We start from the raw sequence: 244,170 nt of genomic DNA, 5'->3' as shown, positions 1-244,170 counted from the left end.
TGCTGTGGACTGAGAGATTGAGCGTGTTTGTGTCCTGGCAGGGACAGGACTGGAGGGAGCATGAAGGAAGGTGGCTCTGCTTTAGTGGTTGCAATGTTTGTGGGGAGAGCCCAGGCTGGCCCTGCTGGGCTGTGCTAGCAAGTGGAGCAGAGGTGCCAAGTCCTTCGGCTCAGCCTTGGCACAGGAAGTGCCCAGTCTTGTGGCTTCTGTGCTTGGAAGAGTCTTGGTTCCTTCCCATGGAGTGGCACCATGTCAGCAGGTGAGGTGGGGGTCATGTGTCAGCCTGGGGGCACTGGGGGAATCAGGGACATGCTTGGGATGAGGAGGAGACTCCTGTAAGGCTTCTCCTCTCCACCCTTGCCCTCCCACTTTGAATCTTGTGAGCAGCAGTTTTATGGCAAGAGCAGCTGAGGGTTCTTTAGGGACCTGGCTCTGTGTTGGGAGGGGGTTTGATCCCTGCATCCTGATACACCTGGGGCAGCTCCCAAGTGTCCTGGAGCTCCAAGTACCTTGGTGCCAGGAGCATCTCCATGCATGAGGTGACAGCTCTAGAATGACATTTTTAGATATAAGTGGAATTCAGGGAGCTCATTGAGTTTTAACAGCAGTGAGTGGGAAAGGGTTGATCTGGACAATGTAGCCTCTGCTACTGTCCTTCAAGGGCAGCAGGTAAGTCTGCAAGGGAAGAGAGTGGAAGGGTTTGAACATGTCCTTTACAAATCACGTGTTTCCTTTCATCAGCATTAAGTGGGTGCAGAACTGTTGCTTGGAAAGTCCCTCCCTGGAGTGTGAGTGGTTTCCTCGAATCAGAATCAGTCTGGTGGTTTGTCAAGTCCAGCCTTTAACCAAACACCTCCGTGCTCACTTGCCCATGTAAACAAGGAGATTCCTGCTCTCAGTCCTCAGGGGTTTAAGATTAGGTCACTCCACATAATTTGTTACTAATACTTGAGACTGGAGAAGAACCAAAGCCTTTAAAAGGCTGTGCAGAACCAGACTTCCATGTGCAAAGCTAAAGCCCGTTGCTGTTCAAGAAATGCAATAGGACACCTTTTTCTGAGCTTTTCACTCCCTGGAAGTTAGGATGCCTCCAGCCAAGAAAAAATTTCATTTCTCTGCTGATGTAGGTTCAGTGATATCAGGGAACAGTCACTGCTAGCAATCCAAGCCCTCTAAAGGGCTCCTATGGCTCTGGCTTTGGTGACAGACAATGGAATAAACAACCTTTCCACCTGCCTTGTTTGTGGCCATGGGTCACCTCAGATGTGCTTGTGGGGTTGAGAATGAGGACAGAGGCTTTGTGGGCTCAGCCTGATCTCATGATGGGGCCCTTTCTGTTGTGTTGAGAAGACACTCAGGAGGGAGAACTTCTGCAGCAGCAGCACCTGGCAATGAGAACACGCCCTGCTAAAACAATAAAGTTCTGCTCTGCAGGTTTTCCTCTCAGTTTGTAAAGAGAAGCTGGAAATTTCCACTGGGTGTTGTGTTGGCTCTTTAAGAACTGCTGAAAGAGTTCCCTTGCTCTGATAAGGAGTTTAACACAGGAAAAGGGCAGGTCAGGACACCTCAGGGCCTCTTTCCGTGTCACCAAAGCGTCAGCTTTGTTTCAAAGCACAATTTTCCTCTTCCCATCCTACCCAGCTTGCCCAAGGTACCTCCAGTGCTGCTGTGACCTAGCTGTGAGTGTGGAATGGAGCTGCAGAGGAGTTTAATCATTTCCAGAGGGTGAGGACTACAGCAGTTCAGAGGTTATGGCCAGGTGGGCTGGGAGTAGGGTGGGAGCAGGGGCTGTTCCTGCCCTGGAGCAGTGGGAAGCACTGGGCTGTCACCCCTGTGCTGGCTCCAGCAGGGTGAACCCTCCCAGGACTGTTTGCTGGCACCGAGGCCACTGGCAGAGGGTGACACATGCCAGAGCATGAAATTATCTTCCCCAGAGCAGCTGCATAGCAGGGATTGAGTCCCAAATCAGCAGCGGGGGCTGAGCTGCCTGCCAGCCGAGCCCCGAGTTGTTTGGATGGTGTGAGTTGGCCAGTGCTCTGCTGGGAACTATGTTAACAATTTAGCAGAATAAATGAGCTCTTTCCAATTCAGGGAAACATTTCTTGGCGCTGTTTTATTTACTGTTGTAGGCTTGGATCAAGTGTTGGGCAAATCTTGAGCAGGAAGAAGGGTTTAAAAATACACGGTGGGTTATGCTGATGTGCTGCAATGTGACCCAGCCCCAGTGTCCCTGCTCCCAGCAGCTCTAGCTGAGCCTTGCCAGGGTGTCCCCAGCAAACAGTCTGTCCACCCTTTGGGCATTAAAGGGAGGGTATTAAAGCCAGAACTGAACAAATACCTATAAAAAAAGGAGAGTGACTTTTTACACAAGGAAACAGTGATACAACAAGGAGGAATTGATTTAAACTAAAATAGGAGGTTTTTAGATGGCACGTTAGGAAGAAACTCCTCTCTGTGAGGGTGGTGAGGCCCCAGCACAGGGTGCCCAGAGCAGCTGTGGCTGCCCCTGGATCCCTGGAAGTGTCCAAGGCCAGGCTGGATGGGGCTTGGAGCAGCCTGGGATGGTGGAACACGTCCCTGCCATGGCAGGGGGTGGGACTGGGTGATCATTAACATCCCTTCCAACACAAACCATTCTGGTACTTGATGATTCTAAGGCAGCTGCCCTTCTGAAGCTGAAGTAAACCCTAGCCTAGCAGCTGGAGCACTGACTGCATTTGAAAATTTATATATTTTTTGATTTAAGGATGCATTTTTGTTTATCTGTTTTCAGCAGCTGAGGAATAAATAACTTTCTGTCAGTTTTTTCTCCAGAAGGAATTGAGCAATCACACAGTCCAGTCCCTTGGGTGATTTGTAACTGTTTCCAAAAGAACTACTTCCAAAACGATGACCACTTCCCAATTTCTCAATGAGATGGTGTTTGGTTTCACAAACAAAAGGTTTGACATCTCCTCACAACATAATGAACAAGCAAGAGAAGAGTGAGGCAAGTGGCCTTTTCCAAAGGGATTGTTTGTGATATGTACCCTTGATTTTCCACACCATTTTCTGCTGTCAGTTGAACTTTGAAAAATAAATATGATAAAAAAACCCCAGAAAAAAAACCACTAACCTTTAATTTCCTGTAGTTAACCCTGTACTCTCTCCACCCATGAGGGGGAACTTGTGGAGCCAGAGAAGACACCTCCAGTGCCAAAAATCCCCTTTTTTCCTAACAAATAATTCCTGCTCCCCCTCCAAACACATGTGGAGGCTGAACAACAAATTGACAATTTGATTTCAGCGGGGCTGGAGATTTTCACTGCTGTTTGTGCCCTATGTCCAGCTGTGTTTCTGTCAGATTTGTGCCTGACTGGACAAAGGGTTCAAAAATAGATATCCTTTATCTCTCTTGTTTGGGTGGATGTTGCCCAGCTCTGAGGGTAAAAGCCAACTGGCAGCCTGGTGGATTTCAGTTCTTGTGCTAAATCCCCTGCTGGGGCTTCCAGTAGCACTGCAGAAATTGTATTAAACTGATTTGGAGCCAGGGGAGGAGGCATCAAGGTGGTCAGAGGGATGAGGCAGCTCTGCTGTGAGGAGAGGCTGAGAATTGGTGTTGCTCAGTCTGGAGAAGAGAACCTTTGAGGTGACCTAAATGTGTGCTTTCAGTACCTGAAGGAACCACAAGAAGGATGGAGAGAGACTGGGACAAGGCCCTGGAGTGACAGGGCAAGGGGAATGGATTCCCATTGGCAGAGGGCAGGGTTAGATGGGATATTGGGGAGAAAGTTTCCTGTGAGGGTGGGGAGGCCCTGGCACAACAGAGCAGCTGTGGCTGCCCCTGGATCCCTGGAAGCGTCCAAGGCTGGGCTGGATGGGGCTTGGAGCAACCTGGGCTAGCGGAAGGTGTGGAAGTTGTGCTCATGGCAGGGGGTGGAACTGGGTGATCATGAACATCCCTTCCATCCCAAAACAGTCGGAGGTTCCATGATTCCAGGATATTTTTGATATTTTGATGCCTGGTGCGTACCAAGTGATGTGACAGCCTGGCTGTAACATCCCAGAAAGGAGAAGAATGAAGCTCTGCCTTCATTCTCAGCCTTTGCTGGGAGAAGTACCTGGGTTGAGTTTCTGTGGATGGGACCAGTCAGATCTGCAGCCCCAGCCCAGCCTCCCTTGCTGCAATATTTATTTCCTGGGTGAGTGCGTTCAGAAAGGAGAACTGTCATTTAGCTTTAATCTGCTGCTGGCCTCACATTTCAGAGAGGAATTGCGAGTTTTAAGAGAAGTTGGCACCAAAATCAGACCCAAGGAGGATGGTGACACATTTTACTCTGGGATGGAACAAATCCTTCCTCCCTCCCTAAAATTGTTGATCAGCTGTTTCCCCTTGACACCCCACAGCCATGTGGCCTTCACAGTTTGCTCCAGCACAAATAAATAACCTGCTGGAAATGAGTATTTTTGTTTCCTTGGAAAGCCAGACTTGGCTCTATGTGGCACCAGTGATGCAGCAGCTGCAAGAAAGGAAACCACTAACACCATCCCCCCCCTCCCCACCACCTGCTCCTGCTGGTGTTCAACAATGGCTTAATAAAACAATATAAATTAAAACAATATAAACCGGTTGTTAATAACAAACCCTCAGGAACTGTGCAATGAATGGGATGTTCCTTATTTGCAAACCCCTGGTTTGTTTTAATGAGAAGTAACACTATTTCCTACTCATCCCTTTTTTTTCTCCCTTCTAATAATTACTCCAAACCCCTGCTGTCCTGCAGCCAGCCCTGGCTGCCCTCGCTCTGTGTGAGATGTTGGGGGGACAAGAACTGTGCAGGGCCAAGCACTGGGAGTCACAGTCTGTCCCTGGAGCGACCAAGAGTGGGAAGGAAATCCCAGCCTGGCGCTGGTTCTGTGCAAAGAGTTTTCCAGTGCAATGATGCCCTGAGAAAGAAAGGGTGCTCAGTGCTGCCCAGACAGCTCAGGAGTCCCAGGTGGGCAGGAACAGAGTCCAGTGTGGTGCTGCTGGCAGGGATGTGTCAATCCCAGTCCTGCTCCCCTTCTCCCACTCTGGACTTCAGGAGTCCCTTCTGTGCTTCTTCTGTTCATGGTACTCTATTATTTTCTTCTGGAAATATGCTGTGGAGGAAAAAAGGTCATGGGTGAGGTGCTGGTGTTTGGAATGGGGGATACAAGGCTGCCCAGCCTGAATCCTGGGAAGTGTTTGTGTCCCAAGCCATCCTGCATTACGGACACCTGCACCCACAGAGGACCTGGGGCCAATGTGGAAATGAAGTGCCCAAGGCAGGTTGGATGGAGCTTGGAGCAACCTGGGATTGTGGAAGGTGTCCCTGCCCATGGCGGGGGGGTGGGACAAGATGCCCTTTAAAGGTCCCTCCAACCCAGTTGGTTGGAATTTTGGGATTCTGTAAGTCTATGAAATGGGGGTGGTTGCAATGCCACCCATCTCTCTCACCCAAAATAGGCTTTATTATGCTGGGTTAGCCAGAGGTTTTAACCCATGTGTTCACTCCTGTTCAGTTTTGTGTTTCCCACCAGCAAGGAAGGGAGAAAGCAGCAGACCCAGCAAAACACCAGAATGGTGATGTAGACTAGGAATACAATAAGAAAACAGGCACTGTGCTGTCCCTCTATTTCTCCCAGGTTTGCCCCATAAGGTCTGACATAAAAGGGCAGAGAAGCAGCACCTGAGGCAGTACCAGCAGGAGTCCCCCAGGTGGGGTGGAAGATCCCAGCCCAGGATGTCTCCATCCAGAAATATAGTTTTTGGGTGGTTTGCTCCACCTCCACTGCCCATTTGTCCGTGTGCCAGGCTGGGAGGAGGCTCAGCTCTGCCCTGTGCCCTGTAAATCCCTGGGAAGGGGGAAGGACCAGCCCTGCTGCCACGGAGTTAGGGGCTGAGCTGAGTCAGGCTCCTGGCAGTTGCTGCTGTGCCCAAGCCAAATGTTGGTGCTGCTGCCACTTGTTTGCCTCAACACAGAGCTCTCAGTGAGCCAGCCCCAGCTCCAGGTGAGTGACAAGATCTAAAATGAATTGTAGAGTCCAGAATCCCACGCTGGTTTGAGTTGGAAGGGTAATCCAGTTTCAAACTCTGCCCCGGGCAGAGACACCTTCCACTAGGTCAGTTTGCTCCAAGCCCCATCCAAAGTAGTCTTAGACACTTCCAGGGATGGAGAGTCACAAATGAGGATTTTTTTTTGCTTGACAGGTAGGGAGAAATGAGGCCATTGAGAGCAAACAGGATCTGCTCAGTGCCCTGAGCACCCTCAGCTCAGGCTGCATCCCACCCCTCACCAGGCACAAGGCATCTCTGCCCCTAAACCAACCAGCCCAGGGTTCCACAGAGCCCACCCGACAGGGGAGGGATGAGAAATGGGACCATTACCTTCCTGGGGGATCCTGCTCTTCTCCGCTTCCTCAATAAATAGGGAAAACATGTTTGTCTTCACAAACTTCTTCAGGAGCCGGCGGCAGCTCTTGGAGGCGATGGCCTTGCAGAAGTTTCGTTCCTGGAAGCTGCCAGAGCCACTCCTGCCCCACTTGATGTGGGAGCCGTAGTGCCCCACCAGGCGCACAAAGAACTGCACGAAGGCCTCTGACACCAGGGCGTTCACCTGCTCCGAGGCTGAGGGGACACAGAGCACGAGAGGTGGGGATGAGACCTCTGAACACACAGCATGGCCTTCTGTTAACCTGGCCTGTGTCTGCATCCCCAGGAGTTACTTGCTTAGAGCCTTCCTCTGCCACTAATCAAGGATCAGACTAATTTTGCTGAGGGAACCCTGGCTTTCCAGGGTGGCAGCATCTTAATGTTCTAAATATTAGCAAAAATCCATTTTTCCAGCAGAATTATCTGTTCCTGCTCTCATGTTTAAAAGGACAGAGGAAAACCCAAGGGATTACCCCTGGAAATAGGGGCAGAAACATCCCAGACCAGGTGACTTTAGGAAGATCCCTTGGCTGAAGTCTCTAGATCAGGGCTCTTTTACCATCACAGACATCCTTACTGTGCACGTTGTTGTTGTTGTTGTGCCTGTTCAGAGATATCAGCATCTCGTTCTGCAGCTTTCCAGGCAGGATCTCCTCCTCATCCCCCACCTGGAAGGCAATGAGGCTGTGAAGCACTGGAGAGAATCCAACTCAGCCATGGGTTGGTGCAGGCCATCAGAGGGGCTTTCAAAGCTCATTAATTAATCATCATCACAATGTTCTGCAGAGATGTGGGTGTGGGATATCCAGTGCATGGACCCTGCTGTTCTGGCTCAAAGGCCAGGGGCAGTGGCTGTAGACATCCCCACTTGGGATGTTCCCCCTGGGAGGGTGCCACTGAAGATGGCTCTGCCCCCAAAATCATGGGACCACAAAATCCCAGAGAGGTTTGGGTTAGAAAGGACCTTAAAGCTCATCCCATTCCACCCTCTGCCATGGGCAGGGACATTTTCCACTAGACTACATTGCTCCAAGCTCTAGCCAGCTTAGCCCTGGACACTTTCAGGGATCCAGGGGCAGCCACAGCTTCTGTGGGCAATCTGGGCAAGGGCTTCACCACCTTCACAGGGAAGAATTCCTTCCCAAAATCCCATCTAACCCTGCCCTCTGGCAGTTTAAAGCCATTTAAAAATGTGGAAGCTGCCAGGTAGCTGACACAAAGGAGAAAAGACCCTTCCTGGGGGGGTTATCTTGGCCGCCCCCAGCCCCACACCCATGCAGGGAGGACCTACCGCCCGGATGATCTTCCCTTCACAGAGATCAACTATGAGAGCCTGAAAGAGAGCAGGGAGTGAGCGGGTTTAGCCCTGCCAAGGCACCTGGGCTTCCTCCCACCCATTTTGGGATGGGACTGGTGTGTCACCAGCCCGTGATGGTGGCAGGAGAGGGATCAGCCCCTGTCTGCAGGAGGGACCTGGGCAAGGGGGATCAGGGCATTTCCCACAAGGACAATTTTTGCTGCAGGTTTGGTGGCTTGTCCCCACAGAGCTTTCCTCTGCTTCAAGACTGGGATTTCCCCAAAAGCAGCTCCTGGAGCACAGGGGCAGGGCAGCTCCCAGGAGAATGTGGAGGTAACACCCCAAGTGCCAACAGGAGGGGACATGGAGGACACCCTCATTTCCAGCCTCCCTGGATAGGAAAAGGGCACAATCAGAGCCCCAGGGCCAAGCCAGACCTGGGGACATGGATGAACTGATGGCTCCACCCAGCTGCCCTCCCCTCCAGATGAAATACCTCCTCCATTGGCTGCTCCAGGACCCGCTGCAGGTGCCGCATCTGGATGCCGACCATGAAGGGTGTGGGGCAGCACACGGTGTCCAGCAGGCACTCGGGGAGCACGGGGATGTAGGTGTGAGCCCAGGTGAAGGGGTACAGGAGAGCAGCCACGGCGTGGATACACTGGGACAGGACACTGTGGGACAGGCAGCCAGCAGTGATACCATGGCAGGGAGGAGGGAACATCCCACCTCCAGCTCTGCTGTGCCCTGTGCCACTTCAAGGGCATTTTTATAACCAAGAGATCAGGACCCACCTCAGCTCCTCAGCCAGGAAGATGAGCCGTCGCTCCAACATGGCAGAGGCGAAGATGTGCAGGATGAGGTGAGGGCTGAGTCGCTGGAGCAGAGCCTGGAACTCCACGTGCTCCAGGTGGGCATCCACAGGCCGTGTGAGCTCAATGAGCTGCCAAGGAAGAGCCATGGAACCCCAGCTTAGGAGGGGCAATACTCCCCCGTCCTGCCCTGGCCTCCTGAGAAGGTGATTTGGCAGCAATTCATGACCCAGTGTGGCAGCATCTGCACCGTGTCCATGTAGAAGGAACAAAACTCCATTTCACCCTGCCAGGAGATTCAGCCTGTGCAGCACTGAGAGCTCAGGGAAGCCATCAGTGATGAGCACTGTGGGGCTCTTTATTTGGGCACTGGATTTTTAACCCAAATGCCTCTTTTCTCCAGTGCTCCCAAGTCCCTGGCAGAGGGTGGCAGGGACATGTCCCATCTCAGTGTCTGAGAGGTCATCTGTGAGCTGCCAGGAAAGGGAGGAGTGGGGAGGGCATGACTCCTACAAATGCCACAAAACCTTCCTCTACAGTCTCTCTGCAGGGTCACCCTGGCAATTCCTGGCTAAGATGCCCCAAAAGTGAGGAACCTAATAGATGTTTGCAGGCAGGCTGGCTACTCAGCTGCATTTGCCCACGAGCCTCCCAATTCCATCAATCCCCATGGCAGCCAGACCTGGTGAGTACTGAAGGGTTAACAGGACTGTGCAGCTCATGACACAGTCCTGGCCCTTCTCCCCATCCTTCAGGATGAAAATCCCCTTCTCCACATGCTTTCCCACCAAAGCAGCATCTTCCCAGCCAGCAGCATCAGGCTTGGCTAGGCTCCACAGCCCCTTTCCATCACAAATCCTGCCCCATTCCCCCCTCAGCCCATGCGGTACCCAGAATTTATTTCCCCTCCTTTCCTGGTCTCAGTGATCTCCTTGCTCCAGACCCTGCCCAGAGCCCCAGAGTGCAGCTCTTTCGAAGAACATCCTCATTCCTCCTCCCTCTGGCAGCCCAGGCTGTGCTTCCAACCATGGCCCTGGGACAGAGCATTGAGCAACCTGCAAAGTCTTGCACAAGCTCCCTGGATTAAGAAATCGCGTAGATCACCAGCTGCTAAATTGCTCTAGAGAGCAGGGATCCTGCTTTCAGGCCTTCCCTGGCCCATCCACAGGATGCTCAGTATTGAGGAATTTTGCCCAGTGCCAGAGTGGATTTTACCTATTTTTCCAGTTTGGCTTTGCCACAAGAAAAGAAAAAGCAAATTAAAAAGCTCTGCTGTGCGAGTCTGGGCTGTGTGTGGGTGCAATGAGATCATCTCATCCATGCCTGGATCAGATCTTTTCTCTACATGAGAAGACTGGGCTTGTCACACACCTGCACCTGCCTGGGGGCTAAACCAGGCAGGAATCAAGACTGGGAGTTGAGTAGAGTGGTATGGAGAAGGGTATAATCATGCAATCATGGAATCATCAGGGCTGGAAAAGCCCTCTAAGAGCCCTCTAAGATCATGAACTCCATGTTCACCACCAACCCCATGCCCAAGTGCCACATTCACGTGTGTTTTGAACACTTCTAGGGATGGTGATTCCACCACTGTGCTGGACAGGCGGTGCCAGTGCCTGACCACCTCTTTTGGGAAGAAATTTGCAGCCCAAGACAGCCCTGGCACCACTGTGCTCCCCAACCTGCCCGAGGAGCAGGCGCTGGCTCAGGAGCAGCTCCCAGCCCCTGGCACAACATCCTGCTCTGGCATCAGAGCAAGGCAAGTCCCAACACAGTATATGGAGAGGTTTTTGTGCAGCAGTTCCAGCTTCAGGCTGGGGGAGCTGCAGAGGTTGCAAAGGGGGATGGGCTCCATCCTCATCCTCACTGCTCTCTTCCTGGATCAGGAGAGAGGTAACTCCCATCTTCCCAAGCAATGAGGCCCCTGGCAGCCTGACCCACCCTGCCCTGCTGTGGTCAGCACCCCTGGGTGCTGCAGGGCTGGAGGATGCTCCCAGGTGTAGACCAGGAGGTGCCCCCGGGTCCCCCACCAACCTCTGTGCCTGACTCGGGGATGAAGCTTTTGATGGTGACAGTTTTCCCTGGGGCGGGGAAGGGCGATTCCCGCAGGCCCTGCATGAAGGGGTAGATCACTGCCATGGAGATCTGGCGCCTCTTCTCCACCTCGTCCAGGATCTGGGTGAGAAAGACGTGAGCTGGAAATCCCCAGCAGATAAAGGAGCAGTTGCCAGGGCCACCACTGGGCCAGAGCCACTACATCCCTACCTTGGAGAAGAGCCCAAAGCAGCCCAGGCAGCTGATGATGCAGAAAACCTCGGGGAGTCGGACACCACGCCCGGATGGCTGGAAGAGAGTGGGAAAAGGATTTGAGCATCTCCCAGCCCCCTGCACCAAACTCTCCAAAAGGGATCCTCACTTGCTCCCCTCAAGTTCCCAGTCACTCACTGGGAGATTTTCAAAGCTATGGCCTAGGCCAGTGATGGAGCTGATGCTGGAAAAGCAGGGGGTGCCCAGAGAAGGTGATTTGGGTGCCTAAGCTGTTAATTATTTTGGTGCAAAGTCCTTTGGCATATTTACAAACTGTCCTCACACCCAGGCACACATTCTCCAAGACACCCTGCCCCACCATCCTTGGGGTTAATCCTGCCTCCTGCTGCAACAGGGGCCACTGGGATGAGTTCTTTGGGTTTTTTTTTCCTTTCCAGTTGGATTATCCTGTGTCTGTTTGCTCTTTTCAGCCCTCCAGACATCCAGTTCCAACAGCCTGAGCTCATCCCTGGATGCTGAAATGGGAAGGTGCACCAGGATGAAGGTGTGGTGGATCCAGCTGTTGCCCAGGCTGTGGCACAGGGATGTCCTCCTGGACTTATGTTCCTGTTCAAAGCAGCAGCCAGGGAAGACCATTGCATCTCAGAGCCCCTGAGCTGGTCAACCCATGAGTTGAGAAACAGCCACTGCTCACATGCAGCTTTTGGGGATGGGGCTGAGGGCTCCTAGCTCCTTGGTACCTAGACGGCTGCACTGACATTCCCATCCTGATCCCAAGTGGGATTTGCAGCCATCCTGACCACTGCAGACATGGGAAAGGAGCCAGGGAAGCTGTGGAAGCCAGTGGGGAATCACAGAACTGTTAAGTTTGGAAAAGCCCTCCAAGATCTCCAAGTCCAAAAGCAGCCCAGCACCACCATATCCACCCCTAAACCGTATCCCCAGGTGCCACATCCACAGGCTTTGTGAACACTCATTGTTTCCTCCATCCAACATCTGAGTTATGCCTCAGCAGAGAGCTTTAAAAACCCCTCTGGGTCCCCTCTTGCTGCTCCTCATCACTGTGGTCAAGGGCGGTGGCTTTCTGAGGAGCTGAACTCTGGGCCTGGCGGGAGGTGACATGTCCCCCCGTGGGGGGGGGACAGTGACACCCCCAGCGGGTGAGGGGAGGGGAGGGCTCACCAGCAGCCGCCTGCAGTAGCCAATCTTCCTGCTGCCATCCACGTTTGTCAGGACAAAGGAAAAGGTTTCACTGCAAGGAGAGAAAACGTGGCGCTGGGATGAGCTGGGATGGACTGGGCTGGGCTGGGCTGCTCCTTCCAGCCCTCAGGAGTCCAACAGGGGTGGGGACCCCAGCCCAGACCCTGCAGTGGGGCAGGTACCTGGTGAACTCAGTGATAGGTGCCCAGTTGTTGCCGTCGGGGAAGCAGAAGAGGGGGATGGCTTGAAGGAGACGTTCCTCCTCCTCCTTCTGGCCCTTCAGCAAGTTCTCACGCTGGATGGAAGTGATGCCAAGAGTCAGGGAGATGGAGGGTCCCCATTGTCACCAGGAATGGGGTGGGATTCAGTGGAATGAGGTCTGTCCCAAAGCGACCCCTGCCTCTGAATGATGCAGAAGGGGCCTGCTCATGTCTGGACAAGCACCTCCCAAAAATCCAAATTTTGACTTTCACCCCATGGACAGTGAGGCAAAGCAGAGGGACCCTCTGCAAATGGGATCCCTTCCTGTGCCACCTCCCTGAGATGTGATTTCCCCACTGTGGTCTCCCTTTTTGGGACAGGAGGCCAGGGAGAGCCCCTGGAGTTTCCTCCTGGGGTGTGTGGCCCTGGGCTGGGATCATGGGGAGGGACAGATGGTCCCAGCAACCCCAACCCAGGGCAGGCAAAGCCCTGGGGTCTGAGACTGTGACTCAAGAGCATGGGGCACCTTTCTTCTTCCATAGCTTTAATGATGGGGAAGGAACAACACCCCTTTCTCCTCTAAATGTGGAAAAACTAATCTTATCAGAAACACAGGACTAAATACCTTTGGGAATTGGTAGGTTATCTTGGGTTCATAACGTCCATCTGGCATCTTCTTCAGTGACACCACCACCAGGTACTCAAAGAAGAACTGTCCAGCAGAGTAGAAGACTGAGCTCCGCTCCCCCTGCTTCCCCTGTGGTACCTGTGGGGGGGTGTTTTCTGCAGCAGAGGCCCCATCTTTTCCTTCTGAAGCCAAAAAGATCCCAAAAAAAATCTGATCAGAGTGCAATGAAAGGTCTGAGGGCAAGGGAGGAGTTGCAGAGTTACATGTGAACTGGCTGAAGGGAACCAGGTCCTGGTGCCCAGGACTTTTGGCCCCCAAAAATGGGGACATGAAAAGGAAAGAGAAATGGTTTTTATGAGTCTTTTAGGGAAAATCCTGACACCTCCAGCCTTCCTTTGCCCCAGCCCAGTGAGGGCAGAAGGATGCCCAGAACAAAGCAGACACAAGGAATGAGGAGAGCAGATGGGCTCTGCATTAAGCATCGGCAGGGAGGTGTGGGAATGTGTTTATAGCAGTTAATTTAATTCTCTTAGGAGAAGTAAGCAGCAACAAGTAAACAGCCCAGATCTTGTTTGAGCACCTCCTAAAGCTCCAGTCAGATGAATCCCAGCCTCTCCCTGCCAGGTGTCCTGGGAACTGCTGATTGCAAATGAGCTACTGGAGGGTTTTCCCTAAACTAAAGCAAAGCAGTTCCTGGAGATTACACCCCAGTTCTTGTTGGGCTGGTTGGGGAGGGCAGCTGGGAAGCATCAGCAGGCACACCCTGAACAACCAGGAATAGGAGGGAAAAGAGCCCCATCCAGCATCTCCAAGGGCCCTGGGATGACCACAGTGGGACAGTGAGATCCGAGGACTGGAAAGGAGTTGAATGCTGGACAGAGGCTGCAGCCAGGCCAGGCCACAGCTCTTCCCTCTACCAGAGGCCACTTCTGCCTCCCTTTATACCTTGTTTCCTTGTTCTTGGTACAGAAACTGCCCCATCTCTGATTATGGTGGGGAGCTGGAGCAGAAAAGTTGAGCTGCTTTTTTAGGAACATCAAGGAAAATAAATTTGTGGCTGGATGAGATTACTGGCTCTTGCAGTTTGTCCCCAGACCCCAGAGTTTGTCCCTGAGCTCTTCTAGTTGTGCCACAGCTGGTTAGGGCAAGGCATGGCTGTGATCAGCTATTGCCATTATCCTTCTCCATGTATGGCATCCTCCTCCAAAAGCAGTGCTGGTGGACATCCTGCCCACATGTCCCTCCAGCTCCAGAGCTGCCTCCTTTAGTCTGGAATCACCTCTCCAGCCTTTGTTCCAGGTCACTGGGAGCTGATGGGAACAGAAGGCTCATAGGAGGAGGTGACGCTCATGGTCCCATCACAGGATGTTCCTTCCCAGGGACCAGAAATTCCTTTCCCATCTTGGGGTGAGGGGATGCTCAAAGCCACCCCTTTGTGCACCCTGGGGCTGCCCCACCTCCACATACAAAATCCTTCCCCTTTGGCAAGGTGAAATTCATCCCGAAGGGGACCCTCTGCAGCAGGTGAAGGATGAGACCTGGCTGAGGATTCCTCTGGTTTATCCTCATTGGGGATCATCCTGGACCTGCCCAATGAGGTGCTCCAGGCCAGGAAAAACGTTCACAAGATGTGCATTGCTTCTCCTGCTCTTCCTTGGGGTGCTCCAGCAATGGCTTTGGTCTGCTCCCAGCTGTGGCCCAGGCAGGGGGTTCTTGTTGGGGGGACCCCAGGGAAGAAGGCTGTGTCATGGGAGGGCTGCTGGTGTCCCCCATCCACGCTGGACACTGGCATTGGCTGTTTTCCCATCACCAGGGCAAGATGAAAGTGCAGTTAACTCCTGCCAATCCAGTCTCATTCTGATTTCATAGAAGGACAGATCTGCTCTTCAGCAAGGACTGCATTTGCATTTTGTCCATGGGGTTTAGAAGCAAACAAGCCAAACCTGCTGCTCTGGAGAGCCTGGCCTTGCCAGGCTACAACTCTGCCTCTCTCACGTGGAAGTGTGGATCCCCCAGCAGTGCCAGGTCTGGCTGCAAAGCCCTCACTGGCAGAGCCTAAATCCCTCCAAGACCTCAACTCCCATCCCTGGGCTGGAAGATGAGCTCCAGGGATGTAAGGAGTGAACTGTGAGGCAGGCTGAATGTGGCATCAGAGATCCCTGCGCTGTCTCAGAGCGGCAGGGCTCACAGTGTCTCCCGGGAACGTAAGCCAGGGTCACAAGAGCCAATGACTCTCCCATAGCCCGTGTCAGGAAGATTCGGGGAGCACCCCCAGCCCCCCAGCAGTGGGTGGGAGTATCCCCTGCGAGGAAGGGAAGGAGGCGGGTGGCCAGGGGTGCTCTCGCAACTCCCGGATGGAAAGTGGCTGCCGGTGACGTGGATCTTCACCTTCCATCCACCGGGCACGGAGAGGGCAAAGGCTGCCGTGGGCTTTCCTTATCGCCGAGGGCTGCGCTCAGCCCCGCTCTGCCTGTGGCACAACCGGTTTCTTTCCTCCCAGAAAACTCCCGACCTCTGGTGTGCCAAGGTTTCCCGACCTGGTTTGCGGGGGAGCTCAGCCTCCCGTGTCGCCCAGCTGCCCACCCGCCCCAGCGGAGAGGAAACGGCTTTGGCTTAGCGAACCTCGGGCAGCACCGAGTCTTGCGGAGCCGGAGCCAGCACAAAACAGACGGGGAAGGGAGCGCAGTACACCCCCCCCAATCCATGGATTGCTCCAACCTGCTTTGTTCTGCCTTGAGATACGGCAACCAGAAAACTCTGATGATCCTTTCGGTATCTCGGAAAAGATCACAAATCCCAAAGGACCAATTTCTGCAGCGCCTTCTGAAGGCTCTGCAACACCCAGCTGTCCTGAGGGGCACCGTTTCCCTCGTGGGTCCCCCTCACGGCTGTCCCAGATGCCACGGCATGCCCTGCGATCCCCGTTCAGCGGGGATGTGGGGAGACAGGGGATCTGTGGGGCTGGGGATCCCTGTGGCTGGCTGGGGTGGGCTCAGCTGGGAAGGGGTGGGTTCCCGGGAGATGGGGTGAAGCTCTCGGGATGGGCTGAACCCCCGAGAACGGAGCAAGAGATGCGGCGAGTCCCGAGGCAGCCGGCCCGAGCTGTGCTCCGTGGGGTGGGGAGCGAACGGGCAGGGCTGGAGGGACCGAGCCGCTGCCGCCCTTCCCCCGGCGCTGCCCGGGACCGTCCCCGCTCCGCCGGCAGCCGTCGGCTCCCGCAGCCGCGGCACCGGGGATGGACCTGTCCTGACACCGACACCGGCACCGGCACCGGCACCTCCCGGAGCCCTTCCCGCCCCTCACCTCTGCGGCCGGCGCGCCGCAGGCTCCGTCGCAAGAAGTTGCCAATGGAAGCCATGGTGGCCCCGGCGCGGTCCCGGTGCAGCCCCGGCCCGGCCCGGCCCGGCGCGGAGGGCTCGGCTTCCGCCCGCCGCGCTTTCGCTTTGCCGGGGGAGGAGGGACGGCACGGGGCGGAGAGGAGGAGGAGCGGGGAACAGGGCAACACCTGGCACCGGTCGGGCACGGGAGACTCGTCCGGGGAGAGCGGGCACTGGGGACGGGGTAGTCCGGGAAACCGGGAGAAACGGGCATGGGGGCCCGGGAGCATCGGGAATGAGGGGAGCAGGGAGCCGAGGATGTCAGGAGGATCCGGGAGTACGGGACATGGGGGTAAGGGAAGAACTGAGAATGAGAGTCCTTGGGGAGGACGAGTCGGGAGCGCCTGGCACGGAGGTCCTGGGAGGAACCTGGATGCAGGGGTCCTGGGAGCCTCGGGAAGAGCAGGAGCGCCGGGCACAGGGGTACAGGCAGCACTGGGATCTGTGTCTGAGCAGGCACGATGGCCGTGGAGGCAGCGGGAATGGGGGAGCTGGGAACACCCCAGTTATAAGGATGCCAGGAGGAGCCAGACATGGGACATCCAGGAGAATCGGGCTTGGGGACACCCGGAGCACCGGACACAGAAGGAGCTGAGCATCCCCTCAAACGGGGCCGGCCATTCTAGTGGGGAGCCGGCCTAGGCTGGGGCACAGGGTGGGAATCGGGGCATGGACACCTGGAACAAGGTTTGCCCTGCATCACAGAGGACAGAACACTCATTCCCCAGTGCTACAGCATTGCCCAAACCCTGCTCCTGCCTCCCGGCCTCCTCCAAGCCCTTTTTTCTCTGGGGCCCCACCAGTGCCAGGACCAGTGCCCAGCGCAGCCTCTGCGGGGTCGGAGATGGCACTGACCCCTCCAGTGTACAGATGTGTCTCAGATGTGTCTCCAGGGTACAGATGTTTGGTGTCTCTCACTCTGCAGCCAGCCCATCACCCGCTCCGGTGACTCCACCATGCTTTAATCCCCTGCCGTGGGCTGCGAGCTCGTCCTGACCACTCAGGCATGGCAGCTGGGGTGTGCTTTACCTTGGGCTGGCGTTTCCTCACTGGTCAGAGATTTATCCTCCCTCCCAGAGGTACTGAGAGGTGCTGTGTCCAGGTCTGGGGCTGAGGCCAGTTGCCTTCTGCATTCATTGCAGGAAGGAAGAGCAGTGTCCTGGTGCTGCGATCCGGGGGTTTCCCTGTCTTGGGCATGCCGGGACACTGTGGAGCTGCTTGGCTTTGCTGGGTGGTTTCACTGCTCTGCACACACCAACAGGGAAAGTCCCTTAAAAAACAATGATATCTTTAAAAGAAAAATCCTGGTTTCCCATTCTCAGCCTATCCATCTGTATTTCCTCTGCTGTTTTTGGGTAGTCCTTATGCAGTAACTAAGATCCGTTCCAAACCAAACAATTCTCTGATCCAAAAATTGAAGTAATGAATATCTTCTATGATCTTAATTAAACATGCAGAGGGACCTTGGGCACAGCTATGGGTTATCAGACTGCAGGTGTGACGAGCTGTGCACAGTTCTCAGCCCCAGTGCTGGCGTGAGGCCGTTTGTGGCTGTAGAGCAGATTCCCTACACCAAATGTCCTCATCTCTTTTATTTTGCAACATCTCCTCTTCCTCTGCCGAGTGTGGGCTGGAGCTTGAGGATGGGTTTGCAGCCGCCAGGAATGGCCTTCACCAGCTTGCAGAGGTGGTGGATGCTTCCAAAATTCATCCCCACCGGGACACGTGCCTCTGATTCAACCAGGATGCTGCCTCCTCATTGAGCTTATCAGGGAATTGCTGGTCCAGGAGTCATTTTTCTGGCTAATTTTGAGTGGGTGGGAAAGCATTTGTGCTTCTCGGAGGAGAGGACAGTGTGTTTGTTTGTGCACAGGGCTTGTTCCCAGGACAAATTCCCTCTTGGCACAAAGGGAAAAGAAAAAGTTAGGGGGTTTCCCCTCGATTTTGGAGAAATACGCCTGCTTCCTGGAAACTGGCGCCACCTTAGGAAAACAGCTGCTGCTTTCAGCCAGAAGAAAACCCCCGAAATGCTTTCATTTTATACCCATAAGCAGAATTTTTTTTCCTGCTTTCTCCCTTTAAGGCAAGTCTCTGACTGAGATCCCGCCTCGATAACGCCGCGATTCCGCTCAGGCGGGAGTGAAAGCCGCGTTCCAGCCGCAGAACCTCCCGCTCCTGAGGAAACACTGTCCCTTTGTGCCATTGCACAATCCAGCAAACCTTGCGTTGCTGAGAGAGGTTGAACTTTTGAATATTCCCACTGAAAGCTCCTTTCTGCGGGAATCCGGCCGCCCATGGGGACAACAAACGGGCGCATTGTGGGATCCTGGAGCCACCGCGCTTCCCCCGCTCGCCGTCGCGCTGCTCTTCCGCCGCTGCCAAAGCCATTTCGCTTCCCTGATCAACCCCAGAGAGTTTTGTGTTTGGCTGCTTTTCCCTCCTTGAAGTCCCGGTGCTGCTGAATACGCGCTGGAATTCGGCTTTCTGCAGGCACGGTGTGCTCAGACTGCAAATACCCCGCCGGAGCGGGACGGGAGCGCTGGGAGGTGCCCGCACCGCCCTGGCGTGGCCTCATCGCTGCAGGGACCCTGCTTGCACCTCAGCTTCCTCCTCCTTCTCTGGGCTTGCAGCCCTCGCCTGAGCCCAGGGCATCCTCCCTCCTTCCCCATCCCCTCGCTGGGTGCCGCAGGAGCTCCGGGGCGGCCGCGCTGCTCCCACTTGGCACCCAGGCTGGGATCGGGGCTTAGAACCGGAGGGTGGAGTGCAGCCGCAGCATCGCCGGCAGGGAGGCCACCGAGGATGGTGGGGAACCCAATGCCCTCTTTTCCAGCCTTTCCATGCCAGGGAATTTCTCCCACTGGATGGCGGCATTAGAGCAAAGAAAACTCTCTGGGAGAGGTGACCTTCACTGGAGGGACTTTCCCCCCCTGGTTTTCTGGCTCCCGGGACGTTTGTGCTCGGGCTGAGGATGTGTGGGTTCAGCACACTCTTGTTTGCACTGCTCCTACCACTGATGCTTAGCTCTCTGCCCTGATCCATGCTCCATGGTCCCTTCCAGAACCCCAAAACAGGAAGCCATGGAGCATCCTCTGCCAGCTCCTCTTCCCTGTGGGTGCAGAGGGACCTGCTGGGGGCTCAGCTGGACTCACTTTGAGCCACAACCAGGTGCATAGCAGACCCAGACTAGGCAAGGAAAAGAGATGTCAGCCCTCATGGTACACCAAAATCACAATTTCTTAATAAGGCACATCCTTTATCTGCCCAAAGCCCTCCATGTTCTAATTGCTGGGGTGCAGAGAACCCCATGTGAAAGTCACACACCCAAAAATGGCCCATTTTTGCATGGAAAAAGATTTGGGCCCAATTTTTCCATGGTGGTTGCAGTGGAGGCTCCAAAGCTCCCAGGCACTGGAAAACAAAGACAGTCTGGCCACTTTTCCTTGCACCTCATGGTTTTAACCCCAAATATTTCAATCCACCTTTGGGATTTCATGGACATGGTGATGGGCAGAAAGGCTTGTGCAGTGCTGGGTGGGCCGGTTAGGTTCATGCTGGGCTGCAGCCCCTCTGCAAATACAGTGCAGGGCAAGTGCTCCAAGGCTGTTTTCTGGCCAGGGGACATCTCAGCTTACAGGCTTCCAGCTGGGCTGGCATTGCTGTTGGCACATGGGAAACCACAGATCACAGAATCACAGGAGCCCCTGAGCTGGGAGGCACTCTCAGGGACCATCCATCCAACCCCTGCCCTGCACAGACCCCCCCAACAATCCTACCTGGTGCCTGAGGGCATTGTCCAAACACTCCTGGAGCTCTGGCAGCCTCGGGGCTGTGCCCATTCCCTGGGGAGCCTGGGCAGTGCCAGCACCCTCTGGGGGAAGAACCTTTCCCTGATACCCAGCCTGAGCCTGCCCTGACACAGCTCTGTGCTGCTGTTGCTGAATTATTTTGCCTGCGCCCTGAGGACAGTTCCATACAGCATCACAGGTGGGAGCTGTCCCACAATGCCAATAAGCAGGAACATTATTTTTAATATCAGCCTGTGTTCCTGTTGCACTTGACCTTGGCAGCTTTTTATTCTGTAATATTTCCACAAGGAACAGGAGCTCAACTGGCAATGTCCTTCTGACAAGCAACTTTTTCTGCTCTCCCTGATACAAACAGGAATGACCTGTGACCAACACAAATCTTTTTGCGAATTCAGTGACAGGAGCTCCAAACCTGAAATAAATCAGGGTGTTCACTCAAACAGCATGGATGGAAGAACAGCAGCAGTTGGGGTTTCAGTCCCACATTCCTCCCGAACTTTGATGGAATGCTGCTCTGGATGAAGTGGTTTCTTCCATGGCATTCTCAACACAGACAGCTGCATCTAAACTAAAAAATGGCTTGGAAAGGGTCGAGCCACAGAACTCTCAGGTGTAGCCTGGGATTTCCCTAGGACCTCCTGTGATGACCCAGTGATTTATCCCGGGTTAAAATGCCATCTCCAGGATAATTTGTCCTTGGGAAGGTGTTTCAGGGGTCAATCTCCTGCAGGATGCAGAGCCTGTGGTGATTTTCCATTGGAATGCCCCTAGTTGGGGCTCCCAGGTACTTGATGCCCCTTTTCCTGCTCAGTTTCAAGGGCTTCTCCCTTCTTTTTGTCTCACAGGCTGAATGAGCCCTCAGCTGAGCTTGGACAATTTGTGGCATGTCTGGAAGCACCAGGGTCCCACCTCCTGGGTGTTTTTAAATCCTGGGCATTCTTACCCTGAAGCACTGTGGGAAGCCCAGTGCCGGGGGCTCTGGGGACACTGGGGAGGGAGGAGGAGGGTGATGGGGTGGAGGTCACAGTGACTTGTCCCGGGGAACAGAGGATGATGCTGGAAAGGGTCGGGACAACTGGCGGGAGCTGAGTTTGTTTGATAAAATAAGAGAGGAAACTGGGGATTTTCCAAGGTAGTCTGGAAAGGAAAAGGCAAAGAAATCAGAAGGTCAGTCCTGCTCCTTGGGAGCAAAGGGTGAGAATCCACAGGAGAGGGTTGCAGGACCCCACATCCACTGCTGACCCTGGACTTTATCCCATCTTCTTCAAAAAGCAAGGATTTGCAGCTTGGTGCAATCCCTGGGAGCTGGAGGGTGTGAGGTGAGGAAGACCCCCCCAGTTACACTGGCAGGGCTCCAACCCACGACCCTAAAGCGAGCTTTAAGATTTGCTAATCTCAAGATATTGTTGGCACTCAGAGCAGTGATTTACTGCGTGTTTTGCCACAGCAAGTATTTTCCAAAAGGCCATGCTAAGTTTACACTGGAGCTGCTGGGATCAGATAACTGCTCCTGGCAGCTCCCTCCTGTCCCCCACTCCTGGCTGCCGTGCTGGGGTGCAAAAGGACAGCACAGCTTCTCCTGCACCCCAAAGAAGATCCAACCACAGTCACAAGCAGCATTAAAAAAGGGACCAGCAAAGGTGTTTTTCCTTGTGCAGGTGGTGGGATGGGACTGGGTTGTGTCCTGGCTTGCAGGAAGATGTGAACTTTTGGAGAGTCCCAATGCTCTACTTTGAAGTCACAGTGCCAGGGACAGAAAAGAGCCAACCCTGGTGCTGAGCCTGGCCATGTCCACCTCCCCAGGGCTTTGCAGGTTGTGAAAATAAATCAGCTTCTCACCTTCAGTGCCAGAAGGGGCGGGTGACAACCCTGCACATCGTTTGGCATTCCTGCAACGTTAGAGCACCCCAAGAGATCCCAAGGGCTTTACAGGTGCTGGGCAGGAATGATGCCTCCAGCCACCTGGGGGGATCCTGGGGCACTTCCAGCCTGTAGAAAGGATGGAAATGCCCCAGGATGGCTCCCTCGGCATGTCTGCTGTGTCACAGAGCAGGGGCTGGGTCCCTGCATCCAGCTCCCTGTGCCATGGAATCCCAGACTGGTTTGCATTGGAAGGGACCTCAAAGCTCATCCCATTCCCATCCCCTGCCATGGGCAGGGACACCTTCCACTAGCCCAGGCTGCTCCAAGCCCTGTCCATCCTGACCTTGGACACTTCCAGGGATGGAACAGCAACAGGTTCTCTGGGAAACCTGGGCAAGGGCCTCACCACCATCACAGGTGGAATCCCTGTTCCTTCTCAACAGCCCATCCAGCCCTGTCCTCTGGCAGTGGGAAACCATTCCCCCTTGTCCTGTCCCTCCATGCTTTGTCCCAAGTCCCTCTCCAGCTCTGGGAGCCTCTTTGGGCTTTGGAAGGGGCTCTGAGGTCTCCCCAGAGCCTTCTTTTCTCCAGGTGAGCACCCCCAGCTCTCCCAGCGTGGCTCCAGAGCAGAGGGGCTCCAGCCCTCTGAGCATCTCCATGGTCTCCTCTGGGCTGGCTCCAGCAGCTCCAGCTCCTTCCTGTGCTGGAAGCCCAGGGCTGGGGCAGCTCTGCAGGTGGGGCTTCATCTGAGTGGGGCACAGGGGCAGAATCCCCTCCTGCCCTGCTGCCCCCCTGGGGGATGAGCCCAGCACAGGGGGGTTTGTGAGACCCAGCACACACAGCTGGGGCACACTGAGCACCAACACCCCAAGCCCTTCTCCCAGGGCTGCTCTCAGATTTTGTGTGATTGAATTTCTCCTCCTTCCTAAGAGACAGCACTTGGGAGGCCGAAGATCCCTCATCTCTTCCTCTTGTCTCTGAATCCCTTGAGATCTCTGCCAGGAGATGGGTAAGAGCCAAAGCCACCTCCAGCCTCATCATCCCTGGCTCTCACTGTCCTTGGTCATGTCCAGCTGGAGGTTTTGGCCTTTCCCTGCAATTACCCAAGTGTCCTTTTGGCATTGACTTGCTCATGGACAAGGAGGATGAGATTGGAGCAGCTTCCATGGCTGTTTCTTTGCAGGTTATTGGATCCACAGATCAACCCCCCGTTGTTCTCTGAACACCATCTCTTGGCCCAGCTGCTCTGGAGGTGTTTTTGGGAAATGCTTCCCCCAGGGATGGCACGGGGCTGTCACATTGTGCTGAACAGGGCAGGGAGCAGCTTCTGGGTGCAAGCCCCCGCATCTCGAACAGGGCTGGGCCACAGCTGGCTCTGGGTATACCAGGGGCTCCAAGGACCAGGCATTTCCAAAGCTTGGCTGGGAGAATTTCACTGTCTGCAGGATTTTGGCGGCACCCAGCACAGGGACAGCTGGATTGAATGTCCCCACGATGCTCCCTGGTGGCAGTAGGGAAAGGATGCAGCTGGGCCCTGTTGGACAACCCAAACTGGTGTGCATTCCCAGTTTATTGGGACCTGGCGGAAGTCACTGGGATTTGGGAATGCTCCAAACCCTCTCATAGCCCCTCCAACCTAGCAAACCTTCCCAGGAAGGGGAAACAGTAAGGAAATTCTCAGACAAAGGACATTGGGTTAGGGAGGGTTGTGGTTTGGGCCAGGACATGTTGTCCCAACAAGGGAGCAGATCCCATTTGCTTCCAAGAATCCTGGGAAGGGACAGCCCTTCCCAAACACCCTGGACATGGCAAGGTGCAGGAGCCCTTGTGGCCACCACCACACTGGCCTCAAGGACTGCCTTGGGATATCAGTGCCCCATCTGAAACATGGCTGGTCCCAGTAGCTCCAGTGTCCCCAGGGCTGGGGCAGGTCTGGCTGCAGCACATCCTGCTGGTCCTACCTGCTCTCAGCTGAGCAGCGACGCTCAGGATGGAGCTTGGCAGAGTCCTGCAGGGACCAGGAGTGGGTTGAAGGGAGCAAGGGGGAGGAGGGGATGGGGAGAGCACAGGAAGGTGAGGGTGCCAGTGAAAGCATGTAAGGCAAGGAAAGGAGGTGTTGGATGTGAGGAAATATGGGAAGATCTGGGAGGGGAAGTGGAAACACCAGTGTTAGTCCTACAGGAGGGACTAGGTAGAAGCATTGGCCTTGAAGACACTCAAGGTGGCCTTTAAGTCCTTGATGGAGGAACAGGGACCTGATGAAGGGGATGCTGAAGGTCAAATGAGTGTCTGACTCTGGGCTGTTTCTGGCCAATGTCACCGTGCATCCTGGCAGGGGTTTCAGTCTCTCACAGGCCTTAGGGCAGGGCTGGACACCCTCCTGGGGAGCAGCAGTGCCTGGTCCTGCCTGGGACTGCAGCAAGGAGAGGAGCAAAGCAGGCTCTGAGGAGTGGTGCCTGTCCTTGTGCAGAGCAAACACTGAGTTCCCTGCTGGTTCTAATCCATATTGAAATTTGCCCTTGGTGCCGGGGGAGCCTGGGGCTGAGCTGTTCCCTCCCCCTTCTCTGCAGAGCCTCCCATCTCCTTGCTCAGGGGAGAGAAGCAGCTGGTGTGGCTCTGGTCCCTGGGTGCAAATGCTCAGAATAAACCAGCAAAGGGGCTTTGAAACGATTCAGGCCTTCCTGAGCTCCTAGTTTTAATGAAGAAGGAAAACCTGAGCTGCTAATTGCAGTTTCTCCGTGACACAGGGCAGGGCCAGCCCGGACAGGTGGTGACAGAGCCTTATTGGCATCTCCAGCTGCCGTCCCCAGGCCTTGGTAGAGGTGACTCTGCACAGACTGAAGAGAGAGGGGCTGACACAGCCCTGTCCCTGCAGGCTCTCTGTCCGAGGTGAGCTCCTGCTGGCAGCTCCAGAAGTAAAGCAGGGCTGGAAAAAACCCACCCCAGGCAGAGCAGTGTCCCAGGGCTGGCACTGCCCCAGGACTTGCACAGCTCTGGGAGCACTGCAGGTGACAGCTGTGGTGCCGAGGTGCGTGAGGGCTCCTGCTGGTCCGGCACGCTCAGGCCCAGCTGGCCCTGGGTGCAGCTGCTGCAGCTCCTGCCCTGCAGCTCCTGCTTGGGCTCTGCTGTCCCCTCCTGCGGTGACTGTAATTGTGGTGGCCCCACAGGTGGCCCTGGGGAAACCATTTTGGCTGTGGGCAGCAGCTGATGCCTCTCTGTGATGGTTTTTCCACTGAGATGCTGTCTCAGGCTGGAGGGAACACGGAGCTCCCTGGCTCAGCTCCCAGCAAGTCACGGGGCAAAATCAGGACATCTCTGCATGAGTTTTCCTATTTTTCTACCTCATCCATCTTGGAGGAGAATGATCCCATTCCAGCCCCAAAATAGCAGCCCAAAAACTGATTCTGGGTGTTTGCATCCCCTGCCTGCATCTGGCAGCTCCTGATCCCAGCAGGGACAGTGCAGGTCTGGGCACCCACCCTGCTGCTCCATGAGCTGATGTTGGGGACCTGGAGGTGAGTGAATCCTGACTGATCATGGAATTAGACAATCAGTTAGGTTGGAAAAGACCCTTAAGATCATTGAGTCCAACCCTTAACCCAGCAGTGCCAAGGCCACCACTAACCCCTGTCTTCATTGGCCACATCCACATGGCTTTTGAACTCTTTCAGGGCTGGGGACTCCACCACTGCCCTGGGCAGCTTGTGTCAGGGCTGAACAACTTTTTCCGTGAAGAAAGGGTTACTGGAGAGTCAGTGAATCAAACTGATGCTGCTGAGTGCTGCTGGGGTGAGCTGGGCTGCACCCAGTGACAGGGACAGCTCTGGAGCCAGTGGCTGTTAGAACCCTGTGTCCACCAAGGGATGTCCACCAGGCAAGAAATGCCCCCTCAGCACCTCAGAGATGCTCCTGCTGATGTCCCTTTATTACTTGGTTGACTTTTCTGGACCAGACAAGGATATTTCAAAGCAATACTTGCTTAAAATTATTTTCCCAGGGTGACACCTAGACAGGCCCTTTCCTGGGGGGCTTTGGGAGGGGAACTGGGGCCGTGTCCCAGCTCAGGGCTGGAGCCCCTGCCTGCAGTCATTGCTTTGGGATGAAGTAAGTGTCCACTTGTGTGTGACAGACAAATGGAAATCTAGCCTGGTCCCAGCCCACCTGCTGCCTGCCCCGATTGCTTGACTCAGTGCTCTGTGAATATCACAGTGACAGCAAGGCTGGAAATGCTGAGCAGGGATGTGGGATTTGGGAGGTGGTAGGTAGGGCACTGAGCCTGCCTACCTAAACAACCTGCTGGCATTTGTGGTTGACCATTGTGTGCTTTCCAGATGATCTCCCTAGTTTTATGGAGATCTGAATTAACTCTGGAAAGGCGACAGGCAAAGGCAGGTACAGCAGTTGAAGGGAGGGCACAGACCCACACAGGAATCAGCTCCAGTAACCACCAGCAACAGCCTCCCTGACGGGGCTTGGACACCTTCTTTCTGCTGAAATTCAGGAGATTTGGGCATTTTTCTGGCCTTCTGTGATGTCTCCCATGGACTCACAGTCCACACAATGTGTGCAGGGTTGGATGTGGCCAAAGGGAGGTGGGCATGGTTCTCCTCTGTCCTGTTGGGTGACTTTGAATTTATCTCCCTGGGGTTGGCAGTGGGGGCCCTGTCAGTCCCAGGTATCCCCTGATCCAGGCCGTGGGTGGCTCTGCTTGTTGACACCCACACTGATGCCCTGGTGCTCTGTACTCTGCCCTGGCCAAACCCATGGCTGTGCCAAGGACTCAATGATGCCATGCCCAGAGCCTGTGGTGGCCCAGGTGTGACATCCACTGCTGCTTTCACAGTCTTGCTGGGGTGCAAAGAGGCCACCAGAATCTCCAGGGATATTCATGGGGACAGGGACAGGAGGGGATGAGCACAGAAGATGTGACAGCTTCAGGGAGCTCCTTGTTTATTCCAGGCCTTTGGCATCTTCCCTTTGCTTTACGATGTGCAAGTGGGAAGGTCTCACCACCTCCTGCCGAATCTTGGAGTCCTGTTTAGGGGATGGTCCTAATCTCTGGAAGCCTCCATGATTTTGCCCCAGCTGTCAGAGGCATCTTCTCTCTCCCTGCAGCAGCACATCAGCTGTCGTGGTGGGGAAAGTGCTCCCGAGGCCTCCCCCATCCCATCTGCAATGGAATTCTGCTCTCCTGAACTGGGAGTCTGGCTGGATGGGCCGATCTGATGTTTTGGGGGAACAAATTCACCTCTTTGCAATGAGATTCTGTCAAGCAAACACAGCTGGAAGATGATCGACCACTGTGCTGCATAATCAGGGGGATTTGGAATAACAGTGGCATGAGGAGGATCTGATCCTTTCTGGCACAAATGATATTGCCTATATTTAAACCTATACTCACTCAGAAAATAAGTAAGGAAATGTATCAGTGACTTGGTGGGCTGGAAATGTGGGTCAAAGCCAATTTATAAAAGTACCAGTTTTTGTAGGAAGAGATCTTTTTCTCACTGGAAGACATGGATAACCTGTATTTCAGCTAAATCCTGAAATACTTTGAGTTTCAGGCAAAAATGTTCTGATATTTAAATTATCACTAAAATTTTAATATTCAGCTCTCCCAGCTGCCTGCAGGAGCAGCCCCCTCCATGTGATTTTCATTTCCATCACCAGACTAATTTGAGCTTCCTCACCGAATACAGGGGCCTAGGACAGCCCACTCCTGTCCTGAGGTGAAATCATCTCCTGGCAGCAGTTTCTCCATCCCCATTGTGAATCCACAAGTGAAGCCATTGTGGTGGGCAAGGAAAGGTCAATCCCACCTCTGGAGCCTGTGGGAAACCCTCTGACTTGGAATCGGGACCTTTGCCGTCAACAGCAGCAGCTCCTCAGTGTTTCCCTGCTGGGGTTTGCTCAGCACCCAGCACTTGCCCACCATGTGAATAAACAAGATGCCAATAAACTCTAGTAACATGGCCCAGATAAGAGTGGGTGACAAACCATGTTGATTCATCTGCTCATAACCTATTAGTCACCCGCTGAGTCAACAGAGCAGAAGCATCCAAACATCATGGAGCAGGTTGACAGACCCAAGTTTCTTTCAAATTGAGAGCTTCAAGTGAAATTATTGCATTGATGGTCTTTATTTTTCCTGGGGAAAGTATTTCATTTTCAGCTGCACTCCCCCAAACAGAAATCAGAGAGAAATCTGAGTGCTCATTTCCTTATGAAATGGAGTTTTGGTATTGATTTATTTTTCTTTCTGAGCTCTTTAAATTACTTATCTTAACATATAATCAAACAAAATTTTTTTTTTTGCGATGAAGTGGGGTTTTTTTGTTCAGATTAGACATCATGATTGAGAAAGACACAGGGAAGATGCCTGAGCAGATGTTTGGGGGAGTCTGGAATTGGCCACCTGTGAGCTGATGGAAAGAGTCATCAAGGCATGGCCCATGTGGAGGGGTCAAGCAGAGGAGTCAAGGAGGGGGCCAAGGTCATCCAAGGCACGATGAAATCCTGGTGGGCCAAGGTATGGAGAAACCAGAGCTTCTCCACTTGGCCCCTGGGAGCCAAAGACAGCTGGAGCAGGACGGATGGATGATCCTCTCCAGCCCTTCCTTGCCCTGCTGGGCAGCAGGACTTGTCCTCTCTCTGGCTAGAGCAGCTGCAGGGAATTTTCTGGTTCATGACCCTCTTGGCAATTTTGAGCTCCAAGGTGCTCTGGGCAGAAGAGGAACTGTCAGGATCCATTCATGCAGGCACCAGAAATGCCTGGGAGCCCCATATCACTCTCTCCTGCCTCGAGGGTCTCATCCCTCAGGCATTCCAAGGGAACTTTGGGTAAAGCAGAACTTTTATTACTCATATTCCTCCTCACTGGGGAAATAATCAAGGAACATCTGGGTTATCACACAGTTTGGGGCAAACAGACCCACCCTGAGGCACCAACATTATCTCATGGTATCCTGGCTTTGTCCTGCTGCCAAAAGACCAGGAGACAAAAACAATATCCCTGAAGCAGGAGGGTTATGCTGCTCCAGCTGGGTGCACCCCTCAGGCTCTTTGGGATCTCACCATGCATTCAAAGACCAGCCTGGCCAATGGGGCTTTGCTCTTGTTTCTCTCCCTCCCATTCCTGGATGATCACAGCTCCCCCCACTTGGAAAACCAGCCCCTTGTTAGCAAGTTGGGATTATCTGGCCCTGGCAGAGAACATGCCTCATGCTTTGGCTGTCTTGGAGATGCCTCTTGGCCCTCATGTCCATGTCTGGAGATGTTTCCTGGGGACCACAGAACTGTGAGCCCATGGACCAGCACCCAGGAGAGCCAGGCTTGCTTGGCTACTTCAGAGCAGCATCCCTGGAGATGAGAATTAGCTGGAAAATGGGAAAAACACTCTCTCAACCCTAATTGCAGGAAGGTTAGTGATACAGAGACACTTCTAGTAGTGTCATGCACAGCATGAGGGCAAATAAGGGAACAGGAGCAAGGAGAGAGTGAGTAGTTTATGACCCATAGAATTAATGGGGCTTTCCTGGGTCACTGGGGGGATTTGGGGTGAATCTGAGTTTGGGGGTAACAGTAGGGTGGCTGATCATGAGTTCTGGGGTGACATAACACACCTTGTCTCCATGCTCCATGGACAAGAATGGCTGATTGAGCAGAACAAAGGCTGGAGAACATGGCATGGGGCTGGTGAGTGATTTATCTTCCCCAGAAATGTGGATTAGGGGTGTGGGCAGCTGAGTTGGTCCAGGTGACTCAAAGGTTGTCTTCCAACCTCTTTCACCCCAGTGGGTTTGGGGATGAGGCTGAAGAAGGGCAGAGGAACCAGAGGGGTCTGGGGCTACAGGGACTGTGGGAGGATCTGAGGGGGAGCAGGTGGGTAGGGGGGTCAATGCAGGATTAACAGGGAGGGCTTGAGGTGGTTCTGATGTTAATCCAGGGGCTAAGGAAGGCAAGGGGGATGAGGGGGTCCAGGGAGACTCTGTGGGGACTGGGAGGCAGTAGGTGACTGAGGAGGTGGTGGGGGGTGGGAAAGCCCTTAGCCAGAGGGGTGCTGATGCTGGGGACAGGAGCCATGTCCCTAAAGAAAGGTGACCTGGCCCTGGCCTACCCAGTCTGAGTGAGCCCAAGGGGGCCGCTGGGGGGGCCGGGCCCATGTGCTGCTATCCCATAGGAGGGGGCAGCTGGGGCTGCTGAATGTGCAGGTCCCGGGTGGCTATTCCTGGCTGCCCCGCCTGCACAGGCAGATTGGTTTGCAGGGAGGTGACAAGTGCCAGCCAAAGCCTATAAAAGTCACCCAGCCCCTGTTCTGGCTCAGTGACCTGGTTCCCCCCTCCAAGCACAGCCGGAGCAGAGACCATTGGCCCAGAGTGGAGACAGCTGGTCCTGAGCCGGGACCCCAACCTCAGAGTCCAGACCCCAGATCCGGAGGAGAGAACATTTATCTGGAGCAGGAACCCCAAAACAGAGCAGACATCCCGGAGCAGAGACCCCAGAACATCCCTTCGCCCAGCCCCTACGCTCTGCAGCCATGACCGGCAAAACTGCACCGGCAGCCAAAAAACCGGCACCGGCCGCGGCCAAGAAAAAGGCAACGCCAGCCCCCAAGGAAGGAGCAGCCCCGAAGGAAGAAGCGGCCCCAAAGGAAGAAGCAGCCCTGAAGGAAGAAGCGGCCCCAAAGGAAGAAGCAGCCCCAGCCCCAGCAGCAGCTACTGAAGAGCCCCCAGCCCCCGAGCATCCCCCGGAGCAGCCCCCAGCTCCCACAGATGAATCTGCTCCCATCCCCACGGAAGCTGGAGCAGAAGCAACTCCAGCGCCTGCAGAAGGTTCCACAGCTGCCCCAGCTGAACCCCCAGCCCCTGAACCTGAAGTGGAGAAACCAAAGGAAGGTGAGTGGGGAACACTGGAATGGGGAGGGGACATAAGCAAGGCTGGGAGGGGGCATGTGCCAGGGGGAGGGGGGGATGAAGTCATCAAGGATATTTTTGCAGTGGGAGAGGGCTGGGGATTAGGTGGACTGAAGACAGACCTGGAGGTTGAGTGATTGCCCTCCAAGAGCCCCGGTAGTCGAGCCCTGCCATCACCACTGTGGGTTTGTTACAGAGCCACCCAGCTGCCCCTTGTCCTTGGCTGTGGAAGAAGTGAGTGAAAACTCATTCACGCTGACCTGGAAAGCCCCGGAGCAGATGGGCCGGGCAGGCCTGGATGGATATGTGGTGGAGATCTGCAAAGATGGAAGTAGGTTTGGTCTTTCCTGCCTCATGAGCATGGAGAGGTGGTGCATGGTTGTGGGATGGGATGAAGTTGGGTAGATCCCAGCAGAGTATTTCCCCCAGCAACAATTCCCTTTCTTTGCCCAAATGGATCCATTTTGAATGGTTATTGTTTTTCCATGAAGGAACAGGGAATCCCATTGCCTTCAGACAGTAGCAGTGACTTTAGCAGGGGTTTGGAGCAGGTTTAGAGTTACTGCTGTGTCCAGCTCTAGGAGGGAGAAGAGACCAGCACACCCTCTGGGGATGGTCTCTGATGAACTCCAGAGCCGCAGAGACCCGGGGCTGGGATGGCATTTCAAGAAAACAGGAGGAAAAAGTTCAACCCTCCCATGTTTGCCCAAAATGAAGCATGGAAGGAATGGGGATAAAATGGGAGGATGAGGAAGGGAAGGGTCCTGGGCATGTATCAGCAGACTTGATAATGTCTGGAAGGAGGGTGGCTGTGGTGGATGGAGGTGGGCTGGGAGGTGGCAGCAGTTGTCCAGCAATTGTCCATGGTTCTCCAGTTGTACTGCTGGGAGGTGGAACAAGGTGAGTGGATAAGATTTGTGTTTTGGGCACTCTCTTGAAGCCCTGCTGGGCTTTCAGCTAAGATTGAAGGGTCTGTGTGGATGGGGGGATCTGCAAGGGGAGGCTGGGCTGGAGTGGTTTGGGAGACCCAGGTGGCCCATGCACCTCAGGGAACTTGATCCTCAGCTGTTTAGCTTGTGGCACACATGATGGACACATTCTTGGCTGTGGGAGGCTCCCACTGTTGGGCTGCAGGTGGAGAGGTTGCCACAACTGGGTGGGATGCGTGAGGAGGTCTTTGCATGGGACAAGGAAAGATGCAGCCATTCCTGGAGGGATCTGTCTGATAGCCACACAAAGGGCCCAATCTGGGTGCTCTCCTGGCTTGCTTTGGGTCTGCTTCAGGACAGGAGAACTCCAGTCCCTCTGTCATCACCCAGGAGCCACGAGCCTGCTGTATTTGGGTGGGTACAAGACTCTGATTGGCTAAAATATGGTGAGATTTGAGTGAGGGCTGATTTGGGCAATGCCAGTGGTGAAGGGAAAGAATATCTGATGGGATTTGGCTGCTCCAGTGGCATTGACAAGAAAACTTTCCTGTTCTGAAGGTGCACATGGGGGACCCTGGCATTTGTGGGTCACTCTCATTGCCCACTTGGGACACTCACTCCCTGGGATACTGGGGCAGTTTATTTTCTAAGTGAGAAACATCTTGAGAGGTTTGGCACATGGCAAAGCCAGGTTAGCTGGGGCTGGACTCTGGGTTGAGTTTGAGACGTCCCTTACAAGTGGGAAGAACACTTGGAGAGGTCCATCTGGCCAGGGGCAGGTCCTGAGCAGACCTTGATCGGTGTGGAGGGGTTTGTGGAGGTCATGGTGAGTCCCAGTGTTGTCCTGGGGCAGTGAGAGGAGCAGAGTGGCTGGCAGGGAGCTCCAAGGATCTTTCGTTTCAGAAATGCACCTGGTCAGCAGGGACGTGTTTGCTGGCCCGATGCCTTTTCTTGCTTGCAAATGTCCTCGTGCTCCAGTGCTGAGCTCCTGCCAGCACTTCATACCCCACACTCCTTGGCAGGGGTGGCCAACCTCCTTGCCAAAGCTCCTTTTTCTGCTGGTGCCCCAAATCCTTCCCCATTTCCAAGGAAAGGATTCTTTGCCTCTGGGTCTCACCTTCTGGGCCTTGATCCTGCTGCTCAGGGTGTGTCTGTCTATCCATGGCACATCCAAAGTGCTGTGCTGGGTCTGTTGCAGGTTCGGACTGGAAAGCTGTGAACCAGGAGCCTTTTCTTTCCACCCGCTGCACAGTCCCAGACCTCAGCTCTGGGGACAAGATCCATGTGCGGGTGGTGGCCGTCAGTGCCAGCGGGACCAGCGCCCCGGCCACGCTGGAGCAGCCCGTGCTCATCAGGGAGATCCTCCGTGAGTACTGCTCCTGAGGGCACAATTTCTGTGCCAAAGCTCTGTCCATCCCTGGAGGCAGCATGAGCAGCCTCTCATGGGTCCCCATCCAGTCTTTGACAGATGTTATTCTCAGTGACTGTTTGCTGACCTCTCCAATCTTGCTGATGTAGAAATTTTGGGGTGAAGGACTCAAAAGGCAGAGCCACATTTTCCCATTTAATGGCAAGAGCTCAGAATCCACCTCCCCTGAGCATGTCTCCTCCCCTTGGCAGTGTCACATCCCAAATATGCCACGGCACACATTGGACAGCTTTGTTTATTTAGCTCAGGGAAGTCAAGAGCTGGTTGTCTGGAGCATGGGAACTTTAATCATGCTGAACTCGCTAATGAATGAGTTGTTCCCATGCTTAGCAAGACTCACATTCCTCTCGGGGTGCTGCCAATGTGCAGAGGCTGATGCGGGAGGGCAGGGCCTGTTTGCACCCAGCAAACAGCAAATACAGAATCATTTTCCCTCTAGGAGGAATTATTAATGCTCAAGGTTTCCTGTTATTTAGCACATCAGATTTTTCAGCTGCTTAAAAATAGAAATACTAAGAAAAATTATTCCTGGAACCACCAGCTTTTCATAAGAAAAGGCTTGGAGAAGACTATCAGCCCATGGAAAGGGTCCTGCAGGGTCCATCTTCTCAGTGTGCTTGGAGGAGGTGAATTTGGCTTTGGGGTGGTGGCTGCACCTGCTCACCTCTGATCTCAAAACCATCCCACCAGACCTCATAGGACTGGGAAAACTGGGGTGTGAGAGACTGGTATGAGATGGTCAATGTACAGCTCATGCTTTCCACACCCTGTACCTGCTGCCTGAGCTTTGTTCCAGGCACATGTACAGGTGTAAAACCCAAAAAGCTGAGAGACCCCCACACAACCTGATCTACTGGGCCCTTCCCTTCCCTTCCCTTCCCTTCCCTTCCCTTCCCTTCCCTTCCCTTCCCTTCCCTTCCCTTCCCTTCCCTTCCCTTCCCTTCCCTTCCCTTCCCTTCCCTTCCCTTCCCTTCCCTTCCCTTCCCTTCCCTTCCCTTCCCTTCCCTTCCCTTCCCTTCCCTTCCCTTCCCTTCCCTTCCCTTCCCTTCCCTTCCCTTCCCTTCCCTTCCCTTCCCTTCCCTTCCCTTCCCTTCCCTTCCCTTCCCTTCCCTTCCCTTCCCTTCCATCTGTTGCCTCCTGGCCCTCACATTTTCTCTCAGCCTGCATTTTGTGCATTTCACCAGTTCATTTATAGCACCCCAGGGGATTTTAAATAGCAGCAATGGGACAGCACGGAGCTTAACAACAGGTGGGATGAGTGGGCTTGGGAGGTGGAGAGAGACAAGGAGAAACCAGATGAAGGATCAGTATGGGAGTCACATTTTCCTGGGAACAAGGGCAGGAAAAAAGGCCTTCCCACCATGGCACTTTGTCACTGTGGCCACTGACCTTGGCCAGCCCAGTCCCTCTGAGAGAAGCACTGGGGATCTGGGGAAAACATCCATGAATTAACATTCCTGCCCGAGGTCAGGTTTCCCTCCCCTGCTGAGACTGATGAGCCCAAGTGGCAGCAGGGGGATGGATCCCTGCAGAAATGGCAGCACGAGCAGAGCAGGGACGGTCTCAGCTGTCAGGGAGGGCCTGTCCCTGCTCCCCAGCCCTCACAGCTGTTTGGCTCAGGCCTGGTTTATTCTGCCTGGGCCCCCTCCCCAGGGTGCAGCTCGTGCACATTTAACCCGGGCAGAGACTCCCAGCTCCTTCTGAGGGGCTCCAGAGGGATCCCTGGCTATCACTGAGCCAGCAGAGTTGTTAGGCTCCTGTTCTGCCCTGGGAAGGGGACACGCTCCATGAGCATTCTCCAGTGGGCATTTTGCTTGTCTTTGTTGTGTTTCCTTGGAGATGTTTGCCTTTCACAACTCTGGTATGACCAGGCACCTCCTTGGTGTTTCAGAGGCCTGGACTGCACAGGGAAGGTGGAGGTTGAGCCTTGTCCTTGCTGAAAGTTGGGCTGTATGCCTCTGGAAAGTCAGGGGGAGAAATATTTCCCAACTGGGAGATGCTGTTCCCTGCCTTGTTACAATATAAGTTGTGTTGTGGCTCTTCTGGTTGAGGCCAGGCTGTGTCATGGCCAGGAAGTAATGAAGAGGGGTGAATGGTCCATCAGAATGCTGCCCTTGGGTTAGTGACCGGGATCTCAGGGACAGCTGTCACTCTGGGGTACGGGCAGTGGGACAGGCGAGCACAGCCCTGCAGGGGAGCAGAGCTGTCCAGGAGAGGAGAGGGAGAAGGTGGCCATGTTGGGGTGGATTTTCTTGGTGACCAAGCAGGGGTATGTGTGGAGAGGGCCAGCCAGCTGAGGAATGGGAGTTCCTGGTCTCACAATGTGAACTCTGTCCCCAGAGCTCCCGAAGATCCGCATGCCTCGGCACCTGCGAGAGACTTACATCAGGCGTGTGGGGGATGCTGTGAACATCATGATCCCCTTTCAGGTACCTGGGCAATTTGGGCTTTAATCTATTGGGCATTTCACTCCAGATTAGCTCCTGCAGGTTATCTTATGGGTCCAACTGTGCTCTGGCTTGGCGTGGTCATTGTCTCTTAGGGGCCAAGGGTGAGTGATGGGCTGGGAATCTCTCTCCTCTTCCTGCCCAGATTCCATTTTCCCCCTGCTACATCTTTGTTGATGATGCTACAGTGGGACAGCCCCAAACACATTTGGACATGGACTGGCTGTTGCTGCTGTCTCAGCCAATAAGTCCAGTTCAGCTCGTGCTCCTGGCCAGGATATGGCCACATGCCTTGGGACCCCATAGCACAGCACTGAGGTCCCTGGAGGGGACCAGCTGCCTTTGGAGGAGGGCAGGCCCAGGGCTGTGTGATGGTGGAGCAATGCTGACAGTGGTGGGCTAGGCTGGAGGTCGTCTCCTCAGCTATCTCTCTCATCATGTCTGGGACATCACCAGATGTAGTGGCAGCTGGCTCTGAAACATGTTGGGCAAGCAGAGGGAGTGAGAGGCCCCTGAACTGAGGGGCTTGTCCATGCCATGCCTCACAGACTCTGTGCTGGCCATGCTTCAGATATGAATTTTCCCTGCATGCTGAGTTCAAGCCCTGGTGCTAAGCTGGAGCCTGGGCTCAGCACAGCTGTGCCCTGGCAAGTACAGCTGGGCTTGCCCCATGAGGACCTTGGGGAGCCAGCATGTTCCCACCTCATCCCTGGAGCCTGATGGCTTCCCATTAGTGAGTCTGGCAGGAATCAGCTTCTTTCCTGCTGGATGGGAGAGGTGGCCCTTGGGCTGCTGCTGTCTGGACAGGGGGAGTGGCTCTGCCACCTATACTTCCCAGCAGGACCCATGCCCAAGTGGCTGCTGACCTGCCTGTGTCTGCAGGGAAAGCCACAGCCTGAGGTGAGCTGGAGCAAGGGAGGGCAGCCCCTGGACAGCAGCCACATCAACATCCGCACCACGGCCCGGGACACCATCTTCTACATCCGCCAGGCCCAGCGCGCCGACTCGGGCAAGTACGAGCTCACCGTGCACATCAACGGCGCCGAGGACAAGGCTACCCTGGACATCCAGGTGGTTGGTAAGCTGAGGATGGCACCCTGCAGGATCACTCTGGAGCTCTTTTCTCCTCCTTAGTTGGGTAGGTCTTGTTCTGGCTGGGATGTGATGTGACAAGGCAAGCAACAAGGCAAAGGACTCCGGAGTCCCTGTTCCAGTGGGATCCTCAACAGGATCATGCATGTGAACTTCTCTGGGTGGGAATGCAGAGTTTCTGCCAGCCTTGCCCCTCAGCTTCTCATCCCTTGTGTGCTGCACCAGGGTGAGAAGAGATTAAAAGCAGGGTCAAGGGATGGCCAAGGTACAGAAATGTGGGCGGAGCAAACTGGGATGTCACCCTGAGGGTGTTTGTGTTTGCAGAGCCACCCGGCCCTCCCCAGAACCTGAAGCTGGTGGATGTGTGGGGCTTTAATGTGGCCCTGGAGTGGACCCCCCCTGCGGACAATGGGAATGCTGAGATCAAGGGCTACAGGGTGCAGAAGTCAGACAAGAAGAGTGGGGTGAGACTGGGCACTCCTGCTGCTGGTGATGCCCTGATGGGAGAGGGACCGCTGCACTCCCTGCCCCACCCCACACCTTCTCCATCCTTATCACAGCCTGTCTGCTCTCTTTTTTCCTCCTTTTTTTCCTTCCAGAAATGGTTCACGGTGCTGGAGCGCTGCACCCGCACCAGCTGCACCATCTCCGACCTCATCATTGGCAACACCTACTCCTTCCGAGTGTTCTCCGAGAACATCTGTGGGCTCAGCGACAGCGCTGCTGTGGCCTCTGGAGTGGCCCACATTGAGAAGACAAGTGAGGACATGTCCCTGGCTGAGGGGCTGGGGAGGGTGCTGTCCAAGAGTGGTCCTGACCAATGGGCCACTGGGGTTTCCTTGGAGTTGTGTTGATGCTGCTGGGCTGGTCCCCAGGACAAGACCAGCAGGGGTGAGGCTGAGCACCCCCAAGGTCCAGAGATCCCCAGCCCCCTCTCTGCACCTCATTTCTCCTCTGGGGAAAGCTTGTGCCATGCTCAGCCCCCTGGAAGAACCAAGACATGGACATCCCTGGGATGAGATGGAAGCAGGAGCTGGGAAGAGTCAGACCAGCCCTGGCCTTTTGTCCACAGCTCAGGGTCAAATTTCCAACCAGCCCTGCTCTCCTTCCATCTATTTCTATCCTGCTCCCTGGTAGCACACAGTGACCTAGGGTCTCTGCCATCTGCAGAGCTTCCCTCCAACTCTTATTTCTGTGGATGAGATTTGGGGATAGAGTGGGAGATTCAGAGTGTGCCCGGCCTGGGTCTCACCTGCTGCACACAGGATGTGTCACAGTGGGGTTGGCATCCCCCCTGTTCCTTGCAGGGCCTGGGCACTTCTATGTCATGATTGGATGAGGAAACAGGGCTGCTCTGAGCTGAGGGCCAGGTCCTTGGGTCAGGCCAGGTGACATCTTGCTTTCTACAAGAGGGAACAGAAGTGGGTTTGGGTACCTTGTGCTGAATTCCTGTGTTGGTCAGCCTGGGAGCCTGAGGTCTTAGCTAGAATTAATTATTTCCTTAGAAACCACTTACCAGCCAGAGAAGATCCCCCAGCGGGACATGATGGAGCCTCCAAAGTTCACGCAGCCCCTGACAGACCGAACGACCACACGGGGCTACAGCACCCACCTCTTCTGCTCCGTGCGGGGCTTCCCCCAGGTCAGTGCCTCCTCCAGGGACACCATAACCTTTCCTGGGGACACCTGGGGGGGTTGGCAAGGTGGCTGGAGGTGGGAGACCATCTGGGATATGGTTGGTGCTGTTGGATTAGGGTTGGGTGAGGTTAAGGAGCTGAAACTGCCCTCTGAGTCAAACTGGGGCACGTTTGGGGTGTTTCTGCATGGAGATGGGAGACTGGTCTTAAATCAAGCCATGTCCTGTTTCCTCTGTGCTGGGGGAGGAAGGGTGGAGCAGTGGTTAGGGCTCACAAGTGGGAGATTTGGATCTTCAAAATACTTCTGACTGTGAATCCCACCATGGCCACAAGCTTCAGGCAGGGCCAAGGCAAAAGCAGAGACAGGTGGCTGTATTTTGGGGACAATTAGATTTCTCATTTCTCTCCCTGCTTTAAACTTTCAGCCCAAAATCATCTGGTTGAAAAATCAGATGGAGATCCGGGAAGATCCCAAATACATAGCACTGATTGATCAGGGTGTGTGCTCCCTGGAAATCCGCAAGCCTGGCCCTTTTGATGGGGGCGTCTACACCTGCAAGGCTGTGAACCCCCTGGGGGAAGCCTCAGTAGACTGCAAACTGGATGTGAAAGGTGAGAGTGGGTTGGAGAAGGAGGAGCAGGAACCCTTGCCTGCCTTTTCCAGGTCTCACTTTCCCAGTGCTGCGGTTTGTCCCTGTTTTGGGTTGATCCTGGTTGTGAGGGAGTCTAAGGACACTGGGCAGCCCTGTGGAGCTACACCTTTGGGCTGCTTGGGTTTATGGTCTTGAAGCATCTTGAAATCACCTTTCCTTATTCATGGGGAAAATATGGGGAGGAAATCAGAAATGGCAGAGCCAGAAGAGCTGCTGGAGGCCAAGCCCAGCACTGGCTGCCCCTGCTCTTGTCCCAGGAGTGGCGGGGGGGGGGGGGGGGGGGGGTGTCTGTGAACCTCCTCCCCTGCATCTGGGCTGCTCTGATTTATGTCTTGGCATCCTGCCCACATTTCCCACTCACATTTCCTTGCCTCAGCAGAGCATCCAGAGCAGACCTGCCCCGTGTTGCTCCCCACAGCTCCTGCTTGGCCCACAGGAGGATCACTGCCCACACACCCTCTGTGTGTTCCTGTGCTGGCTGGGTGTCCTTGAACACTTATATTTCCTCTCCTGTGGCTTCCAAGCACACTCTTGCCCCCAGACACACTCTGCCCCACTTCCCACACAGGCAGAGCTCCAATCTGGCAACCCCAGCACCCCAGTCCCTGTGGAAGCTCCAGAGCTGTTGGTGTGGCACAGGGTCAGTGCTCAGCTCTGTGGGAGCTGCTCTGGACCCTCCGGGAGCACTGACCCAGCTGGCCCCGGTCCTGTGGCCCCACAGGCACATCCTCAGTGCAGCTGAGCAGGGGCTCTCACCAGAGCAATGATCTGGGTGGGAAGGGACCTAAAGCTCACCCAGTCCCACTCCCTGCCATGGGCAGGGGACCTTCCACTAGCCCAGATTGCTCCAAGCCCTGTCCAACCTGGCCTGAACATTTCCAGGGATCCAGGGGCAGCCACAGCTTCTCTGGGTAACTTGGGCAAGGGCCTCACCACCCTGACAGGGAGCAGTTCCTTCCCCACTCTCCCATCCATCCCTGCCCTCTGGCAGTGGGAAGCCATTCCCCCTTGTCCTGTCCCTCCAGGCTTTTGTCCCAAGTCCCTCTCCAGTGCTCCTGGAGCCCCTTTAGGCACTGGAAGGGGCTCTGAGGTCTCCCCAGAGCCTTCCCTTCTCCAGGTGAACACCCCCAGCTTCCCAGCCTGGCTCCAGAGTAGAGGGGCTCCAGGGCCTCAGAGCAGCTCTGTGGTCTCCTCTGGGCTGGCTCCAGCAGCTCCAGCTCCTTCCTGTGCTGGAAGCCCAGGGTTGGGGCAGCTCTGCAGGTGGGGCTTCATCTGAGTGGGGCACAGGGGCAGAATCCCCTCCTGCCCTGCTGCCCCCCTGGGGGATCAGCCCATCTGGCCAAGGAGGATGAGCTGGGCACTGTGCTGGGGACACAAACACCTGGGAGTCACCCAGGCTGGGACCTCGGGAACACTGGCCAGGAGCAGGCAGGGATGGTGGAGTGTGGGATTGCTTGTAGTAGGTGTGTGCAGGGATGGGGTGTGCAGGGTTGAGATGTGCTGGTGCACATTGGGGTGAGCACACAGCACTTCTGGGAGTCAAAAGAAGAGTAAGACCAGGGGAGTTCAAGGGGTTTTTGTCTCCTGTGCTCTCCTACAGTGCCAAAGTGAGGACGGATTGGAGGACAAGACAAAGAGCAAGGTAGGTCTGGGTTGGGGCACCAAGATGGAGGGAAGGTGGATCCCTTCAGGGGGCTGGAGTGGGCTGAGTGTCCTGGATTAGCCCTGATGATGGAGTCCCAGCTCAGGTCTTCCTTGTCTCATAGATGGAGATGCATGGGTGGGGTGATGAACCTGAGGGAAACCTGTCCCTTAGTGAGGTGGAGGGAGGGCTGTAAATGTGGCTGGGTTTGTCTTGCATTAGAGCTGTGGCAGGGACGTGTTTCCCACCCATCCCTGACCAGGGCTCTCTTGGTGCCCTTGCAGGACTCGGATCTCGTTCCTTTTCCCAGGTGGATCCTGCAGGTGCCAGGCATGGTGGGGCCGGTGCTGTGCCCCTGGCCATGGTCTCTGCTGCCTGCTGCACTGCCCCTCCCTGGCAGTGCTTTGGGGGCTGCACCTCAGCCTGCCATGGCACGGCCCTCTCTGAACCTGTCATTAGCTGTGACAATAAAACAAACCCAGCTGAGGGGATTTGGTCCTAATAAAAGCCACCAAACGCCTCTGTCCTGCTTATTGTGGGGTTGGCTTGGGTGGGGAGATGTGGAGAGCTGCCAGGGAGTTGGAGAGCTGCTGTTAGAGTCATATAGGATCCCACCCAGCCAAGGATAGAGGAGATGGGTTTTGAGCTTGGAAAGGAAGGACCAGCACATAGAGAGATTACTGAACCAGAAGGAGCCCAACAAAGAGAAAGAGAATGCAGAAAGATTTCCTTCTGGAGCAGGGGAATGATTCTGGCTGGGGAAAAAGAAATGCCACATCAATGTTACAGCATCTTAATGCTTCTTTATTGAAGCACAGTTTTTTTTATCCACACCAGTGAGGCAATGATCCAGCCAGAAGCTTTCACCTCCCCAAGTTACAGGACATGTTGATGTTTTACCCAGAGGAGGGGACTCATCCCTGTGAGCTGGTGGCTCATGCGCAGGGTGAGTCATCACTTGAGCTCTGGGCCAGCTTGGGGCAGACACTGAGGGTCACCAGAGCCCAGATGGACCCATGGAACACAAGGTTACCTGGGGCCAGTGGCGTGGGGTGATCTCTCCACTAGCACTGCCTCCCCCCTCAGTCTGGGGCATGAGGGTAGGAGCTCTCCCAGCTGTGTGGCAGCTCTGTCATGGGGCCACACTCACGTCCTGCCTTTGTCCTGGCTGGCCCTGGAATTGTCAGTGTAGATGCAAATCCAGCCTGGCAGCCACAGATCGGAGCCCATCCCACCCTTGGTGCCATGGAGAACAAAGCTGGGCAGTGCCTGTGGTTATCAAACCCCTCTCTGCACCATCTCTCCTGCAGCCCCTCTGCTTTGTCCCCATCTGTTCCCAGGCACCTACAGCCCAAAATGAAGTCCAGGAGTGTTACTAGTCCTATGAGGCTCAGTAATGCCAGGTGCAGCACCGTTCACACCAGGGTTGTTTGTTTCCACCATCAGAGGGCATTGTTGGATTAATTTTATCCCACTGCTGGTCAGGATGGATTTTCGAGGTGGCTGGTACTGGTGGTAATGCCACAGAGCAGAGGTTGCAGTCCCAGCTGGCAAGGGCAGAGCTTGTTTTCCCCAGCATGCTCATACCCAGCCTAGACACTGCTGGGGGTGTCCTGTCCCCTTGGTGTCCCTGGTACCTGGGCACGTGGCCTTGACCAATGGGATTCTTTCAGGGACAGGGTCTGGAAGCAGGCTGTGAGCTGATCTCCAGGACTCTGTCATGCTGCATGCCGTGCCCTTTCCAGGCCCTTATTTCAGTCCTACAGAGCACAGACTGGGTTTGTAACCTGTTTGTAATCCCACAGGGGATGGAGGTGGGTGACAACATCCACTTTTAGTGAGGGCTCCCCCTCAGGGACAGGTCTGGAGAGCACAGAATGGAAAAATACACTTTATGCTATTTTTAATGAAGCAATCATTCACATGCCCTTTAATTTATGAGCATCCCAGTTGCCAGGTTCCTGGTTACTTTAGCAAGGATCAGGCCAAAGGGTCAGTTCCAGAAAAGCAGCAGAAATAAGATGCAAGTGGGAGTCAGAGCTGGGCAAACAGCAGCACTGATCTGAAGGCTGCAGAGCCAGGGGACCACGGCCTTGGCCTGGGGTTCTCTCTCGTCCTCACTAACCTGGGCTTGCAGCATCCTCAGGTACCACTGATATTGGTGCTCCATGAGACCTGAGGCTCTTCTCTCTGCCCTTTCCAGGAGATGCTGGCTCCGGCCAGAGCTGGCACAGGACATGGCAGAGTGGGAGCACAGGAGTCACTGCACTGGGCAGAGGAGCATTGGGCAGATATGGGGTGAGCCAAAGCCTCATGTGAGAGGCTCAGTGCTGGCCCCAGGGCACCTGGTGATGCCTGGGAGGGGGGTGGGGGCTGAAGTCTGTGGGGAATTGCTGTTCCCAAAGGCTCAGCAGCAGCACAGCACCATCTACACCATGGGAAGTTTGGGAGGGTGCTCAGGACCCCTCTACTGTGATGAGGACTAAGGGAAGGATTTTCTCCTGTCCTTGCCATTGTTTTTCTGCTCTGCTCCGTTTGTCCCCAGTGCTGTCTGAGCCAGGAGCCTGGAAATACATCAAGGCCCCCGCAAAATGTGGGTGGCTGAGCCTTTCATCTCCTCTCTTCCTTGCTGCCCTCCTCATCCCTCTGAGCTAAATAGAGCTGGCTGCAGCAGTGGGAGAAGGGACTCCTGGCTGCCCCAATGCCTGTGCTGCACACTCCCAATATTGCTAAAAATCACCCATAAATCTCACCCATCCAAGGTCCTTCTCCCCTCTGCACCCCCAGTCTCTGTGGGAACTTGCTGCAGTCACTTTGCTCATTGCTGACGTCCCCTCTGAGGAGCACGACCCTGCTGGGGCAGGGCAGGGCCACAGGATCTGCTTCCAATGGGAGCTTGGTGAACAAGGGATGCTGATAAGAAAAGAATCCAAATCTACTCAAATTTTTCCACCACCGCTTCAGCCCTGGAGGAGGGACTGGCACTTCCAGAAGGACCAGAGCTGGATGAGGGATAGTCCGTCCAGCCAACCCCTCCTCAAATCTCTCCACAGCTGAACTTCAGTGGTGGCAAAGTGCCCTGTGGCAACATCAGCACTCACATGGTGGCCTGTAGCTGTCCCCCACTTGCTCCCAGAGGGGTCCATGTTCCCCCTGCCTTCTGGGCTCTGGAGGTGTCTGCATTAACCCACAATGTTTGAGTCAAAAGAGTTTGGCTGCACAGAAAGGGTGGGAGGGAACAATATGGGAGGTGTGAGATGAACAGCCTGGGAGAGATTTGCTACTGCTTTTCACAGAAAAGAGCCAGGAGAAAGGAGGGAAAATGACTCAAAAACCAGAGTAAAAGGAGAGAGAAGACAAGTGGAGAGGATACACTCCCTTGGGTACAGCTCACAGGGGTGGTGGGTGCTGCTGGGACCCATGGGGAACCATTTGGGAAGCAAAAGCAGTTTCTGCAGAGTTCTCTGGGATTATGCTTAAGTGTTTCACCAACACCCACCTCTGCCTACCTCTCTGGTAGTACTGAGAGCTGGAGACTGACCCTTTGCTCTGCAGGGTAGTGGGTTCACTACCCTATAGGTGCTGGCAATGCCATGGGAAGACTTTTCCTATCTCTTCCCATGTGTCAGCCCAGCTCACCTCTCCCTGGTTGCAGAGGGGAAAGAAAGGGCTTTCAAACTTAATTTCTTCCAAAATCCCAGTGCCCTGGATTCTCCTGGTTCTCAGCACCTTCACTCCCACAGGGCACCCCTTTGTCCCAGTGCCCAGGTACCCCCATGGCTCCATGGACATGGGGCCAGAGCGTGAGGTGCCCCCAGCACCACCAACACCATGGAGCTGAGGGTCTCCATCAATGGCAGAGCACCTCCTGGGTGGTTTGGATCACTGGACTTTATTTGCATGAAGATAAATTGCGTATTTGTCTGTACAATTTCTCCTTAAATACTTGGCAATGCTTAAAAAAATGAAAAACAAAAACAATCAGGGAGAAAAAATCCTAAACCAGAAAGGAACAGTGCAGGCTACAATATCCAAACAGTACAATGCTTGTGAATAAATAACCCCCTGGGGTGGCTGTAGGGACTGCAGGGGGCTGCTGAACTCAGAAGCCATCGGGTCCTTGCTACCCCTTCCTGAGACAGCAGGAACAGCGTCCAGGTGGGACTGGGTGGGCACAGATGCCCCTCCCTGCCCTCTCCCAGTTCCTAGTTGCCTGTCTCGGCTGTGGTGGTGCTGGTGGCGTTTTTGTTGGTTTTGCAGCAGAAGTACTGGTTCCAGATCTGCAGGAAGGCTGTCCGGAACTTCTTGATGCGGAAGGCGTAGACAATGGGGTTCATGGCCGAGTTGCCATGGGTGAGGAAGATGGCGATGTAGGTGAGGATGTGCGGGGTCTGGCAGGACGGGCAGAACAGGGTGATGCAGTTGAGGACGTGCAGAGGCAGCCAGCTGAGCGCAAACAGGAAAAGAACCAGCGCCAAGGACTTGGCGATCTTCAGCTCCTTGCCATAGTACTTCTGGGGGTCGTTGGAGCTGGAACACACCTTCTTGTTGAGCTGCTTGCGGATTAGGTTGAAGACCTCCAGGTAGATGAGCAGCATCAGCAGCAGGGGCGGCAGGACCCAGACGAAGAAGTTGAAGTACACCATGTACTCCATGCTGATGACTGTCTCAAACTGGCACGTGATGACAAACTCCGTGTGGCTGCTGTTCAGCTCCTGAGTCCTTCGCATCTTGTTGAGGTTGTTCCACCCAAACATGGGAGTAAGTCCCACCAGAAAAGAGACTATCCAACAGCAGGCGATGGCCACGGCTGCCCGCCGTGGTGTCACCACGCTCTTGTACCTGTGGGAGAGACAACAGCCACAGGAAGGAGTTAGACATGGGCAGGATGCTCTGCTTGGGGGTTGTGTAGCTCCAGGTGGAGTGGTAGTGGTGGGGTGGCAGTGCCCGTGCTGAGGTAGGAGGATGCTCCTCCTTCCCTCCCCTGGAAGTGGCTAACAGCCTGTTCTGAAAATTGTGTTCACAGATTGGTTTCCCTGCCTGTGTCCTGGGATGGCAGAGACCCCAGGCACAGTCCATGAGCTCCGGGGGATGATGTCAAGCCAGGGAATGCATTAGCACCTGGAATGGGCCTGAGTGTCCAACCCTCATGATTTGGAGGGATTTCATATGCTCATATGCCCAGCTCCCGTCCAAGCACCTGCACCCAGAGCAGGAGGTCGCCCTCTCCTCCTGCCGCGCACCAACCCCACCAGCTCACTGTCCCAGACAACTGCCCTGTGCCTGGGGAGGAAATGGCCAGCAAAAGCATCCCCTGGGATGTGCTGGGTGGAGGAAGGATCTGCAGGTGCTAATGGACCCCTGGGGAAGCTTTGGGCACAGCCTGTTCCTCTCCTAATGCGCTTGGATTGACAAAACACTCTTTCTTGATGGGCTGATGCCAGGGGCAGGAGGAGGAGGAGAGCTGTGTTCTGGCTAGGCTCTGCTCCCTCCCTGATGCCCCTGGGGAGCCACCAGGGCTGGGCTCATCTCTCCAGAGCTCTGCAAGCGGGAAGTGCAGTCTGCTGGATTGATTTTTCCCCTGGCTCTCCAGAAAGCTTTTCTTTGGAGGCTGAGAAGATTCTTAGCCCAAGAGTTATTGCTTTCCACCAAAGGGGATTGAATAAAGAATGTTTTCCTGACTGTTTGCTGGGTCTCTCAGTGCTGCTGGTGTTAACCCAACCATGGGGACCATGTGGAGGTGGCTGGCAAACCTGGTTTCCCAATCCTGCTGCTCAGAGCTCTCCACTGCAGGTCTGCAGCCTTTACCTGTGATGGAAATTGATCATTTTGGGCCTTTTTTATACAGCCAAGGACCCAAACCCACTCTCCCTTCTCAAGACCCCTCTCATGGGCAAGGCATCAAGGTGGGTGCTTGGAGTGGCACAGGCTGGAGGAGAGGACTTCAGTCCCTGTGAGTCCAGAGGGTCCAGAGCCATTGGTCCCCTTCAGCTTTCCTGAAGGAACCTCCTGTGCCCTGGGAAAAGCTTCACAACATCCTGGTGGCAGCCAGGTCCCATGGGAAAGAGGTGACAGTATGGGCAGCTGTTTCCGCTGAGAGCCAAGGCTGGCTTTGGAGGGTGATTTATTCCTTGTGGGGAGGAGAGAGGGCAGGAGACCCTGAGAAAGGCTCAGGGCAGGGACAGCTGGGGCACAGGGAGGGCAAGGGGTGGTGGGAAAGAACCAGCACTGGGGGTCAAGTGAAGGGAATGGCAAGGAGGGTCCAAGGGAGCAGGGGGTGGCGGAGGGATGCCAGAGACTCCCTCTGGGAGTGGGGCTGTGTGCTGACCCCTGCACCCCATGTCTGGTTGCAGGTCCTTGGCGGGGGGCTGATGTGCCCTCCAGCTCTGACACCCCACTGCCACCTCGCCAGGCTTGAACAGCTTGGGGAGTGACACCAGAAACAGCAGCAACACCCCCTGCCCCAGCTCCTTCCCTCTTTGCAACCCCTGCAAGCTGTGCCCCATTTCTCACTCCTGGGGGTTTCTGGGGTCTTCTACTGGACATGCTCCCACTCGGGGTGCTCCCTGACCTGCAGAGCTGTGTGGCAGCCATTGCCCAAGAGACAAAGCTGCTGAGCAGCAGCGGTGTCACCACGGCCCCCAAATATGGTCCCAGGGCTGGCAGCCACCACCCAGACACGGGGTCCATCTTTCCTCACTGCACACCCCTCTCTTCCCATGGTCCATATCCATCCCTCCTCCCTGCATGTCCATCTCTCTGCCATGGTGCATATCCATCTTCACCCTGTGCTGCAGTGACTGCTCTGACACTGCCTGGGAGCAGGACCTGCCTCTCCCAGCTCCTGCCTTCCCTTTGCCCCACAAGGTTTGAGGGTGCACCTGCAGAAGCAGCTAGGGGAAGCCGGGACATCCTCCTCCAGCCTGTGTGTGACATGGTCACAGAAAAGTGGGTGAACCAAAAACCCATAGAAAACAGCCATATTTTCTTCTTCAAGCAACAAGCCAAGGGCAGAGGCAGCTGCAGGAAATGTGCTTCCAGGGACCTGTGTCCACTGTCTCCATCAGCCCCACATGGAGAATGACAAAAGCTGTAAAATTGTCCCAGGTTCCTCCCTCCAGCTCACCAGGCCCATCCATCCACTGGAGCTCTCATGGAGCTCTCATGGGGCTCAGCTGGTCCAAAGTCCAACTTCAATTCCTTTTACACTCTATTTTCCTTGGAGGTGTCCAAGGAATGCCTGAGTGCTCTGGGCTGGATGATGAGGTGGGGATAGGTTACAGGTTGGAATTGATGGTCTCAGAGGCCTTTTCCAACCTAATTGATTCTGTGATTCTGTAAAGGGTGGAAATGCAAGATCCTACCTAATTCTCAACCCCTGCCACATGGTGAGAGGACAGTTAGCAGAGGGACAGGGACTGACCTTGCTGTTCCGAGCATTATTCTTGGTTGTGCCATAAAGAAAATATTTTCTCATTTGTCTCATTTTGCATTAATATGATAGGGCTGGAGTTTGGGATGGTATGGGAGGCAGAAGCACTAGAAAATGCTGATAATGGCTCATAGTTAATAAATAATCTTATTATTCTCATCAGCACCAGAGCGATTACCAGCATCATTGCAATTTTATTACTGCTGTTATTTTTATTAACAGCTGTGACTAAAACATCCATGGTAATCATTACCCCCATCCTCATCCACTTTGGGTTTGTTTCCTTTTCCCCTGGGGGTTTGAGCCTGACTATAATTGGTAGATGTTCCCCTTGCTCTCCCTGAGTGGTGGTTTTTGCATCATCCCATCCCCACAGGGATGGGCATTGACCCAAACCCTCTTGGATGCAAAGTCGAGGAGAAAGGACCCATGACCATCCAGACTCATCATGAGAAGGGATGGGCAGGAACTGTGGTGTGGAACAAAATTGCCTTTGAGGGTTTGGAAGATAATGCCAAGAGGCAAAAAGGCAATTATTGATAGAGCTGTTTGCTCCCCAGGGGAAGGGAATAGGTGATGGGTGGACGCAGAGGCCAACAAATTGTCCCCAGGGGCTGCACAGAGCTGGCAGGGAGACAGGGAGCAGCTCTCCAGGGCAGGATGCTGTCTCCAGGAGAGGCTGAGGATGGAGCAGACACTGAGACTCTTTTTCTCATGAAGATCATAGGATCCTAGAATGGTTTGATAGGGAAGGGATTTAAATCCCATCTCCTTCCCACCCCTGCCATGGGCCAGGACACCTTCCATTATCCCAGGTTGCTCCAAGCCCCAATGTCCAGCCTGGCCTTGGACACTTCCAGCCATGGAGCAGCCACAGCTTCTCTCTGCACCCTGTGTCAGGGCCTCACCACCCTCGGAGGGAACAATTCCTTCCCAATATCCCATCTAACCCCGCCTTCCAGCAGTGGGAAGCCATTCCCCCCTTGTCCTGTCCCTCCAGACCTTTGTAATAGCCCCCTGGCCATCATTCTGAAGACACCATCCACCCTCCTTTCCCTTTGGTCTTCATTCCCAGACTAAATTCAACTTCTTCTGCCACATCTTGATGTGTCCAGACCTCTGCAACCCTCTCTGCTGCAGCCCAGGGAGCCCAGCTCAGCCCAGGCTCTGCTCTGGAGGTGCCCAGCCCTGGGTAGGCAAAGGCCCTGTGACCATTTCAGATATTAGGGCATGTCTGAAAGCACCTGGAGAACAGAGCATTCACCTGGAGAACAGAGCATTCTTTGCTTTCATGGATTTCACCTTTGCCTTGGGGTCTTTCCCCAAGAGAGAGATGAGGGCTCATTTCCAACATCCCAACCCAGAGATAAATCCAAACCCAACACTCACCAAACATCTCTTGTTTTGTTTGAAAAAGATTCAAAGGCTCTAGGCCTGGTTTGAATAAAATGTGAAGGTTTTTAGCAGTTCTGTGATTAGTTTTCCTGTCCACAAAACACTTGCTGTTGTCCAGCCAGTGCCAAGATGTGGCTTTGCTGGTCTTTGCTCTGGAGAGTTTATTGCAGTGCAATTCCTGGGAAATTAATTCACTAATGAAGACAGACCATTACTAATGAAAAGAATCTGGAGCCAATGTGGCAGGGAGAAAGGAGGCCAAGCTGACATGAAGCTCATCTGCACGATGAACACAGCAAGAAAAAGCAGCCAGACCATGTCCTGATCTAATTGAAGGTCTCTAGACAAAAGTGCTTTGATCTCAGAAGATTTGGATTCCTGCTCCTTTCTCCTGGCTGTATCTTCCCTTCAGATCTTTCAGTGTCCTGGAGGCTGCTGGGTGGGAAAACTCAGATTGTTGGTGTTCAAAGCTTTGCTTTTGCATTTTTGGAGCACTGCTCTGGAATGAGAGCCTGAGAAATGCAAAGTGGTGTCTGGGTTCTGCAAGGGTGAGGTCAGCCACAGCTCAGGGCTGGGACAAGGGGGTCCCTGGGTACTCACACAAAGTGGGAAGTGGTGCAGAAAGAACTCTGATCGTAGAGCCCTTGTCACTATGATCTTGGAAGGGAAAGGTTGGTTCCTTCCTCATGGAACCACAGAATGGTAGCAAATGTGGGTTTGTGGCCACAGGTGGGTGTCTCACCATGTTAGTGGTGGCCTTGGGAGGGATAGAGGTCAACCGATATCAGTCAAAGCTGGTATTTGGATGGATATTACAGCTTGCTCCTACAAATGCTTGGAATGGAGAGACTGGTCCTGTCAGCACTGCCTTAGGATACATGGGGGACTGTCCTGATCCCCAAATCCCAGACTGATTGTTTGTTAAAACCCAGGTGGCAAGTAAAGGCATAGAAAATGGTCTGGTCTTTCAGACAAGCCAGAAGGACATGCAGCAAGGACATTGGTGTTTGTTGGTGCTGGAGCCCCTGTCTTGTACCAAAGTAGCCCAGCAGTCTCCATAAGCACAACATTTCCAGCCTGACACCTTCATCCAACCACAGAGCCCCTTCCCACTTCCTGGAGAAGGTGTCCCTGCTCCAAACGGACCTGGAGCACCCTGTGTGTTTCCCTTCCCAGCACCTCTGGCTGGTTGGTCTGCAAGAGATTTGAGCTGTGGGAGAAATCTGAGAAGTGCCAGCAGCTCCCTGGGACAAGAGGGAGTGGGAAACACGGTGGGAGGGCACAGCCAGGGGGTCAGGACATGGAATCCTGGCCTCAGTCTCTGCCCTGGGGACCTGATTTAAAAGGAGATGAGGAGGAAAAGAGGAAAATCTCTCCCTGGTGCCTCACCCATGTCTGTGTGCTTGGGCTGAGGGACAGTTGGATGAGGACAATGATCACTTTCCTACAGGTGTCACTTTTGGAGGTTCCCAGGGCAGGAGAGGCAGCAATGGCAACAGGAACCTTTTACCAACCACTAACATGGGTGGGGCTGCATCCCAAACCTGTACCTGGAACCTCTCTGGCAACCACTGAGCCCAGGTCAGGGCTGCCCTGCTCCCATTTCCACCAGCTGTCCCAGTCTGGGGCTGGCATTGGGACAGCCCAGGGGGCCTGGTGCTCCCGGGGCCATGTGCTGCAAGGAGAGGAGGGCACAGGAGGTCCAAAGGTGAGAAGGAGTCCAGGGATGGATGTTCCCCACAGTTGCTGGGTCCTCCCACCCACACCTCTGTCCCTGTGTGCTCTGAGCTGTGATTCCAGAGGTTGTGGCTGTCACTGGAGCACTCTTGGCTGTTACTTGGCCCTGCAGGGCACCCAAGCCCAGCTAGGACTCCCCCACTGAGAGACAGGGAAGGATTTTCTCACTGTATGGTGTCTTTTCTGCTTGGCCCAGCTCTGGGAGCAGCTGACACCATCCTAAACTGGCAGCTCAGCCCACACGTGGTGACCTGGAGCTGCAGCCACTCCTGCCTCCCCAGAGACCACCTGGGCATGAGAAGTGTCTTTGAGGATCTCTGCTCCCAAAACACTTTGGGTTTCCTCCACTGCAGCAGGAGGAGATGGTTCCACACCAGGAGGCTTCTTGATGCAAACCTCCCCCAGAGCCACCAGGAGAAAGGCAGGGGAAAGGGTGGATGTGTGCATCCCACTGCTGACCATCCTGGTCCATCCGTGTTCAGGGTTTGGTTTTACCATCCCTAAAAGGTGATTCAGTGTAGGAATCATTCTGCAATGAGTGCCTGCAAAGCACAAAGAACTCCAGCCAGGCAAAGCGTCTGGCAAGACCTCTGGATGTTTGCAATCACTTCTAATAGCCAGTAATTCTCTAATGGATGTGGGTGAGGGTCATTATGAGGCTGAGGAGAACAAATTCATGCTGCAAAATTGATTGGTCCCCACACACGGAAACATGGAGCCCCCAGGACTTTGGTGAGGGCTTCATTCAGTGGTGGAAGAAGCTGGAACTTGTCACAGTTCCAGCAAATGGCAAGAGAACAACACAAAAAGGGGATTTCGTGCTTTGAACTTGTCAGAGAATGTTGTGGAGAGACCTGGAACATGTCCTGGGCTCCAAACAGGGATTGGGGAAATGGTGCTGCCTTGGTGTCAGTTCAATCTTGATGTGGGCTCAGCCTGCCCTGACACAGCTCTCAGGACCTTGGAGGAATCCTGGAATCCTTGAGGACTGTAGAGGGATGTGAGCACATCCAAAAGCAGCCCCAGGGACACAAACATCCCCACAAGAAGCTGAGGAGATAAGGTAGAAAACAGCTTTATGTGCTGAAATGGTTGGAAGTGGGAATGAGGCCTCCATGGGGCGGCCTGGCCATGCCAGGTTATCTTCAGCCCAGACTGGCAGTACCAAAATGAGGGCCCATCGGGGATGCCCACCCAGATGGTGGTTAGGGGTGTGGGAAAAGGTGACCCCCCAGCTCCAGCCTGTATCAACACAGAGCCACGTCCCCCCAACTCTGCCACTCCCCCGATGCCACCAGTCTCAGTAGGACCAAACCTCAAAGCACAGCACACGCCAGAGATCAGCCCAGCCTGAGCTTGGCACCTCCTGTGTGGGCATCACCCAGAGCCCCAGGAGGTTTCCCTGCTCCCCCATATCCCCACACACCCCACAGTGCCCATCTGGTTCTGAGCTAAACCTGCCCTATTTCAGGTTCCAGTGACAGGATCACGTCTTTTCCTGCAGAGCCAAGGAGATTTATCCTATCACACCTCTGGTCCCTGGGAACAGCCACAACATCCCAGCAGGCTGGCTGGGCTCCCCACAGCCCCTCCAGGACTGCTCCCAGCCCTGCTGGAGCTGGATCCAGCCTCCCCTGGGTGTCTGTGCTGCTGCACTGCCCCAGCTCTGGCAATGAGTCACAGCCTTGGGAACAAAGCTCAGGCTTCCAGGAACTGCAGAGCTGCTCTCAGATCCCCTGCCCAGCTGTGCTCAGCTCAGAGGTGTGGGGTGAGCAACCACAGCGTTCCACCCAGAGCAGAGCAGCACCCACAGCTCCCCTGGGGTATCCCTGTGGCTCCCACTGTGACCAGGGGCTGCAGGGGAAGGGGGAGCACAGGAGGGCTGGGGATCTCTGGGAGGGAGGATGGAAAGCACAGAGAGCTCACACTGAAGCATCCTTCCTTCAGGTTCTGCCCTGGTGTGGAGGAGATGCGGCTGCTGTCCAAGGAAGGTGAAGGAGGGCTGGTCATCCCCTCTGCTCAGAGAGGGTTTTCCTACATCCTCCAGAGCACCCCTCACCCCAGCAGCCAATATCAATCCTTTCTGCTCAGAAAACTAATATTGTTTCCAAACTGAGCTTGGTTTTCAGCCTGAGGCTGCAGCCTGATGTGGACTCTGTCACCGCACAAGCAGATTCTCAGCAAGGACCACTCACCCCATGCTCAGCCCCTCATCCCAAATGTGTTTGTGGAGGTTAAGCAGGGAGCTGGGATGCCCAGGCCATCCAATGCCCGAGGGAAATGACAATTTCATTTGTGTCTGTGAGTGAGCACCACCCTCCAACCCCAGGCAGACCCTTCATGCCCAAAACAGGAGCTGTGAGACCCCTGGTGCCATGGGCAGCACCAAGTCCTTCCAAGGGTGCTGAGGAGTGGCCCTGCTCTGGATGTATCACCCTCCTGCTGCCATGTGACAGTGTGAGGGTGCACCCAATGGCCTTGGTCAGTGGGGCACGAGTCCCACTGAGCCAGAGTTTTGCACCCAGGCAGCTCTGGGGCTCCCTCCCAGCTCTACCATGTGTGGCCAGGGCCCTCCAGGACCCCTGAATTTTCTGAACCTCTGGCTTCTTCCTCCAGGACCCTGAGGGAGGGAGGGAGGGAGGGAGGGAGGGAGGGAGGGAGGGAGGGAGGGAGGGAGGGAAGGGAGGGAAGTGATTTAACACTCTTGGCAATGGCTGCAAAATCATGAAACGACCTGCAGAATCTCAGAACTGGTGATGTTCTCTGAAAAAATGTGATGTTCTTGTCTTTTGGCTGCTGCTTTCAGGCAACAAGATTTCGAGCAAAGCAAAGTGTGAGAAATGGTGCTTTAAAAAAAAAAAAGAAGAAGAAGCAGAAGCTGAGATTCTTTTATAGACCCAGGAATTTAGGAATGAGGACACACAGAGAAGGACAGCTTGGTCCCCAAGAGATGGGGTGAGGTTGTGAAAGCTGCAGGACAATCTGATGAGCACCACAGGCTTGTCTCTGGTGCTGCCCCTGTGCAATATATTTCCTGGACATTTTTAGTGTCTAAACAGTTTTGTTGTCAAAAATAGGGATTTGTTGTGTGAGCATTGCCTTGGAGGGTGGCTCCCACACAACTGCATCATCACAGGGATGAGCCCCCATGTGCTGTGGGAGCAACCCCACCTCCAGCAGAAGACAATTTCAGGTGCAGCCACTCATCCCCATGTGATCTCTCTCTGGCCAGGCTGGACAGGGCTTGGAGCATCCTGGTCTGGGGAAGGTGTCCCTGCCCATGGCAGGGGATGGAGCAGGATGAGCTTTTGGGCCCCTTCCCATCTAAACCATTCCATGATTCTATGACAGTGCTGGAGCTGTTTCTCACCCAGGGCTGTGGTAGGATATCAACTTGGCCAGGAGTCTCAGGTCATCTTCCCTTGCTGTGCTGGGCCACCTCCCTGTGCATTTGGCCACCTCCAGGGGTGCCACACAACAGCCCTGCCCCTGCCACAGCAACCAGTGAGGAACTGATTGTCCAGACCCAACTCAGCAGAGTCTCTGTGTGATTGGATAAGTGAGGGTGAGGCATTCCCTGAGTACAAAGGAGAAGGGATAAAAGGCAGTTTTTGCCAATCTTCAGTGCAAATCCAGGGCTTGGCTGGATAAAAGCAGTGGGTTTTTAATTATTGCTTGTATTGCACTTGATTTTTCTATGCATTGCATATTTTGATTCTTTATGCAAAAGAAACTCTTTGAAACGAGGCCTCTGAAAGTCAGCCCTCAAAATTTAGAAGGGAGGGGGAAGAGGGGAGGACGAAGAAAGAAAGTAGCTCTAAAACCCGCTTTAAATGCCAAATGCAACAAATGTGGCTCTGGGAAATGGAAATGGGACAGCAGATATAAAGTACCTGATATGACTGGGCTCCCAAGGGCTCTGTGGCTCAGAGTCCATCCCACAAAACACTGAGCTGCTGAGGGAAAAGGCTGTGCTGGGAGGGAGGTGCCAGCTGGGGAAGTGCCCAGTGCCAGCCCCTTCTCTGCTTGTCACCACCACTGCCACACAAAGGGAGCTGGGTCTCCAGGGGAGGGCTCCAGCCAGGGGGGGCTGGAAAGCATCAAAAGCCATTAAAAGATAGGAGCAGATCAGGGATCCCAAGGAGAAGGGAAATGAGGGGGGTCTTGAGAGCTGCTGTTGTGGTTGTATTTGCATTCAACAGGACATTGAGATCTGCTTCCCAGATAAATGGGAGGCAGGAAACTGGAGATAGAATCTCGATTAAGAAAGGCACCAAGAAAGCCTCAGAGCAAGGCTTAGGTGGGTCTTTATCTCTCCAGTGCAGAAGGACTCATCAGAAAAAAAGATATATCCTAAATTACAGTTGGAACAAGAGATTGGTATTGGCTGCCTTTTAATTTCTTGAGTTTTACACTTCCCTTGCTAACCTGACTCCTGATTTTGCAGTCAACAACTAAACTCCTGATTTCCTTAGGCTGCAACTTGTTACTGGATCAGGATCCTCATAGCAGAATTTGTCACTGCAAAGGGAACATTTCCTTTCTTGCACTTAGCCCAGTTCAAAGATTAGGACATTCAAGACTGAAAAATTGGCTGGAGGTTCCCAAAGCGAGGGAGGTTGTTTTCTCCACCCAATGCCTGGAGGAGAATTAGCAGTGCTGATGAGATCTACTGTTTCTAAACCTCAGAGGACACAGTAACCCAAAACAACCAGTCCAGCACCTTCTGTCCAATGCATATTTCCCCTGATTAAAAGATCAATTTCAAATGCAAAAGCAGCTGGATTCATTTAAGGTTTTTTAAATGAGTTGGTTATATGTAGTTCAGCTGGGGGAAATAATTTTGGAGGTACCAATTTGGGCTACAGTCGGCTTCCAACTTCTGTCCAAACACAACTCCCCACAAAGTTTAAGTAAAACCTGTGTAATTACCCCCTCCACACACCATAAAGATGGAAGAAGTAACAAGCAGAGGACATGAGTGTAAAGCCATTGAGTTGTTTATCCTGGAATGAGTCTGAACAGTGAATCCATATCTCAGTCAGTCAAATGAAATACCAATTTGGAAGTGAAGACTCCAGTTAACACCACAATTAAATGTTCCCTCACCTCTGAGAAAACAGGAAAACAAATAAAAAGTGCAAATGCAAAGCAAACCTGAAGTTTATTTGCACTCTGTTTTCTCATTTAGATTAAAAGATTATTTATTCACTTGGAAGAAAACTGAGGGGCCTTGTTCCCTGGGGGGAAGCAGCTCAGTATTTCCATCAGGACGGTGGAGAGATCTGAGACCCAAGATCAGGTATTGCAGTGAAATGTCTCAGCTGGGCCTAAATTACAGCCTCTGCATGTTCCTAATTACTCTGGTCTTAATTCCAGCAAGGAACAATGGGCAGACACAGCCAGAGGCTGCCAAGGCAGCCTGGCTGGCTCATGGAGGTGAGGGACACATGGACCAGGCAGGATGGAGGTCATGGATATGCCCCAAGGGCTGGAGTCCTCTGCTCTGGAGCCAGGCTGGGAGGGCTGGGGGTGCTCACCTGGAGAGGAAAAAGCTCTGGGGAGAATTTAGAGCCCCTTCCAGTGCCTAAAGAGACCCTAAGACAACCGAAGAGGGACTTGGGACAAGGGATGGAGGGACAGGACAAAGCAGAATGGCTTCTCACTGCCAGAGGACAGGGCTAGATAGAATACTGGGAAAGAATTATTCCCTGGGAGGGTGGGGATCCCCTGGCACAGGTTGCCCAGAGAAGCTGTGGCTGCCCCATGCCTCTAAGTGTCCAAGACAGAGGTTGGATGGGACTTGGAGCAACCTGGGATAGTGGAAGGTGTCATGGCACAGAGTGGGACTGGGTGAGCTTTGAGGTCCCTTCCCACCCAAACCTGCCTGGGGGTTCTGGCACTTTAGGAAATGCATTTCCCTCTCCCTGAGCCTCAGCAGAGCCAGGGCTGCCTGTGGGTGGGGAGCAGGGCTGGAATGTGGAGGATCCCCACAAGACCCCCTCATTTATGGGTCACACAGAGGGTGGAACAATCTTTAAGGACCCTTACAATCCAAACCATTCTAGGATTCCATCATCCCCTGGAGAAAAGGGGTGTCACTGACTGCTCCATCCTCAACCCAAGAAAATTTGACTGCAGCATCTCCTGGATTCTGGGATTCCAGGTTTTCTGCTATTGGAGCACTTTCAGCTCCTTAGAGCAGACAAACCTCACTGAGCTCATAAAGAACCTGTGTCCCAGCAGTGCTGAATGTGGGGAATGAGCTCCCTAAGATTAGACCCATCTGAGCTGCACCCATGCTGGCTCTGCTCAGGCTTTGCCAAGTCCATCTGGACCCAGGATGAGCCCTTGCCTCTCCCAGTCGGGAGCACTCAGTGGAGAATGGAGCCTTCACACTGAGAGAAATGAGTGTTTCATTTGTGTATTCCATGGGTAAAGGCACTGAGTGTTGTTACCAGAGCAGAAAAAAAAAGAGGAATAATTTAATCTGTAGGACTGTGCTAATTCTGGCATGTCTGAGAAAGCATTTCTCAGCATCAGCCCCTCGCTGCTGTCAGAGAGAGCATCACTCTCTCTGTGAACAGATGGGGAGACTGAGTCGCAGAGGGGAGCTGTGATCTGCCAAGATGGACCAATCTGAATGAGAAAACATCCCTGGTGCCAGGAGCTGGCACTTCCCTTCTTTGAAGGAGGCCAAAGAAAATCATCCCCATCTCTGGCTGCAGAGAGAGAAATGGCCTGGAGAAGGTGGATATACTGTCATGGCAGCAACGTCCCAGCCTTCTGTGCCTTCCTTAGAGGAATGATGGAGAGGTGATATTGCCACCCCAGGCAGGGGGTGGGACAGGGGGATGTCACTTCTGTGTCCCCACAGTCCTGCTGGGCTTGGCTGGTACCTGGGATCTGTGTGCAAGAGGACCAGGGATAGCACAGAGGGAGGCTGGCGAGGGACACACAGGAAAGAGGCTGGGGAAGAAATCTCTTGTCCTCCTCCAGCTCTTTTTTGTGATCAGAGGCTTTGGTACCTGACAAAAACCCAACCAAACTGCCCAAGACTGGGACAGCTGCTGGTCAGAGTTGCCTGCTCAGTTCTGTGGGGCAAAGCCCAAGCAAGGAAGGGATGAGGGAACAATGGGAAATGCACTGAGAGGGAGGGTGAGGGTGCACAGGGGAGGTGTTGGGTCCCACAGGGCAGAGAAGGGCAAACTCAGATGCTCCAAATCTTTCCAGTGTCTGATCCTGCTCTGCTCCTCCCTACATCACCAAATGCAGCCCTTCCTCCTCTATTTGTCCCCATTGCCCACCAGCCCTCAGCCCAAAGGAGTCTGTGAGGAGAAGGATCTCAGTCTTTCAGGGTTACTTCATCCTCTCTCACTGGTGGCATCACCAGTGCTGTCTCCCCTTCCCCCTGCCCTGCCCATCCAGCCACCCTTGGGAACAGCATCTCCATGCAGGGCCAGAGGTGCAGTGGGACTGCCTGTGTGCTCAGCTCATTGCTATGCTGCAAGCCAGCCTGCTGCCACTGTGGGCTTTTTGTGGCTGCCTGAGAGAGCATCAATTGTTCTTTCTTGCCACTGGGCATCCCATGCAGGAGCCAGCCCCAGCAGCTGGATGGCTGCACTTCCAGAGCAGCAACTCCCTGCTAGAGCCCAGGCAGCCTCTGGGACAGCACCTTTCCTATTCCACGGCCTTGACAGTTCAGGTCACCTTGGGTGAGAGGTGTCCCAAAAGGACCAGCCCCTTGGGACACTCCTCCAGCAGGGGCTCTGCTGCTGTGTCCATCCCTGCTGCTTTGGGAGGATTCCTGTGAAAAATCATCCATTTGTCTCCAGGACAATCTAATGCTGTTCCTGTCAGCTCAGCTGTGCTGGCTGTCATTTCCCCATGCTGAGACACTACTGCTGTCCCCAAGGGGATGAGCCTCTCAAGCTGTCCCCATCCCTCCCAGAAATCTCTTGCTCCTGTGGTCCCCTCCATGCTCCATGTCCTGCTGTCTGCAGAGACCACAACCCTCCCCAAGCTGTGTCTGGGTTCTCCTCACACCCCTATGGGCAAGATCCTTCAGGGCTTTTCCCTGTCCTTCCAGACAGAGATTTTCTTCCAGCCCATCAGTTCCTGTCCAGTCTGAAATGACTCTGGTGTGTGTCACAATGAAACTCACCTCTCAGGTTCTTTCACTGTGGTACCTCCCACATATTTTCCTCTTTTTTTCCATCCTTCTTTGTGTTGCTATGACCTTTCTCTCCCCCCTGCCTCCACCCCAGGACACAGACCTGCCAGTGCAGCACTGTGACCCTTGGATGAGCCATTCCCTGCTGTCAGGCTGATTTCAAGCACAGTCATTGGGATGCAGGAGCTCCATTGTGCCCATCCCTGATCCTCTGTCCAGCCCTGCCTGTTCTGCCTTGGACACCCATGGGCCTGCACGTCCCAGGCCACCCAGAAAGGTCCCCTCAGAGCAGATCCCCACGGCCAGCGGTGGCTGGTGTTGGGTACAAGCTGCTCTGAGGTGTGCCAGACAGGAGATTTCATTGGGTCTGGCCTCACAAGGCTTCCTCCAGATCCGAGTTTGGAAGTGGAGGCTGGTGGGCTTTGTCCCAGATGTCTCATGGCCAAAATCCCCTTCCTGGTCAACAGAGCCAATCTGGCCCTTTTACAACACAGTTAAGCTTATTCTGACACCACAAATGGACTAAAAAACCCTGGTGTGATTGACCTAGGGGTGTAGAAGGAGCTGAAGGTGCTTTGGCTGTTGGTGGCCACATGGGAGATGTCCAACAAGAGCAAGACAGAGGCCACATGCCTGTGCCAAGGGCTGGGCAAGGGCACAGAGACCAGCCCAGAGCTCAGAGCTGCTCAGTGGGGAAGGCTCCAGGTCAAGAGGAGCATCTGAGCCCCTCTGCACTCCCAGCCTGCATCCCAGAGTGATGTCTGAGCTTCTCTACAACCCCTGTGAGTCATTTATTCCTGCCCTGTCACCGGCTCTGGCGAAGGTGAAACCAGAGATGAGACTGGCCTGGTGAATGTCAGGTGATAATGGCCCCTCCTCTGGATGGAGTCACATTCCTACATCCCGGGGGTGGGGGAAGACCCGGGACCCCATCAAAGGGCTCCTGACTCCCTGAGCCAGCTCAGCCCAGAGCCCGGTGAGCTGGGCCTGACTCAGCCCCACACCCAGCCTGCAGGCCCAGGGCAGCTGAATCAGCAGCTTTGGCTTTGGCAGAGCCTCCTTGCCGGGGTGTGTGCCTTGTCTCTGTGCCAGCAGCTGCACAGGCCCTCAGACACGCAGCCCCGAGGGACATCACTGTCACCTCCACCAGCCCAGTGCCCTGGGACACAGCCCAGCCACTCCAGGAAAGGGAAATGCCAGATGTCACCCATCTCCTGGAAGTGTGACAGCGTGTCTGGGTGTTCCCAGGCAGTTCTGGGGCCCTGCCACTCATCCACAGGCCTGTGCCCCGGACACAGGAGCGTCTCAGCTCCAGTGAGGGCCCTGCTGCCTGTCCCACCTTGCCTGAGTGGTCCTGGCTGTGGATGCTCCTCACTTTCTGCTCGTGGACCCTCCCTGCTGCCACAGGATGAGGGAACACAGTCTGGCTGTGTCCCACCAGCTTGGTAGAGTAGATCCTCTTGGATTGGTGGTACCACACCTGAACCATGGCCATGGAGGTACCAGAGCCTTGCTGGGTTCCATCCACACATCCCCACCTGGTCTGGTGTCTGCTCCCTGTAGGACGAGTTCATGGGGAGCCACAGAATCCCAGAAACCCAGAGTGGTTTGGGTGGGAAGAGACCTTAAATCTCATCCAGCCCCATGCCTGCCATGGCAGGGGTACCTTCCACTGGCCCAGGTTGCTCCAAGCCCTGTCCAACCTGGCCTTGGACACTTCCAGGGATGGGGCAGCCACAGCTGCTCTGGGCACCCTGTGCCAGGGCCTCACCACCCTGACAGGGAAGAATTCCTTCCCAGTATTGAACCGAAATTTCTGGTTTTTCAGTTTGAACCCATTGCTCCTTGTCCTGTCCTACGGTTGAGCCAACCTGGCCCATTGAAGACACATTCAATCTGCTTTAATACCACATAAGGCTACAAACCCATGCTGTGGTGCCCCCTGGGCTGTGAAAAAGAAACAATTTAATTTCATGGGGTTACTCCTGCAGGGACCAGCAGGGCTGGGACTGGATCCCGGCTCAAGAGCCCTGGGCACAGTCATGGCAGCACTCCAGTGCAGGAACAGAGAGGCCATGTTGTCCCAGAAATCTCAGCTTCCACACCTTCCCTGTTCCAGCCTCCATCCCTCACCTGTGAGATCACCCTGAGCCAGCCATGGTGCAGCTCAGTGCCTCAGTTTCCCCATCTGCAGATGTGCCCTTGCCAGGAACACGCCCTCAGATTTACTGGCGAGACATTGCTAAGGGTCAATTCCTTACCCTGAAAATCAACAGAAATAGGTAAAAAGCCCAATAAAAACATTCCCAGAGCAGGGGTTTGGGGTGCAGCACCAGGAAGGAGTAGGTTTTCATTCATGGCCCTGCAGCACAGCCCTGGCAGATGTGAGCTCTGTGAAGGGACAGATGTGACACTGCTATTGGGGTCAGAGCGATTACCCGGCACAGGGACCACACCTCGCCCTCCTGGGAGACACAAGGACCAGGAGGGGACAGGGTCCTGCTGCTCAGGGAGCTCACACAGCATCTCTTGAGGCCATTCACTTCCTTTGCCCTTTTGATTCAGAGAATTTGTGAATAACTCTGAATATCAGGCTCTGAGCATCCCCTCACAGGATTCAGGGCTCTCCTCCCCTTCCCTCTGCTCTACTGGCCATGGAGCATCCCACACTCAGCCCCTCACTGCATCCCCAGCTGACATCCCCAAGCCCCAGGATTTTTCCTGCCATTCCAGGAGCTGGGAATGCTGTAGACAGCCCCACTTGTCTCCCTGCAGACTCACGACAGTGTCTGGAGCTTTTGGGAGTGACCTGATTTTGCGTCTGCCAGCCAAGATCTCGTGGCACTGCTGCAGCAGCTGTGTGAGCTCCCAGTGAGCCTAATCCAGGCATCCCCTCACTGAGGGAAGAGCCCTCATGGCTTTGATCCCTGACTTAGCCTGTTCATGGCTGAAAATTATTCTGTGGATCAGAGAGAAGGGCTGAAAACCAGCTCACCTGGGTATTTACAGGTCTTTACCAGGATCTCAAACCAACATAACCTGCTGGTAAATCCCTGCCCATCTCAAGGGCTCTGGGATTTTGGTGATACTGGAATTGATCTCCTGGTGCTGCCCTGGCACAGCTCGTCCCTGCAGCCAGATCTGGCTGGAGCAGAGCTCGGTGGGAAATGCTGGCTCTGATGTAGCACCCACATGCTGAGCTGGTGCAGTGTGCTGGAAACTGTGGCTTGGAAACAGCCTCGAGTCTGCAGAAACCTCCCTGGACTGTAATTCCTGCATTTTAATCTCCATCCTTGGTTCAGAGCTGCCTGTTCCATGGAATGAAGGTCTCTACAGATCACTCTCACTTGCTAAAAATATACCTGGAGGAGGGCAGCAAGGAAAGAAACAAAAGAGGCTGCAAAGACCTACAGTCCCCAAAATTCCTCCAGGTTAGGGAAAATGGAAGTATTCTCCTTGGAAATGAAATGTGCTTTCTCGGGGGCTGGGCCTGTATGGATGGATGGCATCTTTTCATTGACTAGTGGAGGGTGAAAGAAAATAGATGAGCTCCAGGGTGAGAGCTCTGAGTCACCTGGATGCTTTTGAAATTCCTCTGAATGTAAAACAGGCCTTGGAAGGGCTGTGGTTTGGCTTGTTCACTGGCCTGGCTGGACAGGAAGGTTTCCTGGCACTAAGTGTTGAGAGTGTTGGAAAGATGTCCCATGGGCCCTTTGATGTTTTGGGAGCTGGGAATTTGCATCCCAGTGTTCTCCTCCTCACCCATCCCATGGCAGCAGGTGCCCATCACTCCCCTCCATGAACCCTTGGTGATGGAATGGTTTGGATGGAAGAGACCTTAAAGCCCATCTTGTTCCACTCATGGGCAGGGACACCTTTGACTATCCTAGGTTGCTCCAAGCCCCATCCAGCTTGACCTTGGACACTTCCAGGGGTGGTGCAGCCACCCCACAGCTTCTCTGGGCACCCTGCATTGGGGAAAAGCCCCTCAGATGTGTCCTGCTCCAGCACTCAGCTGGCTGAGGGCAAAAAGACTTCCCAGGCTTACCATGACCTAGTCCTAGCTGGCCCCATGCCTGTGGCCCTTGGCAGGACTGGAGAGAAGGAGAAAGAGCACTACAATCCCAGGAAGAGCCTGAGCTCGGGCAAGAGCCTGGAAACAGCGAGTCCAGGGGGAAGCTTCCCCCTCCATGTCCATCCAGGAGCTCACAGGTCCCCTGCACATCTCCCTCACTTCCTGCCTTGCAGGCACTGCACTCCAGGGCTGAGGGATGTTCCTGCCATCTGAGCTGTTTTATCTCATTCCAGACAGGCACTCTTGAACCACCAGACAATGCCAGTTCTGTCCACAGAGCCACCTCCTGACACTGATTTTACCCTGAGCTCTTCCCCTGCTGTGCTCCAGCCTCCTGGCCCCCATTTCCTAGGGAGTTCCAACCATTCTGACCTAACTTCCATGGCTCTGCAGCCTCACAGGGGCGCATTCCAAACCTTCAGCAGCACCAAAGGCAGCTCTCCCTGGTGGGATGTTCCTTGGGATGCTGCAGGCTGGGAAGGGCAGGGCTAGGAGGAGACCCCAATGCTGAGGCCCAGGCACAGAGGGAGGAGGTCCTGGCTGTGGACAGAGAGACTCCAACACGAGGGCTCCTGCAAATATCAGATTCCTGCAGGTTTTTCCTTCCTGAGACATTTCAAAGCGTTTGGGGTGAGGGCACAAGGTGAGGACCCTCAGGGACGTTTCAAGATAGGCTTGGGTTGCATCCACACATTCAGAATCCCCAGCCAATGGGTGGTTTGGCACATCCCAAGGACAGCAGCTCCTTTTGCTATGGCCCTGTCCAAAAGGCCCAAAACACAGAGCAGAGACAGGGCCCCCAGGGCAGCAGAGGCTGGCGCTGAAGGAGCTGCATCCCCCCAAAACATTCCTGCAGCCCCGTCTCCTCCAGCATCCTGCCTGCCCCGGGATGCCGAGGGGCCGGTTCCTGCCAGACACCCCCAGCTGGTGCTTCCCCTCCCTTTGAACTCCTTTCATTCTCCCCAAGCACGGCTGTGAGAGGGAAGTTTGGGCTGGGCTCAGGGACCCCGCTGTGCCCGGACGGGGGGATCACAGGCTGGGGGTCCTGCCTGGCTGCCGGGCAGGGAGGAAGGATGTGAGAGGGGAGGGGGAGTTTTCCACCAGCAAATCTATTTTAGGTGGTTTCCAGCTGTTCCTGTGGGGGCTGGGAAGTGGGGGACCCTCTGCTCTAGCCTGCTCAGCCCAACTGATGCTCCTGCATCCTTCCAAAGTCAAGGCAAGGCCCCTGAGGGGGGAGGAAGCATCCCTCAGGGCCCAGCAGCCAGGAGGGATCATCCCCAGGGGCAAATGGAGAGGGTTTGGTGGGATATCCCAGTCCCTTGACCACGCTGGGTGAAGAAGGAAGACCAGGACGTGCCAACTCAAATCCAAGCAAGACCCATCTCCATCTGATAAAATCTGCTTTGCAGGGGTGGCCCACATCCCTCTGTGCTTCTGTGTCCATGGGAAGTGGCCACTGGAGCAATGCAGCTTTGGATGCTGCTTTGACATCTCCCACTGCTATGTAGAGACACCCCAAATGTCTCAAGGCACCATTTCTTCCAGGAGATATCCACCCCTGGGAACACCAAGTTCCCAAACTCGCAGTCCAAGGACTGGGGTGTCCACGGGGAGCCTGGAGCTGGAACCAGCTGCCATGCACCATGTTCCCCACTCCCTGCCATTCTTCCCTGTGAGGAAGGCACAGGTTGCCCAGAGCAGCTGTGGCTGCCCCATCCCTGAAAGAGCCCAAGGCCAGGCTGGAAGGGGCTTGGAGCACCCTGGGGTAGTAGAAGGTGTCCCAGCCCCTGGCAGGGTAAGGTCCTTTCACAAACAAACCTCCCAGGGATGCTGTGGCTCTGTGAAATGCATTCCCTCTCCCTGAGCCTCGGCAGCACCAGGGCTGCCTGTGGATGAGGGGCAGGGCTGGAATGTTTGGGATGCCCCCGAGACCCCCTCAGCCTCGTGCAGGTCACACTGGTGAGGATCCAGCCTGTGCCAGGCTTGTCTGAGGAGTCCTGTTGGCACAGGAATGGGCTGCAGCGAGCACACTGTCCATGCCTGGGCTGGAGGGGCTGCCGTAGGGATAAGCCTGAGGCAGATACTCCCCACCCCTGCCTGCAAATCTCTGCTCAGGTCTGGCTGCCATCATTGCCTGCAGCCCTCCAGGGATGCTTGGAGCTCTCCCAGAGCTCTCCCAGCACAGTGGCCTCACGTGTTTCCCCAGGGCCCTGAGTCCTCCAGGTGCTCGGGGCTCTCACTTTGCCATTGCTGGGTTCAGTGTCACAGTCAGGAATGACACCACAAGAGCCATGAGCACTGCAAAAATGCCATCCCTGTCATCCTTAGCATCCTCCAACAGACTGGGAGAAACTTGAGGTATTTCAGACTCAGAAAATATTCCTTAGTGGTGTTTCCTGTCCTGCGTGCTATCTACAGGGCACTACATCTCCTAAAATCTCCACATGTGCCAACTGCCAGGAATTCATGAAGCTGTAGGATCTTTTTAAGGTTGGGAAAGATCTCTGAGACACTTGAGTGCATCTATTAAGTTGATGAGGTTACAAAGCTTTTCAATATTAAAATAGGCTCTGAAAAGACAAAGGAAAATCTCTTGCTGCTGAGTGCTTGGGCACACAATGGGATCACAAAATTCAGGGTAGAAATTTCATAAGAAAAACCCACCCAAACTGTGTACAGCATAATATTAATATTAATATTGCTCCCAGGAAAGCTTTTGGGATCAGGGCAGGAATCTCCCCTGAAAGGCCCATCTGATGCTCAGAGGCAGACAAGGAGTTAAAAATGGACTGGTTTGTTAGGAAAATGCCTGACAGGCTGTGCTGCTCCTGTGGAGCCGCAGAACTCCCACAGCAGAGCCTTCCCCACAGGCAGGGGATGTGCGAAGCCCAAAAAAGCTCCAAGAGCAGTGACAGGGTGGGAATCACTCTGGCGCCACCGGCGGGCTGGGAGACAGTGACTGGGAAAATCACACCTAGGGAGGAAGTCAGGAACAGTCTGTGAAAATCATGTGTGGCAGGGAGGGGGTGGGCTGGGATTGTGGATTTATCCTGGGCCCCCTCCTCTGTCTTACACTCCTCCTCTCCACCTCTGCTGGTGGTGGCTGCAGCAAAAGCCCAAAGGAGCACGTCTCTGGCCTGACCCCGTGCATCTGGGAGCACTGAGCACTCCAGAGCAGTCAGGTGATCCCCAACACCTGGGGTGCCTCCTGTCCCTGTCTCCCTGCCCCAGGAAGGGTCCTACACCTGCTGGGGTCTGGGCAGCACCAACACAAGGGGTGCCTTTCTGGGGTGTTTGTGCTGATGGAGGGTCTGGGACCCCTCCAGCCAACTGCCTCAACTGCTGAGGGGTAATGGGGGGGACACGAGTGCTCAGCTGGCCTGGGCTGTTTTCCAGCAATGCTCCCACATCCGGAGCCTTGCAGGGCAGATGAGGCTGGCAAAGGCATCCCCACAGAGTGAGGGGGACTCACACTGAGGGGCTGAGCCTGGCTCTGCTCGGGGACACCGAGCTCGGGTGTCCTGTCCCCTTCTAGGCCTACTCACAGCCACCGTGGCACCCCAGAAATGCTTCCCCAAACCAGCATGGCCCCACCATGGGAAGGGAGTGGGGCATAAAGGGTTAACTATCTCCTCCTGGAGTGTCAGAGTTCGAACAAAGTGCTCAAATAAAGTGTCTCCCTCCTTTACACCACGAGGCACTTGCTCTGGGCTTGGAATGGCAACAGATACAGAAGGGGCAAAAGGGGGAAAGGAGTAATTTGTGGGGCACTCCATAGCTGGGATCTCTCCTGGGTGAGGCTGCCCCATGAAGCGTGCCAGGCTGTCACCTCTGGTTCTTCAAACTGTCAAAGCTGTGTCCCACAGCAAGCCACCCCCGTGCTCCCCATGGCAAGGGAAGAGCTGGGGTGAAAGGCAAAGCTGTCACCTGCTTTCCTCCCGGAGCACCCGGCTGGGGCTGTCCCATGTGTGGGGTCACACTTTGTCCTGGCCATGGGCATCCCATGGCTGTTCCTCACTGCCAGCTAGCTGCCACAGTGTGATCTCTGCCTGCACACCCAGCACCCCCTGAGCCCCCAAAAGAAGCTGCTGGAGGCTACAGGACACCCCCCCCACACACACACCCCCCTACCCAGCCTGCCCCAGTTTCTGCTGCAGCCAGATGTGTCTGGGATGGCAGCGTGGAGTCCTTTCTCCCAGTGTTTCTACAAGAATTTGGGGTTTCCTCAGTCCCTTTTAACCTCCACAGCAGACGTGGTTCCGACGCCTTTTCCTACCTGACAGGGATCTTCACCCGCAGGTACCGATCCACGGCGATGGCCAGAAGCGCCAGGATGGAGCTCTCCGTGAGGATGAGGACGGGACAGGCCACCATGAGGCAGGTGTAAAACTCCGTCTGGGGTCCGATGTTGATGATGATGGCCAGGGGGATGACCAGAGCCCCCACGGCCACGTCTGCCACTGCCAGCGAGACGATGAAGCAGAAGGTGGCATCCCGCAGCGCCTGGTTCATCTTCACAGCCCAGATGACCAGGATATTGCCCGGCACGGACACCAAAGCGATGAGCACTTCGATGGAGATGTAGGCAGCCTGGAAGGCTGAGATGGGGTGTGCCATGATGCTCCGGTCCGCCCCGCTCCCGTGGGGGTCCTCGGTCACCTGCAAACGCACAGGGAGACGGTGAGAGAGTGGCATCGCTGCCAGAGCTGCGAGCGGGATGGAGCCTGTGCGAGGGGGTGGGAAAAACTCCTCTCCTGTCTGTGCCGTCCCCCGGGACTCCGGGCCCCCCCGCCCCCGCCCCGAGCTCATCCTGCACCCACCCCGCGCCCACCTCCATCCCGCACCCATCTCCGTCCCGCACCCACCTCCATCCCGCACCCATCTCGATCACTCGCCCTTCTCCGTCCCGCACTCTTCTCCGTCCCGCACATCCCGCACCCATCTCCATCCCGCAGCGCGACCGCTCCCGGCGGTGAAGAGGGAGCGGGAGCCGCCGGTCAGTCCCGGGAGAGCGGCAGAGCCCCGCGCCCCTGGGGCCGCCCCGGGGGCCGCTGTCGGAGCCTTTCGGGGCTCCCTCTGTCTCTGATCCCTGGATCCCCTCCCTGCTCTGCGCTGCTTCCTGTAGCCACCCGAGTCCCGAGTCCCGGCAGCCGACCCCTCTCACCTTGTCCTGCAAATCCAGGGCTTGTTTTGGGGTGCTCTCACCCACAGAGAGCCAGCGCTGTCCCCCCGCAGGGCAAGGCGGGGCTCATGCCGGGGGCGGCCGGGGGGACCCTGCGGCCGCCGGGGACCGGGGCTGGCCGCGGCCGCCGGGGCTGCGCTCGGTCCCCGGTGCCCGACACCGCTCGGCTCCCGCAGGCGCTGCCCCCTCCCCGCCGGAGCCGAAGCATCACATGGTGCCGCCTTCCAGCCTTTAAAGAGCGACTGACCCGATTCGGGGCTCGCCGCGGCACCGGGAAGGACCGGGGGGGGGGGGGGTGCGCGGGGGCCGGGCGGAGGCGGCGGGACCGGGCGGAGCGGGGAGAGGCGGCAGCGGGGGGAGCAGCCGAGCCAGTCCCAGCCCCAACGCTGCCGCCACCAGTCGGGCTCCGGATTTAACGCTAAAACCGGTTTTTGAGGTCGGGTGTGAGCAGAGGATCGGGACGGGGAGGGGAGGCAGAGCCTGAGCTGGGGTGGGCGAGGACCCGGCCCGGCCCGGGCACGGGCAGCGCTGTTCGGGACTGTGCCCCGGGACGGCGTCGGGACCCCAAGTCAGACCCGAACGGCCTCAAGGAGCTCTGGTGCTCACCTGGGCTGTGGCTGGCACTGCCTTACCCAAAATCACTGCTGGGGTGGGCGGGGGTGAAACCCCGAGAGCGCTCTTCATCCTCCGAACTGCACCGCCGGGCTGCGGAGGGGCTGCGTCCCCGGGGCAGAGGAAGGCTCTGTCCACACACGGCGTCTGGAGAAATGGGGGCCCCGAACTGCTGCTGGAATATGGTCACCCCCCAATTCCCCTCTCCGGGCCAGGCAGAACAGACAAAACGGGTCTGGGGGCTCAATCTCACTGATGGATTGAACCCCCCAATCCCTCCAGGGACCTCCGGATGTGCACCAGGCACCTGCAAAGCTCATCTTACATAAATCACTTCCCAGGAGTGCGGCTGGTTTATCCAAATGCTGCAAGGAACAGGACCTCAGACGTGGGACAAGGGGACTCTCCCGACCCCCATCTGCACCTCTCCCAGTCCTTTCTCCCTCCTCTAGTGAGACTCGGGCTGGAGTTGTCCCCTGCTCTGCTCTGCCTCGTGACAGATGTCCCAACCCTTGGATCTGCCCCTTGTGGCTACCCCTCATCCCTCTTTTCATCAGAGCCTGCCCACCCCACAGCAGGATGGGATCAGCTGTGGGACCATCCCAATCCAGGGCTGATTTTCCATCAGCTGCTGTCCCATGGGGTGCCTGCTCTCCTCCTTGGGCAAGTGGCCAGCAAAGAGCTGGGGGTCCCAGGGCTGTCTGGGGACTGTGGCATTGTGCCACCTCTGGGCACTGGGCTGTGCCAGCAGCAGGGCGAGGTGAGCTCAGATTGGTCTGAATGATCTGTTTGCTGTGCAGAGAGAAAAATAAACCGAGGCTCGTGGGCTCCTGTAAACACAGCACTATTTATGGAGTGTTGGCATCCTGCAGCATCTCCTCATACCTCCTCCACTGCAGGGGAAAGTGATGCCCCCTATGGCTGAGCATAAATCCAGAGGTAGGGGGTGACATGGGGGTGCTCAGGATGGGCTACTGAGAGTGAAAAGGGCATTCCCAGAGAGCCCAAAACCCCTCGCCCACCACCTTCCCAGGAGGAGCGTCCTTGCAATCAACCTCTGGCTGGGAGCAGGGCAGGAAAGCCAGCAGGTTCCTCACGGGAGTGCAATGCGGAAGCAAACACAGGCAGGGCCCGGCCTAATTGTATGCAAATCGCCCAAACAGAGATTAAAACCACTCCTTTTCCTTTGTGGATTTGCAGTTTGTTCTCCCTCCCTGGATTCGTTCCCCTGAATGCTCAATTTTAGCAGCACCCCTAAAACCCCCCATGTTATGCCAAGAATGATCTGCTGGCTGTGAACCTGCCACAGGGGGTCTGAGCTCTCTCACCAGCCCAGGGCATGGGCAAAGGCTGCAGGGATGGGATGACCAAATGGATACAGAGCCCATTCCTGACAGAGAGGGATCATCAGCTCATTCTCCTGACACCGAGCTGGGGATGTGTCTGAAGAATGTCAGGGATCCTTAAAAACCCATGACAAAGAATTTTCTGGTGAGCGTCAAATACTGGGAAAGTTATTCAGGTATTCCAGACTCTTTCTGGGGGTTTTAAGGAGAAAAATGTCCTGAGAGCTGCAATGGGTTGTGGAGATCCCAGTGTTGGATGATGCTGCCATGGATAAATACTTTTGGCACACAGGGAGAGATGGGATGAAGTGGGACAAACAAGGGCCGTGGTGTGGCTTCCTGCACCAGCTCCTGTGAGCTGGGGACAGGAGCAGCCTGTGGCTGTGGCAGGAGGGGAGGGTTGGTGTCTGGCTTGATGCCAGTGGGATGCACCCGGGGCTGTGGCGTGTCGGGGCTGGTTGATGAGAGCGAACCCTGACTGAACCCCCAGGGTTTGGCAGCAGCCAAGAAATGATTTTCCAGGGAGACAAGTCAGGGCATGGGGAGCTCATTTCTGCCCATCTTTCTTCAGCTTTTCTCTGGGGTGTGAGATTCCCTCTCCTGCCTTAGTTTAGCTGAATGAAGAACAGCTCCATGGTGCCATTCTGGGTGATGAGGGCAGGAGAAGTTGAGGATCTCTCCACCTCTTCCATCATGGTGACCATCCCACCGCACTTCTGGTCATGGAAAGGGGCTTCTTAACTAGGAAAGTTGATTAGGAGTGTGGCTGGTGCCAGCAGCGCAGGGATGTGTGCTTGGAGGGCTGATGGCTCTGAGAGACATTAATTAGGATGAGTGACCCCCCGAGTGCCATGGTCTGGTGGGTCCACATAGGATGGCACAAGGCAAAGAGAGAAGCAGCAAACAAAGGGAAACCCTGGAGCTTTTCCAAGGAGGCCTCTACTGTGTTGAGATGTTTTGGAGTGATGGTCACCCTATACTGTTGGGGCCACCACTCTGTGTGTGCCAGTGACACAGAGCCCTGGGGACCTCACTCAGGACACCGCTGGTCTCCATTTGTGCTCAGTTTCTCTCCCATTTATGGGATACACAGCCCTGGGAACCCATCTGAGGAGCAAGGAGCCCCAGACTTCTGTAGGGTGGTGCATCCCTCTCTGGACTTGGCAGGAGATGCTCAGCAGCAATGACACAGCACAGAAAATATCCCAGAAGATAAATGGGCAAGTCTCAGAGAGTGAATGAAAGAAAGGCTGTTTTCCTGTGAACTGCCCATTCCCACAGAGCAGTCCTGTCACTCAGAGCAGGTTGGGAAGAGGGCTGGCAGTGCTACCAGTGCACCGAGGGACAAAATGAATCCTGAGAGGTGCCTGTGATCCATCAGCCCCGAGCTGGCATAAGGATGTGCCCCAGTTCCCTCTGGCCTGGGGAGATGCCCCATCCACAATGCTGCAGATTCCCACAGCAGCCAAATGGGTCAGGCCCCACTCGGATCCCTGCCAGATTCCAGCCAGATGCTGCCCACAGGCTGCTGGGTCACTGTGCCTTGGCACAACGGGATATTGCCAGGCTTTTGTGCTGCCCTGTCAGGGAGGAACTGCTGAGACATCACTGGGTGGAAGAGAAAACTGATCCCAGCCCAGGCAGCTCTGGCAGCGCTGTCCCTGGCAGGGCAGTGGGGTAGGGCAGAGGTCTCTCCCAGGGTCCGCCCCCACGGCCCAATGCGGGCCCTTTGCCTCGGCACTGCTGCCTCTTCCTCACCACACTGGGGTTATTTTACTCCCCAGGGAGCCCCGGGGGTGTTACTGAGCCAGGCTGAGGGCCAGGAGCTATTCCTGCCACCGCTTCCCTGCCGTCTCTGCAGGGCAGGAGGGGGTTAAACCTTTCCAATGCTGCCAAGCAGTTCTGAGGACGGTTCAAATCCTTTGCCCCCTCTCCAGGGCCACCCCTGGACCAAACCCAGCACTGTTTGGCCTCTGGTTTCAGTTGCAGTAGCCTGTGGAAGGGCAGGACAGTGCCGTGGTCAGGGAGGGGGGGCCGGTGCTGTGAGGGCTCTGGAACACCCAGCAGTGATGACAGATCCTTCTGGGGCAGAGACTGGCATGAAACAGTGACTGCTCAAGAAAGGGAAAAAAAAGGCTGTGAGGGACAAAAATGCGAAAGGAAAAATGTGAGTTGCTACAAGGGCTGAATGAGGGGAACCACTTCCCTTGATGGATTTCAGAGATGGTAAAATAATTTTCTGATTGATCTTTGGGGAAATATTGGGGAGGGGACGGAGAGCTGAGTAGGTGTTGTGACTGGAAAAGCCCAGGGCCACTCCCAGACCTGGGCCTGTGATGGCCTGGGGACACCTGGGGACACCATAGGGGTGGTGGAAAATGAGGATTTGGGGTGAAGGAAAAAACTGGGATGAAGCAGTGACAGTCACAGTGGGAATGCCCAAGGAGGACCAGGCTGGGCTGGATCGGTGGCTCTGAGTGAGGAGAAAGAGGTGGCAAAAAAGAAACCATGGTTGCTGCTCCCCAAGCCCATATCTCTCACTTCAGCATTTTGTCCCATATTTCTATTTTTAAATTCCCTGCTTTTAGCTTCCAGCTGTCACTTACAGCTCTCGGGTTTGGTAAGGGAGCTTTCCCCCCACTCAGGCTCTCAGAGACTGTAACCATCTCACCACCCCCCAAGAGGAAAGCTCTTCTTCCACCCAGCCCCTGCAGCCTCTGAGCCCTGCACCCTGCTGCTGCCCGAATTATTGCTTTCCAACCAATTTAAGGCAAATTCTTTTGTATCCAGAAATTAATTCAGGACAGCGATTCACTGAGTAGGTTCTCTGTGTTGTAGGGAAAGCTGTTCAAACCCTTCCCACATGCCTAAACCTGCAGATTCCTATGGAAGATGTGGAAAATTTCTTATCAGCACAGGGGATCCGCCTCCTGCCTCGTTCCACTTCTCTTCCATCTGTAATCGTTTTCCCCGCGGCCCTGGAGCGCACAAACACGGCTGGAGCAGCCCGAGCGCCGGCCAAAGCAGCGGCCCGGCCGATCCCCAGGGAATGGCTCCTGCAGGACATGGGACATTCCGCAGTGCCCCCGCAGCAGCCGGGACCAGCGGGGAGACGTTCCCACAGCTGGGAGCCCCCTCGGGAACGCGGGCCCACGAGTCCCTGCCAGGAGCTCGGGGTGCCTCGGCTCCCTTGGGCGGGGGGGGTCTGCCCGCTCCCGGCCAGGCTCGGGGGTCCGGGCAGGGCCGGGGGGGTCACCCAGCCTCACCCAGCCTCACCCCGGACCTGCCGCACAGCGGTGCCCCGGCACGGCTCCGGGGCTGCGGGGGAGGGAAGGAGGGGTGTCAGCTGGGCGGCGGCAGTTTGGGGGGCTGACATCCCCCAATTGACTCCGAGCTCTGGGGGAGCAGAGGGTGGGGCGGGGGGATGCAGGCACCGCGTATCCCTGGCTGGGAAAGGCTGCGAGAAGCACCAGGCTGAAAGGCAGAGACCCAGACAGGCGTTGTGAAGGCAGTAACCCCAAATTTCCTCTCCTCACCACAGAAGCAGCCCTTCCCACGAAAAGCCTTGTCTGGAGCAGTGTTTGCCATCCATGTCCATCTCCTCCATCCGGGCTGGGCAGTGGGGATGGAGCAGGGAAGGAGCCTCCCGATGTGTGCCCATGACACCCACACCAGCTCACCCTTCCCAAAACATTCCAGGGGGCCGGGAGCCGGGATGTTGCACCTCTGGGTATCCCCTGGCATTAAAAGGCACCCAGGCACTGGAAACTGGGAAACTGGGAAAGAAGCCCAGGGACCCCTCCTGGGGACAAGGGACCTCCCCATCCCCAGGGCAACTGGGGCTCCCAGTTTCATATCCCTAAATAAATGCTTTTGAAAGGGCAGAGACCAGCATGAACTCTGGTGGCTGAGTTACCCCCTTACCCCAGCCATTGCACTTCCCAAAGGCAATTAAATCCATGGAGCCAAAGGGACCAGATGGGACACGGGCACTGGGAAAGAGCATCCTGTGAGGGACAGAGAAGAAAGAGAACAAATAGAAAAATAAATAAATTAATAATAATAATAATAATAATAATAATTAATTGTTAATGTCTGATTGTTAATTATTAATATTATTTATATTATTTTATATTTCTGCTGCAGAATAAATAGACAAGGGAACCCCTTAAATCACACTCCTGTGATCCCTATGGGATCAAAGCCAGCTGCTCCCAAAACATCCCAAAGCAGACACATTTGGGGGGCAAATGTGTCTGCTTCAGCTGACAAAAATTCCTTCTCCAGGACAACTTCATCTACAAATGAGCAGGAAAATGCAAAGGAAAGTGTTTCCGGGGAGTCCCTCCACTTTCCTGGAGCCTCCCCTTCCCGGATTAGGATGTTTTGGCCCAAAGGATGAATGAGGGAACTGGGACTGGAGCAGGAACTGCAGGAAGCCAAACCCTGGGAGCTATTTTCGGCCGTCAGGCAGGAAAAGCACCTGTTGGGGTCATTACGCCGCGGGAAAAAACAAACCTCGAGATTTTCTCCCATGGGGGGTCGGAAATAAATAGCTGGGATCAATCCTGCTGGAGAACTGGATCTGGATACAAGGGAAACACTCCACGGTTTCCAAATCCTGGTCCCCCCTCTCAGCCGCCAGAGGCCCCACCCTGGATCCTGGGGGAGAAGGGCGGGTTCCCCCTAAAAAAGGGGAATCCAAAGGGGTCTGAGATGCTTTTGGGCTCTGGCTTGAGGTGTGAGTCCCTAAATCCGGACTCGGCTGTGGATAAGCGGGCTGTTGGTGCCCTCTCCCGTCCAGCTGCGGTGGCTGATGCCTCCTGCATCCCTGCTTCATCCCTCCTCCATCCCTCCTCCATCCCTGCTTCATCCCTCCTCCATCCCTCCTCCATCCCTCCTCCATCCCTCCTCCCTACTGCTGCCGTTCCTCCTGCACGGAGCCGCAGACCTTGAGCCTCCCAGGTCTCATGGGGCCCTCGGGCGACCTGACCAAGAACGGAGGGTTTATCCTCGGTCACAACCTCATGTTCCACGACTTTGCCTTTCAAGGCATTTTTCCTAGCAGGCAGCCAGGGGTTGCATTTCCTCAGTGGCTGAGATGGGCTGGGAGGAGCTTGATCCCCTGAAATGGGGCACGGGGAGCACCCCAAAAACACCTACCCCATTTCTGTTCCCTACACTAAAACCCACCTGGCCTTCTCATCCCTCCCAACCCCTCCTCATCCCCCGGCTCTCCTCTCCCCGCCAGTGCTCCGGCTCCATCGGCTCTTTGGGAGCGGGACATCCCCGGGCGGGGCTGGCCCAGGGACCCCCCCGGGGAGCAGCTCCGCCCGGCCCCGGGCCGGGATTCTCCTGCAGCCCCGGAGCGGTGCCCGAGCGGCGACAGCTGGGAATGCGAGAGGGGCTCGGGGTTTGCTGAGGCGCCCCGGACAGGGGGGGAAATCGGGGAGGGGGGCACGGAAAGCTCTGCCCCTGCCAGGGGAATTTTCAGGGTGGGGCCCCTCCGGAAGGGCTGGGGGCCCCTCCCTGGGGACCGGCGCGTCTGGCATCACTGCTGGCATGTCAAGGGGGGGAGTCTGCTGACCCTTGTCCCCCGGGGAATCCCACGCTGAAGCCACAAAATCGTCACAACCCTCCCTCCCTGTCTCTCCGAGTTAGCACGGGGTGCCCTTCATGGCGAGGAGAGGAGGCTGAGTGTCACCCCTCCTTGTGCCAAAATTTGCTGTCACTTGGGGTGGGAGCAGAAAAATACAAGAGTCACTGGTGTAGGAAAGCTCGACATGAGCATCACGAGCTCTTTTCCTCTACTGACCAGACCTTGGTCCTGCAGCATCAGCCCCAATCAGGCCATGGGGGGAAGGGGACATGCCCACCACGGGGCAAGCTGATGGTCACCCACCCAGGACACCTGGCTGGCAGTCACCCAGATCCCTCCCTGCCCTCCCTGCTGGTTCCAGGCATCTCGTGTCAAGGCTGTCCCTGCCAAAGGACACTGCTGTCCCTGCCAAGGGACACTGCTGTCCCCAGGTCCCATCCTCGGGCCTCACGCCCTCCCCTGCCTGGACAGCTGTCCCCTCTTGGGGTCAAAGAGCCGCCACATGTCACTGCTGAATCCCTCACATTCATGGGTCTTCCTCTGAACCCCCACCTGTCCTGCAGCTTGCTCCTGCCACAGTGTCCCACTCCAGGGAAAACAACCCTTTGTTGACAACCCAAGTCCCCCCTGCTTCCCTTGGTGACACATGTGGGGACAGCCCAGCCAGTGCCACCCTGCAGGGGATGGAGCAGCCAGGGATGCCCCTGGCCTGGTGGCAGGGGGGTCCAAAAGGGAAACCCTGCTGTGGGGTTCACTAGTGGGGGTCCTGCTGGGGGAATCCCTCCTCCAGCTGTAATCTGGGGCTTGGGCCTGTGAAGGGGAAGGGTCATGTCCAGGCCATGGGGTTATGGAGCAAGGGAGGCCATGGAGGGGGAGAAACACAGGAGGTTTAGTGCTGCAGTGGGGCAGAGCATCCCCTGATCCATGTGAGCAAGGAGGGAGGTCAGGGCACCCAGTGTGGTCCCTGGGCTAGGAACCAGCAGACTCGTGGGTCAGGGTACCTGCTTTTGTCCCCACATGGGGATCCTGGTGGGTCAGGGCACACAGGGTGATTGTAGCAGGTCACCCACTGAAATTCATAGACAGGGCTTGGTATGCTGGGGCAACCAGTATTGTCCCCAAACTGGGATCCAGTGGGCTGGGGGCTACTCAGCCACCAGCACCTCTCTGTAGGTTTGACCTGGGAGGGAGGTGAGGGATCGACAAAGACAGTTAATAACAGAAATAAAACTGTTCTCCAGAGAGATTTTAGACCTCCATCATGATCCCTGATTTCCTTATAGGGAAAGTGGGGCACCTAGAGTGCAGGGGAGTGAGGGGGCACCAAGGGTGCTGAGCCCCATGGGGACCCAAGAGCTGCAGGAGCAGCTCTGTCCCACCAGGGAGCTGAAGTTGGGCCAGTTGGCACTTACGGGTGAGGGAGGGATTGTCTGCTGGTGCTGTCACCACTGCTGCCATCCCTGCCGGCACAGACAGCAGGACATCCTCCCCCATCGCTCCCCACGGGCTGGACCCCAAACTAACCCCAAATCCTCAGCAGCACCAGACGTGGATGTGCAGAGCCTCGGGCTGGGGCTGAACAGGGAGGCTCTGCCGAGCCCCATCCAGGCCGAGCAGCTGTCGCCGTCCCAAACACGTCGGAAATCCCGGGTGTCGGAGGAGAGCTCTGCTCCACATTCCTCGGCCCAGCGTGGGGACAGGGCCAAGCATCTCCCCGCCGCCTGCAGCTGCTCCCAAATATGTTACAACTTGTCAGGGCGGCAGGAAGGGATGTCGATGAGCCTGGAAAGGAGAGGGGATGTGGGACGGTGGGGTGCCCAGTGGGGTGCCCTGTGGAGGTCGGAGGGTGGGTCCAACTGGAAGTCACATTTTGGTGAGTCTCCTTCCTGTGCTGAAATCCCAGAGGGATTATATCTGCTGAGCCCTGGCTTTCCCTCTTTTTCCCCATCAGTGGGATGGTCCCGGCACCCTGGGTTGTACATGCTGCTTGGGGCATCCAAATCTCTTCACCAGCCCACAAACCCAGGTTTTTCTGCCCTTTCCAGTAGGAGCTGGCCGGCACCATCCCCACCATCACTGCTTCAGCGTGGGCATGGCGCAGCTCCACGCCCCAGGCAGAGATGGGCAATCCGTGTGTGCAGCTCCGAGCAGGGAACAGGGACATGCACTGGTTAAGGCTCTGTGCACTGGGAGGGACACTCCCCAGGCTGCAACACGCTCACGTGTGTCCCCAAAACTCAGCAAATCCAGACCATCAGACGTGGTGGGAAAGCAAAATAGCGGAGGCAGCCCCTGGGTGTCTCTCTGTGACCCCAGCCACCAGCTTGGGAAGCTGCCCCGGAGGAGCAAGGACAAACGCTCCTCTCTGGATTTTCTCAATGGATGGGTATTTTTAGCTCTGGGCTCGTGGCTGCCCTCCCCGCCAGCTGTGTCGGGGTGAGCCGTCCCCGCGAGGCCCCCGCGGCCGGGGAAAGGTCACCCCGTGACGGATCGCAGCACGTTCTGCCCGGGGCTCACACAGCGTCACTTTGTGCTGCCTCCCAGCCGCCACCATCCATCACGGGATAACCTGACAGCCGGCAGCAGAGCCCTAATCCCCCCTCGGCTCCCAATTACCCGGGGCGCAGCCTCGGCCGCCGTGGGCACCCACGGGACCAGGAAAAGTCGGGCTCGCCCAAACCCAGCAGGTGCCATGATGGGAGCCCCCCTGTAGCCCAGACACGGGGTGCCTTGATGATGGCTATGTGTCCCATGGGATTCATCATCCATGATTTGATATTCACCAGGATGAGACCGCTGGACCTACAGACCCTGGACCCCGCCGTGCCCCTCCTCCGTGTTCAGGAGGGATCATCCACGGCATGGAGGGGCTGAAGGAGCTGCAGAGCTGCAGTTGGGTGGGCACAACGTTATCCCTGCTCCCACATCACTGGGTGAGAAACCCAAATGGAGCTGCAGCAGTGCAGCTGCCAGAGGGATCCCTCTCCCCAGTGTCCACCCCACACTGGCACTGAGTGCCCTTTCCTCCCCATCTCCTTACGCTGCCTTCTGCCTCCCCTGCCCGCTCAGCCATGGGCACCAGTGGCCTCGGTGGCCCTGTTGGGGCTGGCTTGTGCCACTTCTGCAGCCGGGGACACATGGCTGGTGCTGCCCGACCAGTGCTGCCCCTGTTTATGAACTGACAAATGCTTGACTGCTCTCCTGTGCAGATCAGCCACGTGGCCCTGGAGGCCATTATGTCACCACTGTGTCTCTCACCCTCCAGACATGCTCCTGCAATTCCAAAACACCCATTTATACCTGACACCTCTCACCAAGGGATGCGGCTGCAGCTCAAGAGGCTCACTGGGGTCATGTCCACCAAGTGCCACTGATAAAGGTCCCCATGAGTGACTCAAGATGATTGATGTGATGGTGTGGGGCTGATATGAAGACCTCAGGCTCAGGTTATCCACTCCTAAAGCCTTCACTCCTGCCATGGGCACCTGTGCACACCTGAGGGATGAATCCTGCCTCTTCCCAACCCTTTTAGTGCTTTTTCTTTAGGCAAGGGCCAAGCTGATGCTCTGATTTCTTTCCTTCTTGAGTATTTTGGAGTTTGACTGACTGTGGGAAGCACAGGAGCTGTGCTGAGGGTGAACCTCAAGGCTGCAGGTCCTGCTTTCCTTAGTGCAGGCTTTCATAGATGTTAAAAGCATGGGGACAGCAAATCCACAGGGCTGGGACCCCAGGAGAGTCGGAATTGGGGTGAGGAGGTGTTGGAAAGCTCCTGGCCACAAAGAAATCACAACAAGGGAAGAGCATCATGACAGGTTCCAACAAGGCCAGAAATCAATCCCAAGTGAGCAAGGGTGCTGATAGTTGGCACAGGGAATGTGCCACAGCACAGCCTCTCCAAGGAGGGGGAATCTGGGGAAGGAGAATCCCAGCAGGGTTGGCCCTGCACTTTGCTGACATTCTTTCCACTGACCAATCCCTCAGCTGGAATCTGGCCTGGAGCAGGAATAGGATGAGATGAGAGATGGTTTGTGATGTTCCAGATGAAAAAAAAAAACAAAAAAACCCTCTGAATTAAAGACAAAGCTGGAGAGATATAGCCAAGCCATTGGAGTCAGCAGAGAAGGGATGGGGATGAGTTAAAATCCCCCTCATGCTGCTGCTGCTGGGTGAGCCTCATTTTCCCCATCAGGAATACGGGAGCAATGTGTCCTCTCTGGGAGAGGCGGGCATCAGGATGGCATTTGGGGCTTTGGTTATCCACAGGTACAGAGACCAGCACAGGAGAGCAGGTGGGATGAGGCAGTGCCAGCTGGGAGAGGGCTGAGCCCAGCCTGGCTCTGCTGGAACCCGGAGACACATGGGAGAAGGTGTCCTTTGGGTTTGGTGCATGGCACTAGCCACGAATGTGGATTTTGTGACACAAATGTTATAAGGAATTTGACTGGGCACCCACAGCAGAGGAAAGGTTGGGCTTTGGCTCTGTCCTGCCTGCTCCTGTCTGCTCCATTACTGTGGGACAGGCAGCAGGCACAGCAGCTGCACCAGGACTGGTGAGCACGGAGAGGGGTGTCCACAGAGACGGGACTGGGGCCCAGGATTCCAAGGCTTTCCCGAGGCTTCAGCAGAAGTGGGATCAGTGTAATATGGACCGGCAGGATGGGACCATGAGGAATATGGGGGAAAGCAGGATTGGGAGGTGGCAAGGGCTGCGAAGGGGACGATGCTGTGCTGGTGTTGAGTCCCACCGCAGGGAAGGCACAGATTTGGGATACCGCGGGATCCAGGGGGGCAGCGTGAAGGGATGGGGGTGCCCTGGTCAGGCAGACCGGCCACGAGGCCACCACGACCCCCCCAGCCCGGCCGTAACTGAAGGCACCAGATGAGGCAGGAATGCCGGGGGGAGCTGGCAGCTCCGCCGTCCCCAGCGGCACCTCGGGGCTCACACAAAGCCCTTGTTCGGGTCCAGCCGAGCCGTGCCAGCCCCCCCAGCCCCGCCGGGCCGGGCACTGTAATCCCCGTGGGGAGAGCACATAGAATCAGACAGACAATTTTGATGTGAGGCAGCAGCTTAGGGTGGGCTCAGGTTTCCTTTGGGTTTTCTATATTTATCTCCGTGATTTAATGCCAGCGCCGGGGTTTAAATGGCACCAAGCAGTTGGCGCGGGGAGAGGGAGCAGCCGTCGCCGAGCCGCGCACACGTCCCCGAGCCGCCCATGGAGCTCTTCGAGACCAACCCGTATTTCTTCCCGGAGCAGAGGTTTTACGATGGGGAAAACTTTCTGGGCTCCCGCTTGCAGGCCTTCGAGCCCGCGGCGTTCCCCGAGCGCGCCGAGGCCGCGCTGTGCGCCGAGGGCAGGGCGGCTCTGGAGGACAAGGAGGCGCTGGCCGAGCACTGTCCCGGGCAGTGCCTGCCCTGGGCCTGCAAGGTGTGCAAGAGGAAATCCGTGTCCATGGACCGGCGCCGCGCCGCCACGCTGCGGGAGAAGCGGCGGCTCAAGAAGGTGAACGAGGCATTCGAGGCTCTGAAGCGCAGCACGCTCCTGAACCCCAACCAGCGGCTGCCCAAGGTGGAGATCCTGCGCAGCGCCATCCAGTACATCGAGCGGCTGCAGAGCCTGCTCAGCTCCCTCAACCAGCAGGAGCGGGACCAGCGGGAGCTGCGCTACCGCGCCCAGCCCGCCGTGAGTGCCCGAGGGTGTCCCCGGGAGGGAGGGGAGGGGGTGCCCCGTGCGGTGATGAGTGTGGGGTCACGCTCTATGGGCGTGATGCCATTTCGGGGGATGCTCCATGGGAGAAGGGCCATGTGGGACTGATGCTCTTGGGGACAATGCCCAGTGAAGGTGACTTTCTATGGGGTGATGCTCTATGGGATGATGCTCTATAGGGGGGTGCCATTTAGGGGTGATGCTCTCTGGGGGCGATGCCCAATGTGGGGCATTTTGGAGTGCCATTCTGTGGCAGAGATGCTCTAAGGGGACACTGCCCTATGGAGGTTATGCCACTCTGTGGGGTTGATGCCATATGGGAATGAGGTTCTATGGGTATGATGTCATTTTGGGGTGTCCATTCTACCTGGGTGATGCATTATGGGATGCTTTAAGGGGTTGATGCCATTTCAGGGTTAAGGCCTATGGGAGTGATGCCACAGGGGAGTGATTCTCTATAGGGACATGGCTTTATGGGGTGATGCCCTGTGGGGGTAACCCCAAGCAGAAGCTCTGGGGCACTGGGTCCTGCTGGGGGGAACAGGACCCCAGCTCTGGGGTGGGGCAGACACTGCCATCTTGGGACACTGGTGGATGTGTGTCCTGCACGGGGGCACAGAGACAATGATGCAACCCTGCCGAGTGCTCACATCCCTGCGGGAAAGGGGCCACTGCCACTCTGACCCTGGGAATGGCTGCACTGGGGCCGTGACACGTGGGCCTGGGCTGGGGAGGGGTGGGAATGGTGAAAATGAAGGAAACAACATAGAACTAAACTAAATGAAAATATAACACAACAGAACATAACAATTAATAATATTAAATACTAAATGCAAAAATAGAAATACCAATGTAAAATATACAAAAAATATAAAGCATAAAATATAAAATAAAATTAACACTCTCTGTTCACACCCAGGCAGAGGAAGGGATGAGAGGGATGGCACAGGGACAGCTCTGGTTTCTAGGACTGAAGGGGCCCATTTGGGCACTGGCTGAGGACACTCAGTAGTTGTGTCGTGTCACCATCCCCAGAGAGTCAGGACCTTTCACTCCACAAGAGTTTAGTCATTTAACCAAGTTTTTGAGAGGTATTTCCACCTGATTCCTGTGGAAAAGCAGCCAGGATGGCTGGCTATGTGCTTCCCTTCTGCTCTGAAGTTTGGATCTGCGAATGCACAGAGCGCTGAAACTACAGCTACAGGTCTAGGGAGAGGTGGAATAGGTAGATGTAGGGCTATGTATTGGTATAGGCATTGATAATATGGGTTCTATAGATCCAGAGGCCATATAGACAAATTAGAGATGAAATTGATATGGATATGATAGCTATAGAGAAAGATACAAATTATAGAGATAGATTATATATAGATAATATAGACAGTGATAAAGATTATATAGATTATCTATAGATATTTATATGTAAATGACATACAGCTATATCTACAGATACAGATTATGGAGATATAGATAATGTAGATATGGATGAATAGATACAGAAATAGGTAATGTAGATATGGATATAAATATGACACATAGATATATGGAGATATATATATATATATAGATATATATCTAGAGAGAGAGAGAGAGATCCATATAGATATAGATGAAGATAGATACAGATACAGATATATATATATATATAGGTATAGATACAGATAGGGGTACAGATACAGATACAGATACAGATACAGATACAGGAGGACTTTATCAGAGGCCCAGAAGAGGGAATCCCACATCTCCTTCCAGACTAAGGGATTTAAGGGCCAAACCAGTAGGTATCCAGGGAGTCCAATTTAATGCTGAATAATGGAATGAAAAAGTATTTAGGCTCCATCCTAAGTATTTGTGGGACTTCCCAGTATCCACTTTAATGCCAGAATACACTTGGATATCAGAATCTAATATCTACTTCCCAGAATCCACTTAGATTTGCGAATGTGCCCAAAATTGTGCTGAGCTGTCCCTTTGTTACTTCTGTTCTGAGCTGCTCCTTCTCCCAGGTGCAGCCAGGGGTTCACATACTAATGCAAAAGCCAGTATTTTGGGGGAAAAAGATCATACCTGGAAGAATTTCCTGCTTTAATGGGAAATAAGTCCAAGTGTTAATTAATTATCCTGTGTTGCCATGAGCTTGTAGAGCCAAAGTGCCATTCTAGTCTGCTACAAAGAGTTGGGTCTGTGGGGTTGCTCATATGAATCACTTTTGGGGTTTTACCTGAGCTGACACCCATTCACAGGAAAGACACACCCAAAAAAAGTAAATTCTGAGCTGTGCTGAATAATGCTCTCATTTTTCATGCTGTCAGCTCTTTTCTCCAAAACCACTCAGCCCCAAATCCACAAATCAAACTGCCAAAAGCTTTTCCCAGTCCCCCCCCCAGGATGGCCTGAGGGCATCCAGCCCATGTATCATTTTTTACAAGCCCGATTAGGTGATTCTCAGTAAAAAGGTATTTTGCCCAAGAACATTTGTTCATCTCCAGCCCTTTTTCATAATCAGTGAGGAAAGAGACACCTTTTTACGTGCAGGGAGCCCCATTTCTTTGTGGCCAGTGTCCCAAAACAAGGAGGTTTTTCCAGCTTTTATGGTTAAGGAAGCACCTGGCCCTGATGGGTCCTAGAGACCCTGTGTGCTGTTGGCTCCTCCAGGTGGGGAGGGACATGCCCCCGCTGTGGGATGGGCCCCGGGTGTTGTTGGGGATGCTGGTGGGGTTTGCTGTGCCAGAGGAGGTGACACACGGTTGCTCTGGGCTCCTGCAGGCAGCCAGCGACTGCGGGTCCGGCAGCTCCTCCTGCAGCCCCGAGTGGAGCAGCCAGCTGGAGTTCAGCACCAACCCTGCAGGTAACGCCCTCCTCGCCCCCCTGGCGCATCCCACGGCCTCGCTGGGCTCTGCAGGGAGTGGGAAGAAACCTTGCCCTTCTCTCCCCGTCCCCCTGCTGCAGAGTGATGAGCTCAGAAATCCTACAGAACCTACTTGGCTCAATTCTCAGCAATTCAGGGTTCTCCGAGCCCTGATTTCACCAAAACACCAACCCCTGGGAGCTGCAGCAGCCTGGGCCCCGGTGCCTTCATCCCCAGCAAGGTTTTCATTGGTTGCCATCCCTCAGCTTGGCATGCTTGGCTGGGCATCACTGGGCATGGCTGGGGATAGCTGAGCGTGGCTGGCCAGCGCTGCCCCAGCCCCCCTTCCCTCCCTACACCCCCTTGGCAGCTGCTGATCTTTTTTTCCATGCTTGCCATTATCCCCGCCCCTGCCAAATCCACCTGTTATTTTCCTCAGAAGGCAGAAACTTAAATCTCATTTTCCAGTGGAGATTAAAACCTATAAAGGATCCAAAAGTCCCACTCCCTGTTGCTCTCTCATCCTTTCCCATGGTGGGGGCTGGCAGCAGGTCTCTAGGTCCCTCTGGCCATGTGGAGGATCATGGGGTCATAAAATCATAGAAGAGAATCAATGAATTGTTATGGATGCAAAAGATCAGCAAGTCCAACCCTCAGCCATGTTCACCAGTAATCCACATCCCCTTGAGCAGAACCAGGAGCCATCTCCTGCACATAGTCCCCATTCCCAGCAGTGTCCTTGCTCCCCTTGCTCCCACAGATCCCATTCCCAGCAGTGTCCTCACCCCTCTGTCTCCCCAGATCCCATTCCCAGCAGTGTCCTCACCCCTCTGTCTCCCCAGATCACCTCCTGGCCGACGAGGCAGCCGAGGAGCGCAATCTGCACTCGCTGTCCTCCATCGTGGAGAGCATTGCTGTGGAGGACGTGGCTGTGACGTTCCCGGAGGAGCGGGGTCAGAACTGAGCTGGTGCAAACCCTGGCGGCTCCTTGAAATGGTAATGGGGTGGGAAATGAGATGCCAGAAGGGTCCAGCTGGAAATCACATCCCCCCCTCCTGCTGTGGGCTGCAGGGCTGACACCACTCGGCTCCCTCCCCACTCCTCGGAGCGCTCCTGCCGGGCTGCAAGAAGAACAGGCAGGGGTGGGGTGGTCCTGGAGGGGCTTCCCAGGGCCAGGCCCTGCTCCACTGCCCAGCCAGGGACAGGCAGGTTTAGGGCCAATGTGTGCTGGGTTCGCTTTGCTGAGTTTTCCAGATGCTCCTTGACCAAGGTCTCTGTCCAGCCACTGTCTGGTGGTGCTGACCCAGAGCCCACCTGTCTTTTCTACTGAACGCTGTGTGCAGCTGCCATTTAGGGTTTTTTTAATTATTATTTTTGCTAACTTATTTGGATTCTTTTTTAAATAAAGGCATTCTTGTTTGGACAGCTTGGGGTTTTATTTACTGTTGTCCTGCCCTGTGTAGGTCTCCTCAGTTCCACAGTCCCCAAATCCAGGTTGGAGATTTTCATATCAGTAAATCCAGCTGGATCGCAGCACATTCACTCAGTTGGGAAGTGGATGTGCCACACTTCAGTTAGCCCTACAATGACCAGTGATTTCACTGGTGTTTAACTGGAGTTCAGCCTTGCACCCCAAAAATCTTGAGGGAGCTAGAGATTAATGACATTTTTAATTTGGGGTCTACAAAGGAGGCTCAAAGCCAGCACTGTTTTAAAATCCTGTTTATTGGAACACACATACATCCTTTCCTGACCCGATCCAGGGTTTGGAGTCCATGCAGTACCAGTAGTATGACGAAAGAAATAGGGCATCGATATAAAGGGCTCACTGACTCTTCAAATTAAAAAAATATTTAGTACTGTATTAGGCAAATGATACACCAAAAAGACGCTGTGACTGTAGAGTCTCTCAGATATTGCACTTCCAGACAGCACATGATAAGTATAAGGTCATTCCAGCCATCAATAAATATCACATCAGAAATAGGGGCCACACAAGGCAAACGTGGCATGAGGAGACAAAGAGATCCTACCCTATGGAAGAAATGGGAAGAGTTAAGAGCCTCCTGGATTGACCCCTGCCAGGAGGCAGGAGGGGAGAGCATCTCCTCTGCACCCAGAGGGGAGGGGTGGGCACATCCCGGGGGTGGAGGGGGCTCCCGTTGTCTCCCTGGGCACCCAAGGAGGGTCCCCTCTCCTGTGGGTGCTGGACACCGTCCCCATGAGCCGTGTGGGGCGGTCCCAGGCACAGCCCCCCCGAACAGGGCACCTGACAGCACCAAAATCAGCACCTTGCCCACCCAGCCCTGGGCAGACACTGCCCTCCTCGCCTGACGCAGGGCCCCCTTCATCCCACCCAGCACCAGCCCTGTCACTGCCCTGCCCCCCCCAAGGGCAGCTCCTTGACCAGCTACCCTGGAGGAAGGATTTTCACGAGCCTGAATCTTCCTTGGCTTCAAGTCCTGTGGGCAGCAGCATCCCCGATGCCCAGGGCTTGGGCGAGTGAGTGCAGCCCCGTGGCAGATTGGCAACATGAACCAAGCAGGAGAGAGGTTTCCAAACACTGCAGACACTTTGGGGGTGTCTGTGCTGCTCCCCAGATTGCACCATGCCAGGACAGCATCCGGAGCACATCCATGGCCCAGCCAGCGCAGGAGAAGTGGGGGACAGGCCACGGTGGGAGCCACGGGAGCCGGGGGAAGCAGGGGGTGCATGAGCAGGAGGGACAGATCTTGTCGGTCCACAGCAGTGACAGTCTGTGGGTCAGGGCCGAGGAACAGGCACAGGCTGGGCTCTTGTCCTGGAAGGCAGCCAGCACGTGGCGTACAGACATGGGGATTTGCTGAGGAGCAAAGTGGGAAAGTCCCTGTGAGGATGCTGGCTCAGCTCCACCCGTGCACCCACCAGCCAACAAACCCAGATGGAATCAGCATTGGATCATGGTTGCACAGGGCAACCATGGCCTAGGGCACAGGAGGAGCCTCCCTGAAGTGCTTGACCATCCTTCCCTCACCCAAGTGGGAACAGCATCCTGGGGTCCCCAGTGGAGCTGTCTGCCCAAGAGTGGACAAACCACACGTGGTGGGACGCTGAGCATCCCTCCCCCACCACTGAGGTCTCCCTGGTTCTCCATGGCCAAACCCTGGTGAGGGCAGCCCCCTGCCTGGGTGCTGCTGGGGCTCCTGCTCTGCCCTTGGTCCCCAGCACTCACCCAGGGCTTGGCTCCCATCTCTCTGACCCTCAGCACGAGTACGTCCGGACCGTGGACGTCTCCAGCCTTGGGGACCCGGAGGCACTGACTGGAAGGGAACCAAAGAGCAAAGCAATTAGTGACTGCTCCAATTAGCCCCCAACATCCCCAAATCCTGTGTTTATTGAGCAGCAACTGTGCACTGCAGCCACGTGAAGATGAGGGTCAGAGGAAGAGCCACGTTTGGCTCTTGATGCTCCTGAGGCTCCAGGACATTTCGGAAATTGCCACTTGCCATCCCCACTCCTGGGCAGTGAGCACCCTGCTCCCTGTCTGGGTGGGATTCAGTCCCAGGTTTCACTGTCTTCAGCCAGAGGGGAACCGAAGTTTCCAGGGATGGGGTGGAAAAGGTCAAACAGAAGCTTGACCCAAACTGCTGGATGGAAAGCTGGGAGATCTGAGCAAAACTAGAGGCAGGAGAAGAGCTGAATCTGGGGTTTGGAGTTGGAAGGTAAGTGCACAGCTTTTTAATTCTCATTCCCATCCTCATTTCTGTCTGATGAAGCCAGCTTTGCTCCAGTGGGGAGCAGCTGCTGCCTTGGGATAGTGGGACCAGGGTGCCTGGTCCAGGGGACGAATCAGATTGATCTGGCTGGAGCTTCTGCCTCCCTACAGCTTTGGAAAGGACCAAGACACCTTGAAGAAAGGAGTTGTCTGTTGGGGGCAGATCGTGGGACATAAAACAGGACAGCCAGCACCACGGGCAGGGCAGGCAGGGTGTCCCAGCAGGTCCTGCCAGCCCTGGGAGAGCTCAGGCAAATGAAGCCAGTTAATACATCCCTTTGGGGGGTGGTTCCCAAAACCAGAATGGAGAAAACTGGCCCAGACTGGACTCCTGCATCCTGGCAGCCGCTGGGTGACATATCCCACTATATGACACAATCCTGGCCCCTAACTGGTTCTTGTAGTTCATAACCAAGAACTCACACACAGGTCTGAAGCTATCCTTTCAGAAAAACATTGCCAGCAGGCCACCACTCCAGGGTCATATGGATTGAGCATCTTGGTTGACCAGCAAGTCACTCCCTCTCCCTCTCCCTCTCCCTCTCCCTCTCCCTCTCCCTCTCCCTCTCCCTCTCCCTCTCCCTCTCCCTCTCCCTCTCCCTCTCCTTCTCCTTCTCCTTCTCCTCCTCCCTCTCCCCCCCTCATCCCTTTCCTTTCCCCATCCTTCCCCACATTCCCTAGGACTCTGAGCAGGGGTGGGAGAGGGCCCCCTGGAGAAGGGCTGACCGACCTTCCGGGGGCATTTTCTTGGCTGGAGCAGCCGGAGGGGGCAGTGGCACGAGGCTGGTGACACGGAAGCCGGCGGGGAGGGTCTCGGCAGAGCCGCTCAGGAGGTTGATGCTGTGCACGTCCCGCGGGCGGAAGCGCTTGCGCCAGGATGGCGTCCGACGGAAAGTTTTGTCATCGCCCTGCAGGGAACAGCGTGTGACAGGCCAGGGTCAGTGCCAGCAGCACCTCCTGGGCCTGTGAGTTAACAAGGATACGCCTGTCCTTGGTGACCAGCTCTAGAAAAGTGTGGGATCAAAGGACATAGGACATCTTGTTGGGATCCCATGGCATTGGCTTTATCCTTTCCAGCTCATCTGTCTCTGCTCTACAGGAGCCTGTAGAGAAGGGACAGATCATCTTTGCAACCTGCCTGCAGAGATGCCTTGGAAACATCAACACAAAAGTCCCAGTAAAGACTCCAAGGGATGCTGGACTCGTGGCAGAGGAGCTCCAGCTCTCAGACCTCTTCCTCTGGACTCGCCCCAGCAGCTCCATGTCCTTCTGATATTGGAGCCTGGGGCTGGAGGGAGCTCTGCAGGTGGGGTCTCACCTCAGCAGGGCCCAGGGGCAGAATCGCCCCCTGCCGTGCTGCCCACGCTGGGGGATCAGCCCAGCACAGGGGGGTTCTGGGCTGCCAGAGCACGTGGCAGGGGCACATTGAGCTTCTCACCCACCAACACCCCCAAGTCCTTCCCCAGTCACACAGGACATGGAGAGGTTTGGCACTCACATCATCCAGCCTCCGGTCCGTGCCCAAGGCGAGCAGGTTGTTGAACTCCCTCTCCAGCACTTGTCGAGCCTGCAATTAACCAAAAAATTATGTTCCCCCATCAATGGGGAATGGGCTTCCAGCCCAAACTTCCATTCTAGGAAAGCCTGAGTGTGACAGAAAGAGCCCCCATGCCATAGGAGAGCTCTGCTTTAAAAGGCAGAGCTGGGTTGGTGACACAGGTGTGGTCACACCACAGCCATGTCCCACACTGGCCGCTCTTCTCCAAAATCCCTCAAGGATGCTGCTCCTACCTGGGTGTTCTGAGTGGGGATCTGCAGCACAAGGGCCAGGCTGTTGTGGTCAAAGTTTTCATCGAGGGCCAGCAGGGCCCCGTGCACACCACTCTCCACCAGGTTGTTCCCGTACTCGCGCAGCCCGATGGACTGGATCCAGTGAATGACCTGGTCATTGGTCCACACCAACACATCTGCAGGACAGCAAGGGCACGGCTCAGGGCCACCTTACAACACACTTGTGGCTCTGAGGAGCTCTGGGGATGTCCTGAGGCCCTTTCTCTTTGCTCCAGGATGATCCTGGGACTCTCCTTCCCAAGCCAGTAGCAAAACCGGGAGCTCAAGTGCCAAAACCAGCTCAGTTCAATTTACCAAGCTCAAAGCTGAAATAACAGGCAGAAAACAACTGTGAAAATTAATCCTAAGAACCCACGGCTGCTGATGTAATTAGGGGCATTATCAATAATGAGATGTAATCCAAGCAGCAGCCAGATGCACAGGGAATCTCACAACAGTGACGAGGAAGGGGAGGCTGAGCAAGCTGAGGATGTCCTGACCAGTGAAATGGGCAGAGAAGATCATGGGATGCTCAGGCTGCATCTTTGCTTTCCCCTCCTCCCTCCTCATGCCGGCCTGGGGCCAGCTGATAAAGGCACTTGGAGCAGCAGGAAGGTGCCTCAGGAGAACAGCACTGGGGGCTCAAAATAATGGGTTAAAAATAAGAGATAGAAGAGAGACCAGCCCTGGATATCTCCTGGGAGGTTTCTGTCCTGTTCTGGAGCTGGATGGGGGGTGCTGACCTTTGATTTCATGCTGGGTCTCCTCTCGCCTCCTCTCAAGCTCTTTGCGGTCGTAGTTGAGCCTCTTGAGGCACATGATGCCGTACTGGAGGCTGGTGCTGCAACAACACGAGGGGACATGAGGGACACAAGGGGGGTCACCCAGAGCTCCAGGACACCTGGCTGGGAGGCACCTGGGTAGGAACCCCCCTCTCTGTGTGCTCCCACATGCCCAAAGGATGCTTCAGGCCAGGGATGGGTCGGAACAGACAGAACCCAAAGCTGGCCAATGGGGAATGTCCCTCCCTTCCATGGCAATTCCCCACTCCATCAGTTTGAGCCTGTCCCAGTTGCCTGAGAGCTGCCTGAGATCCAAACAATGCTCACAACATGGTTGCTGGAGAGGGAAGGGGGAACCAGCCCATGGGGGCTGCACCAGGCTGAAGGGCTCACCCTTGGAGGTGACCCTGGCAGGCCCATGGGTCAGGGTGGGCAGTGGGAACCCCATGGCAGGGTTGGATCCTAGTGCTGGAGCCATGGCTTGGATGGCACAAGCTTTCTCCCACTTGGCTGCTGGCAGACAGCAGTGGAGCACCAGGTGGGATGAACCTGAAGTTTTGCCCATCGTTTGCTTCACAGCCAGGGGAAGGCCTGGTCCTCTGCAATTCTGCAGCAGGGAGTGAGGTGAAGGAGAACTTCTGCCCTCAAGAGCTGCCCCAGCTCAGGGTGGTGAGTCCAGCCTGGAAGAGCGATCCAGGGCTACCCAAGACAGGGGAGAATCCCTCAAATCCCCCTCTCCTCTGCTCCATGTGCATGCTGGGGAGCTCTAAGGGCCAGGACTCACCGGTGGAAGCTGTCCACCATCTTCAGGTGCACCCTCAGGTCCTTCTTGGTGAGGTGGTCCAGCATGCGCGCGTCCACCAGGCATTCCATGAAGTAGCTGCGGTACTGGGGCAGACCCAGGCTGGGCAGCCACTCATTCCCAATCCACTCATGGTTCATGTCCCCATAGGCCAAGGTCTGCACAGAAGCATATGGAGAAGCTGGGGAGAACCCAGGGCTTGGTGGAGCTGCAGAATCCCAGATCAATGACAGCCCAGGAGGGTCACTGTCCTGAGCCAGGCCAGAGGAGTCAGCCCTGGGTGATACTGAAGCAGCTGGAGGGAACAGTCCTGTTGGCCATGGTCTGTGACCTACTCATGTGCCCCCAGGAGGCAAAGCATAGCCAAAGGCAATGACAAGGGATAACTGGACTTTATGAGCAGCTGCCTCTGGAAAAAGCACACTCATTGAAAGACAAAACAACGAGAAACAGGTTCCAGTGCATTCCCAACTCATTTTTAAGAATCTCTACTTTAAGAATCTCTATTTTATGTCTTTAAAACAACAAAAAAAAAGTCAGTTTTGGGAAAAAAAAAACACCCATTCACTTCTACTGCAAACTGATTTTGGGTCCAAAAATGAATTAAAATCCATCAGAAGGAAAGTAAAACATTTGAGAGGGATAAAACCAGAAGAGATGGATCCAAGCAGGACTCTTTCCTCCCACCTTTTTGGTTCATAAAAATCATCTGTATGGACTTGGGGCTACAAAATAGGTGAAAAGCAAGTGTGCAGCTTGAATCCTGCATGCATGCAGGGTGGTCACACAGGTGGGGGTTCTTAACACAGGCTCTGGATCTCACAGAGGTCTCAGGAAAAGCCACGGCCTGGAGCAGAGAAGGGCCCAGGAGGACATCCTGTACCTGAGAGATGGCCCAGAGGAGCAGCCACGGGGTGTAGGTAAACATCAATGCCCCACACATCCCCTGGGATGTCCAGGTCCCCCCCGACCACCCCATGCACCGCCCACGGACAGGAGTGACCCGGGAACCTCACCTGTGCCCAGCTGCCTTCCTCTGTGTCCTAAGTGTGACACACGCAGCATGACAACAGAAAGGACAGTGCAGTCAGTACCTGCTGGCCCTGCACAGGGACAGGGCCTGCCATGCACACTGAGACCCCTCAGCACAGAGGGACACGGGGACAGGGCTCACTCTTATGCCTTGGGGACCTCAGCCTTGTCCCCAGGGTGCTGGGGACACCCCGACCCTGCTGAGCCTGCTTCCCACCCCTCCTCTAACCAAGAATACAGGGTGGAGGAGGAGAAGGAGGAGGAGGGGGAGGAGGAGGAGGAGGAGGAGGAGATGAAGATGAAGCTTGGGCTGGAGATGGCACCAACCCTGGGGCTTGTTCATCTTTCCTGGGAAACATAGAGTTCTTAGGTCCCCCCAGGTCAGATGGATGAAAGAGAATTAAGCTTCAGTACATCTGTCATGATCCACAGGGGGCTGCCCAAGCCAATTTGCTGATTTTGTAGCTATTTCCTCCATTGCCAACTTATGCTGGTTTTCCCCAGAAAAGAGTTCACAAAACCTGCCAAGGGACAGTGGCACATCCCTGCTACTCAACAAAAGCTTCAAGAAAATGCCTATTTCAGAGAACCCCAAACTTGTTTGGATTGGAAGGGCTCATCCTATTCCACCCCTGCCATGGGCAGGGACACGTTCCACTATCCCAGGGTGTGCCAACCTGGCCTTGGACACACAGTTCCCACCTAAATCTGAAATGCTGCCCTGCTCTGAGACACACAGGGGGTGATCAGGTTGCAGGGAAGGGAGTGTGGCTCCATCTCTCCAAAGGAGCCAGAGCTTTTGGGAGCATGGACACATCCCTGCAAGGGACCCCAAGCTGTCAGCCAGTGGCAGGGACACATGGTAGGGACAATATTTGGGTACGCTGAGGTCAGTGGGGGATTAGACCATGACTTGGGTGCAAAATGGCTCAGGGATCTTATGTGTCTTGAGGTCACTCCTGGGTTTTGTCTTTAATTCCCAAACAGCCAGGCTGCTCTGGAAACCCAGAGATATCCACAAGGGAAAAAAAAAATCTGATGGGGTTTTAGAAATTGCTGGGACATAAAAGGTTGAAAGAGGGTTTCTAAAGAGCTCAGGGTGCTGTCCAAGAGCCGACATGTGAGGGATCCCCTTCCCTCTGGGTTAACACACCTGGAGCTGTTTGGACCCTGACACCCCGGGGGCTTCCCCCAGCACCCTGGGACTGCCCAGCCTCACCGTCTTGGTGGAAGTTGCCATGTTCTCCATCTCCTCATGGGTCACCCAGACATTTCCAGAGGACTGCAGGGAAGAGAGAAGAGGGGTCAGAGCAAACCACCACAGAAACATGGCCTCAGTTCACAACCACCATGGAGTCATGGAATCACAGAATTATTAAGGCTGAAATATCATCAAGTCCAACCCCCAAGCCAGCACCACCACCGTGTTCAGCACTAAACCACGTCCTCAAGTGCCACATCCACTCATTTTTTGAACACTTCCAGGGATGGTGACCCCACTATTTCCCTGGGCAGTTGTGCCAGGGCCTGATCAGCCCTTCAGGGGAGAGGTTTTCCCCAGTATCCAACCTGAACCTCCCCTGGCACAGTTTGAGGCCATTTCCTCTCCTCCTGTCCCTGTTCCCTGGGAGGAGAGCCCAGCTCCCCCCCCAGCTGTCCCCTCCTGTCAGGAGTTGTGCAGAGCCAGAAGGGCCCCTGAGCCTCCTTTTCTCCAGGCTGAGCCCCTTTCCCAGCTCCCTCAGCCCCTCCTGGTGCTCCAGCCCCTTCCCAGCTCTGTTCCCTTCCCTGGACATGTTCCATCCCCTCCAGGTCTCTGTGATCAAGTGCCCAGAAATCCCCCAGGATTCCAGGTGTGACCCCAGCAGTGCCAGCACAGGGATGGGGACTGCCCTGGGCCTGCTGCCACCACAGCGCTGGCACAGCCCAGGTGCCCTTGGCCTTTCTGCCCACCTGAGCACACCTGGGCTCATGTCCAGCCTCTGTCTGCACCAACTGTGCTGGAACCAAGCCTGGCTCAGGCTGGTGGAGGATCAGACCACCATGTGCTGGAGCTGTCCTGGCGACACCCCACATCCTTGCAGCTCAACCTGGTGACACCCCAATGCCCAAGGGGACCCTGGGCTGTCTATGCAGACACAGAGAGCAGACCAAGGACCTTCATTCATCTCCCTTTCCACTTTAGTGTGATGCTCAGGGAGCCTGCAGGCCTATCCCCACCAGCTGTGACCCCAGACACAGCCATCTGAAGGGGCATAGCAGCCTTCCTTCTGCCAGCTGCAAGTCTACAGATGTGTCTTGGCATTACTTGGCCACCATTAACCCCTCAAGCCCTCTGGGGACCAGGAAAAGACAAAATCCCTCCATCCCACCAAGGGCAGGGATCTGCAGTTGCTCTGAGTTGCCCCAGGAATTTCAGATGGAAAAGTCTTGTGTTGAAATGATTGGGAAAGAGGCTTGTGCAACCAAGCTGGCCCTGAACATCAGGAATGTTTGTATTTCTGCTCTTTGGATGGAGTTTTAGCCTCTCCAAGGCAGCCAGGCCTTGAGTTCTTCTCTTTGCAGGAGTGGCCTCCTGCTGAAAACCCCATGTGAGTGGCAGGAGCCTTGAAACTGGAAAGAGCTTCATGCTTCCAGCTGGGAATCCCCATTTGTGCTGGGGGATGAGCGTTTGACCAGTCCATGAGGGGACACCACCCCTCCATGCCATGTTTGCCACAGTGGTCCCAAGGGAAAGGAGGGCAAGTGTGCTGTTACATCTGAGTTAAATGGTTTGCTCTGTCTCACCCCTTGAAAATGTAAGGTTTATTGCAAGCCTGTGATCCTCCCCTGCAGTATCATGGATCTGTAATCCCACTGGCCCAAGGCTTATTCCGTGACCACTTTGAATCTCCCTGTTAAGCTGTGGGAGGCAGACCAGGCTCTCTCTTGACCCTTTTCCCCTCCCTACCCCTTCCCCCCTTCTCCCTCAGAAACCATGCTGCTCCTGGGGGTGGGACCCCCAATAAACCCTCATCTAATCAGCACCCTCAGGAGCCGTGTGGAGTCTCCTTGCCTGCCTGCTGCTACCAGAGAACACACAGCTTAGGGGGGACTCCCCAGGGACCACAAACAAACAGCAACAGGCAGGGAGGGCAAGGAGGGCAGGGAGGGCAGGGAGCACGCTGTGCAGCCCATGGAGGGCAGGGAGGGCAGGGAGCACGCTGTGCAGCCCATGGAGGGCAGGGAGAGCAGGGAGCACGCTGTGCAGCCCATGGAGGGCAGGGAGGGCAGGGAGCACGCTGTGCAGCCCATGGAGGGCAGGGAGGGCAGGGAGGGCAGGGAGCACGCTGTGCAGCCCATGGAGGGCAGGGAGGGCAGGGAGCACGCTGTGCAGCCCATGGAGGGCAGGGAGGGCAGGGAGCACGCTGTGCAGCCCATGGAGGGCAGGGAGGGCAGGGAGGGCAGGGAGCACGCTGTGCAGCCCATGGAGGGCAGGGAGCACTCACCGTGCGGGACGTGGGCGGCGCCGAGGGGCTGGTCAGGGACACCATCTCCTGGATGGCCAGGCGCAGCTTGAGGCGGTGCAGGGCGTTGCTGATGCCGATCTCGCGCTGGATCTCAGTGTCCGACAGGGCCGACATGATGGCCCCGCTCTTGACGTTGGCCCGGCATGCGGCCACATACCAGGCTGGCATCCCCACCCAGAGCTGGGGACAGGGACAGCAGTGACTGCCTGGCACTGCCACCCTGGCTCCCGTGGCCACCCTCTCTAAGCCCAGGATCAAAGCTGAACATCCACATGGGGATTCTTGGCTTGGTTGTACCTTGCAGAGGTGGCCTGTGGGAGGCCCAGCACCCCTGTGCCTGATGGGGACAGCACAGGGAGAGAGCACCCACAGAGCTTTTCATAAAATCATTAAGGTTAGAAAAGCCCTCTAAGATCAGTTCCAACCATTCCCCCAGCATTGGTACGTTCACCATTAGCCATGTCCCACATGCCACATCCACACATCTTTCAAACACTTCCAGGGATGCTGACCCCACCACTGCCCTGGGCAGTTGTGCCAGGGCCCAACCATCCTTTCACTGAAGACCTTTTACCCAATATCCAACCTGAGCTTCGCCTGGCCCAGCCTGAGGCCATTTCCTCTCCTCCTGTCCCTGTTCCCTGGGAGCAGAGCCTGACCCCCCTGGCTGTCCCCTCCTGTCAGGAGTTGTTGAGAGCCACAAGGTCCCCCCTGAGCCTCCTTCTCTCCAGGCTGAGGCCCCCGCTCCTCAGCCACTCCTCCTCAGACTTGTGCTCAAACCCAAAGCTCTACTCAAACTACAATTCCACAGGCCCTGGGAGGGATGCAGGGATCTCCTCTGCTCTCCCAGGATTTGCAGGCCCCAGCTGTGCACATGGACCGAGCATGGTGGGACATTGTGGCACACACAGACCTGTGGGGACAGCATGGGGACACTCCATGGGCACGCACCTCCAGCCAGGACACAACAGTGGGGCCATCCCAGTGGGCAAAGGGCAATCCTTTCCTCCGAGCCTCCTCCAGGAGTTCATGCCTGGCAGGAACAGAAGCAGAAGAGTGATTTATGGGGGACTTGTGGGGAAGGGAGAGTTCTTTGAAGGGAACACGCCCCGAGCAGCAGGAATACAAAGCTGTGAAGGAAGTAACAAAGCCCAAGGGAGGGTGAAGATGAGATTTCCCAGCAATTCCTAGTCCTGTGCCATGGTTTCCCAGTAGATCAGTTTCTTGCTGGGGTAGGGAAGGAAGTTTACTCACTTCTTCCGTAGGCGCCGATCCTTCTCAGCCTGAGCCCCCAGCTTGCCCAGTCCCAGGGGGTCCTGGATGCCCCCCTCCACGTCAGTCAGCAGCACTGTTGGGCAAGCAAGACACCCTCAGGTCAGTGTGATGTCCCTGGGTCAGTGTGACCTCCCACAGGCCCAGTGTGGGCATTGTCACCATCCCTACGCCAGGGGGACACACAGTGACAGCACAGAAGGTGACAGTGTCCCTTTGCAACCCACCCCCATGGCCCCCCAGCACCCTCGGGAAGCTCAAGCAGACCCCCTCCTGCCATTCCTCCTATTTCCAAATCCCAGAATCCCAAAATCACAGAACAGTCCCTTCTGGAAGGGACCCAGAAAGATCAGTGAGTCCAGCAATGCTCAACATGGAAGTAGTAAAGGATTTGGGAGTGGAAAAGCAGCTCCTAGCAAAGGGCTCTGCAAAATCCATGGGGTGGGGAAGTAGATCTGGAGACATTAAAGATGAGATACAGGGACAGGAGGCCACTGTCCACACCCCAGCTCTGACAGAGCATTAAGGTGACACCATGCTTAGGCCAGAAAGGCCAAGGGGAGAAAACACAAAGCTCCAACTTCCCTGAAGCTGCCATGGCCTCAGCATCCCCACACCAGCAGGGGTGTCCCTGTCACCCCAACAGCACCCCAATGGCAGACAGAGCCAGAGGGTGAGGAGGGCCTGGCACAGACAGGGACAGGGCTGCTCACGGACCCTGCCCTGTGGACCCTTCTCTGCTCAGCTGGTTAAAACGACCCTTCTCCTTCTTCCCAAACAGGCGCCCGATGGAGGATTTGATCCCCTTCCTCTTGGAGCCCTTGTGCAAGGAGTCCTGGCTGCTGCTGGGATTGCTAGCCTGGTCCTCCAGTGAGCTGGGGATGGAAGAGGGACAGGAAAAGCAAAGCCTTTAGGTTATTCTTGAGCAGGGCACATGGCAAACCCCAGCCCACCCCTCCCACGTATGCCCCAGGTGTATCCTCAAACCAACAGAGATGCCAAGGGTCTCCACATACCTCCTGCCATCCTCCTGACTCAGAGCAGGGTGGCCCAGCTTCTCCAGCCGCAGTGTCCTGGGTGAGGAGGGCGGGGATGTCTCACACTTGATGGTGGTTTTGTCCTCCCGGCTCTCATCCCGAGCTGCAGGTGACTGAACAAGTGGAGAGGCCATGAGGGTGGGAGGCCAGACCCCAGCTCCATCCTTGCCCTGCTGCCTGCCTCTCTCTTGCTCCATGGAGGCATGGCCAAAAGAGCCACCAGAGCCCTGCTGGGGCTTTGCCACGCTCCAGGAATGGCCTGAATGAGAGCTCTGGCAATGGTTCCAGATGCCCAAGCGGATGGGGAGGATGTGGCAGAATGGCTGAGATCCTGGGAATGGGGGGTGAGAGGATGCAGCCCCATGGTCCAGGTCAGGGTGTGGGGACAGAAGCTGCTGGCCCTCATCAGAGGGCTCTGAGGAGCACAGATGGGAATGTCCCAAGGACACCCTGTTGCCAGAGGGGACACAACATTTGAGGACCCAGTGGCTTTCTGAACCTCCCCATGTCCTGCCAGACCCCCCAGGCTGCCAGTGGGAACATGTCCAAGCACCTTTCGGGATCCCCATGATCCTCCTGCTGAATCCCTGGGGTCCCCAGCTCCATCCCGCGCCTGCTGCACCCTGACCTGGTGTGGACAAAGCCAGGAGCAGGCTGGAAAAAGGGCTTGGACAAAAACCAACGGGATGGGAGCCACTCACTAGCAGTTTCCTCCGGTGCTTCCTCAAGTCGCTGGGCTGATTGCAAGGGGGAAAGCGAGAGAGACACAGAAAGGGGGGCAGTTAATGGAGCACCCCCCCAGAGCAGTCCCGGGGCCAGGCTGCCAGCCTGGAGACAGAAACACGGGCACCCCATTGTCCCACACCCCCCCCCAGGCCCGTGTGGACACCGGGCATCACTCCCACCTCACGGCCCCTCCCGGCTCCTCACCAACGTCATGATCCCCATGCGGTCCAGGTCCTGCGCCGCGCTGCGGGAGCTCAGCTTGGGCGTGGAGCGGCCGCTGAGCGGGGGGGACGAGCTGGCCAGGGACAGGGCTGTCAGCGAGGTGGGGATGGAGGCCCTCTTGCACAGCTGGGTGAGGTTCAGGCCCTCCATGCTGCCGCTCGTGACCCGCGTCTCCAGCTCCTCTGCACGGAGCTCCGTGGACTCCTTCTCCTCCTGGATCATCCTGAGGGAGCAGCAGCGCTCAGGGCTCCTGGCTCCCCACCTCCCCAGGGACACAGGACCTCTATCCTGGGGAAATGCACCTTGGTACTGTGCCTCAAGCCCCAGTCTCCCAGAATGGCAACAAGATCCATCAGGATCCATAAAAACCAGAGCTGAGACACACCCTGATTCCTTTTAATATCCATGGAGGATATGAAATATGATTGTTTGAAATAATGACACTCTGAGCCAGCACTGGTGCAGCTGAGAGACAGGGAGACTTGGCAGGAAGGACCAATCCCTGTGGCTGGATGTCCTGGAGCCACTTCCCTGGCTGAAGACACATCAAGGCCCCAATTTTAGGCCAGCAGAGCCTCCTGACTATTTGTTGTCCCCCTGGAGCCATTTCTGCACAAGGCAGTGGTGGATTTTGGCCATGGTCATACCTGATCTCTTCATTGATGGCATCCAGCTGCTCCTGAAGCATCATGGCCAATGTCTGGGCGTCTGAGTGCCCACCAGGAGAGAGCACATCCATGGAGCTGAACAGCGTCTCACGGTCATCCTCGTCCACGTCAGAGATGTCGGGGTCGCTGTCGAAGGCGTGAGGCCCCGCAGCCAGGACCCCACCTGCCTGGGCCTGCTCCCAGTCCTGGGGGAACAAGGGCCACAGTCCTACACAGCATTCCCACGTCTCCAAAAGCCAGACTGGTGATCTCCATGCAGGAGTTCTATCTCAATGTGACCTGAACGGGAAACCCTTCCGATGTTCCCCCATCAAAGCACCAGGAGAAGGAAACTGCCCCAAGTCTCCAGATGTGACCCTAATCCCAGGATGCAGGGCAGGAGCAGACCCTCACTCTGGGGTGCACAGGCTTTACCTTGGCTGGCTCCTCTCTCCGGGCACTGAATCGTCCCTTCTGTGCCCGGGGCAGCCCCGGAGCTGCTCCGAAGGGCTCGGCCGGGCCGTGGACCACAGCTCCCAGTGGGAAGCGCAGGTCAGTGGCACTGCCCATGTGGGACCTGGGAAGAAAGAGTCCAGTGGGGGACATTGCTCTGTGCAGGACACCCTCACCCTCAGGCTGCTCCCCTTGCAGCCCAGGCTTCTTGGGACAGAAGTGGAGGAGGAGGAGCAGGAGGAGGAGGAGGAGGAGAACACTGCAGGATGCCCATCCCAGTGATGTTTGCCTGCTTGGCATGAAAGGATGCAAAACCAGGCTCTGGAAAAAGGTGCCCCATTCCCCCACAGGGGACCTGGAAATGCACTCACAGAATCTCTCACAGAATCATTGAATCACAGAATATCCTGAGCTGGAAGGGACCTACAACAATCAAGTCCAGCTCCTGTCCCTGCACAGACACCCCAACAATCCCACCCTGTGCATCCCTGGCAGCGCTGCCCAAACACTGTTGGAGCTCTGGCAGCCTCGGGGCTGTGGCCATTCCCTGGGGAGCCTGGGCAGTGCCAGCACCCTCTGGGGAAAGAACCTTTCCTGATCTCCAGCCTGACCCTCCCCTGACACAGCTCCAGCTGCTCCCTGGGTCCTGTCCCTGCTCACAGAGAGCAGAGATTGGAGTTGCCTCTTCTGAGGAATCTGCAGCCTCTGATGATCTCTGACTTCTGGAGACTCCCAACTTTCCCAGACTGCCAGAAGTTCAGCCCTGGGCCCTCCCCTGCTGCTCCCTCCCCCTTCTCTGTGCACCCATCAGGGCATCCAGCCAGTTCTGCCCCAAAGCCCCTGCACTGGGGGCTGCTGTGGAGCCAGGGCTGAACAGGCCCCTCCTGCCCCTCCTTCTCCAGAGCAGCTGGAATGTCCCAACACGCTTGTGTCTTCTCCATCTCCATGTACCCAGCAGGAGCCAGGCCAGGGAGCTCTTGTCCTTTTCATGTTTATTCCAACATTTTCATGAGAAAACACCCTGATGAGGGTCAGTCTCTTCTCCCAGGCAGTGAGTGACAGGATGAGGGGAAATGGCCTCAAGGGAAGGTTCCGGTTGGATATCGGGAAAAATTTCTTAATGGAAAGGCTGGTCAGGCCCCAGCACAGGCTGCCCAGGGAGTGCAGTGGTGGAATTCCCACCCCTGGAAGTGTTCAAAAAATGGTAGATGAGGCACTTTGTGATGTGATTTAGTGGAAATGCTAGTATTTGGGTGAAGGTTGGACTTGATGACCTTGGAGGACTCTTCCAACCTCAGTGATTGCGTGATTGCAGTGAATAAAATTCCACCTTAAACATCTTCCAGGTGTGAGGACATGAGCATTGTTGGGACCTCCCAGCAAGAACCAGCTGGGACTTCTTCACCCTCCTCCTCCTTGCCAGGGCTGGTGCCTGGGACCAGGCCCTGGTGAGTCCCATACCAGGCAGAGCAAGGCAGCAGCTTGACAGGAGGGCACTTGGAGCCACTTGTGGTGCTCATTCCATGTCTTCACTTTGCCCAGTTGCTCCTCTTGGCCCTGAAGACCCAACCATGGAGCTGAGCCAGGCACATTCCTGGGCACAGGGTGATTACTCCCCACATACAGTGCCACTGGAGACTCGAGGTTTGTTTAATTTATGGTGAATTTAAGATGACAAAAGCAGCAGCCCCAGGCAGATGGTGTTTCTCCATCATGGTGGGCCTGGTTTGCAGGCCTGGATACAGAATCAGGTCAGGCCTGGAGGTCAGGCAGATACAGGCCTGAAGACAAAATCAGCACCATGAGCAGCATGGCTGGAGCCTGGTGTGTCAGACAAAGGCACAAGCCAAGTTCCAGGGATTTCAGAGCTGCTGACAAGCTGCTGCCCAGCTAAAACTAGATAAAAACACCTTAGACAAAAGCTGACATTTCAGCTGGGGGATCATTCTGCAACTCACGATTTCTGCTGATTTTTCACCTGAGAAATACAAAAAAATCACCAAATTGTCCATCCTGCTCTTACAGACCCATGCAAAGAGGTCCCACACATGCTCCAGACTCTGCTCCAGCACCCAGCTCTCCTTCATCCTCACAGGCTCTTCCTCACCCTCCCCATTTTTTCTCTCCATGACAGACACAGGGTCTCCAGGCCTTCTCTCCTTTCTGCTGACAGACCCAAGGCTGGTTACATCAGCTCCTCCCCATCTTTTCCAGCCTTGCCAAGAGGGAAATTTTCTTCACTGGTTGCTCCCACTGACTCCTTGCTGCCTTGAACCCACGCTGGAAGTGCTCAGGGCAGGGTGTGGCATCCCAGATGGGGCTGTTGTGCTGTCACTCTCCTTTACCACCTCCATTCTCCTGGAGCAGCTCTGGGTATCCTGGTCAGTGCTGGAGGCTGAGACCTGATGGACTCACCTCTGCTCCTGGTGCCCTGGGCTGGGATGTCCCCATATCCCAGCTGACTTTAAATGAAAGGGTGTGGGAGGACCATAGCATTGGAGAAAGAGGGGCCTCATTCTCCTTTGCCTGCAACAGCTCCAAAGCAACTCCTCCTTCTGCCCCAGCCCATCCCCTGTACTCCACAGGGGAAACGTCCTCTAGTGAATATCCAGCTTTCAGAGCAAAATAAGTCCTAAGCCACTTGTGCAGAAAAACAAGAGCAAATTTGGGGCCATTCAGTTGGGCTGGGCTATTCTCAAGAGTCCATGTCCCACCCTAGGACAGATCCATGGTGGGACAGCACAGCTGGAGCTGACCCTGCCGTGAAGACCCTGCAGCCCAGCACTGGAGCTTGGGGGCACCAGAAACACCCAGTGCCAGCACCACTTTGGGGCCCCCAAAGCCAACTGCCCCCAAAGCCAGGGGTGCAGGGGTTTGCCCTGGCACTTACCTAGTGTGCACACTCTCCACAAATGTCCCACTCCTGGTCTTGAGCTGATCCACCTCCAGCCTCAGCTTGTCGATCTCGTCAGACAAACGCCGCTGTTTGGGGGGATGAGACAGGCAGGGCTTGAGTTTGCTCTGGAGAGCTGCCAGGTTTGGGGCAATCCACATCCTTGGCTATTGCCATGCTTACATTCCCTTTACAGATCCCTACCCCAGGTTTAAAGCATCTTGGGCACATCAGCAGAGAAACAGCTCATGCAGGTAGGGGGAATGAGGGTGCTGGGGAGGGAGGATCAGGACAGACAGGCACAGGTGCTTAAGGAATGCTGCTTTGGGAGATGAAGGAAAACAGGTCCCACTTGGATGCTCTGGTTCTCCTCCAGACTGCATGTGTGTGTGCTCCCTTGGCAAGGGACTGGCAGTGAGGGACCCCCCAGCCAAACTTGCTGCTGGCCCTGTCCCTCCTGCTCCCAGTCCCATCCCCATGGGGAAGCTGTGCCTGCACCCAGTGCTGGGAGATGCCAGGGGGAGGCTGCAGATGGACAGGGAGGGAGGGGAGAAGGGATCTCCCAGGCACAGCAGGATCCAGTCTGGGGGACAAACAGGCTGAGCCAGGGTGGGCAAAGTGCCAGCAGTGTCACATGAGTCCCCGAGCTCTGCCCTGCCCAGACCTGAGCAGCCACGGCTGGGAAGCACAAGGAATAAGCACACATGCTCCCTGCAGGCAAGGGGAAAAGTAGCCCCTTGATTCCCCAAACCATGCATGAGACATGCAGCACATCCCAAAAGCTCCCATTGCTCCAAAAAGCCACGTCCCTCCAGCTTTCTAGCAAGGCCATGGGGGTTCATGCAGATGCTACTGAAATGCCTCATCTGAGAGCAGGGTGTGAACACTGTGGGGTCCCTGCAAGCTGGGCACGGGGCAGAGCACCCCCAGTCTGGGGAAGCCTCAGGGGCCAGGGGTTGGGGCTGCCTGAGCCCTCCTCCAGGCATGGGTGAAGCCAGCCTGGCCTCAGCACTGCACCAGTGGGCTCAGGGATGGATGAGTGTGACAGGAACACGGATGGCAGGGAACTGACCCGGGGCTCTCTGGGGAGGGGGTGGCAGCTTCCATCCAGCCACTGCGTGGGTGAGTGTGTGGCCTCCTGCTGCTGGGTGCTCTGCTCCCCACAAACTGGGGCATTTTAGGAGAAGCAAGTGCCCCTAACTGGGGGTTGGGAGTGAGGCAATGCCATCACTGGGTCAGGTCCCTGCAGCCGCATTTACCTTGTCATGCTGGTGTTCCTCTATCTGCTTTTGGGTATTTTCCAGCTCTTGTAACAATGTATTCTTTAAGAAAAACCAAAAATAAAATAAAAGGAAACAAAAACAGGAAAGAAAAAGAGAGACCATTTAGGAAATGGCCATGTGGCCTCCCCAGAATGGCCATTGTAGAATTCCTGTGTAGTGAACACCTGGAAAAGGCTCCCTGGGCTATTCCTCACCTGCCTGTGCACAGCTCTCTTCTGCAAAGCTCCTGCCTCTCAAGCAGGGTGGCCACAGCTCAACTCCTGCCCCACTCTGGGACTGAGCATGGCCATGGAGGGTGATGAGGGACTTGGTGGACAGGGCTTGAAGATTAGGAAATATGTCTGAGAGAAGAACCACTCCTCAAGCAGCTAGATCAAAGGGAAAAATGTCCCTTACATCTAAGCTAGGGAGTAGGCAGGGGGGAAAGGAGATGTGCTTATAGAGTCACAGAATCATGGGATTGTTAAGATTGGAAAAGCCCTTTAAGATTGAGCCCAACCATTCCCCTCAGCACTGCTGTGTTCATAGCTAAACCATGACCCCAAGTGTCACATCCATGTCTTTGGAACACTTCCAGGGATTGTGACTCCACCACTGTCCTGGGCAGTCTATTCCAATGCTATAGTTATTTCCTTGATTTTTTTTTTTTCCTAATATCTGTCTAAACCTCCCCGGGAGAGTTTGTAACTGCCCGAACCAGTGCTCATTTTTGGTAAGTGCTGGCAGCCAAACAGGATCATTTTTGTGCATGGAATTCCTGGATGAACTCTCAGGGTGGGCAAGTGCTGGCACCAGACTGGGGAGCAGGCAATGCCCTTCAAAACGTGTCACCACTCTGGTCCCTGTTGCTTGCTCGGGTGGGATTTGGACTCATCGCTGCAGGGTGAGTCCTGCTCTTTATCCAGAGAAATCTGCTGAATAACTGGACATGCTGGCATAGCCACATTTGGTTGAGGACAGGAGGAGCAGAGCAATGGGGTGGGGGGACAGAGCCAGCCCGGGGGGCATCAGCTGGGGGATCACCTGTATGCTCCAACTTGCTGAAGGCAGGAACCCTGAGAGAGCTGAATCACCAAGGCCTGACCTCTCACTGGCACTCTGGCTGGATGCTTGCTTGGAGCCAGCTGCTCCCAGTTAATTCCATTCACACTGAGGCAGACACAGCTCCAGCCAGCTCCTCCCAGGAAACCCAGTTCCCCGGCAGTCAGGTGGGAGATGTTCATGGACACTGCCCTGGCTTGGAGAAGGGAAATCAGTCTGCACCTGGAGGCAGGAAAGTTTTAAGGCAGCACGTGGAGGGATGGGCACTGGGACAGGATGAACACTGCAATTTTTCCTGCAAAATGCAGTTGGGATTTGCTCTGACAGCTGGGCACAGGTGGCATCAGGGCTGCACTAGCAGAGACAGGGAGGTGAGGGAAAGGAGCAGGACAAATCCTGCTGCTGTGGGAGCTGGGAGGTGGTGGGGAGGGGGTCTCCCTGAGTGAGGTGACCAGAGCATTTCCCTGCGCTCCACCAGCCCCAGCACAGCCATGTCTTGCATGTTACCATTTCTCCAGCCCTGCACAGGCACTTCCAGCCCTGGGCCATGGCTGGACGAGGCACAGAGGGACTGCAGACCCCTCAATCCCCAGAGGAGCCCTGCCCCAGGCAGTACCTTTTCCTCCAAGGCTGCCATCCTCTCCTTGAGGTGCAGCTGCAGCCGCTCGTTGCTCTCGCTCAGCAGCCGATCCACGGTGTCCGAGAGCCGCTTGTTGTGCTCCTCGTTCATCTTCTCCCTCTGCCGCGCCTGGGACAGACACAGTGACACCTGTGTCACATCCACAGGGGCTCAGTGCCCTCCTGCCTTCCTGTGCCTGCTGCAGTGTCAGAGCTGGCCCACCAGGCCCAGCATCTGGGGACAAATCCTGGTTGGACCCTCTGTGCTGGCCCTGCTACTCGGTGCCACCTCCCAGCCAGAGATGAACAGGAGAGAAAAGGATTTAAGGAGACCATGCCTGCCTGCCCCTCAAGAAAGCTTCTCCTGTGTGTCTGCCAGGAATACCCACACTGGGGCACCTTCCAGACCCCACTGGATATGGAAACTCTGGATTTTCAAATATCTGTCTTAAGGCAAAACATCTGGGGGCTTCCCCAGGGCCACATCTGTAATGTCACCCGGGTGACCTGAGAAATGGGCATCACAGCCTCCTGCATGGACAGCCCAGCCCCAGCTGAGGAGCACAGAAACTGAAGAATGGACTGTGCAGCCCAGGGCACAGCAGCTCAGCTTCCCTGCCCTTTTCATTCTGCTGATCCAGGCTCAGGGGAAGAGCTGCTGAAGCCTCTCCTTCCACCCTTTGGGGTTCCAGCTTTCCCCAGGGAGTGATGCTGAGAGAGGAGTGGGTGTGGAATATTAACAGCAAGTCTTGGGTGCCTGGGAGATGGGAAATCACAGCAGAGAGTGCCATGAGCTCCTGTGTGGCTCAAGTTTAAGTGATCCCAGATGGGAAAGGATTAACCAGGCTGTTCTCCCAAGCTGCTCCCAAACTGCAATCCAGGTGTGCCCAGGTACCCAGGCACCAAGGCAAGGATCAGGACTTACCCTGGCCAGCTCCTGGTTCTTTTCCTCCAGCTGAGTCTCCAGCTGCCTGAGGTGCTCCTCGATGCTCCCGTGCCTCTCTTCTGCCTGGGAAAAGCAGAGCAGCCTTCTCGGATGATGCTCCCCAAAGCCATGAGGGCCCTGCTGCATTCTGGTGTCCATCTCTGCATGTGAGTCCTTCCTGGGATGCAGGGCTCTCTCCCACTGCCTGCATCCCTGCCAGGGCTCCCTGTGAGCCCAAACCAGCCCTGCTGGCACAGTGACAGGAACTGGAGGTGCTCTGTGAGGATCTAAACACCATTCCAGAACCCAGGAAGGGCAGGGATGGCCCCATCCATTCCTCCCTGCAGGCCTGCACCCGCCAAAATCCAGCTTGGTGCTTCCTCTTTCTCCTCATCTTAGAGTGGTCTCACCCAAGCCAAAGGGCATCCACACTGACAGGGCCATCCCTGCCTTGGAGAAAGGGGCTGAGGGAAGGGAGCAAACCCCTCATGTGCAGGATAAATTGAGGTGTCCTTTAAAGGCAGTGCCTTGTCCCTGCAAGGGGAGGACAGCAGGGGACAGAGAGGCCACAGCTGGGAAGCAGAGGGGGATGCCTTGGGCTGCCAGGGGCTCCATTGCTGCAGGGGGCGGCGAGACCCAGCTCATCCCCCGGTCCCAGCACTGCCCTCCCTCTCTGACCCCTGTCCTCCCTCTCTGACCCCTGTCCTCCCTCTCTGACCCCTGCCCTCCCTCTCCGACCCCTGCCCTCCCTCTCAGATCCCTGTCCTCCCTCTCCGATCCCTGCCCTCCCTCTCCGATCCCTGCCCTCCCTCTCTGACCCCTGCCCTCCCTCTCAGATCCCTGTCCTCCCTCTCTGATCCCTGCCTCCCTCTCTGACCTCTGTCCTCCCTCTCTGACCCCTGTCCTCCCTCTCCGACCCCTGTCCTCCCTCTCTGACCCCTGTCCTCCCTCTCCGACCCCTGTCCTCCCTCTCTGACCCCTGTCCTCCCTCTCTGACCCCTGTCCTCCCTCTCTGATCCCTGTCCTCCCTCTCTGATCCCTGCCTCCCTCTCTGACCCCTGTCCGCCCTCTCTGACCCCTGTCCTCCCTCTCTGACCCCTGTCCTCCCTCTCCGACCCCTGTCCTCCCTCTCCGACCCCTGTCCTCCCTCTCTGACCCCTGTCCTCCCTCTCTGACCCCTGTCCTCCCTCTCTGATCCCTGTCCTCCCTCTCTGATCCCTGCCTCCCTCTCTGACCCCTGTCCGCCCTCTCTTACCCCTGTCCTCCCTCTCTGACCCCTGCCCTCCCTCTCTGACCCCTGCCCTCCCTCTCTGACCCCTGTCCTCCCTCTCCGACCCCTGCCCTCCCTCTCCGATCCCTGCCCTCCCTCTCTGACCCCTGCCCTCCCTCTCTGACCCCTGTCCGCCCTCTCCGACCCCTGCCCTCCCTCTCTGACCCCTGTCCTCCCTCTCTGACCCCTGTCCTCCCTCTCTGACCCCTGTCCTCCCTCTCCGACCCCTGTCCTCCCTCTCTGACCCCTGCCCTCCCTCTCTGACCCCTGTCCTCCCTCTCTGACCCCTGCCCTCCCTCTCTGACCCCTGTCCTCCCTCTCCGATCCCTGCCCTCCCTCTCCGATCCCTGCCCTCCCTCTCCGATCCCTGCCCTCCCTCTCTGACCCCTGCCCTCCCTCTCCGACCCCTGCCCTCCCTCTCTGACCCCTGCCCTCCCTCTCAGATCCCTTTCCTCCCTTTTCCTCCTGTCTCTGCCTTCCCCTGCAGCTCCAGTCCAGCCCCTCCAGCCCGGCCCCAGCCCTGCCACTTGCCTTGGTGAGAGCAGCAATGCGCTGGGCCAGCTCGGCTTCCACCTCGGGCAGCGTCTCTGCCTTTCTCATTGTCTGCTGCAGCTTCTGCTCGGCCAGCTCCAGCAGCTCCTGCAGGTGCCGCGCCTTCTCCTCGCACTGTGGGACAGCAGGGTGTCTGCCACCCCGGCATGGCCAACCCCCAGCACCCCTCCTGCCCCAGCCCCCGGGCAAGGGGACACTCAGGGCCCAGGGTCAGTACCTGGCGGTGCAGGGACTCCTTATTGGCCAACTCATTCTCCAATTTGTCGTTGAGGTCATGGATGGAGGTGGCCTCTCGCTGGGCTGCCAGGTACCGTTTCTCCAGCGTGGTGATCCTCTCCTCCATGTCCTCCTTCTGTGCCAGGGCCTGGGGAAGTGATGGGGCTGTCACATCCTGCTCTGTGACAGCATGTTGGGAATAGCAAGGCCATCTAGGTCCTTCAAGCCTGGGACACCCTGAGTCTAAGGGGTGGGAAAACCCCCCTTGACATGGGGATGAGGGACAGCAGAATGGGACAGTGATAAAGGGAGAGTCAAACAATCACAGGAAAACCCTCTAGAGAGGACACAGGTCACTGCACCAGGTGTGCTGCACACCTGAGAACCTGTCTGTAACCTCAGGGAAGTCCTGCTGATGGACTTGGGGACAATTTCCCAAAGGCAGTGGCCTCTTTTGGAGAACACCCTGCACACAACAGGAGTTCCAATCCCCTCCCAGCCCAGTGGAAGCAGCTGTGAGGTCTCTGCCCTAGGCTGGGCAGTGCAAGGGGACAGGGACTCACCTCTCGGAGGTCTCTCTGGTACTTGCTGCTCATCTCCTCAGATTTGATCAGATCCTTCCTGGCAGTGCCCAGATCCTCCTCCAGCTCAGCCACGCTGGCAGCCAAGGCAGAGATTCGTTCCTTGGCCTGGACTACTTCAAAATTCTGCTTCTCCAGGAGCTCCTGCAGCTCCACCACCCGCCCGGCCTCGTCGTCCGGGTGGACGGAGCCATTGGAGAGACGCTGCAAGGCACCAGAGGGAGGAGGATATTGGGATGCTCCAAAGCTCCCAGGCTGTGGCATTGCCTGCAGCTACTCAAAGTGGGAATGTGGCCCTGCAGGGATTCAGTGAAGGGGTGGAAGTGGAGACAGGGGCCTCTGGGACCTCCATCAACAGCCTCCATAAGCCAGGGATGGGGCTGCTTACAGGAATGATGGAATAGGGGTGGCTGAGGGCTTACCAGAGCATCTGGTGGAAGATGTCCCTGCCCATGGTGGGGGTTGGAACAAGATGGCCTTTAAGGTCTCTTCCCATACAAACCATCCTGTGACCTCTGGGAAGTAGAACCCCCTGGAGCACCCAAGCACAAATTCAGTGCACCCCGCTCAGAAATGGCCTGTATCCACCAGGAAGGGCATTTCCCACAGGACTGGACCCAGAGGAGAGGGAAAACGGTTTTCAGCACCCTGGAGCCAGCAGGGAGATGGGAGAAATGACAGCCTCACTGAGCAGGGTCAGAGCAGGGCTTTGCTGGGCTCTCACCTTCCATGGAAGTTTGGCTGCTGGTTCCTTGGGCTCCCTCTCCTCGCGCTCGCCCGCCGCAGGCTCCCGGGCAGAGCCTTGCTGCAGAGCTGCCACCTGCATGGGAACAGGGACTCAGCACCAGGGACAGCAGGAGCTGAGGCCAGTCCTGCTGCAGCCAGGGCTGCACCAGCTCCCTGCCAGAGTCCTGCTCGTGGCTGGGGGGACCAGAGGGAGCGGGTGAGGAACAGCCCTGAGTTGGCACGGTCACAGCTGGAATCCTGGGGCAGCTATGGGCCTCCCAGTTCAGGAAGGACATTGAGGGGCTGGAGCATGTTTAGGCAAGGGAATAGAACTGGGGAAGGGACTGGAGCACCAAGAGTGGTTGAGAGAGCTGGAGGGGCTCAGCCTGGAGAAAAGGAGGCTCAGGGGGTCCTCCTGGCTCTGCACAACTCCCTGACAGAGGGGGCAGCCAGGGTGGGGGGCAGTCAGGCTCTGCTCCCAGGGAACAAAGGGACAGGACAAGAAGAAATGGCCTCAAGCTATGCCAGAGGAGGGTCAGGTTGGACATCAGGAAAAAGCCTTTCCCTAAAAGGGTGGTCAGGCCCTGGCACAACTACCCAGGGCAGTGATGGAGTCACCATCACTGGAAATGTTCAAAAAACAAGTGGATGTGAAACTTCACAATATTGTTCAGTGGGCATGGGGGTGTTTGGTCAAAGGTTGGAGACTTTTCCAGCTTTAATGATTCCATGATTCTAAGAGAGAGGAAGTCAGAAGTGCTGGGAAGGCTCAGTACTGAGGGAGGTTTTCCTGGTGAGCCCAGGGCTCCCTCCCAGCTCATTTCACTGGTTTACAGCCAGACAGATTCTGAACCCAGTGCAGCAGGAGAAGGGGGTAAACACTGGCCCTGTGTCCTGCTCTGATAGAGGAGGGTGGGGAATGGTCCCTGAAAGGAGAGGGGCCTGGGAGCCTGGGAAATACCATGAGACTTATCCTGGGAGCTGGAAAGAGAAGCAAAATTTGGCCAGCAGAGGCTGTAGAATGGCTCCTTCCTTTTGGGACTAGTGGCTGGGCACAAACTCCAGGAAGGAAAACAGAGTTCATGTCTCTTCAAGAACACTTTAACCCTGGAAGTGTCCAAGGCCAGGTTGGACAGAGCTTGGGGTAACCTGGGATAATGGAAGGCATACCTGCCCATGGCAGGGGGTGGAATGAGATGAGCTTTAAGGTTCCTTCCCACCCAAATGAGTCTGGAATTCTGAGATGACCACGGCTGGAGGTTGGGGACAGTGAACAGGACAACCCCAGACTCCAGCAGGGAAGAAGATGGGGGATGCAAGATGAGGTGCTTGTAACAGCCTGGTTTGGGTCTCTGCCAAATCAGGGCAAATCCCACGTCACCCTCAGCCCCCTGGAATGATTCAGATTCAGACTGTTTTTGTCAGTGACATGAATTCCAAACAGCAAACAACAGGGAAATGTCACCTGTGAGACAAACAGTTCTCAGAATCTTTACAGGGTTTCCTTAAACACAGACAAACCTTCAAGTAAACAGCAATTTTAGAACAAAAGCCTTACAAAGAACCTGACCAAATGCAAATACCACATGAACTGCCCAAGGTAATGGGGAGCATTCCCAGCCCAGCAGGTGCCCAGGTACCCCTTACCTGCCGATGGGCATCCACAAGCTGCTCCTCCAAGGTGGCCACGCGCTCCAAGGCTGCTCGCAGGCGTTCCCTCACCTGCAGGTGAGTGAAACAATGGGAAAGTCTGTTATTTATCCAGGATGAGGGGATCCAGGATTTAGGCATGCTCCCAGGCTTGTTTGTTAGGCTGACAGCCAGGCTCAGGTGGATTCACAGGTTCAGAATCATCCAGGCCATCACAGGGGGTTAAACTGTGTTGGAGAAAACAGACTGGGTCAATTCTTGGAGATCTATGGCCAGAACAGCCTGGAGAGGTCTCCTAGCAGAGGAAGGAGATGCTTGAGGTGAATGAATGAGGAGAACCAACGAAGACTGACCCAGGGTGTCAAATGCCACCACCCCAAGAGTGACCTGGGAGGGTTCCCTGTCCCCAACAGCCTCAAACCCAGAGGATATGCTGGGCAGCCCTAGCAGCTCCTCACTGCAGCTTTGGGATATCCAAACCTTAACAACACAAAGTAGCAGGGAGGGAATGGAGGGGTGGGAGAAGGAACTCTGAGCAGGAGAGGTCCCAGCAGCTTTCCCACCTTTTCATCCAGTGCCTTGTGATGCTCAAAGAGTGACTTGAGTGCCTTGAGCACCTCGACCTCACTGGACACCCCAGAAGGTGACTGGGCCTGCCGCTTGACCACGGTCATCCTGAGGGAGCGCTCATGCCGTGACACCAGGCACTCCAGGTGCTCCAGCAGGAGCTGCAGGGGGACAACAGAGGGGCTGTCACTGCCAGGATGGGCCCAGCAGCCCCTGGGCTCCCACAGTCCCAGGGCTGAGGGCCTCCCAGCAGGGTCTCCAGGCTTACCCGGGTGTTGTTGCGCTCGGCTTTCAGCTCTGAGATCTCCTCCTCCCTCTCCAGGAGCTGCTCCCGGCAGGCGCTGAGCTCCCGCGTCAGCGTCGCAAACTCCTGCGGAGAGCAGGGACAGAGCATGGTGGAGTCAGCACTGCTGGACCTCCAGCACAGCATTTCCCATCCAAACCCAACCAGGGTAGCACTGAGGGAATGTGGAGAAACCAGTGGAGAGGCACAGCCAGGCCAGGAGGGGATTTATTCCTGGCTTCCCTCATGCTCTGGACAAGGAGAACACAGCAGCTCAAGATTTATCCCACTTGGTTTGGTGTCCAATGGCACAAGAAACTGTTCTACAGCTGCAGAGGTGGTTGATGGCATTGAAAGCATCCCAGTCAAGACCACCAGCACATTCCCATTCCCACTGTCCCCTGGATGCAGATCCCACCTCGGAGCATCCCACCAGGCTAAAACTCACCACAAAGCCACAGCTGGTCAGGATGAGTCCCCTGGCCCTCAGCCAGCCTCTGCCATGGCCTCAGGACCTGGAATCATCCAAAACTTCCTTGCAAAAAAGAGGTTGCTGCCTCAGTCTAGCACGTGGAGCCCCAGTGGGCTGCATATGGGGCACGCCCAGGTCCCGAGTCCCAGCTGAGAGGGATGGGGCACAGCAGGAGACAGCCAGGTGCCACCAGCTCTCGCTGCTGCCACTGCTTCCTCCAGCCAGCAAGAGCCAAGCCCAGAGCAATGCCAAAGGAATGCTGCACACCCAGCACATCCCTCGAGACAGGATGAAAGCCACAATCACACTTGTGGCTGTGTTGGAGGGGAAGGGAAATTCACTTTGAAGTCCCTTCGATGCAGGAGGGCTCCCTTTCCCATAAAAAATGAAACCCAGGCACCTGGGTGAGCCCAGGAGCACCTCCCATTGCTCCCAGTGTCTCTTCAATGGTGCCAGGCCTAAGTGAGGTTTTGCAGCTGGGATTTCTTAGGGTGAGAAATGCAAATGCAGGAACGTGCCATGAATTCACACCATGTTCAGTGTTGGAAAGAATTTTAAAAGGCAAAGGATTTCAGAAGAAGCCAAGAAGGATTTGATGGAGCATTAACAAACCAAATTTCAAGAGGGGGTTGAGAGCTGCTTTACAGCATGAAATTCTTTTTCACTTTAATTTTCAGGTTTACCAAATAAAACCCCTTCAAATTGAAGCAAAGCATTGAGGCTTAGGCTGAACCAAATGCTCTGCTCAGCTCCAAGTGAAACCTCCTGTGATAGCTGAAGCTCTGAGAAATCCAGAGCTTTTACATCTGCTTGCCCCAGCCAGGTTTTCCCTCTCCCTCCCCTCCCCAAACCTGTCCCACTGCTGGGGTTTGTAGCCTGGGATTGGTGGGGATGTTGGTGCCACTGGTGCAGTTGAGACCCCCACAGTGGCACAGGACCTGAGCAGGTTGCAGTGAGAGGAAAGAGAAAGAATCACTGATCCTAGAAACAGCTGCTTTCCTGCCTGTCACCTGCCTCAGGCAGCTGCCACCCCACAACCGTGCTCCACATCCCTGCTCCACATCCCTGCTCTGGCATTGCCCCAGGGCCTGAGGTCCCCAGATCCTTCCCAGACCCCTTCCTGCCCCATCCATTCCCCAGGGACCACTCCAGCCCTGCAGTTTTCTCTCTTCCCATCCCTTCTTAGGGACTGCTCCAATCTGGGATCACCCCTGGCCCCATCCCTTCCCCAGGGATCCCTCCAGCCCTGGGATCACCCTTCTCCCCACCAGTTCTCCCCCAAATCTGTCACAACACCCCAAACCTCATCACTAACCTCTGCCATGCCCCATCCCATCCTTGCTCTGGGACCATCCCAGAGCCTCCAGAGCACAGGGAACCCTCGGCAGACCCAGCTCCAGTGGGATCCCGCTGTGCCAGCCCAGCCCTTCCCGGAGCCGTGCCCTGCCTGGCGCTGGGACCCCAGTGTGATCCCGATCCCAGTGTGATCCCAGTGCGATCCCGATCCCGATCCCAGTGTGATCCTGATCCCGATGCCGGTGCGATTCCAATCTCCATGAGATCCCAACCCCGATCCCGATCCTGATCCCAACCCCAAACCCGATCCTGATCCCGACCCCGATCCCGGCGGGCTCAGGGAATCAGGCCCGGCCGCAGGCACACGTGCGCGTTCCGTGCGTTATGCAAGCGCTGCCAGCAGCTCCCGAGCATCCCTGCGGATTAGAGCCAGGCTGGGAATGCCGGCGAGCAGAAAGCAGCAGGGAGATATGCCAGAGAGGTGCCTGTGCATCGCCACAGGTTCAGGGATCTGTCACTCCCCCAGTCCCTCAGCACGCCGAGAGACAGGTGGCAGGGCTCCAGGAGCTTGGGAAAAGCATCCTGGCACTGGGATGGCCCCGGGAATGGCTTCCAGCAGCCCGAGCTGAAAACGTGGGGGATGCATCAGCTCTGTGCTTTTCCAGCACCAGGCCAGCACCCTGCGGATCCAAAGTCTGGCTGGAAGGGGACACTGGCTGTGGACATGGATGCTCTTTCCCACAGGAGTGAACAGAGCAGGGCAGTGCGGGATGGGTAGGACAAGGCATTGGAGGCAGCAAGAGGAGGGATGGCCAGTGCTGGGGACAGAGATCACCAGCACCTGGTCTCCTCTCCCTGCATTCCCTTGCTGTGATGGCCAGGCTGTACAGATGCTCCTGCAATCAGGATTTCATCCTGAAAGAGGGGATTAAAAGGGAGCAAATCCTCTGGAGAGAGAGGCAGCCCCTGCTGCGGCCAGCCCAGTGCACAGGCGGTCAGCGGGTCACAGCCAGGGTGGGCACAGCACAGAGCTGCCACCAGCCCTCCCCCAGGGCTGCTCCTCTCCCAGCCCTTCATCCCGACAGGAATGCTGCCTGCATCCTGTGCTCTGTGTCCCACATCCTGTGCCAGGCCTGGAGCACCCCATGGCAAATCAAAGAGCCCTCAGTCACTGTCCCCCCTCAGGGAAAGCTACAAAAATGAACATTTACATCAAAAATAGCAACAGCCCTGCGGCGAGCCAGGCCAGCAGTGAGGTCAGCCAAGTACACAGCGCCTGAGTATGATGCCTTGGGAATAAAAAATAGGAATAAACCATTGCAGCTCCCACTTACAGACACCTCCCAGAGCCCCAGCTGTGCCAGATGCCGATGTTGCCACCTTGCTCTGGGTCACTGGTGGGCACCAGGCAAGCTGGGGACCATGACAGGCTGTCCCAGCGCACGGCTGCAGTGTCACACTGTGGAGTGCAGCCTCCACCCCCATCCACAGGTGTGCCATGGCCCTCCATCCCAGCAAACTGGAGATAAAGAGGATCCAGATGATTTTCCTCTGCCCTGGCCATGGCCAGGAGTCTCCCAAGCAAGGCAGAGGTGCCTGCACAGCTCTGATAGGCTCTGGGACTAAGCAGGGATGCCTATAAACAGATTAGAAAGTGAAGTAGAGGTGGCTGATCTCCAGTCCAAGGGTGGACAAACACAGCCTGGGAGTCCCCAGGAGCCCTGCAAGCCCAGCAGTTCAGGAAGGGGCCAATTTGGATTAAAACCAAACCTCCACCAAGTGACTGACTGGGCTTGGCCCCAAGTCCTGGGGTGAGAGGGAGAAGGATGGAGGGAAGGAGCAGGATGGAGGGATGGAGCAGAATGGAGGGATGGAGCAGGATGGAGGGAAGGAGCAGAATGGAGGGATGGAGCAGGATATAGAGATGCTGTTTTCAGAGCAGGGAGGGAGACCTGGAGCACCACACAAGGTGTTGAAGTGGGATGCTGTGGACTGGGACTCGGATCTTTAGTCAGCACCTGCCATGTTGGGGGTTTGGGGTTTTCCTCCTTGGCTGCATCAGGGGGGAAGGCACAGAAAGGAGCTGGAGGCAGGCCGGGAACCAGCAGCATGGAGATGGCTGGAAAAGCACAGAGAGGTTTAGGAAGCTTGGGGGAGAAGGCTCCAAGGCCTGTAGCATGGAAAAGCTGGAATGCCAAAGACCTCAGCCCAGGGCCCCCTCGTGTCTCTCCCAGTGCCATCTGCAGCACAGACAGGGGTGCAGCAGGATCACACCACAGGCAGCAAAATTCCTTGTTTGTGGCAGGAGCACAGCTGCTGCTCCAAGGCACCCAAGCCTGGGGACAAACCAGCTCCAGCTGTAGGGTTAATGGCATTTTAAAGCCCCTAATTGGAGAGATTGCTCCTGAGGGAGTGGCAGGGGATGGCTGGGAAGGATGCCCATGCTGGGAAACCAGCGCTGCTGACTCGGCATGAGAGGGACAGTCCCATCCATTGTCTGCCCGTGTGGCAGCCCCACCACCCCACTTCTTCTCTCCCAGGAGTGGAGCAGAATGAAGAGAAAGCCCCAAATCAGAGATGAGGGGATAAACATGGCCCCAGCAGTTGTAGCATGGGATTACACAGATTAAATCCTGCTGGGTAAACCCAGGGCTTCGACCATCACCCACCCCCAGCGCTGGACACTGGCACCTCCCAGACCTCCAGGATACAACACCAGGCCTCTGCAAGAGCATCCATGGAGAATCAGGGTCCTCCCTTCAGCAGGATGTGTATTTCCACCTGGGATTGCTCAGGGAGGAGCATTGTGCAGCCAGGCAAGCAGGAATCCAACATCTCAGCATCCTAGTCTTGTAGGAGCACAACCAGCTCCAACACAGCTGCCAGATCCCTCCATCCTTCCCAAAATCTGGAGATGCTTTAAGGGTCTTTCCCGGTGGGTGTTTTCCCCCACCTGGGGCTCCTGAGGTTCCCATTTACCTGCTGGTCTTTGCAAGATAACTCGAGATATACTTTGAAATGATATGTGATTGTTTGATGTCAGGATCTGCCCTGGCTCCTGGGGGACCTCCCGGGAGTTTGGGCAGTCTTAGGGGGTCTGCTCACCCCAAAAAGGCCAGATCTCAGCTCTATAGGCAGCCAAGAGGCAGCAAAGGTGCAGCAGAGCTCCATGGAAGGAGGAACTGCAGGAGGTCTGCATTGCCATGGGAAGCCCACAGCCCTCAGCCCTGCTGAAATCTTGGAGCATGTTCTCCCCCTGACACAGCTGGGGACAGGGACTCCTGCCAAACCCCCAAGCCATGGCAGGACAGGGAGGAGCTCCATCCCACACAGGACTCTGAACTGGGAGCACGTCTGGATGCACCGGGAGCCCTGAGTGTCACATCCCCTCGTGGCGCCTGCCCCCGGGAGAAACTGAGCTGGGGGCTGGGCAGGAGGCAGCGGGGAGCAAAGCCAGGGTCTTGGGGGACAGAGAGCACCCAGAACCTGCTCAGGGCTCAGTCCTCGGCCACAAATTCCCTGCAGAACAGGGGGGCTGGAGCTGGAGCTTTCAGCCCGATTAAGTCACATTCAGCACTGCCACATGAATAAATAAATCATGTAAGAAGCATTAAGGCAGCTTAGTCTCCTCAGGAAATCGCCCTGGAGTTCTGCCTTTTGGGGGCTGAGGGATGCCCCCATGGATTGGGAGTGGGGATGGTTCAGCCATGCAGCACAGGCAAGGGGGAATGGGAGCTACAGGCAGGAGCATGCCTGGAGCATCCCTGCAAAGGGGTTTGCCCTGGACAGGAACATCCCCTGCCTGCCCCACACCTGGATCTGCAGCAGATGCACATTCCCAGCCTGTCCCTTTGGATCCCATGCCAACACAGCAGCATCCAGCTGCCACTGTGCCCTGAGAGGCTGCAGAGTGCCACATCCCCAGATGCCACCCATCCCAGCCTCAGCAGGCAGTGCATCCCCCAGCCTGGCTGCACTCAGGGGACACTACTGATGAGCCTCGGTGCCCAATCCTGCCCTCAAAGAAGGGGTTCTCCCAGAAATCCAGCTTGCATCCCATTCCCAATGGGTTTGAGACACTTTTACCACTCCTGGGTAAAAGAGCTCACAGAGAAGGAGGAAGAGGATGGGACAGACCTATGGGATGCTCCCCAGTGCCCTGGGGAGAGACCCGCGCGTCCTGGTCCCACTTACCTGGTACATGCACATGCTGGCATTAATCCCATTGGGCAGGTGAGCACCTCTGGATTTGCTTCCCGTGTTCATGCCGAGCCCTCATGTCCGGGGGAGAGCACGGGGGGCACCGGAGCCCCCTGCCCGCAGGGACCGGGAGGCAGCAGGAGCTCCGGGGGACTCCCCATGGGAGCCGCCCCAGTCACATCCCGGGGCCGAGGGGCCAGGGCGGCCCCAGCTGGGCACACAGGGGGCACAGCGCTGCCGGCGGCCCTGAGTGCTGACCCAGATTGCTCCGAGCACACCCCAGGCTCCGAGGGCCCATCCCCGGAGCAGGAGCAGAGGCTAAATCCGCGCATCCCTTAATCCGGGATGCTGCGCTGGGGCGGGCACAGCGTCAGGGTGACCCGGCTTGCTCTCTCCAGAGCCGGGAGCAGAGGGACCGAGCCCTCGGCACAGGGAGGTGGTGGTGAGACTGGATGCACCCAACACCTAGGTATGTCTCAGCAACTCTTTCAGGAAGGTAAACTCATCCATAGGGACCCCAGGAGCTCCTGGGAAGCACTGTTGGGTGTTTTGCTCTTGGGCAGAGCCAGGACCAGCTGAGCTCTGTGTATGGAGCAGCTGTTCCCAAGCTGCTTTCCTCCATCCAGACAAGGCAGGGATGCAGAGAGCTGGCCAGCCAATAGCCCAAGCTCTGTCCTAGGTCATGCCACTATTTTTGACCCATTTCCCATCTCTCCAAGGTGCTCCAAACCCCAACACCCAGGCAAGGAGGATTTCAGGTTTCAGCACTGCAGAGGTAGAACAGATGCAAACATTTGAAGCCTCCTGCTTCCCTTGGCTGTTGGGCTCCTCCCACACCATACCCACAGCAGAACAAAGCAACAGCCCCCCCAAACCTCTGTTACCCCAAGTCTGAGCCCTGGGACACTGTGCTATTTCAAAAGACCCCACAGGGATGGTGGGCAGCTCAGACTCAATCTGCACAGCCCTGTGACACTGGATTCATCCACCTCACCCTCTTCTAGCCTGAATATCTTTGTGGAAATCAAGACCAGGCCTCTGGAGTACCTGGAGAGGGTCCTGCAGGTGGAGGAACCAGGAGCAGAGCACCAGCAGAGCCCCAAGGCAAGCCCTGACTCCCCAAGCCCTGGGCTGCTCACTGAGCACGAGCCCCTGGCAGCCTTGCTGTCCTCTGCTCCCTGAGATGTCCCAGTCCCCACCCTGCACCAGCTCTGCGTCCAGTGTCCCCTCTCAGGACCAAGATTGAGACACAGAAGTCTCATTGCCCCACTGGGAAAGGGGGCTGATGGAAAGGAGCCCTCCTGGTGAGGGAAGGGGCAGCAGTGGGGCTGCTCTGCACAGTGGGGAAGGAGAGTGATTGATGAATGGTTAATGTCCCCATCTAAAGTGCCACGGTGGGCTCAGCACTTACTGACATCCCAAGAAGTTGACTGGAGGCAGAAAGCCAGATCTGCTGCCCAAAATGAGCTATCTGCTCCCCAGGTGCTGTCCCCCAGCAGACTGACTGTCCCCATAGGAAGCAAAGGGTCTGCACCTGCCTTGCTCTCACCCTGGGGTGTCCTTGGAGAGGTTTTGCCCCTTCTCCAAATCCATTCCCATGTGGACAGGGGCATTGCATTCCTACCCCTCTTCAAAGACCAGCAAGGGTACAGAGGAGAAGGGGAGATGTCCTAGTTGGTCATGGCTTGGCCTGAGAGAACCCACAGGATTTACTGCTGACATGAGGTGCAACACCCGTGGCAGCATCACCGCTGTCACACCAAGCCAACCCCCCAGGGCCATGAGCTAAACCCCACATCCAATGCCCCTCGTGTGCCTCAGGGCAGGCTCGTGCCAGGGCAGGTCCTCACCTGCGGGAGTGCCGAGTTCAGCTGCCTCTGGAGCTGGTCCCGCTCCCGGAGCGTCTCCTGCAGGCGGCTCTGGGTGACCGCGAGCGTCTCGCGCGTCTCCCGCAGGGTGTCCAGCAGCTTGTCCCTCTCGTCCAGCATGTTCACCATCAGCTGCTCGAAGTCAGCATCCGCCTCCGAGCCCTGGGGGGGGCCCAGCGGGTCCCCCTCGCTGATGGTGGGCATCACCTCGCACATCATGGCTGGGCTGGCTGGGGGAGGCTCCCGACAGGGCTGGGGGTGTGCTCAGCACAGTCACATCACTGCGGGCTCCCGGGGGCCAGGGGAGCCAGCACGGGAGGGGACAGGGGGGTGTTCAAGGAGGTGGACTCCCCATCCCTTCCTCCTGTGGGCTAAGCAGCAGCTGGCATCACTCCAGCAGGGTGCAGGGATGTCCTGGGCATCAACAGGGTCCTCGCAGTCACCAGAGCCCTGCTTGCTGCTTGTCACTGCCAGCTCCTGCTGCCACCTCTCTGGGGTGCCGTGTGTGTCACCTCTCCTGGGTTCCGTGTGTCACCTCTCTGGGGTCCCGTGTGTCACCTCTGCTGGGTCCCGTGTGTCACCTCTCCTGGGTTCCGTGTGTCACCTCTCTGGGGTCCTGTGTGTCACCTCTCTGGGGTCCCGTGTGTCACCTCTGCTGGGTCCCGTGTGTCACCTCTCCTGGGTTCTGTGTGTCACCTCTCCTGGGTTCCGTGTGTCACCTCCCTGATGCCTTTCCAAGGGGCTGCAGCGTCCGGGCTGTTCAGAGGGGGACAAAACGATCCTTGAGGATTTGTCCCAATGGAGAGCCCAAGCCAGCACAGGGAGGGTCCAGGGAATGTTTGGGCTGCCTGGCCATGCTGAGGGGGGCTCTGGTGAGGATGAGCTGTTTTCCCTGAAGCTGGATGAGGTGTCACTGCTGACGTGGAAGCATGTCTCCGTTGAGCATCACAGTTCTTCAAACACCCAGCAGTGACCTGTGGCAGAGGGGACAGAGATCAGATCCCTCCTGCTGGTCCCAAAATGCCCAGAGACCTGCCCAGCCCCCTCTGCCCCCCATCAAACCCTTGAGAGCTGCACCAGGTGGGCTCAGCACCCACAGGAATGGGCTGTGCCAGGTTGTACCTCCTGCACCCACTACCCCAAATCCAGGATGGTACCAAGCTGCAGGAAACAGCAACCCTGGCACCCAAAATCCTGCAACTGTCTTTGGCATTCACATATCCTGGGCCAGGATCCCATGCCCTCTGTGGAACTCCTGGCTGCCCAGGGCCCCTGTAGCCCCATTGTTCCCTAGCCTCAGGGAGCTTGCAGAAAATCAGGCTCCAGCTGATTTTAGCCCAAACCTGGCAGGAAGTCACAGCAACAAATGAGTTGAATGATTGGATTTATGTTCCCCCCTCCTCTAGACAGATGTGCTGGGCCCAGCCTTTCAGTGACAACTGAACTCCAGCACATCTTCCCTTGGTCAAACCTCTCCCATGGGATGAAGGCAGCAGCATCCCCAAATTCCTGCCCAAGCACAAGCACCACGGATGAGAGGCTGGAGGGAAGAGGCAGAGCTGGCATTTGGGCAATATATAGGCTGGATTAAAGCATGGCTGGACCTGAGAACCCAGCCCAGGGCTGATGCTGGAGCCCACAGCCCCACCTTCCCTAAACCATCCCAGACAAGGTGCCAGGTGGGGATTCACAGTCCTGTGGGGGAACTTCAGCCCTCTGCAGCTGGGTAAGGGTCCCCAGCAGCAAGGGTGAGTGTGACACTGCCACCCCAGTGAGGACCTGCCCACCCCGGTCACCATCTGTGCCAGGGGACAAACCATGAGCAGGGCTCAAGCTGAGCAGCAAAACACAACACAGCAGGCCCAGGGTGAGCAGTGCTGGTCTAGAGCTGCTTCTGGGGCAGGCCCTGCTCCAGTTTTAAACTTTGCAGATGAAATGCTCAAGGATAGGTCTGAATATTCTGAGTCTGTGGATGCATCTGAAGCTGTGGCTGCCCCATCCCTGGAAGTGTCCAAGGCCGGGTTGGACAGGGCTTGGAGCAACCTGGGAAAGTGGAAGGTGTCCCTGCCCATGGCAGGGGTGGGATTGGATAAGCTTTAAGGTCCCTTCCAGCCCAAACCAGTCTGGGATTCTGTGTCACTTCCCCTTCAAACTCTCCCCCACACACATGGATAAAAAGGACCTGCACACAGGCCTGGGCCAGAGCAGCCTGTTCTGGTGCTTTGGGCTGGGATGAAAGCTCTTGTGCCCAACAGCTCAGTGGCACAGCTGGGACCTGCCCTGATGAAAGGTGACACTTGTGAGGAGGCGCCTTTGTCACACCAGACACTGCCAGGGCAGGGGAATCAGAACTCTGCTCTTTGGATGACATTGGCTCATCAGCTGAGAGGAAGTTTGACACAAAAAACTCTCTAAAAATAGAGAGGCTCTGGCAAAAGCAGCAGCCCCTCACTGTGCCTCCTGTGTGATGCTGAGCCAGCTTCAGGGGACAGAGGACAGGGCTGTCCCACAGGTGGTGTCCTCCCCTCCCTTCACAGGTTGGATCCTCAAGTGGGATAAAACCTGTTGTGGACATGTGACACTGTCCTGAAGCTTTGAGGGTTGTTCATGCTCTGTCCTGGCTGTTGGGATGTGGATGACCAGGGTAACTGTGGATTCATGGGATAACTGCACTGAGGACATCCCATCCGTCCTAGGGTGAGGTTATGATGCTTGTATCCCCAATCATGTGTTCTGTTAATGCTGGATATTCTATTCTGTGCCTTCAAGACTGGTTCTGAGAGCCAAGGTGGGGAGAAGAAGAAGCACGGAGTTTGTTATCAGGGACTGCATTCACTCCTCCACAGGCTGCTGGAACTCAGAACTGCACTGTGGTGTCTGAGCACGGACAGGGCAGAACAGAGCCCTCCTTTGCTTTTCAGTTGGTTTAGCTGGCTGAGGCAGAGTTTTCCCTGGACTGTCTTTTTTTCTTTCCCTTTTCTTGGAACTGTTCTGGACTGGAATCTGGGGAGCACTGAGAGCTTGCACTTTGTGGCCTATGGGGGCCTACCCTGGGCAGCAGCCTTTCCTAGTGCTGGAGGGATTGATAACAGAGCAAGCATCCACAGGAGAGACTTTCTGAATTTGTTGTCTCTTCAGAGCGGCGATTGAGTTTTGTCATCCGGTATTGTTCATTTTATGTGCTGGGGAGTGCTTTCCCTGTTAAATAAACAGGTTCTTTCCACTTCTTTCCAAGGAATCCTTCCCGAACCAGGTGTGGGGAGGGGCTGTGTGGGTTTGCTTTCTGGGGGGGCCCTTTTGGAAGTTTTCTCCCCAATTTGCCCTAAACCAGGATACCATCCCAGCGGGATCCCACAAAAACAAGGCTGGTGGAGCAAAAGGCACAGAGTGAGGGACTATTCCAGCCCCTGCTCTTCTTGGGTTGAGCTGGACATGAGCCTCATCCAATTCCCTGTAATTAAGCAGGGAAAATGCTTTCCAGTTCTACGCCCCTAATGAACAGCCCCAGGGGTACCCACAGGGGTACCCATGGGGCTCCCTGCCAGCTTTCCTGGGGTTAAGAGGTCCTAGACACCAGGGAGATCCAGGGCCAAGAAGAGCAGAAACCAGTCCTACCCCAGGGCTAAGCCCTGTTATTTGGGTGCAAAGCCTAAAGGAGGTGACTTGCATGCCCCCTCCTCTGCTGTGCCTCTGCCTGAGGGATGAGCATGGAGAAGGAACACTCAGGCTGGGCAAAGTCTGGCACCTCCTAAGGACGACTTGAATGGCAAAATGAGCCCCATGGGCATGGCCCCCAGCCAACTGCTGGTGGGGAACTGGGAGAAATTAGCAGATGAATTAAGAGATTTTAATCAAGGGAGGGAGGGAAGAGCCCTGCAAGCCCTCAGGGAAGGGAAATGCTGCAGGGAATGACCAAGACATAAATCTGACCTGAGCGATGACGGGATGGAAATTTATCCCAGCTGCAAAGGAGAGACACCCTTACCATGAGGAGACTCTGCAGATGCCAGTTCCAGCAGGGCCATGGCAGCCTCCCACACCCCCATGGGGCTGGACCCACACAGTGCAGCAAGAGGCACAGATTTACATCCAAGAGCTGATTTTCTTTCTGCTTCCCCCATGGTTGAGCTCGTGCACGAGTTGTTCTGGGGGGGTTTTGTTTCACTGCAAACCTGCTCCTGCCCACAGTCACATCCTGTTATTCCTGTGTGCTTGTGCAGGGAGATGGGGAGATGAGCACAGCCAGTCCCTCAGCCTGGGGAGGGTGATCACAGAATCACAGGGATCTTACACAGCTGGTCCAGGGTGGACTCACCCCATTCCTCTGGTCCCCAAAAGCCTCTGTGCCCTGTCCCTGAGGATGCTCAGTGAAGCATCAAACTCTCCTGGACAAGGCAACGTTGGTGACCCCGAGCTCCTCTGTGCCCAGGGCCTGGGGTTGTCGGCACTGACTTGTCCTGAACCACCAAGGACACCAACAGAGGTGTAAGGCAGCAGCTGCTACAAACCCCTGCAGCTGGAGCAGCCCTATGAGCAGGGTGAGACCTCCCACCACCCCAGAGAGCAGCCAAAGCCCCCCTGGCCTGGCCTGAGAGCCCCAGACAGGTGGGGACAGCCAGCCCAGGGCTCTCAGGGCTCTCTGTGCCTCCCAGGATGCTGTGGCACTCTGAGAATCCTTCTGCCAGAGGGCCCCTGGCAGGGAAATCCAGGGGGGTGCTCTGCCACCTCTGAGTGTGGCTCTGGACACAATCCAGCCCCATGTGCCCATCCTGGCTGGAACCATGGCAAAATCCAAGAGTGGGAAATTCCCTGCACTGCAGTGGGACCGTCCACCTCCGTGGACAGACACTGAGCTGCCTCCAGCATCCCCATCCTGGATCCACTCCTCTAACAACCACAGGAACTCTGTGACCCCATGGATTCGTGAGTGATCATTTCTGGATTTGACCACTGCAGCTTTCACAGCAACACCACGAGTCCCAGGAGTAGCCCAGGCTCTGGGAAGGGCCAACACCCAGAGTCAGGGCAGATGCAAAGGGTTTATTTGGGATGGCACATGAAGGAGCCAGGACCAGGCTGGGTTTGATCCCTGCTGTCTTCAAGGCCTGTGGAGCAGGGAGTGAGTTCAGTAAGCAACAGGCACAGGTGAGTGTGCAGGGATGTGCACACAGGGATACAGCAACATCCATGCAGCCAGGGAAGTGCACATGAGCAGGAATGTGCAGGATGTTCCTTTCCAGAGTCAACTCCCCTCATTTCTGTCCCACCTCAAACCTTGGGCTTTTCTCCATGCTCCAGCTCACCCATTCCCAGGTGCCTCTCCCATTCAGCCCAGCTGAGGGGGCACACCCAGGCTCTGTCCCTCCCCAGCAAAGCTCAGCAGCTCCCAGGCAAACCCACACATACCAGTGGTGACTTTGAAGGACCTTGGGGACGTCAGTGTGGGTGACAGCCCAGACACCCCCCACACTCTGCTGTGACTGCAGCAGCAGCAAGGACACACCCAGAGCAGCTCTGTGCTGCTGGAGGTCAGAGGGGCCTGAGCTCGCTCCCAATTAGTGCCTGTAAATCTCAACCTTTCACAGGTCTCTGGGAGAACTCCCTAAATGCTTCTGCCTGGCTTTAGAGGGCCTTAAGTGCTGGGATAATCATTGGGTAGAGGCTGCAAGGAGACAGCTGGGAGCTGAGCAAACACACACTGCACAGCTCCAGCCCCTGCTGGGTATTTTTAGTCCCATGGGGCTGCCAGGCACAGGCTTGCTGGGAGCAGGTTTCTTGCCAGGGAAAACGTGCTTGCTTTACTATCCCTCCCCCCTCCACCCCAAAACGATGCTTTTCCCACTTTTGGGGATGGAAAACAGCACCATCACATGTTGCCTGCTCAGAGAGGCCACTTCCTCACAAAGGTGCCCAGATGTGGAGGAGCTGATGGGGAGTAGAAGGGGTTTTTGCCCTGGAGCTGATGATTTGCTCAGCCCAGCTCTGCAGTGAGTCAGGCTGCCCATGGGATGCTGGGTCCCAGGGAGCACCCAGGCTTTCCCTTCCCAACGAGGGCGAGAAGCACCCACAGCTTTACCCACACACAGAGGATAGAGACAGCCTCGTGTTTCCTCTCTGAACAGCTCCACTCCCATCCCAGCCCTGACAAGAGGAAGAGAAAAGCCTCGGTGGCTCTGTCAGCAGGACCATCACCCAGCAAGCAGCTGGCAAAGAGGCTTTAACGCACTCCTTGGAGGCAACAAGCTCTCAGAGATTGATCATCCCATAAAAATGTCACTCTAATCCTTTCTGCTCCTGGAAAATCCTTCTCAGCTGCCCAGCTTGGCCTTGGAAGCACAGAGTTGGGGTGGCAGAGCCCACACCAGCACCCGTCACTCCCAGCTCCCTGGCACAGGAACAGCCTCCCCTCTGCCCAACCGGCCAAACTCGGGGTCCAGCACCCACACTGACCTTCCACACTGACCCCTCTCTGCCAGATCTAGGAGGGACCAGAGTCTGATGCCCTTTTGCTGTTAGCTTTACCTTTCAGGAACTTGTGACCCCAGGACAGGCTGCAAGTGCCACATCCTGGCATTCCCAGCAAGCTCATCCCAAACACTGCCCCTGCAGACAGAGCCACATCCCAGCACAAGTCCTGCTCACCCTCACTGCAGTCAGACACCACTTGGAAGCAGCCAGGACATGTTGAGACACCAACCCACCCTTGCCTACCCCAGGGAAGGTCAGTAGTGACCCTCTGAGCAGTGGGATGGCAGGGTGGGAACCTCCTCACCATCCCTACCAAGCCATAGAGCCCATTTCTCCTACCCTCAGTGAGAGATGTGGTAATTAGAGGTTGGGAAAAGATACAGCCTCAACCCAGCTTTTCTCCCAGGTCCCCTTATTTATTCCCAGGATACATTGTGGCCTCTTGGGACCTGCAGTCCCCTGAGAGGGACAAGGAAGATGCAGTTTTCCATGGGGCCCGGATGGTAACAGCGCTCCTGAATTCCCTAACGCAGCCCTGCCACCACAGGGAACTGCACAGATGGTCCCTGGCTGCTGCCAGGGGCTGCCCGTGGCCAGGACACCCAGGGATAACAAGGGAAATGAGGCATTCTGGCTGGAAATAAGGTGCCATTTTTCAGCAGCACAGGATTGGATTCCTGTTCCAAAAGGTGAGATGGATTTGCTGAGATTGGGGCTGGGAACGTGGCGGAGACCTGAGCAAAGACACAGAGGTGCCTCCTCTCTCCTCTCTCTCCTGCGGTCCCCACCCCTGCAGCAGTGTGTCCTTTGCCCCCAGTGGGACAATGCCCAACTTGAACCTTGTTGGAGATGCAGCAGTGGCAGAACAGGACATGCAGGCAGCGTCTCCAGGGTTTGGAGCTGTCTCAGGTGTTGGGAAGCCCTGGGTGCCCCTAAAGAGTGGGGACAGGGGACATTGCAAGCAATAAAAGGCAGCTACTCCCAATATCTTACCTTAAAGGACACACTTCTGCCCCAAAGACTTGCTCCAAACCCATGAAGCAGTTCCCACCTCAACCCTTGCTCACTCAAGTTGCTAAACCAGAGGAGAATCCACAAGGAAAAATGTCCAGATCTGACAGTTTCTTTGCAGGGAGCAGTAAATGCTAGCATTGCACTGGTATTTATACTTCCCAGTGGGAGGGGAGGCATTACACACCACTTCCAGAGGGTATTTTCAGACAGCCACCTGCTCCTCATTGTGCAGAGACACAATTGTTCCTCAGCAAAACCTTGTCAGACGAGGAGCCAAAATCTGCGCCGGGCCCTGGGGGGGAGGAGGGAGCTGAAGCCCCAGGGCTGGCACCCAAACACGGTCACACAGACACCCACAGGAATCCACAGGACTTTGTCACCTTGGGATGTGCTGTGGGGGTTGTGTCGGGGGTCCTGACTCAAGTTTCCCTGTTTCCAAAGTGGGCTACATGTCCTGCCCTGACCCCAGGGAAAGGTGGGATCTCAGGGTATCCCAAGGAGGACCACAGGTCTGAGGAGGCTGCTGAAGCCCCGAGGATCCCAGGGGCTGTGTGGAAGCACAGGGAGTGTTCTGGAGGAGCTCGAGATTGGAACACAAGCTGGATTTCACTCTTTGGCACAGCTGCCCCAGTTGGCACGAGGGGTTCACCCGAACCAGCAAAAACACAAACCAAACCCCCAAATCCTGTAATCACACCCCACTCCAGTCACCTGGACCCAGCAGCATCACTGAAAGACAGGGCTGTGGAAATCCTGGAGACATCCCAATTCCTTTGATGCACAAGAGGCTGGAAAACAACCATGTGCTCTGGTCTGGCAGGGAGGAGACATGCACCTGATCCATGAGACCAAGCTCACATTGCTCTTCCAGGATGTGGTCTGCACTCAAAGCCATCCACAGGGACAAGGAGGGGTTTCAGCAGCCACCAAACCAACACAAAAAAGCCACAATTCCAGTTACAACCATTTCCTTTTCTAGTTGCTGCTCTGCTGTGTGTCATATGGCTCATCCATCCTTCTGTTCCATAACTTTGCAACCAAACCCCCTGCCCTTTGCTCTGTTAGGCTGAAGTCACAGAATCCCAGAAGCCCAGAATAGTTGGGGGTGGAAGGGACCTCTGAAGATCATCTAGTCCAACACCCTCTCAAGGCAAGGTCAGACCCCAAGCAGGTGCCACAGGGACACATGCAGGTGAGTTTGGAATGTCTCCAGGGAGGGAGACTCCACACCCTCCCCAGGCAGCTGTTCTGGTTCTCTGGAGAAAGTTCTTCCTTGTATTAAGGTGTTGAGAGTCTTTGATTTCTGTCTCAAGGAAGGTTGCTTTAAACAGCAGCAGAAGGAAATGCATTCCCTACAGAAGCAGCACATGGAGGTGAAGCAGCCCCTGACTCTGCCAGGGAACACAGCACTGGGATCCATCCCAGCAATAGCGCTGGTTTCCAGCCCAAGGTGGATGCAGACTCCTCTGACAGGGAAGTGATCCACAACCATTGAGAGAAAATCCTGCGCTTGTCACAGAGGGAGCATCGCTGCAAAGTCCCCTTACCTTTGGGAAAGTGAGGCCTTGCGCCTCAGTCTCCCCACGAGCACGGCACAGCTTCAATCCTTGCTGAGACACAGAGGCATGGCTGGTGATTTTCCATGATTTCACTAGAGGTTTTGCCACGGGTACATCCCTCCCGCCCCCGTCGCACTTGTGCTGAGGAGTTATCTCATCTAGGAGCCTGCCGGGCTGGAGCCGGGGCCTCCCCCTCGCTAGCGCTGCCCTGCTTTAGTCACACCCCGTGAGCACTTGTGGTGCTAATTTATTCAGCGACGAGGGAAGAGTCACCAGCTCCGAGGGGGGCTGGGGAAATCTGTGCCAGGGTGCACCCGAGCCCTGCCAAATGCTGTGGAGGGGCCTCTCCACTCACCCAGCCCTGGCACCCATGCCCAGCCCGTGCCCAGCTCAGGGCACAGCGGAGGCTGTGCTTGCAGAGAAACCCCGGGGCAAACCCCACGTGCACCTGAGGAGCTGCCATGCCTGGTCTGCCCAAGATCCAGGGTTTTCCCTCACTTCCCATCCCACTGGAGTCTCTTCCACACCCTCAGCAGGCCCTCCCTGCCAGGAGGCTCAGCAGTGATAGCCAGTCCTGCACAGCAGCTGCACATCTGCCCAATCCCAGGGTAAAATTCAGCCACCAACTCCGTGACTGGTGGAAAGGGAAAGGGGCTCAGTGAGCTCCCTGAGGCCCACAGTGAAATCCCACTCCCTGGCCTGCTTGAGCAGGTCTCCAGCATTCTGCCAGCACAGAGTCATGGAATGGTTCACTTTGGAAAGGACCCTGAAAGCTCAACCAGTTCCACCCCTGCCACAGGCAGGGACACTGTCCACAAGGCCAGGATGCTCCAAGCCCTGGCCAACCATCCCTCACCAGACTTTAAATTATGAGTGGGGTTGAGGAAGAGCCCAGGGAGAGAGTTTGGAGTTGGGGGAGAGGCAGATGGGGCTTTCAGTGAAATTTAGGAAGTGTTAAGAGGGTGTTCAGAGTCACAGTAGGGATGTGTCCGGTGCTGCTGGCCTCAGGCTGGACCACAGCAGGCTCAGGAACATATCCCTGCACCACACTCTGGGGTTTTGCAGGCACCACAACCTGCAAGGGAACACCAATGGTCCTGGAGCATGACCCTGGCCCTGGGGAGGCCTCCAGAACTCAGCAATTCACCACCAACCACCCCAGCACACAAACAGAGACAACAGCGGCCAGACTGTGCCCCAAGTTCCCCTTGTGCTCCCCATGCCACCTGCAGACAGTCCAGGCAGGGCTCCCCTTTCCTCCACCCTCCTGAAGCACAGAAGGTTTTAGTCCATCCTGTTCCATCGTGGCTTGGGCACTGGATGACCCCAAGCAGAGGTGACTGGGATGGTTTCAGTAACTCAGGTGATGGGGAGTGGGGAAGGTTTCCCCTTGGTTTCATCCCTTCTGTTGCTCCTTGCCTGTGCTAAGGGGCTTTAGCAATTGCTTGATCCCTTTGCTGATAGCAGAGCCAGTTCCTGAAGAGCTTTTGCCCAGATGCAGTGGGACATCAGTGGCACTCTCAGTTCTGGACACTCAGGCTTTGAGGATGAGCAGACCCAGCACTGGGACAGCTCTGCAACGTTTGGCAAGGAAACCTCACAGGATTTACCACAAGCATCTCCACCCCTACTGGGACACGTGGGTGCTCAGCTCCACATAGGACAAGGCAGGACTGTGGGGTTAAATCCCTGCCTGACTGAAACCTGCTCCTCCTCCCAAGCACCCTCACACCATGGATAAGCACAGCCCTCCCTTGCCAAGCCAGGCTCCTTTGGCACCGTGGCTGGTTTGGAATGCGTGGATGAATCCCAGCAAGGAGCAGGCAGAGATGGAGATAACCAGCCCCCAGTCCAGGCTGGAATGGCCCTGGTGCTGTTCCCAGTGCCCATGCAGGGAGAGCCCAGGGCAGTGTCAGCTCCCAATGTCTCAGCCCTGACAGCCACAGGGCCTGGCAGGAGCAGCCAGGGGACAGCTGGGGACAGGGACGTTACAGGGTGGCTGGGGCGAGGCTCAGGCACTGGAGCCCTGTCTGCTCTGTCCAAATCCACATTGAGCAGGGTCACATCTTCAACCCACACCCTTCAGGTGCAAAGTGAGCCCCTAAATGAGCCCCAGCCAAAGCCCACCTGGCACACTTGGCACACCCAGTACACCTGGCACAGCCAAAGAGACAGTGCTGCAGGAAGGACTCATCCTACTCCTGTCTGGCATTTAAGGCCTTGTTTCATGCAAGAAGGACTTTCTGGGGAACTCTCTGCCCTGCACATCCCAACTCCTGACACAGGGGAGGATGTGCCCACTCGTGGCACCAGCGAGGTGGAGGGCCTGGAGATGCTGTGCTTTAGAAGGAAAATTCAAGTTGTTCCTCTTTAGGAGAATTGTAGGATTAGCTCATCCCTGATTAAGCATCAGAGGAACCACAAAAAGCACCTCAAAAATAGCCTGCCAAGGAAAAACTCCATCTGGAGCTCATTCCTCCTGGATATAGGCCACAAGGAAGATATAAGGGATATAAAAGTTCAGTTCCCTCCAGAAATCCCAAGTACTGGAAAAGATCAGGAAGAATAAATCAAGGTTTGCATCAATGTGAAGAGCTGTGTTGGATCCAGCAGGGAGCTCTAAGCAGAGCCCCTGAGGGCATGGAATGAGCAGAGGGAGGGACCAGAGGAATCACCATGTACCACCACTGCTCCCCTTGTTTGGGGATTGGAAAAAACAGACAAAGGGAGGCACCACCAAATTGCTCCAGAAAGTGTAGGGAGTGTGGTGGTTTGCAGAGGGGTGGCAGCCCTCTCCCATGGCAGCAGAGCTCTCATCTGGGCATGTATCATCTCAAAATCCAGCACCAGGCACTAGTTCAACTCAATTTCTAACTTGCTCTCTCTCAAAATGTCAGCTCCATGGAGCCCAGCTAGTGCAGTGTCCTCAGTGTCCCCAGGGACTGCCCTGCCTGGCATGGGAGCCCCAGGAGCTCTGCCCTTGTCCTCCCTGTGCCACCCACAGGCTCCCATTGCCATCCCAGCTCACCCAAAGGGGAGCCCCAGCCATGGCATCATTGAGCCTGACCCCTGCTTCCACCCATCACACCCAAAGGGAACCCAAAAAACACTGAACCCACTTCACCCTTTGGCCCAAAGCCCCTGGGAACAGCACTCTGCCACTCCCAGTACTTTGGGGGCTCCTGCATACTGAGTTCACAGGATCCCAGACTGGTTTGGGTTGGAAGGGACCTTTAAACCCATCCTGTTCCACCCCCTGCCAAGGGACACCTTCCACTATCCCAGGTTGCTCCAATCCCAGCCCCAGGAACAATTCCCTGAACCACCTCAGGAGGTCAGAGCAGGATGTGGCCAATCCATGAGACATCACCAGAGGAGGAGGGACACATCTGCAGTTCAGCAGGCTTTCAAAGGAATGAAATGTGGGTGATTACACTGGTGCACCACTGGTGGGAAGAGTTGCAAGTGGGGTGGTTTTCTACCTGGTCCCCCTGTTTGCTCCTGTGGGCACTCAAAAACATGGGGGCCTTAAACGCCCTTGGGGGAGGAATGAAGGAAAGGGGACATCCCAATGCCTTGGAAAACATCTGCTGCCTGAGCTGAGGATGCTGTGTGCTCTCTGTTAAAAGCCAAGAGCATATCAAAGCTCACAAGGCAAAAGGACACATCTGGGGCTGTGAATCTCTCTCCACACACAACCCGAGAACAGCAGCTGAGCCAACGCTTTCCAGAGGGTTTAGTGACCATTTCTGCAGACAGCTTTAAATTTCTGGCTCTTTTACAGCAAGTTTTGGACATTGCACACCCCCCAGTGCCTGTTCCTGCAGATGTGGCAGCAGGCAGAGCCCAGCTCCAGCAGCACTGGCTGGGGGGGTCAGGCCCTCCCTGAGCCCCAGCACTCAGTAGGGCCAGGCTGTGCTGCTGCAGAGCTGCAGCCCCAAAGGGCAGTACAGGCAGAAAAACCAGCATGTGTCAGGACTGGTGGGATGCTCACCCAAGCAGAAGTGGCTCCCTGCCCAGCCTCCTGCCCTCCTCCCACCTCCCCAAGTTCAGAGCTGCCTGCAGGCACCAGCCCACCTGAGGTGACCTTCACCTGTCGTGCTGATCCAGAGACATTCACTGAGTGATGCTCTCATGTGAACACCTGATAGACAGAGCCCCTGACCTTGTCTCCTGGGGTAAATGCACCAACTTATCTTCACCAGCTCTGGGAGGTGCCTGGTTTGGACAGCTACAATCACTTCCCTGCCAAAATACAGCAATTCCAGACCTCACCCCCATGGGCTGCCCTTCAGCCCATGCAGACACAGCAGCAGCAGCTCCCTGGGAATGCACCCAGTGCAGGCACTCAGAAGGATGGAATTTACCCTGCATCCAACTGGTATGTAACTGGAGGTGGGATTTTTGTGCCTTGCCCTTTGCAAAGTGCTTGGCCCTGCTGAAGAACATGGTGGACTCTGAAAACGTGGTGGACTCTGGGCTTGACAGGCAAAGCACTCCCAGAAGCTCTGGGAACATACATTAACACCCACCCTGCAGCCCTCCCACCCTCATGGCACAGCATGAGGGGCTGTCCAAAGGCCCTTTCTCTCCTCCAACATCACAACCACAGTTGTTGGTCACCATCCTTCATCTCAGCAGATCCACCTTCACCTGCCTGGACCTGCTGAGAGCTGACAGGGAGCTCCAGGGCTGGGCTCACATCCAGCAGTGATCTGCATCCTTACAGGCCATGAAGCCTCTCCAGGGTGCTCCCACCCCAGATGTGGAGTGAACCTGAACAGGATTCATCTCTCCCTACAGTCAAAGCCACCTTCCTCCCAGGCACTGGGTCCCTTTGGCACCTTTGCATGTCCAAATCCTTCCACAGAGCAGGGATGGATCCAAGCCCACCTTGCTCCTTGCTCTCAGAAATTTCTGAAGAGCATCAGCCAGTTCTGAGGGCTGAAATGAGATAAGGTGGAATCCAGTTCCTGAAGCTCAAGAACCAAACACTCTCCCAAACTGGGTCTCACCATCTCCTCTGCCCTTTACAAAGTATGTGGCCTCCTCCAGCTGTGTCTGGTCAGGGGAACATGGGACAGGGCAAGGCAAGAGGGTTTCTGGGTCAGTCTGAGTCTCCTGAGGGGAAACAGATGGGTTTTCTGGTGGGGACTGATGCTGAAAAGCAATTACACATGAAGACATCCCCAACAGACTCTGCTCTGCTCTGGCCCAGAGCCCAAGTCATCCTGGGTTTGGATTTTAATTAGCCCCGTTTTGGTATCTGCTCTCTCTTCCCTCCAGATAATGATTTAATTATTACAGACATGTCTTCAAATTAGCAGCTTCCTCAGTGGATTATTCAGATCTCCTCAATTACAGAGCCCAGCTCACCACCATCACAAAAGAGGCTGGAGAGGACAAAGGAAGCCCAAAATGCTTCCTGGAAAGAGGAACCATGAAGCACCTGTACAAGCAGGGGTCACTGCCAAGCCCTTTTCTGTTTATTCAGGTCTCTCTCACAGCTGGACAGGAAACCTCACTCCAAACCACACCCAAAGAGCTGCATCATATGTGACCTGTCTTCCCACCAGGCCTTTGTGCTCAGCAGAGCACAAGCAAGGTGAAAAGGACATGGGATGAGCTGGGACATGGAGCCACCTCTGTGCATCCCCCTCTATTGAGATCACAAGTTTGGGGATCCCCCAGCAGAAGGGACCCTGTGAGGACCTGGTAAGGATCCACTGCCAGACTACAAGTGCCCTTATGCTGGGGATCACCCAGGAGGTTCCTCACCTTGGGAGGGACCACAAGGGAGGTGGGACCAGGCAGGGACCAGGAGGTGGAAATGGCAAGTCCAATTTCCTCCAGCAGGGACTGGGCAAAGGCCGGGGGCTAAGCCAGGCCTGGCTGAAGAGAAATCAGCAGAACAGGCTGCCAAAATAAACACCAGAGGTAGATGCAAAGTGAAGGAAGGGGGAAACCTTCAGAGAGCAGCTCCACAGCAGATTTGGTGCCAAGGAGCAGGGGCTCACCTGCACAGCAGAGGAGTCCCTAGCTGAACTGCCAGGCAGACACGTTGCTCCCTCACAGTGAGGTGTGGGCAGAGCTTCTCCAGGCTGCATGAATTCCCAGCAAACTCTCCTCGCCAGCCTGGCACAGACCCAGAGAATATTCTGAGCTGGAAGGGATGATCCCTGTCCCCAGGCTGGGCTGGGACAGGAGGGGACACACACAACAGGTGCCCCATCCCTTGCTGCAAAGGGCAACAAGCTCCAAGGATACCCCAACAAGCACCTTGGTCCTTTTCCACCAATACACCTGAGCTCCTGACTCCACACCGTGCTTCTCCCAGGACCCCCAAGATTTCCCTCACCAGCACTGCTACGATACCCACATTACTACCAAAGGAATCAGATTTGTAGCAGCCACTGGGAAAGCTCTACTGCCTCTCCCTGCTGTAGCATGGGCAGGAGCAGAAAATCTCCTCTGGCTCCCCTGTCACTGCAGTTTACACTCCAGGAGACCAGCTTAAAGCAGCTGCAGCTCCTGCTGCTGCAGGAAAAGCCCTCAAGCGCAGCCACGTGTGAGTCTGCACCTGCAAACACAGCCTAGGCCTCCCAAATCCCAGGCTAACCCTGCATTTGTGAGGCTGGATCCTCCTCTGAATCCCTTCCTAAGCTCAGAAAAGCTGCTGTGCAGCACAAAGAGCCCAGTGCTGTGGCCTGTTATCCCAGCTCATGGGCTGGGGGATACAGCCCCGCTGTCCCTCATATTCCTGGCTGGATTCACAGCCCTGTTCTCTGGGCAATGAGCCCCAGTCCTGCACCACTGGCCTTATGCCCCATGTCCCTCTGGGCTGTTCCCTGGCTCTGTCCTCTCCAACAACCATCACAAACCTTTGAGCATTTCGAGCTCTCCACCCCATCAGAGACCAACACACTCAAGAGTAAGCAGGGGGAGAGTAAAGGCCACAATGGAACAAGGCTTTTGGTTTAATTTCCTTAAGAAACCAGGCTAAAAAAGATGAGAGTGGAAGTGACACATAAAAACCCAGAGATTTTCATTAACCCAATCAAACCTCCTGGAATATGATAACAGAGGCAATATAACAGACACCTCCCCTCTGGCCAAGGACAAAGAAAGGCTTCCTAGCTATGAAGAAGATGAAGAAAATTGGAGTAGAAGAAAGGAAATGACTCAAAAATGGCTGAAATGTCAGCTGTTATTAAAAAGCCTTCACCTGGAGAGAAATAATGAGTGATGAGAACAGGGATATGATGGGGGAAGCTGAACAGACAGAGAACAAGTGGGGGAGCAACCACCCGAGAATGGCTCTGAAAGCCACGCTGGTGACTACAGGGGTGGGCTGACCTCCAGAGCTGTGCCTGGGGGGACCTGTGAGGAATTTGGGGTCCTGAGAGGCCATGCCTATCAGGAGGGTGACAGCAGCCCCGGGATGTCCCCCACCCCCGACGAGCGAATCCCAAAGAGACGCAGTGAAATCCCCCTGGATTTTGAAACAACCTTCCAGAGGTGCTGATCCCACCCTCCTGTCACCTCTTCCCTGCTGTGCCTGCCTGAGGACAGGAACAGGGACACTCCTGTGGTGCCACAGTGCAGGGAGATAGAATATAAATAAATAAAGGTAGTATCTTTACCCACTAAAGAGTTGCAGCTGGGTTAATTATTAAAGATTAGGAGCAGGCCTGATTTTAACAGGCCACAGCTGTAGCCGATGATAAGAAGAGTGCTATAAAAGAGTGGATTGGTTGGTTGAGGGGAACCGGAGTCAGTTGGCTGCTGTGAGAAGAAGGAAGAGTCAGTGCCAAGAGGAGCTGCCTACGAGAAACATCAAGGAGGTACAAAACTCTAGCAATATGGAACCCTTGCAATACAATGACAGCGGAACCCTTGCAATATAATAACACCACAGCACGGCCGGGAATGCACCGCCAGCATCCCGAGCGGAACAGTAGCTGGTATCAGCCAGGAGGGGACACCCGTCCCTGTGAGCCCCGGGACCACCCTGAGCCGGGGTGGCCGCGGCCTCGCACGGCCCCGGCGCTGCCGGGAGGGAGGGCGGGCAGTGTCGGGGCTGTGTCACTGTCATTGTCACTGTCGCGCAGCACTGCGGGACCGCCCGCTCCAGCCTCGGCAGCTCCATCCCTGCCACAGCTCGGGCCGGAGCCGCGCTGTCCCCGCTCCCCCGGCGCGGACACAAAGCCCGTCCTGCTCCCAACCCGCGATCCCTCCGGCATTGCCGCAGCCGTGCCAGGAATTCTGGAGCAGGAGCCGCTCGCATCCTCCTCTCCTGGCCTCCAGCGCCTCCCCAGAGCTGCGTGTGCGGACACACGGCTCCATCCTCCCCTGCAGAACCCCAGCTCAGCCTTGCTCTGCCCCACATTCACAGCACGGTGTGCCCAGAGCCCTCTGGTGAATCTGACAAGATTCACTTTTTGGGAAGCAAGAAGTGAGAGTCAAACCTCACACATTTCCTCCCAGAGTAAGGTCGAGGGCAGCAGGGAGTTGGGAGCTGTGCCTACACAGAGGTTGGACTTTTCCAAACCCAGACTTGTCACCTTCAGAAGAAAATACAGAGGCAGTAAAGCCATCCCAGTAGCCACCATCACCTTCAGCATTCTCCTCCCACCAGCAGTCTGGACCAGCTCTCCCCTGCCAGCCTGCTCTGGTTACCCTTGCCATCAGCACCTGCCCTGGGCCTGGAAGTCCTCTCATATTTACAGACATTTTGGGTACCACCAAGTGCACTCAGCAGCTCCATCAGAGTGATAACCCTCAATTCATGACAGGGGCAAAAGGAAACCATGAGGTCCCAGCTGCCTCAGAGACTGGTTAAACTGGGTGCTCACAAGCAGCTTCTGATCATGGTTTAGTGGCCACAGTGGTATTAAATCAAAAGCTGGACTTGATGATCTTGGAAGTCTTTTCCAAACTCGATGATTCTATGAGTCTTTGATTCTATGATTCAGGGATAGATCCTGCAAATTCTCACACTTTTGGGAGAACACATTCAGACAAAGGTCCAGCTCAAGAGTGACCACACAGGAGCTGACCACTGTCACTCTCCTCTCCACCTGCACCAAAAGAAAAGAGAGAAAGCTCCAGGGGCAAGCAGCAGCATGGGAAGATTCTTCTGCTTCCTTCCTCACACCAGGGTTTTGGAAGTTTGAGGCACCCCAGGGCAGTTCATGAGGAGTCAAGAGTCCTTGGAAGAAGAAAGTCCAGGCACTGAGTGATGGAGGACCTGACACACTTTGGTCTGACAGCTCTTCCTGATGGGTCACTACATTTTTCCCCAGGCCAGGGCAGTGACAGCACCTCCCTGGCATCTCCAGTGGTTGGATTTCCTTTAAGTTGCAGTAGAGAAAGGAGGAAATCAAGCAGCCAGTGTCTGCTAACTGGTGGGGCTGGTGACTGGTTTCCTCACCTTTCCAGCCTCAAAAATAAACATTATTTTCTTTGCAAGACTGGGGGAACTATCAGTGCCTGTGTCCATGGCCTGACCACGTTGCAGCAGGGTGTAGGGCTCCCAGGGAGCAGCCAGCCCTGTGAATGTGTTCCTCGAGCCCCTGCCCCTGCACTGCTGGATTCAAGCTCCCTCATGAACTTCCTAGCTGTAAACAGGGCAATCACATGGAGATGGAGACAGGAAAATCCAACTACCTTCAATCCAAGGTCTCCTAAAGAAACACATCCCTTTAGAGCATCACTCCTCTTTTACAGCTCAGCACCTCCCAGCTGTGCTGAACTTCAGTGTGCACATCCATCACACCCAGCTCTGCTCCTGAATCTCTGTCAGTGCCACAAAGCCAGTTTGCCACTTCCCAAGATCACAGCACGTGATCAGCCCTTGGCTTCATTCTTAGTTCAAGTGATGAGCTCTCCCTGCTCTACCACAAGCCAGTGGGGTCAGGAAGCTGAAAGCTGCTGGAGACAAGAGCCTGCTGCCTGCACACCAGTCTGCCCAGTGCTCTGTGTGAACTGGAAACACCAGCAAGCCCTCTGCATTCACCCACTGAACAGAGACTTGGCTCTCAAAACAAAACACCACCAGTTGGCCACCTTTTCTGTATCCCACATCTCAAAACCAGATGTGAAAAGGTAAATTGTTTATTTACAAAGAGGATGGAACAGATTCCCAAGACAAACATACACAAGTTAACAGAGGGTTTTGAGGGTATTTTGCTTGATGCTACATGAAGTGTTCAAAACTCATCCTTTCCTCAATAAGATGAGCTCTCAGTGGCCACCAGGGAAGGTGCCATCATTACCTTCCTGGACCCCACACCCCTAATCAGGAACACACCCCACAGCACGGAGAGTAAAGGTAATAAATGTTCATTTACCCCCAAATTGATCTAGGGGTAAATGCAGGTGCTGCATTACCTAAAGGCCACATCTGGAGGGCAGGGTGTGACCCTTGGGAGCGCAGCAGATGTCCTGCACTGAGCCTTGAGCAGGATCTCAGGCAGGAATGGAGGCTGTGCAGTAGCGAAGGCATTGGAGAATTCAAGCCTGGTATTCAATACCTCCTGGTATTTTTAGGCAGCAGGAGGACGTGTGGGAGAGCTCTCCCCGTGCAGGCTGATGCCATTTGCTGCAGGGCACTCAGAATGAGATTTATTGACAACGTGTGATTTGAAAGCGACACCGGTGCTCCCAGAGAGCCAGGCACTGCTCAGCAGTGCTGGGGCTCATGGCAGCCTCAGTTTAGGAGACAAAATTTCTTTATAAATGTGTAAACATGAAGGACACATGTAACAAAAGCCATTTCTGCTTGCAGGGATGCTCTGGCTGCCAACTCCAAAAATGGCCACTGTGAAAGTCTGCTAACTAAACTAACTAGAAGCAGATGATCAAAAGCAGGAAAAATGCTCTTTTTTTAATATGGCAGCCCAAAGTGTTGGCTGTAATCAAGTGATTATCACCCAGGTTTTGATGCTGGGGAGAAGATTCTCTCTCCATCAAACACAAGCTGCTCTCTGGGTGGCACATCTGGATGTCAGATAGATAACAGCAGCAAAGCAAACCCTTTCTGGATTTGGGATCAAAGGAAAGACAGCTCAGGTCAGGAGAGATGAGCCTTCTGGTTCTAATTAAAACCTGATGGGTTAAAATGAGTAAAGCCATGTTATTGAGCACATGGAGAGCGCAAGCCCCTGGAAGGGTTCTGGAAGGAGGCTCTTCCAGGGACACTGGCAGTGACCCGAGACTCCACCCCATGTCCCAGTAAAGACACATCTGCTTCCAGGTGCTGGAACAGGGGAGGAACAGGACAGCAGCTCTCCACAGGCACATGGGAATCTCCAGAACTTCCACCCATCCACTCTCTAGCACAGCCAGGTTTTCCAAGCAGCAAAGCTTGAAAATTTGGATTGGTCAACAACCCCATGGATCCTTCAGAGGCTTTGGTTTACTGCTCCTCTTCCCCCACATGGCCTCCTCAACCCTCCCCAGCCTGCCTTAGCCCAAACTGCTGACAGATACAACCCTGGCTGCAGGAGATGTGGGGATTGGGTCCCCTTTGCCCACCCAGCAGTGCATCCAGGCTGGACGTTGCCTTTGCTGATGCTCCAGTCCCATGCAACCTGGAGGGACAGGACCTCTGCTGCTGCCTGCATCTCTGCACAGGGACACAGCCAAGAGTGATTCCATCCTCAGCCGGGTGGGAGACATGTCACCAGCACATTGGGATGGCAAAGGCTGCAGCAGCACTACATCCCAGTGATTCCCACCCTGGCTGATCCCAGTCCTTGGCCAGAAACCAGCTGTGGCCACACCAGAATGCCCCAGAGAAACATTCTCTTCTGCAGCTACAGAAGAAAAGCAGGATTTGGCCGTGCCACCCTCACACTTCACTCCCACCACCCCTTCTCAAGAGTAGGAGCTCAGCTTCACAGCATGCCAGGGAAAGCAAACACAGGAGGGAAAAATCCAGGAGCACCAGAGCCACTACATCCTGCAGAGAAACCATCCCAGACACCACGGCCCTTCCTGAGCCTCGAAACAACACCATGCCCAAAAGAGCCCTGAAACAAATCCCTGCACTCCCCAAATCCAGGTGTCACCCAGGGAGACCCCAGCTGAGCTGGGTACTGCTCGGGATGGAGCAGGAGTTGTAAGGCACAGAGCCTTCTACCACCCCAGGACACAGGGCTCAGGTCCATCCCCAGGGACAGAGGGTGGGAGGGCACAGAGCCCATGTCCCCTGGTTCTGGCCTTATCTGAGGACCCTGAGTGGGCTCACAGGACACAGAAGGTCCAAGGTGGTTCTTGAGAGAGCTCCATCCACAAACAGGAGTGCCATCCCCCAATGTCTCCCAGGGAAACCACACCTACACACAGCACTTGGTGTTATGTGGGGCAGTGTGGGACCAGAATAACTCCTCTCCTGGCTGATCAGTGTGTGAATAAATCAGCCACAGCCAAAAATAACCTCTGGACATTTTTTGACTCCTTCCTGGAAAACAGTTTGGGGCTGCTGCTTGAAAGAAGCCCAGATCTACTTAGTTACAGCTGCCAGACACTGAATTACAGGGCAGATTAAGTGGATTATGGATTTTGTACCAGCCCATCTTTCCCCTCTGTGCTCGCAGCCCCTGGCACTGGGAATGTCTGCATGGGGAGCAGTTCTAGGCACCACCACCAAGCCTATTTAACTCATGATCCCGAGCCATCAGCTTTATGACACCTGTGTTAATGCCACAGCGAGCCTATAAACACCTTCCCAACTCTGGAACCAGAAAGGCCAGGCTTTGGCAGAAGAAAATCCATGTGAGGATGCTCTGCACTAATGAGACTCTGAAAAGGTGAGAGTTGGGCTGGGGGCAGACGTTCCCTTCTCCAGGCTCTAGATATCCCATGTTCAGCCCAACTCCTTCCTCTGGGCTATGGAGCCCCCGGGCACCTCATAGCTGCAGTGTTTGCCCTGTACCAGCACACCACATCATGATGTGGCCAGGAGGGAATTTGGAATTGCAGAGAAAATTCCACCAGGAAAGGATGGAAATGAGAAGTTTAAATGCATGCACCTGCCGTATGGGCAGCAATTCCGGGAGGGGGCCCTTTCCCTGCCGTGTCATCCTGCCCTGGCGAGGGATGCTGCCCCCTCTGGAAGGCGGGATGTGGAGTCCAGGCAGGAGGAGCCTCCTTCCTTCCTTCCTTCCCTCCCTGCCGCACATCCCTGCGCCCGCTATTTAAAGCTCTCGCCCCGCTGCCAACGCCTCAGCGCCCTACGGAGGAGCTGCCCGCGTTCCCAGCACGGCTCTGCCTCCGGGACCAGCCACACCAGGGGATGGACACGGCAGGAGCTGCAGGGAGAGGCACCACGCAGCAAAAATCCCCGGGAACTGCCCTCTCCTGGAAACTGCTCGACACGGACAGGAGGATGGGGAAACGAGCTCTCATCTGCCACTTGTTTTCTTCTTTTTTTCATGTTTGGATGCAATTAAAGGCAGGCACCCAGCCGGCACCTCCTCGTGCTTGCTAAGAGAAGCATGGCAGGAACTGAAAACCAGGAGCATAAAAAAAAAAATAATCTGCATTTCAGATAAATTCCAGCCTTGTCAGTCCTGCAGGATTACAGAGCTGGAGACAGCGACCCACGAGCTGTTTAAAACATCAGGGTGAAGATTCAGCTAAGGAAGGGCAACGTGGAGGACACAGGGTCAGTCCCCTCCTGGCCAGTGGCTTTTGGAGAAGGTTTGACACCCAGCTCCCAGACCCTCCTGTGGGATGGGAATCACTGCGCTGCCAGTGCTGCCCAGGGCTGAGGGGCAGCAAGTTTTGCACAAAAATGAGAGAGATGAGCAGATACTTCATTCATAAAACCACAGAATCACAGCATGGCTTGGGCTGGAAGGGACCTTAAAGCTCAGCTCTTCCCAACCTCCTGCCATGGGCAGGGACACCTCCTACTATAACCCCTACTAACCAAGCCCTGTCCAGTCTGGACATGGACACTTCCAGGGATTGAGAGGCAGCCACAGCTTCTCTGGGGAACCAGGTGCTGTGCCAGGGCCTCCCCACCCTCACAGGGAGGAATTCCTTCCCAATATCTAATTTAAACCTCTCTTCTTTCAGTGTGAACCCTCTTGTCCTGTCACTCCATTTCCTTATGCAGAGTCCCTCTCCAGCTTCCTTGTAGCCCCTTCACACCGTGGATGGGGCTCTGGGGTCTCCACACAACCTCCTCCTCTCCAGGCTGAGCTACCCCAGCCTTCTCAGCCTGATTCCTCAGGGCATCCTCACCCTACAAATGAACTCCAGGCTTTTACCCTGTCCCCACAAGGGTTTCAACCTGCTTGACCACACAACAAACAGAAATAAAATCCAATTATATCTGCAACTTTTATCAACAACATTTTTTAGCAAAGAGCCTGGAATCATTTCCCACAACTTCTGCTCCAGATGGGTCCAAGCACAGACCTGTCCCCCAACACTGCAGTTGTTCCATGTGATATTTTCCCTCCTCCCTCCTAAATGCCAGCCTGTGTGAGCACACCCACACGGGCACCCACCTCCAAGCCTTTCATCTGCTCAGAGAGGAGGCCTTTAAGCACTGAAAACTCCCAACCACACCCCCCAGGAGCCTGGCCAAGGCTTGGACCCACCTGCAGGGCCCACGGCAGAGCCCTCAGCCTGGGTCAGCTCTGTCATCCCACACCTGGTGCTTGGAACATCCCAGAAATCATCTGTAAGGAAGGTGCTGTCATTCTGTCATTCACACCTCTCTGGGAGGACAGCTGGGCAAGGGATCCAACAACCTTCTCCTCCAGTTAATACTCAGGGACCTCACAGCTCAGTTTTGGGAATCATCTGGGAAACCTCTGGCTCGCCAAAGCACTCTTTAGGAGGAAATTAATTGTGAATTAAGGTTTCAAGGTTAGATAAAGAATACAATATCTTTCTGGTTTGCTGGAAACCCTGAAATGGCACTCCCCAGGCAGAGGATGGACACTCATGTCAACGTGTCTCCATGCGCCCAGAGTGGAGCCCTCCAGAGGTACTCCTAGTTGGGCCCCAATTTGAATTCAGCTCCCTCTGAGGCTCCAAGAATGTTTCTCTCAGCTCCAGTGTGAACTTCCAGCTCCAGCACAATGTCAGGCTCTTTCCCAGCACTGATTCAGGACCTCCACATCCTCACCCAGCACAGCGGGACCCACCAACTCAGCCTCACTCAGCCTCCTCCTCATCCCTGTCCTCATTCCCAGCCCCCAGTGGGAGCTGCCCCAAAGGACAAGACTTGCAAAAATGTCCCTCCAAAGATGCAGATGAGAAGGGTTTCGATGGGGGTTTTAGCCCTGGTGTCTTCTGAGACAGCTGAGTCAGGCAGGATCCCAAATCTCCAGCTGTCCAGTCCCTCTGCATCTGCACTGGAGCTGCTGCCAAGCTCAGCTGGACCGGTACAGAGCAAGAGCCACTCACCACAAAGACACAAAGGTGCACAGGGATGAGATGTTTAATCCCACACCTGCCAAGCTGGCCACTCCAGAAAGCTGGATCTGCCCATCAGTCTTACCACTGGTGTCTCAGGAACCAGCCAGTTCAGAGGCACCCCTGCCCTCCTGCTGGTGACACTGGTCCCAGCCTCTGGTCTGACTCCTGGGAAAGAGCTACAGGAGGAGCAAGCACTGAAGGTGGGAAGGCACCTGAGCACTACAGGGTGCCAGGGAGATGGCAGCAGGGACCTGTGCTGATGGCTCCCTGACAAATCTCCAGGGAAGTCCCTAGTGATCAGTGCTGTTCCCAGTGAGCACATGCAGGGAGCAGCACACCGAGATGGCCCCAAGAGCACAGGTACCTGAGACTGTCAGATTGATCATCAGAGACACAAAGACACCCAACTTTCCACCTCCTGCTGTGTGGGCAGCACCACGACCAAGAAACTCCCAAACCACACAGGCACATTCATCCAGGTCCCAAACTCTAGCTCATGCTTGCCTCTGGACCAGCTCCTGCTCACACAGTGGCTTGGTGGTATTAAACCCACCAGGAGAACCTCATTCCAGCATCCAGCAGATGGTGGCAAATGAGCTAAAATGAACACTTTGCCAATCCTGACTTGGCCAAAACCAGGGCCTCCCCAGAAGGGTTTGCACAGCTTTAACAAAACCCAGCTCCCTAAGCCAATTGCTGCTCTAATGATGCAATTGAGGGGATAAACAAGCCCTTCAAGGCTGGTTATTCAGGAGCAAACAGTGCTGTCTGGAGGCAGCTTGCAGCAGCCCTGTGAACAGAGCTAACAGAGGCTGGGAAGCAGTGTGGGCACAGCTGGAGCTAGCCAAGCTGGCCAGATGCTCTGCTGGCCGGGCCCAAGCACACAGGCCAATGTTTAGGCTGAACCAGATCCATGAGCATCTTCCCAGTTCTGAGCTGGCCCAGCTTGGAAGGCATTCACCTGGTGCTGAGCTCCAGGAGCGTGTGTGTGGCAGCATCCCCACGAGCCAGTCCAGCCCAGAGCTTGGAGCCAGGCAGATGCTCAGTGGGGCTGACACAGAGCTCAGCACTGGGTGGATGCTCCAGGGCTGGAGGCAGCACCGAGGAAGGCAGGAGGAGACAGCGCTGGGAAATCAGAGGACAAGGAGAAGGCCATGGGAGGACCAGGCTCACCCGCATTCCTGCCCTCCCCCTAGTGTAAGGTAGAATCTGGGGAGGGGATGCAAAGGGACAGCTTGGGAGCATATGGGGGTCTGCCAGAGGCAGAGAGCAGCTGAAAATCAAGACCCTCTCTACCGGGTTAAGGAATCACTGCTTCCTCCCTGCCCCCCATACCATGCAGCCTCGGAGGATGTGCCGACCCTTCACCCTCCTGCCTGCACACGCAGTGGGGATGGGGTAGCACATCTCCCCGGCTTTCGGTCCGGGGCCCGTGCACTGAGGGGAGCAACCCTAGCACAAATGCTCGGTCTGCGGGTAAAGCCGGGGCAGAGAAAGTCCCCCCTCCAACCCAGCTCGGGGTGAGAATGACACTCCCCAGCTCAGACTCAACCCAAGGGAAATGAGGGAGCTGAGCACACCCTGACTCAGACACCCCCTCCAAGGGGTAACGGGGTGGGAGATGAAGCACCCCCGGAGCGAGTCAGCCCCTTCCGGGGTGGCAGAGCAACCCCCGGGGCACGGCAGGCTGAGCATCCCTACCGCGGCCCCGCCCGGGGGGCAATGGGGAGCATCCCCAGTAGGGGGGGGTGGGGGGGAGGAGGACAGAGCATCCCCGGAGGGTGGCAAAAACGGCAGAGCCCGCCGAGTCCAGCCCCACCGGGGCTGAGCATACCCACGGGGGGGGCCGAGCATCCTCTCGGGGGGCAGCAGAGCATCCCTGGGGGAGGCAATAAGGGCAGAGCCCTCCGGGTCCGGCCCCACCGGGGGGGCTGAGCACCCCCGGGCGGCCCCACGGGGGTCACGGGGGCAGAGCTCCCCCCGGGCGGCCCCGCGCGGGGCTGAGCATCCCCCGTGGGCAGCGCGGCCCCGCCCGCACTCACCGCCCGCCGAAGTCGCTGGAAGCCGCCGCTGCCGCCGCTGCCGCCCCGCCCTGCCCCGCCCACTGCGTCACCGTCCCCGCCTGGCCACGCCTCGGCCACGCCCCCGAGCGGCCACGCCCCCAGGGGAGGGGGCCGGGGGTCGGGGCAGGAGCGGGGGCCGGGGGTTGCTCCCGGGGACAGGAACCTCCCTGGGGACAGGGTACCCCTGGAAAGGGGAGGAACCCCTCCTTTGGGCGTCACAAGACTTTCAGGAGCGACAGGAATCCCCCCAGGGGAACCCTCCTTGAGGGCAGAAACCCCCTTGGGGGCAGGAATTCCACCGGGAGGACAGACGACTCTGAGGTGGGGCAGAAATGCCCCCGTGGGAGTAGGAAACTCTCTTGTGGGGAAGGTTCCTCCCTGGGGGAGGCACAGCAATCCCCCTGGAATGGGCATAGGACTCTCCTGGCGGCAGGAACCTCTTCGGGGTTTGTAAGTCCCCACAGGGGCAGGACTCCCCAGGGGTCTTGTCCAACCCCGGAGGAAGGGAGGGAGGCAGGAGCAGACCTGGGCGCTGGGGTGTCCGAAGCCCTGGGTGCCCCATCCCCCTCACCATGTGGGGAGCAGCAATGGAGCCAGGCAGTGACCCCCGGACTGCCCCAGCCCCCTCCTCACCCTGCAAGGCTCAGTTCTGAGCCCTGGGGGATGAGATGTGTCACCCCGGGCTCCCCTCAAGGATGTCTTCGGCATCATCAATGGGATTTGGGACAGGGCGCCCATAAACTTCAGCGGGAGCAGCCAAAAGCCCACCCTGCTTCATCATCCTGCCCTGCACAGGGGCATCCTTCACAAACAATTAATTTGGGGGCCTTGGAAGCAGAGCCCCTGACACAGCCTTTGGGATCCCTCAGCAGTCCTCACCCAGTCTACCAACAAGGAGCTCCTTTCTGTGACCCCACAGGGAACGACTGGGATCAGTAGCATCATCACAGAGCAGCACCTTCCTCTCTCCAGGAAGGACATGGAGCTCATCCGCAGGATTTTTGCTGGAGGACCCTGAGGAGGTCTCACATAAATGCCTCCAACCCACCAGAGGGAGGGAGTGTGCTGGATCCGCCCGCCGCCGGCCAGACTCAGGAACAACTGCCTTCAATCCCAAGAACACTTCATCTCTTTTCCACGTGCCAGAGTTTTCTAAGCCAAGACAAGCTTCACTTTTTAAAAATAATACTGTGATACAGTTCTCAAATAACTGTAATGAATAGGATAATCCAAGGAAAACATTTTCAAGTGAAGAGGTGGGTGCAGCCAGGAGCACCAGGATCTGGTTTATTGACTGCCATACACATTAATTTGTATCCATTGCCTTAGGAACAGATGGATTAGGAGTAGCCTTTCTGTCAAGGAATGGCCTTTCCTGCCTGGGATGATCAGAAGTTTTCTCAATCAAATATGTTCCTTGCTGATAAAATGCTCTTTGCTTATTTAAGAAATGCTGAGAGAAATAGGGTCGGGCAGGGAGGTTACGGACATACCAGTTCCTGGCCATGCCTGGGAAGCAGAAGGAATGTGGATTTCCTGGATTTGTCCATATTCCCTGCTTTATCCTGCTCTGGAGAGGCCCAAGAGCTGACACCACAGCTGTGAAAACATCTCGCTGTCATTCCAACCCTCTCCTGAAGTTTTGTAGGAAAGGGGCACAAGTAGGAATGCAGCACTCTGGAGTGTTCAGAGTCATTGAGGGAGAATGGGGCAGGACTGGGCTCTTTGGTCACTGTGTAAATCCCAGAGGAGGGGAGCAGGATTCCACCTGCCTGCCCAGTTTACCCCAGCACTGGGCAGGACTCCCAGCCAGCTCCTGGCAGTGCCCAAATCCCCTTGTAAGCAGGGCACAAGCCCTCAGGGGCACACAGGCCCCAAAATCACCATCAGCTCCTGGGCTGCCAGTCACGATTTCCCTTTGCAGATCCCCTGGAATCAATTCCTCCCCCATGGGGTGGCACCACTCCTTCAGCAAGCTCTGAGCACTCATTTCAGCCCTAAAAAATAGCAAATGCAGTTTACAGCTAGTGGCCACCCATCACTGCTCCCACCACAGAGGCGTGGGTGGCACTGGGAGCCTGTGGTGTGGGCTGTGCTTGGGCACTGCTCAGTGGGTGTCTCCTGGGTGTGTTCCAAATCCTCTGAAATCATCAGGATAAACCCCACCAACACTGTCTTTTTAGTGTCAGTAGCATTACTTTATCCTTGGCCAGAGTGTGTGTGGCCAACAGGGTTCCAGCCTCCCCACGGACAGAAATACAAAACCTTTTCATGTGTTTATACATTTTTAGAAGAAAAAAAGCAACCAAACAATAAACCCCAAACAAACAAAACAAAACTTCATTTGGTCTAAATTCCATAATTCTCTTCCATTTAATACTATTCTATCCTCTACCAGTTACTGATTTCTCACTTCTTATGTTAATTAGTCCATCTTTTTAGTCTTTTTAGCATCTTTGGAAAATAGAAAATTTTAACACATAGATGGAGTTTTGTTCGCCTCTTCTTTATCTTCAGGTTTCTGCAAAACGTCCTTGTAGCTCATAAATTCAACATTCCAGATGTCCAACCTCACCAATATGTTCTGCTCTCCCTGGCTTTGTTCATTGAAGCATATCAGACTTAGTTTATCAAAACTTCAATTTCAGTACTTTTTCCAATCTGTGCTCCTACAGAAGTGGCTCATGGCAACTTTGCTAAATGCTGGAAAAGAGTAATTTAAGAATAACATACTATTTATAATTTATATATAGGTTATGATTAATTAAAGCAATTAATTTAAAAGTTAATTAAAACCATTAACTAAAATTATTATTTAAAAGTTCCATTGTTTCCAACAGGGGGTGCATCAGGGCAATCACCTCAGAGTTCCTCCTTACTGGGAGCCCTGGGGGGGCCTGCAATCACCACAGAACCCTTTTACTGGGGGGTCAATTTCCTCAGAGACCCTCCCTGCTGGGAGGATGGGGGGAATCCCCTCAGAGCCCCCCTTTACTGGGATGACTGGAGAGTGAAGTTACCTCAGGGGCTGTCCTTACAGTGAGGACGTGGGGGCAATTCCCTCAGAGATCCACACTCTGGGAGAACTGGGGACCCACTTGCTCAGAGGCCCTCGTTACTGGGAGCACTGGGGAGCCAGCATCCTTTGTGACTGGGAGGACGGGGATCCCTTCAGCTCAGCGACCCTCAGTACTGGGAGGACTGGTGTGTAGGGGATCCCGTCGGGCACCCTGGTTACCGGGAGGGGGCAGTTGCCTCACAGACCCGCAGTACTGGACGGAATCCCCTTAAGGCCTCCATTACTGGGAGGACTGGGGCAGGCTGGAAGCCCCTCAGGGCCCCTGCTAACGGAGAACTGGGAGGGGGCAATCCCTCAAACACCTCCATTACGAGAGGGGCAATTCATAGATCTTCATTACTAGGGGGGATCTCCTCAGGGATCCCCTTTACTGGGGGGAATCTCCTGAAGTGCTCTTGTTACTGATAAGACTATGGGGGGAGGGAGAAACCCTCAGGGACCTTCAGCACTGGGAGAGGGGGAATCCCCTCAGGGGTCCCCGTTCCTGGGAGCGCTGCGGGAGGGGTCCCCTCAGCACGGGGAGGACTGGCGGGTTATGTCACAGCCCCAGTGATGTCAGAGCGGCGCGCGGTGTCGCGGCGGTGACGCGGCGCGGGGCGGGCGCTCTGGCGCTGTCCCCGCGGGGCCCGGCCGGACATGGCCCCGCGCGGCCGCCCCGCCGCCGCCGCCATGCCCCGCAGGGGCGCCCGCAAACGCCTCAAGTTTCGCGCCGACGACGTGTGCTCCGAGCGGGGTGAGAGCCGGGCCGGGCCGGGTCGGGCCAGCGGAGCCGGGCCTGGGCCGCGGTTGAGGGGGCCGAGGCTGATGAGGGGAGCGGCGCCAGATGAGGGGAGCGGGGACTGTGAGGGAAGGCGGGCCTGAGGTGAGCCGGGCCGAGCTCTGCTGGTGCACGCCGGAGAGGAGGCCTGGGCCCGCATTAGGGCCCGAGGGAGGAGATAGTTAAAGGGCCTGAGCTTGGCCTGGGTGAGAGGGATGAGGGGAAGGAGGAAGATCCAGTCTCACCTAGGAGTGAGCTGAGCCCTCTCGGGTTTGTGCAGGCAGAGAGCTGCGTCCAGGAGGGATTCCCCAGCGGGGTTCTGGACGGATGTGTGGCAATAAGACCTCTTTGCCTGTGGAGGAGGAGCCTGAGACCAGAGGATCATCCAGGCTCGAGTTGGGCTGTGTGAGGGAGAATGGGATTATCACTGGCTGAGGTGGTGGGAGAAGGCGAATTGCGCTGGGCTGGGCGGGGGCGTGGGTCCCCTAAGCCTGGTAGACCGATGGTCTGGAGTAGAGACTTTCTGGGGACTCCTGGCCTGCACATCTTTGCTGAGGCTCATTTTCCTGCTTGTGCATCTCCTCCTCGAGCCTCTACTCCTGTGGGGACTGTTCCCTTTAGTCATCGTGACTCTTAGCCCTTTTGTCCTCTCCCCATAATCCCTAATCACTCTGACCCCTGTTTCCCCCTCTCTGCAGTGACGGTGGCAGATTATGCCAACTCAGACCCAGCTGTCGTGAAGTCTGGGCGGGTGAAGAAGGCTGTGGCCAACGCAGTGCAGCAGGAGGGTGAGTCTGCCCTGGGGCCCAGCCTTCCCCACACTGCCTTCAGGTTTTGCTCTGCATGACATGGGAAACTCTTCTTCCTTAAACTGAGAAAATTTGTTGTCCTTTAGTGCTGAAAATGAGCGTGTGCTACTCTGTAGACAACCAGATGTTAAGGACTTAGGAGGTTCTGCAGAAAGCCTGCTGCAAGAATTGCTGAGTCTTTGTTAGTGCCTGAAATGGAAAGGCTCGGGTGTCATCTCCTGCTTGAAGCAGAAAATAACATTATAAAAGTCTTTATTACCGCATATAAAACTGTAGATAACTTTATTAGCGGGTAAAGTTCTTTGCTGGGGGAGTAAGGTTGTGATAGATCTGTCAAACATGTGTTGTGAGGAGGTCTTGAGAGGCTGTTGCTGTTTTTTTGGCAAACTTTGCAAAGGAGGAGTTTTCCTGGAAAGGTAGTGCAGTATTTTGTTATCTGCTTCCTCCTTGTCTGGGAGCTTTCTGAGCTAACACACCCCACTTGCTTGAGAAATGGTGAGGTTTTGGCCTTTTAAATGTAGCTGTCACATGTGTTGGAGATGGATGTTGTGTTGACAGTGGTGACTGAACTTTACATAAAGGAAAACTCTTGGTTTGCTTCTGAAATCTTGCACTGTTGGAGGCAGTATGCACTTGGCATCAGTGCCTGTCAGGGGCAGTGGTGCTCCTGAACATTCTCTTCAGCTGCTGCTTCTCAAGCTTTTAGGATCAGGGCACCTCCCTCTTTTGTGGCCTCCTTTGTTTGGGGCTTCCCTCCTCCCAGTCCCTCTCCTGTTAACCCATCTGTGTTCTGTCTCCTTGAGGCAAAGTCCAGCACTTCAGCATCATGCCGGCAAACTGCTGGTGTTCTCTTCTCCCTGCGCCCAGCATCATCTGCTTCATCCAGTTTATCGCCTTCCCTGCTGTGTTTCTGGCTCACCTCCACCTCATCCTGGTGCCTCCGGGTCACAGCAGTTCCATGCCCACCCCTTTCCCAGGTCTTTGCAGTGCAGTCTCAGGGGTTTCCCCTCCAGATTCAGGGATTCTCGGGATCTCTCCTCCCCCGCCCCGGGGCTGTGCTCCAGCCTTATCTGGCCTAGCCATGACCGTGCTGCAGCCTTATCTGGCCCAGCCTTATCTGTGTGTCTCGGGGTGCCACGCAGTGGGGACAGGAGCTCCAACCTTTGGCCTTGCTGCCCTCCGGAGACTGGGCTCCGAGTAAAGCCCGTGCTGGGCGTGGCTGCAGCGGGCAGGGCACCTCCCCCAGCGAGCATCCCGAGGGAGCTTCACCCACGGGGGAGCTGCGGCCAGGAGGAATTTATCTGGGCTTCCTTCTTAACGCCCAGGATGGGAGGATTGCAACAGTGAGGTGAAGAGAGGGTGCCTCTGCAGGGTTGCAGTGCAGCCATTCACTGCTCGGTGGACTCGTGCTGGTGACTCAGAGGTTGACTTTTCCTTAGCAAAGTGGGGTGGACTCTTCTTCTAAACCCCACTCTGAGTCCCTGTCAGTTTTGTCCTCTCTTGCTTGGCTGTGTTTGATGTCCTAACTCACTGTCATTTGTGTTGCCACCTGTTCCACTCTCTTTTTACCTATGAAAAGTCATGTAGAGAGGGCAGGGGGAAAACAACTGCCATGAATACATCCAGGTGCCTCCAGTTTACAGAACAAACTGTGCAAAGTGAGGTAGAACTGGTTTAGCAAAGCACTGAGGTGTGTCTAGTCAGTGGGTACAATCAAGCCCTGTCTAAAGACTGTCTTTCCATCTGCTGTCTTTTCATTTTAAAACCTTGTTTGGTAGTTAGAAATGAGAATATTTTTCACCTGAGTTTATGTTTGGTTTCTTGCTGTTGTTGTTTGTTTTTCTGCTATTCTGTCTCTGTGATTAAAAAGCACATTTTGCTCTTCAGTAGCTGGAACTGGGATGTATAAAACCTTCCTGGGCCTCAGGTTGTGCTGAGTAGAAAAGCTTGAACACTGTAAGCCTCCTCTGACCTCACTGGTCATGTTCTATTCTTCAACCAGTTTGTTGGGTTGAAATTCAGCTCTCGAATGAGTTTCACAGCCTGTTAGCCTTTGTGCTGCTGTGGCAGTGCTGGTCTCTGTGGCAGTGCCTCATACAGCTGAAATGCAGGACCACACCTTTCTTTTTCCAAGACTGTCATTACTGACTCTCATGTGTATTTTTCTGCCCTAATGAGCCCTCAGTTTACAGATCAAGTTTTAAAAATAATATTTCTGAACAGGGATATGTCTAAACATGTCCCCAGATACAGGAAAAAGCCAGCCCCAAGCTCCAGCTGACTCAACTGGCTGTTTTCCTCACTAGGCCAGGGCCTTCCCCTTCACTAAATTCCAGGGTAAGGGAACTCGTGTGCACTTGACACTGAGTTCCAGCCCCAGTGGATTGTGTGATCAGCCACAGGAAGGTTGTCCTGCTGCAAAGGGAGTGAGTCTTCTCCATGTTCATAAAACAGTTCCAGAGCAGGTGCTGCCTCCAGGCTGAACATGGCCATGCAAGGCAACTTTGCTATTTAGGGAAACCAGTTACCCTTTATAAAGAGGCTGTTGTTTTATTTGGAGTTGTAAATAGCTTCAGCTAAACCAGTGGGATCTGCATAATGTGCTGGTAATCATCTTCATTGTTCATGACTTAAAACAAGCAGCTGAATAATTATGTTTCCCATTCACTCATCCCTGCTAATCTTTCTCTGACAAGGTAATCCTTGAGCTCAGGATTTACTTGCTTGTGTCACTCACCAGAAAGCTTTAAGGCAGTGGTTCCACTGAAGCATCTCCTGAACTTGGATCACCTTTTCCTCTCTGCTGTTGTACTTACTGTTGTTTTTCATTCCAGTAAAATCCCTGTGTGGTTTGGAAGCTTCCTGTGTCCCTACTGAGGAAGTTCTCTCTGTGTCAGGAGAGTCCTGTGACAGCAGTGATGAGATGGATACCAAGGAGAGCATCAACGGGAGAGCTGCGAGGAAAAAGAAGAGCAAAAGGCACAAAGGTGTGATCACCTGCTGTCCTGGGGCTCCGTGGGCTCCTGCTACATGTCCAGTGTGGGGGATGCTCATGCTGAGGATTTACAGGATGGTCATGGGGCTCTTGGAGCATTCTGGAATTTGTGTCTGCACAAAGAAATGCCAGGGGTTTAGTCACTTGCAAATCTTCGGGCACTTGGTCACAGGAGCTGTATTTGCACAAAGGCAGAGCCTGGGGCATGAAATCAGAGCCCAGAGAGCTCCTTGCTTTTAACAAATATCCCTCAGTCTTGGAAAACAAACACTGCTATTCCAGAGTTGTGCAACTGTGCCAGTGGATATGTTGCTTCGCTGAACATGGGGTGGTGGCAGCAGGTTTGCTTTGGGGTTGAAGTGCTGCTGTCCGTGATGCATTTGTTGGCAAAACACAAGCTCTGTTTTCAGTGTTTCCAAGGCTGTGGTTTGTTACAAATGGGTTTAAAGGGCTCCTTTTCCAGCAAGGAAGTGCATTTGATCCTACTGGCACCTTAATACATTAATTCAAGGGAGATGTATCCTTCAGCATTTGCACTTTGTGCAACCCCATAGAAATCCATTGACAATGCAGTGTAAGCATCAAACAGCTCTGCTGGACTGGGGAACCCTGCAGAAGTTTCTAGTATCAGGTTGCTTTCAGGTTGAGAAGCAAATTTTGACCAGTTTTCTTGAGCTTAATAACAATTTATGTAGCACGTGATCATCCATCCACCACAGACTGAGGGTGGACAGCACTTCCTCTGGGAAGGGAGTGAAAAGAGGTTAATCTCTTTTATTAAGGCATCCTTCAGAATCCTGGCAAAATAATATCTGAGTGGCTGGAGCTATGAATCTGGGAAGACAATATTCTGTTCTACCACAGCCTTGTCTTGTTTCTGCTACACGTTTAGGGAGGAAAAAATGGTGATAGAACAGTGATGCTTCTGGCTGCCCTCTGAGTTCAGCAGTGTGGAGTTTGATGGCTTCTTGAGCCAGAGCTGACCCAGCAAAATGGGTGTAGCAGCTCATTGTGGGTGTGCCTGCCATAAATCTGAAGTGCTGTGGGGAAGTGATCACATCCAGAGCTTTCTTTGGCAAGTATCACATGAGAATAAAGAACTGCCCTTTGTATTAACCTGCTGTCTCAGGGTTAGATCTGGCACCTCAAGTTCCCTAGCACCTCTTCTATGCCAGAGATCTCACAGCAGCTTTTCCTATTAGCAGTGTGCACAAGTTGTGTTTTCCTTTCTCTGTTCTTAACCTTCCTAGTGCTCAGTATTGTTCACCTACTCTAAAACTATTTTTTACTCCTAAAGTTGGAGCAATGTGTGTGCAAAAATATGTGGTGTAAACTACAAAACACTCCAGGAATGAAAGGAGTGTGAGCCCTCAGTTCTGGCTGAGCAGTTCTGACACCTCTAAGAGGAACAGGCCATTCTCTCCATCTGAATTGCATTAAAAGTTCTATCCAAAAAGTTTTAATGAAATAAGGAGATTTAAGAAAAGAAGCTAATTGCCAGATGCAGAACAGAATTTCCCTCCCTGACAGAGCTCCTACCAAAATATTGTGACCACTGGAACAAGGACCTGATAAGCCTGGCAGTACCAGTGATCAGGGTCTTCATGTGTGAAGCTATTTTAGTGACCTGTTGAATGTGCCCTTTTCATTAAAAATGCAGGAACTTGGCCCTCCTTTTATGTGAAGTTGCCTCTTTATTTGACATCCAATTTTTATTTCTCAACTTCAGTGTGGTATTTCATCTGTGCCAGGGTCAGGCATCAAAACAGGGTCCAGAAAGGCTTTGTGGTTTCCATCCTTGCACACAGCACTCACTTGGACAAGATGCTGAACAAAATGACCTAATTCTGTATGCTTTGAGCTGAGCTGCTAGATTAGAAACCTCCAGCGAACCCTTTCAGCCTGAATTCCTTTATGAATCTGCCACTTTGCCCATTTGTGCAGCAGGGATAGCAGTGGCAGGTGTCCAGCCCAGGGGAGGTGTCTGGCTGTGTGGACACTGATGGCAGTGGGAGCAGGGCCACTGAGGCAGTGCACACTGGGCTTGGGCTGTCTCTGGGTGGGAGTTGGTGCAGATGGGATGTCCTGCACTAATCCACCTGCGTTGCCTTTAGAAGATGCTGAAGGGGGAGGAGGAGAGGAATATCCCATCGACATCTGGCTGCTCCTGGCTTCCTACATCCGCCCTGAGGACATTGTCCGGTTCTCTCTGATCTGCAAGAAAGCCTGGACTGTCACTTGCACTGCTGCCTTTTGGACCAGGCTCTACAGAAGGTGAGACTCCAGAGGGTTTTAAAACTGGTTGTGGGAGGGTTCAGTAGAGAGCAGCTCTCTGCAGAGCTGGAAATTAGGGAATAATTCTCTGTAGGCCTGGGCCCTGTGTTTGCACATTGACATCGTGATGTGAGCCTCTCTTGTGGAATATTCTTATCCCTCAAGGACAAGCTGGGAGAGCTTGGGTTGTTCATCCTGGAGAAGAGAAGGCTTGGGGAAAACATCCCTGTGACCTTCTAATACCTTAAGGGGGCTTAAAAAGGGGGGCAGAGGGACTTTTTATATGGGTCGGTGGTGACAGAACACGGAGTAATGATTTTAAACTGGGAGCAGAGGGCAGGGTTAGATTGGATGTTAGGAAAAAATTCATAACTGTGAAGGCAGTGAGGTCCTGGCATAGATTGCCCAGAGAAACTGTGGCTGTCCCATCCCCAGTAGTGTCCAAGGCCAGGTTGGAGCACCCTGGGATAGTGGAAGGTGCCCCTGCCCATGGCAGGTGGTGGAATGAGCTGAGCTTTAAGGTCCCTTCCAACCCAAACCATTATAAGATTCTAATATCACATCTGGTTTGGGTATGGAAATGGATCTTTGTGGTGTTTTCCTGTATGTTCCCTGTAAAATCTCAGAGCTTTGTGTCCTTTTCTGCTTGCCATGGCCCAACACTTGTATATATCAACCTGTCCAAGTGTGTATGGCAGGGTCAGTGCTGAAAAGCAAACATCATTGATGGACAACTTGCCCTGCCTCAAGCTGTAATCACAGCCACCTCCCTGTAATTTGGGAATTTTGGAGCTGTACAGTGACAGAAGTAAGTGAAAGCAAGGAGGCCAAAGGGGTGGTCAACACTTGATACAAATGCTTCTGTCCCAGTACATGCCACTGGGACATTCCTTCAGGAGAGAACATTTTCTTTACACAGCTGTTGCCCAGGAGGCACAAGCAGCAGGGGCACAGAGAGTGGCTGTGGTCATCCTTGCCCCGCCCCTGGTTTTTAGTGTGACATTCCCTAGCAAAGGCTCCTTTGGAATGTGATCAAGCAACAGCCCTTGAGTGCAGGTGTTTAGGCTGCTCAGGCAGTGCTGAGAGCTGCAGTCAGCTCAGCTGGAAGTCCCTGGGAACCTACAGCAACCTGCAGCCCTTTGTGCAGCCTGCAGCTACATCCCTGGCTGGTCTCTGGGCAAACTAGAAATTATTGGGCATTGTAGTAGGATGTGTGGGCTGGAAGCCTGCCTGGTGCAGGTCAGGGCTTTGAGGCTGCCATGTGGTGTCCTGTCAGCAGCACAACCCCCTCACAGCCCTCAGGGTTGACCAGAGTCAGTCAGATGTGTGTGTGTGGCTGTGTCCTGCCCTGCCGTGCCCTGGAGCTGACCCGTTGCTGTGGGCTGTGCAGGCACTACAGCCTGGACGCGTACCTGCCCCTGCGCCTGCGGCCCGAGTCCATGGAGAAGCTGCACTGCCTGCGCGCCTGCGTCATCCGCTCCCTGTTCCACATGTACGAGCCCTTCGCCGCCCGCCTCTCCAGGAACCCCGCCATCCCAGACAGTACTCCCAGCACTTTAAAGAATTCCAGAGTAAGTGGCATCACTGAGGAGCTGTTTTCTGTTTGGCTTGGTTTTTTCTTTCTAGAAGAAAAACAGATGATATGGAGATGGTCACCAGTGAAGCTGGTGTAGGATGGTCACTAACTGGGTATTCTCAGTGGGATTTGTAAAAGTGGGCTGATTACTTGTGCGTGTAGAGTTACTCTTTGGAGTAACTTCTGCTTAAGTCCTATACTACACCATTTTAACCAGCAAAAGGGTCCTGGTATCACTGGATATCAGAACTGCCAGGGATGTTTGCAGCTTCCCTTCCTCTGATCAAGGCTCCATAGGATCAGCTTTTATATGTTTTGCTTTATTCTGACACTGCCTGCCAGAGTACATCTTCTCTCTGTAACAGGCCTCTGGAGAGCTCAGGAGTGACATTGATGCAAGGAGTTGTGTCACTCTGCTTTCCTGCAGGTCATCCATGGTCTGGTGTGTGGGTGAGGCGGGGTGGTGATGCTGGGAATGGCAGATGCATGGCAAATATGCAGAGCCAGTGTCTGCTTGGGACTGGCCTGCACTTGTGTTGGGCTGTGAAGGGCTTGTCTGTGGTGTGGGCAGGTAATTCCCTGTGCTATCCCAGCTTGGAGCACTTACATATTATTCCTCTTTAATTGCTGTTGACCATTAACTCTGAAATGCCTTTGTGTCTCTTGTTTGGTTTTAACTTGCAACTGGCTGATAATCTGTGAGCAGCTTAAACAATGATGTGAATTCTCCACCCTCCAAATCCTAGATCAAAAGAGGTTTCTGGAGCCAAACTGAAGTGGGTTTCATTTAGGAGTTGTTCTTTCTTTTCTATTCAAAAGAGAGGAACCTCATCTATCTGTACATGACATCCCACCTTTCTTCCTTCCTCTCCCTGTCACAGGCTGTCCTAGGCTCGGGGAGCATCCAGCAGCACACAGGAGGTGGTGCTGCAGCACAGGGAAAAGCACGTGGCTCTGTGTGCGGTCTTATCTCTGCATCCAGAGCTCCTTGTTCTCTTCCTGAGTCCCCAGGCTGGGGATCTTCATTCTTGCCAACTGAAAAAAACAAGACACTTTGAGGAAATTCCAGTAGTCCTGAGCCCAAGCTCCCACTGCTCATGGCTGTAGGAGCTGGAGCCCCGAGGCGGTGCTGGCAGGGTTGACATTTCAGGAGGATTCCTGATGACATCATAACGGCTTTGGTGCCCACTGCTAGTGCTTCTCCTGTACTAACAGTTGGAGGAGGATCGTTTAAGTGCAGTCTTTCATTGTTCAGCTTTTAAAAAAGGAAATTAAATGGGGACAAGACTTTGTCAGAGCAGTAGAGGTCTGACCTAACCCCTTGCAGCATGAAAGAGCCACCCTGAGTCTGGTCTTGCTGTACTACTGCACTGCAGGACTCTGAGCTCCACTTGTGTGACTGTGCACACAAATCCCTCAGCACAGAGGGTTTGGAGGAGGACCTGGCACTGCCTCCCCACGTTCTGGCTTTCCTGGGCTTTGGTTGTACCTTTGTGGGTTGCTGACACTAACGGCAATGCCTACCTAAAGTGCATGTGGCTAGAGGAGAGCCCAGCCCCAAGTGTGATCCAACCTAGCTTTTCCTCTTTAATTTCCTTTTTTCTTTCCCTAGCCTAGCTTGTGTGGGACACTGGAGCCGTTATGGTGTCAGCAGAGGTGTTTGCCCTTTAAAGACACCCCATTATTTTGGGCGGAGCGGCCCCGCACGGCGCGTCTGAAGGGCAGGACGGCTGACCCGAGGACGACATCCTCTGCCCCTTAGGAGGTACTGACCTTTTGTGCTTCACTACTTGCCATGACCAAACAGGTTGCTAGACCAGGCTGCCTCTGTAGGTGAACTACAAATGCCACTGGTGGAGTTAAACTCAGCAGCATCTGCTGTTCATCTGAGTTAAAAGATCTGGAGAGTGTTTTTATTGGAAAAATACTTGAGGGCTGCTTCCTCCCAGGTGGAGGTTATTCTGTGCACGTTTCTGAGCTTTACTCCACAGAGCTTTGTTGTTCACTTCATGAGGATTGTGGAGAAAAAAGGTCTTTTAAGGACTTGTTTATGAACGTGACTCAGAGTTGAAGTAGAGGGTCTTGTATCCCCCTTGGTCTCTTCAGAGCCCCTGTGGTGGAGGCTGGCTCTGGCTTCGTTTTATTAGGATCACTCCATCCTGGAATGAAGTTAAATGTGTGCTTTGCCCTGCAACCCAGTCAGGCCTTCTCTCTTCAGGAGAGACTGTGTATGGATCACAGGGAGTTCTCTTTACCCACATTATTCCTCCTTTACCTGCTGACACTGATGAAAGATAAGACCAGCTGTGGTGGGCTGGCATCTGTGGTGTGGAAAAGCTTTGTGGGATGGCTGGACTGATTTGCCAGGTTCTTTCCTTGGCTGTTGAAGGCTGGTTGCTTGTACTGTGACTGGTAGGCAGGGATTTCCCTCCTACAGTTTTCCTGAGTCTCCTGCTCTAGAACAAGCTCCTGGGCTGGAGCCTGTGGCCCACACAGTGATAACCAAGTGAAATTGGAGCAGTCCTGATGTATGTCTGCATGAGAGGGCAATGCTGGTGACTGTTGAGGCTGGTTGAGGCTGGTTTCTCATTTTCTTTTGAAAAGAGACAGAAGGTCAGACTGTGCTGTCCTGGCAGTGGTTTTGGACTCGAAATGATGACAGTCAGTGCTGGTAATGGCAAGGTCAAGGTCTCCATTTGACACCACAATGGCTTAGGAACTTCTTCATCCATCACCTCATAGCTCATGTGGTGGTCTTTGTATTTCCCTCTGGATCCTTTCCTTCTCAATCCTTATTCTGTTCTCTGTTGTTCCTCGCTTTAACCTTGTTTGGAACCCAGTTTAATGGGAGTTGCTTGTGGGTAGAGGGAATGGGTGAACCTGTACCACTCACACCTGCCCTAGGAAAGGGGCAAATGGCACATCAGGATTTTGCTGTTTGGCACATCAGTGACTACATGTTGCATGAGGAGTTGGCCAGCTTGAAACTGGGAGATCTACACTGCTGAGAGGGTTCTTTGAACATAATCAATTTGAATAAGTGGCTCCTAATTGCTCCTATGTAATTGTGTTTTCAATTGGAAGCCTTTATTATCTGTTAAAAGTTATTTAAAGTGGTGTTTCTAAGGGTTTCATAATTTTGTGTTTCTTTTTTCCACCTCAGTGTCTGCTTTTCTGGTGCAAAAAGATTGTAGGGAACAGACAAGAAGCAATGTGGGAATTCAACTTCAAGTTCAAAAAGCAGGTATGAAAGAACCAGATCAGCTGTGACTTTTGTTTGAAGTAGAAATTATTTTTCTGGGGAGTAGAAGGGAAGTGGATACTTTTTGTCCATTCAGAGAATAAATGCAAACAGATTTCCATGGTAAACTAAAGCACGTTGTAGAACTACACTCAGTTTTCAGTCTGTGTTACCAAGACATTTAGAATTCCACATTTTTATTTCCTCCTTCAGTATCCTTTCCCTGCTATAAGATGTGGATCATCACTACTGATTGTTACCAAAAACCAGACTGTCTGACTGTAGTGGTCAAAATGTTGACCAAAATCTGAAACTTTTTGTTATGCCATTGCCAAGATTTCTCAGAGAAGTGAAGACAGCCAGCACTGCCAGGGAAAGCCTCCAGTAGTGGGTGTTGGGAGAAGCCAGTAATTTCAGGCAACCTTGGGAATTGTGCAGCTTTCCCCTCTAAAGAAATGGGTCTGAAAATTGTCCATCCAGAGTGATGGCATTTTATTGTTATTGTGACACTTTGCCCAAATACCTGGGGAGGAGGAGAGACCCTGCCAAGCGACACTGGGGAGGAGCAGCCAAGCCCAGCAGAGGTTCCTGCTTTGCTAAGTTGGCCTCTCTTTCTTTCAAGTCTCCCAGATTGAAGAGCAAGTGTTGCAAAGGTCTCCAGCCCCCAATCCAGTATGAGGAAGTGCACACAAACCCAGATCAGGATTGCTGCCTGCTGCAGATCACCACCTTCAACTTCATCTTCGTGCCAATCGTCATGGGCATGACCTTCACCTTGGTGAGTGGGAGAAAGCTGCCAGGCTTTGCAGATGAGGTTCCTGTAAGGACATGAGAGGGCACCTGGAATCTCCTGTGTTGGAAGGGACCCACAGGGTCCCCTATTCCTGGCCCTGCACAGGACAACCCCAAGAATCCCACCCAGTACCTATTTTGGGCTGTATAAATCCTAGTGTTCTATCAGCAGACCATTTCTGGGAATCATACGGTTAATGAAGAGAGGAAGTGCTCAGAATTTCAGTTTAACTTCTCCATTTCCCCTGTTTGGTGCAGTGAATAGAGAGGATGTAGAGAATGTGCCAGGAGCTGTGGTTAGGCAGTGTCTGGCTGCAGGTCAGTTACCAGAACTGCAGCAGATTCAGGAGACAGGGAGGAGTAGAAGTGGAGGTGTGCCCCTCACAGGAATATCTCTTTATGGCAGTAAATTCTGAGAGGAAAATCCCACATGAGCAAACTCTTTGATTGTGTGTTTGGTCCCTGATTGGGATTCAGGGTTTCAGAAGTGGCCAGTGCTCAGGAGAGGTTCAGTCTGGCCTCACTTAGGAGTTGGGCAGTGAGTTCCAGACTTCTCCTGACAGCCATGTGTTTCCAGGTTCACTTAGAATCAGAGTCATAAAATTACTTAGATTAGAAAAGACCTTTAAGATCAGTCCCAGCACTGTCATGTTCACCCCTAACCCATGTCTCAAGTGCCACATCCACAGGCCTTTTGAACACTGCAAGGGATGGTGACACCACCACTGCCCAGGCAGTTCCAGTGTTCTTTTACAACCCTTCCAGTTTCCAGCATGATTATTTGGGGCTGCCAGCCAGCTAGCTGGTTTGGATGAGAATGAGAATGTGACTGTGAAACACCTTGTACCATTCAGAGGAATTTATAAAGTCTAGAAGTGTGGTGTTGAGAGCTCTCTTGTCACTGTGACTCTCTGAAGCAGCTCTGGTCTCCTCTCTTGCAGTTCTCCATCTCGGTGAGCACGGACATGCGGCACCACCGCGTGCGCCTGGTGTTCCAGGACACGCCCGTGCGCAACGGGAAGAAGCCGCGCATGGAGCAGGGGGTGCAGGTGGTACTGGACCCTGTGCACAGTGTCAGGCTCCTGGACTGGTGGCACCCACAGTACCCCTTCTCCCCAAAGGCTTAGTGCTCTCCTGAGGCTGCAGGAGCCCACAGGGGACTGAATCTGGCAGGCTGAAGAGAATTTCTAGGAACCAGGAAATCCTATTTTTATTTCTGAAATAAATTCTGCAGTCTCCTTGCAAGTGGTTGAAGCTGCTGAGCTAGTTTGTATGTATATAACTTCTGGTCAGTAATGAGCAGAGCTGAGTGTAAAGCAGAAACTATTTGTAAACACACTTTTATGTAAAATTGACATTTTATGATTTGAAAGGAGCTCCCTGGAACTGTTCATTTAAAATCCTTTTGGTGCTAATCAAAGTGGTCTTGTGTTCTGTTGTTCGGGAAAAAGTAGGAGGTTTTGCTTTCCAAGAACTTTCCTTTTTGCTTTCCAGGAACAATCAACAAACAAAATCTATGTTTGTTTTACTGCAGCAGGATTGTGTTCATGCACAGTGTGATATTTCAGTGTCTGAGAAGCAGTGAGCAAGATAGCAGTGATCAACAATAGTCTTAATTCCCAGCCCAGCAGATACCAGTTTAAGGAAAGAAAAAGGTGTAAATGATCAAACAAAGGAATTACTTGAAAGAGGAGTTGTAAGGCAAAAGTATGTAAAGGTACTTAAGTTCTCACACTGGTGTTTTTCTTTGAAAAGAAGATCTAAACTTTTAAAACCAGAAGGTGCTTTTCAGAGAACATAAACAGGGAGGGAGAGGAGGGGACAAACTAAAATAACTGAAGCAGTGATGAAGTGATGAAGGACTCAACTCTGTCTTTTCAAAGAGCAGTGCGGAAATCGTTTCTGTTGAAAGCCCCCAAGCAACCACTGATCTGGCTTTTGACTAAGTAAATTGATTTCTGTGAGGAAGAAGCAATCATGAAACTTCCTGTGGCTCTGGGCTGACTGAGAAGTGAAAGGTGCAGGGGCTGGGCCTGTCAGAAGTGTGGTCTGACCAGAAGGAACCTGGCTGGAGGTTTAATTGAACACATGGCTTCCTGGGGAGGTGCAGAGGAGGTGCTACAGGGCAGGGGAACAGCTGTGCAGATACAGACCCTGGACTGAGCTTTGCTGCTTATCAGATATCAGCTCCTCAGTCCTACTGCAGACATCTGGTCCCTAGCAGGAGGAACAGTACTTGTCCATGTAGAATGTTCAGTGAAGCTCCTGAAGGAGAGGGAGTTCTGCCATCTCGGTTTGGACTCGGTGGTCTTTGAGCCCTTCCAGCTCAGAATATCCAGTGGTTCTGTGACCCCACATGACCCTGGTATAGCTGCCCAGAAGGAGTTTCTTGCCACTCTGTAAATCACCACTAAGGACATCTGCCCCGACCTTGGATCTCTGCTGTGTGGGAACTCAGCACATCCCTCTGGATGTCCAGAGTTGGAGACTCTTCAAGTTGACTTCAAACACATTTGGGACAGCTTCTGCCTCACAGTTCCCCTTTCCACCACTGCTGAACTGTTGATGCCACAGGTAAGTTTTGAAGTTAAGTTGGTTTATTAGAGATAAAAGGCAAGAAAAATGTGCTGTCCCTGTGCACCTGGGGCTGCCATGACAGCAGAGCCTGGGCTGTGTCGTGGTTGTGCAGGAGAGGCAGGACAGGGTCGGGGCTGGAGCTGTGTCTAAGGGCTGCAGGGGCTCTGTCCCCAAGGAAGCTGCTCCAGGGCAGTAGGGGACAACAGTCTGCCTTTTGCTGTGGGGTTAAACACCACTGAACGCGGGGACAGGTCGCGAGCTCAGGCAGTGAAACGTGGTCAGGCTGCACTTTGTGGTTGTCTTGGAGGGAGGTGGCTGCTTACTCAGAGCCTGGTTCTGGCTGTGCTTCAGGCTGTTTCCTGCTACGTTCCCTGAAAACTCCCTCGTGATGATGCCATGGCCATGTGCCTGGTGATTGCTATTGATGCAGGGTCTGGAGGGTGGGAGCAGAGTTGGTTCCTGGCTCAGGCTGATGGCAGGAGCACGGAGCAGGCTGGTGTCTGTGGGGGGCTGTGCCCTTACCTGTGGGGGGCTGCTCGGGCTGAGTGGTGCTGGGAGCGGCAGCCTGGGCCCTGCTCTGGCTCCTGTGCAGAGCTACAGAACAGCTCCTAGGGCTCTGTGTTCCTGCCATCTGGCAGAGCAGGAACACCTTCTGATCAGGCATATGGCAAATCCGGGGGGCAAAGGTGCTTGGCAGCTCCAGAATTCCCTGGCTGATCCTGGGCAGTGCAGCCAGAGCGGGCGGCGCAGGCTGTGACAGCAGGAAGCAGGTGAATGGGATGTTTCCTGCTACCAACAGACTTGCTGGATTCAAATATGGATATTTAGATACAGATGCCCCTAAGCCAGAGGTGCCCCTCCCAGGCCAGGCTTTTGGTAGGCTGAAAAGTATAAAATGTACAAGAACAATTCTCAGTCTTTCCCTTTACAAAGCTCCTGGTGATCTGGTGCTGGAGCTGTGCTGATCAGCAGTGCTGGCAGGGATTGGCAACCTGTTCTGATCCACGTTGGGAGGATGGGGAGTGGCAGGGGTGCTGTGGAAGGGGGATTCTGCCTCTGTGTAGAGCTGCCAGGTACAGGTGTTCCCCTTGGTCCCTACCCAGAGCATCAGATCCTGAATCCTGGGCTGAGGTTTGCTCAGTGAGGAAGTGACACCAAAGCTCAGCCCCGAGCAGGGGATTTCCACCCTGGCCCCTGAGCCCAGCCTCTCTTGAAGCTTCATTGCCAGGAAAGTCCTCTTCAGTGTCCTCCAGGATGGGATGCAGTGAGTCCACAGGCAGGAGTGGCTGTGGTTTGGTGTCACCCATTTCTGTAGGACACAGCTCAGAGGGGTCCTCAGGGATGTGGAAATGGAGCCCCAGATCAGCATCATGGTGGCTCTCCCTGTGCTCTCCCTGCTGTGTGAGGCCCCATTCTACCTTTGCTTTGTCCTGCTCCTGAATAATGCAAGGGCTGTAAACAGATCCTGCCTGGCTCTCTGGTTTCCTAGGGGAGACAGGAGGACTTGGCCACCATCCTCACCCTGCCCCTGTCCTTGTCAGGATCCGGTGTCCAACAGGAGCTGAGCTCGGTAAGGCGAGGCCTGGGGCCTTGGGAAGGGGCTAGGCCCTGCTTTGGATTCCCTTGTGCCTGTCCCATCCCGGTCCCTCTGCTCTGGCCTCAACTGGGAGAACTGGTCCTCCCTGGCCCTCTGAGCTGGGTGTGCCTGTGCAGCCACAGGGCCCTCTCAGAGCAGCCTTTGCACCTGAGGCTTCTCTTTCTTCTTCAGCTTATTCTAAAGCAAGCAAAAATGTGCCTTTTAGCCTCATTTCAGCCACCTCCCTGTTCCCCCATGTCAAACATTTTGGTGAGCAGAGCATGTTTGGGTTTGGGGCCAGAGGGAGGTTTGAGAGCAGCCTTTGGTGCCAGGCTTTGGTTGGTTCCTGGGCACTAGGGCTATGCTGTGGCCCTCACAGGGTGGCAGGTGGAGGGACCCTTTTTCACCACCCAAAAACCATTTGGGACTTGCTCCATAGCACAAAGGGGAGGACTGGATGAACTGGCCAAGGCTGGGCTTGTGGGACTTGCTTTGAGGGCAAGAGGACCCAGGATGTTTGTCTGGGCACCAGGAGCTGTTTCCTAGCTGGATTCCCTTCCTGCTCCAGGCCTGCTCGTGGATGTCCCCGGGGAGGGTCAAATCCTGCCCTAGCACTGCACCCTGAAGCAGCCTGTGAGGACTAACGGGGAATTTGGTGGTTCTCCGGCTCCCCTTGGCAGTGCTGGCTGTTCTATTGGCAGGGCTCTGCACACCAAGCATTGGGGACCCAGGGCTGTGCTGGGTGTCACAGCCCTCCCCCTCTTCCTTTCTGCGGGGACAGGAAGCACCAGATTTCCTTCCTGTGCAGGGGTGGGGGTCAGCGGCAGCTGTGGTGAGAAAAGCCCTCCCCCTCCTGCAGCTGCTGCAAGCCCCACAGTCCTTCCCACCCTGGGCCACTGAGCAGCAAAGTTCTGCTGGGCTGCACCATCCCAGCTGCCTTGGCCCTCCTGGAGTCCTCCAGCCCCTGCCCAGGTGGGAATCCCAGACTGCCCTTGCTCCAGAGCAGGTGGGGTGTCCCCACTGAGCCCCTGGGACCCCACTGGGACAGAGCCACTGCCACTCCACCAGAGGAATGTAAGGATTTAAACCCAAATGATGGAGGAAAAGCGAAAACCAGCGGATCCGGGAGCCCGGGGACGTCTCTTCCGCCTTCCCAGCACCATCACCTGCTTCCTGCTCTACCTTCTCTCTCTCACAGAGGAGTTCCAAGCTCCATGTGCTCCCACGGGAGCAGCTGGGGCTGGAAGTTGTCATGGGGAATTTGTAGAAGATGGAGCCTGGCAAGAGATGTGAGGTCTCCTCCCTGAAGGTAGGAGAGGCCCAGGCCAGCAAGGAGAGAAGGGAAGTGGGATCCACACTTTGTGTGAATAAATAGGGGGAAGGGAAGGGAAGGGAAGGGAAGGGAAGGGAAGGGAAGGGAAGGGAAGGGAAGGGAAGGGAAGGGAAGGGAAGGGAAGGGAAGGGAAGGGAAGGGAAGGGAAGGGAAGGGAAGGGAAGGGAAGGGAAGGGGTTTCCTCTCCATGGGGCTGCTGTGGGAAGGAGCTGATCTGGTTGGGAGCTGGGGACAAGCGATGCCATTGATGACTTGTGGATGCTCCAGAGCCATGTTCCTGCTCTGGGTCTAGAGGAGGGAAGCAGTGGGAGAAAAAGCTTGGAGGGTGGAGGAGTTGGCAACAAACCGGGCCCTGGAAGGGCCCTATGTGGCCCACATTGGTTCACTGAGATGAAGGGGCTTCAGAAGGGGCTTCATTCCCAGCCCAGCTGTGATGCCCAATGCTCCAGTGAGGAGCTGCAGTGTGTGGGGAAGCTGTGGTGTCCTGGGGCTACATCCCGGGTGGGATTCAGGTTCTGCCCTGCCCCAGGGTGCCAGGCATGCAGTTCTGGCTCTGCAGCCCCAGAGGTTTTTGCCACCTCAGCACAAGAGCTGGAAAAGAAATGGGCAAAAAGCTCTGCCAGCTCCGTGTCACCAGCTCCTGGCTCGGTGAAGTGTCAGGTTCGTGCCAGAGTTTGGGACGCTGCGGCTTGGCAAGAGCCCCCAGCGGGGGTTGCTGCTGCCCGGGGGACTGGAGCTGCCTGCGAGGATGGAGTCGGTGGGGCACAGCTGATGCCATCCTGGGCTGCCGGTCGGTGGGGCTGTCGCAGGTCCCACGGCGGGCTGGGGGCCCTGGCCCGTCCCACGTGGGTCCCCGCCGACCTGGCCGCTTCTCCGAAGCTCCTGGGACTGAGGGCGCCGGCGGACGCTCCTCCTCTGCGGGAGGCAGGCAAGGACTCGGGGTGGGGCTTTGCCGAGCGAGAATCCTGAGTCCGGCCAGCCCGGGGAAGTTGCCAGGACCGAGCACCCCGGAGAGGCGAGGCTGCCGCCCACCCGTGAGTCTCTGCCCTCGGCGGGTGCGTGCAGAGCGGGGCTGGCCAGGAGCCATCTCCTGCTGCCGTGGGAGCGGGTGTGAGGGCAGGGGGCTGGGCTGGGGACAGGATCGGTGTAAGAGTCCCTCCCTGCAGGGACCTCCCTGTGCTGTGGGACACCTGAGCTGACTGAAAGCTTTGTCCTCCGGAGCCGTGTGCTGCTAGAACAGGGCATTTCCCCCCCTTTGTCCCCGTGGGACAACCCGTGGAGCAGAGACACTCAGGTACAGTGGGGCCAGAGCCTGGCCTGACTCCCAGGGGGCCCAGGAGCCCCCATCCCCCACAGCCCCGAATGGCCACAATTTGCCCATGGGGGACGTTGTGCTGCCACAATTTGCAGTGTCCCCCACCCATTTCTGGTGCTGGGTTCCATCCCAGCCCTTTCCACCCCGGGGACCCTCAGGGCGGGGCACTGAGCTGTGCTGCAGGAGAGCTGGTGTTTACCCTGCTGGGTGACACAGCCTTTGTCTGTGCCTCAGTTTCCCCCAGCATGGAAAGGCACTCCTGGCAGTGGGAAGGGAGCCCTGGCTGTTCCCTTCTTGTGCAACCAGCCCTGCTCTCCCCAGTGCCGGCGGAAGCAGCTGGAACTGCCTGCACACCGGGAGCTTCCTCGGAGCCCCGTGGGACTGAGGCTGGGAATGGACTGTTCCTTCCCCTGCCCTGCACTGAGGCTGGGGAGGAGTTTGGCTACAAGCAAGTGGCTCTCAGCTCCTCCTGGCCAATGTCCCTACAGCAGGGTGGCTTTTGGGGACGTCTGCAGTGGGGTGCTGGGCTGTGGGGAAGGTGCATGAGGTGCTTGGAGCAAGTGTGGGGACAGGGATACTCTCTGGAGGCACTTTGAGCTGGAGCAGGAGGATGCTGCGCCCCTGGTTGTGCCCACTTACCTGGGCTGCTTTGTTCCTCCATGGAGGCAGGAATCCAAAGCCCAGTACAGTTAGGGAGCTAATTATGGGGCTGCACTCGTTACCTTCTGTTCTGTTCTGTGCTGGTGACCCCTGTTCCCCATGGGCTGCCTGCTCCTTGGGTGAAGCTGCTCCTGTGAGTGCTGGGAGTGCTCAGTAGCATCTTGTTTTCCATGCAGGATGGGCCGTTGGCAGCCAGACATTCCCCAGCAGCCAGGAAAACCTTTGGCCACCCAGAGTGGCCAGATGCCCAGCCTGGCATGTGGCCAGGCCTCGCCCTTGGTGACCCTTCCCAGCTCACCCCGTGGCCCTGGTTGTAGATCCCAGAGGTGCAGGCTTGGAAATCCACGTTCAGGGTGGCACCAGGGTGTGATGTCCCTGTGGCTCGGACAGATCCCTAATGCTGCTCCCCCCTGAGCTGGTGAGGTCCCCCATGTCTCCAGAGCTGTAAGGGACGGAGAGGCCACACTCTCTGCTGGGACCTGGACAGAGAGATTAAGCAGCTGCAGGAGCTGGTTGTCTCTGCTGCGGGTCAGCCCTGCCCTGCCCTGCCGAGCAGCGCGGCTCTGGCTCCGTGCTTATCTCCGAGGGAGCAGCCGTGTCCCTGGGCGGGGTCAGCGCTCCAAGGGCGAAGCGCCTGCGGATCGGATCGGGGCACCTGCGCGGCACCAGCCTCTTGGGGAGCTCACAACCCCTCCAGAGGACTCCTGGGTGCAAAAATGAGGGTTCTCCTTAAAATAAGCCCAGCACACGCTTCAGGGCAGCGGCCCCAGAGGTGCTGAGCTCCAATCTGTGGGGCCTGTGGGGGGGCTCAGGGCACAGCGGTGTTGCTCAGCTGCACAGCGGTGGTTGGGGCAGGAAAGTGTTCAGAGCGCCGTCCTAGGAAGCCCAGCCTTGGTTTGGGAAGGCTTAGGAGGGCTTTTCCTCCACGTTTGTATTCAAAGCTGCCTTGACCAAGCCAAGTCACTGTGAACAGCTTGGATGGGGCTCAGGGTGTCTACCCCATCGGGCTGGGCACTTGCCCAGCCTCAACTGCTTCTCTTCCAGGGCAGCACTGTCATATTTATAATGGAAAAAACCCAGGCAAACACAGGAGCCCTTTAGCCTCCTGCCACACCTCTGCTACAATGTACATTATCAAAGTTCACTGCCACTTGCTTGACACTGTCCCCTCAGGGACACTTTTCTTGTCCTACCAAGCAGGGGATGGGGCTGGGACAGGGCGAGCTGGTGCCTGCCTGGAGGAAGGTGGGGAGCTGCTTCTTCCTCAGTGCTGGAAGAGCAGCCTGGGCCCATTTGAGACCTGAGTGTTTCTCAGGGCTTGGTGACTGCTCCTGGGGTGTTGGTGACTGCTCCTGCGGTGTCCCCATGACCCGAAAGTTTTTTCTGAGGCTCTGTAACCTGCATTTCTTCTGCTTCCAGCTCTGGGGTGCTGCTTGGGGTGTCCCTGGGGCTGGTTTGGGGGGATTTTGTACCTGGCTGATTTTGTCCTGGTCAGGTTGGGGTTTCCCTGTCCCTGCCTGCCCAAAGGAGACAGTGCACAAGTGTCCCCTGATGCCCCATGGCTGCTCACAGGTGTGCACCTGTGTGTGCTTGGGGCAGGGGGTCAGTCCCAGGGGTGTACCCAGGTGCTGTCCCACTGTCCCATCCAGGGGGTGATGGCTTTCCCCAGGCTGTGCCCTGACATGTCCCCTCTCCCCAGGCCTCAGCCAGCAGGAGCCATGCGATGCTCCCTGAAACGCTCCCTCACAGTTCTGCTTGCTGTCTCCTTCCTCCTCCTCCTCCTCCTTCATGGGAGCAGCTGGCAGGAACAGGATCCCCTGGAGGTGAGTCCCCAACCAGAGACATCCCACTGGAGAGGCTAGTGGAGCATCCTCTATCCCTTCCTGCCCCACACGAACCCCATCCTCAGCTCTGCTCTCTTCCCTGCCCCGTGTCACCCCAACACCCCCCACCTTCTCCTCTGCCTCAGATTGCCCTGGGCAGATGGACCCCCCTGAATCCAGAAGTTGGGAGGGCAGGACAGGGGCTCCCCTTCGCTTCTGGGTCCCCCTCTTGTCATCCCCCCTTGCTTGGTGCTCTGTGGTGTGACCTGTTGCCTGTGGCTCCCATGCAGGTGCAGCTCAGGGGCCTGGCTCCCGACACGATCCTGCAGCTGCTGCAGCCGGAGAGAGCCCAGCACATCCTCAGGGACACAGCTGAGCTCTCTGCACTCCACAACATCTCCTACCAGCTCCTCGCTGGCTCCCCGGCTCCCCGAAAAAGTGAGTGGTCCTGGACCCTGTGGGTATGCACCTCTGGGTGTGCACAGCTGCACATCCCAGCACAGGCCTGCCCCCTGAGTGCTGCTGGGGCAGGGAGAGGCTGGGTCCTGCCTTTTTGGGTGGGGACCTGCCCACAACCTCCACAGCCTTCACTGCTCGCTCTGGGGATGGAGGAACTGGGGAAGCTCCACGTGCTCCACACAGGGTCCAAGTTTCTGCACCGTGGGACTGGGTGACTGCAGGTGTTTTGGGCTTCCCAGACCTCTCTTTGGGGGTTGCTGAGATCCCATCTCCCTGGGGTTGAGGTTCCAGTGGAGATGGTGAGGTGGACCACTGGGACAACCCCACAGTGTGGGAGGAGTGGGCCAAGCTCTTGGACAGGTGCACAAGAAGCAATTCCCATGCAAACTCTGTGGGAAGGAACCCAGGGCAACCTGTGAGGCTGTGCTGGAGCCAGCACAGGAATGGTGTTGTCCCAACCATCAGCAAGAGAAGCTGAATCAACGCAGCCACTGCTGAGCCATGGGGAGTACACAAGGTGCCTGATCCCAGTGTGGGTGCATCTCCATGAGGTGTGGAGTGGGGAATGCTTCCAAGATTTGCAGCCATACCAATAAGCCTTTTCTGCCCTATAGACTCTCTCTCTACACTGTTACTTGCCTAGATTTGGCTTTTTTTAAGGTGTTTTTCAGGAATATTTCTTGAGTGGAGCCCCTGCCTCCTCAGCCTGGCTCTTGCTGCCATTTGGACCAATTTTGGGCCTTTCCTGAGATGCTTAAGGCTTCAGCTTCAGGAAGGAGACAACAGCCTTAGACATGGGGTTACAAGCAGCACTGACCCTGCAGGCTGGCCATGGGAAGAGATTTTTGGAGCCCTTTCGTTAGATCTTGAAGGGAAGAGCATCACTATGGTGATCCCAGGTTAGCCCTCTGCCTGTTCATGCCTTTCCTTTGCCTTGCAGAATTCCTGGCAGTGGGAATGGCATCCGTGCAGAGGCCACGTGGTTTCTACCTCCTGGCCACACTCCAGTCCCTGTTCAGCCAGTCCACGGAGGAGGAGCTGCAGGAGATGGTGGTGGTGGTGCACCTGGCTGACACCGATCCTGGCTGGAACGTGCGCGTTGCCGCCACCATCGCCCAGAAGTTTGCTCGCCACATCCTCCTGGGCCGGCTCCTGCTCATCCACGCTCCCCCTGAGTTCTACCCCACCCTGGAAGGCCTGAAGAGGAACTTCAACGATGCAGAGGAGCGGGTGAGGTTCCGCTCCAAGCAGAATGTGGACTATGCCTTCCTGCTCGCCTTCGCCGCCAACCTCTCCTCCTACTACCTGATGATCGAGGACGACGTGTGGAGCGCCAGGTCCTTCCTGACGTCCATCCGCAGGGCACTGGCTTCCCAGGAGGGCTCAAACTGGGCCACCCTCGAATTCTCCAAGCTGGGCTACATTGGAAAGCTCTACCACTCCAGTGACCTTCCTCGCCTGGCTCGCTTCCTCCTCCTCTTCTACCAGGAAATGCCCTGTGACTGGTTGCTGGTCCACTTCCGCCAGCTGCTCACCCAGAAGGATGTGATCCGCTTCAAGCCATCCCTCTTCCAGCACATGGGCCTCTACTCCTCCTTCCAGGGCACTTTCAACCGGCTGAAGGATGAGGATTTCCAGGCCGATGCCTTGGACCTCCCGGACAACCCACCAGCATCCCTGTACACCAGCATGTCCATCTTTGAGAACTACGCGCCCCTCAAGGCCTACAGCTCAGCACAGGGGTACTTTTGGGGCAAAGACCCAGCAGCTGGCAGTACTTTTACCATCGTGTTCCAGCAGCCAGCCCGAGTCAGCCGTGTCCGGGTACGCACGGGCTCCGTGGAGCGCCCGGGCGATTTCCTGCACGCAGGGCTGCTGGAGCTGGGCCAGCGCCGCGACCGCAGCCGGGACTGCTCCTCCTACGTCCCTGTGGGCTCCTTCGAGAAGGGGACCCTGGAGCAGCAGGATCTGGAGAACGTCCTGCCTGGGCCCGTGGAGTGCGTGAGGATCCGGGTGACCCAGGACCAGAGCGAGTGGCTCATCATTGAGAGCATCGACATCTGGACCACAGCAGGCACTTGAGCACAACACCTGTGGCAGGATGTCAAAGCAGCTGGATTTGGTTCCTTTATTTTTCACATTGCCTTTTTGGATAAGAAATTAAGTTATTGGCTCTCATTGCTCCATGTCTGGAGAGATGGGAAACACTGCTGTGGGCTGTGGATGGATCTAGGAGCAGGGCCCATCAGAATGTACCTGCTGGGGGATGCCCCAATGAGCCAAGGAGGGGGAAGGCACTTGGGAATTCAGGGCTGAGCAGTAGAAAACCTTTCCTCCCGGGGAGGATGATGTACAGGACAAAGCTGATCAGCTAATTAACAAACCAAATAATTCATCAGGCAGTGGTATTTTTTTTTGGAGCCTCTCCACACCTTACCTGTTATAATTTTTCTAACTTCTTCCAAAACTCTCAATTTCTAATTCCCTCCTCTCTGATCCCATTTCCTAGCTGTTCCTGCAGGGGTCAGGGGAAAGTCTGGGGGTGCTGCTCACCAAACCCTTCACCCTGCAGGCTCAGCAGGTTCGTGGCAGCAGCAAGCTCCCACTGGTGCCCGGCCATTTCCCGGTGCCGATCGGGGGCGACGGCCACCAGATGGACCCATCGGCCCGGCCCCGGGCAGCGCCTCCCACCAGCGCTCCTTGTTCCCGCCCTCCAAGGGAAAAAGCGCAATTCCCAGAGACCTCACTTCGTGTTTTTGCTTGGTTCACACGGAGCGGGAAGGACAGGCAAGATGGGGCATCCAGAAAGGCGAGGAACGCACAGAATTGAGCACCAGGGAGCAAAGATAAGCCAAAGAAAATGTGACCTTGGTATAATGTGAAGCTCTGGGTCCTTTTTAGCCCAGTAAGGTGCTGAAGGGTAACACAAAGGATCCCAAAAGCTGCTGTTTGGGTTTGTCTGGCAAGGTCAGCTTGGAGGGCTGGATGCTCCACTAGCAGCTGTGGGCCCCAGCAGGCAGGGCAGTGACTGGCAGTAACCTCTCCTAGTTAGGCTTTTAGCAACAATTTCTCCGCTTCCTGCAAAGGAAGAATTCCAGTCTGCTCAGCATTCCCATGGGATAGCCCAGAGAACTCACTAACCTGGGCCAAGCAGAACTCTGGTCTGCCCGTGTTCCAAGCCTGGCTCTCCCAGAGCAGGACAGTCACGGTCAGCAGGGAGCAGTGCCACTCCTGCAGCACCATAACCACAGCTCTGGTTTGAGGTGGCATCAGCTCACCTGCTGGGCACTGGCAGGCAGATGGAGAGCCCCAGACTTAGCATGATGGGGTTTTTCCCCTGAAAAAAAGCCACTCAGGTAGTAGGTCTTTGCATTTAATATGGAGGTGCTACACCATAAACTCCAGATGCTCTCAGTGGGATCAATACACATGGCAGAACCACTGCAGCTTCCTCCACACAGACCAAGTCCTGTCAGAGCTCTTGGAGTGTTCTGAGTGGCACAAGTGTCCACTTCCCAGGGCCCTGAAAGGTGTTTCCAGTGCTCCAGGAGAGCCTTTGCCCTAGTTCTCTTGGACACAAATGCTGCTGCCCACTGTGGGAGAATACCAAGGGTCAGCAGTGTGGGTACATATCAAGAAATTTCACCCCAGGATGTTTTTATCTACTGGTAAAGCACAAAAAGATAGAAATGTAAATCAGCTTTTTACCTGTTGGACTCTTACTGATGTAGGTACTAACAGGTTTTGTGATAATTCACATGCCCAGAAGCAAGCTGCAGTCTCAATTATGCTGGTGTAAACCTGGACAGACTCCATTTACATCAGGATAAGTGGAAGTGTGCACTGGCAGAAACCCCCTCCCCTTTGTTCCTGTGCTGTTCCTGTGTGGCTCAGCACCACAATGCCCAAGGACCATCAGTGCATACTGGAGGAGGAGGTGGCTGCTGCACCCTGGAGAAACATCACATAATTTATCCCACATCAAAATTCTCCCACCATTTTTATCCCAGCAGGACTCAGCCAGCTCTCAGCGCTCTGCTCCCAGCCCCTGTCCCTGCTGGGATGGGCTGATGGAGTCCCATGGCAGCCAGAGCCCAGGGGCCCCGTGGCAGGGCAGGGGACACGACCAGAGAAGCCTTTGGGGCTGCTGCTCCCTCTGGAGACGGTGGATCAGGGAGGGCTGGAGGTTCCATTCCAACGCCGGGGTGTCCTGGTGCGGCAGGGCCTGGCAGGGCCTAGCTCAGCATCTTGTGCCGGTCGAACACCGTCTTCCTCTGCTCCTGCACCTGCCGCTTCCAGCGCTGCTGCGCCCCCTCCACCCGCTCCAGCACCGTGTTGGCCCTGGCGCCAGCCAGGGTGGGCACTGCGGCCAGGGAGTGAGTGTCCTGCAAGGAAAGGAACAGCGCTGGAGACCAGGCAGTGCCCAGCGAGCACAGAGCGAGGCAGCTGACCTGGGGAGAAACTGCACCTGAAAGAGCAGTGCAAGGTTTGAGTTGTTCTGCTGAAAAACCTCCTTTTCAGAGCTCCTCAACACCAGCCCCCAAGTCCTTGCTCTTGGGGATCACCCACAGCTCCAGACAGAAGTTCCCAGAAGAGGAACTGCACGAAGTGTAGAGCTCTGCTGGAAGCCCACTCTTGGAGTCTGCAAGGAGCCACAGTGCCCAGGTGAACCACATCCCCCCAGTAAAACCAGGCTGACGATGAATGGAGATCCATCATGGCACAGGAGCAAGGCCTATCCCAGAGGACTTAGTCCAGCAAACTGGAGGGAGATAAACCTCACTTAACACCAGGCATTTACCATGGATCTGGATCTGAATTACTGCTGCAGAGCAGGGTGCAAACCCATGACTTTGGAATACAATTCATATCCTCCTGCAGGACCTCCTTTTTTCAGCAGAGGGAGGCAATGAATGGACTGTGGACACTGGAGCATCTGCTCCTCACATCCGAGTATGAAGGAATTGGGACAAATAGTCTGTACTCACAACAAAGTACAAACAGGACAATCCAACCCAGTGCTGCAACCGCATGAATTTTATGCAGCAAGAAATTTTTCTTCCCTCAAACTAGTGTGTGACAGAGAGAAAGGGGGAGAGAGTGGCTCTTTCTTTGCTACTGGGATTTTGCCAAATCATTTTGCCCAGGGTTTGTACACCAGTGTCCCAAAAGATGGGGTTTGAATGACATTGTGCTCTGGAAGAACCGCAGCAGAGGAGCACAAGGAACAACAGTCTGGATACAACCCAGGGCCCAGCCCCAGAGCAGGATCAAACAGCACCTTGTAGGCCAGCGTTTTAAGTGTCTAGAAGATGTTTTAGCCAACACTTAAGTTCGTCCTTCCCTGGAAGCTCAGCACCACAAAACTCCATCTGGGACAGTGCACAAACACGATCTGTTTGACTTTTTTTTCCCTCTAGATGGACAAACCAAATTCAGGCCAGCTGCTACAAAGTCCCCTCTGCCTCTGAGGCTAGGGCTTGCCTTGGGATTGTTACACAGAACTCTGAATATTCCTTGTGCTTCCGCATGATGTGCAGAAATCTAAATGTTCACCTGTGTAAGTGCCCCCAAAGCAGCAGCGCTGGTCCCTCAGTGGATCAGAGGAGACAAGCAGGAGGTCGCTGTTTCCCTGTCCCCCATTCTCCTGTCCCCCTGTCTGCACCCCCTGCCCCCTCACCTCGCTGTCCTCCTCATTGTGCAGGGGCTGGGTGTAGGGGTCTGGCTTGCGGATCAGGGGGTCCACGAGCACCAGGAACGCCATGTAGAGCAGCAGGGCCCCCACCACCGACAGGTAGATGATGATGATCACCTGCAGTTGAGGACAGCGCAGGGGGAAAGGATAAGCAGTGGAGATAAGAAGCACCACAGAGGTCAGGAAGGTCCTTTGCAGCTGCCTCTGATGTGTGATTTCTTCTTCTCATTTTGCTCACAAGAGTCTCTTGCTCTTGCCAGGAGGCCGAGGTTGTGCCATCACTGCACAAACTGTGCTGACGCTCTCACTGTGCCAACTGAGGGCACATTCTGCACATAGGGGACAACAAGATAGGGCCCTGGTCAGAGATGCTTGGCACTCTTGTCACATATCCCCAGCAAGAAGACTGGGCTCCCACACAGCTCCTCACTACCAGGAATGCCCCTGTCTCAGACGGAATCACAGAAGTCACAGAATCCCTGAATCACTGAGTGAGGTTGGAGAAGATGTCTGAGATCATGGAGTCCAACCTGTGACCAATCCCCACCTTGTCACCCCACCCAGAGCACTCAGTGCCACATCCAGTGGTTCCTTGAACACCTCCAAGGACAGTGACTCCCTGAGCAGCCCCTTCCAGGATCCAACATCCTTTTTGTGAAGAAATTCTTCCTAATGTCCAACCTAAATCTCCCCTGATGCAAATTAAGACTATGTCTTCTTGTCATGTCACTAGCTGCCTGGGAGAAGAGGCCAAGCCCCCCCTGGCTACAGCCTTCTTTCAGAGAGCTGTAGAGTGAGCCCCTGGCACTGCCACCATGTACTCGCTGTGACAGTTTCCTTTCTGAAAGAAAACTTTCTGGGCTCTTCTCCAGGAACCTTCCAGTGTGGCAGTGCTGGTGCTGCTGTGGCAGGGCAAGGGGCAGGGCACAGGCAGGGAGTGCAGTCACCCTGGGCTTGTGTGGCACAGGAGGGGGCAGGACGGGCAGGGCCTGAGCTCAGGTACCTTGATGGTGGTGGTGCTGCGCTCCTCGTACTTGCACTCACAGAGCAGGCAATAGGCCTCCACGTCATTCCCAGGCACTGGCATGGGCTCCACCACGTGCAGACAGTTGCTGCAGCACAAACACACAAACCACAATCAGCAGCAGCACAAGGTGAAACCAGTGCTCTGGGCAAGGACACTGGGGTGACTTTGTCTGTGTCCCAGCTTTCCAGTCAGACTGATAACACCGATGTGGTGTTAAGAGCTCCCCTCACAGCCTAGCTGCCCAAAGTCCCTGGGATAGGTTGTCCCAGCACCTTTGGCAGGGATCTGGTCCAGGTGGAAAGGATTGGAGGGCACACCCTACATCTGCCAAGAGTGGTGGGTTAACATATCATCCCAGATTCCTCAATTTCTGTTTAAAAAATGCCCCTGGCCTGGGTTGAACATCACCCACCATAGCAGCTCCCTCTGCAAACATACAGGCAGGGAATCCCTTCCTCAGCATCAGCTGGGAACTCCAGAGCCTGGCTGGCACAGACCGACCCTGAGGCTGCTCACTCACTCACTCAGTCACTCACCAGTCCTTCTGGGACACATTCTTGTTGTAGATGTGCCCGCTGACGTTGCGGTACGGGGGGCAGATGCACTTGCAGCGAATGTCCTCAGAGCTCTGCAGGACACAGGAGCCATGTGAAGGAGGGGACACAGCTCTGTCCCCTCACACCCCACCTCTGCTGTGCCCCACACACGGCTCAGTGTCACCCACCTTGTTGGCCTGTGCTGGAGGACACAGGACACAGCCCAGCAGCACCAGCAGCAGCATGGGGCTCACAGAGTTCCGGGAGCTTGGGGTGAACATCCTGGGAGCCTGAGGGAACAAAATTCACATCCAGGATAGAGCATCTCAGCTGAATGCAGCCACAACGAGGTAGTCAAGAGACTTTTTTTGGCCCACTTGCCTCGCTTTTGCCCAGGAAGAAGAAATTTGTTCCTGAATTGCAGCTGATGCCAGCCAGAAACTCTTGGAAACAACACAGATCTCAACAATGCTCCTGTCAGAAGAGCTTCCACCCTGTACAACCCCACATCTAAACTACACCAGCTCTGCAAAATTATTGCTGATTTCCTTACAACTGGACTTGCAGAAAACCTCCTATTCATCTCTTACTACCCCGGAGCCCAGCTACAGATATTTTGGTGCTGACAGTTTTGCTCACTAAAAGATGCAGAACTAGGAGCAAGAGTGACCTAAAGCAGTACACTGGGGCCTCCCTGCTGCACTGTCATGAGCACTGTCATGAGTGGTAAATCATTCATCTTCTGACACTCAAAGTCTTGCTGCTGAAGGGAATTATGTATTTTCCTGTCATGAGCTATGGGAAAGGGGTGGAATATTCCTAAGTATTCCAAATCAATTCCTATACCTCCTTTATCTCCTCAATTCCTATACCTCCTTTATCTCCTTTATACCTGTTCAGTAAGTCCTGATTTTAAAATTACTTCAAGCTGGTAGCTTGGTGAATTCATTAACGCCTTCTGCTACATATCACAGAATGGTTTGGGCTGGAAGGGACCCTGAAGATTATCTCCTTCCAACCCCCATGTGTGTGGATAAAGTTGTTCCAGAGATGTGTGCTTCCAGAAATCCATAAGAAGATGAATTTATTCCCTGTGTCACAAAAGGCAAGTTTGCCTTGGTCAGGCTGCATTCACCCTCAGAGGGAAAAGGTGGAGCAGGTGTTGGGGGACCTTGAGACAGCAAGGAAGAGCTGTTTCAGCAGAGGAAGGGGAAGGGAATTTACACCTACATTAATCAGCTCCCAGGTAATCCCACAGCTTACTCCAGGTACTTGTACTCCATCACCTGACCTGATTCCATTGGGATTTAAATCACTGTGATATTCCGTTCCCTTTGCTTTATCTTATGTCAACACCTTAAATTCACATAATGGATTACAAACAAGAAGTTCCTTTCCTCTTTATCTAAACAAAACACCAGCAACTTCTAACAAGCTGCCAGACCTCCAAAATGCATTCCAGTCCTATCACCTCATCCCATGATTTATTAAGGTTTTGCACTACAGCTTCAAAAATCTCCTCAAACAATGATCCTTTCCAGGGAGACTCCCCTGTACATCAGGGGTTCAGATCTTCATCACAGATCTGGGGAACAGGACTGATCTGAGCTGCCCAGTGCACATTCCCCATTTTAAGTGGGTCTGGACTTTTGTCTGAATTTTTAACACAACAACGGGGCATGTACCATTGCTGGGCATACAATGCCCAACTCTCAGCTGAGTTTAGAATATCTGAACAACTCATAAATGTCACTTTTAAAAACAGGAGGGGAAAACACGTGATCTATTATAACATAAACAAAAACTTAAAACCTGGGCAGAGCTCACGCACCCTGAACTGCAGAACACCCTCAACCACACAAAGGATAATCAAGGCGTATTTATCTCCAATATATTTGACAGCAAAGGGATACATGCACACATGCCTTACAGCTGTTTTTTTCAGACCATCAGCCCGGGCCACAGCAGCTATGCAGCCAAAACCAGCTGCATCTGGACCAAAATCTGCCAGAGCATTAAGCACAGCAGAGGGGGGGCATGGTTGAGGTGAAGTTCTCAGGAGCTGTGAGTGTGGCAGCTCCCAGGATGAGCCCCCACAAAAGGCTGTCCAGAGCACGGCTGCACACAACCACCCCTCTTCTACCTGCGATTGCCCAGTAATCACCTCATCTTTAACCTCCCCGTCCCTGCAAGTGTCCAAGGCCAGGCTGCACGGGGCTTGGAGCAGCCTGGTCTCGTGGAATTAGTCCTTGTCCATAGGACTACCCCCAGCAGGGGGTGGGACTGGATGAGCTTTATGGTCCCTTCCCACCCAAACCATTCTGGGATGATTCTGTGAACATCACATGGAGCACTTCTAAGACTCCAGCCCATTTCCCTCCCCGGACCTGTGCTCCAACCATCTCCGACCCCGACCCGGACCCAGGGCAGGGCCGGACCCCTCAATTCCCGCCGAGGGCCCGGATGCCCCCTCAGCCCTCCAGGGGCTTCCACCGCCCGTTCCCACCCGGGATGCCTCCGGCAATGCGGGCCACCGCCTCTCCGCGAGCCCCGAGTCCTGCACAGCCCCGCACGGTCCCGCCCCGGGAGCGGAGCAGGGCCAGGGCCCGACGCCCTCAGCCCCCGGCCATACCCACCCCACACCTGCCCGTTACCTGGCCCTCGCTGCAGCCCGAGCGCGGCCCCTCCCTGCAGGCCCCGGCCAGGCCCTCCCCGCTTGCCCGCTTGGCCATGGAGCGTGACGCACAGTGACGGACAGCTCCGCCGGCCAATCGGACGGCAGCAGCCCGGCCGCTGCTGAGGGCGGCCCACGGCCCGCGGAGCTGAGCGGTCGCGGTGGCGGCGCCGACCGTGGCCGTTGCCGTGGCCGTTGCCGGAGGGGCCTTCGGCGGACGTGGCCCGGGCGGCTCCCGCCTGGCTTCCTGGGGCAGCACCCGCGGGGCTGCGCCGCCGCGTCCTGGGGTTGAGACGCGGGATAGCCCCGCTCCTTCTCAGCCCCTTCTCACTTCACATCCCCGTTCTCCCCTTATAGCCCCTTCTCCCCTCACACCCCCAGGTCTCCCCTCACGGTCCTACTCCCCCCTAATGGCCCCTCTCTTCCCTCACAGACCCCGTTCCCCCCTCACACCCTGCTCTCCCCTCACACCGGCGGTGGTCCTGTGTCTATCAGAGGGAAAAGCCCGGGCGGCAGTGGTGCCCTTGCTTCTGTTTTTGGGTGATTTGTGGTTATAGATGATATCAGTGATCCTTCAGTTTCAAAGGCTTCAGTCTCGCTAGGAACCTCTTGTGTTTGAGACTTGTGACTCATTTTAAAAGCCTGGTCCTTGTGCCAAGAGGAACATTGTGCGTTTCCAAGGCCACAGGGTCTGGTGTTTGTCCAGAGAACTTTCCTCAGATGTGGTTCTTGTAGTACCTCGGGTTTGCCCCACTTTCTGTGTCTGCACCCTTCAGGTGTGCAAATACCCCCAAGCCTTGGCTTTGCTCTGGTGGCAGCTCCCAGGAGGTTCCATTCAGAGCTGGAGGGATTGAGGGCGGCAGGAAAATTCCACAAATGCCAGAGGCTTATGTCCAAAGAGGAGAGAAAGGAGTCCTGCACCTTCATTCGAATAAAAGGCGAGAGTCCACCGAGGCACAAACCCGCAGGGCTTTCTCTCCCGAATTTTGGAAGGCACAGCCTCCTTTTATCCCAAACTCCCGGCCCCACGTTGCCTCTTCCTTTCCCCATTGGCCGGGGTGCTAGGAAGGTACAGCCTTCCGGAACCGCCTACCACATATTCCCCCCTGAACCCGTTATTTTATCCCAAAGTTCAGGCTTGTGCAGACACTTGTCTGCTTTAGAAGTCTGGGCTCTGCAACAAGCCTCCTGCCCAAAGTTAGTAGATACACATTAAGACCCATTTCAAAGACGTTAACACCCATACCTTTACCCATCAAACTGTTTGTAAAGACATTAACTTCCCTCTCAAGGGCCTCACTTGCTTCTCTGGCACTTTGCTGCTTTACCTGGTGCAGATTTACCTGGTCTGTGCTGCTGGATAAAGTCAGGATGTATTTTTTTTTCAGGTAAAAAAAAATCCCTTGATGGAAAAAGAAGAGACCCAAACCCCTGGTTTAACTTCTAGAAATAGAATCACAAAATCAAATAGGTTGGGAAAGACCTCTGAGATCATCGTGTCCAACCTGTGCCTGACCCCCACCTTGTCATCCAGTCCAGAGCACTCAGTGCTGTGTCCAGGCATTCCTTGGACACCTCCAGGAATGGGGACTCCACCATCTCGAGTCCCTGGGCAGTCCCTTCCAATGCCTGACCACCCTGCCCATGGAGAAATTCCTCTGGACGTCCAGCCTGAACCTTTCCTGGCACAACTTCATGCTGTTTCCTCCTGTCCTGTCCCCATTCCCTGGGAGCAGAGGCCAACCCCACCCTGGCTGTCCCCTCCTGTCAGGAGTTGTGCAGAGCCAGAAGGTCCCCCCAAGCCTCCTTTTCTCCAGGCTGAGCCCCTTTCCAGCTCCCTCAGCCCCTCCTGGTGCTCCAGTCCCTTCCAAAGCTCCATTCCCAGCTCCTTTCCTGGCTCTGAACTCTCTCCAGCCCCTCGATGTCCATCCTGAACCCATCTGCCATAGACCCCTCATGGGAGGGTGTTTCTAGTCCTGACAGAGTTTGCTCCTTTGATGAAAATAAAAATGAAAATAATAAGGTGAGATACATTCAGCCAGAAACAGGTGTAGATCAGAGGGTAAATGTCTGTTTGGCAGATAGTTCTGTCTCTCCAATAGTTTTAAATTTCTAGAAATGAGTAAATAATTGAGACTGCTTGTTTTAGGGCTTGTAGAATGTATAAGTTGTGAAGACTGCTAGGTTTTAAAATGTCCCACAAAATGTTCCATGCCCCGGCCATAGGAATTACTGATGTCAAAGTGCTTCCACAGAGTCATAAAGTCATGGGGTGGTTTCAGTTGGGAGGGACCTCAAAACTCATCCTATCCCACCCCATGCCATGGGCAGGGACACCTTCCACTATCCCAGGTTGCTCCAAGCCCCATACAGCCTGGCCTTGGACACCTCCAGGGATGGGGCAGCCACAGCTTCTCTGGGCAAGCTGTGCCAGGGCCTCCCCACCCTCACAGGGAAGAATTTTTTTCTATTACTTCATCTAAACCTACTCTCTTTCAGTTTGAAGCCATTCACCCTTGTCCTGTCATTGCATGTTCTTGTACATAGCCTCATAAATAATATTCTAAAGAGTTTTCTCACCCCATTGCTGTAATGTTTAAAATTCTGGCCCTACCCTGGCTGCATTCTACCTCCACTCACTGAAGTCTGCATAGGATAGTGGTCTAAGTCAGCTGGACTGATCCAAGGAAACATCCCGTGAAAATAATCCTGGGTATTAGATGCACAAAGGACTTCTAATTCCTTCCTCCTACTCCAGTGTTGCTGAGCGGAAGAAGCTCTTTGGTGCTAAATCAGAGCTCTCCCTTCAGAGCAGAACACTGGGCCTCCTCATGGGACATTAAGTGCTGTGACACAGCTGAGTTTTTTCAGGTTTAAAAGCCCATGGCCACAGGGATTTTCTGTGACTGACTTTCCTCTGGCTGGTGAGGAGGTGTTTTTATCTCTGACATGCCTGTTGTCACAGCAATCTGTTCTTCTGTGTCTTTTGCAGCCCAAAGGTCGATACCACTGCTTCTTGTGGAGCTACAGATGACACTTGGAGGAAGCAGCCTGGACTGGTGACAAGACACTGGAAATATCCTTGGAGGAAGTAAAGGAATAGCCCAGGCAGCTGAGAGACCACATCCAGGGATCAGGTTTTTTTGGGTGAGCGCCTCAAAAACAGACTGACCAATACAGGATGAATTTGAAAGTTGCATTTCAGTTCAAGTGCCTTTTCCAAGAGACTGGTTTCAGAATTCTTGGATGGGAGAGTGAGTTGTATGTACACTTCCTTGCAGTGATGAGTGGGAGATCTCACACACATTTCCAGGAGACTGTTTCCTGTTTCCTTGCTGACTTTCCCCCTGGCAAAGCTGCCTTTTTGTCTGTTCCAGATAACTTGGATGGAGCAGGCTCGATTATCTGCTGGATGTCATCCCTGTTGTTGTGTTTAAAGCCCAGCAGCAGTGGGAAAAGTGAGTTTGCCTGAAGGGAGCAGATTTGCTGCTTTATTTCTTCCTACCTGTTGCTCAGTCTTGTCTTCATTCCTAAGTGCACCACTGTACACACTCAACAGATGTGGTCTTATTTCCTGAATTTCTGTGTGTGCTGAATGCAGGTCCCTTCAAAAATCTCTCCAGCAATGGGGTCTGAACCCTATAAGAGATCTTGCCCTGAATTCCCAGTAATCTGGGTTGATTTTAGCCACTGACACCACCCTGTAGGGATCTGTGACTCACACAGGGTCTGGGAAGAGGCTTTGGAGACCTTGGGACTCCCAGTGACACTGTGGGGCTGTTCACTCCTGATTTCTGCCTCCCACCTTGCTGGCAGCACTAAGGTGAGAGGTGCCTCAGAGGAGCCTTCCATGGGCAGTGCCCTAGGAATAGATGCCAAACACAATTCATGTGGCACAGAGGGAGAGGGAATGGGAGATGGGAGACAAACACAAATGTGTAAAAGAGGGGAGGTGCATCAGCTGTTAATATCCTGCCCTGTTCTTTCCCCATACCCACGTAATTAGGCCTTGCTGGCACTCGTGGTGTCAATCTGAAGGACAGGTGGCATTTTTGTTAACAACAGCAGTGGCTGAGGACACACAGAACAGCTTGTCCTTGTTCTCTCTGGACAAGGGTGTTGGTGACAACACTGCAAACCTCCTTCCGGCCCAGCGCTGAGGGTCACAGCAGCTGGCACATATTTAAAGGGCAGTTTATTTTAAATTGTAAGCAGATACATTGACTTGTAAATATTCTAGAAATACATCCTGCCATTATAAAAATCATCCTATAATTCTGGGGGAAGAAATTTCATTTTTCACCTGCAACAATATTATTTGGTCTTTCTATTGCCTGTGAAATGAAATGCTTTGGGAATTGTAAGCTGACAAGAGAAGACTTCAGGGTGCCTGAGCATTGGGTCAACCTGTGGGGCTCTCTTCCTTGTGCAGGATGGGTGGTTAGACCAAACAATGGCAATTCTGCTTCTCTTTATGCTGTCAGCTCCCTTCCAGCTCCAAGGAAGTGGTTTGTGGTGCTGTGCCTCAGTTTCCTAAGTCAAATGGTACCACAGCACAGGGAGGGGCTCTGTAAGGGTGGCTGAAGAGCTCATGAGGGTCACAAGAGCTGCTTGTGACAGTCAGTTCTTGAGGGCTTCTCTCACCCTGAAAGACCTGATGGTCTTAAAAAATGTCATGGAGATTTGTGAGCACAAATTAATGAACAAATGGTGTCAGTCCTAGGCAGGAGCAGCTGCTGTGTGCGTGGGAGCTGACAGAAGATGTGGCTGCCCAGCAGGCTGGGCTCTGATAACCTGGGAGATCCAGTGTCAGTGTGTGCCCTTGGGCCATGCACACACAGGCTGGGGTTGTGCAGGACCCTGTGTCCAGCATGACCTCCCATGGCATGGATGGGCAGAGAACAAGCATTAATGTCCAGCCATGAAGGGTAACTCTGGACCATGGAATTTGGAGCTGCTTCTTGTGGGTCACAGCTGTGCGGCCATGAAGGTGTGGTGGGGAGGACACTCACAGTTGGTGATGGAATGGCTCTGGGCTGGTGAGGGGGAACCAACCCACACATGGCTGACCCCCAAAAGAGGGGACTCCTGCTTCTCCACCTGTGCTGTATTTAGTAATTTCTGCCCCTAGACAGGAGACCACTGCCAGTCACAAACCTTGTGCCAGGGAAGGCTCAGATTGGACATTAGGAAGAATTTCTTCACAGAAGGGGTGATTAGATATTGGAAGGGGGTGCCCAGGGAGGTGTTTCAGGAAAGCCTGGAGTGACACACAGTGCCATGGTCTTGTTGACAAGGTGGGCGTTGGTCACAGGTTAGACTCAATGATCTCAGGGGTCTTTTCCAGCCTCAGTGATTTTGTGGTTCTGTGATTCTGTGAAACAGGATGGCTGAGGAATAGGACCTCCTCTGGGTTCAGCCAAGCCTTCTGCAGTGGTAAGACTAAAGGAGAGAGTGGCTGTACCCCAGAGCAGTGCTCTGGCCCACACTGCTTCCCCCTGCCTGATTTTCTCTGTGGCCTGAGGTATTTTTCAAGAGCCGATGCTCTTCCCTAAGCCTGGAATCCTGTGTGGTGGTGCAGTCTTGCTGTGAACCAAACAAAAACTTCAGCCTCCTGGGAGGGAGCTGCCATTGGAAGGGGTAGGGAACTGTGCTCTGATGGAACTGAGGCAGGTGGAGACTTGGCAAAGCCAGACCCAAAATACTTCCATCTTCCAAGCCAGGGGTGTGGAGCACTGCCCACAGCAGCGATGCTTCCAGCTCCTTGGGTGTAGAGATGTCTGTGAAGCTCCAGTGCCACCGTCCCTGCTGTCCTCCCCCTGCCATGTGTGTGATGTGAGGGAAGAGGGGAAGGAATAGAATCAGGATGGCTGTGATGGATCCTATTTGTGAGACTGAGTGGCTGCAGCCTCTGGGGACTGCTCCATGCTGCTCCCACTCCTGTTCCGCGTGGGTGTCCTGGGAAGTCTGGCTCCTCCTTACTTGGCAGAGAATCACTGCCTTTGGCAGCCTTTTCTGAAACACCTGATTCAGCCAAAAATAAGTTTCTCCAAGACTTTTGATGGAATTGCATGAACAATTATGCCTAAGTGTATTTTTGGCATGAGGCCTTCTGGGGCTTGGTTTTGCCTTCTAAGGTTGTGCAGGGGGGCTGCAGTCACCCCAGTACACCTCATGCTGTGACTGCTCCTTAAACCTGGCCAGCTTGGAGCTGTTGGGCTGGGCTGATGGTCAGGGACCCCTCCTGCCCCCCAGTGGGTGTCCTGGTTTAACCCAGCTGCCAAGGCAGCCCCACACTTACTCCTTCACAGTGTGATGGGAGGAGAGTCAGAGGAGTGAAAGTGAGACATCTGGTGGCTCGAGATAAATCAGTTACTAAGTAAAGCAAAAGCCATGCACACAAACAAAGTAAAACAAGAGATTCATTCACATGTCCCAACAGCAGGAACAATGGGGGAGTAATTCTACACGTGAGACCAAGGAAGTCTAATAGAGGTCACTGCCTTCGGGGCAGTTTGTAGCCAAGACCCTATGGTTTGGAAGGGTTGCTCAGTGCAGTATTGGACCACATGTCTCAGGCTTCTTCCAATTTGCACAGTTGGGGTTTTGTTTCCCTAAAAATTCCCAAGTGGATACGGAATTCATCATCTTCTGACCTGCCATGCTGAGTTGTGTTAAACAGCTGCTCTGTTTCGGAAAGGATAAAAGAATTCCTGGGGAGACCCCTGGGCAGGATTAATTTCTCTGTTTGGTGGGACCGGCAGGGCACTGTGGGTTATAGGATCCCACCTGTATTTGCCCCCTTGGAGCAGTATGCTCTCCAGAAACCTTAGCAGAGACTTGGAGAAGTGACTCAGCTGTGTTCGGAGGAAGTGATTTCAGTGCAAGTGAAGTATATGCTCATTTCCTCTGGCACAGAGGAGAACACAAAATGTTACTAGGTGGGCAGGTTCCCTCAGTGCAACTTAATGTTGTGCTTTCTCAGCTCTGCCATCAGCCTTTAATTTGGGGGCCCCAGATGGGTCATCCCTGTGCATCCAGCAGTGTGGGTGGGAGTTTTGCCTCTCCCTGCAGGGCTGACCTCAGGGAGGAGGAGAGCCGGGGAAGCTCCAGCTACAGTAACTGATTGTCTCCTCCTGTAGGGCTCAGCCCAGAGAGGGCTGGGGGCTTGCCAGGGGCTTTTGCAGCCCTTGGAAAAGGGACAGGGAGTGAGTACAAGCCTTTCATTTCTGTATTGCTTGGATGAAATAAAATGTAAACCAGAAAGGCAAACACAGACATGCAGGTGGGAAGCTGCCAAAGGCTCCCAGTAATACACTGGTCATTTTTATCTCCACACCTTTTGTTGTCAGCTGTAGTGACAAACATGTATTTATGTTCAGTTAAAGTGATGTGTTACACTCATCTGACATCATCATCAGTCACCCAGCTGTGCTGAACTACCCCAAACTGTTGTGTTTCCAGCTGTGGGGTTCCTAGCCCCGAGGGATTGTCTCTGGTGTGGGGTTTCCCTGGACATGATCTTTCCAGGTCAGACGTCTTCCCCAGAAGACAGTGACACTTTTGTCAAAAATTATTCCCTCCTGTCTAAATTAATATTTTTGCTGCTAATTTGGGAAGTAACAAGATAGTGGTGTGGCAGGCAGTGCTCTCAGCATACATGTAGGTTGTATTAAAAATAGACATTAAAATATAATTTCTTGGGTCCTTTTAAAATTATCTGGACCTTTGTCAAGAGAGGTCCATGCTTTTCCTCCCCCAGCATTCCCCCCTCCTTGGAATGCTGCTTCCCTCACGATTTTTTTATTAGCATTGCTTGCTGCCGTAGGTTTTATTTCTCATATCATATTTCACCTTCCCCTTCTCCGTGTCCCACTGCAGCCACTGACCAGGCTGAGCAGGGCAGGACAGGATAATGTTGCTGACAGAAAACCTCAAGAGGCAATTAACAGCTTCTCCAGCATGCAGGCCTGATTGGATTGAGGTTATTCCCAACTTGTCAAAGAGCCTTCCCCTTGGAAGGGAAGACAAAGCCTGGGCACAGAACCTGCTCTACACTTCTGCTGTGCTGGCTTTCTCTTTGGGCAGGATTATTTCAAATGTTGGTTCCAAGTGGTGTTTTCTGTCAGGAATGACCTGTTAGGGTGGGACACATCACCAGTGAGTGCTTCCACATCACTGATGCTGTGCTGGATGGTTCTGCCCTGTGGAACAGATGGGCTCAGGAGCAGTGGGAGTGAGCCAAAGTCCCATTTCCTTCCACTGCTGTTCTGGGCTCAGTGACAGAGGGCTGTGTAATGCTGGGAGGGGAGTGTAATGCAGAGCAAGATTCAGCCCATGGCTGTAGGAGTGAAGAACACCTGTGGAGGGCTGTGCTTGCCCTTCCTGTGGAAACATGGGGGACCTACAGTGTTGGGAATCACAAACCTCTGAGGGCAGCCTTTGTGCTGGGAAAGGGGGTGGGAGCTGCTGTGCCAGCAGGTATCTGGTGCTGCACTGGAAGATACTGCTGGGTTATGGGAAGGTGCTGGCAAGAGGTGGTCACATCCTGCTTCAGAATGCACTGGCAGGGATGGAAAGACTGACACCAATGTCAGCAAGCACCGCGCTGGATGTTCTGAGCATGTCCTGAACCACAGTCTGCTGCAGGGATGCGGAGTCTCCACTGGAGCCTTGCTGCAGGTGTTGGAGCAGTGCAGGGGTGCTGTAAGAGCAGACAAATGCTCAGAGCCAGCCTGCTCCAGAGGGAGCTCTGGATGGCTCAGTGAGCCACCAGGCTGCTCCAGCCCTGGGGGCCAGGCCTCTCCTCCCTGCGCTGTGCTCTTTACACCCTGAGCTGCCTCCAAGTGTGGCCTGGCCTCACGGGTATCTCGTGGGCAGCAGTGCACATCCCAGCTCCCCTCCAGCTGGCCCTATTTATGGAGTTCCAGTGTTGGCAGGTAGGGAAGTGAGACATTTGAAGCATGAGGGCCTGTTCTGGTGAGCCAGGGATATTTATTTGAGCTGATGAAACTTCTTGTCGTTGCCCAGGGTTAGGAACTCTGCCCATCTGTTCTGAATCATCATTTCCAGGGCACGAGTGGGCTCAATATTCAGGACAAAGCAAACAAAACATTGTTAGAGTGGGAAGAGGGATTTCTACCCATATAAATTATACCCGGTTATCACCCCATGGAGGGCAGTCACACATCAGGACATTTCTCCTGAGGGCTAAGATGATCTCACTCCCTTTTTATTTCAACAGTCTGATCTCCCAGAGCTGTGTAATTTGTCTTTTCCATGCAAGGGAAAGGTAGGGGGAGAAGCCACTCAGCCATAGGTCAGGTGGGCAGAAATGTCTCCTGTGGAAAGACAAGACATTCAAGGACAGTGGAGGGAGTCTTTCACGTCCCCATTTCTGCTAAATAACAGGGGAAATTCTCCTGAAAATTGATCTTGCTGCAACAGGCAGATTTCACAGCTCCTTCCCAGGCTTTCCTTGTTGGGGAATGCTCATGATGGGTAATACAGGAATGACCAGATAGTCCCTAGGAGTGGTCCCAGCTCTGCAGGGTGTCCCAGGAGCAGGGATCACCACTGTGTTGACAATATCCAGCTCTTACTGGTGCAGAGAGCTGTGATCCTACAAACCACTGCTGTTTTTAATGTTTGCTCCCACAAGAGCCAAAAATTCCTGAGCAGGCAGAGTTCTTGAAGAGTTTGGGTTTGGATTAGACTTTCCCTTCTGTGTTTCTGTTTTGTGACACAGTCATGACTCAAGGCATTGCACAGGGATTAGTGACCAGCAGAACCATCTGTAGATGTCTGGTCCAGAAGGGATTTATTTCAAACCCAGAGCAGGTAATACTAAAGTGTCTCTGCCAGCTCACCTCCTGTCTGCCCCAAAGCAATCTCAGCCCATGCAGCCCCTGTCAGACAGGGACAAGGGAAATGTGCACACCTTGAGCACTCCTCACCCAGGTAACCCACAGGCCAAACAGTGCTGCCAGCATCACCATCCATCACAGCTACTGAAAACACCTCAGATACTCTTGCTGGCTGACAGCTCTCTTGCTTCCTGAGACCCAGGAGGCCTCTGACACAGTTCAGAGAGCCAGGACTGGAGCACCAGAGCTTCTGGAAAAGAAAGGGACTTCATTTGATTGCTTTTTCTTCTCCTTTGACAAATATTTCAGTGCAGATGCTGAAAACCTTTCAATTCACTAAAATCTGCCCATGTGTGCTATTTCTTCCAAAGTCACTCCCTTTTCTGGGGGTCTCTCCACAGGGGTGATGAGCCACATTCTGTGTGTGTCCAGACCTGTTCTGGGGTAGAAGAATCAATGTAGTCACCCTTCTCAAAGGGTTGACAAAATCCCTTGGTGCTGGTCACTCCTGTGAGCGTGGTGAGGAGCTGGGAGGGCTGGCTGGCAGGACATTATTAGCAGCTTGTTTGTACTCTGAGCAGGCCGCCCTGGCCCTCAAGCCCTTCTTTTCTTTGGGCAAGTCCTGCAGGGCAGTAGTGCCCACCTACCCCCCATTAGTGCCAGCCCCTTGGAGATCCTGCTCAGGTCACCCAAACAGCCAAGCCTCAGCTGTGAAGGCTGTGGGCAGTGCGGGAGCATTCCAGCAGGGAAGGTGTGTTTATGCTTCCCCTGAGACTGAATCACAGAATCATTTAGGTTGAAAAAGACCTTTGAGATCATTGAGCCCAAGCTGTGCCCAACCCCCACCTTGTCACCCAGCCCAGAGCACTGAGTGCCACATCCAGTTGTTCCTAGGGCTGGGGACTTCAAAGCTCCCTCGGCAGCCCCTTGCAATATTTAATAACCCTTTCTGTGAAGAAATTCCTCCTAATGTCCAACCTTCCCTGGCACACCTTGAGCCTTTTTTCCTGAGCATGCTGAAGCTGCAGAGGCTCTGAGGCCTGACTGGACAGGGGTGGTCTCAGCAGGACCTGTCCCCATCACAGCTGGTTGAGCTTGTGTGATCCGCAGGATTGAAGGGACAGTACACACCCAGTGCTGTGTCCTGAACCCCTCTTGCAGGGCAATGTCTGCCCGTCCCAAGCACCCCTCTCTGTGTAATCATTGAGGCCCTGGCAGCAGAGGCAGGGCAGTGCTGCAGCCAGGCTCAGCTTTCCTGCTCCAAACCAGGGCCTGTGCCAGTGCTGATGGACAGACAGGGAGGGGACGTGAGGGAGCAGAGGGGAGGGTGTGTGTACCCCTTCCCCACAGCTTCTCCCACTCAGAAGGTGTTTATCCTAGTGACAAGTGCTATGGGCCTTTCATAACTGCTGCATTAGCAGAGGATCAAGTGGCACTTAATGGGAGCAGTCTGCCTCATAAAGTGTGATGGGAAAGGTCACCAAGGTCGAGGGGGAAACATTTTCAGCAGGCTGACACAAGCCTTGGCTTCTGCCTGACAACAGGTGCCAGTTTGCTGGGCTGCCCTCCCCTCCTGCACTGCTGCTGCCCCGTCCCCTCCCGTGTGCTGGCTCCAGGCTCTGCAGCGGCACCAGGAGTGTCTGTGAGCTCTGTGTGTGGCACACAGGGAACAAACCTCCCGCAGAATGCAGGGAAAAGGGGATCTCAGGCCACTGCCTGGCTTCTGAGCTAGGGAAAAAAGGGAGTCGAGGGTGTGGTGCTTCCTTGTGAAGCTGCTCCAAACCAGGTGGGTAGGTTGAGCACTTCACTTTGAAAGGAATGAAAGGGATCTGTTTTTATAAACAAACTGTGGGTAAAGCTAGATACTGAGAGATGAAAGAAGCGATGGGAGGAACAATAAATCCCATAGAAAAAGAAAATGGGGGGGTATACTTTAGAAGGGAGTCTATATGAGGCAATTCACCTCTCAAGTACCTCAGCCAATGGGGAAAGAGAGAGGGAAATGCAGCTGGGAAATTAGGAGGCTGTGCCCTCTGAAAATTTGAGAGACCCCAGGGGAAATGTGCCATGGCCTCTCCCTTTATTTGAATAAGGTTACAGGACTCCTCTGTCTCCATTTTGGACATAAACCTCTGGTGGTTTTGGATTAATTTTCCTGACAATTTAGTGCCACAATAAAGAGCTTCACTCCTTAAGGCCACTGGTTTTGCTGGGGTTTGTCTCTCCCTGTGCTGGACTTCTGTTGGGTTTGCTGAAATGGGGTTGCTGGGTCTCAGCCAATCTACAGTTTGAACATCCCCAGTTTGCCCAGGCCAGATGAAATCTTATTGCTGCTCCTGGCAAGCCTGTCCCTGCAGTCAGACATGTATTGATGGCTTTGCAAGTCTTCTTGCCCCCCTCTCTCTTTGGTGTCCCATCTGTCTTACACAGTTTCATTTGGGACAATGCAGGGTATTCAGTCCAGGCCAAGTTGCTGATGACAAGCTAATTAAAGACCAAGCAAGGGAGGAGCAGCCTAATGAGGGAGAAGTGGGAGGAAGGGCAGTTTGCCAGGACTGTGCTGGGAGACTCTGGCTCAGTGGAACTGTGTGCTGTAATTGATGGGTCAGGGGAGGCCCTCCTCACACAGACTGTAGGACACAGGAACAGAGACCTGCTTCAATGGCCTGTTCTGGGAGACTGGGATGGGCTCACACCTTCCCAGCTCCAGGGTTTCCTCTACAGGGTCAATCCTTAGCTTTAACATGGAGTTAATTGTCCTACACTGTTGAAAATAGGAGACCCGGAGAGCACATTATGGCCATGTCAGTGCAAACAAAAAGCCAGGAGCAGGAGTGGCATCTTCTAAGGACCAGCAGTACTCAGGCTGGGGGTCCTGTGACCATGAGTCACAGGATCTCAAAATCATTTATGCCAAAAAGACCTCCAAGATCATCCAGTACAACCATTAACACAGCACTGCACAAGCCACTACTAACCCACATCCCTAAGCTCCACATCCACTTCTTTTCTGGATACTTCCAGGGATGGTGACTCCACCACTGCCCAGGGAGGTGTGCCAGGGCTTGATCACCCTCTCAGTGAAGAAATTTTTCCTAATATTCAATTTAAGCAGGCCCTGGCCAGCTCGCTTCCTGCAGTCCCATGAAGGAAATGGGCCATGAAAGAGAGGTGGATTCTGGCACTGGCAGGAATAGAGGCTCTGCTGGAAGATTTCATTTGGAATGGGCATGCTGGGAACGCAGGGGTTACCCCCAGTACTCACAGGAAGCCAGCACAAACAGCCAAATGCTGCAGGTGGTGATGGGGCTGTGTTAGCACAGCGCTGGTCTTAGCACCTCACCCTGGGTCCCCCTCACCTGCTTCATCCAGAGTAATCAAAGCAAGGCAATTCCTCACCTCTGGGGAATGATGGAGTGTGAGAAAACATCATTTATGAACATGAAGTGACTTTTGTTTGGCTTGCTTTCTGCTGTTTCCATGCTGAATTTCCTTTCTGAACGGTGGCACTGAGACTTTGATTCACAACCAAATTATTCAGTGCATCTCACCAAACATGGGGAAAGGACTGAGAGCTTCTGTAGCTCCAAAAAGGACTGTGGACTGTAGAATGGTTGTGTCTTGGGTGTTTTCTTCTGAAATTTGAAGAAAGATTTTTTTAGCCTTTTCTTCAGGAATGCTCATTTCTCAAGTGAAATGATGCAAGAGCTCTGCGTTTCCCAGCTCCTCAGGAAAGCATGGAGATTTTTGCTGCAGCAGACTGCTCCTAACCATAAGGCATGGCCCAAAGGCTGTTGTAGCAGCTGTGTTTGGCACAGGCTCTGCCAGGGATCTGTTTGCAGGGAGAGCTCTGTCCTTGAGGCCAAGTGCCCAGGGCAGTCAGTGGGTGCAGCCACCTGCACTGCCCTCCCTGCGCCTGAGACCTCTCCTCACAGCTTCTAAAATTCCTCTCACCACGGGGGGGCATTTCCTTATTATCAACACCTGCTTGGACATGCAGAAGCACTGACCCCTTCCAGAGCCACTGGGACTGAAAGCTTTGGGGCATAACTCTGTGGAGGTGTTAAAGCTGGCTGTGAGTAATTTATGGTGCAGGGTGCTGGGGCAGGAGCTCTGCTGTCAGCTGGGTGTACAGGGGGAGGAGGGGACACTCCCTGGTCACAGCTTCCCACATTCTCCAACACAAGTCAGCAGAGACAGAAACCCCAGGAAACTGTGGTGATTCTGAGGCCCCAGAGCCCCCAGCACGTCCCATGAAATGCTGTCAGAGGCACCCACACACAAATGATGGAAGAACCATCACAGCAGAGAACAGACACACACAAAAGGTGTATTTCTGTTTGAATTAAACACTCATCTGGGATTTCTGTCTAAAGGACATGGAGGTCTTACAGTGGGTAAGAACTGGGACCTCCTGTTCCAAGGGCTTCTCTGGCAGGGTGTTGGCAGCCTATAAGCCTGCTGTGACACTGCCTTGTTCACCCAGATGTGTGCACTGGGGTACCCAGAGCTCTCCCCATGGCCCTGCTGCTGGGCTGGGACGTGGGGGCCATCGTGCTGTGCACACAGTTCACTGTAGGCTGGCAATTGAAAGAGAATGTCCAAGGGTCAGGACAACAAATTGCCAAAATAGCTGTATAGCAAGTCACCCCCAACTGGCATTTACTGCAGCCAAGAGTTTCTGACCTCAGTGTCTCCTGGCCATTTGTCCTCCCAGATCTCCTGACCTTAGAAAAGGCCTCTGAATTTGAGTGGCAGAAAGCTGTGACACCAAGTTCCCATTATAAAATAAATCTATGATAACTCTGTCAGATATTCCACCTTGTTATTCCAGCCAGGAGGCTGGGCTAACCACATCTGGTGGTTAAAAGTCTCCTGATATTCCTCTTTATGGACAGGTATTTTCTTTGTCCTTCTCTTACCTTGTGTCCCCTTTTGTTATTTACCTTTGTAAGATATTTAATATTTTTTATCACCCTTTTCTCTTTTGTTGGGCTGAACAAAGTAACCTTACTCACTCTATTTTAATACAACTTGCCCTCCACTACCTGAGCAGCCTATGGTGCCACCTCCACCTGCTTGAGAAACTTGGTTTTTAACTGTGTTTCCTGGATTGTGGTGGAGGCCTCAGAAATTGGATATTTCCCTAACAGCATTACTTACCAGCTTGTGCTGGAATTGCACATGGAGTTTTCCATCCACACTCTCATGGTGATTTACATTCCTGTGTCCTCTGCTCTCCAGTCATCTTTGTCATCACCATTTTTGCCATCATTATGATTTAAAATGGAGGCTTCACATATTCTCACTCTCTCAGCGCTCCAGAGTCAGTGCTGCAGAGTCAGCCCTTTTTTTTTTTGGTCTAGATTTTTTTTCACTGCTTGTCTTAAGGAATATGTGCTGTCCTGCCTAGGTTGATATTTGTCAATTCTTACTTAATCACTTAACCAGGCTTTGCAAACAGACCAGGTTGGAAAAGGCATGAAAGCTGGCAAAACATCTCTTCTCAGACTCATCAGGACAAAAAACATGACACAGTCTTGTAGGTGTGAAGAAGATGTGAAAGGAGTACCTTGGGGGAACCAAGGTCATAGTAGAAATAAAAATAACTTATTATTTTTTTCCATCTGTGTTTGGTGTGGAGGTCCCTATGCTTGGGTCTCTTATTTGTGAATGTCTCCACTTAAGTCAGTCTCAGAGTGAAGCCTCAGGAAGCTATGGAATGTAGAAATGAAGGAAACCAGCAGTTTTCAACAGAGATATGAAAATGGACCAGAGAGAGGAAAATCTGCCCCAGTTCAGGGATGAAACACCTGAACTGCAGTCTTATACTTAAAGTTGACTTTGCACTGTAACGAAAAACTTGAGGATCAGAGCCAGGCCCCTGAATGTAGCAATAGACCAAATTCTCTGGCAAGAATGGCATCTTCAGAGCACCTGTACAAGGTCAAAGGAACCTGATCACTCATGGTTTCCTCCCCACTGAACACAGATGAAACAACATGGATCTTCTCGGAGCACACCCAAATGTGTTCCTTTCATAAGCCAGGACTCCCCAGTTATTAATAATAGCTGATATCAGACTGCAGCATGACACCAATTCCTCACAGGGCCTTAATGACAGACTTTCTGGTAAGCAAAATCATTAGAAGGGAAATGTTGCCAGGAATCCTAAATCCCTGACTCTGGCATGCTGAGGTTTAGAAGCTTCCATCTCCAAAAGTGCCTTATGGGATGTGATTTGTCAGGATGGTTTTCAGCTCAGGAGTTCTCCTTCCTGCAGTGCTTGCCCTTCTTCATGTCCTGCCTTTGCAGACAGGCACTGTCACTCCAACCTTCACCTTGAGCTCTCTTGTATTAACTTTTGTTGCCTCCTTTTAGCCCTTTATCCATTTCCACACATTTAACAAAGCAAGTTTCTGCAGTTTTGCCTTGGTACTTGTACACAGAAACTTCACTATCTCATGTTCACTGCTCAAAATTAGCACAACCATTCCACCTGGACAGGAGATGTTCTTGGGTGGGTGCCACTTGAAGATGAACCTGTTCTATGTGCCCATCATAAAGTTCTGCACACTGGGCTAAATCCACAGACATGTGGCCAGGAGAGCAAGGGCGGTCACAGAGGGGACAAAGGGACAAACTCTTCTTTGTGCTTCCAAATTGCCATAGGCAATGGCCACAAGTTCCATCTCAGGAGGTTCAGGTTGGGCACTAGGAAAAGGCCTCTCCAGGAAGCTGCTGCAGGCTTAGGACTGGTCACAAGAGAGGGAGAATCTCCATCCTTGTGAGAGTTTGGGGTGTTTGCTGAGACTCAGTGGAAAAGCCTTGGCTGCTCCAATCTGGTGTTCCAGCTAGTTCTGCCCTGAGTGGGAGGAAGGACTGGGGACCTCCAGAGCCCCTGGTCACTGCCACCTCCATGGTTCAGTGACTATCAGCTGCATCCCTCTGTCACCTGCCAGGCCAGGTGTCTTTCAGGTTCACCAGGCCTGACCAGACTGCCAAGGACAGTGGTGGAGTCACCATCCCTGGAAGTGCCCGAAAAACATGCGGACACTTGGGAGTAGGGTGTAGTGGTGAACATGGCAATGCTGGGGAAATGTTGGACTCAATGATCTTTGAGGTGTTTAAACCTAAATGACTCCATGATTCTGTGACTGTGTGACTTTGCTTGACCCTGAGCCTTGTAGGAGTGCTCTACCCTTGCATCTCTGGAAACAATGCTTAGGCCAATGGAAGGTGACAAATAATAAACCCTTTTCAAGAATTACAGCAGATAAATAAATCCTACAGGCCTCAGCTCCTCTGTGGAGACTCCCAGCTTTCCTGCCATCTTCTGACCAGCTTTGGGACCGGTGGATGGTTTGACTGATACACCACAGAGCTGAGGGTTAAAGAACCCTTAAGAAACGTTTAAGGAATTGCTAAAACCACTTGTGTTGAAAAGGGTCCCAATTCCTTGAGACTTATAAAGTTAAACTGGGGCCAATCTTCTCCTTTCCCCCTCTGGCTGAGCTCAGCAATCAGCTGACATAGTTAAGCTGACAGTCATTAGATTTATATGTCCTTTGCTTCTGGCATTCTGTCCTGTCTGCTGGAGCAGTGTGGGGCTGGTGACCTTTGTGGCATGTGGCAAGGCCAGTGAGTCTTGGCTTCTGCCGCAGACGGCTGTGGCTTGTTGTTTAAGGAAGTTTATTTCTCAAGGCTGTGGTCAGCAGTGAGCGATGCACTTGTGCTATATTTGCAGGCATACCTAGAGAGTCAGGAAGGAGGCCAGAACCATTCCAGAGAAGACAAACTGCAGATCTCAATGTCCTTATCAATGAGGTGTATATTCATAAGCTGCAAAGGAGATACAAATTGTCCAACAGAATAAATAAAGAGGGAGAACAGGGACACGAAAGGCACCTGGAGTATCAGATAGCCACTTAGAAGATGATGGATAAATGGGAAAATCCTACACCAGGAAGAGAAAGCTGGATTTTTGGTGTAGATATATCAGAGAAAGAGCTAAAATTGTGCTTTGAAAGACAAACATGCACAAAGCCCAGAAATTTTGTCTTCATATACCTGCAGAAGGTAAGCAGCAGCAGTTAATGGTTTGTTGGATTGCTCCCTGCTTTTTAGAGCTCCTTAGAGTTTTCCTCTGGGTTGCTGAGAATCTTGTTCTCTGTTGGATTGACCTTCCTGCACCGGCAGCTTGCTCTCTGCTCTGCTGCCAGCTTGGAGTGGGATCCAAGTCCCTCAATATTGCCATGAAAGGGGTGGGAAGGGTGGCCAGGAGAGCATCTCACCAGTGCATTCCTGCTTCCAGCAAGGATTGGGCAACTGTCAGTGTGACCCAGCTGGCCTGAGGAGCCAGGAGGAGTCCAGACTGGTAGTGGAACTGAGGAGTACAGGTCAGCTGGTGTGGGTGATAAACATGTGAGGCTTCTCTCCTTCTCATCTCTACTGAGGGCTGCCTGGACAGCTCAGCCCCTCTGTGGTCACTGTGGTGAAAGAAACTTTGCTCTGGTTAGGCCTTCAAACTGGAACTCACTGTGTGCAAAGAGAGGAGTGAGTGGTGAATGTAAAATGAGAGATGTCTAAAAAATAAGCTGAATGAAGCTGAAGAGCTCATGAATGAGAGCATGAGCCATTCACTGTCATGGTCACACACAGCCCTGAGCCGCCTGGGACACTCAGTCTGTCAGTCCAAGAGATTGACAAGGACATACTGGATTTGGAAATGCTCAAACTATGAGCAATTTGCTTGCCCTTTAGTTTGCCCCAGAGCAGCAGCCCAGGTCTCTCTCAATGCAGGGTTAATCGGGGCCTTTGCGTGGGTCTGGTTTCCTCCTGCTCAGCTCCTGGCGCTGGCATTGTCTGCCCCAGCCACCCTTCCCAGAACACAGATCTCCCTCATCCATCACAGTTCTGACACAGGATCCCTCTCTGACACCCACCCCTCCTTTCCTCCCTTCTCCCAGTCTGACCAGGATGGATCAGCACCCCTGACATTATCCTGCTCCTTTCAATGATCCATCCATCCATCTAGCCATTCCCCATCCATCCATCACCTGAAAAGTGACCTGATCACTTGTCCCTCCCCAGCCCAGAGGCATCAAAGGAGGGGAAGGTGATTTATTTTAACACAGAATGTTTTCATTCACTCAGGATCAAATACAGGTACCCCTGAGCACCAGGATGTATCCCAGTGGTTTTTCCAGCATGCAGGCACCAAGAGATGTGCATTCAGATGAACCCAGTGATGTTAGAGAAGGCTCCAGGTACTCAGTACCTCTTAGGTCTGGATGCTTCAAACTGAGGTCACTTGAAAAATGAAGTTTTGCATCTTCAGGAGCCTTGAAGTGGCTTCATTTTCTCCCACTGCCTGGGCCAGGCCACATGGCCATCTGACCATGATCTTCCTGGGCATCTCCAGTTCTGGGCTTGCCTCCTCCCTGGGGCAGAGAAATAACTGTCAGGAGACTCCTGTGGTTGGCTTCACATCTGGTTCAGCTTCACAGCATAGCCCCAGCAAGGAACTACTTTGGCAGAGACTTCTGAGATCTTCCTTGCTGTAACTTTGATCCTAAACTGAAGCATTGCTGCCTGTGACACTTTCAGCATTAGTGTGAAAGCAGGGTAGAAGCTGCACCTGCAGGGATGAGCCTGGATAAGGACTTTTGTGCTGGAGAGCATTGATCAATTCACTGCATATGCACAGGAATCAAATTAAATTCCTTGGGAAAAGTCTTGCAATGGTTTTGAAAGTTAAGACAGTGGGATCTCATAGATTCTTTCTAGAGACTGAGAAAAAGTGTCATTTGGATTTCTCAGAAGAACAGAAACTCCCAACAAAAAAAGGACTTTCCTCTTCAGTTCCAAACTAGGGAATGGCACGTTCATGAAATGGTACAGTTTTTCCTGTCACATGCTGGGGAGTGAGAGAAGAGGGAGGTAAATCCCTGTTTGCTTGACTGTCTGTCCATTGCTGGGTGCCTTCCCTGCCTGCTCCCTGCCTCTTCCCAGGGCTCTGCTCCTGCCCTTCCCTGCAGCCATGGGCAGGGTGGGCACATGGGCACACCAGTGTTCCTGAGAGCATAGACTGGCAGAGGAGATAGAGAGACCATCCAGGCCTGGAAACCAGCAGGAGAGCAGAACCACCACAGGGGCAGGAGAGTTTATGGAGAGCGGGAGGGGAGGGAGCTGAGTTTGAAGTGTGGTGCTGAGAGCCCCAGTTGTGCAAGACTTGGGTGAGATGATGTGTCACAGAAATGTTCTGGAATCCAGGGATAGGGCTATGAGGGCACTAATTAGGGCCTAATCATCCTGAGCAACCTCACTAGGGGTCCCTTCCTACGCTTCTGCCCGTGGCCAAGGGGCTCTGCTTAAACTCAGGCCTGAGCCTTCACCCCCTTCCTGTGCTTTGCTGCAGTTGCACCAGTTTTCAGGCTTTCCTGAATTGTTGTTTGGCCTTCCCAGGCTGACCTTGGACCCAACTTTTTCCCTGGCCTTTGATGATCACAGGACCATTGAGGGGGACAGTTGATGGATCCTGTCACCATTCCCTCTCTGCTCACCCCCTTCAGGTGCTGGGTTGAGTTTACCTGGTCAGTAAAGGTTCCTGTCCTGCCCCTGCTGGGGCTGCTCCTTCCACCAGGGAACAGCTCCCCAACACCCAGCCCTCACAGTAGCTTCTCTGCCTCACAGGTCTCCCAGCCCTTGGTGCAAGGCTGTAGGACACCTGGGAGAGGAGTTTGGCTCATTTCTGTGTTTTGTCCTCATTTAATGGAGAAGTGAGGGGGTTTTGTGCCCTCAGTGCAACTTCTAAAAGACAATTTAATGGCTGCATTCAAACATAAAAGGGGAGAGGGCCAGGGCTGGCTGAGTCAACAGTGTTTGAGCATAATACCCTATGGGAGAGTAACAGAATCTGTCTGTGTCGTAAATAACACTGAATGGCTTATTTTGGCAAAGAATGTTCATTCCTGACAAATGCCATTTTGAGACAACCAATAACCACCTCCTGATTGGGGATGAAATTAGAATTTGAATGGTCAGGTCAGGTCAGATGCAGTGTTGGTGGGTTTCCAGTGGAGATTCTATGTCTGATAGGAAATAATCTTTATGAGGCCGTCAGAGGCAAGGGAATACTCAGGCTTACAAATCCTTGCACAGTTTTATTGGGAATGCCCATGTCAGAGGATTGCTAAGTAAAGCACATTACATAAGACTGCCCTTTGGGGTGCTAAGGTCTCATAACTGGGACATATTTTCAAGTCTATCAGAATGATTTCAGCATCTCCTGAGTTGTCAGTACTTCTCTGTTTTTTTGAAGCAGATGTTTTTTCTCTTCTACCACATTAAATGGGATCTTCTGTGTTGTGCCAACTGTAAAGGTGCATAAAGGTTTGTAAATGTGATCCTTTGGGATGTGTCACTTGCACTTTCTGGCTTAAATCTGTTCCAGTAGAAGCTCAGCAATTTGTGCCCCAGCTCTCTCCTCCACAAGAAAGATGTTTGGCTATGGAGGGGCAAGGTAGGAAACTCTGAGCAGATTTCAGCTGGCTTCTGTGGTATCAAGGGACTGAGAATCTGAACTCAAAAATCTGTTTAATCTAAAGTAAAAATTAGGGAATTATATTCTCATTTGGAAAGTACATTAAAGTACAGGCAAACCTGCTATCCTCCTGGTTCATCTTCCTGCCTTGGCTGCTCCTTTATACGAGCCCTTTTTGAGGTACAGTTACATCCAGGGCACAACAGGCCCATTGCCTGCTGTGGGGACATTGCTTTCACTGGGTAGAAGCAAAACCTTTGGAAATGATGTTTGCTTTAGGTCCTTGCCTCTCGTGTGGGCTAAGGCTGGTGTGGTTCCAGGCAGGTCTCATGGGACAGGGGTTTGCCCACCTTGTAGGCTGGAAGAGCTCCGGGTACAGCCTCTCCCACAGGCACATTGGCTTCCTTGAAGAGGACAAGACAGAGAAAGTTGAGCTTTATCCCAATCTGCTTTGTAGAAGCACTGATGAGCTCATGTGTACCAGGAAGTATTGGTCTCTGAAATGACTGTGACTGGCATTCCCCCAGTATGTCCCTGTCCCTGAGATGGGCAATGGGGGCAAGGAAACACCTGGAACATCTGCAACCTGCAGCCCTTTGGGTGACCCTTGGTGCCCACTGCCCTCTGCAAGCTGAGGAAACTATGCCTGTAACCTCTCCATTCCCTGCCTGGGGTTTTTTACTTTGAGCCTCTGTCTTGTTTTTCTCAAGACTTATCTCCCTCACTCCAGGTGACTCTGGATAAATTCTCACAGCAGAGAATTACTACTACAAGTTTGCTGAGGTGTCTGATCTCCATTTCCACCCTGACCTTTTTGTTCTTAATTCCCTGTTAAAGCTGTTTTTATCCAAAGGTGTACAAAGGACTGTAGGTAACAGCAGCCGCTCTTGGCTGTGTAACAAGAGTGCAGACTCAGACTGCTCAGTGTACACTACAAATTCACATTAACACTATAAGATAAATTCACATTAACACTGTGAACTGCTGCTCTGAAGGGGTCTGTCCATCCCTTATAAATATGACTTTTCAAGGACTTATTTTTAAAAAAGAGTGTATGTGAAGAAGCCTCATCTTTAACCATGCTTGGCCACTGACTTTTATCTGAAATTCAATTTATCTGTTCTGTTAGGGACCCTACTTATTCCTGGAATGGGATTCAAACCAGCTGAACTCCAGTTCCCTTTAAAACATCGAGAGCCCTTCAGTTGTGTCAAAGTTTGTAACAAGTTGCTGTGAAGAGGAAACACAATCCACAGACAAAGCACCATCCCACTGACTTGTGAAATGCTGAAGAATTATGTTCATCTCAAATTTGCTCAGCACCATTACTGGAATGGACTGAAATAATAACAAATAGGAGGCAGGTGCCCGGGTGCCCATAAAAATCCCAATCCTCTGGATGTCTCGCAAGCTAACAGCCCTGTGACAGGCGGCCCCGCCCGCGGCGACACCGCGGGACAGCGGCGGGAGGGAGGCGGCACCGACGGGAGGCTGAGCAGGCTCCAGCCTGGCCCGGTCCGAGGGACCCGCACTGACCCCGGCCCGGCCCTGGTGCAGCTGCGGAGGGGACAGAACCCGGCTAGAGGGGACAACACTCGGCTAGAGGGGACAGAACCCGGCTAGAGGGGACAGAACTCGGCTAGAGGGGACAGAACCCGGCTAGAGGGGACAGAACTCGGCTAGAGGGACAGCACTCGGCTAGAGGGGACAGCACTCGGCTAGAGGGACAGAACTCGGCCAGAGGGGACAGCCAGGCTGAGAGCCGCAGGTGAGTGCTGGCATCTGCTCCGGACCCGGAGCCGTATTTGCTGCGAGCTGTGCTGCGTTTGAGCTCCGTGTGATCGAGGGCAGGGGAGGTGGGGGACACCCCACGGAGGGACAGACCCTGCATAGGGACAGACCCTGCGGAGGGACAGACCTGGCAGGGGGACAGACCCTGCGGAGGGTGAGACCCTGCACAGGGACAGACCCCGCACAGGGACAGACCCTGCGGAGGGTCAGACCCCGCACTGGGACAGACCCTGCATAGGGACAGACCCTGCACAGGGACAGACCCGGCAGAGGGACAGACCCCGCACAGGGACAGACCCTGCATAGGGACAGACCCTGCGGAGGGTCAGACCCCGCACTGGGACAGACCCGGCAGGGGGACAGACCCTGCACAGGGACAGACCCTGCATAGGGACAGACCCTGCGGAGGGTCAGACCCCGCACAGGGACAGACCCTGCATAGGGACAGACCCTGCGGAGGGTCAGACCCCGCACTGGGACAGACCCGGCAGGGGGACAGACCCTGCACAGGGACAGACCCTGCATAGGGACAGACCCGGCAGGGGGACAGACCCTGCACAGGGACAGACCCTGCATAGGGACAGACCCGGCAGAGGGACAGACCCTGCACAGGGACAGACCCTGCATAGGGACAGACCCGGCAGGGGGACAGACCCGGCAGAGGGACAGACCCTGCACAGGGACAGACCCTGCATAGGGACAGACCCGGCAGGGGGACAGACCCGGCAGAGGGACAGACCCTGCATAGGGACAGACCCTGCACAGGGACAGACCCGGCAGAGGGACAGACCCTGCACAGGGACAGACCCTGCATAGGGACAGACCCTGCACAGGGACAGACCCGGCAGAGGGACAGACCCGGCAGGGGGACAGACCCCGCACAGGGACAGACCCGGCAGGGGGACAGACCCTGCGGAGGGACAGACCCCGCACAGGGACAGACCCTGCACAGGGACAGACCCTGCGGAGGGACAGACCCGGCAGAGGGACAGACCCTGCACTGGGACAGACCCTGTAGAGGTGCAGACCCTGGGAGGTTCATTCCTGCAGAAAGGGGAGCTCAGTGACCCTTCTGTAAAACCACAGGATTCAAGGAACGAGTGGGGATGAAAGGAGAGAGATGCCCTCTCTTTCTCTGATTTTCTATACTTCCATGTTTTTCTGTATTTCTGGGGTTTTTTTCCCTGTAGTTCCGTTTTCTGGAGAGGGGTCCAAGCAACCTGATGTTCTCCCCTTAGTGTGGAGTGGACTGAGCTTAGCTTTAAGGTCCCTTCCAACCCAAATCATTCTATGATTTTATAATTCTGTGATTTCGATTATTTCTCCATTGGATGCTGGCATAATTTTCTGAGGAGAGAAGACAAAAGACTTTGTACGATTCAATGTGAATTAAGTAAAAGTTGTTTATTGTGCTTCTAAACATTGATTATATTTACTTCTCTTGGTTTATACAGTCATGTATTGTTTAATTGGTAGTTCTGTTTTGTCTATGCATCTTTGGATCAGTAGTTTTATTTTGGTTATGAGGTAAGCACGCATCTCTTTCTTAGTCTAATTGTTAGATGTGTTATTTTACTCGGGTTGACACCCTTATGTCTGTTAGTAATTTTTTTGTTTCTTTTTTCTTTTTGTAATACTAGCTTTTTTATCTATAAAGATGACTTCATTTTTTAGTTCTAGAAGGTTAGACTGGTTCATTTAGTACATGTCTCTTTTCTTGTACATATGCTCTTACAATTTTCTGGTTTAAGATGACATTTTCTTCTGATATTTTAGTGCTGGATAAGGAGAGTGTGACAGTGAACAAACTTCAGAAGGAATGGGGCAGCATTCCCAGAAATGTGAGTCCCTGGCACCTCTGTAGGTGCCAGACATTCACTGCCAGCACAGGTCAGGCACTACCAGGACAGTGTTGAGATTAATTCTGGTGTCCCACATAGACAACGGGAAGGTGGCACATGCTGCGGCCTCTTGAGGTTCCAGAGATAATTTCTTACCATTTATTTCAGTGGGAAACTTCCCAGCACATCAGGGAATGAAACATTAAAACAGCTGGTCAGGCCAGGGTGGGGTTTGTTTCATCTGTTGCCACTTGCAGTCTGGGGCACAATAAATCCTGTAACAACATAAAGAACTCAGTGCTGGAGGGTTTGCTGTGCCTCTGGTTTGAAGCAGAGAGGGGGACAGAGATAAATCCTTCAATCCCTGGTTGCATTTTATTGTTTAATATGTTACATGCAGTGAGCTTTGTTAACCCTCTGACTGCCTAAGGGGTGGTGTCTGTGAGGTGCTCCCAACACACAGAGTTAATTTTAGCTGGAGAGGGACATTTAGCAAAACCCAAGGGCCATGTAAGGTCAAATGGAAGGTGTACAGGCACCTCTTGTTCTCTGCATTCATTAAAGCCCAGAGGGGCTTAAACCCTTGTTCTCTTCAGTGTCTCAAGGGGAATGGAAAGTCCTGGTGGAGGGATATGCCTGGTAATAAGTTGATGTTGAATCACATCTTTGGTGAGTCTTTATTAAATGTCTGTTGTCTGCTATTTTGTTTCGTGGATGGAAATGGTAAGTAAATCCCAGCCCCAAGACTGGAACATGCAAGGAAGATAGTCATGGGAGCAGCTATTACTGGGAAAAGTGGGAGTGTTGGGTTTATAGGCAACCAGGCTGCAACTATATCCTAGACTGCTAGCAAACCCCTTCAGTCAGTCATGGATGCAAACACTGGACCAGTGAGAAGAGAACTGAGCAAAAGAACAGAAGGAATTCTCAGTAGTGTGGGAATGAGGGAGCTGATCTGCACTGTGAAAGCAGAGCACTGGTGCCTCTTGCTTTCATTTCCTTGGTTCTGAGCTCCTTGTATTGTGTGAAGGTCCAGTGAACTGCAGTGGGTCTGACCCTGGCTCTGTGTGCACAGTGACAGCAGCCCTCAGCTTGCAGGTGACAGAGGGACATACTGGAACCTCAGGTGGGGAGGGAAAATCACCACATGTTCAAGCTTGAAACAAGTCCCTTCCATTTCTTCTGGACTCTACAACATGGATGAACTGGTGTTGAGGGACTGGAATGGGAATGGGCATCTCTCACTAAAAGAGCAGCAAGTACTCAGTAACTGGAACATCACATTTACTTAAATTCAAATGCTGTGGCTACGGAAGACTCACTGGGGCACTCACATGCATGGTGTGACTGTTCCTCATCGTGGTGTAGGACATTCTCCTGGGAAAACCAAAATGCCCTTCTGTCACCCAGCTGGCCCCTGGCCTGATCTGAACACACAATGTCCCTGTGCTCACACATGACCAGCATGACCAGCACTGCCAGACTCACCTGATTTGGTGTAGTGTGTTGGGTGGTTGGAGGGCTGCAGGTACCTGGAATCTTCCCTGAATGTGGGCCTTTATTCCATGCCCATTTTCTTGTATAGTTTTTATGGGATTCTCATTGCTGTTATGTGGACTTGGAACACAACCACTGAGTTTTGCACATCTTCACCCATTTCATATGTGAATATTTCTGTCCCAAACAAGCCTCCCTGCCACCAATGCCACCCTTAGAGCAGTCAGGACTGTCCACCAGGCTGCAGGGAAATGGGGTGTCTTGGCCTGGTTTTTGATCTTGGTCATTTCTTTATGAACTGAAAATCCAGACAGGGTTTTGGACCTACCAGGTCTTGGTTTGTTGAGTTCTTGCCCTTTCTGAGCCATGTGGGTGCCAAAGTCTGTAGGAAGAGCTGTGCCAGTTGTCACCGGTCGGAGCAGGAAGACTTGACACCAATTTTCCAAGAAGAGAATTACAGGGAAAACAGAACGTTGGAAGAGCCTTGTTTCCAGTTAAATCAGAGTTTTAAATTCAATCTGAAATAACTGTCCTTCAGCTGTTGCCTCTGGACATTTCTTCACTGCCCTTCCTTAGGTGAATGGCCTCACTTTCAGGGAAAAACGTGTTCCCTCTGCAGGGGAAGCAGTGCCCACGGAGCGTGCCGGCCTCACCGTGACAATTCTGCAGGCTCCCAGTGGCACTTGGTGGCTCAGCCCTGGCACACAGGGGTTAACAGGGCCTTGGGTGGGCGGGTGGAAAACAAGCTGTGAAATGGAAGAAGGTCAAGCTCTTGGAGGAGGTTGCTCTCTTGCAGATGGTTTTAAATTATCAGTCTCCCTGGAGAAGAGGCCCCACGAAAACTGTAAAATCAGGGCTGGAAATGAGGCAAAGCGCGATCAGTTTTGTGGGATCAGTGGAACAGGAGCAGTTGTGGATCTCCTGGGACTTGTTAGACCCATTAGACCCCACTGTCTGTCTAATTAGGAATTCCTCAGTTGAGACCCAACAGCTAAATGTGACTGGAGACTCAATACCATTGGCACTTTCCTGTGGGGAGCAAATGCCTGCAAAGGGAGAACACATGCGAAGAGGAACAGCAGAAATCCCTGTGGTCTTGGATAGCTCAGGCCTCTGGGATAACTCAGCTTCTGCTGCAGCTGAGGAGAGCTGAATTCAGGTTTCAGTGGAGGCAGGTAAATGCTTCCTGTGGGAGCATTCCTAGGCCTTACCCAAAGTGCTGCTCTCTCTGACACTTGTCTGGCAATGGGGTTTATTAAAGCTGCAGCATCCAGTCAGCAAAGCCACAAACTGCTGTCCTGGACCAGCAGGGCTGATGTCTGAGGGAGCATCTTTGGAATGATCATTGTCCAAAGCAGGTGAAAATGCTGTGGGAGTCCCACATTGCTAGAAAACAGTGGCTGCTACTGAGAGGGTTTTCCAGCAGCAGTCCAGATTTCCCAGATCCTTGTTGTCTTCTTTTCTTGGCTTGTCAACTTTCAAATGGTTTATATTTCACTTTGTAATTGCTTCTACTTTCTACTTTTACATCACTGCAAAGGTAACAGGAAGGATCTTAGCCCAGGCATCAGTTTGAGCAATTCCATTTTCCTCTGTTGACATGCTTTTCTCATGAACTGGGAAGCTTTAAACACTGTCAACAGCAACAATGGTCAAAAAGAAAGAAGGAGTAAAGAAAATTACTCCAGAATTTAATTTTCACATTTATCTTTAAAATTGTTGGTTGAAATGGTGATTCCCAGCCCTGCAAGGGAGAAATTTTTGATACCTGAGTGAGAATCTTCTTTCTCAGGCTAGTGGAAATGGTGCTCTTTGTGGTTCTTCTGTCTTGATGCAATCTAACAGGAATCTAGCTGTGGCACCAAGGGTTTTCTGTGTTCCCTTCCCATTGGCCTCAGATTTTAAAATTATCATCTTCTCATAGGAAAGCCTTCTTCTGGTTCTGCCAGCACAGCCTATGAGCCATGGCCATCACAGTAAAAACTCTTCTCTTGCCATCTTCTGGAGCCAGCCATTCCTCTCCAGCTGAGCATGAGATTTAGTATGAATTTATTCACCCAATGCAAAGGAAAGCAACCACTGTGGGCTCTCAGGCTGAAGTGAGTGACAGCAGCCTTCAGTCCAGGCAGGTCGAGCTCCTGGGAGAAGGGAACTTGCAGTCCCAGACTGGCCGTCTCTGTGAACATCAGGAACTACACAAAGGCTCCTCGGCTTTAGGGGAGCTTTCTGAGCAGAGGAAGGAAGGTGTACAAGGTCTTCAAGGGCAGACCAGAAGCAAAAGATTTGAGGTCACAATGCACTGAACTTGTACATCTGGGTTCCTGTCCATGGAAATCAGAGATCCCAGAGTGCTTTGGGTTGGAAGAGAACTTTATAACCATCTAATTCCAACTCCCTGCCAGGGCCAGGGAACCTTCCACTGGTGGAATAAGTGGCCTTGTTTGCTGCTCATGGGAAGGGGATCAGCTTGTATCTGTGTTGGAAGGAAAGGAGCAAACTGAGGTGTGTCTTTTGGCTGTAGCATTGGAGCTATTCTAGAGCAACTGGATATCTTTCAGGCCTCTTGGAATAGCACAGACTGAGGGATTCTTGTGCTGAGGGCCAAGCCCAGGCATGGTTGACCCACATACAGATGCAATAATTCACTGTTTTTCCTTCTCTGCTAAGGAATTGTGGTATCTCCTAAGGACTCATGGCCTCTTAGTAGGACACACCCATCTTCTGGTGTGTCCTACACAACCTGGTGTACAGCCTGTCCTTTCCTTGGATCTGCACAAGTGTTTGTCCTTTGAGGCCCAAGGTCTTGCCTTGGAGATGCAGCCTGGGCTTGACTGATGGTCGCATCTGTCCAGGCTGGCCCCGGCCATGGCTGGCCTTGCCAAGGGCTCCAGGGCACCTCCCCTGGGCTGGGGGAGTGTGGGGCTATAATGAGCCCCCAGGGCTGCTCCAGCTCAGTGTGGAGACACCCAACAGCTCCTGGGCACAGCCCCACTTTCTGCGAGACTGAAGAGGTGTGAGGGGGATGGCAGTTTGCTGTTTCTTTTGCCATTTAGTGACATTTACACCAGACAGATAAGGGGCTTATCTTCCTTCCCACAGGTCACTGATATCTGGGACCAGGAGACCCACTGGACAGCTATGAAGAGCTCTGTTCTCTGAGTGAACAAAGGCACTGTGGGCCTCGAGACGCAGAAGTGACTTCCAGAGTGACTTCCATTGACTTCCAGAAGTGACTTCCAGTGACTTCCTCTCAGAAGCTCAGCCTGTAGAGTGGTGAGTTTGGCCATGTCAGCACTGATTTGTGTGGGGGTGATGCAGAACTGGGACTGGGAAGTGACACCTTTGTTGTCACACTGAATGTGGGTTTGTGTTGCAGTAGGTCTGGAAATGGTTGTAAACGTTCTGGGAGTAGTGGGCTCCTGTAGTGTTTGGCTCCTGTAGGCTACACTGATTTCCTTGGATTTCCCTGGGAAGATGCCAGGCTGTTGAAGATCTGCTGTCATTGTCCCTTGGAGCTGGCAGGGGACTTGTGACACAGGTACACTGGGGTTCCTTCGGGTTTTCATCCTGAACAGTGAGTAGGGATATGTTATCTTTCCTTCCTGGCAGTGAGACACTGTTGTGTTTGCTCTGTGATCCTTGCTGTAAATCTATTGCCTGTGTCAAAGTCTGTTTCTGTTATGAAAAATCCATGGGAGTGTTGTGGCCACAGGAAGGCACAGACTGAGCAGTTCTCTTGCTGCCATCCCATCCCTGCTGCTCCAAAGGGACATGGATTCACTCTCCTGCTCACTGATGGGGCTGAATGGCCTTTGCTGCCTTAGAAAATAGGGATGGTGTGTGTCTCCCCTTGGCCTTTGGTATCAGTGCCACTTTCATACATAAATGGGTGCAGGGTATCTAGTTTGTGTTTCTATGGATCCTGAGCAAGCACTTAGGTCGTGTTCATAATCCCTGGAGCAGAGGAGAAGATCAGGTCAGGTATAGATTTACCAAAGGGATAAGTCACACAAAATCTGATCCTTGGGCATTCCTCCCCACTCTGCACAAGACCTCCATTCATCACTGGAGAGCTTGTGACATTCCCGCTCTGTGACCTGCTCAGAAGTTTTCATGAAGTTTCCCTTCTGCAGTTTGTTGGCCTTCAGTTCTGTGGTTCTAACCAAAGCATTTGAAATTTTCATTGAAAATTCATCTGAAATGGGAAGACTCGAGCTCAAAAGATTACTTCAAGTTAACAAAAAACCACAGAAAGCCGACCCAAAGCTAGAAGAGAACTTTTAGGTGAATATACTCACTGAGTATCGGGATCTCTGGGGTAAAGCACAGCCAGAATTTGACTGAGCTCACAACAATTTGCTATTTTGTTTAGAATATTTTCTGTGTCAGGACCACCCTGATTTTCATGATTTACAAAGAGAAATTCAAAGAGAATTACAAAGAGAAAAGCTTTGTCAGAGGAGGGTCAGGCTGGGTATCAGGAAAGGTCCTTCCCCCAGAGGGTGCTGGCACTGCCCAGGCTCCCCAGGGAATGGGCACAGCCCCGAGGCTGCCAGAGCTCCAGGAGTGTTTGGGCAGCACTGCCAGGGATGCACAGGGTGGGATTGTTGGGGGGTCTGTGCAGGGTTGGACGGTCCCTGTGGGTCCCTTCCAGCTCAGCAGATTCTGTGACACATGCTCCTATGAAAGAAATGCTGCCTGTGTTGCTGATTACTTTACTATCACTGGTTTAAGTGGTAATGGCTTTGTCCCCGCTGTGTCTGTGCTTGTGCAATGCCCGTGGCACATCCCGAGCCTCTGCACCCATCCCCTCCCCATGAACCACTCACTGCGTATCACTTCCCTACAGCTTTGGCTAATTTTGCTCACCAGTCTGCCAGCAATTATGTCACATCTTGTCTGTGTATTGCACTGTCTGAAGCCTGTAAATAACTCCATGTGACGCCCCCAACACCTACAAATTCTGACTCCCAAATGTTTTGCTTATTCACTCAGCTGATTTATGGCCCCAGCACTGGTGTCCAGTCAGGCTCACAGGGAATGGTCTCTTGTTCTGTCTCATCCAGACAGATTGATGAACACACAGGATGAAGGGCAACCTCCCACCCTGCCAGGCTTCTTGCTTTATTTTGGGACATTAAAAATGTTGTCAGTAGCCAAGGGCTTGCTCCAGCTCTGTGCTGAAAGCCATGGAAGCTTTCCCTGTGTCTCCAGTGGGGATGTCCCTGCAGCTGCAGAGCAGACAGACTTCTGCCTGGAATGAGGAATGGCCAACTGGATACATGAACAAGGCTAATGCATGACAGGGCTGTGTTTTACAGAAGAGTGAGAGTGCTGAGCTGCTTCCAGTGTCACTCTCTTGTGCTGGGGGTGTTAGCAGCATTCACCTGGGGAGGGGTGACTCCCTCTTGGAAGCATTTATTCCATTGAATAAATCGTCCTCATTTGGACACCAATGTTTCAAGCACCTGTAAGTGAAGATATGAATTACACTATGACAATTTTTGGAAGGCTTTTGCTGTCTCATTTTAAAAATCCTGTGATTTCTTTTACTAGATTGAACTGAAGTCAGAACAAAGCCATGATCATTCATGTAACAAGGGAGTAAAAATTTTAAAAGTAAGCAGGGGTAGGTTTTAGGGGCTCTGTGCCAATCAGGGTGTTATTTTCTGGTCCTTATTTAATACACAAGACACTGGAAAATGCAATGTGGTTGGATTCATTACACTGAAGGAATGTTCCCTTCATATCCAGCACTGTTATTTTAACCCTGTAATCAATGTGTGGCATTAACATGCTTCCTTCTCATTCTCCAGAAGTCAGGAATTCACAGGAGTTTAAGGACTCACAGGAGCTTATTTTTAATCCAAGTGAATTTCTGAAATCTTTAAGACTCTGTAAACTCAGCAGTTTATACATAGTGCACATAGTGCATGTTGTCCACTGGGAGATGGGGCCTGTTACTGCCTGTGCAAATATTGCCAGTATTTGGGGCTTTTACCAAACTAGATTTGAATTTAGCCCTCTCTCAGCAGTTTTTGTTATGGTAACACATGTCCACCGTTGCACCAGGCTGAGAATGAAACATTCTGACATGAAACATTTGGAGATGCCAGGAAAGGCTTTGGAGCTGAGTTTGTACCCGTTGCTGTTTCAGAGTAGCTGCTCCTCTCCACTGCCCAGCGTGGAGGAAAGGAGTCAGGAGGAGCAAAGAATAAATGCAAGTGTAACATAAACAGAGCTTAGGGGAAAGCTGCTGCAAGCTGGTGTCAGGTCATCCTGTTTGGTGAGTGTTGTAAGCATCAGGCATTCCAGCTCCAGGAGTGGTGACATGTTTAGGAATATACAAGAGGCAATAGGGGATTATGTTTGTTGTTAATGTGGTTCAGTACTGTGGAGGATAAATTAAATCCATAAGAGGGTGATCAAGAGCCTCTAAAAATCTCAGCCATTCACTGTGCAATGCCCTGCCTGGGGCAGGACAGGGTGCCCTGGAATCAGCTTCTTTTCACTTCTGTTTTGTGTCTTTTCCTTCCCACAAGCTCCTCATTCCCTTCATTCCCAGGTTTTAAGACATCTCCCAGGGGGTTACAGAAGTAACTGTGTGATGTACCAGACTAGCAGCACACAGTTGTGTGGTGGGAGCAGCAGAGGACATCCAGATCAGGCCAGGAGGGGACAGAAGAGAGGGCTTGGCTGGTGCTCACACAGCCCTCTCCCATTTCCCAGTGCTGTTGTCTCAGTGCATTTCCACTGAGGCCAGGGAGGCTCAGAGATGTCAGTTATTGCTGAGATTTCTGGCGTGTGCAGTGCCCCAAAACAAGATTGGTGGTAAGGACAAAGTGGAGCCAGTGATTTTTTGTAGGGGGGTGTCTGTGGCTCTTTGCAGCTGCTGAGTAATGGCAAAACACTTTTTGGTTCAGAAGCTGACCCAGAGGTACTGTGAGTGACATTCTCTTTGGCCTGGGCATGGTTTATCCAGCACAAATTATTTTTGCTCAACTAGGTTGTCTCTTACCTTTAGCTGCAACCAATTCTCACCCAGACAATGCAGCTCGAAGTTGAATGTGTGACAAGGAGATGTCACCCCTATGTTTTCATCAGGTGCCAGAGCTCAGCTGGATGAATGCCTGGTGTAAGTGTGCTCCCAAAGTCCCTGTGCCTTTCAAAACTGATGGAAGTTGCATGTTCCTGTGTCCCTCTGTTGACTGAAGGAGTGCAGAGGGTAAGCAGAGACACAGCACTAATGCCACAGGCAATCCAATCTAATTGCTCTTTCAGAGCTGCAGTAACTCTATAGTTCCTGAGCATCTCTCACATGACAGAGAATCTGCTTTCCCAGCTTGCTGCAAGGCAGGGATGTGTTACATTACACATTGTCTGATTTAAAATACAGGGAAAGAGACTCCTTTGGCAGAAGGTCCCCTGAATGATCCATAACAATAACTCCTTAATGCCAAGCTCACACTTCACCATTCCCTTCTAAAGGCTTCTTGTCTGCTCTCAGGTCTGTTGCTAATTTAACCAAGCTAAATGAGATCAGGATGTACCTCTGCTCCATGCCCCAGTTTAGACATCCATCTCTGTGGTTTTCTTCTCAGCAACTGCTCTTGCCATCCATCAGAACCCACCACGTGAGTGCCATGTGGTGAATGTTTGCCTGAAACACGAGAGGAGGTCTTTAGAGGAAAGCCAGGTGACACAGAGGGATGCCACTGGATGTGTACATTTTCCATTCAGCCCTGCTAATCATCCTCATACCCAGGTTGTGTTGGGCATGACAGGCTGATTGGCAGGTCTGCCTCTATTTGGCTACAAGGATGTGGCAAGTGAGGAAGGACAAACTGTGTCACTAAAGGAAGCAGTGTTACGGTCTGTCCTTTACCTTGCAAACTGTAAATAATGAAAGTATTTGTCTTTTTCACAGGAGAACTTGTAATCTGTTTGTGCTGACCCCAGAAAGCTGAGCAAAGCATCATGAGCAGCCATCAGACAGGTGAGAGAACAGACACAGCTCTGGAGAATATTCCCCTAAGAACAACTCCAGCTTGCTTCTCTACCTTGGAGATGGGAGGGACTGACCCACCAGGCTCTGACTTGGCAGTGGGGCTTTTCTCATGCCAGATTTTGTATTTGGAACAAGAACTGATGCAAAGCTCTCCCTGTTCAAACCGTGGCTGGAGTTGTGAGCCGAGGTGGTCCTGGATTAGGACTTTGTGATTGCAGAATTTCCTACTTGGACACAACTCTGCCAAAGCCACCACAACCAGGAGGTGGCTTTACCAAAGCCACCCAAACCTTACTCCCCAAGCCTTGGGACACATTTACAGCCTGTGGCGCTGGAGTGGGTGGGACCTTTGTGGTTCAAGAGGAGCTGAGCAGGAGCAGTTATTGCTCTGCAGGAGGCAATGCAGACTGAGAGATTCTTTCTGAAGGATAGACATGTAAATTGAATGTATTTTTTCTTGATTTTCTAGTTAAAATCTTCAAGAAATCTTCTATCCCAGGAGTTGTTGTCACTCAGTTTGTGAATGATGTTCCAGAAGGATGCAGTACACCTGATTTTGAGAGGAAGCCACTCACTCTGACACTGCAGGAAGGTGAGACTTGATAAACAGGCAAAGCCACAGATCTGGGGGTTTGACTCCATGTCCCACCTACATTAAAAATTACCATGATTAAATCAACTGAGTTTCTAAAGTGATTTGACATGACCACAAAAAAAGTCTTGTGTGGCCAAAGTCTTTGTTACACTGATGACAATTCCATCAGTACTCACAAAGGTGTCCTGAGTTGTCACTATGTGTATGAAAGACCAACATCTGGCTCTTATGTGTACAGCAAATCCAGTGAATTCTGCAGGAAGCTCTCACAGTAAGGATTTTGCAGCAAAAGATTAAGCACATTGAAAAAGCTGTTGTTTTTGTTTTCCTGTTGAAAGAACTTGTGCTCAGCACTAAAATCAGCTGCTTTTAAAGTAGGATATGGTGACTGGAGGTGCTGTTTAGGCTATAGCAGCCTTCCGGTGCCTAAAAGGACTCCAGGAGAGATGGACAAGGGCCTGCAGTGCCAGGACAAGGGGAATGGCTTCCCACTGGCAGAGGGCAGGGTTAGGTGGGATATTGGGAAGGAATTCTTGGCTGTGAGGGTGGTAAGATCCTGGCACAGGGTGCTCAGAGAAGCTGTGACTGCCCCTCAATCTCTGGAAGTGTCCAAGGCCAGGTTGGACAGGGCTTGGAGCACCCTGGGATAGTGGAAGGTGTCCCTGCCCATGGCAGAGGGTGGAATGAGATGGGCTTTGAGGTCCCTCCTAGCCAGGCCAGTCCATGGTTCTGTGATGATTCTGCAAGGAAAAACATAAGGATCTTGCACGGACCACAGAGCAGGCAGCTGATGAGCCAATAAATGGAATCAATGAAGAGCCTCCCAGAGGTGTCTCTGTGCACCTGCAGAGTCCTTTCATTTTTTCTTTTTTGTTGGTGGGGAGTGGCCTGTGAACATCGTGTAGCTCCTCTTCCCTGCCAGGACTGAACCAGCAGCTTGGGTTTTGGTGTTCCACACTGACCTATGGATTTCCAGGAGCCACTGAGGTTTTATGAAGGAACACAGTGGCCTCTAGTGGAACCTGTCCCTCTTCCTCCTCCTCCACCTGCACCTTTCAGCAACTACCCAAGGCTAAGTTTTCACCTGTCTATATTTTCACCTGTGTAAATTTTCCAAGTTACTTCATTTTCAGCAGGTTCTTTGTGCATTCATGTTGGTCACTGTAATTCTGTGTCTGTGTAGAGGCACCACGAGGGCCTTTAATTCTGTCATCACCCCACTGTGTTCAGTGCATGGCTGAGCTGATTCTTCTGGCTGAGTGGTCTGTGGCAAGCCTGGAGAAGTGCAGCCAAAGTGGCTAAAATGTAATACAGGGATAACAAACTGCAATCAGACTTCAATAAGAGATAGCACTGCAATCTCAGAGGCTGGAAGAGGTATTTTGATAAGGATCTGCTGGCAGGAACTTGTTCCATCAAATAAGTTTGGTGATGGTGACTGCAGAAAGGTGTGAGAAATATTGCCACATTTTCCAGGGAGAATCTTTACCAGTGTTGGTCACCTGAAGACCAAGAGTACTAAAAAATAAGAGAGAGTGATCATTTCTACTCTGAGGTTTTTCCATGGATAACTCACCTCCATTTCTACTCCCTCTCACTCCCACAAGTCACTTCTCTGACTTATTTCCCAGTGTTTCCTGTGGTTCTGGAACCTGTTGGAGAAGAGGTTTGTACTGGGCAGTGGGAAAGCTGTTGGAGGTTTCTGTGGTGGGCTGGTGGGTACTCAGGCTCCTGGGGAGCAGGGATGAAGGAGAAGAACCCCCTTCTCCTCTCCCTCCCTTGTCTCTTCAAACAGCAGTGTCTGGTGGGTTTGGAGTGCAAGGTGGTGCCAGTTAAAGATTGGAGAAACAGTGGGATTTGATAGAGAATATGTGTGATGAGAAGGGATTTGGACATTTCATGGGTAAAAAGCAAGTCTGAGTTGAAGTTGCTGTCAGGTTTCTGATTTCAGTGATGGTCAGAGATGTCAGCAGCCACATCTGGCAGGGCAATGCCACGTTTTAAAGGCCTTTTATGATTGAATACACACAAAACCTGAATTATTGATGTGCAAAAGAAAATGTTACTTTTGAAGAATGTTTCTGCATAAAATAACAGAAATTACTCACTCTGGGGATAACTCTTGATTAGAAAAGGGACCAGGTCTGAGCGTCCTCATGTTCAAGCCTGTCTTAAATAACTAAATCCTTGTTTCTTTTCAAAGGTAAAGATGCCATTTTCAGAGCTGTGGTCAAAGGTGTCCCAGCTCCTGAGGTGAAATGGTCACGTACACGGAAAGGAATGGATGATCCTGCCAAATATCAAATGTCCTTCAACAGTGCTACAAATGAATTCATTCTGCAGGTAAAGATCAAATATTTCAGAAAGGACTTGTGGAACTGAGAGAAATGGACAAGAAAAACCTGCAGTGGGATGAGGGGAAGCAGAGGGGCAGCTCCAATCTCTGCTCCCTCTGAGCAGGGACAGGACCCCAGGGATGGGCTGGAGCTGTGTTAGGGCAGGGTCAGGCTGGCTATCAGGGAAAGGCTCTTCCCCCAGAGGGTGCTGGCACTGCCCAGGCTCCCCAGGGAATGGGCACAGCCCCGAGGCTGCCAGAGCTCCAGGAGTGTTTGGGCAGCGCTGCCAGGGATGCCCAGGGTGGGATTGATGTGAGTGTCCTATCCAGGAGCTGGACTGGATGATCCTGTGGTCCCTTCAAACTCAGGGTATTCTATGATTCTACACTGATGGAAGAGTGTAGATCCCCAGCTCTGAGAAAACACAAAAATAAGCAAACAAAGCTTTTTAGAGCCCTTCTGGGAACAGAAGAAGCCTCTGAGGTACCACTGAGTAGCTGCTTTATGAGAAGCTGAAGGTGAACTGAACCCCAGCCCTTTCTGTGAGCAGTTTCTGTGCTCTCCCTTTGAAGATCAAGAGCCTGGTTCCAGATGACAGTGATTTGTATCGCTGCTGTGCTGTCAATGCCTACGGAGAGGCCTCGTGCTCTGCTGGCCTCAGGATCCTCCAAGGTAGGACTGGCAGCTCTGGGCTCCACAGGCCAGAGGCTGTGCCTGTGCTGTTCCTGGGCTGGGTGTCTGGACTTTGTCTGGGCATTCTTGGTGTGAAGGTTTGGTATTCCCTTCATTGAGACTGGAGATCTTTTGGTGGCTCCCTAACACTGTGAGCTTTAAGGCAAGGGGGAAGAAAGTGGAATTGTGCTCACTGCACTGGTCCATAATCAGACACTCTGGATTTACTGCTGAACTGCCCCAGTTCTTCCTTTATGGTGTTGAATGAATCAGCCCTTTGGGAAGGTTCCATCCCTCTGTGGCTGTCTCTGCTCCTTGCTCCTTCTTCTGTCACAGTCAGTGCAGAGAAATGGGCACTTGGTGGGTCAGATATAACTGATTTTCTTGGAATCCACGTGAGCAGAAGATGGATTATATCTGAAGTGTCCATGTCACCTCTGTGCCTTTCAAGGTTAGAAGTTTAGAAGGTACCTATCTGCAGTTGCCATTTCCACCTTGGCTTCCCATCTCTAACACAAGATGTTGATATTTCCTCCCATTGCTTAGACCATAAAATTGGTAGGGCAAAAATGCTCTCCTCCTCTGTGTGGAGTCTGCAGCAAGCACAGAGTCAATGGCAATAGAAATATCACCTTTATAGATGGAGTCTACTGGGAGCAAATGTGAGATTGACAAGGAAATCCAAACTGGGATTCCTTCTTGCACTGGTAACAGATACAGTGGTTTCATGGCTCATTGGTTCACTGCTGTTAATCTAATCTTGTTCATCCTATGGCTTTTTTTCCTTCTGTTTTATAAATGATCAGTTGGCTTTAAGAGGAAGGCAAAATATGTTCCTGTTCATGCTGCTGATGGTAAGTTAAAGATCTATTTGTGTAATATATTACTGGGGGGGAGCAGAGAGAAAAATACTCTCTCTGCCACACTATTGCTACCCCAAACTCATAAAGACTGGAGTAAGAGAAGGATTAATGAGCCTCTGATGTTCTGTCATCTCTGTCTGCTTGCTCTTTACCTTTTGCTAAAGTGATGATTTTAGACACAGTTTTGGGCTGTTGTAATTAGTGATTATGGAATCATTAGGAAAGGAAAAAGGGATTTGGGGATGTTAAACACATCTTGTGTTTAACATCAAACTTGTTAACATGGCTGAGTCAGTGTCTAGAGGGAAGCCCTTTAGGGAAAGATGAACTTCACTGGCACTCAAAGGATGAGAATGGCAGTGAGAACTAACTAAGTTTCATGACAGTTTTTTGGTAAAATGTGAAAAAAACCACCAGAGACCCCAGCAGAATGACCTGTTGTCAGTGGCTATTCTGCATATCTTCTTTGGGGAGATGTATTTCACAGTGCTGGCTATGTGACTGTTGCTTCCCCCACTCTTGTAACAGAGCTCAAGAAGACACTCCTGGACTCCAGGAAGATGCTGAGGAAGAGGTAAGGCTCTGGAGTGAGGGCCATGCTCCCACTTCTGGATGTTTCTCAGTGCTAGGGGACAGCTCCAGAGACCTTCAGGGCAACACTTCTTGTGTCCAAAGTTGTGGTGAGACTCCCTGTGGAGAGACAGGCCACAACAGCTTGACACTGCCAGCTGGACTGAGATAAACACAAGATTCCAGCCTCATTTTAGGGGTACTTCCTCTGCACCACGAGGTTCTGAAGGGAGGCTGTTTCTCTGATTCCTTGTGTTTAGCTCACGAGTGGCTTCCTGTCCAAAGGACAACTCTTCATGCACTGCTGGCTCTGGCTGCCAGCCCAGCTGCACTGCCAGGTGCACAGGGCAGAATCCTTCCCGTCCCAGGTGGGAAGCTCTAAGGATTGCCTGCTGATAATGATCTCTGTGCAGAGTCCTGAGCTGTGCTAGGCAGTTACCTGGCCTGGGCCAAACTGTGCCAGACCCTCTGGTGATAATTCAGCAGGGTGGAAGCTGTTCTCTGGCACTATTTAATTTGTAGTACAGATGCAGAAAACCTGCTCTGGAAGAGTCCCAGTCTTTTCTGCCTGCACCTACAGGGCCAAGTGAACTACAGGAATGATGAAGAGAGATGAAAGAGAATTAGGGATAGAAAAATAGGACATCTTGTTGTCTATGAAAACGTCTGAATGGTTCCCCCCTGGTTCTCAGGGCTGCAGTACCAAAACCAAAGCCCCTGGACAAAGAAGCTGTGTGGCAGCTGCTGCTGCATGCAGATAGGAGAGATTATGAGAAAATCTGTATAAAATATGGAATTGCTGACTTCCGTGGGATGCTGAGGAAGCTGCAGGAGATGAGGAAAGAAACAGAGAGTGAACAAGACAAGGTAAATAAACTGAAACCACTCATTTTTAAGAAATTGCAGCTTCTGAAAACAGGCTATATTTTCCTGAATTGCTTTGGAGATGAAAATTTTGTTGTATGACAGTGATTTATGACAATATTTTAAAGAAGTTCCACTTCTTTACTCATGCAGGTGAAAATGCTAATGAATTTTTTGAAGCTCAGTTCACAGATTTTAGGAGACAGTGACCACAGGGTAATTCAGTTGTCTCTGATGAGAATTTGGACGCCAAATTAAAAATTATATGTCCAAAAGTAAAAATTGGCCTTCACATACAGGGGCATGTAGAGACCTGGATGGGCAGTGTGGGAGTGACCAGGACGCAGCACATAAAAAATAATTTATGCACAGGAGGAAACTGTGGCAACTTACAGACATTGCAAGTCACTGTACCAGAACTGTGACTTACACATACTTCTACTACATAATGTTAGAGATAGGTCTTTAAAGTAGATTTCACATTAATTCAACAGCTTAAGAACTTTTGTCATGGCAGCTTTACCATTTACTAGGTTCTTCAATATTTCTTTGCAGTTAATTCACAGTCTCAAAAACTTTGAACACATCAAAGTCAACAAGGAGGGAAATGCTACGTTCAGCCTGGAGATGGAGCTGAAAAACAGCAACAACAACGTTTACCTGCTCAAGGTGAGGGGGATGAGTTAGGCAGCAGCAGCTCAGAGCAGCCCCTCAAGTGTTCTACAGAAAAGGCTTCATCTGCTAGGCAGTGGCTGAGAGTACATAAATGCCTTAAGGTTGTCTGTCTTTTGCAGTTCCCTGCTTTGTTAGGGAGAAATGTGGGTGTGGGGTGACCTTTGGTGGTGGATATCCCTATGGATTTGTAGATCCAAGTACAGAGCATGCAGTCAGTTACTGACATCCTTGTGTCTTCAGGAGATTCATAGAACAGTTGAGTTGGAAGGGACCTTTTAAAGGTCAAGGGACCTTAAAACATTCCACCTCTTGCCATGGACAGGGTCACCTTCCACTGGCCCAGGTTGCTCCATGCCCTATCCAACCTGGCCTTGGACACTTCCAGGGATGGGGCAGCCACAGCTGCTCTGGGCACTCTGTGCCAGGGCCTCCCCACCCACTTTCTTATATCTAACCTGACCCTCCTTCAGTTTAAGACCATCACCCCAACAGTGTCTTTCAGGCCACAGAAATTGTGCAGTTTCATATAAATTTTATTCACTTTCTCAAGTGTGTTATTGCACTATAACTCCCTCTGTGGAAGAAGATCTCAGAGAGGTAAAACATTCCCTCTAGATCCATAGTCCCATAGATAGAATCTGCAGGTGCTCAGTGCTAGGTGTGTTTGTCTGAAAGATAATTTTTAGTCAAATTTTGGTTAGAGGCTTTAATCCAGGGGAAATCAGAATGCCCCGAGGGGGAGGACAGACTAACTATGAATCTTCTGGATCAAATATATGACATGAAGTTGATGAGCCACAATTTGGACAATGTAACCCAAGTGTGCTAAAGAAAGTGGTGAACTCTCCTGCTCATCCAGCTGTGAGAATGCTGAAATCTAGAAAAGAAAGTGCTTTGTCTTTGTAGCTGCAAGAACTGTGTATTAATTAAGCTTCAGACCCTTATGTGGGCAGCCAAGAGGTGCTGTTTTGCTGAGTTTCAGAGCCTGGTGCCCTGCTCTGTGCAGGACTCACTGCCCAGACACTGCCTGTGTACTGCAAAGAGCCCTATGCACTGTGAGGGTACTCATATCAACAAGGGGGTTGTAGCGCCAACCTGTCCTGATGTGTTTGAAATGCCTGGCACTGGCTGAGCCTTTGTGAGGACATTCCTTCCCTCCCTGCCCTCCCCTGGCCAGGACGGCGAGCGGCTCCGCTACGGGACAGGGGATGAGTACAGGAAGCACTGCCTGCGGAGGGTCGGCAGGAGGTACTACTTCACTGTCAACGATGTGCAGCCCGAGGACGCAGGGGTGTACCAGGTCAGGGTGGAGGACGTCCCTGTCTTCTCAACCGAACTGGATGCTCAAGGTATGAATTTAGTTTGATGGTTTTGGTGTGCAACTGTGACAAAAGTTTATTTTTTTGCTGGAAAAATGTGTCTAGGAGCAAGTGCAAAGCTCAGTAACTCCGGACCACCACCGAGGATTGGTTTTGTGCTGCCCAGTAAGGGCTCCTTGTCTGGCACAGGTGAAAAGGAGCAGGAGGGTGACTAAATGCTTCAGGTGCTGCATTTGCAGTCCCAGGGAGCAGGCCTAACCTCGAGTACCAGTGTGGCTGTGGGTGACAGTGAACACACACCTTAACTACCCCACATTACACTTTGCTTCTGTGAGCTCAGAATAATAACAAATTCAATCCAAGTATTGTACTGCAGGAACACATCAATGACTACAGACTGGCAACACATCGGTGCTGTGAGGTACAAATGTCTCAGAAGATAATAAAGACAAAAATCTACTTTTCTGCTTTTCTGCAGAATTGGGCACAGAAGCACATCTGAGTTTTTCCTTTTGCTCAGAGGCACCACAACTTCCTGTTCCTTCCTCCTTCAGCTGTAACAGTTTCCCTGGGAGCACAGAAGCTGTTTCCTTCCCATAGCTCTCGCTTTCCCCTGCAGCCATCCCGGTGCGGTTCCGGCAGCCGCTCTCCGACGTGCGCTGTGCCGAGGCCGGGGACGCCGAGTTCCAGTGTGTGCTGTGCACGCCCTGCCACCAGCCCCTGTGGCTGCACAAAAGCCACCCCCTCCAGGCCAGTGACAAGCACCAGATCTCTGTGACACCTGATGGCCTGACCCACAAGCTGACTGTGAGGAACGTGGGGCCCTCGGACAGCGGCCTGTACACGCTCGATGCGGGACAGGGCTCCTCCAGCGCCTGGCTCCTCGTGGAGTGTGAGTGCTTGGCAGTGGGTTGTTCCTGTGGTGTGTTGGCACAAAGCATTCTTCTCACTGCCTGATGGCTCAGGGAGATGTTGCTCTGCTGGAAAATGAATTGCTGAGCCTCTAATTCCGAAATCATGGCTGAAAAAACTGGGGGTGTTCAATGTGGAGAAGATGAGAGTCCAGGGAGACCTTGGAGCCCTTCCCAGGGCCTAAAGGGGATTCAGGAGAACTGCAGAGGGACTTTGGAACAAAGGGATGGAGGGACAGGACAAGGGGGAATGGCTTCCCACTGCCAGAGGACAGGGTTAGATGGGATATTGAGAACGAATTCTTGGCTGTGAGGGTGGGCAGGCCCTGGCACAGGGTGCCAGAGAGGTTGTGGTTGCTCCATCCCTGGAAGTGTCTGAGGCCAGGCTGGATGGAGCTTGGAGCAGCCTGGGATAGTGGAAGGTGTCTCTGCCTATGGTACGGGATGGAATGGGATGAGTCTTAAGGTCCCTTCCCATCCAAACCATTTTGTGATTCCATTACTCTAAATCTTGTTTGGAAAAATGAATGGCTGGTTACACCCTCTTTCCTCTTCATATGAGACCAACTTTTCCCCTTTTAATTAGTCCTGACAAATCCTATTGGCTTGTTTGCTCTACAGCTTTGATGAAGTAGCACATTCTTCATCAGTTATTGGAAAAATGCTCCCTATCTCCCCACATGTTTTTGAGGAAGCTATCCCAGGGATCACAGTGCAGCAGGCAGGGGCTCAGGGAGCTTTTGATACTCTCAGTTCTACACTATCAATGCCATTCTTCTTGTTAGATAATATTTTTCATTCCCAGTTAGAGTTAAACATGCTGGAAGGAGCTCAGAGGAAGCTGGGAAGGTGGGAACACAGTGCAGGCACATTGCGAGTCACCTGGCTTATATTTGTTTGCTTATGAAGGGTGGTTCCTTTGGTTCTCTTTGACTCTGGTTTCCTTTGGGATCCTCCTGCAGCAGCAGGAGGGGTCTCTCTCACAAAGGCCTCTCCAAAGCAATGTAGGTTTCTGAAACAAAGAAACTTCCCATGGATTTCAGTGAGCTGTGAGCTCTGATAAATTATATCTGACCTGGAAACCAAAGCAGTGAGTGACCTGCTCTCAGAACAGCCTGAATTTCAGATTAATCCAAAGCTATTCACATATATGAAAGCTTTAGTCCTCAGGTTGGGCATCCCTAAACCAGCCATTATCCAGATGTGCAAGCTGCCTCCAGAGCAGTGAAATCCCAGTTCCAGGGTGGGAACTGATGGCTCTTCTGTGCATGGAATATTCTGTAACTCCTCCATATCTGGAGGGTGAAGGCAGATGGAATGAATGAATCCCACATACAATCTCAGCCCCTCTAAATCAGACCTGCCATGCTGGAAGTCCCTTTTTCTGTTATTTTTGGTTGGTTGGTTGGTTTGTTTGTTTGTTATAATGAGCATGTTTCCATTAAAAACCAATGTATTTTAACTAAAAATAATTGTTTTTAACTAACATTTCATTGTCTGAGTGTGGCATTGAAAAATTCAGGATTTGAATTTATTTTAAATTTATTTAAATGTATTGTGTTTGTATGTCCTAAAATGAAATTCAAAAAGTGGTAACAAATTTTCTTTGGTTGTTGATGCAGTGCATGTCCTATTGATTTTCTGTTATTTTGTTCCCTTCTTTTTCTGTATATTGTAAATCTGCTGCCATGAAACAATGCAACTTCAGATGCCAAAGGAAAGACGAGTCAGGATGAAGGAGAAAAGATTGTAAGGGAGACATCTGAGTGGCTGAAAGAAACAATGGCAGACAACGAAAGGGCGAGGAAGCTTCGGCGCCAGGAACAAGCTGCTGCTGAAGATCGTGCTTCCTTCTCCACATCCTCTGGTGGGGAGAAAAGTGGCTGGCACAGAACAGGTCAAGGCAGCAGTCAAGGCAGGGGCCAAGGACACTCCCTTGATTCTGGTGATGGAAGCCAAGTTTTTTTGGGAAAAGAAGGGCTACGCAAAACCCACATGAATGGAGAGATGGGGTCTGGGCAGTTTTCTGGAGCAGGTCTAGATGGAGACTCAGCAGCCAATGATGGCAGCATCTTTGGACTAAAAGGGGGCAGAAGTGGGTTAAGAGCTGTCCATGGCATGGACTCTGTGTCAGGCAGAGCAGGTCCTGGTGGTGCAGGAGGACGGGCAGGTGAAGGGAATTCTGTAGATGGCAGAGGTGAAGGTTTGCTGAGTGCTGTTGACATTGACATGGGTGATGGAGAAGGTTTGGGCTCTCAGCATGACAAGGATGGGAATTTAGGGGATGCCAGTTACAGAGCTGGATTTGGGGGTGCTGGGAGGTTGGGTGGTGGAAGCTCTGTGCCAGATGGGCTTGATCCTGATTCAACTGGAGTGGGAGCCAGTGTGGGTGATCTGTTCAGCAGGACTGGTCCAGGAACTGGAGCTGGGGGGAAAGCTGCAAGTGCTGGAATGGCAAGAGGAATGAGGTCCCACCATGGCAAGGATGGGGATGCCACTGTGGGTGATATGAATGGAGCAGGTATAAACAGAGAGGGACAAACAGGGACTCCCTATGGTAAGGATGGCCTGACACCTCATGTCAGTGGTCAGTTAGGGCAGACAGGAAGATCTGGCTCATTGTATGGGCCAGGAGGGCTTCCAGGTGGAGGTGGGGCTACACCTGGTACAGGTGGCAATTCCAGAGGAGAAATGGAGGCTTTGTATGGTCCAGATGGTCAGGCACTGGGAGCAGGTGCTGGTGGTGCTGTTGGAGTTGGTGCAGGGGGATTTGGGTCTCCCTATGGAAAGGGTGGTCTTCCAGCTGGGGCTGGTTTTGGTGGTGTTGGTGCAGGGGGACTTGGAGCTCCCTATGGGAAAGATGGTCTTCCAATTGGAGCAGGTGCTGGTGGGGCTGGTAGTGCAGGGGGACTTGGATCTCTCTATGGGAAGGATGGTCTCCCAGCTGGGGCTGGTGGTGCTGGTGAAGGAGGATTTGGAGAGGCTTTGTATGGTCCAGATGGTCGGCCACTTGGAGCAGGTGTTGGTGCTGGTGGTGGTGCAGGAGGATTTGGATCTCCCTATGGGAAGGATGGTCTCCCAGCTGGAGCAGGTGTTGGTGGGGCTGGTGCAGGGGGATTTGGATCTCCCTATGGGAAGGATGGTCTCCCAGCTGGAGCAGGTGCTGGTGGGGCTGGTGCAGGGGGATTTGGATCTCCCTATGGGAAGGATGGTCTCCCAGCTGGAGCAGGTGTTGGTGGGGCTGGTGCAGGGGGATTTGGATCTCCCTATGGAAAGGATGGTCTCCCAGTTGGAGCTGGTGCAGGAGAGGCTTTGTATGGTCCAGATGGTCGGCCACTTGGAGCAGGTGTTGGTGGTGCTGGTGCAGGGGGATTTGGAATTCCCTATGGAAAGGATGGTCTGCCAGCTGGAGCTGGTGTTGGTGGATCTGGTGGTACAGCGGGATTTGGATCTCCCTATGGGAAGGATGGTCTGCCAGCTGGAGCTGGTGGAGCTGGTGTAGGAGGACTTGGAGAGGCTTTGTATGGTCCAGATGGTCGGCCACTTGGAGCAAGCGTTGGTGGGGCTGGTGCAGGGGGATTTGGGGGTCCCTATGGAAAGGATGGTCTGCCAGCTGGAGCTGGTGTAGGAGAGGCTTTGTATGGTCCAGATGGTCGGCCACTTGGAGCAGGCGTTGGTGGTGCTGGTGCAGGAGGATTTGGAATTCCCTATGGGAAGGATGGTCTCTCAGTTGGAGCTGGTGGAGCTGGTGTAGGAGGACTTGGAGAGGTTTTGTATGGTCCAGATGGTCGGCCACTTGGAGCAGGCGTTGGTGGGGCTGGTGCAGGAGGATTTGGATCTCCCTATGGAAAGGATGGTCTGCCAGCTGGAGCAGGTGTTGGTGGATCTGGTGGTGCAGGGGGATTTGGATCTCCCTATGGAAAGGATGGTCTCCCAGTTGGAGCTGGTGCAGGAGAGGCTTTGTATGGTCCAGATGGTCGGCCACTTGGAGCAGGTGTTGGTGGTGCTGGTGCAGGGGGATTTGGAATTCCCTATGGAAAGGATGGTCTGCCAGCTGGAGCTGGTGTTGGTGGATCTGGTGGTACAGGGGGATTTGGATCTCCCTATGGGAAGGATGGTCTCCCAGTTGGAGATGGTTTTGGTGGTGTTGGTGCAGGGGGACCTGGAGCTCCCTATGGGAAGGATGGTCTTCCAGCTGGAGCTAGTGGAGCTGGTGTAGGAGGACTTGGAGAGGCTTTGTATGGTCCAGATGGTCGGCCACTTGGAGCAAGCGTTGGTGGTGCTGTTTCTGCAAGCGCCAGGGGAATTGGAGCTCCCTATGGAAAGGATGGTCTGCCAGTTGGAGCAGGTGCTAGTGGGGCTGGTGGTGCAGGGGGAGTTGGGGGTCCCTATGGAAAGGATGGTCTCCCACTTGGAGCAGGTGCTGGTGTTAGTGGTGCAGGGGGTGTTGGAGCTCCCTATGGGAAGGATGGTCTCGCAGTTGGAGATGGTTTTGGTGGTGTTGGTGCAGGGGGATTTGGCTCTCCCTATGGGAAGGATGGTCTGCCAGCTGGAGCTAGTGGAGCTGGTGTAGGAGCACTTGGAGGGGCTTTGTATGGTCCAGATGGTCGGCCACTTGGAGCAAGCGTTGGTGGGGCTGGTGCAGGGGGATTTGGATCTCCCTATGGAAAGGATGGTCTCCCAGTTGGAGCTGGTGGAGCTGGTGCAGGAGAGGCTTTGTATGGTCCAGATGGTCGGCCACTTGGAGCAGGTGTTGGTGGCGCTGGTTCTGCGAGCGCCAGGGGAATTGGAGCTCCCTATGGAAAGGATGGTCTGCCATTTGGAGCAGGTGCTGGTGCGGCTGGTGGTGCAGGAGGAGTTGGGGGTCCCTATGGAAAGGATGGTCTTCCAGTTGGAGATGGTTTTGGTGGTGTTGGTGCAGGGGGACCTGGAGCTCCCTATGGGAAGGATGGTCTCCCAGCTGGAGCAGGTGCTGGTGTTAGCGGTGCAGGGGGATTTGGATCTCCCTATGGAAAGGATGGTCTCCCAGTTGGAGCAGGTGCTGGTGGAGCTGGTGGTGCAGGGGGTGTTGGAGGTCCCTATGGAAAGGATGGTCTCCCAGTTGGAGCTGGTGTTGGTGCGGCTGGTGGTGAAGGGGAAGTTGGAGCTCCCTATGGAAAGGATGGTCTGCCAATTGGGAGTGGTGGTGGTGGTGCTGGGGGAGTTGGGGGTCCCTATGGAAAGGATGGTCTCCTAGCTGGAGCTGGTGCTGGTGTTGGTGGTGCAGCAGGTGTTGCGGGTCCCTATGGAAAGGATGGTCTGCCAGTTGGAGATGGCGGTGCTGGTGCAGGGGGAATTGGAGCTCCCTATGGAAAGGATGGTCTCCCAGTTGGAGCAGGTGCTGGTGGAGCTGGTGGTGCAGGGGGTGTTGGAGCTCCCTATGGAAAGGATGGTCTCCCAGTTGGAGCAGGTGCTGGTGGAGCTGGTGGTGCAGGGGGTGTTGGAGCTCCCTATGGAAAGGATGGTCTCCCAGTTGGAGCAGGTGCTGGTGGAGCTGGTGGTGCAGGGGGTGTTGGAGGTCCCTATGGAAAGGATGGTCTCCCAGTTGGAGCAGGTGCTGGTGGAGCTGGTGGTGTTGGTGCAGGGGGTGTTGGAGCTCCCTATGGAAAGGATGGTCTCCCAGTTGGGGCTGTGGCAGGAGCTGCTCATTTCCCTCTTGGAGGTAAGGAAGCGATGGGATTGGGCCATGGCATGGATGCCACACTGAGCAGAGCTCTGGGATATGCAGGTGGAGCAGGAGGAGAGGGCTTTTCCAGGGAAGGCTCTGCCCTGTGGGGTGCAGGGTCTCTCTATGGCGAGGACAGAGGGTCAGGTGTAGCCACAGCTGGTGCAGGTGGAGTTGGGAGGCTGGGAGGGGACGGATGGGATTCAGTCGGTGGTAAAGGAGGTGTGGGAGCTGCTGGTGGACCAGGAGGTGAATATGTGCTGGATGCACATCTTGGCAGATCTTTGAGAGGTGAAACTGGAAAGGGCACTGCCAGTGATGTCAGAGGGCCAGGGAACAAAGGTTCAGCTGGTGACAGAGGGTCCCTGTCAGGTCCAGGAGGAGCCAGGGGAGAGGGCAGAGATTTCACACAGTTGGGCTCCCTTTATTCTGCCTTTGGAGAGGCAGGGAGTAAATCCCATGACAGATCTGTTGATGGGAGTAGTTCAGGTGGGTTTGGTCAAGGTCCACTGAGTTATGGCCAGGTGTCAGGTCCTTTTGGTGGACCTCCTTCAGCAAACCAGAGAAACCAGGAACCTGACCTGGATCTTAAAGCAAACGATTCCCTGAACAACACGGAAAGCACAGCACAAAAGAGACGGAGTGTCCTGGATGATCTCAAAGGTACGTGGTTAACTGGTGACTCCTGCTCTTTGCATTTTGATACTCACATCCCTAATCCTGAAAAGAAATTGGATGTTATGGTTTAGATAAACACAACTGTATAGAAATTTGGTTGTCCCATGATCCATTCCTAATTCTTCCACTGACTGGCTGCTTGATCTTACACAGTGTGCTCTGATCAAACTGCCTTAGAAGTCTAAATTACTTTCTTTGTCTAAATGATCTAAACCAGGTCTCATCTCTTCATTTGTGTTTCACATATCATGGAACAGACCAGTTCACAAACATACCAGTTCCTATAAGATTTCAAGGAATATCATCATGTTTCTTTGATACTGTTCCCATTCAAAATGAAGCTTTCACTTTATTTTTCATATACTTACTGTAAAGAACTGTGTTTTCTAAGTTCTGGGAACAATTCTGTGCCTGCATATATGGGATTATATAATGTAAAGAGCTCTTTTCTCTTGTAACATCAGGAATAATAAGGTGTTGCATAGAGTAAGAGGGGAGTAATGTGTTTGCAGTCATTTGAGTAAAACCTGTGGCTCCACCAACAAGATGATGATGTGAAAATTGTAGGAATGTGAAATATCAGGTGTATAATTGGAGAGGAATATTGACCTAATGGGATGGTTCACAAGTTAGGAATTATCATTGCTAAACCATAAATATAAACAAGGAAGTAAAATCATCAAAACTAGGGTTCAGGAGGAAGTGTGGGGTATATATTAGAGAGGAGATCGTGATGGTAATGGAGAGAACTTGGTAAGAGAAAGAGGAATACAAGGGTGGAGAACAGTGTGCCTGGGGCTGTTTAGGGGATGTGTTGGGCAGCCCATGTGTGGTCAGTGCAGAGGAAGAGGAGGTTGAAGCAGTGTATTCACACCCTGGAGCAGCCTGTTTTTTTCCACTGGCTGTAGAGGGAGCCAAGATAATTAGCATAGACATAAACTAGCAAATCCACAGCTGGAAAATGTGATTTGTGGTGAATCCATTGTCCATGAGATGGATGTTGGGATGGTCCTCAAGGCACTGGGTGTATTCAGCTGGCCCACAGCGAGGTGGCACAAAAGCCTCTCCTGACCAGAGGACCTTTTTTTTTTAAGCTCTTTTCATCTCATGTGCACATGCATTTTCAGCTCTAGGTGTCTCTCTGTAGCACAGACTTAGCTTCTTTCCCTTCCTTTGTGCTGTTCAGTCCCGCGCTGTTACCTCAACAAGCAGCTGGCGACCATGCGAGTGCTGAAGGGGGAGCCGGCTGAGCTGTCCTGCACTGTCAGCAGGGACAATGTGACAGGAACCTGGTTTAAGGATGGCCTAAAGGTGGGTTCCTTGAGCTTGCTGTTGGCTTTGGGTAGCAATGCTCTGCTCTCTGGCTCTACTTCCTAAGGGTGGTGTCAAGGTGTCCTTCCCCCGACAGTCACCTGCAGTCTGACTGGGGCCCTGGAAGGGTTCCCAGAATCTCAGAGTGGTTTGGGTTGGAAGGGACCTTACAGATCATCCAGTCCCACCCCTGCCCTGGGCAGAGACACCTTCCACTAGACCCAAGCTTTGTCCAACCTGGCCTTGGACACTTCCAGGCATGGGGCAGCCACAGCTTCTCTGGGCAACAGAATACCAGAATATTGTCATTAAATATGCATGACATTCCTAAATCTTTTCAACTGCATTTCAAATTGCAGTCTGTCCAGTTTTAGTTTGGATTGCATTTTTACTTTTTTTTTAAAAAGGATAGGTCTCTATCCTTTACTTTGTAGTTAACAAGCATGGATGGAGTCGTCTTTGAAAAGAAAGGTCTTGTCCACAAACTGATCATCAACAAGGCTGAAGATATTCATGCTGGGAAATACAGGTTTGAAGGTGGAGATGTAAAAACTGAAGCTTCAATTTTTGTTGAAGGTGAGTCTACTCAAACCACCAAGGCAGCATGAAATGGGCTTTAAATGTAATATATTTACTCAGAGACATGTTATTGGTTATTGAGATAAATTTATTATAAAGAATTACAAAATAAATGGGAAATGTTTTTTGTACAGGTTGGTTCATTTTGCATTTGCAAATTTAACTAAGGACCCTTCTGCCAGCAATTCAAATATTTCTGGGGTGCACAAAACACTTTACCAGGGCAGACTCTTCATTCTTGTGTTTAGTGTGTTGCCTAGGAGAAATTTTCTCTAGTGAAAGGACAGTGGGATACCACAAAATTTTGTGATAATTATCCTGTAGCAAAGCACAACTAAAGGTTCAGATCCAAGTGTTGTGAGCTTCTAAGCATTGCTGGCAGCACCATGAGGGGATCCCTTCTCTCCAAGGTGAACCTTATCCTCCTTGAATTGTGGTTTTTAATGACCTTGTATCACCTGCTTAGATCCTCCCCAGGTGGACAAAGTTCTCCTCAAGAACTTGACCAGTGTCCCCACAGTGGCCAAGGCCGGGGAGGGGGTGAAGCTGCGGATCCCATTCGAGGGTCGGGGCCCCATCAGGGCGGCGTGGCTGAAGGACAGGATGGAGCTGGGGGATGACTCCAGGATCCGTGTGGACAAGACAGATACCTGCACCACGCTGTCCATCTCCAGCTGCGACAGGAGGGACTGTGGGGATTACAAAGTCAGGCTCAAGAATGACAGTGGTGTCCTGGAGATCAACCTAAAGCTCATGGTGATAGGTAAGATCCTATAACATTCACTGTGGCTTTCACTGTAAAGCTTAGGCAGGGAATCCATTGACATGGTGACAACCTTGTTTGGAGTGACTGGGTATTTAGAAGGGAACAAGACTTTGTATATTGCCCCAAAATCAGGGTACAAGGAAAGATTGCTGAACATGCTTCATGCCCTTTAGTACAAGGGAAAACAAACCTAGTTTGGTGTTTCATGGCCTCAGCAGCTGAGTTTTGGGTGTTCAGACACTGTGGGAGATGTGACTGTAACCAACATGCAAATCTGAAATAGGATATCAAGGTCCAATTCAGCCCTCCCATAAATGTCTCCTTTGGGAGACCAGAAATGATGTTTTGCCTGTATTAGCAAGCTGAACTGGTGCAATGCTTATGAGAACTATTGACTCGGGGAGAGCAAGGGCATGGCTTTCCATCTTCTCCATCAAAAGTTAGAAGAGGTCAAGTTTGGAAGAGGCAATTCACATGTCCAGCCCTCATCCTACAACTGTGCCTGCATTTCATCAGAACAGTCTCCCTGCTGGTGAGCAAGGGATAGTGTCTGCTCCAAACCCAGGAGCAGGTCTGGGTCTGGAGCCAGCTGTGTCTCTGTTCCTCTTTCCAGACAAGCCACAGCCTCCAGCAGGACCCATCAAAATTGTCGAAAGCTCCGCCAACAACATCACGATCCAGTGGAAGCCCCCAAAGGACGATGGGGGCAAACCAGTGCAAAGGTACCTCGTGGAGAGGCAGCAGGTGGGCAGGAACGACTGGGAGACTTTGGGAGAAACCCCCAGGAGCTGCACCAGCTTCACCACAAACAAAGTGGAGGAAGAGATGAGCTACTACTTCAGGGTGAGGGCCACGAATGCCGAGGGAGTAAGCGATGCACTGGAGTCAGGGGAAGTGAAGGCTGCTGGTAAAGGTGAGGAGAACTCATAATTCATAATTCAAATTGGTAAATTCATTATCAAAGCTGACATCAGAGGGAACTCACTGCATTGTGGATGTTGCTACAGATCTCAACTTCAGTCTCCACACAAAGCTGTGGAGGTTGCCCAGCAAGAGCAGCAGTTTGTTGTAGGCTCTGCTGATGCTGAGTGAGATGTAATTATTCCTTGGTCATTCTCTATTTTGGATTGGAAAGGAAGTTTCATGGGGGAAATGCAAAACACATCAAGATCAAAGGAAATTTTTCTCAGTGTGGCTGCAAAGGGAACATGTGAGGCCTTTTCTTAATTCCACAGACAAAAGAACTTATATGTGCAGCCCCTCTCAGCATGAGCACTCCACTCCCCCAATCTCCAAACAACTGAATATTGGTTTTGTCCTTCAAGAAGTTTAAATACTAGAACAGGTTTGCCATGAGCACAAATGCAGTACTAGAGAGAGCAATGTTCAATTCTAATTATCTTCTTTCTCCATTCTCATTCCCATGATTCTGTACCTTGGACACTTTAGCAGAGGGCAAAGAAAATCCGTTTTGTTACCAGTTCCTGTTGTTGTAAGCAAGAATGATGCTGATTGTTCATATGTAGGAATGACACACCCCACTGGCAGAGGAATTGTCAGTCCTGATGACAGCAGGTCTTTTGTGAAATCCAAACTAAGGAACAGTGTCTATGCTGGATCCAGTTTGTGTGGGGAACAGGATCCACAGCTTCAGGTCTCAGCCAGGTTTTCAAAGCACATCCATAGGAATACCTGGGGGAATCTGGAAGAAGAAATTCCACGCAGCATCATTTTATCTTGCCATAAAAACATACCTGCCAATAATGAAGCCATTGTCTCTTTATAGGTTCCCCTGGTGCCCCAGATCGCCCTGAGATCATCAGTGCCAGCAGGGACACCATCACCATATCCTGGAAAGCTCCCTGTAAAACCGGCACTTCCCAAATTATGGGATACATTGTTCAGAAACGCAAGAAGGGCACTGTGACCTGGCTGCCAGTCACCAATGTGCCTGTCAAAGGTGGGTGTTCTGACTCCTGGAACAGCCCAGTGGATTTGAAATGGCAAAAATGTCAGCTGGGTTTAGGAGCTGCTTAGGATCTTACACCTTTCACATCAAGGTGGTGATGGGTGACCTTGGAGGTCTTTACCAACTAAATGATTCTGTGATTCAAGGGCTGTTTGATTTTGAAAGGAATACAATGAACACATCCCAGAAGATCACATGCACTTGGCTAGGGAATGGCAGGGGAATCAGTGACAGCTTTTATGGCTCCTGAGACTTTTTCTGTCCATAATTCTGCCTGAAGTAAGGCACAGCTTTTTTGTGTCACCTTTCCTGATGGGGAACAGCTCCCCTGAGGCAACACCTCTCTCCTCTCTCCTCTCTCCTCTCTCCTCTCTGCAGACAAGAAACTGAAGGTGACGGGCCTCAAGAAGGGTGTGCAGTATGAGTTCCGTGTGGCAGCTGTCAATGCTGCTGGCACAGGACAGCCCAGTGACCCCTCAGAGCCTGCCTTTGCCCGGGACCCCACCAGTAAGTGCCCTGCCCTGCCCTGTGCTCTGCTTTCAGGGTATTCATGGAGAGATGTTCTTAAATCATCTGTAAAAGTGTGTGGAGACAACGATCAGTAATTGGGGAATGTTTCATGGCTAAGAATCAGCTGGAGGAAGGAATGGAAGGATTTCCTGTAGGATGTCCAAGTCAAGATTTGGCAGATCCCAGTGGGGGGAAATGTGCAGTGTAGAGGAACACTCAGGAGGGGCCAGAGTGTTTTGGGATGTTGTGGATTTACTGCAGGGCTGGTAGGAGCAAGGACCCAGTTCCAGCTCTGAAAAACTGGAATGTGGGGCAACACAGCACGGTGGAAATCCAGTGCACTGCAAGAATGTTGGCAATCTCAGGCAGTGACTGAAGAGGGAAGAGAAATCCTAGAAAAAATAGTTTAAATAAAATTTCTTCATCCAGAATCTCCAGGACAAGTGCAGGACCTTAAAGTGAGCATCAGTGACAGCACCAGTGTCACCCTGACATGGAACAAACCTGAAGTACAAGATGGGAATGATGTGAAAGGCTACGAGGTGGAGATGAGGCCCTGTAACAGCCTCAGCTGGACCAAGTGCTTCACCCTCCCTGCCGGGAGCACCTCGTGCAGGGTGCCGGGCCTGCAGGCCAGGGAGAAGGTGTTCCTGCGCGTCAGGGCCCTCGGCGACGGCGGCCCCGGGGAGGCCACGGAGCTGGAGGCGTGTGCTGGAGCTGCCGCTGCTGCCCTGGGTGAGTCAGGGGCCCGGGGCTCTGTCCCGGGTACGGGGCACTCTCCTGTAGCTCTGTCCCGGTACGGGGCACTCTCCCCGGCTCTGTCCCGGGAGCGGGGCACTCTCCTGTAGCTCTGTCCCGGTACGGGGCACTCTCCTGTAGCTCTGTCCCGGTACGGGGCACTCTCCCCGGGGCTCTGTCCCGGTACGGGGCACTCTCCTGTAGCTCTGTCCCGGTACGGGGCACTCTCCTGTAGCTCTGTCCCGGGTACGGGGCACTCTCCCCGGCTCTGTCCCGGTACGGGGCACTCTCCTGTAGCTCTGTCCCGGGTACGGGGCACTCTCCTGTAGCTCTGTCCCGGTACGGGGCACTCTCCCCGGGGCTCTGTCCCGGTACGGGGCACTCTCCGGGAGCAGGAGCCGCCGGGCTGTGGCACACCCGCAGCAGCTGCCCCCAGGCCCAGCCTCGCACAGGGCAGCGCTGCTCCTGCTCACCTCGGGGTTCTCTGCTCACCTCAGCAGGGCAGTCTCAATATTAACTGATACCACATAGGCAGTGCACAGTGCTCAGCTCATTTAGAGACTCCTTTGGATAAAACAACCCTCAGAACTCCATTTTCTCCTTGTACTTACATTCTGCCCTCTGTGCAGGGCCACACCACAGTCACCAGACAGAACCTGTATGTGCCTTACCCCTGCTTGCACTCTTCCAAGGGAAAAATAGAGTTTCCACTCAATTTTTAGACAATCTTCTGAAATTAAAAATTTTATTTTGTTCTCCTAAATCACATTTTTAAATTATGTTTTGGATACTTTATTTTACTTTTTAATTGTTTAGTTTGAAAGTTTTCACCATTTTCAGTTTTCCATCTTAATTTACAATCTGTAGCTGTTTTTTCCCTGCTCTTTGGGAACATTGCAGAATTACAGATTTAAGAGATAATTCTCTGAGGGGTTCATCTTCTTTAACTTGGATCCTAAGTGAAAATGTCTTCTTTGGCATATGCCTGGAGACTCCATTTATCAATAAAAAACCTAAAATAAATAAAATCAAATAAATCCATCTAAAGCAGGTGTTCAGTTGTACACTGGAAACACTAAATGCAATTTAGCATTACCGTATTTGGTATGCTTAGATAAATACTAACTGGTGTAGTATATTGATGAAAAGAGAAAAGAAAATATTTTAAATACTAAAAAATACTATTTTAGATAAACTCTGCCAGCTTTCCTGTGGATGTTCTGTCCTCTGTACTGCATATATATTTTATAAGTGTCCATTGGAATTTCCTTTTTTCAGACACCATTTAAACACAAAAGATGATCCCTGTGATGGGATAAAGTGTGGCAAAGAGCCAATTTCTCTGTAACTGAGACATCACATGAATACAAAGATTGTTGTGAATGTATTTTTACATAATTTTCCCTTGTTTAGTCATGGTGATAAATAAGTAGTAATGAAATTTGAGAGGTGTTCACTCTGGAACTGAACCAGGGAGCTTTTTCCCACTGTGAGTCCCTCAGCAGCCTCATTCAGCTGGGAGAGGCACCAGGGAGTGGAACACTGCAATTGTTACCAGTGACTGCACCAACATCCACCTTCTGGGAGCAATCTTTGTCTCTTTCAGTCTCTCCCAGGTTCCTGATAGATGACACGGTGAAAAGCTTCCTGCTTATAAAAGCAGGGGATCCCATCCGGGTGAAGATTCCCTTTGAGGTGGGTATTCAGGGCTTTGGAGGAATTCCCTGCCTGGTTTTATAGCAGGCAGGAAAACTGAGCCACTGTTTTTATGTCATGGAATTTTGTTTATAAGTCACTGGGCAAATAATTTGGCCTGCCTGTGCTGTGTAGATTTTCAGGGTGAGGAAAACATAAGCCAGAATCGAGCAGTCAGTCTTGGCAGTGGTGTTTTATGACATTGTGATCATTCCTTAACCTCTGCAGACAAGGCTTAGTGCTGTCCACCTAGCCTTATCAATGTTATCATCATCTGGTCCTGCTCTGTCAGACAGCCCAAATCAGAGATTTCCCTGTGACTCCCTCAGGAGGCCTTGGGGCACCATTTCCAGCAGCACCTTCACTGGGCTTGTCTCACCAAGCAGCAGCACTTGAGAACTTGGCAGGCACTGAGAGAAATCTCAGTGCTTTGGAGTGAGCTTGGAACAACACAGGCTTTTCCTCATGGGAAGTGTGGCCAGGCTTTGGAAGGGGCTGCCCAGGGAGGTTTGGAGTCCCCATCCTTGGAGGTGTCCAAGGAACACCTTTTGTGTAAAAACTGTAAAAGAGCTTTTAAGGTGGGGATGGTGCATGGGTTGGACTCGATGTTCTTGGAGGTCTTTTCCAGACATAAATGATTCCATGATCCTCTAAAGTCTGGGGCACCAGAGGAGGGTGATGAACTGTGTGTGTATTTGCTGGCCTTTCTCCTAATCTCTGGGAGAAGAGACCAAAGACGGCACAATGGAAATAAAGACTTAGAGGATGTTTTTTCTTTCCAAAACTAACAGATCTTTTTTTAAAAGCAGAAAATACTGTCTCCTGAAGTGATCTGTCCTTGATCTGGCATAGCTTGTTTGACACAGTTCTGAACACTTTACTGCAATTACATCCTTAAAGGACTAAAAGGAAAAACAATTTGTAAAGAAACTGTAGAACAGATCAGGGCTCTCAGATCCATCGTGGATCTGTACTTCTAAACATTACTATGTTAAGGAGGTGCATGTTTGGGGTAAGATAATGAAGCTAAAGATACAAGACACAGTCTGGAGGTGAAAGAAGTGGCTGTGAGTGGTTGTTGTTTGCAGGGATCTCCCGAGCCGGTGGTGACGTGGTTAAAGGACGGGCTCCCCCTGCCCGGCCGCGCCGCCGTGAGTACCGAGGAGGGAAGCAGCCAGCTGCTGCTCAGGGCAGCCGAGCTCGGCGACAGCGGCACCTACACTGTGGAGCTTGGGGATGGGCTGGGCAAAAAGGAAACCTTCAGCTTCCAGGTTCAAATTACAGGTAACTCACTGTCATCCGTGCAAATGTACCAGCAACTCCCAGCCTGTCCAGGCTGGGCATGAAGGGACTGAGAGCAGCCCTGGAGAAGGACTTGGGGCTGCTGGTGGGTGAGAGCTGGGCATGCCCTGGGCTGATCCCCAGCATGGGCAGCAGGGGAGGGGAGGATGCTGCCCCTTGCCCCCTCAGGTGGCACCCCACCTGCAGAGCTGCCCCAGCCCTGGGGGCCCCCAGCAAAGGAAGGATGTTGAGCTGCTGGAGCAATTCCAGGGAAGGCCACGGAGATGCTCAGAGAGCTGGAGCCCCTCTGCTCTGGAGCCAGGCTGGGAGAGCTGGGCATGTTCACCTGGAGAAAAGAAGGCTCCAGGGAGAGCCCAGAGCCCCTTCCAGTGCCTAAAGGGGCTCCAAGGGAGCTGGAGAGGGACTTGGGACAAAAGCCTGGAGGGACAGGACAAGGGGGAATGGCTTTTCACTGCCAGTGGGCAGGGATGGATGGGATATTGGGAAGGAACTCCTCCCTGTGAGGGTGGTACAGGTTTCCCAGAGCAGCTGTGGCTGCCCCTGGATCCTTGCAAGTGTTAAAGGCCAGACTGGACTGGGCTTGGAGTAACCCAGGATAGTGGAAGGTGTCCCTGCCCATGGCAGGGGGTGGGACTGGATGGGCTTTTAGGTCCCTTCCCACCCAAACCAGTCTGGGATTCCATGATTTACTGTGAGTAGGCAGAAGGCCACAAGCTGAGTTTAGCAGCAGGAGCTCTGCTGCAGTTTGTCTGTGCAGGCACAGGGAGAACCAGTGTACAGTTTTATATGAGATTGTCTAGGCACTTTAGGATCTCACTTGTCTGCAGGACAGAGCAATCCACTGACTAAAACTGTCCTGTGAATGATGGTGATCAGCACAGGCTGTAGGACACTGAGCACGGCTCTCCCAGCTGTGACCCCAGGAGGAGAAGCAGCTGAGCTGTACCACCCTCCTCTCAGCCAGTGCAGATGTTGTGCAGCAGCAGCAGCTCAGTCCATAGCAACTGCAGCTGTGTGCCTGAAGAAGGAATGGCATTTTGTCCCTTCCAGTCACCAGCATGGTCACTGAGCCCCACGCATGCAACAGACTCCAGGATTTTAGGGTTCTGTGCCACTGTCCCTACAGCTGTGACATTGTGCACCCTCCCTGGCAGATGTCCCTCAGCCCCCTGGAGCCATCCGGCTGGAGGAGAATGTCCCCAACACAGTGACAGTGACCTGGGAGCCCTCAGCCTCTGAGCAGTGGGAGAAGAACCTGTACTACACTGTCCTGAAACGGGAATCCCAGAAGGGCCTGTGGCATGTGCTGGGGGACCTGATCTACAACAACAAGTTCACCTTCACCAGGGTGGTCCCAGGCAGGGATTATTACTTCAGGGTTGTGGCAAAAAATGACCTGGGAGCCAGTGATCCATCAGAGACTGTGCAGCCCTGGAGGATCTGGAAAAAAAAGGGTAAAACATTTTCAAGTATTTCTCTGTGTTGTGTTTTGTTCCTTTCATTGCTTCTAACACCCCACCCTCAAATGGATCTCTCCTCCTGGGAATATTCAGTGGCCCAGAACAGGAATGCACAGAGATGCCCTGAGGAATTCCAGCTGGGCAGGGAAGGTTTGTCCTTTCTGCAGGGGCATTATGCAGACAGGCCCTTCATTCCCAGCCATTATGACATACAATTTGCCCCAAAATGAATTCCCAGCAAAATCTGAGGCTTTAGTATTGTAGAAACCAAAGTTTCTGACTTTGAAGTTAAATGTTGTGTAGTTCTGAGGAGCAGCAGAGGTTACAATCCATAGGTGCATGAGATCTCTGGTAATTTGCAGAATTCCAGACACTGCACAAACAAACCCCTGCAAACCCTGCAGTGCTGGGAGCAGTATCTGAGTGTGTGCTTGGTGCTTTATATTTCACAGCTGAATTTCAAGTGAAAGCACAGAAATACAGGGGAGTTAACCAGAACCAGCCCCCGAGGTTCCTGGTGCCACTAAAGTGCCACGTGGTGGTGACAGGCAGCGAGTGCCACATGAGCTGTGCTGTTGGAGGCCATCCCCCACCAAAAGTCACTTGGTACAAGGACAGCAGAGACCTCTCCAGAGATCCCAACTACTTCTGCACCAACGACTTCGGCGTGTGCTCGCTGGTGGTGCTGGGGGTCACCAAGCAGGACGAGGGGGAGTACATGGTGGAAGCCAGCAATGAAGTGGGCCGTGCCTTCAGCAAAGCCTTCCTTGCCATCAAAGGTAACTGCAGGGCTGCTTCCCTGGCAGATCCAGGGGTGTCACTGCTGCCCAGGGCCTCAGAAATGGTCCCCAGCCAGCTCCACCTGCTGACAAAGCAATAGGACATCTGGGCTGTTTAACTGAATTCCTGATCGTGATACTCGGGATCAAGTACTAAACAGAAGCAGAAATAAAAAGGGAAAGACCACTTGATTTCTACATGACCCAGAGGTTTTGGCTGAGCTTGAACAAATTTTTTAGAAGGAACAATCCCATCTTCATTAGGTAGGATAATATCAAGGATTCTTCTCGAGTGCAGGAGCCGCAGAATAAAGACCCTGGCAAATGTGCCAGGTGAGGGGAGCAT

The 244,170-nt window shown here is 53.8% G+C and overlaps 9 protein-coding genes across 13 annotated transcripts; 5 read left to right on the top strand and 4 right to left on the bottom strand.

Annotated features, from left to right (window-relative positions):
- Nucleotides 1–4,590: 4,590 nt before the first annotated feature.
- DENND2D (DENN domain containing 2D) lies at nucleotides 4,591–16,269 on the bottom strand. Its single transcript, XM_066565286.1, has 12 exons — nucleotides 16,143–16,269; nucleotides 12,837–13,021; nucleotides 12,193–12,305; nucleotides 11,993–12,062; nucleotides 10,808–10,885; nucleotides 10,577–10,717; nucleotides 8,525–8,673; nucleotides 8,227–8,404; nucleotides 7,725–7,766; nucleotides 7,011–7,101; nucleotides 6,389–6,628; nucleotides 4,591–5,121 (listed from the first exon to the last, which is right to left on the bottom strand). The coding sequence occupies exons 1-12, from the start codon at nucleotides 16,195–16,197 to the stop codon at nucleotides 5,060–5,062; spliced, it is 1,404 nt and encodes a 467-aa protein (XP_066421383.1). The 5' UTR covers nucleotides 16,198–16,269; the 3' UTR covers nucleotides 4,591–5,059.
- Nucleotides 16,270–30,421: 14,152 nt separating this feature from the next.
- Nucleotides 30,422–40,595, top strand: MYBPH (myosin binding protein H). Its single transcript, XM_066565063.1, has 10 exons — nucleotides 30,422–30,779; nucleotides 30,994–31,128; nucleotides 32,925–33,092; nucleotides 35,496–35,584; nucleotides 36,485–36,680; nucleotides 37,019–37,158; nucleotides 37,294–37,453; nucleotides 38,200–38,336; nucleotides 38,757–38,949; nucleotides 40,585–40,595. The coding sequence occupies exons 1-10, from the start codon at nucleotides 30,422–30,424 to the stop codon at nucleotides 40,593–40,595; spliced, it is 1,587 nt and encodes a 528-aa protein (XP_066421160.1).
- Nucleotides 40,596–44,499: 3,904 nt separating this feature from the next.
- ADORA1 (adenosine A1 receptor) lies at nucleotides 44,500–68,786 on the bottom strand. The gene is made up of 3 exons (XM_066565259.1): nucleotides 68,603–68,786; nucleotides 67,715–68,097; nucleotides 44,500–45,468 (listed from the first exon to the last, which is right to left on the bottom strand). The coding sequence occupies exons 2-3, from the start codon at nucleotides 68,053–68,055 to the stop codon at nucleotides 44,832–44,834; spliced, it is 978 nt and encodes a 325-aa protein (XP_066421356.1). The 5' UTR covers nucleotides 68,056–68,097; nucleotides 68,603–68,786; the 3' UTR covers nucleotides 44,500–44,831.
- A 12,604-nt stretch (nucleotides 68,787–81,390) lies between these two features.
- MYOG (myogenin) lies at nucleotides 81,391–85,694 on the top strand. The gene is made up of 3 exons (XM_066565365.1): nucleotides 81,391–81,862; nucleotides 84,653–84,730; nucleotides 85,573–85,694. Exons 1-3 carry the CDS (start codon nucleotides 81,391–81,393, stop codon nucleotides 85,692–85,694), a joined length of 672 nt encoding a protein of 223 aa, XP_066421462.1.
- A 743-nt stretch (nucleotides 85,695–86,437) lies between these two features.
- Nucleotides 86,438–147,816, bottom strand: PPFIA4 (PTPRF interacting protein alpha 4). Of its 2 annotated transcripts, XM_066565039.1 has the most exons (31): nucleotides 147,762–147,816; nucleotides 121,217–122,208; nucleotides 113,384–113,485; nucleotides 113,112–113,276; nucleotides 112,546–112,620; nucleotides 110,897–110,992; nucleotides 110,155–110,376; nucleotides 109,593–109,739; nucleotides 109,351–109,489; nucleotides 107,554–107,633; nucleotides 106,627–106,758; nucleotides 104,946–105,008; nucleotides 103,684–103,775; nucleotides 100,776–100,917; nucleotides 100,341–100,546; nucleotides 99,676–99,916; nucleotides 99,447–99,482; nucleotides 98,725–98,858; nucleotides 98,426–98,583; nucleotides 97,691–97,784; nucleotides 97,388–97,469; nucleotides 96,416–96,616; nucleotides 94,150–94,212; nucleotides 92,915–92,941; nucleotides 91,881–92,056; nucleotides 91,058–91,155; nucleotides 90,276–90,451; nucleotides 89,983–90,051; nucleotides 89,215–89,392; nucleotides 87,942–88,029; nucleotides 86,438–87,572 (listed from the first exon to the last, which is right to left on the bottom strand). In XM_066565039.1, the coding sequence occupies exons 2-30, from the start codon at nucleotides 121,451–121,453 to the stop codon at nucleotides 87,971–87,973; spliced, it is 3,690 nt and encodes a 1,229-aa protein (XP_066421136.1). In that variant the 5' UTR covers nucleotides 121,454–122,208; nucleotides 147,762–147,816; the 3' UTR covers nucleotides 86,438–87,572; nucleotides 87,942–87,970. The 2 variants fall into 2 exon arrangements, with proteins under 2 accessions (XP_066421136.1, XP_066421137.1); XM_066565040.1 differs by lacking the exon at nucleotides 99,447–99,482.
- A 3,660-nt stretch (nucleotides 147,817–151,476) lies between these two features.
- Nucleotides 151,477–164,725, top strand: TMEM183A (transmembrane protein 183A). 2 transcript variants are annotated; one of them, XM_066565240.1, is made up of 8 exons: nucleotides 151,477–151,594; nucleotides 152,317–152,406; nucleotides 155,262–155,414; nucleotides 157,540–157,696; nucleotides 159,087–159,267; nucleotides 162,436–162,516; nucleotides 163,136–163,291; nucleotides 164,247–164,725. In XM_066565240.1, the coding sequence occupies exons 1-8, from the start codon at nucleotides 151,498–151,500 to the stop codon at nucleotides 164,430–164,432; spliced, it is 1,101 nt and encodes a 366-aa protein (XP_066421337.1). In that variant the 5' UTR covers nucleotides 151,477–151,497; the 3' UTR covers nucleotides 164,433–164,725. The 2 variants fall into 2 exon arrangements, with proteins under 2 accessions (XP_066421337.1, XP_066421336.1); XM_066565239.1 differs by having other exon boundaries at nucleotides 157,537–157,696.
- Nucleotides 164,726–168,362: 3,637 nt separating this feature from the next.
- On the top strand, nucleotides 168,363–175,444 carry LOC136566237 (alpha-1,6-mannosyl-glycoprotein 4-beta-N-acetylglucosaminyltransferase-like). 3 transcript variants are annotated; one of them, XM_066565303.1, is made up of 4 exons: nucleotides 168,363–168,767; nucleotides 172,466–172,589; nucleotides 172,880–173,027; nucleotides 173,989–175,444. In XM_066565303.1, exons 2-4 carry the CDS (start codon nucleotides 172,485–172,487, stop codon nucleotides 175,128–175,130), a joined length of 1,395 nt encoding a protein of 464 aa, XP_066421400.1. In that variant the 5' UTR covers nucleotides 168,363–168,767; nucleotides 172,466–172,484; the 3' UTR covers nucleotides 175,131–175,444. The 3 variants fall into 3 exon arrangements, with proteins under 3 accessions (XP_066421400.1, XP_066421402.1, XP_066421399.1); XM_066565305.1 differs by lacking the exon at nucleotides 168,363–168,767 and adding an exon at nucleotides 169,780–169,846; XM_066565302.1 differs by lacking the exon at nucleotides 168,363–168,767 and having other exon boundaries at nucleotides 172,328–172,589.
- A 961-nt stretch (nucleotides 175,445–176,405) lies between these two features.
- TMEM9 (transmembrane protein 9) lies at nucleotides 176,406–183,056 on the bottom strand. Its single transcript, XM_066565306.1, has 6 exons — nucleotides 182,961–183,056; nucleotides 180,495–180,596; nucleotides 180,307–180,398; nucleotides 179,747–179,855; nucleotides 178,729–178,860; nucleotides 176,406–177,433 (listed from the first exon to the last, which is right to left on the bottom strand). The coding sequence occupies exons 1-6, from the start codon at nucleotides 183,036–183,038 to the stop codon at nucleotides 177,284–177,286; spliced, it is 663 nt and encodes a 220-aa protein (XP_066421403.1). The 5' UTR covers nucleotides 183,039–183,056; the 3' UTR covers nucleotides 176,406–177,283.
- Nucleotides 183,057–217,497: 34,441 nt separating this feature from the next.
- On the top strand, nucleotides 217,498–243,925 carry IGFN1 (immunoglobulin like and fibronectin type III domain containing 1). The gene is made up of 27 exons (XM_066565062.1): nucleotides 217,498–217,516; nucleotides 217,998–218,120; nucleotides 220,327–220,466; nucleotides 221,032–221,131; nucleotides 221,938–221,985; nucleotides 222,523–222,568; nucleotides 223,257–223,431; nucleotides 223,984–224,097; nucleotides 225,281–225,452; nucleotides 226,042–226,314; nucleotides 228,042–228,722; nucleotides 228,795–229,127; nucleotides 229,167–230,081; nucleotides 230,139–230,571; nucleotides 230,629–231,239; nucleotides 231,294–232,700; nucleotides 233,902–234,026; nucleotides 234,461–234,602; nucleotides 235,072–235,368; nucleotides 235,985–236,284; nucleotides 237,158–237,331; nucleotides 237,719–237,847; nucleotides 238,280–238,585; nucleotides 240,195–240,283; nucleotides 241,372–241,567; nucleotides 242,740–243,039; nucleotides 243,498–243,925. The coding sequence occupies exons 1-27, from the start codon at nucleotides 217,498–217,500 to the stop codon at nucleotides 243,923–243,925; spliced, it is 8,076 nt and encodes a 2,691-aa protein (XP_066421159.1).
- Nucleotides 243,926–244,170: the final 245 nt, after the last annotated feature.

This window comes from Molothrus aeneus, chromosome 24 (assembly GCF_037042795.1).
Source record: "Molothrus aeneus isolate 106 chromosome 24, BPBGC_Maene_1.0, whole genome shotgun sequence".
NCBI lineage: Eukaryota > Metazoa > Chordata > Aves > Passeriformes > Icteridae > Molothrus > Molothrus aeneus.
This window is presented reverse-complemented; position numbering and strand designations above follow the sequence as displayed.

Bases quoted from the DNA above. Each gene is read 5' to 3' on its own strand.
- DENND2D (XM_066565286.1), bottom strand. From the start codon at position 16,197: ATGGCTTCCATTGGCAACTTCTTGCGACGGAGCCTGCGGCGCGCCGGC. The intron at 10,886-11,992 runs GTGAGCCCTCCC...ACTCTCTTCCAG, and splicing joins GCTACTGCAGGCGGCTGCTG to CCATCCGGGCGTGGTGTCCG. The intron at 7,102-7,724 runs GTAGGTCCTCCC...ATTGCCTTCCAG, and splicing joins AAGGGAAGATCATCCGGGCG to GTGGGGGATGAGGAGGAGAT.
- MYBPH (XM_066565063.1), top strand. From the start codon at position 30,422: ATGACCGGCAAAACTGCACCGGCAGCCAAAAAACCGGCACCGGCCGCG. The intron at 35,585-36,484 runs GTACCTGGGCAA...CTGTGTCTGCAG, and splicing joins ACATCATGATCCCCTTTCAG to GGAAAGCCACAGCCTGAGGT. The intron at 37,454-38,199 runs GTGAGGACATGT...TTATTTCCTTAG, and splicing joins GGCCCACATTGAGAAGACAA to AAACCACTTACCAGCCAGAG.
- ADORA1 (XM_066565259.1), bottom strand. From the start codon at position 68,055: ATGGCACACCCCATCTCAGCCTTCCAGGCTGCCTACATCTCCATCGAA. The intron at 45,469-67,714 runs GTAGGAAAAGGC...TCTCTCCCACAG, and splicing joins CGGGTGAAGATCCCTGTCAG to GTACAAGAGCGTGGTGACAC.
- MYOG (XM_066565365.1), top strand. From the start codon at position 81,391: ATGGAGCTCTTCGAGACCAACCCGTATTTCTTCCCGGAGCAGAGGTTT. The intron at 81,863-84,652 runs GTGCCCGAGGGT...TCCTGCAGGCAG, and splicing joins CCGCGCCCAGCCCGCCGTGA to CCAGCGACTGCGGGTCCGGC. The intron at 84,731-85,572 runs GTAACGCCCTCC...CTGTCTCCCCAG, and splicing joins GTTCAGCACCAACCCTGCAG to ATCACCTCCTGGCCGACGAG.
- PPFIA4 (XM_066565039.1), bottom strand. From the start codon at position 121,453: ATGATGTGCGAGGTGATGCCCACCATCAGCGAGGGGGACCCGCTGGGC. The intron at 105,009-106,626 runs GTACTGCCTGGG...TTTTTCTTAAAG, and splicing joins TGGCAGCCTTGGAGGAAAAG to AATACATTGTTACAAGAGCT. The intron at 92,942-94,149 runs GTGAGGCTGGGC...TGTCACACTTAG, and splicing joins TGGCAACTTCCACCAAGACG to GACACAGAGGAAGGCAGCTG.
- TMEM183A (XM_066565239.1), top strand. From the start codon at position 151,498: ATGGCCCCGCGCGGCCGCCCCGCCGCCGCCGCCATGCCCCGCAGGGGC. The intron at 157,697-159,086 runs GTGAGACTCCAG...TGGGCTGTGCAG, and splicing joins TGGACCAGGCTCTACAGAAG to GCACTACAGCCTGGACGCGT. The intron at 162,517-163,135 runs GTATGAAAGAAC...CTTTCTTTCAAG, and splicing joins ACTTCAAGTTCAAAAAGCAG to TCTCCCAGATTGAAGAGCAA.
- LOC136566237 (XM_066565302.1), top strand. From the start codon at position 172,422: ATGGCTTTCCCCAGGCTGTGCCCTGACATGTCCCCTCTCCCCAGGCCT. The intron at 172,590-172,879 runs GTGAGTCCCCAA...GCTCCCATGCAG, and splicing joins AGGAACAGGATCCCCTGGAG to GTGCAGCTCAGGGGCCTGGC. The intron at 173,028-173,988 runs GTGAGTGGTCCT...TTTGCCTTGCAG, and splicing joins CTCCCCGGCTCCCCGAAAAA to AATTCCTGGCAGTGGGAATG.
- TMEM9 (XM_066565306.1), bottom strand. From the start codon at position 183,038: ATGGCCAAGCGGGCAAGCGGGGAGGGCCTGGCCGGGGCCTGCAGGGAG. The intron at 179,856-180,306 runs GTGAGTGACTGA...TTTGTGCTGCAG, and splicing joins AATGTGTCCCAGAAGGACTG to CAACTGTCTGCACGTGGTGG. The intron at 177,434-178,728 runs GTGAGGGGGCAG...CTTTCCTTGCAG, and splicing joins ACAATGAGGAGGACAGCGAG to GACACTCACTCCCTGGCCGC.
- IGFN1 (XM_066565062.1), top strand. The intron at 224,098-225,280 runs GTGAGGGGGATG...TCCCCTGGCCAG, and splicing joins ACAACGTTTACCTGCTCAAG to GACGGCGAGCGGCTCCGCTA. The intron at 237,332-237,718 runs GTGGGTGTTCTG...TCCTCTCTGCAG, and splicing joins CACCAATGTGCCTGTCAAAG to ACAAGAAACTGAAGGTGACG.